Genomic DNA, 286,387 nt, shown 5'->3' with positions numbered 1-286,387 from the left:
ATTTATCTTAGAGAGAATAAGAGAGCGAGCACAGGAACAGGGGGGAGGGGCAAAGGGAGAGGGAGAGCGAATCTTAAGCAGACTCCCCACTGAGATCAAGCCCTGAGCCAAAACTAAGAGTCAGACGCTTAACCGACTATGCCAGCCAGTTGCCCCAGAAGGCAAGTTTTTAAAGATAACACTCCAACAGCATCCACAGGAAGGAATGGAAGAAAAAAGAAAGTGGCAGAGACAGACCAGTAAAGAAGCTACAGAACTGAGGACCTGAATCAGAGAAGAGCAGCCACCAGATCTGAAGGAGAGAGGAGGACACACAAGATACCGGGAAGGAGAAACTGAGGGGCCCTGATCACTGAATATTAAGATAGCACACTAGTTTCCTGCAAGTAAGGTCAGACGCACATGAAAGATGGTCATATTCTAATTTGACATGAACATGTGGCTCCTTTAACCCACATTTGTTGAGCACTGTCTTAAGCACTGCTGGTACAGAGCTAGAGAAGATCAGGATTCAAACATTTAGCAAGACAAATACAGATGCAGAATGGAGGCTACCTAGGATGGCCAGGCATGGGAATTAGTATAAATGGATACAAGGATTAGCTAGGACCCAACAGGGAGTTACTCAGACCAGAGGGCTGCAAGCTATCCACAGAGAGGGGGAGGGAAAGAAGGGACAAAAGCACAGAAAGAACGTGTCTGTTCTGTAGAACAAGCAGCTCCCACCAAGGAGGCGTATACCCCAGTGTTTCGCCAGATACCTCCTTGAATGAGCCAGTTTGAGCCGGATTGGAGCTGAGGACCTGTGCAAAAGCCCCAGGAGTTGCCCTAAATAGCTCACTGTAATACTAAGATCTCTAGTGAGGGGGATTTTCTACCGTTTTGTTGAACATACAGTGTGTGCACTCCCATGCTGACCTGATAGGCATGTGCAGCGGAACCCAAGTGCCCCAGTAACAAAGTACATTTAAATTCTTAAATGTATCAAGCGGACCCTAACATCCTGAATAAAGGCTTCTTGCACTAACCCCAGAAGGAGACAGTGCTTTGAGAACGATCTCCCTGTCTCCTGACTTGCTGCAAATAATAAAAAACTTTTTGCTCAAACCGAGAGATGCAGGCTGGTCTGTTGGCTGACACACCGCAAGCCACACACCCTTTGCGCTGGGTGATGCAAGGGAAGCTTCTGGGGTGACGGAAATGTTCTAGAAGTGGATTGTGTTAATAATGGCTGCCCAACTCTATATACATTTACTAAACATTATTGAAACTGTACTTCAATACACTGGGGGAATTTTATCATATATACATTAACCCTTGGCAAAACTCTTCTTAAAAAGAGGTAAGAGCTGTGGGCAAAGGAACACTAATACGGAGTATGGTGAACTGAGAGTCAAACGGGGGGCTGGTGGTAGGTGGCAGTTTTAAAACAGGGTGATCACAGTGGGCCTTCCCGAGAAGGTAACCTCTGAGGAAAGGCCGGAAGAAGGTGAGGGAGTGAGCCTGGGGGCAGCCAGGACGAGGCACATCCTAGACACAGGGAACCACGAATTATGTGCATAGGTCCTAAAGCAGAAAAGGAGGCCCAAGAGACCAGGGCAGGAGTGGACAAGGAAAGAGTAGAAGGTAAGGACAGGGGATAAGGGATGGTGCAGAGGGGATTCGTTCTTGGGATGGAAGCTGTTGCAGTTTTGAGCAAAAGAGTAACACGCCCTAACTGAGGTGTTGAAAGGATCACTCCGGCCGCTGTAGTGAGGAGACTCTGTGCGAGGCGAAAGAGACCCACTGGGCCCCTGCTGCAGTAAGGTAAGCAAGATGTGATGCTGAGCGGGATGATGGTGGTAGCAGGGCCGTAGTGACGTGGTGAGAAACCAGAAGGTTCTGGGGACACTGAAGGTAGAGCTGACCAGAACTTCCTCACTGCTTGGATATGAGTTGTGAGATAAGCAAACCAAAGAGGGCTCCAAGATTGGGGTTTGAGCAACAAAAGATGCAGAGGCTCTGGATTAGACAGGTTTGGAAGAAAAAAAATTTAAAAGCATGTATTGAGGGGTGCCTGAGTGGCCCAGTCAGTTAAGCAGCTGACTCTCGATTTCAGCTCAGGTTATGATCTCAGGGTCGCGGGACTGAGCCCCGAGTGGGGCTCCATGCTCAGGGAGGAGTCTGCTTGAGATTCTCTCCCTCTCCCTCTGGCCCCCCCACACCCCGCTCATGCGTGTGTGTGCTCCCTTTCTCTCCCTCTCTCTAAAAAAATAAATAAATCTTAAAAAATTAAAAAAATAAAAAAAGCATGTAACGGGAATTTTGTTACTCTGCTATATTACATATGCCGAAATCACTTCATATAATTTTGGTAACTTTCTTTGAAAGATCAACATCACTATAGGGTGAGTTTCCTTCCAATACATTCATTAGGTGAAGTACTTGGGAGAAATGAATTTGCCATACAAAATGTAGAAATGTTTATTTAAAATCCTGATTCTTGGTCTTCCTTGTATCTTGAGGACTGCTGAACAGCTTATTCTCTTATAACTTCATAATTATATTTCTAATATAGAAAGACTTAACTTGCCTGGAAAGGTCCTGCTGCTGGTCCAAGCTAACCAATAAAAGTGCAGGGATACCAAATGGCAGTCACTCATTCCTGAGTGATTCTTCTTAAAAGAACCAGCTGAGCCGGAAAAAGGCCCCATCAATGGATGTTGGGATATATAAACGACATCCACCTCCTATAAAAATATCAATGTTAGAGCAAAATTCATGAAGCATCGCAAAAAAGTGCCAAAATTCAAGGTCAATCTCTCTTGTGACTTGTTTCTCCTTAGGAGAAAGCTACTGTGAAGATATGAAGGTAGGAAAGGTTGAATTCCTGTCTAGAGATTTAAATAATACAGATTTTTCCTTCTTGTACTTCTAAATTTATGTGTGTGTGTTTGGTTCTCTCCATTTATTCTGCACATTTGGCCACCAGACTTCTCTACGTGATCATTATCATTAATATGTGAGTTAGAAATACAAATTAGACTCAGCAGCTGTGCCCAAGGCCATTACTTCCTATAATTTGGCACAGATGGCCAAAAAGATGATTTTGGCAGAATGGCCAAGTGCTAACCACCTAATGAGGCTGCAGCCTCAAAACTAACTGATGGTAAATGCAATTTTACAGTTATTTCACCCTTCTCCTCTCTCTCTCTCTCTTACTCCCTGTCATTCTCTCTCTCTCTTTCTCCTTTATTCTCCTCTCTCTCTCTCTCCCCTGTCCCTGACATAAAAGGCAGAAAAATGCACCGTCTTTTATTTTTGGCAAAGTTCTAAACACAGCATTTTACCTGATTTTCTCTCTTTTTTTTTTTTTTAAGATTTTATTTATTCACCTGACAGAGGGAGAGTGAGAGAGCACAAGCAGGGGGAGCTGCCGGCAGAGGGAGAGGGAGAAGCAGCCTCCCCACTGAGCAAGGACCCTGGGATCATGACCTGAGCCGAAGGCAGATGGTTAATTGACTGAGCCACCCAGTCGTCCCTTTACCTGATTTTCTAGGGAGGAAAAAGTAACCCAATACAACAATTCCGGTTCTGAAATGGTCATTCTTTAGGTCAAAAGACCTTTTTCTTCAACTCAAAAATATTCCTAAGTATAAAAAACTTTCCTGCAAAAAACAAAACAAAACAAAATCTTCCTGCAATAGGGGATTAAGCCGGTTTGTCCCTAACTCAGTGTCAGAGAAACCACCACAAAAGTCACGATGATGATTACATTACCAGGGACAAATAAATACAAGTATGACATCTGTCCTTTGCTCATACACACACACACACCTGAAAATGACTTCTCTTAAAGTTCTAATTAGGCAACATTCTCACCATGCGTAACTCTGATCATTTTCATAGCTGTCTAAAATTCATTTATAATTTCCCAAGCTGTCTAGTGGCAAGGTTCCTCTATCTCCTCATCTATATATAGGTGCTTAACGGTTTGCATATCTTTCCAAAATGCCTGATAATCCAAATGTTTTGATGTTTTAAGTAGACGATCATTAAGAAGGTCACAAAATTCCCCTCAGACATAAAAGATGCACACAAACACAGTCACACTTTTTCAGCCAGTCTCTAAGAAGAGAATATTGCCTTCCAAAGCCTATTAAAAACCTGCACAGCACTTTCTGAACCCTCCCAAAAATAAAGAGCAAATGACAATTCAAAACTGTAACTTCTCTGCTCCCAAAATCCTGCCGTAAAGATCTTAGACTATTCTGCTGCAGTTCACTACTGACCTCTGAGATCAATGACTCATAAAATTTCATGCACAGTAGAAACAGCATTCTCCATTTGGCTCATAGAACTCCATGTTATCACCATCAATGGTCTAAATCTAAAAAGGTATAAACTAAAAGCATCTGATTTTATTTTATGCAGTAATATACATTTTAAAAATCAATCTAACAACTTCAGTGTTGGACATTGTAATGAGGACATTTATAAAAATGCTCTCCACGGCCATCCACCTGATTAGCTGTACACAAATCTGAGTGGAAAGTCGTAACTTCTTTTAGCAGGGAAGATGTTTTCACACATCATGACTTCTATCAAAACGGGGCACCTGGTTAGTAAAGAATCGCCTGCAATGTTTAAATGTCCATTGGGCATCCAGAGAGCTGTGTGACCTCAGAACTGATCTGACTTGCCATTTTTTGTTGCATGTGAATGATAAGAAAGCTGAGGCCCAGATCCAGATGGCATGGCTGATTCTAAGGAAGTAAGAATAAGAAACAGAGTGTAAGCAGGTCACTGTGCTCTAGACATGCAGCTCCTGAATTAGACCTATCTTGAGAATCACTCAGGCAAAGCTGAATATTCAGTGGCTCAGCACCAATGCAGATTCAAACACGATAAACACAAAGGCTCCAGGAATCTACATTTTTACAACAATTCCAGGTCATTCTGAAATTTGGCCTCGTTGCAAACCTCTGGGCTAGACTTACTTGTAGAACAGTGATAATATACAATATTTTAAAGCAAGATCCCAGAATGCATGATTTTCTAAAGCAAGGTTCCAGAATGGCCACTCAAAAGCACTAACAGAGCATTTTTAACATAAACAGAGCATCTTAAAAATATATCTTCTTTTGTCCTCGTGATTCTTAATGTTATCCCCAGTTTATACAGATGGAGACACAGACTTCTGAAATCAAGCTTCCCCCCGCAGAACAGAAAACTCAAGGAATCTGACTCTGAGTGCCCTTGCCCTCCCAATTCACATCATTTTGCTCACCCCAAGCATCACCTTACTCCACAGAAATACTACCAGTGAGGGATTTGCAGTTCTGCTCTGTGAGAAGAGCCTTGCAAAGGCTTTATCAACTCTGGCACTGCCATTAGGAGGCCTGGCAGCTGGGCAGGGAGGGAAATGTGGCTAGCTCCTATGAGATGATCCTCTCTCCTGGTGGAGATACTGGTGGGTGACCCTCTCCTGAAATTCTCAATACACACCCATCCCTCAGGTCAACTGTGAGGCTCCAGGTAAGGAGAGACACCTGAACCTAAGAAAAGCTCTGGTGTCAGTGAGCCCAAGCTTCCTAAATACCTGGGTTAACAGCGCATCCAACCCATGAGGTGGTCCCACTTGATACTGTGATGCAAGAGGTCCTCTTACATCCTTTCTTCTGTCTCTTAGTCAAAAGGGGAACAGTATATCCTTAGCTGCTGACTGAGGCACTGCAAGCTCACAACACGAACAAAGAATGATGGCAATAAAATTCTGAAACCATCACCAGATGGGTTTTTAAAAAAGAGGTCAATATAGAGGAAGCAGAAGAACTCTAATAATACAGTGACGAAAAAGAAAAATTCAGTAATCAAGGCACATAGTTAGAGGGTCTGGGAATTTTATGCCCCATTAGGCCCTTTACCCAGAGGTAAAGTATATCCTCAATTTCACAGACAATATGTAGGGCTGTTGGTGCCACATAGTTACACCATATAACTAACACCTCCTGTCCCAATTCCATGCTCACCAAACCGTTAGCCCCAGGAGAGAATGTGCTGGCCAAAGAATTTCACCCACATATGCAAACCCATTGACAGTTACATATATCATATATATTAACATTCCCTTTTAAAACAATACAATGTGGCAATAATAAATTAACTGTGGACTTCTGGTGAGCAACACTGATAGAAATCAAAAATGGACAACTTTGTATAAGATTACAAGGTCAGAGAAGGGGAATTTGTCATAAAACCCTACAGATGACACTAAGATTCACAAATTAGGATTTCAGTAAAAAGCCTAATTAAATGTTGTGTAGAGGGCGCCTGGGTGGCTCAGATGGTTAAGCGTCTGCCTTCGGCTCAGGTCATGATTCCGGAGTCCTGGGATCGAGTCCCGCATCGGGCTCCCGCTCTGCGGGGAGTCTGCTTCTCCCTCTGCCTCTCTCTCTCTCTCATGAATAAATAAATAAAATTTTTAAAAAAAAATGTTGTGTAGAAAGGCTTAAGGGCTGTGCATGGGTTTCTCAAATGACATTTGATCAATTAGGAAGCCCTATCTATAGGTGGTATTAAATACCTTCAAGAAATGATAAATAGCTTTGACCCAAAGCTGAAGAAGATAAGCTGGTCCCAAATTAAATCAGATTGTAGGTAATTAATGTTTTCTTTTTTTTCTTTTTTTTTTTAAAGATTTTATTTTTATTTATTTGACAGAGAGGGACACAGCGAGAGAGGGAACACAAGCAGGGGGAGTGGGAGAGGGAGAAGCAGGCTTCCCGCCGAGCAGGGAGCCCGATGCAGGGCTCGATCCCAGGACCCTGGGATCGTGACCTGAGCCGAAGGCAGACGCTTAACGACTGAACCACCCAGGTGCCCCAGGTAATTAACGTTTTCATAGAAGAAAGAACCAAAACCTTCATTCCCTATTTCTTGAGGCTTGGAATTCTCAAAAAAACCAATCAGCCATATCAGCTCCTGGACATTAGTCTGGGAAAGACTAGTGAATCTTCGAAGCCAAAGGGTTCCTGGATTATATCTACAGGACTGCCTACCGTAGTGACAGCGTTAAAAAAAAATGTCTCCTTTCGGGGAATGTCAAACAGAGTAGATGAGGAAGCAAGTCACAAAGAGACGCTACCAAAATAAATCTCTTTCATTCAGATATCTACCTCAATTCTGAACCCAAATTTCCAAAATAATAACCATAGCTATCACTTGGGGAGTGGTCGAGAATATCTTCATATTTTAAGTAGACATTTTCTTCATAGTAAGATGATTTTGGTACCATCTTGGCTACTGTATTTTTCATTGTAGAATCCACACTTCCCTTTAACTAATACCCACTACACATCAAACCTTTTTTGAATTTAATTTTAATATATCCTCTTCTGGATGCATAGACATAAAAGAAACAGGTAAAGGATATTCTGTCTTTGACAAACGATCACAAATTTAGCATTAAACAATTCCCTAAGCCTCTTTTAATTTTAGGTCTACAAACTAATAGTACTCACCAACGACTAAAAATACAGCTGAATTGTTCAATTGCAACACATTTAAAGAAACACCAAAATAAGCACATATGTACATATGCACTAACGTGCGGGTAGCACACGGAATAGCCTTTTCTGGAAGGAGGTGCTTTGTGATTGAGTATACGATAAAAACAAAATTTAGCTTGGTATATGGATTCCTAGAATCTACTGTTTGGGTTACCTTCCTATAATTACAGTTTTTTGTCATCACTACTACAAAAGTCACCAGCGCAGTGGACAGCTTGCAGGCCCCACCACTGCCTGGATTACCCCTAGTCCACAAGCTACAGGGGGGTGACCTTGAAAAAAGTCAAGACACACTGACCTCATCTGGACTCCTAGATAGTCAGAGAACTAGATGATATCAAAAAAGTAGAAAAATTACTCCACCTCTTGTGAGGATGAGTTGTTACTTGGTGGGGGTGGAGGAAGGGCAGATAGTGGTGCAGAGAACAAAGAAAAAAAAAACAGACTTAACTGGAAAGTATTCTCTTCGGGAAGCCTTTAATCCTATCTGACTTGAAAGAGAATTTGAGGAGTTTTTTCTTTGAGCCTGGTGAGCTCTTGACCTTTTCATAAAATTTACATAATTCTTCATGAAGGGAAACCCCTAGTTGTCCAGAAAAATGTAGGCAAATAGACCTTGACCTCACAGAAAGGCTAGGCAGTCTGTACCGGCCAAGTACTGGGTGCTGCTATTACTAATTCCATAGGGAACACAAGGGGTGCTTCTGAGCTGCTTACAGATGGGGACCCCTGAGGAGAACATTATAGAGCCCTGTGAGCTGCCTAGGCAGGACGAAATGGACCCTCCCTCCTTTTTCCTGTGGCCAGGCTGGGCCTCAAGGGCCTGTAGAAAAGAGGGGGAGGTAGCTTGCCAGGGAGGAAAGACACCAAGATACATGTCCCTGAAGGCCCACCCAAGCAGCCCACCACTCACTCAGAACTCCATTATACTAAGAGGCTAGTTCCTCTCTAAGGCTGGCAGACCACATTAAAACATTTTATATGGTACATGAAATTTAAGTGTATCCTACCCTCATGTGGAGGAAGGCAAAGGTAGGGCTGTAAGGAGAGGCAAAGGGAAAGAATTAGTAAGTACCCAAATTTTATTTTGCACCAGGCACTGTGCTAGATGTTTCTTAGGCATATTTTATTTAATCTCAGAATAGCCCTAGAGTCTAGGTAATAGAATTCCCATTTCAGAGATGAGGAAAACGGGGCCTAGAGGGGATATGTAGCCAGACTGTAGATAACAGAGCCAGGAAGTGTCACATTTAGTATCAAATCCAGGCCCCAAGGTTCATGTTCTATGGGCTGTGCCATGCTACCTTGCACATACAATTGAAGAACTAAACTCATAAATAATAAGGCTTCTAAGTAATGATTTAAAATGAAGTACCAGAGGGGCGCCTGGGTGGTTCAGATGGTTAAGCGTCTGCCTTCGGCTCAGGTCATGATCCCAGGGTCCTGGGATCGAGCCCCACATTGGGCTCCCTGCTCTGCGGGAAGTGAAGCAATCAGCCAGAATGGGACTACTTATTCGATCAATATCCTGTATGCCAAACCGGTTGTGGGGGGCGGGGCGGCGGGGGAGCCCTGTTTCTAAGTAGCTGGAACTGGTTCATCTGGCATGAAATGAGGAATATATGATGCCTCAAATAAACATGTAGAAAAAGTCAAGAGCCTATGAAAACTGCCAAAGATTTTCCTTCTTCATTTAAAAATCATCTTATTGGATCGGTAATTTCAACCTTGCAAAACTAATTTAGACAAACTTACAGCTTTCTGTGTTTTTGCCATAAGCGGAACTAATATGACTCCAAATTAAGTTTGCAAAAACCGTTTTTATATACAGTTCTTTCTAATCCAAAATTTATAACGTCGTATGTCTAAATCGAATTAAATTCAATGCATTAATGTACTGCAGTGTGCATGTGAAACAAGGCAAGAACAACAAAAAAAAAATATGCAGTTAAGTTCGGTGCTTCCTCAGCTTAGGAAAGATCTCAGCGAGAAGGAAATGGGAATGAACAACCCGCTTAGATATGACGGGACCAGGGAAAGGTGAACAAAATAAATCCCATCTATTAAGTCCCAGTAAGAAGGAAAATAAGATGTTCTAGGATAAATTCACAAGTTCTACTCTCCACACTGAAAGACATTCTGAAATAATGTGAACCGGTATATAAGGACAAGGAAAGGGGAGTAAGGTACTACCTAGCACAGAGACTGTCTCCACTGGTCTATTGTCACTGTCACCAAAAAGCAAGGGTAGAAAGACAGACACTTCACATCATTTGTTCAGAATATTTTCCATTACTTGCCACATAGATCCGTGAAAAGCAAATCATCATACCGGCATATATCGTACTTGATGGGAGTTAAAATCCCCCCAACTTTAAAGCAAACTCCTCTCATGCCAAATGTCTTCAGTGCTAGACTCTAGCTAGCTATGACATGTTTGTTTCATTTCATCCCGTTACCTTGTGCCCACTATTCTAACAGGTAGCTCTCCTATTCACTCCCTGCCACTCTAGTATTTAAAACCAAATCGGGGGGCACCTGGGTGGCTTAATCGGTTAAGCGTCTGCCTTCGGCTCAGGGAAGGGACCTGCTTCGGGCTCCCTGCTCATCGGAGAGTCTGCTTGTCCCTCCCCTCTGCCCCTTGCTTGTGCTCTCTTGCTCATGCTCTCTTGCTCTCTCTCTGTCAAATAAATAAATAAACTCTTTAAAAAAACAACAAATCTGACTTCTGCTTGGTTGTCACATTTTTTTCATATCTCCATTCAGGTAACAAAAATACTGACCCGAACAAGATGAAGAGCAGAGTACATTTATTGGTCACTCTGGGTATGAGTATATATTTTCAAATAGCTAACAAGCAGCTTACATTTCTCCTCACTTGTCCCACAGATGAGACTTCATCAGAGGTATATCCAACATCAAAATCTGCATCTGCCAGAGCCTCCCTAACCTCTAAGTCTACGGCCCTACTAAAAGAAAAAGTCTACATAAAATATCTATGTACACTTTCCTTCCACAGAAAAGTGGTATCATGAGAGGAAACCATGTGCCAGATGTTGGATGTTAAGAATACAGACATACCATAATAGTTCATGGGTATTTACTGTGTACCAGACTCTGTATAGAGAACATAATACTTTGTTCGTCCCTTGCCCTTATGTCAGTCTTTCAGAAGAATCAGTCCTATCTCCAGATTCTCCTCTATGACTACAAATCCTCTCTTGCTCTACTTCCTGCCACACACCCCTACTTCTGTGTTCTTGATGCACTCCACCTTGGAGACCATATTTCTTACCACAGCTTGTGTCATCCCTTCAGCAACAATGATACGCTCACCAATATCAGACATCACGAGCATGATCCTCTCTATTCACATTTCCAACTGACTGTCTCACAGAGCCTACCCTCTTTCCATAGCTGAAGGGATCTTCATTTACTAGAATCAAACCGGGCCGTCAGGGTCCAGCACTAATCCTCCTCCTACACAGGAATGATCTGATCTCCACAATCAGCACACTTTTAATTTTTCCCTGTGTCAGTGTTTCTATGGCATCTGGTATCACTATTACAGCATTTAACACACAACTGCCTCAAAAGCACAGTTATGTACATGTCTATAATGTCCATTAGGTAATCGGCAGAGAAGGAGAGGTGGGAAGTGAGGAGAGCTGCTGAGGTTTAAAGTTGTCTTTCATGGGTCTGGTTTAACTTCACATAGTCTCAGGTTCTCTATCTATACAATGGAAACAAGATCCCTACTGTGTAGGGACGTCAGGAAGACAATTTAGAAAGTAGTTTTCCATATTGGGGAAACATAGAAGGGGCTGGAAAAATGGAAACTGCCTGAAGCAGTAGCGTGTTTGCTCCGAATCCTTGAAGGCAGAGCTGTTACCTTCTAGAGCACCAAGCCAGAACTTTGTTACATTAGTATTAACTAACATCTGCATAGCGCTTTACTAGAGATGCAACATATTTCCATGAACTGAAAACTGAAATGCATTTATTCACTATTAAAGCATCCTTCTAGAGGGGGATTTTTAAATAAAAGAACTATTAGAGGCCACTGTGCAAATCTTGGCTTCTTTTATTTTTAAACTACATCTTTTTGGATCCACAAAAGAAATGACATAAATAACTCCTTTCTGACCCCACCAGGTCCTCTTCAGTGAAGTTCACTGACATCTCTGTAGTGTTAGTAGAAACATGAGAAGGTGGCAGCTTCTCAAAAGGTTTATGCTTCATTATAAGATGCTGTTATTGATGGAGTAAACAGCATTCTCTATGTCAGAGTCCTAGAAGTGAATATCCTTTGGGGGTTCCCATTCATGTTTTTGTTCCTTTGGAATATTGCTGTATTCTATGGTGGGTTTTAGCTAATTACCTAAAACCTTAATGAGAAGTTTTCATTGAAAGGCTCAGAATGCTCCTTTTCCTGACTAACTTTTTATTCTACCTCTTCCTACAATGTCACGTACTCAATCTACTTTTTCTATCGTTTATAGTATATGCCCGGAAAAAAAAAAAAAAAAATTAAGCGAGGAACAGAAGAACTTTTAAGCTATAAAGGCTTTTGTTTCACTAGACTAAAAAATTCCTCTTTTGGGGTATTTCATGTTCTTTTATTTTCTCTGAGGTATAAGAGAGAGGCCTAGGAACCCTAATAAACAAACTTGGACCTGTCTATTGAAGAAGGGATATGGCACATTTTTTAGATTTTAATATCAAAACCAGAAAACTCCTAATCACTCATATAATGATGGATGTATCTGATGGATGTAAGAGAAAAATAGTTAAGAACTGAATGAGAACTCAGTAACTATGGATTGCAACTGGCCTTATGTGGCCTAAATACACTTTTAATGTGGTCCTTATAGTTTATAAAATTAAGGGCATTTCACATAAAAATATGTAAGCTTCTGTTTCCCTTGAAAAACTAGAATGTTTTAGAGCTGGGGTGACAACAATCAGCTATAGCAGAACTGGAACTGCCCTTTTTATAGTGGTTTGTATGTTCCAAAGGCCACAATCCACAACCTCTCTCCCACATGGCCCCCACTGGGCCTGCTGCACTCCTTATCTTACCTGTGCATTGGAAAGACAGACACAGGATGGGGCGCCTGGGTGGCTCAGTCGGTTAAGTGGCTGCCTTCGGCTCAGGTCATGATTCCAGAGTCCTGGGATCGAGCCCCACGTCAAGCCCCACGTCGAGCCCCACGTCAGGCTCCCTGCTCAGTGGAGAGCCTGCTTCTCCCTCTCCCTCTGCCTGCCTCTCTGCCTACATGTGCTCTCTCTCTCTGCCAAATAAATAAATGAAATCTTAAATAAATAAATAAATAAATAAATAAAACAGACAGACACAGGATTTTTTTTAAAGGCAAAGAACTTGGATCCAAAAAGGGCTTCCCCATTCACTAGCTCCGTGACCTTCCACAAGCTCTGAGTCTTGGTCCCTCAGCTTTAAACTGAAGATAATTTCTTGACCTCACAAGGTTGTTGTGGAGAATTAAAAAAAAAAAAAAAAAAAAAGGAAGCATAGGAAAAGTACTCTGTAAATTGTAATATAAAATAGTTGTCATCTTTACTCATTTCCCAGCCCCCTGTCAGTTGCATAAATGCCCTCTACCTGCCTCAGCTATTACTAGTTTCTTGCTCTTTATATTACTATACTCTGTATGGCACAGTTTAAAATCTAAATGAAAAGAATTTGATATATTTTCTTGCCTCATTTAATAAGAGGTAAACAGATGAACAAATATCAAAGGAAAAGAAAATGAACTGTTGAATGTCAGTGGATCTTTACTAGGTCATTTCTGTTCCTAATGAAGGTATGAAATTGGATAGCTGATCCGTTCAAGTGCTGTTTTCAGCTCACCCACCAGGCACCTGAGGCCTCAAAGTAAAACTGACAGCCCAGTCATTAGGGGTACTTGGGAGATAACCTCACCCAGTGCTCCAGTAAAGGACCCAGCCCAACAGAAACAAACAAACAAAAACCCAAAAGAACCTATAAAGCTTTCTCTGTGCCTCCTTCCTTTCAACATTTCAATATAAGCTCCAAAACCTTAGAATCTGAAGTAATAAGCCACAGCACAATTTCTACATCTATACCTATCAACATATAAACATATATGTAAAAAAATAAAACACTGAGGGACCTGAAAGAAAACAGAATCTTCTTAGAAATGAGCAGAGGTGCAGAAAACTGCACTTAAATGATGCAGTGGACATAGAAATGTTAGCAATGATTTTTGTCATGAGTGCTATCTCCTTACATTAGGAATTCACGGAGGTATTCCTGTTCTGGTCAATTTATAACAGATCATCCTTGTGTGGGGAACCACAATTAATTCCTCTTTCACTTTTCGTGTTAAGATAATCACGCCTGAGTGAACTGCAAGATATAATGGGGAAATAGAGGGAAAAGGGATTTTCACTGGACTCATTGTTCTTTACAAGATCACCAAAATGGGAGTAATTTATGATTCAAGACACAATCTGTTGAAAAATTCATCTGACGAATCCGTTTTAAAGCATACCATCAAGTGCATTACCCCTTTTCTTGAAGTTGAATGAAACCATGCCCAGAATACGTATTAACGATTGCCAAATTACCACATGGTCCTCACTGTGTATTTTATTCTTAAAAATCAAAATAAATAACAGCAGCATTTTAAAAAGCCAGTTATTTCAATAAATGTCCCAAGGCTGATGTTTAAGCAAGTCTCCTTGGCAACCAAGGAGCACAGTACATCTCCGGCTGGGGGAAGGGGAGAAGGCGGGGGAGCAACTCCAAGGTTGGTAGAATAAGTAACGGGAGTAGTAATTGCTCCCGCTAGACGACGACGCTGGTCGAGCTGCACCGGCTGCATACCCCTGAAATTTCAACTCCGGTCTCGCCCCCATGGCGCACCAGCAGCCTCCCACCCCCTCCCTCCGGTCCGCAGGCACCTACCCCGAACAGGTTACAAGGAGAGACTGGCTTACCCGATGGGGTGAGCGGTCTGCTGGGTTACGTATGTACCCGAGGCGGCAGCGCAGGCACCCGGCGCTCCCTGATGCACAACGGCTCTGCTTCTCCCCACGATGCTGAGGTTAAGAGAAACCGCAGTAGCTTCGCACTGTCGGTTTGGGGATGCAGTTGTGAAGACAAGATCGCTAGCCTGTAGGTCTGTGTGTGTGTGTGTGTGTGTGTGTGCGCGCGCGCTCCCCGCCTCTGCCGCGGGGAAACAGTGTCTGCTAGTAAATAAAAAGCAGCAGCCAGCAGGGCAGGTGGCGCGTCCTCGTTCACTCTGCCCCAGGCGGCCCCAGCTGCCAGGAGACGCGCCTCGGCGGACCCTGGGGCGGGCTCAGACCGTGAAGCGGCTCCGCCCCCTCCCGCCTCCGGCGAGCCCGCGCGCACGCCCGCCCCCTCCCCCTCCGTCGGCGAGCCCGCGCGCACGCTCCCCTCCCCCACACCAGCCACCGGGGAGGCGCGCACGCTGCGCTTTCCATCCCCCACCCCTCCGCCCCTCTCCCGACGGCGAGCCAGCGCGCGCGCCCGCTCTCCCCGGAAGTCCCCCTCCTCCGCGCAGCCCCCCTTCGTGCTCTTTGGCACCTGCGCTGTGGGCTGCTGGGTCGCAAGCCAGCGTGGCGCCAGAGCTGCGCCCCCGCCTGCGACGGGCGAGACCCGGGAACCCAGCTTGCGTGCTCCCAGGTTCTCTTCCCAGGGCTGGGGAGCAACCTGTGGGAACCGACACTGTGACCACGAGCACTGTCCCTCTCCTTCCGTGACCCTGACCCTACTGACTTGTCAAGTTCACATTGCCCCTATTCTTAGCCGCCCCTTTTCGTCTTCATGGTAGTGCTGAGTGTGATTTCACGGTAACTGAGGTTGGAGGTGAACCTAAGAAATAAGAAGGGGTATTTGGTTACAGCTAATTCAGCATTAACACAGCTAACAGACCACAGCCCAGAACACCTCCGTTAAATTCCAGGGCCTGACCCACTCTTGTGCCAGTTGGGGGTCATTGATGTCATTCCTGTGTAAAACATGCTTACAATACACAGTTTAGCAAAGTGGATAATTCTAATAGGTAAAAAGATTCCATATTCCACTTTTGCATTGAAAATCTTTGTCCAATGTAGAGTTAAGCCATCAAGTAAAAGAAGAACGAAACTCTAAATTGGGGCAAACTGTATTTTGTAGAAGTTCAGGGTTTAAACTACTACAAAGATAGAATTTCACAGAATGTTAAGTCCTGTCTCTTGCAAGTTTGTGTTCTTCTACACTTGGGCTAGGAACAGCGCCTTGATCTACTTTGAGATGTCCTTAATATTTGTTAGTCTCAAGTCAATGGCTCAGCAGTTTTTTCACTTTCAGACCCACAGGTTTTGTGGGACTGTTTGCTCCCCCCACCCCTTGGGGCCTGACTCTCTGGATTCCGGTCCTTCATTCCCATGGTGTTGATATTTGGACTTTAGGACTCTGGGGACCTACTTAGCTAGCAGCCCTGGAAGAATGACAACTGACTGCGAACATTAGTTGCAGTACTATTCTCTAGAATTTTTCATATGCAACTTGATATTTTTCATTGGGTGTGGTTTTATACCAGAAGATCAAATGGGAAAGCATGTTTAAACCCGAAATACTATCAGTGCTGTCAATAAACACTTCTTTAAGATTCATAAAATATTGGTCACTAAAGTGAATGCATTTAAAATTTTAAACCCATCTATATTGATTGGATTATCTGTTTGTTTAGAATAAACAAAAGGGACTTACTAAAAATAATTAAATTGAAAGAACAAAGAATATAACTGTATTTACATAGGGAAAAAAGTCTTTACGCCACCAACTCATCATCTGTGTGAGGGTCTCTTACTGTCCAAGATGGGTCTGTCTTGCACATCATAGGTAGTCCTACCCACTAGCACAATGCCAGTCACATATTAGGGGCTCAATAAAAATTGCTGGCTGACAGATATTGAGGAATTAAATAAGAAAATATATGTTAAGTGTAGAGTAAAATATCTAGCTCAGAGAGGGCTTTTTTCTCCCCTAAGGGACTCCTTAAGGTTGATTTAAAGTATAGATTTTTTTTAATTAAAAAAAAAAACTTTTATTTCTCTAAAATAAGGGACTCCATAGTTTGTTAGACAACCATCAGAACCCAACACAAATGTGTATTCTGGTATACTCTGTTACTAGAAGAGCAAGTAGATTTTAGGCACTATTTCTCTGCTTAGTACCGTTATATATGGTTGTTTTCCTCACAGAGAAAATAGCTTAAAACAATGCTTCCCCAAATCTGTTCTTTGAAATACTAGTCATTTGTTCAACAAGTTGTTTTTTTTTTTGAACTCTCAGAATGTGTTAAGCAGTATAATTGGTGTAAGGCTTTCAGTTGTCAATAAATAGGCATTGTCCCTGTTTCAATGTAATGATATTGTGAGAGATAAGCTAAAGAAAGAAAAACATAAAGTATGGGTCCTTTGGCTGCAAAGTGACAAAAAAACTACTCCAGCCAACTTAAGCAAAAAGGAATTTGATGGAAGGATAACAGGAGTTCTAAGAATCAATGGGCAGTCAGCCCATACAACCAGGCTCAGAAGCCTGCAGGAGTCAGAGCAATTCCCAAGGGCACAGAAGCCGTGATAAGAAGATCATGTTGGGGCAGAAATGTCATGATCACGTGTCTTCCACTGCTGCAGTGGGTACACCCGAGTCTATTGCTCTGTGATACTCCCAAGGTAGATTCTAGCTTCCAGTTGTCCTAAATTGTAGCTGGGGTAGGGAGGGACCCCTGATCAAGGCCCCACCAGATTTAAGACAAGAAATGGACCCTGGGTGGCTGGAAAGCAACATACATTCACAGAGGAAATAGGGAGCCCAGGTCAAATAAGTTGGGGTAACACTGAAAACTGGCTCCCTGTCACATTGTTGTATTACAGACTCTGAGATCTTGCAGTAAAGAAACCTCTTTCACTTTTTTTAACAACTATCCTAGAGTTTGGTTGAGTACAGAATACTTTTTCTTTTTTAGCTTACCCCTTAACATACTTTAGGAAGCATTTTGGAACACGGTAGGTTTTTGTAGCTTTCTCTCCCCCCATCTCTCATCACCTTGCCCATGAACCAAGATGTGAAAGCCTAGCATAAATTTAGTGTTACCAAGCTTTTATAAAATCTATACGTGATGATCAGAGTTGAAACTGTCTCTAGACAGCTCAGATTTCTACCTAAAACTACATCATAAAAGAGAGCTATAGCATAGCTCCTTCTTCAACTCCAGAACAAACACCTGCTATAACTGCCTTGTCCCGTAGCAAATGAGAAAGTAAGTGTCATTCTTAATGCCACACTCATGGTTTTCTGTCACAAACCAGTAATGACATTAAGGAGTCCCTGGGCCAGATTTCTAATTCCCGGACTTCCAGACGGAACAGATTGTTATTAATTAGGCTAATACCGAATTTTACTTGGGGCTGATATTATCCAGTTTTTAAGCAGAAAATATGAAATAACTCTGGCTAACACCTCAATTTATTCAATTACCTATGGGTACATTTTGTAGCTAATTCATGCTATTCGTCAGGAACCAGTATCACTCAAAACCAGTTATACCATGGGAAAGTCTTTTACCATTAACATTTTGATTGTTTGTATTTTTTGCCACATTCTCTGGTGCCAAGCACTATTGTTGTTTATGTTGCTTTTAGTCTAATTCAGTCTAAGCAACTAGGCACATAATGGACACTTAGTAAATATTTACTGTGCTGAATAGAAAATAGTCCCTACCCACAAGACAGAATATTTTAATTGTAGTACTAAGTAGGTACAAACATAATGCAAAGGGATTCTCAGTCATTATTACAGTAAGGTAAATTTTAAAATAAATTTTTTTCATGTATCAGATTGGCAAAGATGTAAGATTATGATACCTAGTGTTTGGGAGCATCTGGGTAAATAACTTTTGAGAATGCAAGTGGATACTAACATTTTGGATGACAACTTGTCAATATTTATACTTTTTTTATTTATTTTATTTTATTTATTTATTTATTTTTTTTTAAGATTTTATTTATTTATTTGACAGAGAGAGACAGCGAGAGAAGGAACACAAGCAGGGGGAGTGGGAGAGGGAGAAGCAGGCTTCCCGCGGAGCGGGGAGCCCGATGTGGGGCTCGATCCCAGGACCCTGGGATCATGACCTGAGCCGAAGGCAGACGCTTAACCGACTGAGCCACCCAGGCGCCCTATACTTTTTTTTAAATGTACATACCTCTTGGTATAGTAATTCCACTTGCAGGAATTTATACTAGGTTTTGTTTTTTTTTTTTAAGATTTTATTTATTTATTTGACAGAGAGAGAGCGCACAAGCAGGGGGAGCGGCAGGCAGAGGGAGAGGGAGAAGCAAGCTCCCCGCTGAGCAAGGAGCCCGATGCAGGACTCAATCCCAGGACTCTGGGATCATGACCTGAGCCGAAGGCAGCCACTTAACGGACTAAGCCACCCAGGCATCCCTATGCTAGGGTTACTGTTGGTTCACAAACTGGCCCTCGTACATGGAGGGCAAGGAGAGACCAAAGAAAAGAGGCAGAGCACTCCAAATTGCTACAGGGCAGGTTCACTAAGCAAGGGAACTTACGTAAGACACTTGCCTCTGGTGGCCACAGGACAAGGAGATCTCTGCCCCTGCCTGCTAGAATCTTAAAAGTTTATATATAGAGACCTTAACAGGGTTCAGTCATGTGTGGTATCCAAGACTATATCCCTACAGTGGCTCGCACTATGGGAAAGGTGCACTGAATGTACACTTCCAAGGACAGAGGAGGTGGTGAGGGGCCTCTAATTGCCTGGGTCCAGCTCTCGGGTCAACCAGTAGTCATGTCCTCTCCATGACCTCCTCCAACAGTTAGCTCAAGGAAAGTGCAAAAATGTTATGTGAAAGGGTACTCATGATAGTTTAGTAATATTTAAAAGAAAGAGAGGAAAAGAGGGAAAGGGATGGGGGTAGGGGGAGGGAAAACTAGAGTCCATCATGTGGAGACAGTCAAACAATTAGGATTTCAAGTGGCCATTAAAACAATTTAGTAGATGATGGGGCGCCTAGGTGGCTCAGTTGTTAAGCATCTGCCTTCAGCTCAGGTCATGATCCCAGGGTCCTGGGATCGAGCCCCGCATCGGGCTCCCTGCTCCGCGGGAAGCCTGCTTCTCCCTCTCCTACTCCCCCTGCTTGTGTTCCCCTTTCTTGCTGTGTCTCTCTCTGTCAAATAAATAAATAAAATCTTTAAAAAAAAAAATTAGTAGATCTTTACACACTGATGCCAAAGACATATCACTGAGAGGAAAAAAAAGCAAGTTGAAAATTAATGGGAATATGATCTAGTTTGTGTAAAAGTAGAGGAAGAGAGGGAGGGCAGGAGAGAGATGTGTGTGTGATCATGTGTTTTTCCATTTTACTGGCTTGGGAGGAAAGGGGTGAATCTCAAGCTGGCTTCATTCAGTCCCCCCTACACTGGGACTTTCCCTGTCATACCACTATCATGGACCCTCTCATCCAGGAGGCTATTTCGCATACACCCTCGGCCATCCACAGCGTCAGGATGGGCCTCTCTCACGGCCCAAATGAGATCCTCTCTTGCTGGATCCTGGAAGGTGGTGTGACATCAGTGGGAAGGAAAATTAGCATAGTCTTTGACACAGGTGACAGTTGTATTGGGCTCAGCTGAATGAAGCCTTGGTGATGGGCAGTGCTCACAGTGGTAGAGGATGGCGTCTCTGGATGCCAACTTGGCTACCATCCAAGAATTCTTCTTGACCAGGCCCCTTGTCCTGGCTCCAGGGACTATACCCCCTTGTCATATCTTCACTATCTTCTCATCATTTTTTTTTAAATTTTTTTTTTTAAGATTTTATTTATTTATTTGAGAGAGAGAGAATGAGAGAGAGAGCACATGAGAGGGGGGGAGGGTCAGAGGGAGAAGCAGACTCCCTGCCGAGCAGGGAGCCCGATGCGGGACTCGATCCCGGGACTCGGGGATCATGACCTGAGCCGAAGGCAGTCGCTTAACAAACTGAGCCACTCAGGCACCCCAATTTTTTTTAAAAAATATTTTATTTATTTATTTGAGAGAGAGAATGAGATAGAGAGAGAGAGCATGAGAGGGGGGAGGGTCAGAGGGAGAAGCAGACTCCCTGCCGAGCAGGGAGCCCGATGCGGGACTCGATCCCGGGACTCCAGGATCATGACCTGAGCCGAAGGCAGTCGCTTAACCAACTGAGCCACCCAGGCGCCCTCTTCTCATCATTTTAACTCAAGGAAGCCTCCCCAGCGTGAGGAGCACGTCCCCTAGCCGTGTGCAGATGTCCCCACCCCACGGACGGTAGGAGAAAGATCCCCAGAGGCCCCTCTTTGGCTAACGGCGCGCCCCGAGGCGGGAAGCGCTACTCTCCCAGGTGGATCCGGACCAGGCCGTGCACCAGAAAGGCAGGCGCTGCGTCCCAGGCGCCCTGCGACCCCCTATTCGTCACACCCAGACTCACTGATTCACCGCAGTGCCGTTTTTTCGGGTGCCGCCCGCCCGACTGCTCGTGGCTTTTCTAGTGCCCCAAAGAGGTGGACCAGAGAGGTCCAGCCACTGGTGGGGAGGGTCTGGGAGGAATCGGGATGGGTGCCGCGAGGCTGGGGTGGGGGAGAGAATGGGGCGGGCGGGGAAGAAGCTGGAGAAAGGCCCGGAGGCGAGGCGGGGCGAGGGGAAGGGTGGGAGGCGGGGTGTGCCTAGAGCGTGGGTTTCGGGAGGCAGTCCAGAGGCGGATGCAAGTGGGAATAGTTGTAGTGAGAATGATTTTTGAGGATCATTTCGGAAATGTGAACCTCTGTTCTTCCCTAAGCGCCTTCGACATCAGCAATTCAACAAACTTAAAACCTTGAGATTCTCCATAGAGCTAGATCTAGAGAATGAGATCGATGGACCCACGGACGGAAATCAAGTTTCTCTTTCTCTGAAATGACCTAGGACGCTCCTCTTCTAGTCAGCTCCTGTCCTGCTCCCCCACCCCCAACAACCTCTCATCGGACCTTCCCCTTTTGCCACCAGAAAGCTTTTCCACTCCTCCGCCTGCCTGCGTTTGCTTGGCGTCTCTGCCAGACCCAGGCGGTGGTGGCCGACCGCAGACTCTCTTGCCCTCAAGAAATGTTCCAGTTCTCATGTGGGTGATCTTTTGTTTATCTCCACAGAGGTGATTAGTTTGGGGAACAAATAAAAGCACTCAGAATAAAAAAAAAAAAAAAAAGGAAGGCTCCCCAGCCTCCCAAGTTAGGAAGCTTTGTTCCTCCTCATCATGTTTTTTCCCTACACTGTTTCTGTTTCCGGGCTCATGAGACGCTGCTTGCCCTGGGGGCCTAGCCTTTTGAAACCCATAAAACCCAAATCTAGCTTGTTGTTTGTTTCCCAAACCTTTGTCTCTACTGTCACCCCTTCTTTGAAGCAAGTTTTGTAAAATGTTTACTTGGCTGAATGAGGAATAGCCCCAAGTACTAAGAAATACCAAGAACAAAAACATATCTGTTACATCTAGAAATACCCTAGATGTGAAATTTTTATTCTCTCTGGCAAACAGGATCATGTGGCTCTTTTATTTCTTATTTTATACATTTCTGTGCTGTTTATAATTTTTATGACAAGGACAATGTATAGCATTAAAATGTTTTTGTAAATAAAAAGTAACACTTTTTAGAATCAACCCATAAAGGCAGGTATCATAGTACTCTCAATTGCATTACTGGCCAATGGTAGGCATCATAGTCAGAAAATAATTACTTAAACATGTTAGGAATCCTGACATCAATCAGGCCACATTGGCAACTACATCACTATGTCTACGTATAAGCTTGACATGAGTGGAAGATTAAAAAACAAACAAATGAAAACACATATCAGTGGATCCTATACTCTAACACACGGCCAGGACAGACCAACTCTGATCCTATACTCTTTGCTTACTCTCCCTCTCTTTCTCTTGAGCCATGGTGACAAACCAGTCACAATATTTTGGTCGGAGTCTCCTCTACCAGTTATAGTTCTCTTGGCTTCTGAGTGGCAGAACCTGATTCTGGATCACTTAGGCAAGAATATACTTTATTAGAAGGATACTAGTGGCTCAGAGAATTGAAGGACTGGGAGAGAAAACCCAAATAACCCATCTTTGAGAAGGACTTGGAACCCAAATAACATCACTCCATTCAAGATGCAAATTGCCAGGGCAGTCTAACCGGCCCAGGCTAGGTTCTGAGCCCATCGCTCCAGGGTGGGGAGGTGGGGTGAGGGGAGGACAGGACCACGTGGAATGGGTGATGTTCTCTTACCTCAATAAGGGGCAAGGGATGCTGCACAGGTAAAAAACAAGAGCTGTTCATGATCTTTAACTTTTAAATGGAGACCTACCCGAAGAATTTCATCTTCTCCTTTTATTATCTTCTCTCCTGATCCATTACTGCTGCAAAGCACATTTCAGGTTGAATCAGAATTGTTATTTTAAAATAAAACCATGAAAGTTCTTCTCAATGATATAAATTCTTACAAAAAGTGGTAAGTAACCTACTGCATGCAAAGATATCTCAGGGCCCCCGTTTCGATCATTTTCTCATGTTTAGGCCACTTATCATGGCATTGAAATTGAACACTTCGTAATACCTGAGAATTTTAGTTTCTAATTTTAGAATGATCTGTGTGGGATCAGTTTTCACAGGAAACTCATCCCTCTTTTACAGTAGCGTAATGTAGATTAATATAACTGACACTTATAAAATTCTAATTCCACAGCAGTAATGTATGAATTTAACCCTGCCATTAAGAAAAAAAAATTGTTAACTTTATTCATGAACATCATCCTTTCATTCAAACTTTACTCTTTCCCAGTCACCTCAACCCAAAGGTAAAATAGGTCATAATAACTGTCAAAAATAACAAAAATACTTCTCCAGCTTCAGCCTGTCTGCTTAACAGAAACCAGCCACCCCACATCAAGTAGTCTCAGAGGTATCTCACCAAGAGCGCTGTTAACCTACCCAACATATCCTTAGTACCACACACATAGTAAGGGCTGCTCCCACTGGCACCTTGGACATCAGCTCTTTCCTCTTCACAGAGCCTTTTTTTTTTTTTTCCTGTCGCTCCTTTCTTCCAGACCAATGGTTCTCAGCCAAATGCAATCTTGTCTCTCAGAGGATATAATGTCTGGGGACATTACTGTTTTTTATGACTGGAGAGGGAGTGTGATACCATCATCTAGAGAGTAAATCCAGGGATGTGGCTAAACATTCTGCAAAACGCAAGACAGCCCCCCACACCCAGGAGTACCTGGCCCCAAATGTCAACTGTGCTGAGACAAAGAGACCCTTCTCTAGATTCCAACCTGAGTTGCAGAGAGCCAGCCTATGGGACTGTCTGAAGAACAAAAGATATTCTGCCCTCAAAAATCAGTCCTCTGGTATTTTTATGTTAAACATGGTCCTCATCTCTGGCTTCCCTTAGGATAACAGCACTCCTGCAACATTAAAGATAGGATTGCCTCTGTAGGGAAGGTAATGATCATTTGGGCCTTTGAGCAGGAAGTGGTCCTGGGGTCGTGGCTACTGTTTTCCATTACCAGTACTTTTCTCCTGCCTCATCCTTCTTCTGGTAACAAACCCCCTACCTTGAACCCATGGGTGGGCATGTAACTCAGGTCAGCCAGACAATAGGCCTTTACCAGGATGTTTTTCTTTACTTTTCTTTTCTCTTCTAAGTTTATTTATTTACTCTCTACACCCATTGTGGGGCTCAAACTCAGAACCCCGAGATCAAGAGCTTCGTGCTTTTCTGACTGAGCCAGCCAGGCACCCCAGGATGTTTTTCTTTTTAAGTCAAGGAGAGAGAATTTCTTTTCTGGTCTGAGACTATAAAGAAAGAGGCTGGGGGGAAGCATCTTGAAACAGTGAGGCTATGATGTGGAGAGGAGCAGAGAAGGAAGAAAGCAAGGAAAGAATAGGGAGAGAGAGAAAGTGATAGTGTTCTCATCCCAGGTCACCCCAAGTCCAGCTCCATCCTCATACTTCCCACCATTTGATTTTGTGTGCAACTTGTCATCTTCTGTTCAAACTAGGTTAATTTGAGTTTTATCATTTCCAACATAAGAATCTTGGCTAATATGCCTGTCTTCAGGATTGTTCATTTGACAGTAATTCATTGACTTGTACATTTATGTACAAACAGTTTATGGGGGGGGGAGTCCTTAATGATGACCACAAAAAATAGCTCACTCTCTCTCTCTCTCTATATATATATATAAGAAGGGGAAAAATGGCATATGATCCCAGCCATAAACAATAGGTTTTATTTAAATAAGTATAGGGAAGGAAAAAAGCTTTTCCTCTACCTTTTTATATTCTGTGACTGAGACCTATGAATGAAACTGACAAAAGATAGGTTAACAGAAAAAAAGCATACAAATTTTATTTGATGTCAGTATTTTAATGTTTATGCACACTGAAGCCTTCATAGAAAAGAAGGGAAGGCCTAAAGAAGTGGCTAGACCCTGGGGTTTATATACCATTTTAACAAAGGACAATCAGTTCTGGAAAAGTGACAAGATAAGGGAAAAGGAGTTTGGGTTTCTAGGGGTGGTAAATTATGGGAAGGTAAACATAGGGGGGAACTAATAAAAGGTAAGTTTACTCTAGTAAGGTTTATTTGTGCAGACTCATGGGGAACGAATGAGAGGTAAGGTTATTCTAGTAAGGTTTGTTTGTGCAGACTCATCTCCGTATTGACTTTCTGTCTCCAGTGATAAGGGTTGTTCTCTTTCTGGTACAGGAGAGGAGAGGGGGTGCACCTCCACAAAGGGAAATTTATGTCCTGGGTTTAAACCCAAAGAAGGAAGAAAAGAAGCTCCTTGTGTGTTTGCTGTTTCTTGATTGCGTTCAGCAAAAAAAAATAATCCTTAGGCCAAAGTGGCATATTTTGGAGTGGCATGTTCTTTTTTTAAGATTACAGAGCATTATTAATTCTCACTCTTGCTACTCCCAATTCTGTGAGTATTATCCATCCCGGGTTTTTTTTTTTTTTTCTTCATGAATAAGTACTCAGCAATTCACCTAATTCACCAAGAAATTATTGTAGAATTGGGGCTGAAATCCAGGTTTCTAGCTCCTGAGCTCAGGGCCCTTTCCTTGAAAGTACAGCTTCTTCTGAGTGAAGTAAAGAATCACAAAGAAGACAAACTAGGCCCCTCCTTCTACCAAGCTCCCAGGGTACCTGGCATGTATCCCTGTCATCAATTGTCAGAAGTTACTGAACTTTTGTGGACATATTTTAATGTCTTTCATTAGGTTGTGAGTTCTTCAACAGCATAACCATTGTTTTACTCATTTTATGTGGTCTTACTTTTTGTACCATTTACCATGCCCAGCACAGGTATTAGAAAAGCACTCCATAAATATTAGGACATGGACATCTTTGAGGATGATGGATATGAGTTAAGAAGCTGTGAAATAAAAAAAATAGCTTTAGGCCCCATTGTGATTGAATTGTACATTTCAGTCAAGGAATATCTAGAAATCCCTTCAGTAAAGTAGATTGGGGCAACATTAGGGAAGCTATGAATGCCAACCTAGATGTTTGTAGTTTCGTCAGGAAACACAGGTGACATTCACTCTTTCTCTCTTTTTTTTTTTAAGATTTTTTATTTTTTTTATTTATTTGAGACACAGAGAGAGAGAGAGAACACAAGAGGGGGTAGGGTGAGAGGGAGAAGCAGACTCCCTGCCGAGCAGGGAGCCTGATGCAGGACTCGATCCCAGGACTCCAGGATCATGACCTGAGCTGAAGGCAGTTGCTTAACCAACTGAGCCACCCAGGCGCCCTTTTTATTATTTTTTAAAGATTTTATTTATTTATTTGAGAGAGAGAGAGAGAGAGAGCATGAGAGGGGGAGGGTCAGAGGGAGAAGCAGACTCCCTGCCGAGCAGAGAGCCCGATGCGGGACTCGATCCAGGGACTCCAGGATCATGACCTGAGCCGAAGGCAGTCGCTTAACCAACTGAGCCACCCAGGCGCCCTCGCTCTTTCTCTTATGAGGGTTGATCTTCCTAATGGTTTAGAGGAAAGGTTCTTGTCATTGTCTAGGATTTAGGTGCTAGAAATGTGGAACACAGTGGGGACTGAGGAAATGGAAGAGAGGAACAGTGTTGGGACTATGACTAAATAAATACCTTTTCCCTCATGAGGAGAATGATGTGGGGTGACCTGGCTGGGTACCTGCTCAGTGGGTTCTGGTGAAGAGAGTTAGACAAATCAGTTTATTTAGGAAAGCCAGGTTTCAAATGCCAGCAGGATTAAATACGACCAATATCCAAGGGCCAAAGGCAGAATCACAGCTAAGGCTGCAGAGTCGAGGATTTGGAGCCAACTGACCAAGGAGTCAAAGGCAAGCAGGTTCTTGGCAAATGCAGAGGGTCCTCAGTGGTAGTGATAACCCTTTAGTTGGTTTCCCACTGTATTACCACAAATACGGAGGCTTGAAGCAACACAGATTTATTATATCACAGTATATAGACTGGAAATCTAACATGGGTCTCATTGGGCTAATATCAAATTGTCAGCAAGGCTGGAGGCACTAGGAGAGACAATCTGTTCCCTTGCCTCTCTGCCAGCTCCTAGAAGCTGTCCACATTCTTTTGCTCGTGGGTCCTTTATCCTCAAATCTAGGACTTTTGGGCCAAATCCTTCTCACGCTGCTGTCTCTCTGGTTCTCTCTCTTCTACCTCTAAGGACCCCTGTGATTACATTGAGCTACGCTGGATAATCCAGGATACTCTTCCTCTTTTAAAGTCAACTGATTTGCACCATTAATCCCATCTGCATCCTTAACTCCCCTTTGCCATGTAAGGTAACATTAGGACATGGACATCTTTGAGGACCATTGTTCTGCCTACCATGCCCTTCCCCCTGGTGGAATGGAGCTAGGCCTGGCCTGCATGATGAAAAACTTAGATGCCAAGGAAAAACCTAGAGATCATCTAAGCCAGGCTACTCTCAAAATCACTGCCTTCTCTCTGAATTTTTTTCTAGTCATGAACAGTTAACTCTTATGAATTTAAGATGGATGATAATTTATGAAAATAAAGCTTACATAGTGCCTTTCCCCATGCATCCAGACTGTGGTATGCTGGAGCCAATGTGTACCACCTGCAAAAAGTTACTGTTCCATTTTCAGGAATTTTATAACATCAAGTTGACATTAGTCAAGGTAGCACTATTTACACTGTGGACGTGATCAAATGCTACAAATTCGAGACTTTCTCCCGGGAGATCCTGGTGTTACACATTTACCATACCACTGGTATGTATGAATTTAAAAATGAACACCAGCAACAGTCAGGATGGGCCCCACATTATATTTCAGTGGCTGGCTATTACAGTTAGTTTGAGTCTTCCTGCCAATGCCAGGACCAAACAGATCACAGTGTTGTCTGATTAACTGCTGCGTCCAATAGGATATGCAGGATTCAATTTATTAGTTGCTGGGGTGTTGCCAAGGGTAATTAGAGTTATGATGTATACAGAGCAGGTATGTCAGGAAGGCCATTTGGTAATACTTCATTAATGCTCCTTCCTAATCTTAGCAAGGTTGTAAATATCCACAAACCCATGCTTGATGAGGGCTCAAAACCTTCAGAGTTGGTCCAGGACATGGAAGCAGATAGCAGGAACATGCTGGAATCATATTTTTTTTTCTAAAGATTTTATTTATTTATTCATAAGAGACAGAGAGAGAGAGAGGCAGGCTCCCCGCTGAGCAGGGAGCCCGATGCGGGACTCGATCCCAGGACCCTGGGATCATGACCTGAGCTGAAGGCAGATGCTTAACCATCTGAGCCACCCAGGCACCCCATGCTGGAATCATATTGCATCAACATTTTTTCAGTCAACAAAAAATTCTGAGCTTCTACCAGAAATTCGGAATACCACATCAAAAATGACAGTGTGGTTCCCACTCCCACAGGGCTCACAAGCTACCTTGGTGAGAAGTGTGTGCGTGTGGGTGCAGGTGGTGAAGAGAGAAGAAACAGACAAATGAAGAGGTGATTACAGGACAGGGTGACTGGTTCATGGAGTTACTTACAAGGTCAACTCACTGAGACTTCCTGGTTAGGCAAGAGGTCCTGGAGGAAGTGACATAAAAACTGAGTTCTATAAGAAATAATAATAATCTCTAATATTTATCGAGTAGCTTCCACTCTTCAGGCGAAGTCCTAAGCACTTAAACACACTTTACTTCATTAAGTTCGTCTGATACCCTTGAGACAGGTATTATTATTATCTTTGTTTCACAAATGAGGAAACTCAGGGTGCCTGGGTGGCTCAGTCGCTTAAGCGTCATGACTCTTGGATTTGGCTCAGGTCATGATCTCCGGGTTGTGAGATCGAGCCCTGCATCGGGCTCCATGCTCAGTGTGGAGTCTTCTTGGGATTCTCTCTCTCCCTCTCCCTCTGCTCCTCCCCACCCACCCCCCAGCTTACGCTCTTTCTCTCTAAAATAAATAAATAAATCTTTTTTTAAAAAATGAGGAAACTAAAGTACAGCTAAATTAAACAAACTTGCCCAAGGTCTCCCAGAAAGAGGTAGAAGTAGGAGGAGTTAGCCATTTTAAGGGAAAATAAGGAGAAGAGTGCTCCAGTAAAGGGAACAGCATATGGAAAGTCCTGGTAGTTTCCAGGAAAAGAGGAAGTATTTGACCAAAGATTGAAGTGGAGGGTGATGAACTACAGACAGAGAAAAGCCAGACAGGGTTGTGAAGGACCTGGTAGGCAGGTTTATCTGTCCATTTGTTAATCAGGGTCGTGAGTGAGTTAGCTTACTTTCAATAGGGCAAACGTAGCATTAGTATAGAGGCAGAGGGACGGAAGCTAGTGAGGAGGGTATAACCCAGGAAAGAGAGGCGAGGGGCTGAACATGGCTGATGTAGGGGGTACACACGGGGTAAGAGTAGAGGACACTGCCCAGGTTTCTGCTTTGGGCCCCTGGAGAGATGGTGATGCCCATCACTGAGATGAGGGACATAGGAGGAAAGGCAGTTTTGTGGGGAAGATGATGAGTTCAGGTTCAGAACACTACATCTGAAAGGCCCATAGGACACGGGCGGGGAGGTATCTAGGAAGCAGGTGGCTCCCTGGCTTTGGTGCTAAGGAAACTGGGGTGACAGATTTGGGTATCATCAGAATAAAGGTGAGAATTGAAGCCAGCAATGGAATGAGATTACCCAGGAAGGCGGTATAGAGTGAGGAGTGTTGAGAGCTTCAAACAAAGCACTGAGGAAATCCATATTTAAGGGGCAGATGGAAGAGTGGACACCACAAGGAAATGAAGGACAGGCCAGAGAGGTATTTGGGAAAAGAACATCTCAAAAAGGAAGGCATGTCCAACTGTGCCAACTGCTTCAGAGAGGTCAAGTAAGACAAGGAAAGAAAAGTGTTTGTTGGATTTAACAGTTGGGGCTTTGTGTTATGCTTGGAAGTAGTTTCACTGACGTGGTAGAGATGGAAGCCTGTTGGCCATGGACCTGAGGCATGAATAGGAGGCATGGAAGCGGAAATAGGAAATGTAAACAACACTTCCAAGAGATTTGACTTTATCAGAAGAAGAGATCTTAGGTAGGAGGTGGGGGAGACAGTGTTGAGATTATTTGAGGAGTCCTGGCCACATTTAAATGCTGGTGGAAAAGAGACGAGCCAGAGAGTTCAAAGAGTAGACAGTTCTCGATGGAGAATCATTTGGAGTAAAGAGTTAAGAACAGTGAGGGGGCGCCTGGGTGGCTCAGTCAGTTAAGCATCTGCCTTTGGCTGAGGTCAGCATCCTGGGGTCCTGAGATCGAGCCCCGCATCAGACTCCCTGTTCACTGGGGTGTCTACTTATCCCTCTCCTTCTGCCCTCCCCCCACCCTGCCTCATGCTCTCTCTCTTTCTCTTCCAAATAAAAAAAATAAATAAAATCTTAAAAAGAAAAAAAGAAAAAGCACAATGAGAACCAGAGGAGAGGTTGAAAGCCCTTGAGAGATTTGGGGTCCCTGAGCAAGTGCGAGGGTCAGGCTACAGGACTGGTGGACAGGTAGTCTCAAAGTGCACAGAGAATTCTTTCTCTTCACAAAAAGCACCAAGCTCTTCAATCATGAAGGTGGAAGACACAAGAAATGCCAGTAGAGTTTGGATTATATACACCTGTGAAAAAAACACCGCCTCTGGCTTGGAAGTCAAGCCTATCAGCCTGGCAGGGATACGGGCTTCATGAACCATGTCTGTCTTGAAGTTGTCCTCATGGCCTGAAGCCCTGCCTTCTAGACTGGGAACACCCTCTCCCGGGAGGGACAACGGATGGAGCAAGGGCCAGGAATGCTGGCACCAGCCATCATTACAATATAATCCACAGTCAGCGAGCAAATCGTGGACAGTGCCCTACAGAACCACAAATCCAAAGAGAAGAAGCAGTTACCAAAAGCCAGCAATGGAGGTCAGGGATTTGAAAGATCCGGAGAGAGGATAGAAGGGGAAGATAGATAGACCAGGAAAGCTCCAAGGAGTAAGAGGAGGGACATCTGGCTGAATACTGGAGAGGAGTGCTCTTCCTGGTGGAGAAGGATTCTACTTGTTTCCAGCAGTGCAGGTTGGAGGAAGTAAAGGGGAAGATGCCAACAGGCTGGCATGTCACTGAGTCGCTTATATCAAAGGTGCATAGAAGGAAAACAAGAGCTACCGGGAAACAACGTACTAGTTTTCCTAACATTTGATCAAGTGCCTGAGAAACCTCAATGCAGGGGCAAAACTGAGTTTGAGCCCTGGGCCCAGATTTAAGGTTAAACTGAGGGAGGCATCCTATGTCTCCTCTCCGGGATCTGCCGATTTGACTCCCAAGCCCTAAGTGTAAGATCTCACCATGAGCTGAAGGAAAGCCCACTCTGAAGGTCATTCACATGGCCCAGGGCTAAAATCAGGAGAGGCCCCTGATAAAAACCACTCCCACCCCTTATCCCATTGCAGGGTGGCTGGTGAGCATGAGTCAGGCCCAGAAGCTGCAGCGTCTGCAAGGGGCTTTTGACTCCATCCCTAACACTGTGATGTGAATGGATGTAGCACGGAGAATTAGCCAGCTGCCTCTTGGCTGTGGAGCTAGACGTGACCAAGCAGGGTAGCTGGCCAGGCCTGCCTTCTCTGGGAGGAAGACCAAGGCCTTTGACAGGTCTGTTTTCAGGATGGCAATTAGAACTACAGGGAAAGAACAAAGTTCAGGCCTGGATCCTGCCTTTAAGGCCCAATAACTTCACTGAAAAGAAAGTGGCCTAATGAATGTTTACGAGATGACATTAGTCATTCCTCCTGCTTTGAGTAGGAGCTAAAAATGGGGTAAAAAGCGAGGTTCATCTTCTCTGCCATAGGTAAGGAGCTGAATCAAGCCCACTTTCCCCATAAAGAAGAAAGGAAATGGGAGCTGATTGAACAAACAAAGCATTTAATTAGATTGAAAGAAAAATTTCTTAATGATTAATGTATGATGGGTTGAATTTTGTCTCCACCCCCCAACACACAAATTCACAGGCTGAAGTCCTGCCACCTAGTACCTCAGAATGTGTCCTTATTTGGAAATAGAGTCATTGTAGATGTAATTAGTTAAGATGAGGTCATACGGGGGTAAGGTAGGCTCCTAAGCCAACATGACTGGTGTTCGTATCAAAAGAGGAAATTAGGACATAGACATAGAACTCCATGTGAAGATGAAGGCAGGGATGAGGTGCTTCTACAAACCAAGGGACACCAAAGATGGCCAGCAAACTCTCAGTCACTAGGAGAGAGACCTGGAACGGATTTTCTCTCCAGCCCTCGGAAGTAACCCCACAAACACCTTGACCTCAGACTTCCAGCCTTCAGAACTGTGAAAGAATAAATTTGGTTGTTTAAGCCACCCAGTTTGTGGTCCTGTGTTACAGCAGTCCCAGCAAACTACTACAGAATTTCAAAGTACTATCTGTATACTTTTAGAAAGATACTTCAAATCTGGTTGTCTTGTTAAACTATTCATATGATTAACCATATTCATTTTATAATACATATTCACATAGAATTAACCATGCATAATAAACAAATAACTATAATTTTAGTAAATAGCAGTATTTTATGTAAAATTAGCCGTTATTGGAGCACCTGGCTAGTTCGGTCAGTAGAGCATGTGACTTTTGATCTCAGAGTCATGAGTTCGAGCCCCACTTTGGGCGTGGAGCCTACTTAAGAAAACAAAAAAATAAAATTAGTCTTTATTTATCCAGGACAGCACTTGTTTGAGAGCCAAAGCTTAAGTCTCTTCTAGTGTTATGTGTCTCTAATTTTATTAACAAAGCATGTGCCAGTTCTAATTGCTTCATGGTAATCCAGATCATATTTCTATTAATACTGAGGATTTACCTAAAAGGCTTAAGGGATTACATGTGGAAATGCAGCAAAGATTGAGGAATAAACCAGTAACTTCCATTAAGACACAACTGATTTTTAAAATAAACAAAAAAAATGTAAATTTACATTTTCTTATCAGCAACAAACCTTTTCTAAGCACGTACTGTTTACAAATCACCACATAAACTGCTGTAGATATATAGTGGCGAGTGATAATGATTCTGCCCCATGAGTCTTTCACCAGAGTTGGGAAGGCCAATGCAAAAGTAAAAACAAGAAACAACACAATTTAGAGTGTTCACATACAATGCAATAGATCCTACTGCTTCTCAAAAGTACTCTTTACATTTTCTCTCATACACAAGGGAGCCAGCCCACACATCCTTGGATAGTCTCTTTCAAGTAACCTCTCTGACTAAGCCACAGAAAGGGGAAAGTTTTTTGGGTTGTTTTTTTTTTTTTTTCTGATTTTCTTACTTTAACGGGCTGTGAGTATTAGAAAAACGTAAGCAGCCATGAGAGCAAAGCAATCTCTTCATGTATTTTCTTACTTTTTAGAGTTGCATTTTGCTATATAACTAATACTCTCCTTTGAAGAAAAATATTATGGCTCTTTGATTATCACTGCATAGCTAAGGACCCTCCTTAAACATAGTGGTTTAAAACAACAATCATTTATTATTCTTCCACTGTTCTGTGGGTTAACTGGACTCTGCTGGGTCGTTCTTTTGCTCCATGTGGTGTTGATTGGAGCTATAGTGATCATGATGTTCTACTGGCCTGGGATTGTCAAGACAGTTTACACACATAGCTGACATTTGATGTTGGCCTACCTGTTGGGGCTATTACTTGGAATATCTTAGTTTTTTCCCATGTGGTCTCTCATGCGGCTTGGGCTTCTCTACGACAGAATAGTCCCAAGAATGTTCCAAAAGTGTGATAGCAGAAATCTGCAGATCTCCTTAGCCTGAGCCTGGGAAGTGACTTGGTCTCTTCCACCATATGAGGAAAGTTTTATTTCTTTTTTGCACTATCTTCTGTTGGAATGTTTATCTTTCTCTGCCCCTAGGATCAGGGCTATTAAAAACAGGCAGGTCCTAGGTGTGGGACTTCTCAGGTGACACTCCTGGGTTCCAAAGAAGGGAAACTCTCTGGAAGGGGTGGTGTTGTGGGTAATAAAGACGTCTGCTCTGGACGCAGACACCTGGTGTAGCTCTTCTCTCCCAAAGTGAGCGGATGTTGTCATGGGGTCAGGGAAATTCCATGTCACAACAGAACTTGGGTAAATGGTAGCCTGGCTCATTTCTGGTCTTGGAACTCCTGGCACATACCTCTAGTTCTCTGCCTAGCACCTCTCTTTTCCCACCTGTCACCTGTATGGAAAAGTACAAAGTACTTTAAAGCTTTCTTTTTTTCTTTTTCTTTCTCCACTTGACTTTTATTATTTTTTTCACTAACATATAATGTATTTTTTGTTTCAGGGGTACAGGTCTGTGATTCAGCAGTCTTACACAATTTACAGTGTTCATCATAGCACATACCCTCCCCAGTGTCCATCACCCAGCCACCCCATCCCTTCCACTTCCCACCACTCTAGCAACCCTCAGTTTGTTTCCTGACATTAAGAGTCTCTTATGGTTTGTCTCCCTCTCTGGTTTCCTCTTGTTTCATTTTTCCCTCCCTTCTCCTATGATCCTCTGTCTTGTTTCTCAAATTCCTCATATCAGTGAGATCATATGATCCTTGTCTTTCTCTGATTGACTTATTTCGCTTAGCATAATACCTTCTAGTTCCATCCATGTCATTGCAAATGGCAAGATTTCATTTTTTGATGGCTGCATAATATTCCATTATAGACACACATACACCACATCTTCTTTAGCCATTCATAAAGCTTTCTATTCAAAACTACCCATCCATCTTCTTATTAATTATACAATTCCAGCAGGACAATACTGCTGACATTCTATGTCTAACTTTTCATGTGTCCAAATCACAACTGCAGCCCTACATACAAAAGGCATAGCACTTTTAAATCTTTTCTGAATGTGCTGATGCCCTACAATAGCTCTAGTTTCCTTTTCTCATTAGCTCTCAAATGCTGAACTGAAAATAATTCCATCTAGTAGGAAAGAGCCCTCGATGAGGAATCAGGATACCTGGATTCTAGTTCTAAACCTGCCCCTACCCATCTGGAGAAGCTCAGGTAAGTCACCCCATTTCTCCTGAGTCTGTTTCTTCATTCATTATGGAGCTAAGAGATGAGACTGCCTTAGCTAAAGAGTAATCCAGAACAAGGTGAGCAGGGTAGCAGATTGGCTCTTTTTAAAACTGTGGGATAAGCTGGGATGCAAAGCATAGTCCAGAACCAAAATCAAGACCAATCACACAAGGTGTTGAGTGTAAAAACTGGGTCATTAAATCCAGAAAGACCCTAAAATTAAGCTTCATGACACACATGTGAAATTCCATGGCAGAGCAGTTAATTTAGGCGTTTTTTTTTCCTCTCTGCAGGAAAAACAGGAGTGTTTTTCTCTATGCAGTGTCTCTATGATTACTGCCCTTGACTTGGTGTGGTTCTGGTAGGGATGCCTAATACTCGATCCCAACCGAAAAATGGGCACATAACCCACTTCAGGTCACTTAGTGTCCCTCTTGCTAAGAATTTAAATCTGGGGCAGAAAAAATTCCAGCAGCAGAAGGCAACTGGACTTGATTCAGCAAATGGTAACATCTCAGTCCTCCTGTTGTGAGACCCTCTAGAGCTGCCCCTGTAAAGCATTTCCTTTATCAGGTCTCAGTACCCTTCAAAAAAAATTGTTTTTTCTAAAGTGGGCATTCAGTTTCTCTTGTTTCCACGAAGCAAACAAAGTGTATCCTCAAACACTTAGAATTCAAATAGGCATAAGTAAAAAACTTTGGTCTTTACGGGCAGCCGAACTCCTCCAGAGAGCGGCTAGGATCAGGAAGGACATATATCGGAGCCTGCACTCGGAAGTGGGAGTGGGAGGGGGCAGGGGCGGGTAGTCAGTGGACTGTTTCTCATTGAGAAATGAGCTGATTATGCCAGATTATTTCTAAGCTCTAACATCCTATGATTCAAAGTGATCAACTCCATGGCCCAAATGATTAGTGCGATGTTTAAGTGGGATGGAGAAAGAGAAAAGGCTTTGTCTTTTTCTTTTTTAGTCTTTCTATTTTTGGCAAGGGCTTAGTGGACAGAAGGATTCAGAAGTGTAGGGTGACACATGAATCCAAGCAAGCACTGTAATTCTGGACTGTAAGCGCAGAGGTGACAGAACCCTGGTAATAACACTCACGTGACATTGTTATATCTCACAAATTAATCTGCCATATCATAAGGTAAGTTTATCGCTAAATGTATAGATTTATCCTTGGACACTTCTGTGTGTGTGGCAGTCTTGGCGTTTTCCTTTTCCAGGAATATTCCTTGATGTTAACATCAGCTTGTACTTTTGTACCTTGGGCTATGGTGACACAGAAAGTCCTTCATTCATCTTGAAATTTCTTCCAATTTTTCTTGTATGCTACCAAGGAGTACATTTGCCTGGCAACAGAAACACAGATACACCATTGGTTGCTTTGCTGGCCTGTGATCCTTTTTGGGGGTTTTATGGCTTAGCTGTTCTAGAAGGGACGACACCAATACACACAAGTACCATGTTAAGCATGTTTCTGCCTCAGAGCCTTTGCATTTTCTGTTCTGTTGGCCTGGAACGCTGTTGGAGGGGGTTATCAAGAAGACATTACCACCAGTTGACCTGTGAGCTGGACCTGGGTAATTGGAGGCTCCCCACCCTCTCTCCCGTCCTTGTCACAAGCAAGGCTTGGGGCTGCCTAGAAAATGTTCTTTTTCCATTAAAATGGGAGTCAGAAGTCATGGCGTCTGGTGTGGCTGTCTGTCAACTTAATCATGTTGTCTCAGGCCCATGAAGATTTAGTTTCCCTTGGCTGCTGTACCAAATAAGAACCAATTTGATGGCTTAAAACCATACACATCTCTTCGCTTACAGTTCTGGAGGTTAGAAGTCTGAAATCAGTTTAACTGGCCCAGATCAAGATGTCTTCAGGACATCACATGTTCTCACTGGAGTCTCTAGAGGAGAATCTGTTTCCTTGACTTTTCCAGCATTCCTGGACTCATGGCCTCCTCCTTCACCTTCAAGCAGGCAAGGCAGCAGCTTGCCTCAGTGATGACACCACTTTATTCTGTGTCAGATTGTCCTCAGCCTCCTTCTTATAAGGAAACTTGTGACCACACTTTGGGCCCACCAAGATAATCTCCTCATTGCAAGAGCCTTAAATCGATCACACCTCTAATGTCTCTTACAGTTAAGATACTTTCTCAGATTACAAAAATTAGGATGATGTCTTTGGGACCATTATTTAGCCTCCCACACCTCTAGATCTTAGTTGTCCTGTGTGTTAAGTGTAGGAAGTTTGCTGCATGATCGATTATTCAGGAGTATATGAGCTTCCTGTCCTGTTGGATTCTGAATTGGAAGATGAAAAATTAATTAGTCACTCACATGCAAAGTAACACTATTAGTTGTACATTTTGGGCACTAACCAGAACCCTAATTTGGGGGGTGGAGGTGGGGGGCTGGCAAGGGAGCAGGGGTGGGATGTTGTTATTCACATGAATCATATTTCACTTGTCATCTGGCTCAACCAACCAGTTAAAAACAAAGATGGCCTTGTAGCAGGAGTTGGTACAGAAATGAGCTGGGTGAGTTCAGTTTCAGCATCTTGAGATTACAGAGTCACTCTTCTGATGAACAGCAACTGCTCCAGTCTTTAAAGGGCAGCAAGCCAGTGAAAGGAAAGCCTGTGGGCAGTGAAGTGTGCAGAGAGGGTGAGACACAATTTCAAGAGCTTTTTGAGCATGAAATGTTTAACAGCCATATTATGACTTTATTGCTCAAGTTCACTGAAAACAAATAATAACAAATTTACCAAATGTAAAACCACCCAAAAGTCTGTACTTTTTTCTCTTTCATAGATCTTTTAAAAATATTACTATTACTTCATAGTCATATTTTAAAAGAGTAATCCTTGTTTTTGGTGAGATGCTCTTAGAATGTTAAGATATATAGAATTTGCTTCGGCATGACTGGGGAGGTGGGAAAATGAAAAGGTATATAGAAGAAATTAGATTGGCAATGAATTGATGATTACTGGTACTGGGTGATGGGTACAAAGTAGTTCATTATACTAAACTCAGCATATTTAAATATGTGTGAAATTTTCATAATCAAAAGTTATTTTTAAACAAGTTGCCACTCATTTTTAACAGAGCAACAGGCTAAATAATAAGATTCTCTCTTGTTTGCATCAACATGTACAATTTCTTACAGAAAACACGGTCAAGGTCCTTATCAAAAGGTAGCTAGCTAGGTACGTGAATTACTTCTTCAACAAAAGCAGAAACCTCCTCTATTAGTTTACTTGATGACACTGTGAGATTTGTAGGCAGGACTGATATTTTTAGCTTTCTCTGGAAGCAGAAGTGCTGCTGTGTCTGGGGCCATGGGGTTGGGGACCTGTAAGTCAACATGATCGCATGGGTATATTCTGAGCTTCAATTTAGTCAAAAGCTCTAAAAGAGATTACCTACACCAAGAGTGGCATGAGAATATTAAAACAGATAACTACATTTCATGCTCCACCCTCTCAATCACAAATCCTACTAAGTTGCTGTCTTATTCATCCAGTGTAAGTGGAAGGTATATTTAACAGTGTTCTTCCACAGATCTCTGATTAAACAGTATCTCTAAGAAAAATGGACAAAAGGACCTTACCTTCCACATGGACAATGATAGCAGGATCTTACCTGGTTCCTCTCTTCCAAACCACCCTTTATGTAGATGTCAATCATTTTTCTAAAACAGGCCTATGACTCTCTAACTTCAATTCAAGAGACCTTCACACATAGAGAAAAGAAAGACCAAACTCCATAATCCATCATTTAAAGACCTCTACCAGCTGGCCTGTGTTGACTTCAACAATATCTTTACCTTATTCTCTGTGTCTCTTTCTTCCTAACCACCCTCTCCTTTGTTTTTTTTTAATCCGTGATGGCATATGTTTCGATTCTTTGAACTGATTATGAATCTTGCCAGTTCCCTCACTTATAAGTTGAATAAAATCATTTGTATGTGTTTTTATCTTTGTATGGGTTGTGATTTTCTCCTTTTTTAAAAAAATTATATGCATTTTTTTCGGTGATACAGATCTGTGATTCATCATCAGTCTTACACAATTCACAGTGCTCACCATAGTATATACCCTCCCCAATGTCCATCACCCAGCCACCCCATCCCTCCTACCCCCCACCCAAACAAACCTCAGTTTGTTTCCTGAGATTAGGAGTCTCTTATGGTTTGTCTCCCTCTCTGGTTTCCTCTTATTTCATTTTTCCCTCCCTTCTCCTATGATCCTCTGTCTTGTTTCTCAAATTCCTCATATCAGTGAGATCATACAATCCTTGTCTTTCTCTGACTGACTTATTTCGCTTAGCATAATACCCTCTAGTTCCATCCATGTCATTGCAAATGGCAAGATTTCATTTTTTGATGGCTGCATAATATTCCATTGTACATATATACCACCTCTTCTTTATCCATTCATCTGTCCATGGACATCTTGGCTCTTTCCACAGTTTGGCTATTGTGGACATTGCTGCTATAAACATTGGGGTGCACGTACCCCTTCAGATGACTACATTTGTATCTTTGGGGTAAATACCCAGTAGTGCAATTGCTGGGTCGTAGGGTAGCTCTATTTTCAACTTTTTTTTTTTTTTAAAGATTTTATTCATTTATTTGAGAGAGAGAGAGCACATGAGAGGGGGGAGGGTCGGGAGGGTCAGAGGGAGAAGCAGACTCCCCGCCGAGCAGGGAGCCCGATGCGGGACTCGATTCTGGGACTCCAGGATCATGACCTGAGCCGAAGGCAGTCGTTTAAGCAACTGAGCCACCCAGGCGCCCTATTTTCAACTTTTTGAGGAACCTCCACACTATTTTCCAGAGTGGCTGCACCAGCTTGCATTCCCACCAACAGTGTAGGAGGGTTCCCCTTTCTCCGCATCCCTGCCAACATCTGTCGTTTCCTGACTTGTTAATTTTAGCCATTCTGACAGGTGTGAGGTGGTGTCTCATTGAGGTTTTGATGTTGAGTGATGTTGAGCGCTTTGATTTTCTCCTTTTACTGGCAAAATCTTTGTGTGACTGCATGTATGTTTCCCCCTACCCTCGTGTTTTTGTTCCTACTAGGTTCTTTCCGTTCCTTGTCCCATGTGATAACACTACATTGCAGTACTGTCATTCCTGGTCACAAGGACCTGACTTTGACTTTATCCTTCGTGCTCCACACAGTGCTTTGGCATGTTGTCGGGCGCTTGCCACACTGAGTGAGATGTGAGGGGAGGATGCAGTTTTTGCAGTCTCCTGGGTTGATGGCTCCAAGGGTGAGAGGCGCGCCTTCCTTGGGCTCTGGGATTGCCTGGGTCCACTGCCACCCACTTCATGCTCAAGCCTACTCGCAGGCTACCGGCTATGTTTTGTTCTTTTTCTTTTTTTTTTTTTTAAAGATTTTTTTTATTTATTTATTTGAGAGAGAGAGAATGAGAGACAGAGACCACGAGAGGGAAGAGGGCAGAGGGAGAAGCAGACTCCCTGCCGAGCAGGGAGCCCAACGTGGGACTCGATCCCGGGACTCCAGGATCATGACCTGAGCCGAAGGCAGCCGCTCAACCAACTGAGCCACCCAGACGCCCCTGTTTTATTCTTTTTCTATTGCTGCATAGCTGGTAACCACAAACTTAGAGCCCTAAGACCATATCCATTTATTATCCCATCGTTCTGTAGGTCAGAAGACCAGGCAGGCTTGTCTGGGTTCTCTGCTTGGGGTCACTGGGCGTCACAGAATTCTGCCTATCACAGCTGCCTCCCTGTCTGGGCTAACAGTGGGACATCCAACAGAAATGAGACTCAGTAAGGGGTTGTGTGCACTCGAGTTTGGGGGGGGGATGAAATTCCTAGAGACAGAGGAAGGGAGAAGCTAGCAAAAAAGGAGACAATTAGGATATAAAAGGCACAAACTGGGGCGCCTGGGTGGCTCAGTTGGTTAAGCGACTGCCTTCGACTCAGGTCATGATCCTGGAGTCCCGGGATCGAGTCCCGCATCGTGCTCCCTGCTCAGCGGGGGGTCTGCTTCTCCCTCTGACCCTCCCCCCTCTCATGTGCTCTCTCTCTCTCATTCTCTCTGTCTCAAATAAATAAATAAAATCTTAAAAAAAAAAAAAAGGCACAAACTGACAATAAGAAAGTGCTCCCAAAAGTTTATGGGCAAGGATATTTCATATACCTTCTAGGGTATCCACCATTTTATAAACAACAGGCTAAACGCACCCTCTAAGATACCTCTAACATGGATAAAATACTAGACTATTGTAATAATGTATTAATGAAATAAAGTATCTGAAAAAACTATAAAGTGCTAACCAAACCTAAAGTTATTGCTATTAAAATATTTCATATTATATTAATATTTTCAATATATAAAAGAATAGGTGACAGTTCTTGTATGTTTATTATATGTCAGGTCCTGTGCCTTCACATTGCTTATGTCTCTCAGCAATCCTGTCAGGTGAGTAGTATTGTTATTCCCATTTTACAGGTGAGGAAACTGATTAAAAGAAAAATTTAGGGACTTACCCCAAAATCATGCAGTCAGGAAGATAGAACCAAGATTCAGATGCAGCGCTGTCTAGTGCCAGTCATTCATAAGCATTATGTTAATCTATGGATGTTAAAGAAAGAGTCAGAGAAAGTTAGAATCAGAAAGAAAGGGCCAGACTTGAAGACACAGACAGATGGGGAGAACAAACATGGTCTCTACCTCTGGAGTTACTGAGTTGGGTTCACTAGCTAAGATAAACTGCTCTGGTGACAATTCGCTTTTTACAGCTTTTAAGGAGAACGTCTGGAATTCTCTGTTTCATATTCTCTGTTTTCATAATCTTGGAAATAAAAATTAGATCTTGAGGATTTGCTTGTTATTTATGACTTGGCGCTTTTTTTTTTTTTTTTTCCTGGCCAAATTGTCAGGGGTAACTTCTGTAGCTGGGGCCAAGATGGATAATTATTGTACTGATTAAATTGCTATGGACAGAACAAAATGACCTCATTAGAATCAACCCCAAACCTAGCCATGAGGAAACGTTCCTTAGTTCCATAAAAAGCAAGATCATGGGGTTGTGGAGGGGTGGATACACTACGAAAGCAATCTGATGCAGGGAAAACTGGAGAGGAACAAGGAAACAGCAGGTGACAAACGGGGATGGCGAGCAAGGGGAAATGGTGGACTGGAAAATAAACACCATTGGAAATGTGGCTATCTGTTTGGGGGGAAAATAAGGATCCTTACATCACAGCGTGATTTTAAATGTCACTCTGTACATAACTAGATCTCTCTTGTCCCTATTATATTTATTGTTTGGTTTACCTATTTGTATCAATATCACACTATAAGTTTTATACTGTGTTCTGATATCTTACAGGGTAAATCCTCCCTCACTGCTGTTTTTCAAAAATGTATTGGTTCCAAAGCAATCTTGAGAACAAAGCTGGAAGTATCGTGTTCCCTGATTTCAAACTATATTATAAATCTATAGTAATTAAAATAGTGTGGTATTGGCATAAAAACAGATATGCTGATCAATGGAAAAGAACGGAAAGCTCAGAAATAAACCTGTGTTAGATACTTCCTCTTATATATATATATATATTATGTACTATATATAATTATATATGTTATATATTTTTTATACTTTTAAACTGTGAAACCCATTAATTACTATCATCTCAATTTGAAGATGAGGAGAGTAGGCTCAACCAGAGTGAGTGACTTTCACAAGGATCTACTTCTGGCAGAGGGTACGTGTCTAGGGCTTGGACTCCAGCTCAGAGGCTGTCTTTGGGTTTATTTGATATTTACTTGACATTTGTTTAGTACTTAGTATGTACCAGGCTCTGTTCAACATGATGAATATAGCAGTGAACAAAATAGACACAAATTTCTGTCCTCATAGAATTTATATTCTATTATGTTGGCAGGATCCTGGGTTTATTTCATTAGTATCCTAAGATATTTAGCAATACATACCTATCATAACACTCCATTCAGAGAGATGCTTAATTCTGAGCAGCATCCTGGTTATACTTTCCTTGGGGACCTGACTTCAACCATTAACAGAAGCCCAGGAGAATTCTGAGCCCAGACTTCCTGTTACTTTGCATATTTTGACAAGAAGAGCTGGAAGTATGCATTTGTAATTTGGGTTTTATTTCCATGATGACTCCCAAGTGATGACAGCTACCTGTGCATTTCCAACGGGAGTACCTCCGCTTCTGTTCTGCTTTTTTGAGGGCTTGCGCAGCACGAGGCCAGAACCAGGCAATAATGTAGCTGGCACAAGTTGGACACTCCTGAAACACTGGATCCAAATTCTACCTATATGTGCGAATTCAGAGAATCCTTTCATTCAGTAATCTCCACAGCCCCTACACTTCCTGTAACTTCCGTCACACGTTACTTACACGCTGCGAGCTGTATGTCTCACATGTTACTGTGAGTATGGTAAAATTTCTAAGAAAACGAATTTTTTACTTTCAAAATATTTTATTTTATTTTTTTTAAAGATTTTATTTATTTGAGAGAGAGAATGAGATAGAGAGAGCATGAGAGGGGGGAGGGTCAGAGGGCGAAGCAGGCTCCCCGCTGAGCAAGCAGGGAGCCCGATGTGGGACTCGATCCCGGGACCCCAGGATCATGACCTGAGCTGAAGGCAGTGGCTTAACCAACTGAGCCACCCAGGCGCCCTTTCAAAATATTTTAACAGGCAGTGAGTAGAAAGTGCTACCATAACTGTTGAAGCTCCTGGACATAATGAGGGAGAGGAAAATTTCTTGGCATCCACAGAACTACGAATATCTGGGCGATAAAGCACATTGATATAGGCATGCTTAAGTCTCAAAGATGGAAATCTTGGAGCAGACTGCCACCCTCAGGATAACTTCCCAACTAACTCTACCAGAGAAAACTGGCTTTAGCCTCTATCCATTTCAAAGGCCCAGTAAAAACACGTTTCATGATAATCAATGGTGGAAGCTATGTTCCTTGCACTACTTTGGCTATGATTAAGTATTATATTTAATAATTACATCAGTTTTCTTTAAATAAAATTTCGCCTTTCTTTTATTCTTTTTTAAAAAATTATTTTTATTCAGTTATCTTTACATCAATTCTTTCCCTGCTTTTCACTGGTTAAAAACAACCAACCAACTTAATTTTCCTCAGGAGAGCTGAGAACACTAAAAACAGATCTTACAGCCACAGTCTGTGGAAAATATGGTAACTTTGGAAACCCTGCTACTTCCTCGTGAGTCCTTTTCATGGATTAATGACATTTCTAAAAAATCATAAGTAGAAGGAGCAACACAGTAATCTGCTTAGAAATGGGGAGCTGGAGGAGGCAGAAAGAGAGAGAAAATGTGTAACACTGGTGTTTTTTTCTAATATCTTACCGGCTATTCCTTTCATTAAGTTACAGAGAAGTCTCCCTGACTTAAAAAGAATGAGAAAGGCAGGACGAATGAAAAAACAAGCTAGGGAATGACGCAGTGACTCAGAACTTAATAGTATACACAAATAACACAAATTGGTATAAAAAATAAACAGAAGAGAAAGGACAACATGACTGAAACCGATACTGATGTAGGAAAGAACGTCAGGGTTCGGAGCCGAGGACCAAGAAAGAATTCTTGAGATGTCTTTGGTGCAAAAAGGTGATTTTATGAAAGCACGGGGACAGGACCTGTGGGCAGAAAGAGCTGCTGCACCGGGGTCATGGCTGATTATATATTTTCAAGTTGGGAGGGGGTTAGGGATAGCGTAAGTCTCTAAGGAATTTTGGAAGCCAGGTTTCCAGGACCTTGAGGGGGCTAGCTACTGTTGGGAAAAGGTCATTCATTACCGTCTAATAAAGCCTTAGTCATGAGACCCTTCAGATGTATATCGGTGGGCCATACGCTCGGGGGATGATTGCCAACATGTACCTTGGGGGTTTAGAGATAAAGGAAGTTTCCAAAGGAACTTTTATATGTTAAAGTAGACTTACAGGATCGGGGGGGGGGGGGGGGGGGGGGGGCTAGGGTTGCCTTTTGCCCTTAGCATAGTATTAACATCCAGGCAGTTGAGTCCCTAGAGGAATGTCACTCTGCCTGTTTCAAGGACTTGTCAGTGGGCTCTAGGTAGTAAGGAAATTTAATAATTTTTCTTCTGCCTTTGTTTCCCACATCAATACAATCAAGTCAAATTGCCTTAGGGGAGCAGGATGTAAAAGATCTAGGAAAAAGAGAACAAGGTAGTCCAGAAAGGCATCAGGCAAGGGCACAGGAACATAAAGGGCATTTAAATATAAAAGAGTGAGAACAGATACTCGTCGGGAAAGAATACACTTTATCTGTTTTTGAGATTTTTATTATTGCTATATTTTTGAGATTTGTTCCTATTTCTTTAAGTCATCTCTGCAGCCAACCTGAGGCTCGAACCCACAACCCTGAGCTCAAGAGACCCACGCTGCACCCTGCGACCCAGCCAGCGCCCCCAAAGAATACACTTTCATTATTTTCCTCTCAGGAAACAGGAAAGGGCGATGTAGGACCTTCCCTTATCCTGGTGCACTTAGTTCCATTTTTATTGGCTTTTCTTTGGCTACATTGACCTATGAAAGGATTTCAAGGTCAGTTTCCTTACGACTTTGATTCTCTACTCAGCCGGCAACTTCAGAATCACGTGGAAAGCTTGAACCAACGGCGGTGCTCGCTCCGGGGGCATTAAATCCCAAAGTCTGAGGTGAGGCCTGGCCTGGCACTGTTTTAAAGCTTCCCGCCGGAGGGCCGGAGTCTGCAGGGGTGAGAACCACCGCGGGTCGGAGCCTGAGCCCCGCGTCCTCCCGCGGAAAGCGGCCAAAGTTCGGCGCAAACCTGGCGCCCACAAGGGAGGCGCTCCCTTTGACACGCTCGGGGCGGAGACGCTGCGTGCGCCCTCCCGACCGCTAGGGGGCGAGCCGCGCGCATTTAGAGCCCATTTTCCGGCGGGTAGCCGGGTCGACCCCACAGTGCGCATGCTCGATGCGTCCCGGAGGTCGCCAGCGCCGGTGTTTTCCCACGTGCGGCGAGAAGCAGAGAACATCATGTTGTAAGGAGATGGGGGCCTCGGTGTCTCGCGCAATCAGGAATTTCAACCTGGAGAACCGGGCGGAACGGGAAATCAGCAAGATGAAGCCCTCTCCCGCTCCCAGGCACCCCTCCACCAAGAGCCTTCTGCGAGAGCAGATGAGCTGTAAGTGGTGCAAGGGCGCGTCGGAACTCCGCGCGCGGGCTCCCGGGGCGGGCTGGGCGGTTCCGCGCCGGGGGATCTTGGTCCCGTGGCAGGGGTAACCGGGGCTGGCGGCGGTGACCCGTCAGCGGAGCGCGGCAAGGTGGAGCCCCCAGGCCGTGACATGGAGACAGTCCCAGGGCGCCCGCGGTGGCGTGACGGCTGCGCCCACTTGGTAGTTCGGAGACGGCGGCCGCTGCCCCAGCCGCCCCGGCCCTCGGAGGCTCTTATCTTTACTGTCCACCGACTCGCTGCAGGGAATCCCAAAATGGAAGCGATCATGTTCCTCGGAAGTGCTCTCTGGGTGTCTTCACAGAACGATGAGCGCCGAGCCCGACCTAGCATTTTGAGTTACGTGTACAGTACTTCCCGTCTTGTCCGAGTGACTGTTTATTAAACAAAAAAATTAAAAGTGGCTGTCTTGCGTTGTGTTAGGATCTTAGAGGAACTTTTCTTTGGTTTTAATATTGTGACGTTCTTTTTCTTTTCGTAGGCCATCCAGAAATTAAGGGGGAAATTGCTAGAAAAGATGACAAACTGCTGTCGTTACTGAAAGATGTGTATGTTGACTCCAAAGATCCGGTGTCTTCTGTGCAGGTAGTGTGTGTTTTAATTCAGCAGATAAGTAGTTTAACTTTTTTGTGCTCCAGGAAAAGGATCAAGAGGAGTGTGGTAGGTAGTAAAAGACAGTGAGTGCTCTGCACGTTTAAAATTGTCAGTGTAGTTGTGACCAGATGACAGTGCATTGGCAAAACTTAAGCATAGTGGTGATATTATTTCACAATTTATAGGATTTGGTAAAGTACTTCTAGTGCTTGTCATTTGAGTCACCAAAGGAAAGCTTTAATACTGTTTTCTTATCCTTCAGTGGATTGAGTTTCGTTCTAATCCGAGGGATTCCTTTAGTGTTGTGTTGTTGGTGTTTGTTTTTTTGTTTTTGTTTTTTAAGGATATATTCAGTTAGGAAATGTAAAAATTGGGAGATTACAGAATACATTGGGAATCGGAACCTATATGTAAATCCGTATATAAATGCCACGCACAAGTGCTTTGTATATAGTTATAAACAAAGCAGACCTACTCCTTGCTCTCAGTGCTTAGAATATTGTGAGGGATACAGAGATTAAACAGATGAGCAACTGTAGGTACATAATTACTGATATGTCTGTGAAGGACAAGTATAGGCGATGTGAGTACATCAGAGGGACCTGTTTGTGATTGGACGGGGTGGCTTCTGAGAAAGTGACATTTAAGCCCCAGCCTGAAGGATGAGTCTGAGTTAACTAGATGAGTTTGTTGGGGCAGGCAGGTTCTAAGTAGGGGGAAGAGTTTGATTAAAGGAGAGAGGAGTGCCAATGACAACTCCCAGATTTCTTTCCATTCTAAAGTTCTCTGGTACTCTTGTCTACATAGGCAATACTGTTTGCGCAGATAGAGTTATTAATATAATTTTCATTAGATAAGTGAAATAAAGTTCATGTAAAGTAAGGTTTGTGAGTTGTTGCGTGTAATAGCATTTATAGGGTTCATTTATCACCAGATGTTCCCATAAAAAAGAAGTGTTGATGTTCATGTTCTTTGTGTTGAATACTTCCATCAATAACAGGTGTTGAATAATACTTCCAACTGTTGTTTCTCATGCTATACTAAATCATGCATTCAAAAATTGGCCCTTGGGGAGTGAAAAAAATTTAACAGTTTTTACAAATACAGTTACCTAGAATCAATACATAGACACACAGTGGTATTAAAATTTTATGGGGGGTATTAGGAAAAGTCTAAAACGACTCATGCCGGGGGGAACGACAGTGAAAAAGTTTAAGGACCTATTTATGTTTTGTCCCCTTTTCTCTTTTGGGTAGTTCCTAGTTTTCTTAATGATCTGTGATGTCTCTAGACATTAGTGATACCATGTCAAATAATTTATTTTTGTGTGGCTTTTTAACTTACTGCTGTTCAGAATTCCGTCAAGTATGTTGGCCTTTTTGTTCTTCATGGTATTGGAAGTCTGGACTCAACTCTAACATGGAAATGGTTTTCTGTATTTTCTTTCAGTACTTTTATGACTGTATATTTTATATTAAAATCTTTATTTGGCAATAAATGTAGTGTTTGGTGTGTGGAGATCTTTTCTCCTAGATGATCAGTTGTCTAAATACAATTTATTGAATAACCCAGTCTTTTCTCCACTCACTTAAATACTAATACATACAAGCCTGTTTATGGATTCATCAGTTCTAGTTATTTTTCTATTTTGACACTAGGATCATATTATATTAATTAATGGAGCTTTGTAATGTGTCTTGATATCTTTTTCCCCAAAAGTTTCATGGCTGTTGTCACACTTTTTTTTCCCCCCAGATGAACTTGAGAATCATATTGTCAGGTTCTCTAATTACTTAATTAAAAAGATTTATTTATTTGAGGGGCGCCTGGTTGGCTCAGTCGTTAAGTGTCTGCCTTCAGCTCAGCTCACGATCCCAGGGTCCTGGTATCGAGCCCCCCATTGGGCTCCCTGCTCAACGGGAGGCCTGCTTCTCCCTCTCCCACTCCCCCTGCTTGTGTTCCCTCTCTCGCTGTGTCTCTTTCTCTCAAATAATTAAATAAAATCTTAAAAAAAAAATATTTGAGAGCGCGCATGCGTGTGCTTATATGCGCAGGGCGGGGGGGGGTGCAGTGTGGGGGAGCTTGGGGGTGGCATTTCTCAAGCAGACTCCCCCCTGAGTGCAGAGCTCTATGCAAGGCTCATCTCACAACCCTGAGATCATCACCTGAGCCGAAATCCAAGAGTCAGATGCTTAACTGACTGAGCCACCCAGGCGCCCCTCAAATTGTCCCGTTCTTTAATAAGTCTGATTTGGATTCTGAGTGTAATTGGAATGTATAGGTTAATTTGAGAATTAGCATCTTTGTATTATTGAATCTTTGGGGGATAGAGGGAAAGCTGTTACTGTGGGATCTTTTTTCACCCTAAGTTTTTAAACTATTTATTGCCAGTATGTCAAAAAGTGAGTAATTTTTGTATTGCAGCTACCCTCATTGCGAAGTTATTATTAGTTTTACAGTTGATTCTGTTATTTTTCTGAAGATAATCTCTATCATCTGCATAGAATTACAATTTTCCTTTCTAATATTTATGCTACTTTTATTGTTTGTAGCATTAACATAGCAGTGAAAGTTGGTATTCTGTCCTATTCTTCCTTTACATAGGGTGCCTCTGGTGTTTCAGCATTAATTATAATAGAATGATAAGGTTTCTGATTAAAAAATACTTCTATCACATTCGAGACTTTAATATGCTAAGAGTTTTTTAATCAAGAGAGGATGTTGAATTTTATCGTTTTTTTTAAGTGCCATAATTTCAGTATTTAATATTAATCAGAAGGGAAATTTGAATAAAAGTAGATATGGAGTAGAAGAAGGATTACCTGGGAATACAAAGTTAAGAGAAGCTTTGAGTTTGGAAAGTGAAGAAGTTGGGAAGAGTGTTTCAAATCAAAGTTAACAGTATAAAGGTAGGAGTGTGTGATGCCTTTAAGAACAGTTAGAGTTCATTACAGTCAGGGGAAGGTGTGAGCAATACATTTGGGAGAAATGGGATAGGATAGAGGTAATAGGGACCCAATCATGAAAGTCATTATTTGTTGTGCTAAGGAATTTGCATTTTATCTTGAGGACAGTGGGAAGTCTTTGAAGAGTTTCATGTCATATTGGCTTCAGAATGGGCTGGGAGGGAACAAAATGCATTTTATGCAGTCATAGGACACCATTTGGGAGGCTTTTGTAGCCGTTCCCACAAGATTCATTGGCTTGGACTAGGGTGATGTCGTGACAGGGAGAGAAGTGAATATGGGTTCAAGAGGGACTTAGAAGTCACTATCAAGGGGTGCCTTAACCTTAGTTAGTTAAGCGTCTGCCTTCGGCTCAGGTCATGATCCCAGGGTCCTGGGATCAAGTCCCTCATTGGGCTCCCTGCTCAGCGGGGAGCCTGCTTCTGCTTCTGCCTGCAGCTCCCCCTGCTTGTGCTTGCTCTTTCTCTGTGTCAAATAAATAAATAAAGTCTTAAAAAAAAAAAAAAAGGAAGTAGTAGTCATATCAACAGGATTTGGTCATTGATTGTGAGGGAGAGGGAGATGTCAAGTATAACAGAAGCTTTAAGTTTTGGAATGGGATATGGAGGGAAGTGATACTGGTCACGGGAGATGGAGAATATGGGGATAGAATTGGATTTTCAGAGGAAAGGGTTAAGTTCAGTTTTATGTTGATTTTGAGGTGATTGTAGATTTAAAAAATTTTTTTTAATATTTTTTAGTTTTTTTTTGAGAGAGAGAGAACGCGCATGCACATGTGTGAGCAGGGGGAGGGGGAGAGAGAGAGAGAGAATCCTCAAGCAGACTCCCTGCTGAGTGCAGAGCTCAATGTGTGGGTCTGGATCTCACAACCCTGAGATCCCAGCCTGAGTCGAAATCAAGAGTTGGATGCTCAACCAACTGAACCACCCAGGTGCCCCATTGAGGTGCTTGTAGGATATCCAAGTAAAGATGCCCATTAGGTATTTGGGAATTTAGATCTGTAAGTAAGAAGAAAGGTCTAGGTTTGAGATCACCTTTGAAAGTTATTAACATGTAGGTAGTAATGAAGTCCAAGGGGTATGTGGGATTATTTCAGTAGAATGTAAACAGTAAGAGGAGGGCCTGGGCCAGAATTTGGAGCATGCTGACCTTCAGGGGGCAGCTGAAGGAAAACAGTCTACAAGAAGAAAGAAGGAACCACTGGAGAGACAGATGGAAACCTAGGAGAGGAGTGTCATGGAAACCAAAGGGAGAGATGGTTATGGGTGTGTTGGGTGGTCAACAGCATCAGATGCTGTCGTGAGTTCACATAAAGCCTAAAAATTGTCCTCTGCATTGAGATCTAATCCTGGATTGGAGATCACAAATCATCAGTTATCTTGAAGGCTCAACTAAGAAGGAAACTGGCCATAAAAGAAGTGTTGGTTCAGGTTTGGTGGGCATTTTTTTTTTTTTTAAAGATTTTATTTATTTATTTGATAGAGACACAGTGAGAGAGAGAACACAAGCAGGGGGAGTGGGAGAGGGAGAAACAGGCTTCCCGCTGAGCAGGGAGCCCAACGCAGAGGTGGATCCCAGCACTCTGGGGTCATGACCTGAGCCGAAGGCAGATGCTTAACGACTGAGCCACCCAGGCACCCCTTGGTGGGCATTTTTAAAAGGTAGTGACTTACAGCATTTTTATACTTTGACCAAATAGCAGCAGTAGGCAGGGTGCAGTTGAAAGAAAAAGGAAAAAGGAATGATTGGCATAGCCAAGTAATGAACCACACACAGAGCACAATGCAAGGATTGCACTTGGTTGGGACAGACAGATGGAAAGATGGGTATGCATATGTTGTTTTGGGTCTGTTGGGTATTGGAAGCACAAGTTTATTTTCTCTCAAGAGGCACGATCTCTAACAATATTTGAATTCATTTAAGGTCTTTGGAGGCATTGGATATGAAATACAAAACTAGGAAATGGAGTGGAGATTTTCGAGTAAGCTCTTAGGGCAGCATCAGAATTCTGCCCTTGTAAGGCAGTTTTAATCTAATCCATTAATTTTTGTTGTTCTTTTTTTTTTTTTTTTAAAGATTTTATTTATTTATTTGATAGAGAGGGAGAGCACAAGCAGGTGGAGTGGCAAGCAGAGGGAGAGGGAGAAGGAGGCTCCCCGCTGAGGAAGGAGCCTGACGTGGGGCTCAATCCTGGGATCATGACCTGAGCCGAAGGCAGTCGCTTAACCGACTGAGCCACCCAGGCGCCCCTTTGTTGTTCTTTAATATACATGAAATAATGCGATGAGTGGATGGTATACATTCAGTTGTTATTTTCTAGAACTACCTAAATTTCTTTCTTTTTTTTTTTTTTTAAGATTTTATTTTATTCATTTGAGAGAGAGAGAATGAGAGACAGAGAGCATGAGAGGGAGGAGGGTCAGAGGGAGAAGCAGACTCCCTGCCGAGCAGGGAGCCCGATGCAGGACTCGATCCCGGGACTCCAGGATCATGACCTGAGCCGAAGGCAGTCGCTTAACCAACTGAGCCACCCAGGCGCCCGAACTACCTAAATTTCTTAATGGTGATTGAGCTATAGTTATGTAATGGCAATGGGGCAAAAGTACCATCAAACTATGTGTCATTGTAATGAGAAAATGTAGTTTGGAGAAGCATGTGTAGTATTTATTTGAAGTAGTGGGGATTTGAGAAGTGTGGAAGTCGATGTCAAATCTTTTCTCTCTCTTGTCTTGAAAGACTTTTGTTTTTGTTTTTGATACTAGGTAAAAGATGGTGGAACACGTCAAGAGCCAAAGGAGTTCAGATTGGCAAAAGGCCGTGACTTTAACATGATGAGTATCAAGAACATTCCCAAAGGCAAAATTTCCATTGTAGAGGCATTGACACTTCTCAATAATCATAAACTTTATCCAGAAACATGGACTGCTGAGAAAATAGCAGAAGAGTACTATCTAGAACAGAAAGATGTAAAATCCCTTCTCAAATATTTTGTTACTTTTGAAGTCAGAATCTTCCCTCCTGAAGACAAGAAAGCGATACCATCAAAATGAAGAAAATTTTGAAATTACTTTTCCTATATGTAGTCCCTGTTCCCATGCCCTGTTTAGTTTCTCATTTTCAGCATGTTAAATTATACAACTCACTGAATGTTTAAAGCTCCCTTCTTGGGAGAGCATACTATTTATTGGGCTTTGCTGAATTTTCAGGATTGCTGATAGAATGAATTTTGTTTCTTGTGAAGTTTAATTTGGTTTAGGTATATGTTCACATGTAATATCAGCAAGACTAATCAGCACATATATAAATTTATGATAAACTCAAAGTGTAATTTTAGGCAAATCATATCATCAGCTTTTAGACTGGTCATATGGCCTCTTGGGAAATGTCCCGAATCTCATTTAACATTCAAAGTTTCACCGTCCAATTTAGGTGGTTAATTTATTCTTCCTATGGAATTGTGAAAGTAAGAGTTTTCCTAACTCTTAGGACTGTGATATTTTCTTGTTAGGGAGAGGGAGACTTGACAGCGAGGTAGGATAACAGTATTTCCCAAACGAAAGCAGACAGGAAAGTGGATACAAAATCAATAGAAAGTACATTTTATTATTACAGGGAATAAGAGTGAGAACTTCTCTTGTTTTGAACTGTTTTATTTAAGTATGGAATAACTTCTTAAAATTATAAAACGGAATTGGTACTTACAAAATTTTAGCAATCTCTGTTTTGACAACAGGTAGATCCAAAAGCTTTGAGAGGCCGGCAGTTGTGGGAGCTATCAGAAAAAAAGTCACTTCTCTGGATTTAATATAGAAATAAAAGAAAATTGTAAAGAAGGGTTAAATCACAGAACCATGGTAGATGAAATTTAGTGATGAATTATATATATGTTTTCTAATTTAAATGCTGGTTGAAAGAGAGGAAAAAATTGCAAGAAGTTTAAAATTTGAACATTGGAAGGGACCTGGGAAATTGCTGCTTCATCCACTGAACCAACTTATGAATACAGTGTGTACCAGTACTAGGGTCTTGAGTGAGATCATCTAAGTTTAGCTGTGTCGTATTACCACCTGTGGGATCTTGGGTAGATTGTGTATCCTCTTTGAGACTGAGTTTCCTCTATGAAATGAATATAATGCTGCCTTATTTAAATCTAACGGTTACTGTGAGGATAAATGATAATAAAGGACTGAAAGAATAGGACTTATTTTTTCAGTTAAGAACAGAGGGCTGGGGAGGTTTCATGACTTGTTTAGGATTATTCTCTAGTTTATGACATAGCTGGGCCCAGAATCTAGGTTTTCAGATTCCTCGTGGCATGTTTTTTCCTACTATGCCAAAAAGAAGCTTATTTCAGAAGAGCAGAAAATGCAAGTTGTAGGAACATTGGAGAATGTGGTAAGAAAAATTCCAGGTTATCTGTGTCTTTCTAAAGGAAGGCAGATATTCGCTACTTCCCAGGGATTCCCTTGGAAATGGTATGGAAGATGCTGAGGAATTCAGCATGATGATGGAATGAAGCATTTGCAATGCTGAGAAGGGAAAAATGGACTGAGACGGGAATTTTTAAACATGTTTTCAACGGCAGTTTCTTTATGTGAATAAACTGTACCTTGTTTATTGTGGTTCAAAACAGTAGTTCTTTTAAGAAAACAACTGTGTAAAATTGCATTTTAAACTCTGGTAAGTTAGTTATCAAAACTGTTTTACTTTATCAAATAAAGGTCAGTACTTGAATTAAAGACTGCTATTTCTGAGCCATCTTCCCTATTCAAATCTATACTGTGGTTAGGCTTCTGTAAATCTGGCTGTTATATGGTGTCACATGATCAAATAAAGTACTCCCCAAATCTTTTATTGGTCTTTCACTGCTCTCTATTGTATGGAGAGCACTTGGGTAGTAGTGATGTCACAGAAAGCATGGAGTTTAGATTAAGAAAACCTGGGTGTAGATCTCAGCATTGCCATTAGCCATGTGATCTCGGAAGTGAAATGGATAATAACTGAGAACATCTTAAAAGCAATGACTGGGGCGCCTAGGTGGCTCAGTTGGTTAAGTGACTGTCTTCGGCTCAGGTCATCATCCCTGAGTGCCGGGATCGAGTCCCGCACTGGGCTCCCTGTGCAGCGGGGAATCTGCTACTCCCTCTGACCCTCTCCCCTCTCATGCTCTTTCTCACTCTCTCTCTCAAATAAAATAGTAGGAAGAGAAGTACTATAAACCATATTTTACAGGGGAAATTGAAGCACAAAGATCTAAACTTCAAAGATTACCTAGTAAGTGTAGGAACCTGGATTTAAACCTTAATAGGTTATTTTCAAAACCCTGTGCTCTTAAATGCTCTACTGCGTTACCCCTCTGGGACTGTAAGGATTAAGTGATGGCGCTCAAGGTGCGGGACTACTCAGTGCCTGCTGTATATGAGAATCATTGAACAACATGTCTGGGCCCTCTCTGCTATGACAGACTGGTTTAATAAGATGCCTTTGTTGATGGGCTCTAGGTCAGGGATGTTTTTAAAAAATATTTAATGACTAGTGTGGCAGCAGACTGTTCAGTGTGAGCTGACCATCTGTGCAGATTGAATAACCACAATGTCTGGACATAAGGTTATTGTGAAGAAAAGGAAGGAGCAGGAGATAGGGTGGTTTTGAAGGAGAGAAGCTTTCCAGAGCATGAAGAGGGGAAGAGGAAAGAATTCCTGGAGATGAAAAGATTTGGCATTAAAAAGGTTAGGAGAGGAGGAACGTTAATTATTGGGTGGGCAGGAGGACTGAGGTCCAGAGAGCCGATAAGAGCCACCCAAGTGGGTAGATGCAGCAAAGTTCTACGATAAACAGGGTTTCCATATCATTTATTCCCAAACTGGGAAACTTGAAAGTGAAAAGGGCATCAGTTGCATTAGGACGGTAGGGATGATAGCATAAACTAGAATGTCTTAGATAAACTAGGAGGTGTGGTCATCCTAACCACAAAAGGCACTAAGGAGGTCTTGAAGGGCATCTCACCATTAACCACTCAGGAATGGCACCTCTCATGGACATCTCCTCCATATCTACTTCATGCCCTTAAACACCCATAATCCCAAGAAAAAGAGGGTGGGGCCCTGGACAATTAGTGGTGGTGTGATTAGGAAGCTTCTGTACAAATAACGAGGTATTGAACTGAAGCAGCCCTAAGCACCCTGAACTGGGGCCGTGCTCGAAGATAGTTTGTCGGGTACAAGTTGAAAATCTTTAAGAAATGAGCACATATAAAGGATTAAAGGAGCTTTATGCATCTTAAATAGCCATCACTCATTGCTTGATAGCTACTCTATCTTGTTTGTCCTGACAAAGACCAATCCATTAAACACTTTGAGAGAAGGAAGATCGGTTTATCTGGATACTCCATTTCTTCTGCTTTAGGAATAATAGGACTGAGTTACTTGTTAGGAGAAAAGGTGAAATATCAGAAGCACTTAGATCTAAATCCCCATATAAAAACGAAAGCTTTACATTCAGAACATTTGGGTCACTAATTCCGTGGTCTTTCTTTGCCATTGTTGGTGCTCCCAACAGGAGAACTGTGTCTCGGGAACACAGGTGAGTACAGTTGTAGAAGACTAGCTTACCAGTTAGAAGAACAGAATCCTGAGCAAACAGGAGGTTCTGTGAGTTTTTACTGTGTTGGTGTAAAGTATATAGTAGGTAAATTGCTTCCCTTTTGCTTCCTATGGGGAAAAGAGCAACAGGTGGGTCATTATAAAGATGAATAATTTGGGAACAGGAATTTAGTCAAAATGGGATAAACCAGGACTTGGGAGTTGAGTAGTAATGCCTGACATGAAAGGAAATAGATCCCAGTGCACAGTCTTGATGAGCAGGAAGATTTCTCAGTTGTGCAAGGGAATATAACCTTTGGAAGAGTTCATCTAATTTTGAAAGAGGAAAACCACGACAGTGCTACCTGACTGACCATATAGTCTGCTTATGGATCCAAAGCGAGTGAGCTAATAAGAGGATGTAGGTGAAGTGAAGGATTGTTTACTGATAGCCAGACCTGGGAATAGAGGGGGCCACTGAGGAAAAAAATAAACAATGTTTTATGGATTTCTAAAATAAGCCTCAGGCCTTTCTCTTTTATTTCAGAAAGATAAGTATTGATTAAATTTAATACATGTATGTTTGGTAGTAAAAATTCCATTTATAGATAATGATTTTGAGCAATTTTGCTATTTTAGTATAGTTTGAAACACCTATGTATGGGAAATATCATAGCCAAATTTTTCTTTAAATGTCTTCCTGCATTTTGAGGTAAGCATAATACAAATCGTGCAATAATTTAACTGAACTATGTAATGATGATTATTTTATTTTAGAATTATCTGTAATTTCCTTTCATTTTTCAATAATGATCATTACACAGTGGTGTATTTTTGTATAACATTTTCTTTTATTTCTTTTCAGTAGGTGGTATTCTGATTTCACATACAGGAGATGAGTATGCTGCTTTTTAATTACCCAAATAAAAAACAATACAAATGGGCTCCCACTTATTATTAAGATTGGTGTAGGGAAACCCTTGCATAGAATATTCAGCTCTTGTTAACTCTATTCATTGTTCCTTAGGCTGTTACCCATTCATTATTCAGTCATTTCTGTATTAGCCTTCCTGCTGGTACTGGTCTGCAACTGATGCTATTGGTTCAGATAAGGAGCTTAGAAATGGAAAATCCGCTTAAAATTTGAAAGAAATGAGGGGAAGGGATGGAGGGAGAGAGGGGAAGGAAAAGGGAGAGAGGCAGAGAGAGAGAGAGAGATTATTTTTTGCTTTATAAATATCCCAGAAATACCACATCACCAAAGTAAAATGAGTACCTTTTCTCCTCTTAGGTTATTTTTTTTTATTACATCCTTTCCCTTTATTGCTAGCCCTGGTACTTCTGGAGGACTAGCAAAAGGTAAGATAAAAGACTTTGAAGGTCTAGATTTAAGAGATTTTAAAGCCTCAAAACAACATCCTTAATGAGGCCTTTAAATATTTAGGTTGCCACGTTCTATTTTTTTAAGAGACCCACTTTTAGGTAGGTCAAATGTGTGACCCACTTCTGAATGTAGATATAAGATTAATAGCACGTTTTTGTTTTTTTTTAAACATTCTCTGCTTGCTCGGGTAACTTATTAAGCAAAAAGAAGACATTTAAACTTTGCTTAATAGTTTTTTAAAAGTGGCCTTTCAAGTCATTTCCTCAAATCAATAATATTGCTAATTATTCAGTTACTTATTCATTCACCACAATTATTTATTGATCTGTCTACGATGTGCCAGGTACTATTCTAGAAGCTGGGGATGCAGCTGGGAAGATAAAGTCTCATGGAGCTTAAAGTTCCACAGTGTTGGCTGCTATTTCAGTTATCTGTTGCTATTGCACAGCAAACCATCTCAACACCTAGCAGCTTAAAACAATTCGTTACTATGTCTCATAGTTTGGCAGATTGTTGGAGCTTAGCTGGGCCGTTCTCCCTTGGGATCTCATGCAGTGGTGGCTGGGGCTGGTGTCATCTGAAGGCTAAACTGGGCTGGGCATTCAAGATGGCCCACTCCTATGGCAGGTAGCTGATGAAAGTTCAATTAAGACTGGATTAGAACATCCATAGGCAAGGTCTCCATGTGGCCTGGGCTTCCTGTAGCGCTGCAAGTGGTGGGGTTCCAAAAGCAAACCTGGCAGGACAAAGAAAGCAGAATTGTCAGAGCATCACTCCTTACTCCCTTTGTCAGAGCAGTCAAAGAGCCTGCCGCGATTCAAGGGTAGAGGACATACGTAGTCCACGCTTCCCTATGGGAAAAGTGTCAAAGAATTTCTTGCCATCTTTGCCCTTCCTGATATGATGCACTGCGCAGTGCATCATATCAGGAAGGGCTTGCTGCCAATCTGTCCCATTTTGATGGTGTTAACTTTGATAGCTAGGTGAAGGTGGCATCTGCCATTTTCTCTGTAAAATGACTGTTTCTTCCCTTTTAATTAATCAGATACTGACTAGGAAGGGGAATGAGAGGTACTAGAAGCATTCTCTGTCTTGACCTGGGTGGACAATGCATTAGTATATACATATGTACAAATACATACATCAAACTGTGCATTTCAAAATAAAGTATTTTACATATTTTAGTTTATTATACTTAATGCCTCAATAAAAAAAATTAAAAATCAAAGTTGCCATCTTCATCTTCCTTTCTTGCCCAGTTGTACTTTGGTTGGCTGGTTTGGCAGTGATTCCACTAGTCTCTCAATTACAAAGACAGCAAAACTCAGATACCTCAGGCTGTTCTCTAACTCACCCCCCACCCCACCCCACCCTCTTCAGCTGTCGGCCGCAGTCATGACTCTCTGTAATTTGTTTTCCAACTGCATCCAGACTGATTTTTTCTTTAAAAATGCAAATGAGAAACTGTTGCTCCCCTGCTTTAAATTCATCCCATCAGCCCTAGGATAAAGTCCAAATTTATTAAATTATAAGGCGCTCCAAGTCTGCTTAATCTCTCCAAACTCATCTCTCACGACTTTCTCTGTGTGAACTCCAGCCTTTCCAATGAAGTTTCCTACTGATGTATTTATTTACCTATGACCCAAAGTGCAAAATAACACCTCAGTGGTTTACTGAACGGTAATTTAGTTCAATTCTGTTGAATGACTATTCCTAAGTATTAATTGAGTGCGATCACTGAGCTGGGTACAGAGGTAAGAGTCCTGGTAAGGAATCAACACAACCCTTGCTTCCTGTTCAGATAAGAGTACCCCACTACAGGGCAGAATTTTAATAAGTGCCCTTAGAAGGATAAACACAATGCAATGGGAGTTCAAAGAAGGGAGAGATGAGAACCTTCTGGAGCAGGGTTTATTTGCCTTAATTAATGCCATTGTCCTAAGGAGAAGGAAGCTGCCATTTATGGGGGGGGGGGGAATCATATAAAAGTAATTAGTTCATCAAAGAATGAAGTTTCCAGAGAGCCCAGTCCCTCTGGCTCTAAGGTGTGTTTCGTGACTGCAGGCAGGTTTCCCACTCCCTGTGAACACACTTCCACTTTTCTTGAGAGGCTATTGAAAGCACTTGCCTTTTGTGTGGCTTTGATTTTCTTATGCTGGTAGATACTGTTTCTATTTTTAATTTCTCCTTGCAGAGCACGGCTGTGGCCGGTGCAGTTAGGCTGAGACTCTCACTGTGACACTCACTACGGGGCTTTTGTGCGGGACCAAACATGCTATCCAGAGAGAGAGAGAGTTCTTTCATGTTTGCGAAGAAGGTGTGACCTCTAGCAAAGTCCCAGATCTTCCTACTTCATTAGCTACCTAATGGCCCTTTTTTACTTAGTATTTATATTTATCTACATCCGAGTCCTTTGATTCCATAGCTGATATAGAAGAGCCGATTAGACTGGTTTGTTAGGACTCTGCCATAACAGAGTACCACAGACCTGGTAGCCTAAAGGACAGAAATTTTCTCAAAGTCCTGGTGTCTAGAAGTCTGAGATCAAAGTGTGAGCAGGGTTGTTTCTTCTGGGGCCTCTCTCCTTAGCTTAAAGATAGCTGCCTTTTCCCTGTGTCTTCACAAGCTCTTTCCTCTGTACCTGTCTGTGTCCCAATCTCCTCTTTTTATAAGAACACCAGCACATTGGATGGGGGCCTACCCTAATCTCCCTTAATCTTAATTGCCTCTTTGAATGCCCTTTCTCCAAATACGGTCACATTCTGAGGTGCTATGGGGTAGGACTTAGACACATGAATTTTGAGGGAACACAATTCAACCCATAACACCGACCTATGTCAGATTTTAGCTGCATATAATTATTTTTTAGGGACATAATTCAATCTTGGTGTCTTTTACATTGCATAAAATTCAATTTAGTTTATGCTGCCGTTTAGTCTTAACATTTCTGTTAATGATAACTGGGTGCAGTGCCCATTGAAACATCCTCTAGTGCTGGGTGGTATCTTAGGATAAGGTCCAACTCTTTTCGTTTTGCAGGTTCAGGTATGGTGTGTAAAGTCAAATCATTAAAAGCAGAGGGTAGAACTCAGGGTCTTGATTCCCTGATTCACCATGCAATGTTACACCCATCTTGTAACAGCACTTAATTTCCTAAAAATTACCTGGAAATGCTACAAGATTTTAGAGTCTTTTGTCCTTAGAAATAAAATTAGTAGCAGGTCTAGTTTTAGCCTTATGGCTTCTAATTCAAAGCACTAAGACTTATCAGTGCTTTGAAAATATTCACAACCCATATGTAATACCTGTGATAATTTTTCATGAGTGAATTAGAGGTTATGGAGCATATGAACAAGGCACACCTGTGTTCAAATGTCAGCTTCTCCCACTGATTAACAAGTTACTTAAACATTCTCAGTTTCATCTCTCCACCATTGAAGTTCCCCCACTGCTTACTTACCTGTGAGAATATATCAAAATAACAAGAAATAAATATCTTCACGATCTTCACAATAGAAGAACAAAAGTCACATCATCATAGCAATGTACCATTTTAATACATTTCCCTACCATAACTGTGATAATGATTAAAAATACTGGTTTCTAGGCCTATGACAAAATTTTTTTCTTGCTATTATTTTCTTTACAGCTTTGTAAATTTGAATCCTTGTTACTTCACAAGTGTCCCCAGATTTATGAACTTTTACTACAATTTTGAGTTTTTTTCAGAATTTATAATACAGTTTATGAGTATAAAATAAGTGGTTTCACTGAGAGTTTAATCAATGAAAAGGAAAGAGAATTCTATAAAAGAATGTCAAATGATTTGGGGTAACATGAGAGATAGTAGGAGATGTAAGACATTGGAGAGAAGATTAATTTTTTTAGATTGATTTATTTAACGCGGGGAGACCACAAGTGGGGGGAGGAACAGAGGCAGAGGGAGAGAATCTCAAGCAGACTCCATGCTGAGTGCAGAGCCTGACATGGGGCTCGATCCCATGACCCTGAGATCATGACCCAAGCTGAAACCAAGAGTCAGATGCTTAACCAACTGAGCCACCCAGGTGCCCTGAAAAGATTAATTCTTAAACATTTAACTTGATACACAGTGTAATATAGTCAGACTCCATCACTTGGGATTTTAGTCTTTGGCAGTACTAGATAGAAGCAGATCATTTAAATTAAAGTGATCTCTAAGAAGAAAGCAAGCAATAGTTAGCAAACTGTTAGTTTGAGGCAAGTATTGGTAACACATTTAACTTGTTCTGGAGAACAATTTGCTTTTAAAATCCAAAATTGCTTTAAAGACTTAGTATATTGCTATGTATTTGAGGAGATTATGCTTATTACAGATGCATGATTATCTCTCCAGTTGGACTTCTGTTTAAAACAGAAGGGTGTGTATGTTTACACACCTTTGCTTGTCCTGTGAACTTACAAAGCATAAAACTGTACTCCTTTAAAATTATTGTCAGTAGCATGGCTTCCACCTTTGTTACTTTGATGTGGGAGATTTCCATCTAACTCCGATGATGGTAAATTTTTATAAAATGAATAATCTGTGGGAAGCCCAAAAGTAAAACCTTTTATTCCTTTGTAGAGTACTATAAATGTATAAAGCACTGAGTTTGTAATGATAATGGTGATAATAATAATGGTATTTTTATCATAGTTTATAGTTGCTGTGTGTATTATTTACTAGGCATAGTATGAGTACTTTACATTCTTTATTTCATTTTATCTTCACAGTTACCCTATATGACAGCTTTTTTTAGTATCCTCAATTTCCAGGTGAGAAAACCTTAGAATGCTAAATACTTGCTTGACCTAAGATCATGTTGCTAGTCTGTGGGGGAGGGGCTATCCCAGGAGCACTTTCTCCCCAGAGTCCAGGTCTTGACCACAGTGGTGGTGGGCTACCTCACCATCACCTCACCTGTATCCTACTTGTAATGTCCAGCACCTAACAAGCAAGACTCTTTAATTTTAAGGTCAGACACAAGTATAAGCATTGCCTAAGATTCCCAGGAAGGTAAATTTCAAAGGGCAGTGAAGTATCACAATGAATCTTACAGGCGTAGTGGTTACTGGGCTGGACGTAAAAGGAGAGGTAGGAATTCACCATGGAGGAAAGTTTAGTATGGAGAGAGGGAAGCACATTTGTCAAGGTTTAGAGGTGAGATAGAGAATATGGACATGGTCAGTTGTTTTACTCAGATTTGGGTCAATAGTTTGCCTTACATTCTTATATCCCACATCTCTCTGCCCCCTACCAAGGATTATGCCTTTGGTTTCTTTACTTTCACAGGTTTAGAGGACCTAGATTATCTTGTATTGCTAGAGCCTGTCTTACATCACATCCTATCTTGGGACTATGCAGTCTTGCTGTTTGCCTCATCTTTGATGAATCAATGCTGGCCTTGGAGGTGCACGCAAATGGTTCTGCATAGTGTCCTTGTCATCACAAAGGATGTTGACAGAGGCTTTCAGATGCTAATTAATTAGACTTTCATACCTTGGGCATCTCAAGGGCTCAAGGAAGAAAGATCAGCTCCCTAAATGAGACTCCTAAAGACGGGTACCAAAAGTTCTCTCCTCTCTTAACAACTTATTATGTTTATTAAGGCACATGAGTTGTTCTGGTCATTGTAAGGGAGAGAAGACAGAGCCAGGAAGGGATAGTGAAAGGTTTTGCTTTGAGAACAAGGAAGGAGGCTCTACCATCTTTATCAAAGCTCATTCTCATTAAAGGTTCTTGGCTATCATGTTACTTGTATCTGTGATTTTCCATACATGTCTTCCATATATATTATTCCATATTTTTTTCCGTGTATAATAAATACACCTAAGAATCCTCGAAAATAAGAAAAGATCTGTGATACTTGTGCTTCTCATCTTCCATCTGACTAGCCTCTGCCATCACTTCAACCTCTGGACTTACAGGTATAGTCATGTCCTGAGCACAGTAGCGGTACATTATTCCCATTCTAGTCATCATTAACCGCATTGAGAATTTTCAAAGACATTTCTCCAGTTCTATTGCTAATGTAGTTGATTTTAACAATTAATTAATTGTTAATTAAAAATCAAATTGTTAATTAATTAAAACACAGTCAAGTAAATATTTGACCCTTACCATTCTGTAGGGCTTCACTACTGACTTCTACTTCAGGCAGAATTAATCTGTCCTAACAGTTAGGTCTCACACAGAGACCTAAGATGCCGGCAAACGTTCTCATATCTAACAGCTTTGACCGAGAGAGCTTTGAGTGGTCAGTCGGCATCGCAGACCTTTCCTGGGCTCCTCTCCTGCCAAGCAGATTGTGACAGCATGTGTTTTTAAACAGACACCGTATCAGTCTGACCTTGGAGGTTGTGCAGTGCCCTGCAAACAATATGGGAATGAAAGATGAAGAATGGCCTTCCCCCACACTGTCTCCTACATTAACTCAGGATGGGGGGGGGCGGAGTTGCCCTAGATTTTGTTCCAGCCTCTTTGAAACATCAAAGAATGAAATAAAGCAACCAGACACCTCAGTATTAGAAAACTCTTTGTTCAAAAGGTGAAGGTGGAGCGGCAAGCTCAATCGTTTATCTCTTGAAAATGTTCCTTCCCCATTGTCAGTTAGGAGAGAGGAGGTCAGGTCTCTTTTTGAAAAGGAAAAAAGGAAAAGTGGGTAAGAATTTGAAGATGGTTTGAAGTGCATTTTCCCCTGGATTTTCAAGAATAGTATTTGCATATATAAATACTTTAACTTATTCTAAATGTGAAAGAGGAAAATCATCATTTCTGAGGAGGGGCGAGCTAGAGTTAAAAATACAATATGAAGGTTCCAAAATAATGCTAGTATCTGCAGCAGTTGATTTACTTTCACTGTTATGGCTGAGGGCAGAGAGAAAAGAGGTTAAGTTATTTTCCTCTGCTAGGATTCAAACTCCTTTTCTTTCCCAGAAGTCTTTTTTTTCTTGCAAAATGTTTATTTTTTCAACGTAGTGTACAATTTAATGAATCATTTATTTTCATTCATCATTTTGTATACTTAGGACTTCATAAACATCTTGTTCTCAGAAGGATTCCAGAAGAAACTGAAGTCACACAGGCTTTTCTCCGCTTTACCTCAGAACAACACAATAATATCTTCTAGGTATTTCTATTTTTACCCTGTAATGAGAACACAATCTAAAATTGCACACAGCCCTGAGCTGTTACATTTCTGGTTCACTTTAACCTGAATAAGGCCTTCGGGTTTTCCTGAAATCAGATGCGTGTGATGCCTGTTTTCAAGGCAGTACATGGCTTGTTACCATCAGAATTCAATGTTTATTTCTCATTGTAATGAAAAAGGCTCTCTGGCTGTCTAACCAGCTGTAATTTTTCACCAGTTCTGAATAAACATTTCAACCCCTAACGAGTCATCGTTGGATTTGATGAAGGAAATGGAATTAGAGAGAGAGTAATTTACATCCATGCTGGCCACCCATTAAAGTTTTTCAACAAATGTGGGTGAAGCAAAAAGATGGCTGTGGTTTTCAAAATGTGGAGAAACAGTTGACAAGGATGCTGTTGACAAAGCAGATGTTACTGCTCTGTGAAATGTGCCATTCTGTGAACAACAACAACAACAACAACAACAACGGAACAGGCAAAGCTGCTGTCCTTGCTGGTGTGACTGGTGTGCAGACCTCCCGCTCCATGACAAGAAAACCTTCCATGGAGATGAGATTGGATTCCCAAGAGCAAGACCTGGCCTTCCATCCTAGGAGCTGACCCCACAGGATCTCTCCCTGCCGTACATTCCAGCACGCTCCCATCCTCCCATCCTCAAGACGGGAGTTCTGTTCTGGAAGGAAGGCAATCTGAGGCAGATGGCCTCTGTGTCAAAGAGGCCTGGGTCAGCTTCCCCTCTAACCTGTGTGGCACTCCCGGAATTGGGGCCCTCCTGGGCAAGTCAGACCATTTGGGGCAGAGACTCTTTTGCTGAGCATCAGTAAATTCACAACTCTCCCGGGTGTGCTAAGGAATTCTCTGTCATCCAACCACTACTGCCTGAGAAGTTGATCAAGGACAGGCGGCCTGAATCTCTCACAGCTCCCTTTTACCCCTAGAAACCACTGGATGCATTTTTCTCAGACAAGCAAGTGAACATTCACCATTTTAGCCAAAATGAGGCAAGTTGTACAACGTTAGCTTTTTAAGCTTTCCATGCTTTCAAAGCTCTGGACTTGATGCAAGAAAACGTCCTTCTTAGTACGAAATTGTATATTTGACTTAGTACGAAATTGTTATAGTGGAACGTTGGGAAAGGTCAAGGAGCCTCAGAATGATCAGTGATGGCATAGGTAAGTGGGCTCCCACAAAAAAGCGGGGAAGGGGAAGCTTGCAAATCCAGTCAGTCAGCAGAGACTGCAAAGTGCAAACCTTCTCAGCATTCAGCATTACTCCCTGGAGCAAGGCACGACACTGCACGTCTTCTGAGTCTCTGTTTTCCCCTGCAGCCTCCATGCCCTCTCAGAGAAGAGACAATTACGCCTAATTTTATATTCACTGGCTGAATTTCTTTAAACCACTTTAAATATCACAGCAGCATCCTTAACCATAAACAGAAATGTTGTTCTGAACTGATTATTTAAATGGGTTTGTCACTTTCACAGACTGGAAATTGTTTAGGGGATTTTGTTTCCAAAAGAACTTTAGAAACTACTTAGCAAAGATCTTTTATTAAAGTGAGACAAGTGATAAAGAACTGAATCTTTCTAAAATTACAGATTATGAATCACTGGAAAAACTGATGGCATATGCATATCAAATCTGTGCTTGAAAACATCATATTGCCAGAAGGCTGTGACTGGAATGGAGAGTAGAAAAAAGATGCAAAACGTGATTGACGAATGTGTAACAATGATCACCTAGATCATTTTTGGCAGAGAAGCAGACCTGGTGACTATATATATATATATATATTTTTTTTTTTTTTTTCTGGTAACTATATTTTTGCTTCTCTACTAGACATTACCAACTTTAGATGCTGAAAAAAGGTACTTGTGTGATGGTTCCTAGCAAAAGAAAAATCAGTATTTTAAAAGATATTGACATGCATGTAAGCTGTTTGCTTACAATGGCAATGCCTTGTTTTAAAATAATGATGTTGGGTTTGTGACAGTTATTTGATTCTGATATCTGAGAGCATGATGACTATATATAATCTGCGAAAATGAGGGGCACCTGGGTGGCTTAGTTGGTTAAGCTCCTGCTTTCGGCTCAGGTCATGATGGGGTCCTGGGATCAAGCCCTGCATCACATCAGGCTCCCTGCTCAGCGGGAAGTCCGCTTCTCCCTCTCCCTCTGCCCCTCCCCCCTGCTCTATGTGCGCGCGTGCGCTCTCTCTCTCTCAAATAAAAAAATACATATATATAATCTAAGAAAATGAGAGAAAAATGTCTGTCCTCAAAGGTCCTGTGGGTGAGAGCAACAGATTGACCCTGTTGAGTTTTGCTCCTTCTCCTCCTTCCTCACCACCCTCCTCCTCTACTTCCCTCTACCCCTCCCCTCCCCCTCCTCCTCATTCTCATCTCCCTCCCTCCTCCTCCTCTTCTTCTTCCTCTCCTTCTCCTCCTCCTCCTCTTCTTCCTCTCCTTCTCCTCCTCCTCCTCCTTCTTCTTCTATATTTTATAAAGCAAGGGGATTCTCTTTTAGGACCATCTCCAATATCCCACTTAATGCGTCTTCTTTGAGAAGTCATGACTGCACCAGGGAGCTCTATTGTAGGTATTATTTGTGCTTGTCCCTGTAGGGCAGAAAGAGTTCATGAAGTTAAAAAAAAAAAAAAAGGAAAGAAAAAGAAAAACTATGTGTTTGAGTTTGAAATGTGGACTTTCCTTCTTTGAAAGCAGAATGGTCTTTTATTTTTCTGCATTTCCTCTAATATGGAGCAGAGAAAATGATGAGTAAATGATTTTGAATGAATGAACAATCACATTCAGACTGGAGCAGATTTCTGTACAGACAGAATCTAGTATGTATCATATCTAGAATTGATATGATACATCAAAAAAAATTAACTAAAAGTCTCCATTAAAAATTTTTTTTTTTTAATGGAGAAAGAATTGTTTTTCTCTCATAGGTCTTCACAATACAATCTTGTGGAAGGCTTCATAAGAAATGGCAAAGAGTTTACACTTGATGCATTAGCTCTGGAGAGTTACTGAAGGATTTAGAACATCCAAGAAACTTAATGAGAACGGTTGTGTCCATGACAGTTGGGGCTGGGAACTAGGGGACATGAGGAAGGATTCTGTTATGACTTCTCCAGGTGTTGCAGGAAGGAGAACTGGTCTTAGGTAGGGTCAGTAGAAATGGAAAAGGGATGGCTATGAGAGGTATTTTGAAAAATTATAAACTCCTTGAGAGCTGGAATTCTGTCTCACTTGTCTCTGTGCCTGCTCATGCAGGATAAGGGACTGTCAGGATCCAGTAGGCATATGTTGGTGTAAATTGAACTGTGTGACAAAATATAGCACATGAAGACTACATACAAAGCAATAATGCCTACAAGGCCTCTGGTGGGTTGTTTGGGGTGAAAATTCAGTTATATTTTGAAAAATGATTCTAAATAGGAAAACGGTGATATCCTTGAGAGAGACTTCTCTGGGGTGAGGGTCATAATCAAACACCAATTCCATACTTACTTATGGTGCCTTTGAGCTGTCCCCACACACAATTCCTTGATCCTTCTCTGAGCTCCAGGGACACTCGATTCACTAAAGTGTGTTGTTGCTCTTATCACATCGTATTACTATTAGTTCCCTCCTATTATAACTTCTTGAAGGTAAGGACCTAATCATGTTGTTTTTGAAAAAATTGAAGTATAATTGTCATTCAGTAAAATGCACACATTAGTGTACAGTTCAGTTACTGTCTACTTATGTATACACCCAGGTAGCCACTACCTAGATCAAGATGTAGAATAATTAAATCACCCCAGAAAGTTCTCTTCTGCTCCATCTCAGTCAAAAGTCAGAAGTGTCTCGGCCCCTGCCCCAGGTAACCATGATTCTGACCTCTATGGTGTAGATGATTTTTGCCAGTTTCTGAATTTCATACAAATGGAAACATTCAGTGTGTATTCTAGTGCTTCACAAGAGGTTCATTTGTATCACTGTATTTATTGGTTGCTCTTTTTAATTGTTATTTATTTTTCCGAGGTATGAATATTTCACTTTCCTGTTGATGAATATTTGAGTTGTTTCTAGTTTTGAGCTCTTATGAATAAAGCTGATATTACATTCTGTGCATGTCTTTTTGGTGATACATGCACTTATTTCTCTTGGGGTATGGACCTGGGGGCAGAATTGCAGAGTTATAGGGTAAGCACATGTTTCACTTTATTAAAAAATGTCTAATCGTTGTCCAAAGTTGTTGTAGCATTTTACTCTCCCACTGTTAATGAGCCTTGCAGTTGGTCCACTGCCTTACCACACTTGGTATGGCCGGTCGTCTAATTTTGGTCATTTGGGTGGGTACATAATGCAGGTTTAGTTTGTATTTCTCTGGTGAATAATGATGTTGAACACCTACCCCTTGGCTTATTTGGCCATTTGGATATCTTTTGTGAAGTGTCTCTTCAAGTGTTTTGCACATTTTAAAAATTGGATTGTTTGTCTTGTTAATTAATCACGTTACTTTTTTGGATTCCCAGCATTCAGAATAGTGATAATTAACAAATATTTTTATACGTTTGTTGAATAAGACAATGAGAGTAAATAAAATTGGCTTTATTTGCAAATTGTTCTCTGTCACTGGCCACAGGAAATGGGTTGTGGAAGTAATTAGCTTCTATGATGCATTTAAATTTGTTGGTTTTTGAAAATATCAAGACATAAATTCTAAACACAGCTGGTTGTATTTGTGATAGAGCACTTGTAATTTTACATTAAATTTTGGTTCATTCATGCATGCATTTAAAGTACTCATCATCATAGTGTCTGGAAGCCCAGAAAGATTTTAGACCAGAATACAAATTGTAACATTACTTTCTGTTCTTTCATCATGTTAATAAGGTAGATTAGATACGATGTCCAAAATGTAGGATTTATTCCATTAGTTACATTTTTTATTTGATTTCTAGACTAGAAATGTGCTTTTAAATTCCTTAAAGATAAATAAGCTTTAAAAAATAGGAAAAAAAAATTTAAGTCCAGGTTTGAGTTTATTTTATGTTTTAGTAACTATTTTTTATTATAAAAGTAGAGGCCACTCCATTTTGAATATTTAGAAAATACGGTAATATAAAAAGAAAATAATCTTCATTTGACCAAATCCAGATTCCCACGCTGAACATCTGTCCTTCTTTCTGCGTTTTATACACATGCCTGTGGGTGTGTATATATATATCTACATATATGTGTACATCTGCGTGATCTATGTAGCTATATGTTTATTTTTATAGTTCCACTCAACTTTCTCTTACGGTAGATTATGGAAGCTCATTAGTATATTCGTAGAAAGAAGAAAGTTGGCTGTTTGAGGTCTCTGGTATCTTTTGCATAGCGTTTGCTTCATGTAGCAAGATTGAAAATGGGTACTTAGTAGTCCTTTTCCACTATCTGTGCTTCTTAGGATGGGAACTGTGTCCATCTTTCCTTCCCGCTAGCACCTAACATTATACCTTGTGCATGCGGCAGACACTCATCAAGTGTTTGCTAACCAGCCTCTAGAGGGCGGCTGGCTCTGTTAGACGCATGGCCGCTGCAGGGACAAGGCCAGATTCTGTCCACTAAGTCAGAGCAGGCTGTTCTATGTGGTCCCACTTAGATGAGTGTGGAAACTCCTGGTTTGCTTCTATGCCTGAGGCGTTGTAGATTCAGGAGCTCAACAGGATCCTTAAAGATCTTCTCATTTAATTCTGTCCATCCAGGCAGATGAATTGCTAAACTCTAGGACAGCCATGAAGTCTCTTGAAGCTTTTTAAAGATGGAGACTATTGAAATATTTAATCAAATGCAGTCTCTTCCAAACATTATTTTATGGGTAGACTTAATCAGTAATTTAAGTTATGTTTGAGATAGCTGAGTTTCAACTTTGACTTTTCTAATGTTAAAACAGATAATTATAGGGGTACCTGGGTGGCTCAGTCAGGTGGGCTTCTGGCTTTTAGGGTTCTGGGATAGAGCCCCATGTCGTCGGGCTCTGCATTCAGCGGGGAGTCTGCTTGAGGATTCTCTCTCTCCCTCTCCCTCTGCCCCCCCCTTCCCTCATGCAAGTGTGCGCTCTCTCTTTTTCAAATAAATAAATAAATAAATAAATAAATAAATAAATCTTTAAAAAAAAATAACCTCAGATAATTATATTCTGCGTTTAGGTGGTAAGAAGGAAATGATAGCAGAAATCAGTATGCTGAATTTTAAAGAGGTTTGTTCTCTAAATCGTGAATATACAAAGGTGTAGCCTTGTGAATTAATGTGACATATAGATTTAAAATATGAAAATTAAATATGATTTTATAAAATCTCACTTATCAAGAAATAAACCCAAAGGAAAACATAAGTATAATACAAATAGTTATCCCTGATTAGGGCATATTTTCCCTTAGACTAATAAATGCTTTGTGTATAAGGTACCTCCAAATATTATTTTCTTTTAGGATAAAGTAAGTTTATGTGGATCACTCATGGAAACTTTACATGAATGTACAATGGACTTTTTAAAAAAATTTCAAAAGGTTTAATTAATGCAAATAAAAATGGACCCAAACCCCAAACTTTCCTCTCAGGCAAAGGATGATACCAGGTGTGTGGAAGGATGCCTCCTCCTATATCCTTGTCTTCCCAGAGTTTTCAGTTGGCGGCAGTGGGCGGGAGGAGGGGACATCTAGACAAATCCTTTGATAGGCCAAGATGGCTCTGGAAGTTGAGTGTATAAGCTTTCTTAGTCTAAGAATTTTCTAGGTGCTATAATGTTCAGGCTGTGGGATATTTTTAGCAGCGGTGATACTGAGCACTGACCGCAGACACCCTGTAGTATAATGAATGCAAAGCCTGTGTATCACTGCTGGCCCCGGACAGGGTAAAAGGATTCTTCTTTCCCTTTTTCTGCACCCCTCCTTTCCATTAAGGTTTCACTCTTTAGTAGGAAGAATGAAGCTTCTAATTATGATCAGAGTGCATCAATTGTATTTTTGCAATTGATGATGGTTAGTAAGTAGGCAAATTTCTTTAGTCAGTACACCCAACATGGCACTGAAATCCTGCTATAAGTCTAGTTCTTCTTACACCTGAAATATCAATTTAACTGAGTCTAAGAAAACCCAAAACTTGGATGAGGTTAATGAATTTAAGTTCCTTGAGCAGTCAGTTTCATATCAAAGCACTTAGTGGGGTTAAAATAATTTCATATTATACATATCGCAACTTATTTCATGCTAAGTATAGAGCATTAAAATATAGTTTGTGCTTTATGTGAGTAAGAAGATGGAATCTTTATGTGGTTTACTCTTTTCAATGCATCCCTTTAAAAAAAGTGATAAAATAGATACATTCTACTATGAATCCCCAATGTTCCCTTCCTTATTAGACATCAGGTCTGTTGATCAGTGCTCAGGAGACCTTGTTGGCCCCACGTGTCTTTAAAATTGCCAATTAGCAGCCCTGCCCAGATGCAGCTTGTTACCAGCCACAAAGGAGGGATGTTATTTAAAAACAGGCAACTCTTTTCTTCCATGATTGGGCTAAATACATGCAAGTAGGGCTATAGGAAACAAAGGATGGCTTTGAAGTTGTTTAAATCCTTCTACAACTGAGAGCCATTGCCGCACATTTTCCTGTAGGCTTCAGGACCTCTCCTCTGAGTGCAAGCACCCTGGAGACAGGAGGCGTTGTTTTGCTTCACTCAGTGTAAACTGCTTTGAGACTCTCTGACATCATTAAGTCAAATTTTAGCCCAGACATTTTGTTCAGACCTAAACTCTGAATGACACTTGTTCGGTTGATTAAGAGGGAAGTACAATATCTGGGAACTGCTCATAATGTGATACAAATGCCAAAGGGTTCAACTTGAACTTGAGATACTTTTGTATCTCTCAGCTCTCATTGTTTTACATTCTGATGTAAAGATTTTATTTTTTTTCTCCTTCTGACACACTTCGGCCTGGTTAATAATGCCTCAGGTCTGGGGCATGTTTGCTTGAGAAGTATGGTATTCTTTTTCTCCTACTATTTCCTCCCACTTCAACTTCCCACCTTGCATCTTCTGTCCCCAAAGAAGTATTTGCCTTTTCATTTGTAATCTTTCGTGGTTTATTATTTTAATACTGTGAGTCTGAGTATGAACCTACAAAAAGTTATCATCTGAAGAAAATAATACTGGACCAAATTTATAAAAGATACAGAAATCTAGATAAATTCATTTAAAACAAGTATTATATCCTTAATGCTGTGGGGATAAGCCCTAACCACTGCCTTTAAGTATAATAGAACTAACAGTATCAATAATAGCAGTGTTAATATTTATTGCAATCTTATTTTATGGCAGACATTGTGTAAGGTATTTTACATTCATAATCTTTTTTTTTAAAGATTTTATTTATTTGTCAGAGAGAGAGAACAAGTGGGGGGGGCAGATAGAGGGAGAAGCAGGCTCTCTGCTGAACAAGGAGCCCAACATGGGATTCGATCCCAGAACCTAGGATCATGACCTGAGCTGAAGGCAGATGCTTAACTGACTGAGCCACCCAGGTTGTCCCCATTCATAATCTTTTTTTTAAAATATTTTATTTATTTATTTGAGAGACTGAGTGAGTGAGAGAGAGCACAGGAGCAGGGGCAGAGGGAGAGGGAGAGGGAGAGGCCAGCTCCCCTGCTGAGCAGGGAGCCCAACATGGGTCTTGATCCCAGGACCCTGGGATCATGACCTGAGCCAAAGGCAGATGCTTAACTGACTGAGCCACTTCCCCCCATTCATAATCTTCTAAGATAATTTCAACGGTCCCCATATTCCAAATGAAGAAATTGAGGCCCAGGGAGGTTAAGTAATTCCTCTAGGATCACACAGGTCAAATGGGATCCAGGTAGGACAAAGATTTGGATTGAATCTGTCTGACTCAAAGGTGACGTACCTGCACAACGTGTTAAAATACCTGTGCAAGGTATTGGTGATGGGATGTTCAGGTGTGCAGAGAAATGTAAGAAAAGAGAAAATAATTCAAGACTTGGGTGGTCAGGAAAAGTTTTGCAGAAAAGGTGAACACTCTTAGAAGTGGTAAGTTGGAAATGTGAAGAAAAGGAGCCTGGGAGAGCTCTTGAGGGAGGACTCACACCCTCTGCAAATCTGTGCAGCCCATGCCATGTTGAGCCTATAAGTCCTCAGGGTCTCCATGTTTGCCAATAGCATCAGGCAGCCTATGGACGGCAAAAATGGTGTTCTGTTCACTGTGCCTCCCATAGGCCTCCTGGGTACAAAACGCAGTGGATTTGGTCAGCATTATACCATTGACGGAACTTTTGGGAAAATGTCAGCATTAGTTTCAATTAGGGAATCTTATAATTTGTCAGAAACTTTATGGTTTCCTTATCATTTCAAGAAAATTGTCTTATTTTGGTCCTATCAAAGTAGAATGGGCATTATTATCCTCCTTTAGTAGTGAAAAAAGTAAAGCTCAGAAAGGCTTTATAAGAATAGCATCATACTATATTCTTTATTGCATCTTTCTTTTTCCCTTGACAGTATCATTAGCATATTCTTACATGATTAGATATTCTTTTACACCATAATTTTAAATAGTTATGTACCCATGTGCAAAGCAGCATTGTTTATATTTGCAGAAATTTTGGGAACAACTTATACATTCATAAATTACAGATCAGGTAGAACATGGTACATTTATAGATAGAAATACCCCAGAGCCATAAAAAGGATCAAAATGTGTTATCAGAGAATGCTTTCCAGAATATATTTTGAGTAAAGACATCAGATTATGAAATAGTATGAACCCATTTAGTCAATGTGAGTATAGTTTATTTAATCTAACAGGCTGACAATATTTAATGGTTGAAATTCATTCTAATTTATTTAGTAAGCATATTTTTTTCACTAATCTTTCTTTTCATCCTAGGCAGGCAAATTGCCTACCCAAGGAGATGAAGATTGCTCTGGAAAACATCCCTATGGGGCTGGGAAAGAAGTTCAGGGCTGAAGGGTTTGTTGTGATTTAAGAGAGAGAGAGAGCCCCTTTTCTCTGCAGATGTATAATTTATCTCTTGAATGTCTCCTATATTTTCCATTGGATTGGTATTTCTTAAGTCTTAATGTATTGTGTTTATGCTAAATGTTTATTTGCTGACAAGATCAGTTTTAAACAATGACATGGAAATTTAGGTCATTTAAAATAGATATTTCGATGTTAGTAGTTGGGAACCAAAGATGTTTATTTTATAAAGTTATTTTTATTTCCGAAGCAATTAAGATGTACTTTTATGTTTGAAAGTCCATTTTTTCTCTTGAATGAGTAGCCTTTTGGAGGTACTTACAGCCTAAAAATCTGCTAAAATTATGGATTGAATTTAATTCTTAAGGGGTACTTTTTGAATTCTTCAGGACTATTTCAAGTTCTCAGATCGCTTCAACTAGAAAGACTTTTAATGATCACCATTGAAATGTTTACAGCTAAATTTAAATTTAGTTCTTTGTACTGAAATGTCTTAAACAACATTCCAAATTAATAAAGAGAAAACAATATTTTCCTATAACTTTATGCTTTTAAGTTTACTGTCCAAAACAGATAAAACCAAAATAAAGAAAAAGAGCATTCCCTCACAAACTTATCCTCCAACATCTCTATCTGCTTTCATTTTTATCTGTTCTCTTTAAGTTTTCATCTATGTATAACAGAAATTTAAAATTTGTAGTATAACATAAAAATATTTATTTTTATTATTAATAGAAATTAAGTTTTACATTTCATGACCAAGCTGCAAATCTTTATAAACATCAGTTTCTTTTCTGGTGCTATGTTTTCCATACCAAGATTTCTTGGATTCTCTCCAAACTCCTTTTCTGGTCTGTTTTCTCACTGAATTTATGTGTCCCATGGCCTCATCACTTATGAAATTATTTTCTCATTCATTCCATAAAGTAAAAGGCAGGAGAGCTCCCAAATTTTGAATGTGTTGGCTTTTTGAATGACTAAGGGGATGGGAGCTTCCTCTTTTTCAATACCGTAATTCTAGCTTTACCAAATTTCCATTTTTAAAACATGCTATTTATAGTCTTTTAAGCCTAAAATATTTGATACTAGATGAAATTGAAATTTTTGTAGGCTATCAGCACAGGAGATCCATCTTAGTTAAGAAAAGGAGGAAAAAAAGTAACAGGTTTGTGCCCAGTAGATGCTTGGCTGTAGGACTGGCTAATGAGTCCCCGGACCCAGGATGACTTGGTGAAGAGGATGCTTCAGCCTGTCTTTCATGGTTACAAGAAATTGTGGCCACTAAAGACCTTGTAGAGGAGGAAAACTTTTCCCTTCTTCTTTTCTAGGTTCTTTGGCTGGCATAATAATTAAACTGACATAAAACAGCTTAATGGGAGAAAAATTTAATTTCGTATGTATGGGAACTCATAAAAAATTATGAGACTCAAAGAAGAGACTAAAGCAGGCAGCTGGTATACCTTTTAGACAAGGAATAAATTCGTGAATAATTGACAAGACAAAGGGGTTTGGATTTGGGGTAATAAATTAGTGAAGCAGTAACAAGGGTTGTTTACACAGCCTTCTCTGCCCTAAATTTCCTTATCTCTGGTGATAAGGATGTTTCTCCACCTCCAGGTACAGGGAGGGTAACTTCCACATGGGAGATTTATTTCCTGTTTTCAGAGGACAAAGGAGGTCAGAGTGTCCTTCTTTAACGAACTATTTCTTAAGCAACTTTAATTCAAAATAATTGATATGCCAAAGTGACATATTTTGGGGTGGCATATTCTGTTCACCTTCAGACTGATGCCAAGATGTTTATTTCTCTAAAATACAATGACCTTGGAAGCAGGGCAAGAGTCACTGTTTCTTTATATGATGGCCCTGCATGTAATTCAGATATTAACTCTTAACCAGATTTGTACCTCAAAGCAACTTGGGAAAGACGATTTTTAGTTTTAAAATCCAGATTTACAAATTTTTTCCATGTTGTCAAACTTTAAATTTTCCTTATGTATGTAAAAGTTCCATTGATTTTTGTGAGATAAGTTGCAGCAATATTTAGAATCAGTAAGAGTTTAGAATTTGCCACGCACTTATCTAAGGGATTTTTGTTTCATTCCTTTGATCCTCCTGTGAATTAGGCATTATTATTGTTATTAGTTCCACTTTAATGAAGACATGACTATTGCACAGAAAGTTTAGTAACTTGCCCTGCTTACGTGGAGGAGCCAGGAAGATGAAGCAGGTGGTCTGGTTCCAGAGCCTATGGACCTAGCGGTCAGCTACAGCAGCCTCCCAACATGCAACACGGCAAGAATGAGAGACTTGTTTGCTAGCTGAGAAGTCTGTTCTTGTTGTGGAAGCCATCGTTGCATGAATAGGAAATAGGTGATGTTGGAAACATCTATGTTAATTTTGAACGTTTCAGAGAAGGTATTTAAGTTTCAAATTATTTGTGAACTATAGCAAAGCCTTCCCTATTTTGTAACCTCACGTAGGATGCAAAAGAACTGCTTGGATGTAATACTTTAAGAGAAATGGGGACACTCTCCGGGTTTGGGTGGAAGCCCTTTCAGGCTACATTTTAACCTCGGTTCTGGATCATGCCCTCAGTCTCTTCACACACTAGCACCACTCTCATCTTCTCTTTCAACATAAAGCTTGTCTTCCCTCTGTTCTCTTCTAATGAATGATCAAGAGATAATGTATCTTCATTTTCATGCTAAACATCAACACTTATGCTTCTGTAGGCCAGCTAGAGGTCAGTCCAAGCAGAGCTCAGTAGGATATATAAGGTAAATTTATTTATTTATTTATTTATTTTTAATTTTTTTAATTAACATATAATGTATTATTTGTTTCAGGAGTATAGGTCTGTGATTCATCGGTCTTACACAATTCACAGTGCTCACCATAGTACTTACCCTCCCCAGTGTTCATCACCCAGCCACCCCATCCCTCCCACCCCCCTCCACTCCAGCAACCCTCATTTTGTTTCCTGAGATTAATAGTTTAATGGTTTGTCTCCCTCTCTGGTTTCTTCTTGTTTCATCTTTCCCTCCCTTCCCCTATGATCCTCTGTCTTGTTTCTCAAATTCCTCATATCAGTGAGATCATATGATACTTGTTTTTCCCTGATTGACTTATTTCACTTAGCATAATACCCTCTAGTTCCATCCACATCATTGCACATGGCTGCATAATATTCCATTGTATATAGATACCACATCTTCTTTATCCATTCATCTGTTGATAGATATCTAGGCTCTTTCCACAGTTTGGCTATTGTGGACATTGCTGCTATAAACATCGGGGAACACATACCCCTTCGGATCCCTACATTTATATCTTTGGGGTAAATACCCAGTAGTGCAATTGCTGGGTCATAGGGTAGCTCTATTTTCAACTTTTTGAGGAACGTCCATTCTGTTTTCCAGAGTGGCTACACCAGCTTGCATTCCCACCAACAGTGTAGGAGGGTTCCCCTTTCTCCGCATCCTCACCAACATCTGTCGTTTCCTGACTCGTTAATTTTAACCATTCTGACTGGTGTGAGGTGGTATCTCATTGAGGTTTTGATTTGGATTTCCCTGATGCCGAATGATGTTGAGCACTTTTTCATGTGTCTGTTGGCCATTTGGATGTCTTCTTTGCAGAAATGTCTGTTCATGTCTTCTGCCCATTTCTTGATTGGATTATTCGTTCTTTGGGTGTTGAGTCTGGTAAGTTCTTTATAAATTTTGGATACTAGCCCTTTATCTGATATGTCATTTACAGATATCTTCTCCCATTTTGTCAGTTGTCTTTTGGTTTTGTTGAATGTTTCCTTTGCTGTGCAAAAGTTTTTTTATCTAGATGAAGTCCCAATAGTTCATTTTTGCCCTTGCTTCCCTTGCTTTCAGCGATGTTTCTAGGAAGAAGTTGCTGAGGCCTAGGTGGAAGAGGTTGCTGCCTGTGTTCTCAAGGATTTTGAGGTGGTAAATTTAAATTCCAGGCCCCTAAGCAAATTTCAGATTTAGAGGTGATTGTGTGAAAGAAACAAAGAGAGGCTGGAAACACAATAGTTGAATATGAGGAAGAAACATAATCCTCTGTAACATGTTGCCCAGAGCCCACCAGGCTGTAACTTCCTGCTCCAGGCATCTTCCTCCTCCCCCTCCTCCTCACCTGGCTACAGCTGGAGGAAGGATGCTTGCTTTTAATGGAGAGTTGGCTTCCTTTTGATTCAGCTGTTTGGATTCCTTGAACTAAATCAGAGGTGCCAATCAAAGCTCTACCCTATCCTCTCTGGTTAGGATCCTTTCACTTCAGTATGGCCTTTAATAATGGTGAAATAAGTCATCTCTGTTTAAGCCACAGTGGAGTTGGCTTGAGCAAAGCTGGACTGTTTGCTTAAAAGCGGGTATGGGTGGGAGAAACAAATCTGAGCCTACTGCTGCTGCATTTGAGGTTTTGTTTGTTTTTTTTAGTTTAGTTTTTTTAAATTAATTAATTTTTAAAAAAGATTTTATTTATTTATTTGAGAGAGAGAGAGCATCAGTGGAGGGGAGAGGCAGAGGGAGTGGGAGAAGCAGGCTCCCTGCTGAGCACAGAGCCCTACTAGGGGCTCAATCCCAAGGTCCCGGGATCATGACCTGAGCCAAAGGCAGATACTTAACCGACGGAGCCACCCAGGTGCCCCTGGTTTTTTAGTTTTTATTTTAAAAATCTTAACAGGTGAAAAAATGGAACAAATTATTTAAGATTCCAAATTTGGATTCTAGTTTGGTTTAATAAACCAAATGCTTCTGACTAATGTGGAAATTAAGCAAGAATCTTTAAAAATAGCCAGTGAAAGTTTGCTCATAAAAACAATAACAACAGCAAAAGCAGGAAACTGCTCTTCTCTATAAGTAGGGGCTGCTCCATGAATGGAAAAGGGAAAATCCCAGGGAAGTAGTATCAAGAGGGAAGAAACCAGCAGGTGCAGTGGCAAAGCCCAGAAGAGAATGAGATTCATGTGTGCTCACTGATTCTTGGCTTCTGCCCTGCCCTTGAGTTGGTTTCTGTCATTCACAGCTAAAATTGTCTTCACTAATATTATAAATAATATGAAAAGCTAGAAAGCCTTAAAAATGTAATTCATGACATACTTTCTGTAGAGAGAAGTGTATTGGAAACACTCAGATGCCAAGATCTGATTTGTCCGTCTGTCAAGGTTGAACAATGAATGTCCTCATGGGGTTGAAAGAGTTGCTACTATAGCATTTCTCAGGCCAGTCCTCCACACCCAGAGAGGAATGACAGTAATCTTTTCTTTTTTAAGATTTTTACACTTTATTTACTTGAGAGAGAGCATGAGCCAGCGGGGGTGCGGGGCGGGGACAGCAGGAGAGAGAGAAGCAGACTCCCCGCTGAGCAGGGAGCCCAACATGGGGGCTCGATCCCAGGACCCCGGGAGCATGACCTGAGCCGAAGGCAGATGGTTAACTGACTGAGCCACCCGGGCGCCCCTGGAATGAAAGTAATCTAATAGTAGGAAGAAGTCACAGAGTTACTGCAGGAAGGCACGATCCCATCAGGATGAAAGAAAGTGCTTGCCTCCCTTAACCCATTGTTACCTTTGACTCAGGGAGTTGATCATTTGCATGTAACAGAATATTGGGGCATTTTAGGAAGGCCTCGTGGAACAGGATAATGACAGGAAGACGTCATCCCTACTAGACTTCTTATCCTGACAGCCCCTCCCAACTCTGTAAGATGCTCAAAAGAAACTAGAATTAGTGAATGGAAGCACAGAGAAATCAATAATTTAGAATAACTTGAAAAAAAAACAAACAAGGTTTATTTACATTGGTAAAATATAAAGGAGTATCTCTTCTCGAAGTTGCTTCAACGGGTAAACAGAGAAGAGGTATGAAGGTGTGTGTACCTCCGGCCCCTGAAACTGATATGAGGAAGGAAAAAGAATGAGTGGTTGAAAATAATATGGAACTGCTGTAGATGGATTGTGAAGTGCATAAGAATATGTGACTTGAGGAAATAAATATGGAGAGGGTGGGATGTGAATGTCCTGACTTGTTCAATTTAGACACTGCATACATAATATTGTTTTGTTTTCTCTTTGATGCCCTAGAAATAAAAATTGAAAATTTCCTTCAGTATCCAGGAGAGTTTAAAGAGTCAATCCTTTCTGCCATCAAGGAAGGAAAAACTAGTTTTAAGATTTTAAGATTTCGTCTCTGGGCATAATGGGCCTTCACAGCTCATTGTGAAAATACAAGAGGAAGGACAGGGTCTGGGGAAGGAAGCAGAGTGGCACATAGAAGCTGAGACAAGAAGGAACTTCTTCAGCCTGGACTGAGGTTCCCTGGGAATAGAGAGGAGAAGGGGCTCAGTATCTGGAGTCTCTGGCTCCTGGCATGGCTGCCAGGTGAGCCTATGGAGGTGAGCTCCTCAGTAACAGAATTGCCAGCCTCCTGGAAGATGCCCACTTCCTACTGCAGGCAAGCAAGTGAAGAGATTAAGAGATGACATCAGGCTTGATTAATGAAGATGCCTGCAGCAACCGTTGACCAAAGGGCTACCAGAGGTCTTCTTTCCGCAGATACCATGAATGTCTTCTGGGTTCTGATGAAGCTCTGGGATGGGATTAGTAGTCCCAAATGAATGACCCAAGTAGAATTGATCTCCACTGAGATAGGCCCTGTGGCGAACATGGATTGAATTCATGAAAATTAAGTGATATTTCCTCCATGCTTGAGGCCGTGGACTGGGTTTCTTTTTCTTTTCTTCTTTCTTTCTTTCTTTTTTTTAAGATTTCATTTATTTATTTGACAGAGAGAGACACAGCGAGAGAGGGAACACAAGCAGGGGGAGTGGGAGAGGGAGAAACAGGCTCCCCACTGAGCAGGGAGCCCGATGTGGGGCTCCATCCCAGGACCCTGGGATCATAACCTGAGCAGAATGCAGACGCTTAACGACTGAGCCACCCAGACGCCCCGTGGACTGGGTTTCTTACAGCTATGTAGTTTTACCCAGTATTGGCTTTTGCCCAAAAACTAACAATGCATCTGGGCTTGTTTTCTGTGAAGGTAATTCAGGTGTATCCTTCTCCATGAAGGGTACATATTTTTTCCTTTTGTGACTCAACATCTGCGCCTTTTTTTTTAGCAGAAATGCTAAAAATGAATAAGATTATCCTAGATTTAGGAGGTTCCTAGATTTAGGAGGGAAGTACTTCCTACCCATCAGCCTTTAATTCTGCTTTAAAAGGATTAGTCTTTATATATGATGAGGATTTATTTGGATAGGGTCAAGCTTCAGTGCATGGGTCACAAACTTCACGGATCTCTCCTTCTAAGTCTACTGGATATAGGCAACTCAGATTCACATAAGCAAGTGATCTGCTTTGCATAAATGGAAGATTGGAATTTAAAGAAAAAAGTTTTTGGCTGAGGTCACTCGTGGCTAAAGTCATATCAAAGCCCCATTTTCTCTTTTTTTGTGTGTTAATTCTCAGATAAAAGGCCTAGGGTGTGGAGTAGTAAAGTCTTAACTCTCTGATGATAATTTAGGGGTCTTGCCTTGAGAAAAATTTCTGTGAAGTAGAAGCAGCAGAGGGCAGATTTGGATTTGATTTGGGCAAGTGCTGTGAGGCACTGAAAGCTTTGCAAAGGGAACCTGAATTCCCAGGCGGAAACCAGCACTGTCAGAGACATGTGGTTCCGTTTGTAAAATTTATTGGATCAGATGTGGAAGGCGAAGGGATGAAAGGGTACCAATTTCATTTAAAAAGTTATTTTTCCTAATGATAAAAGCATTCACTACATGCTCAATTGAGGAAAGTGGAAAATAAAATATAGAGAAGAAAACAATCATCCAGAAATAACTATTATAAGCATTTTGGTGCATTTCTATACATTCTCTCTCTCTCCTCTCTCATATATTCCAAGATATGTTCTGGAAATATACTGTAGATACTGTTTGTATCCTATCTTATTCACTCAATAATAAATCATTAGCCTTTTCTTATGTCCTTAAAAATTATTCCCAAACATCATTTTGAATGACTGATAATTCATCAGAAATGTATAGCATGACTTAACCATTCTGCCTTCTTAAGGGATAATTTTATGGTGAAGATCATTGCACAGAAACCCTAGACATACTTCAATTATTTCCTCATGACAGATTCATAGATGTGGAATTATTTGGGAAGACGGAAGATACAAACTTCCTCAGGCTCTCAATTTATATTATGAAATTGTTTTCTAGAAAAGTTATATCAGTTTATGCAAGAATGCCCATTTTATGATACCTTGAATGTCCTTTATAGTACCTTCTAAAACTGTTTGTAATTTGAAATGCTGAAAAAATTGCAATTGTTTGAATTTGCCCTTCTTTGCTTATGAATGAGCTTGAACATATGTCGTATGTTTAGTAATCACATACATTTCTTCTTCTGTAAGTATGTCTTTTACTTGCTTTTCTATTGGGGGCTTTAGTGTTTTTCTTAACATACATATTGAAGACAGCAATCTTTTGTTATGAGTTTTATGGTATATATGTATTTCTATACTAAGACTACTAACTCTCACTGTTGAAATCTGGTTTTGTCTCATGTATATATCCTCCTCTGAAGTTCTAATCAATTCTTCAAGGGCCCAGTCAAATCTTATTTCCTCTTAGAAGCCTACCAACATCCCTGAGGTGAAATGAAGCTTCTCCCCTTACATGCCACCACCATACTTGTTTCCATCTGTTTAGGAGGAAGCCTCCCTCTTTGGAAAGCAACCGTTCTGTTTTAATCATTTTGATATGCCTTACAGTACTCACTCAAACCTCTGCACAAAGCAAGCATCTGATAAATACTTGTTGTGTTAAGTGAAGTGAAATCAAAACCATTATAGCTTAACTTTCAAAATAATAGATCCTTATCATCCTGTGATTACAAGGGCAGGAGACTTGACAAAATCATCTATGGTGCTGATGAGCTAAGAAAAACAACTCATCATGAATTTTTCTCTCAGAACCCAAGCATAGGCTGGAGGGATTTATGACTCTAGAGCAGTTTGGTTGAAGTTAGTCACTCATATAAGCTTTTTCTAAACTATAACCATGAGGTCATATAGTTAAATTTTACTGGGAAAAATAGAGCCTAAAAACCACTCTAGGTGACACAGTTATAAAAAAGAGAAATAGAAGCTAGATAGGCACACTTAATCACAACTTCTAATGGGTTTAGAAATATGAAAACAACGACCAAAACAACAAAATATCCAAGAATGCAGAGTTAAAATGGCCAGGAGTGATTCTGAGCGGTATAATTTTGTTTTATTGGTACCCAGGGCCCTTAAGGACATAGAATAGAGTGATAAACATAACCAAGAAGTACTACAGTATATGGCGTAATGGCAGACTATTCACCAGGAATACTGATATAAGAGACTAACTTTAATTTTAAAATTCAAGCCCTCAATTTGCTTCTAGAATCAAGAATTATCTTTTTTGTTTTTTGTTTTGTTTTAGAAAAATTCATATGAATATAGGTCTAAAAGATAGGCCACAACTGGAACCCGAGAGTAGTGTTAAAGTGCTAATTAATAGTGGGATTACTTGTGCCTCAGTCTCTTTGGCTCACCTGGGGTCTGGGTGTGCTCACTCCTCCGGGCTGACAGACCCTATCCCCCGATACTGATACCATTGCTCTTAGGGGCTAATGACTGCAGAATAAGCAGATCCTCCAGAACCTTAAGAAAGAAGAAAACCTTAAGAAAGAAGGAAAACCTTCACATAGGATGTGCTATTTTTTTTTAAGCCTTGATTTTCAAAGTATATGATCCGGGTGTGAAGCAGAAGAGGGCTGGAGCAGGCAACTAAATTGTTCTGCCCACAAGATAGAAGAGTTCTCCTATTGAGTTGTGGAGACTGAAGAGAAGTAGAGTTACATGCAGCCCTCTGCCTCTCCAGGCCCTCCGCCTCTCCAAGCCCTCCCTCCTTCCTTTCCTAAGAACAAACTTTTTTGTCCACAATATGGCAGAGAACACAAGGGGAGCTTGTCCCCGTTACTTTTGGGAGATTTCAGTGTAAAGGGACTTTGTCCCAGCAAATGTTCCCAGGGCCAGCAGGCATGGGAAGTCTCACTGACATGTTGGTGAAGGGATAATGGGCCCGTGTGAATGCTCACTAATAATGTTCTTATCTTTTATAATAACATTATGACCAGAAGTTTAAGACTACACTGGAGTAATAGTAGACAAATTGAATTTTAGAACTGGAAGGTACTGTAATGATGCCCTAGTCAAACTCTCAGCATTGTACTGATGAGGTGGCCTGAGCAGAAAGTTTAATTATTATTATTATTATTTTTTAAAGATTTTATTTATTTATTTGACAGAGAGAGACACAGCAAGACAGGGAACACAAGCAGGGGGAGTGGGAGAGGGAGAAGCAGGCTTCCCGCGGAGCAGAGAGCCCGATGAGGGACTCGATCCCAGAACCCTGGGATCATGACCTGAGCCGAAGGCAGACGCTTAACAACTGAGCCACCCAGGCACCCCAGAAAGTTTAATTATTTACCAGAGTAACCCAGCTCTTTGGAAGCAGAGTCCGGACTAGATTCCAAGTCTCCCAGTGCCCTTGCTCCTGCTCTCCAGGACCCCGACTCCCTGTCCCCACAGGGTTTCTACTCTTCATCTCAAGCATTTCTTTGATGGTCTCACAATCTGTAGTTTTTCACATAATTAAAATTTTTTTTTAGTAAGGCACATGTAGAAACGAAGTTATTTTTAAAAAGAGAAACAAAACCCATGGAAGGACTAGGAAAAAAGTACCAAGCTCTGGTCCTGTTTCTTCTATCCTACTCTACACATGCAACTATGTTAACTCTTTTCTCTCCTGTTCCTCTTGTATTCCTTTTGGTCTTTAACTCAAAATAAAATACTGATGTGCTTATTGCTTATCAATGTCAGATTTTTGCTTGTGGATTTGGTAGAAGAGAATTGAGTTCTTTCTAGTTCCACAACTCAGATCATCTACTGTCTTTTATTACCACTGACTCTCTTTACCTTTCTGGGCAGAGTACTGTGGATGTGACTTATTCTGTTTATTCCAGACTTGTGTAGAGTGTTGTTATACATCTTTTGTCTTTATTATTTTCTAAAGTACATTATTTGATATGCAATTACATGTAGATTATGTGCTTCATACAGTTTTAATGCATATGTCTCGGATGCTTAATAATCCATTGTTCAGTTTTGCTTGTTTTTGAGCTCGAAAACACCCATAGTAGTATATTGTAAGTGGTCAAGACGTCTTGGACTTGTTGTCTTTACTCAGTATTATATTTCCAGGAGTTATCAATTTGTGTTGTATTTTTCTGAGTTCATTTAACATCTTTGTGAGATTCCATTATGTGAATGTGAATTTATGCATCCATGCTGCTGCTGTCTCAGTGGACATTTGTTTTTTTCCTTTTCCTCCCTACCTCCTGAGGAGCATTCTTGTGTCTCCTGGTGGGCATATGCCCAGAGCTTCTCTTAGGTACATAGTCAGGAGTGAGAATACTGGGTCACCTGCTATAACAATGTTCAGCTTTTAGACATATTGCCAAATTGGTCTGCCCGCTCACCAGTGATACATGTTTCCATTGATCTGACAGCTCTCCACATCACTGTGAAGTGGCATGCTAATGAGACTGAACATTTTTTATGTTTTATTGGCCATTAATTTTATTCTTCTATGAAAAGCCAATGTACATGTTTTGTTGATTTTTCTGTTTTATTGTCTTTTCCATATTGATTTGTAGGAGTCATTCATGTATTATGAATACTGCTCTTAGGTTTGTATGTGGTATAATAAGTCAGGGTACTGTCAGGAAAAGAAATCACACCAATTATTTGAATAGGGAAAATTTAATATAAAGAAGTATAAAGTAGTAGAAGGTAGTTATCTATTAGAAGAAGTGAAAGATGAAGGTAGGAGGTCTAGATGTGCTTAGCTCCCCAACTTCTCAACTGCTAAGGCTGAGATTCAGACCTCTTCAAAGAGGGCAGGGCCTCTTTGAAAGCCTTCCAGTGGTGAAGGAACTTATGAGAAGGTGTGGCTAGTCTGTTAGAAGTACCTGCCAGTGCAGGTGTGGGCATCCTAGGTGTGGTCTCTAGAAGTGGTTCACCATTGCTGGAGGGCAAGGTAGGTGAGTGCTGGTCTGTGGAAGTAACCAACCATTGCAGATGGGGGTGGGGTGAGGGTGGGGGGGCTGGCAGGAGGAAGGTCAGAAGTTGTGTCTTATCACTTGATCAGATTCAAATTAAACATTGTTGGCATCATAGGTGATACTGTATGCTAATCTGACCACATCAGGAGGCAACTAATGACAGGTTAGTTCTTGCTATCTTCTAGAAATCTCCATGATAAACCCACATGTTCCCATTTGCTATTAAATGATGTGTAGGATGAAATTTTACACTCTGAGAATATATTCTTACTTGACAACCTTTCATGTAATGGTTCTCATAATTTTTGCCCTGATCAGATAATACATTGGGAATTAAAAAATGATGATTTTTTCAATTCTATCCAACTGCATTTATTAACCTGTATTCTCCTGTGAAGAGGTACTTTCTTTTCACTTTGCCCCTTTTCTTATGACAGAAAGCAGGCAAACACTCAAAGGCTGATTAGATAATGTCAAAAAGCTACAGAAGTCAGCCAGAAGAAACTCCCATGGGTCAAATTTGGGACAATTTGAGCACCAGAAAGAATGATGGTATAACTAACTATAATGTATTCAATAAATAAAATCCGTAACTCTATAGTGATATAAAGAGCACAGAGAGAAAGAGGTCTTTCAGCTATTGAGTTTAAACCATTTACACTTTTAGTTATCATTATTGATATATTTGGATTTATCTTTACATCTTACTTTTGGACATCTCTTTTTGTTCCACTTTTTCTGTGCTTCTAGTTTTATGTTTGTTTATTTTACAGAGATTGATTTTAGTTGTTAGGATTCATTTATTTTTGCTTTTTCCTTATTCCATTTTCCCCCTCCACATATTCTGAATTTATACACTATTTTCATTCCTTTAGTGTTGTCTCTGAAAAATTACCATTTCTATTTCTCAAGATAAAAACAATGTGCCTCCTTAACTGGACACACAAAGACCTTAGAACACCAGCTCCCATTACCCCCCTGTCTGGTGTACTATTACAGTCCAGCATTTGAGTTCTGTTCTTATTTAAAATTAGAAACTGTCATCATCATCATTATTATTTTTATTTTAAGATTTTATTTATTCGTTTGAGACAGAGAGAGAGAGAGAGCATGAGTAGGGGGAGAGGCAGAGGGAGAGGGAGAAGCAGGCTTCCCACCAAGCCAGGAGCCAGATGTGGGGCTTGATCCCAGGACCCTGGGATCATGACCTGAGCCAAAGGCAGATGCTTAACCATCTGAGCCATCCAGGCGCCCCATCATCATTATTATTTTATAGAGAAAATTTTTGTTTGGATTTTTATTTATGTTTTTAATTTACCATTCTTTCCAGAATCTTAGACCCCTCTGCTAGGACCATTTTCCTTCTTCCTAAATTATATCCTCTAGTAGCTCCTTTAGTGATGATTTCTTAGTGGGAAATTCTCAGATTTTGCTTATTCACAAATGTGTTTATTTTACTTCCATTCTTATTTATTTATTTACTTGAGGGGGGTAGGGGGGAGGGGGAGGAAGAGGGACAAGCAGACTCACCCTGAGCATGGAGCTCCGGGCTGGGCTGGATCCCACAACCCTGAGATCATGACCTGAGCCGAAATCGAGAATGGGACACTGAACCGACTGAGCCACCCAGGTGTCCCTACTTGCATTCTGAAGGAAATAGTTTTGCTAGGTACCAATTTCAAGGTTGGTTATTTTCTCTCACCACTTTGATGATATTATTCCACTGTCTTCAGAATCCACTGTTGCTATTGAGAAGTGTGGGTCATTCTAATTGCCATTCTTTTGTGTTCTTTTTTGTTTTTTTATTTTTAAGATCGTCTCTTTGTTTTTGGTGTTCTGTAATTCTACTACCAGGTGCCTAGGTGTGGGTTTCTTTTTGTTTATACTGCTTGTGTGCAGTTCTTGAATCTGTAGATTCATGTTTTTAATCAATTCTGGAAATGTTTTAGTTATTCACTTGCTAAACATTTCTTCTTCTCTATTAGGTTTATTCTCTTCTTCTAAGACTCTCATTTTATATCTATTAAACTCTCTCAGTTCACTCTCCCAATTCTTTAATGTCCTTGTATTAGTCAAGGTTCTCTAGAGAAACAGAACCCATAAGAGGTGCATGCGCATGCGCACATGCGCGCACACACACACTCACACACACACTCATCTCATGGAGAGATGAGAGAGAGGGAGAGAGAGAGAGAAAGAGAGAGAGTGAAAGCTTGGCAAGTCCAAAATCTGTAAGGTGGGTTAATAGGCTGGAGACCCAGGGAAGAGTTGCAGTTGGAGCCCAGAGGCAGTCTGCTGGCTGAATCCCCTCTTCACCAGGGAGGTCAGTCTTTTTCTATCAAGGCCTTCAACTGTTTGGATGACACCCACCCACATTATGGACGATAATCTGCTTTATTAAAAGTCTACTGATATAAATGTTAATCTCATCTAAAAACTACTTTCACAGAAATATCTAAAATAATGTCTGACCAAATATCTGGGTACCATAGCCCAGCCAAGTTGACACAAAAAATTAACCATTATAGTCCTGTTCATGTTTCTCTCTGGTTTTTCTATTATAAATTCGGAACCATTTCTTTGCATCTGTCTTAGCCACTGTCTAGCTCTCAGATTCTTTTTAGTTGTATAAAATCTGCTCTTTATTAGTTAATTGAGATTGTTTCAACAAATATATTTTCAGTTTCTATAAGTTATTTAAAACATATTTTTGCTTATTCTATATATTCCAACAGTCACTGATCAATCATATTTGTGAGTCATTCTTCATTTTTTAGACCTTCCTTGCGTAACTGCTTCATATTGTAGACTTAATAAAATTCTAATATCTGTAATCCTTGGGCTCAAAATCTGTTGTTTGTTGGTTTTGCATTCTAGCTTGCTTTCTCATATGGAGATCTTTGATTACAGTCCCACTGACTGATCCTAATAGGTGGGAATCCTGTGGGCCTAATTTGGAGATTGTGGAAACTTCCCTGTGGAAAGGATTTTCTTCTGCTTTAAATGATGTTCAGATGATGTCACAAACATGGGACAATTTCAACTCCTCATGATATAGACTGGGCTCATCTCAGAGTCCCAGGCTCCCCAGCTTCCCTTCCCCACCTGGCTAGATCAAGGTTCAATTCCTAGATAGCAATGCTGCTATCTGTAGCCACTGCCCGACCACCCAGATCTTTGGTCTCAGCTCCATATAACTGTTGCTCCATCTTAGCTTATGTGTAATTAATCACTATGAAGACAATGTTATCATATAAGATCAATAACCATAATAAAGACAGTAGCATCAGCTGACTTCTTCTTTCCTCAGTGGTGTATATAAGGAAAAGGAGGAGTGAAAGCTATGAATGTCCAGCTGAGAACGTGCTTAGAGAATCAAAAAGCCTCCATAGCAGCTTTGAAAGAGTCCTTTCTCTCCTGTAGATTGCAGGCTAAATATGGCTGAAGCCTGAGCCCCAAGGCCTGACGGGAAGTCCTGCAGAGTTGTAACATCAGTGAATTGCTCCATTCTACTTGATCTCTCATACAAAAGTAAGGGTGCTGGTGGGAAGGATGTGGATGAAGATATTTGGGCAGACACATGTGAAGCTGAGAGATTTCAACCCTCCAATCTTTGAGACTCTCTCTTGACAGAGGAGTCCTTTCCTGCTCTTCAGGAAATCAGCTTGTCTGCATTAAAGTCTTTCAATGAGTGCATCCTAGGGAGCTGTTGCACATACTGGCATTGATTCTTCTCAGGACCCATCCCCTCACTATTTTTTGTCTCTGTGTTTACATATAAGAATTATATTACAACATGGTCCAGGTAAAGAAAAAATAACAGGACATAGTTTCCGTCCCAACAGGTACAGTACCTCACCACATGCTATTGTCAGGAGTGTGAGGAGCATGCATGGGAGTGAGTTCTAGTGGTGTTCCCTCAAGGAGGATGAACTAGAAGCCTTGATTGGGCTGAATTTTTTGCTATGGTGAGCTCACACGGAATTCTGAATTTAATGTGTTCGTTCAAATACTTGTGATGGCGTCACCAGTGTCTACCACTCTGGAATTCCACTTTTGGTCACTGAGGTCAGGGAACCTAATCCCACTGCAGCATCTTGTGCCACCATCGATGGTTTACTCAGGACGGCTACCCGAGAGCTATGGAAGGATGGCGATGCCCCTCCTCAATATATTTCTTAATGCCTTGGTGACAAAAGGACCTTAAGGCCTCTTGAGGGGTATGGCTAGGAGATGGCTGAGAATACTGCATATGCTTGAAGCCTTTGAACAGTTCCATCTCTCTGAGCTTTCAGATGCTTTCCTCAATATCTTGGTTCTCAAAGTGTGGTTCTAGTACCAGTGATGTCAGCATTCCCTGGGCCCCAACCCAGCCTACTGAATCAGAAACTCTGGGGTGTATCCCAGACATCTGTGTTTTTTTTTGTTTTTTTGTTTTTTAATTTATTTGAGAGAGAGAGAATGAGAGACAGAGAGCATGAGAGGGAGGAGGGTCAGAGGGAGAAGCAGACTCCCCGCCAAGCAGGGAGCCCGATGCGGGACTTGATCCCGGGACTCCAGGATCATGACCTGAGCCGAAGGCAGTCACTTAACCAACTGAGCCACCCAGGCGCCCCAGACATCTGTGTTTTAAAAAACCCTCCTGAGATTCTGTTGTATGCCAAAATTTGAGAACTAGTACTACATAGCTCTGAAAGCACACCATGTAAGAAGTCCAGCTATTCTGAGGTCACCACACTGGAAAGACTAGAGAAACTACATAGAAATAGAGAAAGATGCTCAAGGACCCCCCAGCTAATCCAAAGCCCTGGCTGTCTGACAGTCACTTTTAGTGTTTTTAAAATGTCTTTGAATAGATACAGGACTTTGAGAAATATATAGTGTTGTTTGCATGTATGTGTTTTTAATTTACATAAGGAGTGTTGTCTTGTACGGTTTCTTACATTTTTCACTTGACAGTACATTTTCATGTATTTATCACCACTGTGTGGTAATTCATGGTGTCTATCTACCACATTTAACATTCTTTCTCCAAATGATGAGCATCCAGTTTGCCTTCAACTCCCCAGTACCAGAAACGAGTGATCAACATCCTCATATATGCCCTGTCCCACTTCATGAACCTAGGAACATTTCTATGAGGAGTATACTGATGGAGAAAAACTTAAATTCCCATTTTTATTTAGAAATAATTCTAGTAGAAGACAAGGCTCTTCTGTCAGAAGTTTTAAAAGACTGGTTGGGTCACAGTCAATACAAAAAGCCTTGATGCTTTTCTAGTCTTATATATAAAACATACCACATAATACAAGCACATACATAATTCCATATTCTTAGTTTTGGGGTTGAAACAAACAAAAAGTCACACAAGCGACACATTGCTAATAGCTGTGATATTTGCTGCTGAAGTCAATACTAATTGATGCTTTTCTTACAAACTATGTACACATGAAACCAGCTGAAGAGTGCAGTTTCCTGTGGGAATGTGAATTCCCTAGATGGTTCGCAACAACATAGTCTCAGTAAATATAACCAGATGTCAGTGAAGGAGCATGGGCTAATGCTAAATGCTTTAAGAATACTCATGCACTTAATTGCTGTCTTGACAACAGGTCATTCTTCAGGACTTATATCGGTATCTGTTGTTTTGTACGTTTCTTAACCATTCAGAAATAAATGTTGTCGTAACGTCCTTAGAAATGAAAGCAGTACATATACTCCATAGATCTCTTGAAAGCACTTCTAGTTTATTATGTATTATGTAGACTGTGGATATCGGGTACACATAAGTTAACTTTCTATTACCCGGGCTTGAAGGAGAAGAATAAGGAGTGAGTGTTGTTAGTGTGAAGTTTCCCCCAATTCTACCACTTCCTCCTTTTCCCCTCTGGGTCTGTCTTGCTCATAGAGTGGTATATACAGGGACGAAGCCAATGGGGGAAACGATGATAGACTTTTTTTTTTTTTAAATTAAAGAAAGGAAATGGCTCTGTTGCTTTTTAGACTTACTTTTTAATAACCAGGAGTATATCTGGTACTTCAGGTCGAGACTGTAGTAAAAACAGAATTGGCTAAGCCAGAGAAGTATCTGCTAAGCACTTGAGTATATCCAGGCTGCTGGACCTCCTAACTTACTCACCCAGAAAAGGACAGAGGAGGGAAACTGCCTGGTAGATTCACCAAAGGAGGCTGAAGGCTTATCCACCACTGCACATGGAAACAGGACCTAAGGGTCACCTGGGTGACTCAGTCGGGTAAGTGTCTGCCTTCAGCTCAGGTCATGATCCCAGGGTCCTGGAATTGAGTCCTGCATCAGGCTCTCTGCTCAGCGGGGAGCCTACTTCACCCTCTCCCTTGTGCTCTCTCTGTCTCTCTGTCAAATAAATAAATAAAATCTTAACAAAAAAAAAAAGAAACAGGACCTAAAGGAAATGATTGGTTTGGCATCTTTCTTTAAGGCACAATAAGATTGTGCATTAGGTAATTGTGGCCTAATGAGGGTTGATCCCTTCAAAAAATATTTACTGAGAATGTATTTAACCAGATACAAAAAAGAACACACTTATCTTTACTGTAAGAGTTCACAAGCTAGAACATTTCTCAGAATGTGTATTCCAAAAACAGGTGCTTGATGCAGAAGAGATCTGTGGTCAGGAATGTTTGGAAAATGCTGGGTTGTTTTGGTCTGTTCAGATTATTCTAACAGACTGGGTGCCTTACACAGCAAGCATTTATTTCTCAGTTCTGAAGGCTGGAAATCCAAGATCAAGGAGCCAGCAGATTCAGTGCTGGCTAGGGCCTGCTTCCTGTTCATAGCTGGCTGGCTGTCTTCCGGCTGTGTCCTCACAAGGCAGAAAGAGTGAGATGGTCTTCTGGGGTTGTAGCACTAATCCCAGTCATGGGGGCTCCATCCTCATGACCTAATCTCTTCCCAAAGGCTCCACCAGCAGATACCATCACATTGCATGTTAGGATTTCAACATATGAATTTTGGGGGGATACAAATATTCAGGCCATTGCATGGGTTATAAATGATAAACAGATTGCTTTTGGCAGGACTTAAGCATTTAACATGCAGACGACATTGTGATTCCCTAAGAGGAACAGAGACTATATAGTATTTCCCAAACCCCTAAAGGACTAATGTTCCACTGAAATATATTTTAAGCTTCCTCCTCGATTTTCAGGGACTCTAAGCCTTCAATGTTAATAATCTGTTTATGACTTCGTATTAAAAAGAAAAATTACTATTTAATTCTAAAACTTGATTCGCCCAAATTTTACCTGCTGATAGTGAAAAGGATGGTTTTGAGAAAAGGAAGTAGATCTGGCTCTAAAGTTACTTTTCAAAGCATATGGGACAATAATTTTGATTATAAGTTCATCTCCCCCCGCATTGTCTCTCTTAATGGTAAGTCGTTATAGAAATATATCCTTAAGCAGGGCTCTGTGAACCAAAAAAAAAGGTACCTCTTCTTTCTTTGTCCCCATCCTGTGTTAAATGCTTGTTTACTGAATTGTCATCAAATGTAATTTGATTAAATTGTGCTCATTCATGCTTACATCCCTGTATGTAAGGCTAGGTTGTTATCAAAACTAACAAAAATCAGGGGCACCTGAGTGGCTCTGTCAGTTAAGCATCCAACTCTTGATTTCGGCTCAGGTCAGGATCTCAGGTTGTGAGATCGAGCCCTGAGTTGGGCTCCCTGCTGGATGTGGAGCCTGCTTAAGATTCTCTCTCTCCCTCTGCCCCTCCCCCCTTCTCTCTCTCCTTCTCTAAACAAAAAGCAAAAACCCAAACTAACAAAGAAGGAAGAAAATAGTACAGTTCCTTTCAGTTTCATCGTCCTTTAAAAAATAAACTTATGAAAATCTGTGTCTAACTTCTCTGATGTTTAATTTTTAAGAAGTGTTGGGTATGAAGTCAAAGTTTTAATGGGGCTAGAATAAACTTTAATAAATTTTTGTGTTATGGAAGTTTTTAAACATACACAAAAGTACAGAGAATAATACAATAAATCCTATGTACCTCTCCCCTAGCTTCAACATCTATCAACATTATATTATCTTTGGACTAGATTTAAATATATGAAAAATGAGTCTTCATTACCAAAAGAAATCCAGTTTTCAGTACTCCATCCAGTCTTAAGACTCAGTAGATTATAAGATATATCTTGATTTCACACCACACTATCCTAGAATCAGTGAAAAAAGTTAATAACTGAAATTGTCTGGAGAGCAAAGGTCCAGGGCTGAGCAGGGCGAGTTTCCCCACAGCATGGCTGAAGGCAGTGGTAGGAGGGAAAGAAGAAAGCTTTTTCCTTTTTTCTTGTTTGTGCCCCTATCAGATTCATCCTGTTTAATAAAGTAATGGTTACTATTAGTATTAGTCATATTTGTGTATCTTCTCTGTTCTAGGCAATTTGCTATTTCCTTCACAAAATTTCTTTATTCAGTTTTCACCAACCCTACAAGCTAGTTATCCCCAGTTTTCAGACGAGACAGTCGAAGCTCAGAATGGCTAAGTAGGTTTCCAGATTGCACAGAATCTAGGGAACAGGGCTGCGATTCAAACCCAGGTCTGCCTAACTCTCAGTCAGATCCTACCACCCTCCACCTCCAGCCCCAAGGTTGGTGTCTCTCCCCGTCTCTGTGACTCCTCTGTGAGCTTCCCAGCAAGTCTCTTTACCTTCACGTAGCAGATGCTGTCATTGCCCCGCCAGTGCCCCCAGCATGTAGAATTGCAGTGCATGCTTAGCTACGATTCTGATTGTCAGAACCTGCCTCAATGCCCGAGAGCCTTCTCTCACCTCTGGAGCCAGTTCTGCCCCAGCAGAGGATAGGCCAGATGTTCCAGAGAATTACCACTCCCCACTCAGGTAGTGATTGACGGGAGCTCAATATCCAGGGCTCTCATCCTTGGGCAGGATAACTCTGCAGTGCTGGCTCCAGAGATCCTCAGCAGTTAATTCTACTTGCACACAGGGGAAACTTGCTTGAAAAATATACTCTTTAATGATTTTCTTCCCTTCCAGTCACCTTTTCCCACCTCCCACATTAACTTTTTGCACTCAAATCCTGTCAGGATCTGCTTCTAAAGGAACTAAGGTTCTTTCTATGCCGCAGTTCCTTAACTATAAAAACTGAAGGTGTTGTATGAGATGAATTCAAGAATCCTATAGTTCTATTGCATGATGGTCAATGCAACCCAGACATCAAATACGGCCTTCTTGTCTCTTATGAGCCGGATCAAATGAGCTCAATACCATCGACTCTTAAGTTCATGGCTATGGGAATCCTAAGCCTTCTCAAGAATTCTGAGAATTCCTGAAGGACTTACTGCAGTCAGCTCACATCTACTTCCCAGGCTTCTGCCATGTGGACCCAGATGGGGATCTCAGCTTTGACTTTTCTTAAAGCAAACAAACGACAAACAAAAACAACTTCCTAAAAGCATGTGTAGCTTAGTCAGACATTAGCGAATTTCTGGAGAGAAGAAATTCTCTTTGGCTCTTCACTCGTCTCTCTCCTTGTTGCTCTCAGGAGCAATAAAATCCCATCCTCTGTCCATGAAATCCAGCTTCTCCCTTCTGGAATGTTTTGGTACATGTTTGTCATCTAAGCCTTAATGGCCTTGCTTCTATGAAGTGACCTCATTGATTTCTTCTCCCAAACAATGACACATTCCTGCTTGGAGGGAATCTGGTGGTAATGGTTCAGTGAATCATCGCTTCCCTTCCCCCCACCCTTTTCTCAAGTGAATTAGATAAAGCTCTTTTCTTCCTCTTCCTCTAGTGGGCACTGCTGTTATCTCTTTGACTTACCAAAACAGGAATCCTCAATTAGTTTTTACTTTTTCTGTGTCTTGCTCCCTTCTTTCTCCATCTAGCTGATACGTGTAGTCCTCTTTTTCAGGCAGCCCTTGATGCCGGTCTCTGCCTCACTGCAAGCACGTCACACCTTTCCTAAGTTGCAGATGGCTTCTCACTGTTCCACTGAAATGTGCACACATGATGGGTCTTTCAAAGAAGTCCTCCTGTATTGCGCAAAATAAGCACACACGAATTCCTTGTGGCTCCCTTAGGCTGGCTATGCTGCACCTTCCCGACAGTTTCTACTAACACCTCAGCTATGCTCTTAAAAGTGTTTCTAGCTGTCAAATTCATGTTACCTGAGTTTGTCTTCATCCACTAAGAAGCAGGCACCAAGATGGGATGAGGTGTGTCGGAGATTTATTGGTGGAAGTGTCAGTGAAAGCTAAAGAGGGGGATGTAGGAAGCAGAAAGAGCCGTCAGACCATGATGCAGGTCTCACTGGAGTGCCAGGAGCGGAAGGAGGAAGGACGACTGGGGACGAAGAATTTCAGACTAAAGCAGCACAGTTGTCAGAAAGTTTTGGTCAGTCTGATGAGGAGTCCTGGAGCCAAAGCTGCCTGGTAGAGGAATCCCACGTCTGCAGGAATGGGCAACACTGGTGCCCCAGCCATTCTCTGCCATTGGCTGAGTGCAGGCCAAGGGGAGTGTGGCCTCAGTGAATGCAGGGCTGGGTCTTTAGAGCAGCAGGTTGGCAGTGAGGTGGAATTCCTCGGAACAGCTGGGTGGCGCGGTATTTACTTATTTAGAAAAAGATTTTATTAATTTATTTGAGAGCGAGCGAGCGAGCATGAGTGGGGGAGGGGCAGAGGGAGAAGCAGACTGCCCCCCTGAGCAGGGAGCCTGAAGTGGGGTTCAATCCCAGGACCCTGGAATCATGACCTGAGCTGAAGGCAGACACTTAACCCACTTTCATTTCTGTTGGTATACTCTTTTTTTAAAAATTACTTTGCCCATTACCTATATAAGTTATGTATCTAATACTAGCAGAAAATCTTTAGAAGGTAAATATTACACAAAATAATTATGTATGATAAAGAATTACAATGATTTCACATGGTAATTTTGAGAATAATTGTTTTCTCTTGGTGATTTTTATTCTAAAATGGATGATTTTATGATTTCCAAGACCAACAAAATTCCTTTCAACTCAAATATGTTTATCCATTATCTTTTTTTTTTAAATAGAATATTCAGATTTTATAACTTCTAAATATTCTTTAAAGGTTACTGAAGTGATACCTTTTGTAAGGGCCAATTATAATTGTTTTTTTTAAATACGTTATTTTTAAAAAATAATTAATTTTTCAATTATATGAAAAATGAATGATTACAGAAGAGATAATAGTGATAAAACTTATTATCGGTAGGATAAGAATCACTTCACTTGTCAAAAAATTCATACTGAAGGGGTGCCTGGGTGGCTCAGTCGTTAAGTGTCTGCCTTTGGCTCAGGTCATGATCCCAGGGTCCTGGGATCGAGCCCCACATTGGGCTCCCTGCTCCGCAGGAAGCCTGCTTCTCCCTCTCCCATTCCCCCTGCTTGTGTTTCCTCTCTCCCTGTCTCTCTCTCTGTCAAATGAATAAATAAAATCTTGAAAAAAACTCATACTGAAAATAACCTCACAGTTAGTGACAATGATATTGAACATTGTTAGTTATATTTCTTAATGGAAAAATTTCAAATCGGCTGCCTATTATTCCAAACGTTCTAAAAGGAAATGAGATAAAAGAACATCCAGAAAAATACAAACTTGGTATCATTTGTCATGGTCCCAACATGCACTGACATTAACTTTGTATCAGAGACTATGTTAGGTGTTTTGGATGAATATTTTACTTAATCCTCATAATACTTCATTCTTATTCCCAATATACAGATAAAGAAACTGAGGGTTGAAGAGGTTCACTAACAAACCGCCCAAGGTCCCTCCATCATGGTGGCACTAGAAATAGAACTTGTAATTATCAAAGGATTTCTTTATCTACTTCACTATCTTGCATTTCTAGCTAAGCTCCTGCTCAACTGGGCTTGCAGTGTGTGAGGTATAAGGCCTCTTTCTCCTTCTGTAGATGAAGACAGAATTTCAAAACTCTTAGTCATATATGAAACACTTTCATGAATTTTGTCATATTCTCAAAATATCTATACTTCTATTCACTTAATATTTTTAATTGACTCATTTAAAAAAAAAAAAGCTTCATCGACAGAAGTAATGTCCATGAGACTGATGTGCTAGTTATATTTTCCAATTTATTATAAATTAAATAGACATCATAGTTACATTCTCTAAAACTGAATCATGTGCCATAGTGGTCCAGATACAAGTGCTGGAGACATGCCAGACTAAGATATAGACTAACAGCAGGCTGAATGGCTGCTCTCTATCTACTCTCACTGGTCTTGGCTTGCTGGATCTTATCCCTGCAATGCTTCTTGGGTGGGTGTGTGCACATGTGCTTGTGTGAGTGTGTGCCTGCTGGGGGTGGGGTGGTGGGAGATAGTGCGATGGGGTAAGGTAGGGGATGGGAAGAGGCCAAAATATCATGGCTTCAGTAAGGCTTACAAAAAGGATAAAAGCATTCAGCCAGTTAGTCCCTACAGACTCATGGGTAGACGTCACCATGGACATGCAAAGGTGGAGGCAGCCAAAGCTGGTTGCTGGAGATAATCATTGGGGTGCAGAGATATTTGGAGAGTGGGCACCTGGGATGCAGATGGCCAACTGTCTGGAGTGGCTGTGGACTCCTCCCACAGAGACCCTCACTGATCACTCTGTGGTCTAGTCCTATGCCTTGAATGTGACTAGTAAATACTGGCCCAAAATATTATAACAAAAGACTTTTGAGCCTAGAAGCTTGTTTCTAAAGATACTCAAGATGTAACCAGGTCCAGACTCACATATATTTATCACTCTCCCATTAGCAAAACCAAGAGAAAGATTTTTTTTTAAGAGAAAGATTTTAATAAAAGGTTAACTCAACATCAAATTAAGGAACTTTCCAAACATAGACAATAACAGAAGTATAGGATAATAAACCTCCCTGTATCATCCCCCAGTTTCAAAAGTTATCAGTCATTTTTCCACCTATTACTCCTTCCATTTTTGGGGGCAGGATTATAAAATTCTTCAGTGTGTATCTCTGATGAAATTTTTGTTTTATATATAACTGTCATGTCATTATCACATCTAAGAAAATAAAGAATAATTCATTTATAGTATCTAATATTTAGTCTATATCTGATTTTCCTGATTGTCTCAAGGGTTCTTTTCACAGGTGGTTTGGTCAAAACAGGACACAAAGTCCCACACGTTGCATTTCATGATTATGAATCTTTTCTATCTCCCTCCCTCCCTCCCTCCTTCCTTCCTTCTTTCCTTTCTTTTTTAAAATTTATTTATTTATTTGAGAGAGAGAGAGAGCACATACAGGGGGAGGGGCAGAGAGAGAAAGAGAATCCCAAGCAGCCTCCCCTCTGAGTGTGGAGCCTGACACCGGGCTCCATCTCACAACCCTGAGATCATGACCCAAGCTGAAATCAAGAGTCAGACGCCCAACTGATTGAGCCACCCAGGTGCCCCATGATCATGATTTTTAAATCTCTTTTATTCTTTAATCAGGCCCTTTTTTTTTTTTTTTAAGATTTTATTTATTTATTTGACAGAGAGAGAGAACAAGTAGGCAGAGAGGCAGGCAGAGGCAGAGGGAGGAGCAGGCTCCCCGCTGAGCAGGGACCCCGATGTGGGGCTCAATCCCAGGACCCTGGCAACATGACCTGAGCCGAGGGCAGCGGCTTAACCGACTGAGCCACCCAGGTGCCCCAGGCCCTTGTTTTTTTATGCCATTGATTTGGTAGAGAAACTAGGTCATTTTTTTTTTTAATTGAACGTTTGACATTCTGGATTTGACTGATTGCTTTCTTGAGGTGGTTTGGTTTTCAAACTCCATTCTTGGTCCCCTGTATTTCCTATTAGTTCTAGAGGCTGGATTAGATTCAGATTCTATCTTAGGCAAGAAGACCTGATAATGGTTCTGGGTATTTCTGATTTTGTTATATCATGTTGCACATAAGGTCTGGTTGTTGGAATTTTAGGTTTTAGGTTTTTTATTCCTTTCTTATAGCAGTTGCTCTGTCTCTTTGGGGAGATTCAAAACCATTCTACATTATTATCTTTGCCCAACCGAATAAAAAAAAAAAAAGCCAAAATTTACAGAGACAAAATGACTAGGCAGAAAAACCGATTCTGAGTCTCTTGGACAATCTGTATTTGAAGAAACCTTCTCCTGCTTCACACACAAAGGGATTGACTGTATAGGGGAAAAACGTGCAAGATACAAACACTTAGGGATTACTAAATGTAAGATTACAAAAGGCACATCACTAATTAGTACATTTAGAAACTGCAGTATTAAAAGTCAGGATGAAAATAGCTGAAATTTAATGAGTCATTTGCTAATTATTTAGCTTATGGATTTCCAATGCCATTTGCTTCTAGCCCTTTTCCTCTTCCTTAGGCAATTTTTGGTGGTATTTTACTGCTTTTTAACACCTCCAGAAACCACTGTATGCTGGTAACTGACCATAAATTGTACACTTGGAGAGATACATAAGAGATTATGACTCAGGATCCATGCTGTGTTGCTGACTGAGATAAACCATGAGCGGTTTGCACCACAGTTGAAGATTTTCAGAGCCAAAAGTAGTTAGAATTCTGTGGACGACCTAACGTGCTACCTATTGCTTGATAAAGAAACAGAGACATAAATCATGAAGATCAATGTGTCTCCTGAAGAAAGAGACCGTGTTTCACCACGCTCCTCAGGTGCTAGATGTGCTCTGCTATGGGTCCAGCCCAGGGGCTCGCAGCCATGACTGGACCCGGGGAGCTTTTAAACACTGATGTGCAGACTCACCCTTAGAGTTGAGCCTGGTTCTCTAAAGTCCCAGGTACTGGGATTTTGACAAAGTTCTTCAGGTGATTCTCATATACGGTCGTCTTCAATCCGGCCAGCAAATAAGAGGTGCCATTTAGGGGCGCCTGGGTGGCTCAGTCGTTAAACGTCTGCCTTCAGCTCAGGTCATGATCCCAGGGTCCTGGGATCGAGTCCCATGGTGGGCTCGCTGCTCGGCAGGAAGCCTGCTTCTCCCTCTCCCACTCCCCCTGCTTGTGTTCCTGCTCTCGCTATCTCTCTCTCTGTCAAATAAATAAATCAAATCTTAAAAAAAAAAAAGAGGTGCCATTTATAGGTCTCACTCTGTGCAAAGGACTGTGCTGAACATCTCTTGCACGTAGGGAAACGGATCCTTGGAGGGATGTTATTCGATTGATGTCTTGCTACAAAGCAGAGTTTCACATCCAGTCTATCTGGCTTCTGAACTAGGGGCTTTTAACTTTCTTTGAACATAATCCAAAGTAAGATAAAAAAATTTACATCATAACTAAGAACACATAACATAATGAAACACAAGTGTAACAAACAATACTTAATCTTATTAGGTATGAGGTACACGGATATTCTGTTTTATTTAACTAAAAAAATACTTCTCAAACCCACTAAAATGATCTCACTTGCACTTAGAAACACTCTTCTAAACCATGACAGTGCAGATTTCCTTTCTGTTCCAAACACATGGTAGGATCTTTCCTCCATCAATGCCTTCTCATTTTGTTTTTCTCATGTGGCGAGCCCATTTTTTTTTTTTTTCCCTATGCATTTTTTAAAGACCATCAAGGTGGTTCCTGGCTAAAAAGTGTTTCCCAGACTACTCCAGTTTATGGTGTCTCTTATTTCAAGGCCTATAAGTAACACACAGCTCATCACACATTTTTAAATACTAAATTATATGGTATATTGTGATTCTCTATAATTGTCTTATAATATCTTAGAAGGTTAATGTCTCCTTGACTTAATTTAACTTCTTTGAGGATAGTGGCCACGTTGTATGCTTCTGTTTCCGTACTTTTTGCAATGCTGAGCACAGAGCTGGGCACATCACAGATGCCAAACAGCTGCACAACCCTAGACAAGTGTATCTCTGAGCTTTCATTTCTTCCATGAAATAAAGGGGGCTGCTTTAGCTTCATTCGAAAGTCTCCGCCAGGTTAAGTCTATTTTTCTATGATACATACACACTTCTATAAAATAGAGAAACGAAGGAAGAAAATATGAAACATTTTTGTGAGCAACTACAAGAAAAGTTCTTGTGCGGGAAGAAAAAACCCTGAAACTGGCATTTTTGGTAGGCAAAATATAAACTCCTGTGTTGTCTGAAAAGATTAAAGAAGAACTCATAGGAGCTGAAAATGAAGTTGGGCCCTGTGTCACTTAGATACTGAAATGTGATTATCTATAGGCCTCATTTCTTTCTCCAGTTGAATGAACACACTGTATAGGTAACAAGACATTTCCACGGGCTCTTATCAGGTTGAATGGATTATATAACACAAAGCGTAATAAGGAATGTGGAGTTGGGGGCATGTAGAAGCAGAGGTATCCTGATTTAGGAAAAAAAATGACTGAATACAATTACAGTTTAGATACTGTTTGTTTGCAAGTGGTTGTGAAATATCACTGAGCACCTTCCCAGGGCTTCTGAGGCCAAAGGATGTGGCTAACTGTAACCCTAAGACCACTGCCATTCTCCAGGTCCTGAGGCTACTGGTGGAGAAGGCAGAGAGGTAGTCAGTCCCTTTGGTTCTGTGTGTGTGTGTGTGGTGGGGAACGGGGGTGGGGGGTGGGGGGTTGGGAGTGGGTCATCTACGGTCTTTACCTACTCAACATTCATTTTCTCTTTATTAGAACAACTAATTTTCCTTTTGGGAACCTCCTCTCTTCCAGTCAGTTCATGTGGTTCAGGTGTACAGGGTGGGGGGCACTAAAGCCATCTCCCTTGATCTTTTTCAGACATAGTCAAGTGACCCCAACCCTGCAGTGCATATTTAAATCCATGGTTACAATGCTCAGTTCAGAGATGGGAGTAGGGTCCAAGTTAGTCCAATAAGACTCATTCTTTGGCCTGCTCTCTTGCTAATGGGATCAGTTGCTAAGGAGGCTGGAGGAGAAAGTAAGTCTGGGGCTGTCAATCTAGGCCCTGACTAGAGAAAATAAAACCTGTACAATGAAAGCACAGAACAATATGGAGAGAAACGGAGTCCTAACATTCTTTGATCATCTGGAGGAAAAAAAAAGATTCAAAAAAATAGTAATTCTTCTTCTTCTTTTTTTTTTTTTGGCAGATCTACTCTTGGGATTTTAAGCATATGAGCCAATACATTCCAACCTCCTCCACTGTAGGTTTTCTTGAGTCACTTTGAGTTGGGTACCAATTACCTCCATTATTCTGACTATACAGGAATGTATCATAATAGGAAGATATCCTTCCTCTTGTTCACTGCCAGCCTCCTCTCTCATCTTCATGTTTGCTCCAGGAAGGACCACATCTCCTGCTTTTATAGAGCCCGAGGCTTATTTCTTCTCCACATTGTAAGAGAAATTGCTCCAACCTTTTGCACATTCTCCCTGCCCTCTTCCTCCACAAATCAGCATGTGCTTGCTATACAGCGGCAGATGGTAGGACTGAGGTCCAGTCTCAGGCAACTATGCCAGTGCTTTTGTGTGAATTAGAATCTACCACTCCCTCTGGGCCCACCCCCCCGGGAGGCAGTTCTTTGTAAGCCCCAGCTGGATCTTAACCCGTTTCCACAAGCCCTCCGCTGCCCACACCCACTGTGAATGTGGTCCGTTCCTAACGTGTTGATGGCTGCTGATGCAGTGTGTCTCTGCGGCATCGCCACACTGCGCATACCTCACTGGTCTCAGCAGCGATCACAAATGATGATAGCTAGGAAAACAGTATCACTTGTTACTTGAAAGCAGCCCTTGCCGGCATCATTTAGATCTTAAGATGGTAACTTTTCTGGAGGGTCTTCCTGAGTTCATTTGGGGATCTTTGCAGCCAATCTCTGTTGATGAAAGTCAAAGTCAACAGTTAAGAAATCCAGTTGGAGGCCATCTGGCAATTAGCCACCGGAGAACCGAGCACAGGGTAAAGCAGACATCTGGCAAATCTCCCATGCCCTACACCACTGACACTTTCAGGAATCAGTCCAGGGGCCTCCAAGTGGCCTTTAGTTATTTCAGGCTCCAGCGCTCCTGGGGAGACCCTCATCACTGTGTGGGAGATAGAGGAAGAATATGCGGGACCCACACGAGGAAACGCAATTCCACTGGGCAGTCGCCAGCGGCGCGCAAGGGCTTTGGGGGCGCGGGCGACGGCGGCGCTGCGGTGGGGGCAGGAAGACAGGACCCAAAAAGGATGGGGGCGGTCTGGAGACTGCGCGAAGTTCCAGGGGCAATCCTGGCGCAAGCCAACGGCGAGAGCGGCGCCCCGGGGCCGGGTCCCAGCGCTTGTCCTACCTTTGCCCGGGCGGAGGGGTAACCAGCCCCGGCGGAGAGGCGGAGGAGCAGCCGGAAACGGGCGAGCGCGGCAGCCCGGGGACAGCCTGGACGGCGGCTTCGGGAATCGCCTCGTCTCAGCCGGCCCCCCCTCTTTATTTGCCTCCGCCCCTTCTCCCCTCCTCCCTCTCTCCTCGCGTCCTAAAACGCGGCGGCGCCTTTAAGAGGGAGCTTTGGTTACCCCGGGGGCGGGAACCCCTCGGCAGATTGGGAGGCGGCGGCGCTCGCCCGCGATGCTCCTCACTTTCGGCTCCAGCTCCCGCCGCCGCCGCCGCCTGGGTCGCCACCACCGCCTCCTCCGCTTCCTCCTCTTCCTCGAAGCGTCGTTTTTCTGCGGCAGAGAGAAGTGCTATGTCAGGAAAGTTCCGGGAGGGACTGGATGGGGCCATGCTCCCTGGGTTCTTCTGCAGGCGCCCGCGCGCAGCCCTTTGTATGAGGTGAGACTTGGGGTCCTTGGCCCCCCGGACAGGTAGCCGCCGCGGGGAGCGCTTCGGTCCGCCGCGTTGGGGAGGCTGTGCTGTTGGGCGGAGTGTGTGGCGGAGAAGGAGCTGGTTAGACCGAAGTTGTGCAGGAGAAGCCCGGGTTTGCAGGAAGGTTTTGCGGCTGGACTTGAGTGATTTCGGCAGCCCGCGCCGCACGGCGGGGGCCCGGTCGGGACTCGGTTTCCCGGGGTGCCGCCCGCCTCGCTTCCCGACGCCTCCTGTCGCCATCCCCTGCCCGTTGGAGCAGTTAGGCCTTCTAGGAAACTGGGCGGCTGCAGGCTGGCACCCGGCGCCGGCTTTTTCTCTGCGGGGCTTTCTCCTCCAGAAGCTAAGCGCCGGGAGTGAGAGAAAGGGGATGGGGTCCTCTTGAACTTTTACACTGTGCTCTCGCCCCTATTTAGGGGTGAAATTCACCTCGTTTGCCCAGGTCGGGAGGCTCTCTGCGAGCTCCAACAGTTTGAGAGCTTGCCTCTTACATGTGGGTGAGCTTGCGGCGCTGTGTGTCTGCCTTTCAGCCCTGGTCGGTTTTCAGCGTCGCCCTGATTTTAAGTCCTCTCTTCCCCGCCCCTTTTGGGAAACATTCTCTCTCTCTCTCTCTCTTTAATATCCCTGAGGTTCAGGGTGCTAAACACACACACACACACACACACACAGACCCACTCCCCAAATAGGTTTATGATATGTCCCCTGGGGCTGACCCAAAATTTCAAAGTGATCCTCTAGTCTCTGATTAGATATTTAGACTTGGGCAGGACACTTAGGGAATACAGGTATCCCCGTAGTAGGTATGCAGGTTTTTCGGTGAGGCAAGGTGAGGTTTTAACTATACCGTTTTAAGATAGGATTTTCTCTTTGTTTGTTTATTGGTGAATATGCTTTTCATCATGTCTTAGATTAAAAGGCTCCAACTAATTTTAAGGGTAGTGTTTCTAAGAATCATAAAAAAACAAAACAAAACAAAAGAACAACCTGAGGTTTCTTGCATAATCTGACATTACTTCAGACAGTTTTACCCTTGGATGAGGTATGTAATATGTATAATTATTTGATGGAACCTAATATGTGAGTACATTTATCCCACAAATGGGTAAGTTTTCTTTTTTCATGTGTCCTTGGGTGAAGGAAGCCCATTTTCTCACACCCCCAGGTCTCTGCCACACCTGTCTAATCCTGTTTCTGTTCTCTCCACTCACAGTGCATACATCTGGCGTCAGCTGCAAATCAAAGGTGCTGATGAAAAGTCCCTGTATTTTGTGAAGTGTTGCATAGCCAGAGTTTTAGTGACCTAATTGATTACATCATCCAGATTATTTTAAACAGTTAGAATGTGGGAGCTTGTTTGAAGAAAAGAATATAAGTATTTAAATTCTCAGTTATAGGCTTTATGTATAGTCTCTGTGTGAAAAAATATTCTCAAAATAGGGGGTATTGTAGGAAACATTTGTAGTGGGGAAGTTTTGAAAGGAAACCATTCCAGAATAACCATTAATATTATAACATTTTGTTTGGGATATAGATTTTCATCTCTGAGCAAAATTTTGTCGCTCTGCTGTCAAATATACCAGAACTGAAACTTAAAAAAAAAAACAAAAAAACCTCACTGTCCAAGCGTTTTCTGAAAATTTGCAGCACACTGACCGTTCTTAGAAAAAAATTTGCTTAGAAAAAGTTACATACTTAAAATCCTCACTGCAGTTATCGTTTTACCTTAAGTTTGCTGGAGTCCAGGCAAGAAAGTACTACATTCAATGAGAATTTGATGTTCTAAGGTGGGTAAGACTTAGTTCCTAGAATATACAATTTTCTAGGAAATTTAGCAATTTTGAGATTTTGTATACGGTTTATTTGATTTGAAATGATTGTTTTATGAATGTGCTTTTTTTTTTTTTTTTAAAGTAATCTTTACGCCAGATATGGGGCTTGAACTCACCACCCTGAGATCAAGAGTTGCATGCTCTACCTACTCAGCCAGCCAGGTGCTCCTGAATTACTCTTTTTTTTTTTAAGATTTCATTTATTTATTTGACAGAGAGAGACACAGCTAGAGAGGGAACACAAGCAGGGGGAGTGGGAGAGGGAGAAGCAGGCTTCCCGCGGAGCAGGGAGCCCGATGTGGGACTCGATCCCAGGACCCTGGGATCATGACCTGAGCCAAAGGCAGATGCTTAACGACTGAGCCATCCAGGTGCCCCCTGAATTATTCTTTTTAAAACTAAATATATATATTACACACACACACATATGCACACACATCATATTTACAAAATCCATATCTATCTGTCTATATCTATACTTACATATTTATATATCTGTATATCTGTAACAGGGAAAACAATATAGGGACTTGATAATATACATGCTCTAGAAACACAGGTCTAAGAGATCAGAAGCTAAAAATAGTTCCCGTTGGGCGCCTGGGTGGCTCAGTCATTAAGCGTCTGCCTTCGGCTCAGGTCATGATCCCAGGGTCCTGGGATCGAGTCCCACATCGGGCTCCCTGCTCGGCGGGAAGCCTGCTTCTCCCTCTCCCACTCCCCCTGCTTGTGTTCCTGCTCTCGCTGTCTCTCTCTCTGTCAAATAAATAAATAAAATCTTTAAAAAAAAAAAATAGTTCCCGTTAAGGCTTGCTATCTCCTCAGCATTTTCATCAATTTCATCAACATCAGTTAAGTTAAAAAATACTGTGTTTTCCCATGTGTTCTTGTTCTTGCACAAGGCTTGTACCAGGGGGCCATATGCCAACGATCTTAACCACATGTTTATTAAAATGGACTGAAGTATCCCATCAGTGGATGATTGAACCACGCATTTCTCATGCTTCAGTAATTTATCTTCAGTAGAGGAATCCCTAGGAAAAAATTAGCTTGTCAATATGATGTTTTCTTTTTTTAACGCTTCAGAAATGACCTTCAGGGCATTCTCCAAAGGTCTGAGACTTAGTAGATCTTGAAGGCATGGGAGGCAAACCTTGGGAAGTTGTGGTACTCCAATTTGTGAATGATGTCCTGAATAAGTATTTGGTTTGAAAGAGGTATCCATTAATGCTTGGGAAAATAAGAGCTATGATACAGTGCTCTAATCACTACAAGCAAAGCTTTGGAGTATTTCTTATCACATTCCACAGTTGAAACTGCTACATTCTAACATATGTGTATGAAAATTAGAAATGAAGTGAAATAATCTTTTAGACTGATTTTTGCTTTATTTGGTAGGCATTTTTTTATGTATGTTTATATTTGCCACAAATATGCTTTACTTTGTTGCAGGTGGCACTTTTATTCCTTTTTTGCAACTATGAGGTGTATTTTAGGGTGAGTTCTTCGTGTTTACTTGAAACAGTAATGTGTTTCATTGAGTTTATGTTGTGTCTCTTTGGCTTTCAAAAAATAACATTTGAGATATTTGATTATGAGCCTCAGATCACAGCCTTTCAGAACTGATGGGATCTTGGTCAATTATAGTTTCAGTTTCCTGGGAATTTTTTGTTTGAAGGTCAGATATGGCCCTAATTTTAACTGGATGATCCACGAAATAGGTACTTTCGTAACCACAAAACATGGAGAACATTCCAAATAATTTGCAGTTTGGGCAGCCCAACATGCTTTAGTGTTTAGTTGGCATGAGGCAGTGTGCCATGCTTGTAAAAAATGGTTTTTGAAGCTGACAGTGAGCTATTTCAGTCTTTGAGTTTGACACATAGGTTAAAGTGCCTTTTAGCCTCTATGCTGGCAAATTCGGACAGGATTGGTAAAAGTAATTTGTTCTCATTTCTGTCTGTATGACAGAAGATTTAGAAAATTCAGGCATGAAACTCTAGCTTAATATACTGGAAAGCACATTCATGTTTATTAAAAATGTAAGGAAGAGTTGGGAAGGTTGGATTTTAACATAGCTTTCAGACCTTGGGCAAAAGAGTGTGTTTTTGCAGTTAGGAGGGTAATCTAGTGGTCACCTATTGAAATTAATAATAACACTATTATTGTCAGCATTTCCTTTGAGTGATAATTCTAAAGAAATTATATTCTCTTAGGCCCAGTTTAGATTGAAAAACATCCCCAGCCAGTTACTGTACACATAACCAATCACCTGGCATGTATGTTCCTCAATTCTTAGATAATTTTCAGTTGAAACCCTTACGTGTCATTTTAACCGTAAGTTTTACATACCATTTGGGGTTTTTGACCAAAGCTGCTTCATTAGTTTCTTTTCTCTCAATTGACTAAGTCCTGTCTATATCATTACCGCATTTAAAAAATAATTTAGGCAAAATGTTTTATATGGGAACTCTAATGTTGTGCCTTGAGGAGGTGGTGCAGAAGGGACATGATTCTTTGTTCTAGCTGTTACCTTCCAAAGGGAGGTACTGTCACCTCTTCCTATTTTTTTTTTTTTTAAATTTTAGAGAAAGAACATTTGCAGGCATTTAAAGATGCTTGAAGTTTGGATCACAACAAGAGTTTCAACAGAAAGTTCCCTAAGAATCAGTTAACATTTATTTATGTCAGGTATTCAGTACGGTCTCTGGCTGAGGGTGTCTGCTGCAGGTTTTTTGATCTAAGTTGGTCCTGGGAGGATACGGATTCAAAGGGAGGTGGAGTGGAAAGGGGACTAATCCAGGCATAGCATCCATTGCCTTCCAGAGGGCATTTTGGACACAACTCTAAATGTGTACTTGTAATAAAAACCCATTCTTTTCATCATTTTAGCTTATTTTTGCCATTACCTCCAGGCCGGATGTGAAGTAGGCCGTCTTCCTGCCCCATTTTGATAAACTTTGCCCAAACCTTCTGAAGTTTTACACTGTCCAACAGTAGCAGGAAGTCTGTTCTTTAATTCTTTCAGCTAGTTGCCATTCAGTACTTCTTCAGACATTTTTCCCTTTTTTGAATTATTGAGCTCTTTCATGAGAGGAGTTTGGGCTTTGAAGCTCCCCCATTTTCCATAATAGGCTTTGGGTAAATTTGTTCCTACAGAGAGGTGTAGTGATGTTGGGAACTTCTCATTTTTGTTTCCATATTTTGTAAGTAGTTGCTATTGTAAGGTTTCAAATCTTTATTCTTTATCCTTATGCTATAATAGATATTTTTTTCTTATGATGGAAGTGACACATGTTCATTATAGAAAATTTAGAAAATCCAGACCAACAAAAAAAACAAAAAAACCCCAAACCAAACAAACAAACAAACAAACAAAAAAACAGAAAAAATTATGCCCACAGATAACAATTGTTAACATTTTGGTGTATATTTTTATATAATATAGAAAAATACTATAATATTTCAGTTTCTAAAAATGATATTGTACCATATATTTCTTTCTTTTTTTTTTTTTTTTTAGATTTTATTTATTTATTTGACAGAGAGAGACACAGTGAGAGAGGAGCACAGGCAGGGGGAGTGGAGGGGGGAGAGGCAGGCTTCCCGCTGAGCGGGGAGCCCGATGTGGGGCTCGATCCCAGAACGCTGGGATCATAACCTGAGCTGAAGGCAGGCGCTTAACGACTGAGCCACCCAGGCGCCCCACTTTTTTTTTTTCTTTTCATATATTTCTTTTTTAATTTTAATTTTAGAATTTTTATTTTATCTTATTTTTGGGGGTGGAGGGGCAGAGAGAGAGAGAATCTTAAGCAGGCTCCACACCCAGCACAGAGCCCGAAGTGGGGCTCTATCTCATGTCCTTGACACGAGCTAAGCCAAAATCAAGAGTTGGAGGCTTAACCAACTGAGCCACTCAGGCGCCCCAGCATATATTTCTTCTTAATTTTCACCAAGGATGAACCACGTTGCAAATCATGGAATGATCTTTCATAACATATTTTGAATACTGGATAGTATTGTAGTCTATGAATGTAACAATTTATTGGAGATATGCCATAATATCAGACAGGTTTTCCTTTTTTGTTTTTTGCTACTATACAATGGTAAATATCTGATAACTCAGTTTTTTGTACTCATCTATGATTATCCGTTTGAGTAAAGCCCTAGAAGTAGATTTTTTTGGTAGGGGTAAAGGGCATTGATGTTTTTTGTTGACCTTAAGGCACTTAATTATTCTCAATATCTAATCTATAGACTTGGTTATACTTTTCCTTCATTATCTTCTGCAGTTTTTTTTTTTTTTTTTGCCAGTGTAATATGAAATGCTCAAGCCAGATAGGATTTGAACCCAGACATGAGTGACTAGGGCTTTATCCAAACGAAATAACCCTAGATATTTCTAAGGACTCAACTCTAAGGTCCAGCCTCCACTCCAAACCATTCACTAGTGCTCAGTCATAGCTATAAATGCTGTTTTTACCTAAACAGGTACAGCAGTTGGAATGTGCCTGAGAATGTTCTCCATTTTCATTTTCAGTCTCCTTGCTATATTACCATCTGACCTGCTGCCCACATATACTGATGCAGACACAATTGCTGTATGGTAGAAGGAGTAGATATTGTTTCTGTGTAATCATCTCTAAGATTTAAAAATGTTCTGTTTTCTGTCCTTTGCTGCCAACTCCGGGACTCTTAAAGTCTGTGTAAATGGGTCTATTTCTGTATACCTATATTTTATCTATATCTTTCTCCCATTCTGTCATTAATATAAAAACTCACCTTAACCAGAAATTACCTTTTGAAACCAGATAAGTATCACTCTGGCTATCACAGAAACATAGTCACTTCTAGGAACAAAACTAGAGATAAAAAGGGGCCGAAACCAGGAAAAGGTCATGTGTGGAAACTTAAGGATGGATGGTTAAACATAGAGAGCAATTCTCGCCTTCATTTTTATGACCATAGTTACATTTAGCCGTCAAACATGACCCTAATGAATGCAGAGTCACATTTGCATTTTTGTGCATATTTTTCATTTTTAGAATTTGGTCCTGGATGTAAAAGGAAAGAGAAAGTAAACACATACACACCAAACATATTTTCTGGGCCAGTTATTCTTTTTTCAGACACTGTTTTCTCCACTGTGAAATAATCTGCTTTCCTCATTTCTGCAAGCTGGACTGAAGTTCTCCATTCCCTTAGTATGTACTTCAACATGAATTTTTTGTTTAGGGTAGTATCATTTCCCACTGTAGTATCTCAGAGAACAAGAACCATGTCTTTGTATTTTGGCATGGAATGTCACAGGCATGTAAAGATTGAATAGGTAAATTTTTTTCAGGAGATCATGTGAATGTTCAGTTTCCATGGGAAAGTTCAGAATATGCCATTGAAACGGATTTTACTATGAAATTTTTTAAAAGAACATTTATTGTGAAGTACATTGTACATATAAAAGTGCATGAAACATATTTGTAAGTTAAAAAAAATTGAATACCCATGCTCTACTACCAAGATTAAAAAGTATGATATACCTAGAATCCCTCCGTTTCCTCATTCCCCACCCAATGGCAATGCTTGCTTTATCCCTAAAGCAGCATATTCTTTAGTACTGGTTATTTTTGGACATTATGCAAAGGGAATTATATATTACATACACTTTTCTGCTTGCTTATTTGTTCACTGTTATGTTTTTGAGATTTGTCAATGTTTGTAGCCATAATTTGTTTTCATTTTTGTTAGTGTTTTAGTGTATGAATTCTATAATTTATCCATTCTACTCTTTAAGGAACATTTGTCATTGTAACTAGGTTTTCAAAAGCACAAACTATACCATAAAGTTTTCCATCATATTTTTTATCTATTTAATCATTGCTGCATCTGTGATATGTCCCAATTTTTTAAAGCTCCTCATGTGCAAAGTTCTGCCTCTTTCAATCCTGAGGTATAATAAGGTTAATTTCTCTTAATCTGTCCAAAGAACCAGGTTTTGGCATTGCCGATCATCTCTATTATATGCTTGTTTTCCAACTCTTTAATTCTTGCTCTTTTGTTTTCTTTCTTCTTTGTTTTCAGGTTTATTCTGCTATTTTTCTAATTTCTTAGGTTGGGTGCTTAGCTGATTAACTGTGAATCTTGCCTTATTAGAGGACAGTTAATTTCCCTTGAATCACTACATTAGCTGCTTATCAGAAATTCTTATATAGTATTTTTTGTTATCATACAGTGCTATTTTCTGTGATGTCTTGAGAATGGTGTTTTCTAATTTCTAAACATACTTAGTTGTTGCGCTGATTTCTGACCTACTTGTGATGTGGTCAGAGCATGTGGTCTCTGTCATACCAGTTCTTTGATGCTTTTTGATGTGAACTTCATGGGCTAGCACAAATGTTCTCTTTTTAATAAATGTTCCATGTGTAACTTGAAAATAACGTGTATTCTCTAGTTTCTGGGTGCACTGTTCCATGTGGGTCCATGTGTATCCATAAGATTAAAGTTTTAACTGTGTTGTTTAAATATTCTTTATCTGTATTGATAGTTTTGTCTCCTTGATCATTCACTTACTGAGAAATTATAATAATGGATTTGTCAATTTCTTCTAGATAATTTACCTTTGCTTTACATATTTTGAGGTTTGTAACTGATGCTTTTAAGATGAGATTTTTAAATATTGTATGGTAAATTAAGCTTTTTATGACCTTCTAAATCTCGAATAGACTATTTGACTTAATGTTTTTTCTTTGATATTGATAAAATGATATAGGGTTCTCTATGATCAACTTGATATAGCTAATGTTTTTAGATACGTCTCTTGTATAAACAAATAACATATAGCTGGATCTTTGCTTTAGAGTTTAGTCTTTTTATATTTAGAATAAAGACTGGTATATTCAGATTCATTTATTATCATATTATGACATATTTTCTATTCTACTTTTTCTGTGTCTTTCTCCTCTCCTTTGTTGCTTTTTTTTGGATAGATTGATTTTCCACTTTCTCTACCATTTTTTTTTTTTAAGATTTATTTATTTGAGAGAGAGTGAGAGAGAGAGAGTGCACAAGCAGGGGTTGCTGCAGAGGGAGAGGGAGAAGCAGGCTTCCCGCCGAGCAGGGAGCCCGATGAGGGGCTCGATCCCAGGACCCCGAGATCATGACCTGAACTGAAGGTAGACGCTTCACAGACTGAGCCACCCAGGCGCCCCTATTTTTTTTTTTAAGATTTTATTTATTTATTTGACAGAGAGAGAGATAGCACAAGCAGGGGGAGTGGCAGGCAGAGGCAGAGGGAGAAGCAGGCTTCCTGCAGAGCAGGGAGCCCTATGCGGGGCTTTGTCCCAGGACCCTGGGATCATGACTTGAGCCGAAGGCAGACACTTAACTGACTGAGCCACCCAGGTGCCCGTTGAGTATTCTTTTTATTTTGAGGGTTAGGAATACCCAATTTTACTATGCATACTCATATTAATATTGTCTAAAGTTAATATCTTTGCCTTCTGATGTGGACTGAATTGTGTCTCCCCAGAATTCATATGTTGAAGCTCCAACCCCCAATGTGATTTTATTTGGAGATGGGATTTATAAGGAGACAGTTAAGGTTAAATGAGGTCGTAGGGGTGTGGCCCTAATCCAAGAATATTGGTGTTCATATAAAAAAGAGGAAGAGACATTCGAGCTCTCTTTCCCCCTTTTGCACATGCACAGAGGAAGGGTCATGTGATGACACAGTGAGAAGGTGGCTGTCTGTAAGCCAGGATGAGAGGTCTCACCAGAAACCAACCCTGACAGCACCTTGGTCTTGGACTTCTAGCCTCTAGAACTATTAGAAAATAAATTTCTGTTGTTTAAACCACCAGTCTTTGGTATTTTATGTTAGCCCTAGCAGACTAATACACTGTCCTTTTAAAAAAATGCGAATTTCTTAGAATTTTTTAACTCTTATGATACCCACTTCCAGCTTATGTGTTATTGCTATTAAGTATTTTAGTTCTAGCCTGTTTTTTTTCTCTCATAAGTTAGATGTTACTTTTATTGTTGTATACAGCATCTTTATGTTTAACCATGTATTTATTAATATCTATTCTCACCATTCCTTCTTGGATGTCAGACCTTCTATGTGGGACCATTTTTTTCTGCCCAAAGTACATGCTTTACTATTCCTTTATTGAGTGTGTGTGTGTGTGAGAGAGAGAGAGACAGAGATGGAGAGATTTTTGTGTGTCCTTTTATTTCACCTTGTTTCTTGAAAGAGAGACTCCTTGGTATTGAGTTCTATTTTGACAGTTATTTTCTTTGTGTACATCAAAAACTATAATTCCTTTGTCTTCTCAATTTTACTGTTGCCATTGAGAATTAAGCAGTCAAGCGATTTTTTTTTCCCCTCTGTGGGGGAATCCATCTTCCCCCTCTGGTTCCTTCTAAGATCTTTTAAAGATACTTGGATATTCTCCTTGTTAAAGATATTCTCCTGCTCTCTCTCTCTCTCTCTCTCTCTCTTGTTTCTGAATTTTCAATCTGGTATTTCTGGGTATGAATTAAAAATCTGCTTGGCATTAAAGAGACTACATTTGAGAACTAGCATCTTTTAGGAATTCTGAAAGCCTCTATTTATTATCTCTTGAATATTTCCTCTCTCTATTAATTTAATGATCTCCTTCTGGAACTCTAATTGTATGTTTGTTAGACCTTCTGTATTATCTTACTTGTCCCTTATCTCTTTAATCTCTTGATTGCAATTGGGAAAATTTATGTTTCAACTTGCATTTTACTAATTCACTTCAGCTATGCCTGATATTTCACTTTGTTGATTTCATTTTTAATATTGGTTATTGTATTTTTATTTCTAGAACTTTATTTGCTTCTTTTTCACATTTGCTTATCTCCTCATAATTTCAACTATTATTTATTTTATGTTCTGATAACTTCTATAACTGAAGTCTTTTGGTGGGTCAGTTTCTTTTTTCCTCCTGCGTCTTTTTTTTTGAGATTTTATTGATTTGAGAGAGAGAGAGCGAGCGCGGGCGCGCGCGCGCGCGCGCGTGTGTGTGTGTGCATGCGCGTGCACGTGTGCGCGCCCAAGTCAGGGGCGGGGGGCGGTGCAGGGGAAGAAGCAGATTCCCTGCTGAGCAGGGAGCTGCTGTAGAGCTCCGTCCCAGGATCCTGGGATCACGACCTGAGTGGAAGGCGGATGCTTAACCGAGCCACCTAGGTGCCCCTTCCCCTGCTTATTAATCATTCATGTTGCTTTTATTATTTTAAGGTTTTGTGATTTTTTTAAAAAAGATTTTATTTATTTATTTGAGAGAGTTAGCATGGGGAGGGGCAAGGGGAGAGGGAGAAGCAGACTCCCTGCTGAGCAGGGAGCCCAGTGTGGGGATTGATGTGGGGCTCAATGTGGGGCTTGATCCCAGGACCTGGAGATCATGACCTGAGCCAAAGGCAGACGCTTGACCAGCTGAACCACCCAGGCACCCCAGAGTTTTGTGATTTTGACTATGAGCTGCTCACTTTTTTTAGAATTTTGTTTGTAGTAATTGTGTCAGGCCTGGGTTGAAGGTGGGTTCCTCCCAAGGGGAAATATATTTTGCTTCTGCTACTAGCTTGGGCACTCTATTTACCTGGACACATTTTAAATCAGATTTCTGCTTGAGGGTTGTTGTTGTGGGTTTTGTTTTTTTTTTTTTTTTTTTAATCTTGGTGCTAATTTGTGGTTACAAATCCTTAGGGGAATTATTTTCCCTCATCCATCTAAAATCAGGATCAAGACCTGCAGTTTTCTCTTTCTTTGCTCTTTTGGCATGGAGGAGTTTCACCTCTAACACAGCAAATGTAGTCCTTTGAAGTCCTGACTGCTGTTGGGGTCTTCTGACAAATAATCCTATAATCCCAACTCAAAGTTTGATTTAAATAAGACTATACTAAAGAAACTATTTTGTTTCTGAGATTGTAGACATGTCCAAAATAGGATGTCTTTTTTTTTCAGCTTAGTATTTAAACCTTAACTAATCACTGTAGGGGTTTGCTTTTGAAAAGAAAAAGCAAACACTAACGTGTCAAGATATGATGGCAAGCTGCTTACTTTTTTCCCCCTTTAATGCCAATTTTATAATTTATTTTCCTCTGCTGATAAATTTGAAATATTGGTATTAACACTTTTTCTTCGAAAACTGTAAACTTCATCTTATTTACAGTCACTTTAACTTTAGTTTTGTATTTTGTTCCTTAAGGAGTTAGTGTAGGCATCTTATTTTAAATTATTTGGTTATACCTGGTTACATCTTTGAGTTTGAAGAACACTGCCAGTCACATTTAGTTCTCTGTTTCTTCAGATTTCTGGGTTTTGCCTTTAAAATGGTAGTAGGGAAAGTTAAAAAGCCACCCATGGTCCACGTTGCCCTTATTTATACTCTCGAAAGCAGCAAATGAAAGGTGGCAAACTGCAGCGTTCTTCTGGGTGGCTCATTTTTGAAAAAGAGTAATTATTCTATGCTTATTTCTGATGGTTACATCTTGGTAAATATTTTAAGAAACATAGTTTTTCCTTTTGTTATTATAACATACTCATTTTTTTTCCCTTTAACCCTATATGGGTTAGATGCGTGGGCACAGCCTTGGTTGTGATGAACAGTGAAAGTTGAAGGAGTTTAAGAACTTTACATTTATTTCTCTATACTCAGTTACTGTGGATTAGCTATAAAAACTTAGATACAGTGATAAAATGAAGCCAAAAAAAAGAAGACTAAAGTAATTAACTTGATTACCTTTGGATAATTATTCCATTCATTAGGTGCTAATTATCCATGCCATCAAGTTAGCTTTTATTATTTTCTGTGTTCTTTTTATGAAATAATTTTTCTTTTGCATTCTGAGTTTTAAAGTCCATCTTTTTGTCCTACTAATTTTCCTCATCTTGCATAATGAGGCACAAGTACAGAAATAATTTCTGAAGCCTGAATATTAGAATCTTATGGTGGTAAGTTCTTTTTATTTTTTTAGGATTTATTTATTTATTTGAGAGAAAGTGGGAGAGAGAGCGTGCCTGTGTGTGAGTGGGGGGGGGGGCAGAGGGAGAAAATCTTCAAGCAGACACCCAGCTGAGTGTGGAGCCAGATGTGGGGCTCAATCTTGTGACCTGTGAGATCATGACCTGAGCTGAAACCAAGAGTCAAACACTCAACCAACTGAGCCACCCTGGTGCCCCATTATTCTGGTAAGATCTTTGCTCATATCTAGATTCTAAGTTGGAATAAAATTCCAGGAAAAGATCTTTCTGGTAATTTTTTTAAATGAATAGATAGAGAATACTCATACAAAAAGCCATATTACATAAAGCATCCATTTAGTTTGTGGCCCTGTAGAAAGGGACTTTTCATTTATCTAATATAAACTTGAGACTTGGATTGATCATTTCACTGGATGCTGTCCCTTCTAGAATCTATGTTCTACTCAAATCCAGCATAATAAAGTATTTTGCACATAAGAAGAATTTTCACATTTGTTTCATCAACCATTAGGCAAACTCTACTTTTGGGCCATTCTAGTGCAATGGTTCTTGCCATTATTGAATATATATATTGAATACACACACACCTACATGCACACACATGTACCACTTTCTGGCATCACTCTTTCTTTCATAGGCTGTATCTGCTAGGGGAAATCAAGTGAGATGTGGGCATGAATAAAGAATAATACAACTAGAAAAACCCCACATAAATATAAGCAGTGACGTTTGTACAGCAATATTTAGTGCTCTTCTTCCTCCCTTTTTTGTGTGTGTGTAAGGGGAAATCCAGGAATTGCAGTTTTGACTCTTGTATGTGCAGTTGGCATTGGGCTGGTGAACTCCCTATGGGTACTTGGTCTTACCAGCTGTATGTCAATTGCATCAGCACCTTGTGAACTTGTAAGGCTTTTACTGATGCTGTGATCTTTTGAGCAGAGGACTAGAGGACTAGCAACAGGCACCTTACTGAATGGCAGCATCACTGGTACACTATCAGTGGGAAATCCACTAACGAACAAACACTACAACCCAAATCCTTTCTCCCTGTGATTTTGTGATGCATGATAAGAAATTGTTCTTTGGAGATTAGAATATAACCATTTTATCACCTTGGTTTTTTTTTTTAATTTCTAAAGGTTCAAAATAATATTACAGATGTTCTTTAAAAAATTTGTTTGCTGAGGGGTGCCTAGGTGTCTCAGTGGGTTAAGTGTACGATTCTTGATTTCGGCTCAGGTCATGATCTCAGGGTCCAGGATGAAGCTCCGTGTTCAGTGGGGAATCTGCTTGAGATTCTTTCTTTCCTTCTCCCTTTGCCCCTCTCCTCCACATGCTTTCTCTCTCTCTAAAATAAAATAAATAAATCTTAAAAAATTTTGTTTGCTTAGGCATGGTTTTTTTGGTGGGGGAGGAGCAGGGTGGGTGTTGGGAGGTGATATGCAGTACTTCAAATTTAGAATGACAGTTATGTAACACGTTTTGCTTAGAGTGATCCTTTCCCATTGTTGGATGTACAGCAAACTTGATTGAAAATTTAAATTTAGAAATAACAGAAATGGAAATAAGGTTGGGTTAGAGGAGATAATCATTTTTATGCATGAATTCTGCTTTATGGTAGGGTTTAGTAGAGTCCTTCAGCTAGGTTTCAAGAACCATTTTCATGAATTTAAAATTATTTGTCAAGGGGTGCCTGGGTGGCTCAGTTAGTTAAGCAGTGGAGTCTGGATTTTGGCTCAGGTCATGACCTCAGAGTTGTGAGATGGAGCTCTGGTGCTGGGCTCCGTGCTCAGTGCAGGGGGTCTGATCAGGATTCTCTCTCTCCCTCTCCCTCTGCCCCTCCCTGCCCCTGCTTCAGCACACCCCCTAAAAAAATTATTTGTCAAAAATTTGGTTTTAGAAAACTTTTTTTCAGGACCACATGCATTTTGTAAAGTTTTATTTATTCTTTCAATGAAAGATTCCTGCTTTTAGTCTTTTTTATTTTATTTTATTTTATTTTATTTTATTTTATTTTATTTTATTTTTTTATTTTATTTTATTTTATTTTATTTTATTTTATTTTATTTTATTATTTTATTTTATTTTATTTTATTTTATTTTATTTTATTTTATTTTATTTTATTTTATTTTATTTTATTTTACTTCTTACTCCCTCTGACCTATTTTCTCCTGCCCTGTGCCCACTAAAAAATAAAACAGAATACAAAATAAATGATAACTTTAAAATCAAAATATATTAGTCTTTAGCCTGGTACTTTTGGATTCATCATAGTGTATAATATCACACTATCACAGAACATGAGATTTAGAGGATGTTGCAAGAATGTGTGGACACATGTAAATGAGGAATTATGTTTTTTCTGTTTTCTTCTCTTTGAGAGTCCCGAGTTTTCCTTCACAGCACACATACTCCATTGGTTATTTTGTGTTTGTGTGTGTTTGGTATGAGTCAGGGCTCTCCAGAGAAACAGACAATAGGAAATACATGTGATTTATTATAAGGAATTGACTCATATGATTATATAGGTGGAGATGTCCTATGATCTGCCATCTGCAAACTGGAGACCCGGGAAAGCTGATGGGTGTGGTTCTGAGAACTAGAGGACCAGCGGAATAAGTATTAATTGAGGGTAGACAACTGGTGTTTCTTTTTTTTTTTTTAAAGATTTTATTTATTTATTTGACACAGAGAGGGAGAGAGAGGGCACGAGCAGGCAGAGCAACAGGCAGAGGGAGAAGCAGGCTCCCCATTGAGCAGGGAGCCCGATGTGGGACTTGATCCTAGGACCCTGGGGTCATGACCTGAGCCGAGGGCGGACGCTCAACTGACTGAGCCACCCAGGCGCCCAGAAGATTGGTGTTTCAGCTCAAACAGTCAGCAGAGTGCAAAATCCTCTGCCTTTTTGTTTTCCTCTGCCTTTTTGTTTTATTCAGGCTTTCCAGGGATGAATAATGCCCTACCACATTGGGGAGAATAGTCTGCTTTGCTCTGTCTACCAATTCAAATGCTAATCTCATCCAGAAACACCATCATAAACATACCCAGAAATAATGTTTAAATCAGGCACCCTCTCTCCCAGTTGAGTTGACACATAAAATTAACCATCACAATGAGTCTCCACACTAGACTTGTGAGTTACATAAGATCAGGAGATATGTTTTGTTCTCCATAGTGTGCTGTGCTCAGTTAGAAGCTGGCTTAGAGCAGGTGCTTAATAACTGTTTGTTAAAGGAAAGAAGGAAATTAATTTAAAGAAGTGTATAAGTCAAGCTGAAAATTATATGTCAAAGATTTATATAAAATACATGGGTAGAGGGACACCTGGCTGGCTCAGTCAGTGGAGCATGCGACTCTTGATCTCGGGGTTGTGTGTTCGAGCCTTGCATTGGGTGTAGAGATTACTTAAAAATAAAATCTTTAAAATACATGGGTAGCATGGTGGAAGACTGAACGTCAGGGCAAAATATGCAAGTGAAGGTAATTTCAGTTGGCACATGATGACTCTGTTGATGTTTTGTCTTTATCTGGTGGCTACTTTGAATACTAAAACTAAAGTCTTACTTCATAGATTTTTGAACTCTAAGTATTTTAAGTATGACCTTTTAGATTTTTTAGAGTCTTCCCAAGTTAACCAGAATTATTTTGATCATGGCAGTGAATCAAGGTCAAACAGATCTGCCATTATTTCTGAGGATGAGTCAATACTGCTCTTCAGCAATCTTATTTTGAAATGGCATACTAAGAGCAGAATGATCTTTAATTCTGTGCTGTTACTCCTGTGTTATCTTCTAGCTTCCCACTCATGAAAAAATTTAGTAATTGCATATTTTCCCTTATGTTCATTATTGGAATTTGCTATGGTAATGAATTGTATTCTCATATGACAGGACCAAGGGACCAATGATTTTAGCAGTCTTTAAAGAAAAAAAGATATACAGTTGACCATTATATATACAACAGAGAGGTTATTTGAGGTCTCTGGTAATATCATTTAGGTCTTCTGATTCTACATTCTTTGAAATTTCTGTGATACTGTAGGAGAACGTAATGTCCAGTCATTGCAGGTGAGGTGAGGTGGTAAGGTGGTGGGGTAAGCTGTCTTATGCCAAGAGATGTTTGAACCATCTCAGGCAGTGACATTGCTCAGATGTGTAGGAAGAAAGAGGAGACCATAGTATAGGCGTATTTGTCCCCTCTTGGTTTTAGTAGATAGATAGCATGTCATATGAATCTCTACCAACTAGCGCAGTACTTGGCACATGGTTGATGCCCTTGACATTTTTGTTGAATTGACTTGGCTGGAGTTCTCAGGGGCGGTCACAGTCACGAAAAACAAATAGGCTGTGTTATAGTTGCACCTAGAGATATAGGAATAAACTGGACATGGTTGTAGTGGACTGTTTCTGAAAGGTCTAGGAAGGAATATATAGACTTCTAACATGTTTGGAGCAGTGAAAGAACAAGAGCAGCTGTATCTCTTTTGTTCTGAAAGGAGACTATTAAAAGTCACTGTATTGAATAAAGGGGGCAGAAGCTGGAGTGGAGAAGGTCAGAGGAAGAGAAACAAAGGTATGTCAGAATCATAGTGCAGAATCTTGAAGTGAGAAACAGGTTTAAAATCAGGTTGCGGTGAGATATGGAAAACAGTCATTTGCAAGCATGATGGAGGAGTATCCCAAATGTCATGTAAGTGCTGGTGTTGTGGAGGACATGGTTTTCTTTTCTGGCCTAGGTAGAACTGCTAGCTCATATTTATTGAGCACTGATTACGTGTCAGTACTTTACATTTGCTGTCTCATTTAACACTTATGGCAGCTTTGTGAACTAGGGTGTATTATGATCATCTCCATTTTTCTGAGGAACTGAGAAATCAAGTAACCTGCCTGATGACACAGTTTGTAAATAGCAACCAGGTACTCTGACCACTGCTAAGGTGGACATAGTGGGCATCTGGAGGAAGAGCATAGAAGTGCTCAAAAGAAAGCTTATAGTGGCCCTTGACTATTTATTACCTCCAAAGGACATGTCAAAACCATTTGTAGTAAGAGGCAGTGGAGAAGAGAGTACCAGCAGTTTTAGAAGAAATACCAGTATGCTGGCGGAAAACATTGAGCTTTGATTTGATAAATTTATTTGAAGGCCTTGGAAACAAACTCTCATTGTGCTAACTTTGTGACTGTTAATGAAAAATTAGGGGCACTGGGGTGGCACAGTCGGTTAGGTGTCTGCCTTCGGCTCAGGTCATGATCTCAGGGTCCTGGGATGGAGCCCCCCCTTTGGGCTTCCTGCTCAGCAGGGGAGCCTGCTTCTCCCATTCCCTCTGCACCTCCCCTTGCTTGTGCTCTCTCTGTCTGTGTCAAATAAAATCTTAAAAAAAAAAAAGAAAAATTAAATGTCTAATTCTCATGCAGATAGGCATATGGCGTCAGTTGGGTAGAGTTACTTAAGAGAATAGAGCAGCAAGTTGGGCTGTACCAGAAATTCAGATGATGCTAAAGTGGATTTAAACAACAACAACAACAACAACAAAAACAAACTCTTGTGGAATAGCATGAAAATAAACAAAAATAGGCAGGCTTTTGGTATGTTTGTTTTTGTTGTTTGTTTTTGTTTGCTTTGAAATTGCATTGATTCCCAGGTGATGTTTGTGCAAACCAGAAAGGTGATCTAGAGATTAATATGAAAAAGTAGGCACTGTTTCTTTAGTTTGGTAGGTAAATAATTGGAGGAAATATGGGGGTACTTTTTAAAAGTAGTAACTAAATAAATTATCATATTTAAAATTTGCAGTTTTGGGGATAACAAAATTCTATTCTACTCATAAGGCTGTTATACCCTTTATCGATGAGAATATATTTCTTGCATAATAGCAGAAACAGTTGACACATTCCCATCAGTTTCTAAATTTTTAAATATTGTATTATGTTCTAACCATGGACAATAGGCATGATGAGATAGGAGGATGCTTATTTTGTTTTCTTAATGTCTTCCTAAGTAGTAGAGTTTTTTTTTTTTAAGAAATACGTCTTAAAAAAAGAAATATGTCTTGTGATCATTGAAAAGAACTATTCATATATATATATTTACAACATATGAAAATGTTCAAGCAGAATTTTTTCTTTTTTTTTTAGAATTTTTTCTTGAATAAAGGAAAACTTATAAGATTTAGAAAATACAGAAAGAATCAGAAAATACAGAAAAAAAGTGTTACTAAAAAACTTACTGGTTATAAACCTCTGTTCATGTTTTGATGTGTTTCCTTCCGAGCCCTTTTAAAAATTAAAAAAAAATATATAGCAAGAGCATATTGTATAAACAGGTTTGTAGTTTGTTTTCTTCACTCAGCATGCTTGCATAAATATTTTCTTGTGTCATTAAATACTCTTCAAAAACAGTTTTAGTGCTTTAATGGCTATACAGCATTCTATGATATAAATCACATAATTAGCTCAAACTATTTCACAAATGTGAACCTTTAGGTTGGCATTATTTTCTTGCTGTCGTGTCCATGAAATTTTTTAATAGCTTTATTGAGATATATTTAACATTTCATAAAATTCAGCCATTTCAAGTGCATAATTCAGTGGTGTTTAGTAATTTTACCATGTGGTACAACCATCACCATAATTGATTTTAGAACATTTTCTTCTCCCAGATAAGATCCCTCACACCCATTTACAGCTAATACCTCCTCCCATCCCTAGTCCCAAGCAACTGCTAATCTACTTTCTGTCTATACAATTTTGATTTTTCTGAACAATTCATATAAGTGAAATTATGCAATATATGGTTTCTTGTGACTGGTTTCTTTTGCTTACCATATGTTTTTGAGGTTATCCATGACATAGAGTATGTCAGTACTTTATTCCTTTTTATTGCTGAACAGTATTTCGTTGTAGGGATATAATACATTTTGTCCATTTTTTCATCAGCTGATGGACATTTAGGTTGTTTCCAGGTTTGTGCTATTAATAATAATGCTGCTATGAATGTTCATGTGTAAATCTTTGTGTGGACACACATTTTCATTTCCCTTGGGCCAATACCTAGGAATGGAATTCCTGAGTTATATTGGGAGTTTTGATTTTGACTATTTGGGAAACTGCCAAACTCTTTTCCAAAATGGTTCCACCATTTGACATTCCCACAGTGATATCTGAGGGTTCCTATTTCTCCATATCCTTACCAAGATTTGTTGTTGTCTGTCATATTTATTATAGTCATTCTAGTGGATGTGAAGTACTTCAGTGTGGTTTTAATATGCATTTCCCTAATGACAATAATGTTGAACATCCTCTCATACACTTGTTAGGTATTTGTATATCTTCTTTGTTGAAATGTCTATTCATATCTTTTGTTCATTTCTCAATTGGGTTTGAATATTACTAAGTTGGTGAGCGTTCCTTGCATATGCTGGATACAAGTCTTTTATTTGATATGTATTTTGCAAATACTTCAGTCTGTTTCTTGGGTTTTCATTTTCTTAATTATGTCATCTGAAATGCAAACATTTTGAGTTTTAATGAGGGCCAATTTGTCAGTTTTTTTTTATGGACTGGTTTGTTTTTGGTGTTGTATCTATAAATTCTTTGCCTAACCTAAGGTCTGGAAGATTTTATATATATTTTAATTACTTGAACTTTTAAAGGATATTTAAAAATACTTCTTAAGAATGGATCCTGAGAAGTAAAAGTTCTGCAAACTTACAATTATTTTTAATGAAGTTTAAAAAAATATTATATATAAGCAGGAAGATGTACAAATCAAGGGTATAACTCAGTGAGATTTGAAAAAATGAATACATGTGTGTAACTACCCTGGATGTACCAGCATCCCAGGAACCCCAGAACCTTCTAGAAGGCCCTTCCCAGTCATTAATTGTACTCTTCCCCAAAGGTACCCAATAACTTCCAATACCAAAGATTCATTTTGCCTGTTTTCGAATTTTATATAAATGGAGTCATGCTGTATATACACTTTTGTGTCTGTGTCTTTTGCTCGGTATTATATTTGTGAGGTCAATCCACGTGGCTCATGGCAGTAGCTTGTTCATTTTCGTGGTTGTATGGTATTTCATTATACAGACATACCACATTTCTGTGGATGGACATTTTTGCTGTTCTAATGTTTGGCTGTTTTGAATAGTGCTACTAGGAATATACTTGTACTTGACTTGTGCAGAAATGTGAACATTTCTGTTCAGCATATACTCAGGAGTGGGTAACTCCTGTCCATGCCTAGTCCAAGAATGAAGTCCTTTGGAAGTCGTTCCTACCACCCTCCCAGGAGCCCTCGACACCAGCTTCCAGCTTCGGGACACTGCTACAGACTGTGCTCTGCTCAGCGTCTCAGCCTCCCAGCTGCCTCTCTTACTCAACTTGAAGCTTCTCAGCTGCTTTTAAGCTTTTCAGCTGCCACTTTTCAGTCTCTCCACCTCTCAGCTGCCTTGAGAAAAACCTCTGAGCTTGGCCTTTCAGAACTGGCTCATATCTCGGGAAAAGTCTCATCGAATGCAGAGCTACCTCACGTTGCCATGCTTCCTTCTCTCTGAGATCTTGACCTCTCAAGTTCTCCTTGCTTTGGTAGCTCTTAGATGCTTCAAAAAAGTTTTTAAAAAAAACTATCCCGCTTTTTCAGTTGTTCTTGGTGGGAGCATTGGTCAGCCCCAAGCTTGTCTTTCTTTGCCAGGAAAGGAAGACCCTGGGAATATCTTTTTTTTTTTTTTAAGATTTTATTTATTTATTCATGAGAGACACACAGAGAGAGGCAGAGGGAGAAGCAGGCTCCCAAGGAGCAGGGAGCCCGATGCGGGGCTCGATCCCAGGACGCTGGGATCATGACCTGAGCCGAAGGCAGACGCTTAACCATCTGAGCCACCCAGGCGCCCAACCCTGGGAATATCTTTAAGGCTGTTGATGGAGCATGCTGAATTACTGTAAGGTTGCATTTCCGCTGGTAGAGTAACAGTTTCCTAAAACTATTTTCATCTTTTTTAAACCTTTGAAAATTTGTTAGGCAAAAAAATTAATTTTAGTGAAACTAAACACTGAAATGCTGGTTGATTTTTTTTTTTTTGCATCTTCTGTTTATGAGTTATCTATTAATCTCCATTATTTCTCATCAATTTTTAAGAAAAATTTAAAATTTTATTTTTAAATTTCAATTCCAGTAGAGTTAACATACAGTGTTATATTAGTTTCATGTGTACAATATAGTGACATAGCAATTCTGTACATTGCTCAGTGCTCATCATAAATGTACTCTTAATCCCCCTCACCTATTTCTCTCATCCCCCTACCCACCGCCTCTCTTCTCATTTATTTTCAAGAACTATGTAACATTGCTGTTATTAATAAGAATTCATGCATCTGAAGATAAAGGATTGTTGCCTTAATGGACTTAATTGATTGGCCTTTCCATTGTTCTTTATAATTGTTTCAACACTTTTGAAGGCAAGGATTTTATCTTCTTTTCTTTTGTATTCTTTTTTGGTATCTGGTGCACAGTACAGCCCATAATAGGGGGAAGCAGATTCTATTAAACAGTCATGTACAGATAGGAGCCAGGAGCTCTAGAAGATTGTTCTCTGTGTCATGCTGTGTTCAGTGATTAATCACTGTGAAAAATTTCTTTAGTTATTGGTTTATATTATTTCGTCTAAGAGCATGGCCTCAAGTCTAGGTCGTGAGGCATCCCATTTTTGTCATTACTTTTTCACATCCATCCGAATCACTAACTTAGGGTCAAATTCTCCTTTGTGATATACCACATCCCGTGGGGATAAGTATCTCTTCATAAACCTCTACAAATGTAAAAGGGGGGATTAAATGTCTTACCTTCCCCTCACATGAAGTTAAATTAGTGTCATTCCTGGAAGTGTCATCTAAATGCTGAATGGCAACCTTATTGGTTGCATTTTGAAAGATTCAAAGGGTAAGGGAGTTTTAGACTGCAGAATTCCAAAGCATGCCCATAAAAATTTTAGAAATCTAAAGCATTTTCCATTCACATAGTTTATCCAACTCTAACCAAGTGTTTGGATTTCAAGAAATCATCCAGTTTAATTTTTAGTCAACATTATGAAAATAATGTCTGAGGATGAGGGATAGTGGAATTTTCCTTATCATGTCAGGGATACTTTGGCTTTTTTAATTGTGGAAGTTAGGATTTTACTCCCAGAAATGGCCTTGTTTTAGTTACTGCGTTCCTTTTTTTTGGTCATTTCATCAACTCTGCGTAAAACATGCTGTCTGCTCTCATGCTGCCTCTGGCCCTCAGGGAATGGTGTTCTGAAGAAAAAATGAAGCCTTTGGGGAAGGTTGGACTAAAAATAAAATCCCCAAGGTGTTAGACCAGAAGAATAGGCCAGATCTAGGGACAGCATTTTTAATATCACAAATTGCTGTATTAAATGGAATAGTCTCTTTCTCTTTCCTTGGGCGATAAGGGAGGCAGCAAAGCATTTCGTAAAGAGCAGGAACTTTGGAGCTGGAGTACCCTGGGTTCCAATTCCATCTCTCCCATTGTTTGTGTGACTGGAGGCATGTCAAGTTCTGAGTCTCAGTTTACTTGTCTTCAAAATGGGGAAAATAACTTCTGTCTTTGGGGTGGTTTGTCAGGATTAGCAATAATACATGTGAAAGTCTGGTACATGCTGGGTGTTTTAAGGAATGGTAGCTATAATTGCACTTCTTAAATTCTTTCTCTCGTTCTAGAATAAGACTTTTTTTTCCTCCCTAATGAGATGATGATTCACAGACTAGAGCCAGGTTACGCAGGTGCTCATCCTAGCTCTGCTCTTCACTAGCTGCGCGACCTTGGGCTAGTCGCCTAGTTTGTAGCTCAGCTTCCTCATCTGTCGGTGAGGTCAGTTATGATGCCCACCTTCTGGAGTTGTTAATTATATTAATATTTGTGAAGTTCCAGAATAGTTTTTGGCTCATATGTAAGCACTAGTTAAATACGTGATATATAGAAGTAAACACTTAAAGCTGAGGTTAATTGGTTATTGTTATTAGTAAAGGAAATAGGATTAGAGATGGGGCTAGAGACAGCAGTGCTGAGTCATAAATGACGGCCTACAGGCAAGGGAAGCAGGCACAAACAAATTTTGTGGGATAAAAATCAGACAACTCTGAAGCTGGCACAGATTCTCATGGCTGCTGTGGATCAGTAGGAAGATCAGAGCGGTGGAGATATGTACTTTGAGCTCACTCTGACAACCTGAAGAGAAATGTTATCACCTGAGTGGTTTCTGCTGTGTTTTCCACTGTCAGGAAAGAGACCAAAAGGAGAAGGAATGTGACTTAAGCAGAAAATACTTCCATGCAGCACTCCAGAACGCCAAACACCTTCTCCTTTGGTTGAAAAAAATATGTATATATATATATTAATATATATAATGGGCACACATATATATATACAAATATATTTTTATATTATGTTTCAGATAGAAGGCTGGAGGTTGAACAAGTCTTTGGATTATTTTCTGAGTACCATTGGATGTCATTGTGAACAAAAATTTTTTTTTTTTAAAGATTTTATTTATTTGACAGAGAGAGAGACAGTGAGAGAGGGAACACAAGCAGGGGGAGTGGGAGAGGGAGAAGCAGGCTCCTCGCGGAGTAGGGAGCCCGATGCGGGGCTCGGTCCCGGGACTCTGGGACCATGACCTGAGCCGAAGGCAGACAGACACTTAACGACTGAGCCACCCAGGCGCCCCTGCACAAAATGTTTTTTTAAATTTACTTTGAATTAGCATAAATAATACCAGAGTTGTCTTCTTTTTTCATTGAACTTTTATAACAATTTTATTTTATATCCTACATTTGAGCTAGTGCCAATCTTCACATAAGGCTTTGTTTTAATACAAATTGAGTATCTGGTAGACTTATGCAGATGCTCATATGTTTGCTGTCCTTAATGCTCATGCTTATATTTAAAAAAGCCATAGCTACTGCCCAGAGGTAAGTCAAAGAATAGAAGACATCTTAAAGGTAAAGCAAACTTGTTGGGGAAACTCAAGAATGTGTACACGTTTAATGAGAAATGAAATGTGTTTATGGCAGAGTGATTTTTCTCTCCATCTCAGATTTTACAGATTTTTAAAAAGAGAAAGAATAAAAACAGACGGGTTTAGTAATTTCCTAGCAGGAATATTGAGAGTACTTTAATCCCTGAGGATTTTTGAAAAGTTCATCATGTTTTGTTTTCTGCAGACTTCCACTGGCCTTAATAGGTATTCTAAGAGAAAGATTCAGGGTGCTGAGTGCAATGAATGGAGGAGGTGGAACGAATAGTTAGGCTGTGCCCCACACTTGCACTGTTTTTCCTCTGCCTGCAACCCTACTGTGTGGAATAGAGCAGCCCATCATTCTACCCCTGAGTTGAAAGCTAAGAGTCTTCTTTTCTCAAGAAGTCAAAGGAAGTGCCTGGTGGAGATTTGGGGCTGATAAGGGCAGTGTGCCTGCAGCAAACAAAGTCCCTTGTCTTTGTGGTATTTGAAGGCCCACCCTCTGCTTACCTTAAAAATAGCCAGTCTTTTGACGAGTCCAACATCTCCACACACAGGACTCTCTGCCAACTGCCTTTTTATAGGAGAGAACAGCAGAAAAGCAGAGGAAACCCACAGCAGTCATAGAGGAAAAAGTCACCCTGACCTTTACTCAGAAATATGCATTAGATATATGAAAAGGAACAGCAGCAAAAGAGTGATAGCATAAACCGAACAAATGTTCCTAGAAGAGGCAGAGATTAATTAAGGAATTGAAGAGAGTACATAAAAGAGAACTTGGCATTTTAAGAAGATGACATCTGAAAAATAAGAGGATGCAGAAAAATGGGAACAATTAAAGAATAAAGAAGAACTCTTGAAAATCAGAAATTTGTTTGCTGAAATTAAAATAGTGCTATAGGGGGGCTCCTGGGTGGCTCAAATGGTTAAGCATCTGCCTTCGGCTCGGGTTGTGATCCCCGGGGGCCTGGGATTGAGCCCCGCATCAGGCTCCCTGCTCAATGCAGAGCCTGCTTCTCCCTCTCCCTCTGCCATTCCCTCTGTGCTCTCTGGCTCTGTCTATCTCTCTGTCAAAGAAAGAAATAAAATCTTTAAAAAAAAATAGTGCTATGGAAAATTTGAAAGATGACTATAAGGAAATCTCCTAGAATGCAGTGCAAAAAGAGAGGCAGAAAACTTACAGGGCAGAGATAGGCTCAGTCAAGTTGGTCCAGTATCCACATACTTAGAATTCCAAAAGGTATGACAGAATTAATGAAGAGTTGAAAAGATCAAATTAATAATAGAAACTTATTTTGTGCTCTGAGACACGATCTGAATCTTCACAGTGACAGGTTCTGAGGGCTCAGCAAACTGGAAAAAGACAACTTCAAGTTTAGACTAATTCTTAGGAAATGTGAGAACACTAAGTGTAAAGAAAAGATCCTCAAAGCTTCTAGAGAGAGAAGTGAGGTTGTCAAGTCCTCCTTAGTCTTGAGCACTTCTCTGAGGCACTCCTGCCGCCTCTCATACTTTTCCTGTCCAGACCTGGGGTCAGCCACCTTACTAAGGAGTGTTGGTTTCTTTTGATGGTCAATGGTGTTTGGAAACCAAGACTTGAATGTGATCATTGTATCTGGAGTATGGTGGCTTCTCGACCCTTTCAATGGATAAAGCTAGGTGGTGAGGGGATATAAATATATAAATGCTTTATCCTATGTTATATATACAAAATAATTTTTACCAAATATCAGTATCACTACTAACAACAGTTGTGCTAATTAAAGTCCAGAGTTTCTTTGCAGATTTTTTTTTTTGCCCTTAGAATATAGGGTGTTCTTTTTTTTTTTTTTTAAAGATTTTATTTATTCATTTGAGAGAGAGAGAGAGAAAGAGAGAGAGAGAGTGAGCATGAGCCAGGGGAGGGGGAGCAGAGGGAGAGGGAGAAGCAAACTCCCCAGTGAGCAGGGAGCCGGAAGTGGGGCTTGATTCCAGGACCCAGAGATCATGACCTGAGCCAAAGGCAGATGCTTAACCATCTGAGCCACCCAGGCACCCCAGAATATAGGGTGTTCTAAGGGCATACAATAGAGCACTATGTCCAAAAGATAAATTCTTTCTTCAGTGTGATTATCAATTTGGCATATAGATTCAGATTCATTTATTTTTGTGTATATTTTGAGAGTTTACATACCCTTTAATGTTTTTGAATATACAAAATACTTACATGATTCAAAAGTCAAAACTGTATAAAAATATGCCCAGAGAGGCCTTACTGACATCTCTATTTTTCCATCTCAAGATCTTGTTAAAATGCAGATTCTCATTTAGCAGATCTAGAGCCTGATGTTCTGCATTTCTAACAAGCCAACAGGTGATGCAGATGCTGCTGGTCCACAGACTGCCCTTTGAGTAGCAAGTTCCGATATGACAGATTTGCCTATTTTTCTTTTGGTATTTTATATACAAGGGACAGGATAGCCAATGGCTTAAGGATACAGTGCTGACAAAAAAATGTCCCATTTCTGCTTTCATGGAATTTTCTCTCTAGTTGGGGCAAGGGCATGGTAGGCTTGGGCACAGGCATGAGTCAAAGGATGGGATGGATCCCTGTAAAAATGACTGCTGACTGAGTGTTATCACAGAGAAGTACATGTTGAAATGAGACAACAGGATAGCTTGGTCAGGGAGCCAGAGAAGACTTACATAGTAATGGAAGAGTAAGAATTCACAAAGTGAATGGGGAATGCGGATAGGTGGTAGCAGGAGGCTGTTTGTTCATTTGGCAAGTGTTGACTGAACACTAACTATGTGGTAGCACAGTCCTAGGTGTTGGGAATCCAGTTGTGAATAACCCAGGCAAAAAGTCCTACCTCATGAGAGTTGTTGGTAGTTTGGACGAGGATGATGATGGCAGATGATAGGAAAAGGCTTGATAGGAAAAAAAAGGAATATGAACAAAACCTGTCACCCATGGGGCTCATCATTTTTTTCTTCGTGTATTTCTAGAAAGGTTCCAGAAGGTTAATCTATTAACCACTTAAAAAATATATTTTCCTAGTTTGTAATTATAATTAACTTACTTTTCTATTAAATGCTGACCTTTCCTGCTGCTTGAATTTCAGTTTTAATTGTCATCAGAAGTCACTTAGAATGTTCTCCTTTGAAACAGACCCTTGCTGACATTTAGTTTAATTTCTCAGTATTTGTGGGGAAAAGTAACATGAAGACAAATAAATCCTCATGCTTATTAATCTAATTTTGTAAATGTCCATAGAAGAACTAAATGTTCCTTTGAACATTAGTGAGAAAAATTCTTCTTTTTTGTAGTAAATATTCTGGTTGGAATTAGAAATATATTGGGAATGGAACAGTGTTATAAATAGAACACTGCTTATAGTTCATATTTAAAATGTGCACACAGCATTTTTTCCCTTTAGCTTTATTGCATATAGGTTTCACTTTGAAAATAAGTGAAATTTTGATTCAGTGAAGATTTTCTTCTCTATAAAAATAACTTCAAATAAGCCCTCCCCTACCCCATCCACTCCACTTGATTGTTGGCATATTTTCTTCTGGTTAGTTTGTTCAAAGCTTCCTTTTACTCTACCTACAGATAAACCAAAAAATAACAGAATCCAGCAAAAAAAAAAAAAGTAGACATTTTTATAGTGGTATAAATTTATCTCTGGACTATTCTTTTTAGTTGTAAAGCAGGTTGTCCAGTGAAAGTGACTGCTCTTTTTGTTTTTAATGAAATAAAGTTGAAATTTGGGCTACCTCTGGGGTCAACTGCTTCGTTCTTTATTTCTGGTTGCACCTACTTCATAACAGAATTCAGGAGTATACTCAGAATATTTGCTTCCATACTGGTGTGTTCTTTGTTTACCATTCTTCTTTTCTAATGGGTATCTCCAGATGTGTAGTTAGAGTCTAATAAAGGCAAAGAATATGGATTCATGTGTGATATATCATTTCTTTCCTCCCTGTTTTCCATTTAATTATTTTCTCGAATGAGAGGAAAGGTAGGGTTGAAGAGTAGAAGCTTTGGGGCCAAGTGAAATTGTTTTTTGGCTAAGAGGGTGGCAAGTATCAGAAAAGTACAGTGGTGTGAGACCTTTTCTCTAGCACAGCCTCTGTCCCAGAATGGGAGAGAGATGCTCAGTAATCAAGACTAGAGCTCTCCTTTCTCTTAAGTTTTTTTTTCCTTTCTTTTAGATTTATACTTCATTCAAGACAGAAGCAGACAGTCTGGCCAATATTTCAAATTCTCACCTGTTTCTATTCTGCTCTGTCACTTAGGAATTTTCTAGAACACTTGGGTTATTCCATGAGTTCTCTCCTGGTCTTTCCCAGTAGCCAATTATGTGTTTACTTCACTTGTTAGGGAACAGAAGAGTTCTAGAGCAGTAGTTTCTAATTGGTGTTCTTCGACTCTTCCCAATAGACTGGGCTCATTGGACTCAAGGCCAACCTTTAGAGTGGGTACAGTGAGCTGGGACCCAGAGTGGTCAGAGGTCTCTGGTGGGAGCCATGAGAAGCTTGAACCCGGTACTGTGCTGGACCCATTTGTTGATATAGCCCCACAGTCTGGATGGTTTGCTGCTCACCTTCTCCATGGGTGAAGTGTGCTATAAATGGTTATTGCATTTTAAAGATTATTTATTTATTTATTTGAGATAGAGATAGAGAGTGCACATAAGCAGGGGTGGAGGGGCAGAGGGAGAGGGAGAAACAGATTCTCCACTGAGCAGGGAGCCCAATGTGGGGCTTGATCCCAGGACCCTGAGATCATGACCTGAGCCGAAGGCCGATGCTTAACCAACTGAGCCACCCAGGTGCCCGGTTATTGCATTTTAAGCATCACTGGAGTATACAGCTTTGTGTTGGGGCTGGTAGGTTTAAAGAAGGTAGGCTCTAGCCTGCATCCTCAAGAACTTTTATACAGGAAACAGGTGACACACTAATAAAGATCAGTATTGATTTAATGTGAAAAAAAAAAACCTCTACAAAAACCAGAAGTAAATAAGGAAAGTATAGGGTGCCTGGGTGGCTCAGTTGGTTAAGCGACTGCCTTCGGCTCAGGTCATGATCCTGGAGTCCCGGGATCGAGTCCCACATCGGGCTCCCTGCTCAGCGGGGGGTCTGCTTCTCCCTCTGACCCTCTTCCCTCTTGTGCTCTCTGTCTCTTATTCTCTCTCTCAAATAAATAAATAAAATCTTAAAAAAAAATAAGGAAAATATATTTTGCACTCTTATTTTAACATTAGGGAGGAAATCCTTTTTGTCAGTTTGGTGTCTCTTCCTCTGTTTATGTGTCTATACATGTATGTACAAGTACACATACATGTACATGTACATATAATGTACAGACTTATACACACATCTGCATACATCTGTCATAGTGGGACTATGTTGTATGTCATTGTGCAAGTTTTTTTTTTCACTGAGTATATGATGAATAATGTCTGGTATCACTATTATAGATTAGCTTAATGTTTGTGATTATTATTTTATAATCCACTTTCACCTATCTTATTTAATTCTCAAAACCACCCTGTAGTGTGAACACTGTAAGGAAAGAAAATTACAGCCTTGTCTGGCTTGGGTATCAGGGTTGATGTTAGCCTCGTAAATGAGTTTGGAAGTGTTCCTTTCTCTTTGGTTTTTGGGCAGAGTTTGAGAAAGATTGGTGCTAATTCTTTAAATGTTTGGTAGAATTTACCAGAGAAGTCATAGTCCTGGGCTAAAAAGTCCTGGACTTTGGGGTGCCTGGGTGGCTCAGTCGTTAAGCGTCTGCCTTCGGCTCAGGTCATGATCCCAGGGTCCTGGGATCGAGCCCCGCATCGGGCTCCCTGCTCAGCGGGGAGCCTGCTTCTCCCTCTCCTACTCCCTCTGCTTGTGTTCCCTCTCTTGCTGTGTTGCTCTCTGTCAAATAAATAAATAAAATCTTTAAAAAAAAAAAAGTCCTGGACTTTAATTTGTTGGGAGGTTTTTGATTACTCATTCAATCTCCTTGCTCATTATTGGTCTGTTCAGGTTTTCTGTTACTTTATAATTCAGTCTTCATAAGTTGTAGTTTCTAAGGAATTTATCCTTTCCTTCTAAGTTATCTAATTTGTTGGCATGTAATTGTTTAGTTTCCTCATCCTTAAAATGGGAATTTTAATAGTAATAATCTCATAGAGATGCTGGGAAATTTTAAAAAGCTAATTTATATTCAAAAAGCTTAAGACATTCTTTGACATTATACTTCCTAACAAAACTCAGGAGAAAAGAATTTATTCTCTTTAAGAATACCACAGATGAAGTTTGAAGAGAGAATCAATGCAGCAAGAATAGGAGCTATGGGAATGTAAGCCACTTGCTCATGTTACCTAGCTGTGCCCTTGGGATCTGCCAGGCCTGATTTCAATATATACTACTTCTGCTTAAGGTTGAAGTGCTCTGTGCACACCCAGCTTTATGGCTTCAGAAGGTCAGTCAACACCAAATTCATGTGGAGTGCCCTTGTTGCATAGCTTTGTTCTAAAATCTTAAAGGTCCGTGTTGTAATTCACCTAGAGCAGGCCTGTCAAATGCCACACAGAATCCCTGTCTGTCACAGAGACGTGAAACACCAGTGAATCTGGGTTGTATAACCCAAGTGGCAGAGCGGCTGCCATGGCAGCCCACTCAAACCTCAAATGTCCCACTCAAACCTGGCAGATTTTCAAGCTACTTGATGGAAGGGTTAGAAGAACTTACCCATATAAGGTATATGATGCCTTCAAAATTCGAAGAAGCCTACTAAGAGGTGGGCTTATTTTTTAGTGATAGGGAGAGCCAGCTATCACCTTAGAAGAGATATTTTGACATAGTACAAGACTCCTAGAAAATGTACAAAGATGGCAGGCCTTTGAAGTTTTGTAGGAATCCTCCCCACCCTCAAGCACATACGTTTCTCACCAAGGTTTGTAGAACAGGTAGTATTTACGGTTCACTCAGCATATAATGGAAAGCGTGGCATTCTGTGGAATGGAGAGACAAGTGGGGTCCCTGGGGACTAGATTATGACAGTGTGCTGGAGAGTTGATAGCTTTGGGATAGGACAGTAGGATGCCAGCTGGACGCAAACTGCTCAGGTGTTCTTTGCTAACACATACATAGAAGAAAAATAACAATTTGCCAGATCAATAGCTGTGTGCCAGATGCCGGGGAATGTGTTGATTTACTCCAGCAGTGAAGTTACATCTGGTACAGCATCTGCTCTCTACAAAATCCATCTGTTTTCTATAAGGCCAAACAGGCAAGTTGAATGTGGATGTGCTAGGAATGATCACCTTCATCCTTCAAGTCCTTGGTGGTGATCCTAATTTCTGCAGTCTCTGCAGAAATGAAGTGTTTTTGACTATTTTCAGAGGTAGAGAGAGCATTAAGAGTTTGTACTTGATCTTTTTATTTATTTGTTTATTTATTTTTTAAACCACTGTAGCCCTTACACATCAAGGAACCAGTGAGGGAATCTTCCCATTGCTATGTCTGTTCCAACTCCATATTTCAGAAAATAATGATGGCATGAGTTCTGGGATGAGTGGGAGTTGGAACTGAGCCAAACTCCATGATTTCCATAAGCCTCTACTCTGAATGGTGCAACATGGTACCATTTTGGGTCTTCAGGAATGAGTATCAGTTCAGAGCCATATTTGATAATCCCACAAAATTCTGATTATATCCTCTTCCCCAGGGTATAGTCATTCTGGCAGTTGGCTGCAGGTTTTTTTTTTTTTTTTTTAAAGATTTCATTTATTTATTTGAGAGAGAGAATGAGAGAGAGAGAGAGCACATGAGAGGGGGGAGGGTCAGAGGGAGAAGCAGACTCAATCCCGGGACTCCAGGATCATGACCTGAGCCGAAGGCAGTCGCTCAACTGACTGAGCCACCCAGGCGCCCCTGGCTGCAGGTTTTTTGAGGAAGACTGGGAGGAAGATTTATAGTACAGATTTTTGGCTGTGTAGCAAGGTCCTTCCTCAAGGGGACCTGGCTTCCTTTTACTCAAGGGACTCTAGGTCTGTGGACCGGCTCAAGTTTGGGAATTGATTGAGGGACTGCTACTTTCTATTTTATAGCCTTGATGCTTATAAATATCAAGTAGGACTTGATAAGCTTCTAATTATTTCTCTCTTAGAGTCACCATGATCAGACATCACAGGATTAGACTTTGGTTTAGTTTTCAGAAACCTCATCTCTGGGGCTGTAGCAGATAGAAGTTTCTTTCACAGTGGTTACTGAAACTTTTTGGTTTTTCACTAATCCTTGAGTCTGGAATTTAAAGTTCTCCATTTACTTTTTTCCTTTTTCTAGAAATGCAAATTCTGGGACCCACCCCAGACTACAGAATTAGTGACTCAGGGGTTGGGATTCAGCAATCTGTAGCTTAACAGATGCTCCAGGTGATTCTTATGAACCCTCACCTTAGAGAACCACTGATACAGAGCACTTTCAGAATTCTCAGAGAAAATTATTTTCATTGGCTAATTTTAAACCAAGACAATTAAGGGACAGAACAATGACTTAATTAAAACATACAGGGACTCAAAAGTTACCTCCATTGTATTCTTCCTTTGAAAGCAATTGGACAAACAGTTCTTGGGAAAGAAGGAAGTAAACAAAGGAAGCAGTGAGGTGGAAGACAAAGGGCCTTCGAAATGTGGAAGCCAAGAACCAGAGGCAGAAAGTAGGATTTCCAGGATGGTGGTAAAGGGAGGTCTCAGGCTACCTTCTGGGTAGCAGACCCAGAAAGTAACTGCTCCAGGGACGCCTGGGTGGCTCAGTCGTTAAGCATCTGCCTTTGGCTCAGGTCATGATCTCAGGGTCCTGGGATCGAGTCCCACATCGGGCTCCTTGCTCAGCAGGGAGCCTGCTTCTCCCTCTCCCTCTGCTGCTCCCCCTGCCTGTGCCCTCTCTCTCTCTTTGACAAAAAAAACAAAACAAAACAAAACAAAAAAACTTTTAAAAAAAAAGAAAGTAACTGCTCCAGGGAAGGTTAGGAGGACAAAAACTATGACTCTACGATAAAAATGTAGTTGATAAATTTGACCTTTCAAAATAAAATACTTGTAGGTATAAAATCTATCTCGTGGAACAGGTAAAAAAAATGATTGATGGTTATTTTTAAAAATTGAAAATAAGAATAAATTACTAATTCTAGGAAATCCAAAATTTATACATGATAGGAAAATATTCTCTTGGCTTATCAGCAAATGTTAACATTAATGTCTATTGTAATTCAAATTTTCAAATAAGATTTTGGTAGTATAGAGGAGAAATAAGTTGGAGGTGCTGTGACATCTAAATGCTCATCTATCCTAATAGGAAGTCAAGATTTAACATATAATATTGATAATCAAAAGTAGCAATTTCTTCATATTATTTAGATATATAAAGAATAAGTACTTGAAAGACCTTTAAAATAATTAAAAATGGCTACTTCAGAAAATGGTAATGGATTGGTGAAGGGTGGTACAGGGTTTGACTGTCATTTAAAAAAACCATTTGATTATTTTAGGGGTTCCTCGACGGCTCAGTTGGTTAAGCGTTCAGCTCTTGGTTTTGGCTCAGGTCATGATCTCTCAGGGTCATGAGATTGAGTTCTAATTTGGGCTCCATGCTCAGTGGGGAGTCTGCTGGAGATTCTCTCTCTCCCTCTCCATCTGCCCTTCCCTCGCTTGTGCGCACATATTCTCTCTCTCTCTCTCTCAAATAAATAAATAAATAAATAAATCTTTAAAAAAATCATTTGGTTATTTAAAAAATTATGTGCATATATCATATAAATTTAAAATGAGTAAAGAAGAAATTCCCTGATCTCACAAAACATAGTGCAAATGAATTTAATTTTCCAAATGTGTATCGGGCTGTGTGTAAAGCATAGTAGTCATAGGGAACTATGAGATTAATAAAATCAGCCTATGCCTTCTAGGAGAATATAATCTTGGCAGAGAATAAAACAAGTATCTATAGCACCACAGTAGCAGGTAAGACTAGAGAATACTACAACCTCCACTGCCCATTCTAGCCACTGACACCCCAGTAATTGTGACATTCTGGCACAGTCCAAACATGAAACACTTTACTCATGTCATTAACCTAATTACCCCAGTTTCTGTGTTTGTTCCTGGAGATGCCTTAAGAAAAGGGAAAGAATCATAAATCCAATTACTTCTGCCATAACTCAGTGAGTTTTATGTGGGCACATACATGTGGGATGTGTGTATATACATGTATGCACACACTCACACAGAATTTTAAGTTTTTCTTATTTCAAAAATGTAGTTAAGAGTTTCCACCAAATAGCAAATAAAGACTAGTCTAGATTAGATTTAGCATTAGGACTGTTATGCAGATATTATCAAACTAAGCTAATTTTCTAGTTCTCACATTGCTACTGTCCCATTTCCTTTGGAAATGCAAATTGTATTTTATTTTTTTGGAAATGCAAATTTTGACTATAAAACTTTTATTTAGTCTAATATAAAATTCAAAAGAAACTTCAGGTCACAATAGTATTTGATGAGAAGTCCTGGAGGAAAGATCTTTTAACATAGTTACTGTGAGCATTCAAAGCACTGCTTTGGTTATTACGCCTCCCAGTAAGAAAAGGAAGAAGGCCAGAAAATATTTACATTTACATTGTGGTGAGCTCAGAGTATAATGAATGAAGAACACTGTATAGATACCAGGGCAAAGGCATTATTAAGTCCATGCATGCTGTGTTCCTTATAAATTCTGGTTCTTTTCCCTAATGTTTAATTACAAAATTGGCTTTGCTTAATTCCTTTGTAGATTCTCTCTATATTAGAGAAATTGGCCGTTTATATTTAATAGGTACCGAAAAGCTGAATAGAAGCTTTGTGTGCATGGGTTAGGCTTGAGAGTGGATGGGCTTCAGTATACAAGATGATTGGGCACCAAACTAGCATTTTTCTTGGGGTACCATTAAATGTTAGGATCTAGAAATTTTTCCTCTAGGGCTTTTTAGTTACTGGAATACACGAATATTTTAGCCCTGCATGGGTAGCATATGTCAGGCTGCCGGCACTTTGGGAACAGGGTAGAGAAGAAGGCTAGGTTCTCCTGTGGAATGTACAGACATTCAGTCAGTCTCCCTGTTTTCAGCCCTGCACTCAAGTTTATGCTCATCAGATTCACCTGTGCCAGACTTGGGCTGCTGGAATGGGTGTGTGTGCTTTCATGTGATTGCTCAGAGGAGGGGAGACCTGGGCGTGGAGTGGGACTCGTGTGGCCCTGAAGATAGATTTTCAGTCAGTGTAACAGTTTTTAGTGCCACCTACACTTTCTGTGGGAACTGGTACCTTCCAATCAGAGCTGCCCCACAGGGTTGGTCAGCTGCTTCTAAGCATATTTCCCTGGAAGTAGTGAGGGTGAAGAGTTTTCTGTTCTGTTCTGTTCAGTCAGCTACTCCATCTGCTTTTTGTCTTAGGACGCTTAAAAAAAGAAATGCCTTATCTGTTGACGTGTTTTTCATTCATACCTTTTGTCCTTTGAGATTGTACATTTTGTTTAAAAAAATCCCTTTACTGTCATTTCAGTGTGATTTTGAGATGCAGGGTCTATGGTCAGTCTGCCCTTTTAACCAGATGTCCGAACCATTTGTTCATTGCTGTCTCTTTAGTGCCTGGCACATACTAGGTACTTAAATAAATATTTGATGAGTGAATAATGGAATGAATTATAAGTTAGAAGTTTTTATAGTAAAGGGGGGCTTTGATGGCAGAGAAATATTATGACTATATATGTTTATATGAGAACCTAAAAAGTATCTTTTAAATTGTGGTTTTGTTTTTGTTCCTCAACATGGTTGAGGAAACCAAGTGTTTCAAAGTGTGGCCATCAACAAAATGAAAAGGCAACCTGCTGAATGGGAGAAAATATTTAAAAATCATGTATCTGATAAAGAGTTAATATTCAAATTTATAAAGAACTCCCACAATTTCAATAGCAAAAAACCAAACTATCCTAACAAAAAATGGGCAGAAGATCTGAATAGACATTTTCCCAAAGAAGACATACAGATGGCCAACAGATAAATGAAAAGATGCTCAATATCACTTATCATCAGGGGAATGCAAATCAAAACAGGTGAGGTTCCACCTCACACCTGTTAAGTGGCTATTATGAAAAAGACAAGAAACAGGTATTGGTAAGGATGTGGAGAAAAAGGAACTGTCATACGTTGTTGTTGGAAATCTAAATTGGTGCAGCCGCTATAGAAACAGTATGGAAATTCCTCAAAAAATTAAAAATAGAATGCCATATATTCAGCAATTCTGCTCTTGGGTATTTATCTTAAGAAAACAAAGACACTAACTCAGAAAGATATATGCACCCCCATGTTCATTGCAGCATTATTTACAATAGCCAAGATACGGAAACAACTTAAGTGTCCATTGATGCATTGATGGATAAAGAAATTGTGGTATATAAACACAATGGAATATTCACAAAAAGAATGCAATCTTGCCATTTACAACAACATGGATGGACCTTGAGGGCATTATACTAAGTGAAATAAGTCAGACAAAGACAAATACTGTATGATCTGTCTTATGTGTGGACTCTAAAACAACAAGCAAAAAATAAGAAAAAGCCCAAGCTCATAGATACAAGAGAACAAGAGATTGGTGGTTGCCAGAGGCAGGGGGTGTATATGAATGAAACGAGTGAAGGGGGTCCAAAGGTACAAACTTCCAGTTATAAACTAAATAAGTCATGGGGATAAAATGTATAGCATAGTGACGATAGTTAATAATACTGTATTACATATATGAAAGTTGTTAAGAGAGTAGATCTTAAAAATTCTCATCACAAGAAAAAAATTTTTTTGTAACTGTGTGGTGATGGATGTGAACTAGACTTATTGTGGTGATCATTTCTCAATATATATAAATATTGAATATGTTGTACAAATGAAACTAAATAAAGTTACAATGTCAATTATATCTCAGTGAGAATAAATAAATTATAAAGCATGTACTACTTCAGGATGGAGATATGTTTGTTTTACTTGGTCAAGCACAATTAGAACTATTACGTTAGGCTTAAGATACACATTTGCCTATTTATAATTTTTCTTTAGAGATAGACTTGTATTGAAACTGATTTATGTAGCAAGCAAAGTCTTTATTCTTATTTGTATGTATATTTAGATAATTTTATTATTTATTTATTTTTTATATTTAGGTAATTTTAAAGAGACTTATGGTGATTATGTTGTAAAGCTTTCCAGCTACCACTGCTTCCTTCCCATTGGACCTTTGTGGTTAATAAAGTTTGAGAATTACTGGATTAGTGTGGCCTCTTGTTCAAGTATATTTTGCATTTCAAAGTGAACATGTGAAGAAGAATGAAATCTAATAGGGATAAAGAACTTAAGCTATAAAAATGAGAGTAAATAGTAAAATTAATGTTTTAATCAAACAGATTAGTATTCTCCTTATTCATAAAGGCAGCCCTGGACAACGAAGAGGGGATTGTAGAGAGATACAAATATGATAGACAGCCTGTGATTTGGCTAGAGTGCTAGATCTTTGGGTCTTGCAAATGGGATGCCTCCACACTTCATACCCCAGGAAATGAGTAAGTGAACTTTTTTGCATTTTCCCCTAAAATTGATGACTTAATTCTAAATTCAAATAATGAGCAAATCACAGTGTTGTTTTAAACTTCCATGCATTTATTTTCCCCCAATTTTTGAGCTTTATTAAAGGCATCTGCTCATAAATCCAAAGAGAGATCTTTCTAATTAAAGAGGTTGCCTCCCCAGTAAAGAAGGAAGAGCCCATGCCACAAAAGTGGATTAGTAAGATAGTAGATTAAGAAAGTCCCTTATGGAAAATTCTAGGGTTGTAGAAATTGATAAGAAGTTGAGGGTAAGGATAAGAGAAAGGTGATAAACTGGAGCAAGATAACCAAATATCTTTGGGGCACCTTGCTGGCTGAGTTGGTAGAGCATGCATGATCTCAGAGTTGTGAGCCCCATGTCGGGTGTAGAGATTACTTAAAAATAAAGTCTTAAAAAAAAAATAACCAAATATTTTTGAAAGTTTTCTATAATAGATTCTCCACACCTGAATGTTTTTCTGGTTATCTCCTTTAGAATCCCCATCTTTGTTATTTGTTTGACATCTTTTATCAAGTTGCTAACATACAATCAAGTCGATTTTAGGGAGAAGAAATTGAGAAGATAAAATATATAAATCAGAAATTAAAGGATGGAAGTGGGTGGGCATGTGAAAGAAGACAGAATATGAGAAGCAAAGAGAGCTTTAGAAAAAGAAAACTCTTGAAAATATGACCAAGACTTTTTACATGTAATTTTTTTCTCCTCTTGAATAACTTCTCCAGTATGGTTGGTGTTGGGATTTTTGAGAAGAAACATGAAAAAATAGAAAGCCAGGAATTTGTTTCAGACCTTTATAGAAAATAACCTAGTACCTCCTTATATGGATGTTAGAACAAAAGTGTGTGATTATAATGCAATCAATAGGAAACTGACTTCAGTGTTCTTTGCCAAATAGTTTTATGTTAATGTAAAAATGGAATATGAACCTGTACCAAAGAGTTATTAAGAAAAATATTAGTACTTTCAGGAGAATCAGATACTAAAATCTATATTAATAGTGACTGTGGAAAGGCCATGCTGCTATTGGAAATTTCAAAGAAAAATTAACAGGAAGGTTATAACTTTTGCTTTTGAGGCAGTGATACATTTTTGATTTTCTTCATTTTTACTTTATATATAAATGTCATGAAAATTCCATCATGGTTGACATATATAAAACAGAACAACCATATTTTAGCAGGCCAGAGACTTAAGTATTTTTCAAGGTTTAAAAAACTTGTCTTTCATGATGAAAAGTAAGAAGTCAAATGTTATTTACAAAGCCCATTTCTCATTGGCTTTTTGTGTTTTGGGCTTGTTTTCAGGCAAAAGGACTGCTATGGAAGATGGAGCTCTTTGTCCGTTTTCCAGAATGTGTTTCCAAGCCCATCAATGAAACATGATACTGCTGCTCTGTGTTGACATGCTTGAAGACCACCCACATCTCTGCTCACGCCTTCCATCCTGCTGAAACCATGGTCTTCTCCGCAGTGTTGACTGCATCCCGAACTGGGGCAACCAACACAACATTTGTAGTCTATGAAAACACTTACGTGAACATTACAGTCCCTCCACCATTCCAGCATCCCGGCCTTGGCCCGCTGCTCAGATACAGCATGGACGCGATGGCTCCCACTGGGATGAGTTCCTTGACCGTGAATGGCACAGCCGTACCCCCAACACCAGCAGTTTTTAAGAGCCTAAACTTGCCTCTCCAGATCATCCTCTCTGCTATAATGATATTTATTCTGTCTGTGTCTTTCCTTGGGAACTTGGTTGTTTGCCTGATGGTTTACCAAAAAGCTGCCATGCGCTCTGCAATTAACATCCTCCTTGCCAGCCTGGCATTTGCAGACATGTTGCTTGCAGTGCTGAACATGCCCTTCGCCTTGGTAACTATTCTTACTACAAGATGGATTTTTGGGAAATTCTTCTGTAGGGTATCTGCTATGTTTTTCTGGTTGTTTGTGATAGAGGGAGTAGCCATCCTGCTCATCATTAGCATCGATAGGTTCCTTATTATAGTCCAGAGGCAGGATAAGCTAAATCCATATAGGGCTAAGATTCTAATTGCGGTTTCTTGGGTGGCTTCCTTTTGTATAGCTTTTCCTTTGGCTGTAGGAAACCCTGACCTGCAGATCCCTTCCCGAGCCCCACAGTGTGTGTTTGGGTATACAACCAACCCGGGTTACCAAGCTTATGTGATTTTGATTTCTCTAGTTTCTTTCTTCCTACCCTTCCTGGTGATACTGTATTCATTTATGGGCATCCTCAACACCCTTCGGCACAATGCCTTGAGGATCCACAGCTATCCCGAGGGTATATGTCTCAGCCAGGCCAGCAAACTGGGTCTCATGAGTCTACAGAGACCCTTCCAGATGAGCATTGACATGGGCTTTAAAACGCGTGCCTTCACCACCATTTTGATTCTGTTTGCTGTCTTCATCGTCTGCTGGGCCCCATTCACCACTTACAGCCTTGTGGCCACATTCAGTAAGCACTTTTACTATAAGCACAACTTTTTTGAGATTAGCACCTGGCTACTTTGGCTCTGCTACCTCAAGTCTGCATTGAACCCACTGATTTACTACTGGAGGATTAAGAAATTCCATGACGCCTGCCTGGATATGATGCCCAAGTCCTTCAAGTTTTTGCCACGTCTTCCTGGTCACACGCGGCGGCGGATACGTCCCAGTGCTGTCTATGTGTGTGGGGAACACCGGACAGTGGTGTGAATGTTGCACTGCCTGATGTTTGGGGTGATGGTTGCTCTTTATCGGACTTTGAATTTTCTTTCACATGGGTCCTCCAAGTGTACCTTATTGGTTTTTATAGGGAGTGTGTGTGTGTGTGTGTGTGTGTGCTCAGTGTAAAGAAAGAATGGTGATTAGTTATAATTCTATTACCAAGGATACACAATAGGGAAATGATCACAAATGTTACCTCCAGGGTTCAAGAGAAATCCTTGATTTAGGGTGGGGAGATGGTGTTTTGTTTCTTTGATTGATTTTGTTTTTGAAGCAGGAATCAAGACTGTGCTTTATTGAGCCTGCAGTTACATTGAATTGTAGGTGTTTTGGATGCTGCTAAGGTATGCTTAATTGAGTTTATCATTTTTTTTTTTTTCCGGAAGACATTGCTGCTTTTTGTCATCACATTGGAGCCAAAACCACACACATCTCAGTAGATAAATATTTACTTTTATTGAAAAAAAATAACCCAAGGCAGTAGTGACATTTTAAAGGTCATTAATATTTACTTTGGTGCACTTTAAGAAATAATGTACAAACTAATTCAGTCATGTTTTTCAGAATTGTTTTTATACATGACATGTTGTGCTTTAGGGAACATTGCATTATCATTTCTAGGAAGATAGTTTTTAAAAAATGTTTTATCTGCATGTCCAATTTTAAAGGAGAGAACATAAAAATGTAGACATTTTTCTAAGCACAATAGCGATTCTTCAGAGCAAAGTTGAGGAGACAGGGCATCCTTGCAAATTTAAATGGGAGGCAGTGAAGAGGTAGCTGGCATGGGCTGTGGTATTTCCTTTGACTCAAGGATTCTCACTGAGTCCGGTGGGGAGAAGGACCTACCATTTATTGGACACCTGCCATATTCCAGGCACTGTGCAATTTTTTTCCTCACAGCATCCTGTGAGGTAGGTATTCTTTTTTTCTTTTTTAAGAAGAAAGTAAGTCTCAGAGAGATGAAAATCCTGCCCAAGGTTAATGGTAGAGCTGGAATCCAAGAAGGTCTGTCAGAATCCTGAGACTGCTGTTCTTTGCCATGTAGACATACCATTCAGGTTTAAGTGTTTCATAGTCAGGAAGGAACTCTGTATCTTTAATTTTTTTAGACTAAAACCTTCCTTTTAAAAGTAGTTTCACTTTTTTTTATTACCAAAAAAATGTGAAAACATTACAAAAAGTGTGGAAAATAGAAAAAAAATCACAACCACCCTTTTACAGTGGAACTTAAAAATCTTAGACAAATAAGGCTATAAGGAAATAAGGTGATTTTTTTTGGTCTACAAAATAAGTGACTGACAACTATGGAGAAGTTCAATACAGCTGTATGTGGGTCTTGGCCTTGCAGGGTCTGAGGTTTCCAGTTGTCCAGCTGTTTCTAAATGTTCTGGGCAAAATAGCACTGTTGCCTGAGGGCTTGCCCATAGCAGAGCTAGAGTTTGTGAATGTGCTCAAGAGTGTGTCTCCTACAAAGAAGCAAAGATAAGTCCTGGTCCGAGCATAGAGCAAGTTTTAATAGGGCAGGTCTGGGGTTTCTAATTATTTTTCTCTTGCCGACGACCTGCCCCCCCCCCCCACTCCGGTACATCCAGAGCCTTTGGTCCCCTTGCTCTGTGGCCACTGACACACTTTATAAAACAGCTGAAGGGGATGGGGCTGCAGACTAAGGTCATAAGGGTTGAAAGTGTAGTCTCTTGGCCACATCATGGGCTTTATAAATAGCTGACTTAACATGAACACTTTTTGGATTTTTATAGCATCTTTTCAGCATTTTAGTGCTTTGTGAGCCAGTGGGAAAAATAAGCCTCTGTTTCTTCAGTTTTACAGCCACGGAGTTGGATTAGATGAATCTTGCCCAACTCTAATGTGCTTTCCTCCATGTGAGAGTAGAGATTTGTGAAGAGCTCGGCTGACGTCAGCATCAATCTTTGGTCTCCAGTATTACTTCTTTGCAGTTTACTTATTAGCTGTTTCTCAAAATGGAATGTCTCCTGAATGTTGGAAGAGCCCATAGCACTGTATCAGGAATTAGGACTTTGGAAGATTGATGACATCATGAGGGACCTGAAGAACCCTGCTCTCAAGGCAGTTGTGATGGTATTAGAACTCATTTTCCAGTTAAAGAACTCTTTTGGGACTCAAAGCACTTACTCAGCATGTTGTTTTGGGATCAGCCTTTGCTGACAGTCACCTACCTCTTTGGTTTCTAATTTATATTATTCACAGGTTAAAATTGGTTTTGTCCACTAGGGATCTTATGGAACATAAACACTGTAGTAGATACCTAGGAGCACCTGGAAGTGTATCATGCTTTCCATTTTCAATATAAACTGGATTTCAAGCGGATAATAATACGTCTATTTGAAATTATACTTTCTCTGAGGAAAGTCAGCGTGATCTGTATTCATCTCCCATATTGGCGGTAGGTCTTGAGACGCCTTTTGTGATAGGAGTTGAAACTGAGCTTTGCTTCCTTTGTCCTTTCTTATGAGCAGTCCTTGGGTACTTCTGTGCTGCCTGGTAGGCAGTGCATTGTTGGGCAAGAGCGAGAGCTCCGGGTGCCTGCTGAGATGCTCTGTGTTTGTGAGAGAAGACTGTGCGGGGCGTTAGTGGGAACTCAGCACCACCACCCAACAGCAGATCTCTTTACACTGGAGACTCCTGATAGGGGGCAGTTTACAAATCATTTTGAATGTGTTTGTTATGTATATATTTTGGAAGCTTTAAAAAAAAATGTACTCTGATGTACCTTTGAAAAATTTAGGTGCAGAATCCCATTTTGCCTATTGCCCTGTATTTTCTTGAGGGGGAAAGAAAAATACCACTACTAATTATTGCCGCTGACAGACATAATCAGAAATGTTTTTGTTTTCATTTTCCTTCTTGCGTATTATAGGTAAGAGGCATGAGAGAGATCGCGAAATATCTGCGATCAAGAGAGAGTCAAAAGAAATCCCCAATAGTCTGGAGTAGTGATATTCAAATTTTAATAGGAATTTGTGTCTAAATATTCCCAGGGGAGCTTGTTTTTTTAAATTTTATTTTATTATGTTATGTTAGTCACCATACAATACATCATTAGTTTTTGAGGTAGTGTTCCACAATTCATTGTTTTCGTTTAACACCCAGTGCTCCATTCAGTACGTGCCCTCCTTGATACCCATCACCGGGCTCACCCATCCCCCTCCCCCCCTCCCCTCTAGAACCCTCAGTTTGTTTCTCAGAGTGCCTGTTAACAATACAGAGGCCCGGGTTCCCCAGAGGGGCTGGGGTTGGGCCCAGGAATGCACACTATTTCGTTGAACACTCTGATTCCCAAGCAGGTCCCTGGGTCCCTGATCCTAAAGCAGGTGTTTCAAGAAGCACTCTTGTTGAAAATATACCCATTTTAAGATTGTCTGTCTTACACAAAAATGTTAGTGTTGGAAGCCATTCATTATCTCCAAGTGCACGGGTCATCTGCATTGAGAGGAGACTCGACACATGGTTGTGCCTAGTTTGCTGCCACACGTGTTAGTGCTGGGTCTCGCCAGTGTTAGCTGTATTTTCTCTCAGCTGGCAAAATTCTGATGGGCCATGTTGTCTCACGCTAGAGCAAAAGGAGTCATTTAGTATTTGAAAGTCATGACTTTCAAGAGTCTAGTTCCTCTAATGTTTTTCTTTTCCTCTAGAGAGATGTCTTTACTGTATATAATCTCCAGAAGAGTATGAGGGGAATGTACAATTCACCGAATTTCCCATTGCTCTGCTTATGCCAGTCATGTTCAAAGGAAGCATGAAGAAGATAAGATAATCTTTTTACTCTTTGTATAATTTCAGTTGCTGACAAAGATATTTAATTTGTTCTTAATCTTTGCTTTTGTTTACATGAAAATATTTATGTATATATCACAGAAAAATTTCTACTTGCTTGACATTTTATTCTACTATGGTTTTTAAGTTTAAAGGACGGCTTAATTCAAAGTTATTTTCACAACATTAGTCCTGCTAAACTGCCTTCACTGAAGACTCAGTTTTCAAATAATAAAAATATTAAAGCACATGTTTGTTATTACAGGTAAATGGTAATACATTTCTTAGCTATATATTGGTACTAGTCCTTTGTAATTAAAATTAATTTATTTTACAATAGTACATGACCTATATGAAAAAAAAAACACTTTGAATTTTGGGTTGTAATTCAAGAATAAAAAAGTATGGTTATTTGTGCATATTATTACAACCAGGAAAATAGCTCCCAATAAGAAAATGAATAAATATTTAACATTTCTAAAAGTGGAGTTTTTTTTAAAAGGACTACTTCATCTTAGAAAGATTTGTCATGACTAATACTTTCTGTTAAATTAAAATCTGAGTTGAGTTTTAAATCGTGCTTCCTTTGGGTTTTTATTTTCAAATTAGCTCTCAAACCTGTGTGTATATAATTATATTCTAGTTTTAGAAGTTCTCAGAGAAGTTAAAGATGAGATGAAACTTGGCAAAAGACCACTAGTATTAAGAAACAGTTTTAAGGAATTCTCTCTAGGAGAATTATGGAAATTTTACTGCTGAATTATTTAAAATTGGATTATCACTTGGCAAAACCATGACAATGTCTGCTCCTATTTTGACAAAATGATTTCAGATCGCACTTCCATTTGTAAAACCTAAGTCCTTTCTAAAATCCACTTTTAAATCTATAGGAAATACCAATTATTTATAAATGAGTTTCACCTTCTTGCCATTTAGATATGAGGGTTTTCTCTTCTTTCTCACTCCTATGCAATAAACATATTTCTTTTTAAGTTACAAAAGAAGATTGCCATTGAATCTACATTTGATAGTTTTTTTTTTTTTCCTGAAATGGAAAGAAAGATATAGCAAAGTAGAGGATCATGTTGAATTAAAAACATTTTCATATCTATCATGAAAATAGAAAAAGACCATTTCTCATCTACCGTGAACCCTACTGAACTCATACATAATAAAGAGAACCTTTAGGAGCAATTGAGATATCAAGGTGCAGTCAATTACATTTAGTACAAAAAGAAAAAAAGCTTTATGGCTATATCAGTTAGCACTTAACAAAAGAAACAAAACAGGTAGAAAATATTAAGACATTTATTGCAAGAACTGGCTTACATGATTGTGGGACTCGCTAGACAAATCTGAAATCCCAAAGGCAGGCTGTCAGGTAGGGCAAGCTGGAATTCATAGATACTAGCTGACGCTGCTGCCTAAGGTGGAATTTTCTCCTCCTGGGAGAAACCTCAGTTCTGCTTGGAAGGCCTTTCAACTGATTGAATCAGGCCTACTCAGATTATCTAGGACAGTCTCTCTTAGTTAACGTGGATTGATGATGGACTTTAATCACATCTATAAAATACCTTCACAGCAACACTTAGATTAGTGTTTGATGGATGAACTGGGGACTGTAGCCTATCCAAACTGGCACAGCAAAAGACGATTACAATGGTGAAGTTCAAATTTAAAATATAATAAAATCCTCCTATGATGCTGTACTGCTAGTCCAAAAAATTCAGTTTGTGTTGAGGTTAGTAAAATGACTGAGATAAGGTTGTGGCAGAGGGTGGAGTGCACATTCTTTTTTTTTAAATTTTTTTTAAAGATTTTATTTATTTATTTGAGAAAGAGAGAATGAGAGACAGAGAGCACGAGAGGGAAGAGGGTCAGAGGGAGAAGCAGACTCCCTGCTGAGCAGGGAGCCTGATGTGGGACTCGATCCTGGGACTCCAGGATCATGACCTGAGCTGAAGGCAGTTGCTTAACCAACTGAGCCACCCAGGCGCCCTGGAGTGCACATTCTGACTGCATTATATTCAAATCCACATCTTCACAGGGCACAATATTTATCTCTGGTTTTCACTGTATTTTGAAACTTCCCAAAAGGGAAAAATAGTCAATTGATCAGAAGATTATATAAACCAATTTCCTTTCTATGTGAGCTTTCATTATTTGTGGTACTTGTGAAGGATGATGTCTTTTTAAGGAATTTGAAAACATTTAAAATTGTAACAGTACCAACTCTTAGCATAAAAGTATGCTAATAATAATGATGGGTGCCATTTTTGGCCGCTTATATCAAAATATACTTTATCTATTTTAATTCACAGTATTTTTTCCTTTTTCCAGCTGAGGAAACTGTTGCCAGGGGATGAAGTAACTTTTTCAGGCATAGCTTGGATTCACAGCTTTGGCCTAGTGCCGAGTTCATATTTTTCTGTGCCTCCTTGCTTCTATTATTCTCTGCTAACAGAACTGAGTCCTTAGTGAGAGGAGCTTACTTAGCATCATACTGGATCATTACTACTCTACATGCCCTAGATAATAAATAATCATAGCAGTAAAACCTATACACAAAGTTGTGGATATTAACATAAAACCTAGATTGATTTGTTCTTGGTATTAAGTCATTAACCGTATTTGGCTACATCAGAAAAGAGACTGGTAAGCTGACTGGACCCCTGGCAGCCTTGGATACACCATCTCTCATGGCACAGAACCTTCATGGAATTTGCCGACTGTGGCAGAAATTTTGGGGACACTTAGATACCCACTACTTCCCTTAAATTGCATAGATCCCAGAATCTCTTTTGGAAAGTTTTTACCTTGGTGTACAACTGGGGTTCAATTATGTACCAATTTGTCTAAAGTACCAGCATTTAGGTATAGTAGCTAAGACTGGGGGTGAACAGGTGGAGGTGATGAAATCAAGAGCCCTGGCTTCTCTGTTCCAGCTTTGACAATCCTGCTATGTCACCAGATCCCTCTCAGCCTGGCAGAAGATGGCAGTGTTTTAAGACGCCCATTAACTCCTTCCTAATTGGTATAGTAATTAGAATTGCTTAATCAACTGAATTCTTGTACTGAGAAAGAAACTGTACCCTAAACCTATTACAGTAGTTTGTTTTATGTATTTATGAAAGTATATTTTAAATTGTGTAATTTATCTTACTGACCATCTGTGACAGGACCACTATTAGAGGTTGTCAGATACATTAGAGGTTGTCAACAGATGAAGAAGCAGTTTTAGAGCAACTAGATGACTTGCCCGAATTCCCGCAGCAATGAGGAGGTAGAGCTGGGATTCTAACCGAGCCGACAGCTCCCAACTTTAGAGCTCCTTCTATTTCAAGTCAGTGAGATTTCACTGTCACACAGAGAAGGGCTGGACAATGAGGGTGCTAGGTTTGGAAAAACCAGTGATCAAGTAAGCAGAAGCCAGATATGTGGTTCTGGAAAGTATCTTAATTGCATAGGTGCATTTTTATTAGTAGAAAGAAGAATAATAGAATGTTTACATTTTAAAGAAAATAATTTCTTTTTTTTTTAGTTCATCACCCAAGCTTTACCACTAAAAAAACAAGCTGAGCTCATGGACAAAAGAACCCAGGCAGGTCAATGTGATGAGGCCAGGAATTGCTGCTTCCTGGTGTGTGGGCCAGCAATTTGTTCTCAGTGTGGACTTAAACTTCGGAGGGGACCTAAGCTGGGTCTGCATACCCCACATTGCTCTGGTAAGCGTTGCTGTCACTTCTGTCCCTCTGGACCTATGCTGGAAGAACTCTTCCTTCATGGATGCTGGGGACTCCTTGGGAAACTGTCAGTAGCTAGAGAGAATTTCCTTCTGCTCTCACCTCCTCTTCCAGGACACTCATCTGATGAGCAGGGTAACTGCAAATGGCACAGAAGACACTTCTCTCTGACAGGAAGAAAGATGGCATTTTCTTGTACGACTTCCCCAAAGGTATTTACAGTCTCAGAAACGACGATTGGTTTAGATGGCAAGACGTCACAGGGTCATGTTCATCTGTGTGGAGGCTACTATTGCTAAGCAGTGGGTTCTATTTCATCTCTTGAGGGCAGAAGTCTTCTCATGAAAACAAATAGGTAGTAAAACCAGATGCACCCTATGCATACTGAAGGGAAATGTAATCTGACCGAGATGCAATGAGCCAAAAGACAAAAACAAGAACAAAAGAAGACACCCGCTAGGTCTTGATTTCCAGCCCCACCTTTCCCCCTTGAGTTCGTAGGTTTCTTTCCCACTGGACACTAAGCTCCCCGAGAGCAGAGCACTGTGCTTGTCTATTGTTTCCCCAGCACCTAGTATGGTGACTCACAAAGGGTAGTGGTTCCCAAAAGTCTGGAAATGGACCTTTTGATAATAGGATCTTGGCAGTAAAAATCATAATAGATTTACTTAAACCAAACAGCTTCTAAGTGGCAAGACCTGAAACCAGCACCCCAGTCTTCAGTCTCCAAATCCAGTGACCAGCCCACTAGATAGACCTGCTTCCTTGACTGAGGATTCTCATCTGGGGGTCTTCAGACACTGCGGCTAGGCTGGTTTGGGGCATGATTGTATAGAATGGATATGGCTTCTAAATTTTTATTTGCTAAATCTGGCAACCCCAAGAGTAGTGCACATATGTAAATAATTTTTTGACCCTGGGATGTGCAAATCATGTCATGGAGGAAGTCCTCTGTTCCTCTAATTTGTAAGGTGATCTGTGACTACATCTGTGGTCTTGACTAAATATGCTGGGTCTTGGGCTTCAAAGGGAGGGAGGAGGACATGACTCATGGTGCAGCTGAGGAGCACAGATACAGATGGACTGTAACAGGAAGGACAAGGTGTGTTTTTGTAACTGTTTTGCATATCTGTTTGTTGGTAAATGAATGATGATGGTGTATGGACAAGATGTATTCAATAACCACCTCCATCAGGGAGATTTTGGTTGGGAAAAGTTTTCTATTGTTGGATTCAGACATCCATATGTTGAATGCCATTTGAACACTTGCAACAGAAATTCAGAGTTTAAATCACTTTTACCATAGTTTTGGCAGGACTGGGAACACATTTTTTTTCAGCTGTTCTTCCTGACGGGAGCTATAAATAGTTTTGGGGAAGTATATAATTATCTCAAAGTAGAAGCTAAAGATAAAAAGCTGCTTAAGATTTTAAAGGAACATTTAATGGCTATTATTATGTAACATTTATTAAGTATGCACACTGTGATCATTGTCTTTGCCAGGAAGAAACTTGGAATAAAAAGTCAACCCAAGATGTGACATGTATAAATAGACCAAAAGGTATATTAACATGGTTCCAGAACAAAGGGTTGGCTCAATAAAAAAAAAGAATTTAGGAGAACAAAAAAGGCAGCCAAATTGGGTAATATTGTATAGAAATGAAGATGACTTATATTAGTAATAAATCTTTAAAAATACTGGCAGTTTAAAACCAAGATGGATAGTCACGTAAAAACAAGTAACGTGGTACATGCATGGGGTAGTACTGTGTTTTTGGCAGTTAGCTTAGACTTTTACATAGAAAAGGGGTTTACTTATTCTGTTCAATGAATAAATACTAAAAGATTTAAATGCTAAATATTCATTGTTGGCTGAAGCAAGGTAAGTATTATAAATGATGACTTGGGGCGCCTGGCTGGCTCAGTCAGTAGAGCATGTGACTCTTGATCTCAGGGTTGTGAGTTCAAGCCCCACGTTGGGCATGGAACCTATTTAAAATTTAAAAAATAAATAGAAAGCTCACAACCAAATAATCTTATTAATACAGCCACCATTTATTGATGCCTGCTATATGATGCAAGTAATATATATGTCTAAATATATAGTCTCTAATTCTTTTTTTTTTTACTTTTTAAAATTTTATTTATTTTTGGTATTACTTTTTTAAAATTATTATTATGTTATGTTAGTCAAGTAGAGAAAAACAGACTTTTAAATAGAGAACAAACTGCCAGAGGAGAGGTGGGTGAAGGGGTAGTGAAATATATAAAGTACACTCATCAAGATAAGCACCAATTCTTATAATGACTCTAGGATGTAGATATTATCATTGTATTTTACAAGTCCTTTAAGGCTGTAAGTGGTTAATTGAATTTTAAGAAGCCGTAGGATACATAAAGTAGAGATGTAAAAATTCAAGCCCTCATCTGCACGGACACTGATATTCAGGTTTTATCATCTTGTGGTGCCATCTATCCATCCTTGTACCTAGGCTTTCTTGTTTTCTTCAGCTTATTTTTCCCTCATTCATAAAGGATTTTCCTTTAGAATCTGATTATCCTATTTCACCTAGCTTGGACTTTGTGATTCATCCTGTTGCCTCTGGGCCTGCCCTTAGTTTGTCCTTAACTCTTCTATGGTCTTTTGGCCCTAAGCTTTAGTGATTTGTCCACGTTATTCATCACATACTCATCTTGGTGTATTCTAGTTTCAGCATCGCTAAGCACTCCTCAGTACCGATAATTTGCATAGGTGGACCCCACAAAATAAAACATGAATATTCTCATTATGACCTGAAGTCATGTGTTACTCGTTTGCAAAGAAGAAGCATAGGAAATGAACCAAAGATCCTTATTAAGCATTATTGGTCCTTGTCCTTACAGGCATACAGTTCCTGGAGGCCAGGGCAAACAAAAGACCTTTGGGATCTCAGTAATCCAAACGATGATAGTTTCTTTGTGTTGGGATTCTTCCTGGGAAGAGGTTCAGACATGGGGACCACTGGAGACAGGTGAGATTTTGGTAGTGGGGAGGGACTGAGGCTGGCAAAGTTTCTACTGAGACCTTTAACAAAAAGCTGGATGCCTCCTTCCTCAGGAATGTTAGCTTGGTGAAAAGATCATGGAATGCCTAGAGGCTTGTGGCACTTGTCATGAAGTCCTGATGTCCCAGAAGCAGGGGACTTCATGGGTATTTGCCCTCTTCTGCATCCTGGGTGCTCATCTGGGTGCTTTCAATTTAATCCCAGAAGGAGCTAACAAACAGTGGAATTGTGGAGTGTAGAGTTCACACTATAGTGAAAATAGCAGGTTCTTTCTCTTCTGGATAGGAGTTAGTTACCCATAGTAATGTACTCAACAACTACTAGCTTACAGAAAAGTTCAAATATTAAGTGCGGATATGCTGAGGGCTAGGAAGTAGAACATGAAAACATTATCAGCGTGTGGCAGGTACAGACCTAAGTTAAATAAAAGAAGTTGAGGGGCACCTAGGTGGCTCAGTCAGTTAAGCGTCTATCTTTGGCTCAGGTCATGATCCTGGGGTCCTGGGATCGGGCCCTGCATTGGGCTCCCTACTCAGTGGGGAGCCTGCTTCTCCCTCTGCCTGCAACTCCCCCTGCTTGTGCTCTCTCTCCCCCCACCCAAATAAATAAACGAAATCTTAAAAAAATAATAAAAGGGGCGCCTGGGTGGCTCAGATGGTTAAGCGTCTGCCTTCAGCTCAGGTCATGATCCCAGGGTCCTGGGACCGAGTCCCGCATCGGGCTTCCTGCTCCTTGGGAGCCTGCTTCTCCCTCTGCCTCTCTCTCTCTCTGTCTCTCATGAATAAATAAATAAAATCTTTAAAAAAAAAAAAATAAATAAAAATAAATTAAAAAAAATAATAAAAGAAGTTGAGAAGTAAACCAACCTTTGAGAAATGGGGTTTGGAGGAATGAAGCCAGTAGGTTGAGGCTTCAGCAAGCTAATGGGTTGCAGAGCTGGCTGTGAGAGATGGGGCTGGAAGTGTCTGGATTTGCACAGTTCCTTTGCACCTTGAGGCCTCCCTCTAAGGGCACCTGTGCAAAAACACCTTTGCTGCCCTCACATCTCTGCCTTCAATGTACACCATATGCTCTGATTGTCTTCATGCTCAGCAACCCAACTCACTCAAGGGCCTCCTGGCTTGCTCCCTGTTATTTTCTCTCTTGTGAATGCTTTCCTTACTTGATCCTGACTTTGGGGGATACTTTTCTAGCAGTTAGTTTTGCTTCCTTCTCATTACAACTAGAATTCTCTAGCCATGCTTCCTTAGGTGACCCTGGTTAATCATCTCACCTGGTCCAATCATAACTCTGGGTGTATTACTGCGGCCCCACGAATGTGACACAAATGTCAATCTGTATATTTATTAAATTAGTGCTAGCTTTTGTGACAACAAACCCCTCAAATTAGTGGCTTAGCACAAGAAAAGTTCATGTTTTTCATATAACAACCCAATTCAGTTGTTCCTGATTAGCTCCAAGTAATCGCCCAGGAAACCAGGATGATAGAAGCTCTACCATCTTCAGCATGTGAATCCCATTGTGCCAGCACCCAGCAGACTGGATTAATCTGGTACCATGCCTACAAACCTGGGAGATTTTTACGGGCCAAGCCTGGAAATGGTGTTCATCACTTCTCCCCCACATTCCACTGGATAGAATTCAGCCATATGTGTCCACCTTCCTGCAGTGTTTGCCCAGATGAAGAAGAAATGAGTTTTGGTAAAAACACAGTGTTTTCTGCCACAATAAAGCCAGTAGTGACCCCTTTGTTTCTGGCCAGAGTATCCCAAAGAGAGGAGACTACCTGGGATGATGGGATTCTCTGTTTGATAGTGGCCCAGAAGAATTACCCCATGTGCAGGCCCAGCTTCCTTTTTGATACTTTTATTTTTATTTTTTATTTTTTTAAAGATTTTATATTTATTGAGAGAGAGCATGCATGAGCGAGGGGGAGGTGCAGAGGGAGAGGGAGAAGCAGGCTCCTAGCTGAGCAGGGAGCCCCATGTGGGGCTCAATCCCAGGACCCTGGGATAATGACCTGAGCCGAAGGCAGACATTTAACCAAGTGAGGCACCCAGGCGCCCCTTTTCGATACTTTTAGAAGACAGATTTGCCTTGGTATCCTTATGTCATTGATGAACTGTGTACCCCAGGTTGTGAAATTTATGGGGAGGCAGAATGAGTGACAATCATTGATATAGTCAGGGCCCAAAGTTGCCTATATCTCAGATTCTTTTACCCCTAAAATACTGTATTTCAAGGGTGTGTGTGTGTGTCTGTGTGTAATAAGCCCAGTTAGCTGATTGAAAGTACAAAGCCCCACCAAGATCTACTGAGTCAGAAGATTTAATAAACAGTGTGACTGATCCCTGTTCTGCCATTTAGGAGGTTCTCTTTCGTCCATTGTTTCCATACCTACATCTCAGATGGATATGAGGAGAATGAGCTATCTAATAGTAACATCTTGGAGCAGTCTGCTTCAGGTTAGCAAAGTTTTGGGGTTCTGGGAGTTGATTTAGAGCTCAAGTAAAGCAACTTCCTTAACAACTTATGAAGGTTTCTACCTCCCACTGCCCTTTTCATTCCCTGAGTTCCATGGGCTAGGAACCCAAAGTCAGATGTCCTATCAAAACGTAGTTTGTGAACTGTGTTCAGTCTCTTAGCAGCCAGCCTTGCGTTAGTCTCAGACATTGGCTCATGCACTTGACTCTCAGCTGAATGGCTTCCATTTTGCTCTGTGCCTAGGGATAAAATTAAACCATAGCTATGGTAAGAGTCACCAGTAATTTGCCTTTTGCTTGCAGGCTCATTTCCCAGCTTCTTTGCAATTAGGTTAGTTGTTCTCTTTGTCAGTTTAGAGTGCATAACAGCAGATAGTTGAATGGGAAAATATCCCAATTTTGGTCTCCTGGAACAACTCCCCCCTGCCTTTCCTGGCACGAACCTTAGCTGACAGGAAAGCATTCCATTTTTCCAACACTGGTTTCATTTCATTGGACTTTTAGCCATCTTGGATTGCAGGCTACAAACAGAAGTGGACTTCATTAGCATATCCCTACTTTTCATTCCTTTCTGCTTTCAAATGGCCAGTTTCAGCCTAAGTGAATCTTTTCTTTGTAGGCCCTTCTAGAAAGCCACAATAAATAACATTCTCCAAACTCCTAACTCATTTCCTGTCAAGTCTTTTATTGGGGAAGCTGCAAGAGGCACATGGTCTCAGTCCCCAGGTACAAATAGAAGACGAGATACTCCTTAGTTACTTTCTCCCCAGTTTTTGCCTATTCCATCTTGTTTATCCATTACTTACACTATGCCACTTCTGGTTTCCTTCCTTCCTTCCTTCTTTCCTTCCTTCCTTCCTTCCTTCCTTCCTTCCTTCCTTCCTTCCTTCCTTCCTTCCTCCCACCCTCCCTCCCTCCCTCCCCCTTTCTCTCTCTCTTTCTTTCTCTTCTCTCTCTCTCTCTCTCTTCTTTCTTTCTTTCTTTCTTTCTTTCTTTCTTTCTTTCTTTCTTTCTTTCTTTCTTTCGGAATTCAGTGAGGACTTTTTCCCATTGTAAGTGACAGAAAACCAAACAATCTGGTTTGTGTCTAGGGAACAAGCTGCTCACTGGGGCCCAGAGTATGTGGACTAAAAGTGGGGGAAGAAGTACATGGTTCTCTAGAGAAAAGTTGGGGTACAATGAATAAAATGATGGTCTATGCATATTGGGTGGTCAAAAAACAACAAATTTCTATTATATTTGGTTTCTCAGCTGAGCTGCTGAATGGTACTGGAGACTATCACACAACTCTAAAGATTAGTGACATGTCAAGATTATGTTCTTCAATTTTATTTTGACCTAAGCAGTACTTAGCAAACTTTTCCCATTGCCCTGGTCATCTCTTTTATAGGTTCCAAAATGATTATTCATAAGCCTCACCATTATTCCTTAGATACAACTACCCATTTACCTTCAGCAGACAACCTTGCCTTTTACTTCCTATGGAAAGTTGTGGAAAAAAGAGGAGACGTCTCTCAACCTCTTGTTTCTACATATGCAAACTTGTCTATATTGAAATGACTTGTGCCCCTGCTGGTGCAGCCACTCTGGAAAACAGTATGGAGGCTCCTCAAAAAGTTGAAAATAGAGCTACCATACAATCCAGCAATTGCACTACTGGGTATTTACCCCAAAGATACAAATGTAGGGATCCGAAGGGGTATGTGCACCCCGACGTTTATAGCAGCATTGTCCACAATAGCCAAACTGTGGAAAAAGCCAAGATGTCCATCGACAGATGAATGGTTAAAGAAGATGTGGTGTATATATATACAATGGAATATTATGCAGCCATCAAAAGGAATGAGATCTTGCCATTTGCAACGACGTGGATGGAACTGGAGGGTGTTATGCTGAGCGAAATAAGTCAATCAGAGAAAGACATGTATCATATGACCTCACTGATATGAGGAATTCTTAATCTCAGGAAACAAACTGAGGGTTGCTGGAGTGGTGGGGGGTGGGAGGGCTGGGTGATAGACATTGGGGAGGGTATGTGCTGTGGTGAGTGCTGTGAATTGTTCAAGACTGTTGAATCACAGACCTGTTCCTCTGAAACAAATAATGCAATATATGTTAAGAAAAAAAAAAGAAGATAGCAGGAGGGGAAGAATGAAGGGGGAGAAATCGGAGGGGGAGACGAACCATGAGAGACGATGGTTCTCTCTGAAAAACAAACTGAGGGTTCTAGAGGGGAGAGGGGTGGGAGGATGGGTTAGCCTGGTGATGGGTATTAAAGAGGGCATGTTCTGCATGGAGCACTGGGTGTTATGCACAAACAGTGAATCATGGAACACTACATCAAAAACTAATGATGTAATGTATGGTGATTAACATAACAATAAAAATTAAAAAAAAAAAAAAAAGAAATGACTTGTGCCCCTTTCCTGATCCTGTGTCCTGCACTCCAGGCTTCTCCTTTATAGGAAGCCCTCAACTATCATTGTGCTCTCTCCCTCCTATATTTGCATAGCTTTCCCTCAACCTGCTTTTCTCTCCCAGGCAGAGCTGGGTTTACCATAAAGCTAATAAAGCTTAAATAAACCTCAGTGCTTCTCACTTGTCTGAGCCCCTTTCAAGGCTTTGGGCAGGAATTTAGCAGTGTGTTCCCAGGGTCGTGTGTGCAATGTACAAATGTAAGATCTAGGAATGGTAATATTTATGTATATAGTTTCTCATTCACTCCAAGACCATTCTCTCTTTTGACTTCGACTTACCTTCTGTCATATTTCCTTTGTGTTTGGGGAATTTTGTAGGTGTTTTGGGATCCAAATTGAATTGGGGACACACTTTAATTCTAGTTTAGTGGGATGCATATACAGTGAAGTTATTACTAGCAAATCTAGTATAGGAATGGTTTCCAGGAATACTCCTACTCCCCACTGTGCTGATGCATGCTACACTGTGACATGAAGGTGCTGTATGAATGCATCTTTCAGTGCTTGGCACCAGAAGTATAGTGGAGAAGAAATGATGTTTGAAATGTTTGGAGCCAGAAACTAATTTATGCAAAATTCTTCCAATCTTCATATATGTAAAATTAGAAATGGATAATTAAATTTTCATTGAAGCCTAGTAAAACAGATGTTCTCTTCCTGTTAGGAACATATTCACTAATGCAGTAAAAACCCAGCTTACATATATGTTTCTTTTGGGATGAGAATAATGTGAAATAGAATTTATCAAAATTTCCGTGTTTGCAAGGTGGAAACCTTTAGCAGTGTTACAGATGACAAGTATCTATATTGAAGTCTCATGTTTTATACATTCTGACCATTAATATTAAAAAATAATTTTTTTATTGAGCAATCATATTAGAATAATGCCTGAGTTATCTTCTTGTTATCAGTGATAAATCCTTTGCTATCTGTTCCCAAAGCATAGCACTATATACTCCATAATGCTCCTCACAGTCATAATTCCTTCTTTATTGCTTGCCTTTTGCAATGTGTAAACTCTACTAGGTAAGGACTGTGTCACCATTGTTCATGTTTGACCGTAGTCATCATTTCTTTGTTCTCTTTGCTAATGGAACCCTGTTTCGATATCAACTCCTATCCTCTCCCCAACTCAGCCCATGCTCCTCAGTAGACTGTCTTCTTGCCCTGCCCCAAGACTATTCCCAATTGATCTAATATCCATCTTCTTTGTCAATTAATTTTTCAAGATTGGGAAAGTGGTGCAATTTGGGCTAATGAGGCACAAGGAGAGATTTGACAGGAGCATTTGCTTCATCTCCTAGGGAAGCAATTCTCTCTTCTTCTGGACATGTGATACTTGGAAATAAGTCCTATCCTTCCTATCAGATTGAGGGTGAAGTCAATATGCAGAGAAAGGGAGAACCAAGAGAATCTTAGTGAAATAGAGCTGGAGTCATGGATCATGTCACTCCTGAAACCATATCACTACTGGGCTTCTGGTTATGTAGGTCAATAAATGTTACTTAAGGCAATTTGAGTTGGGTTTTCTATTACTGGTAGCCCAGTGCACCATATCTAAGCAATATTCCTGTTCCCTAGCACTCAACAAATGCTTGTTGAATTGAACAGAAAGTTCTTTCATATATATGATACATGTATCTTCCTTTGTATATAGTTTGTCTTTTTTTCTTAATTTTTTGTTTTGTTTAATTTTAAGATAATAAACATTCATTTTTGATAGTCAAAGCAATATAGAACTAGGAAAGAAAACTTTAATCTCTACTTTCTTCTTACTACACCTTCCTGAGGTAACCAGGGTTAACCATTGATTATATATACTTATGTATTTTCCTCTATGCTTATAGAAACTGAAAGCCTTCTATTGTGTTTAGTTTTGTTTGCTTGTTTATTCATTTTACAAAAATGAGGTCATACTGTATGCATTATTGTACAGTACCTTTATTAAAAATCGATAGATCATAGCTGTTTTTATGGGTCAGTCAACATAGATATAACTCATTCTTGTTAATAACTACACACAATGGCAATATCTCGGTGCATCTTTGCCCTGCTTAAATGTTTCTCACAGAGTTTTATTCAAATTCTTTTCTGCACTTATATGCCTGAGCCTTTAATTGTTTCCTTATTTACTATTCCACCTTCATTATGTCTCCAAATTTGGAACATTAGAAGAAAACAGTGGTTGATGGAGTGGCTTAGACAATGTGAGGTGTATGTAAACTTTGCTAGTGTTATGGCATCTACCATAGTTTACCATCTTGAAATTGAAGATTTATTTTTCTTTTCTTAAAAAAAGCAGGTTGTCCTTTCTTCTGCTTATTATACTAGCTGGAAATGTTTTCCCTGTGCCCTTTGCAAGGAACTGCACCTAGGGGAGCAGCCCTAGGGAGGCGTTACAGTGCAAGTAATAAAGTAATGGTTTCATGAGGGGTCCAGAAATTAGATGAAATCCAGAAAGATCTAAAATTTTAATGCTAATCCAGCAAATAAAGACTTGTATTCTCCCTTTGAAATGAGGATTTATCTCTTGGGTTTGTGTTTATTTATCATCAGTGGGGGATATATATTTTCAATGGCTCTATTAAATATTAATTCTTGCTGATTGAGGATAGTTTAATTCCATGCTAGTAGATATCCTATAGTTGAAAGTGTGAATTATAAATGACTTTATAATGATCAGTTCTCCTCACCTCCCTTCAAAGATATGCAAGAGTTGGAAACAGTGATTTTAAACTGAGGTTAAAATGAAAATTACCTGGCACACTTGTGCTCAAGGTGACACACAATCAAGACTTTTACTGGTTTCCCTAAGGAACAATTTATTCTTGGCAACAGCAAAGCCCAATTTCAGAGAGACAGAGAAAGAGAGAGAGAGGGAGGGCGAGGTGAGATGATATGAACCAAATTGGACAGTATAATAAGGGCAAGACACAGATAGTCACAATATTTCCAAGTTTTTATCAGCTAAGTAACACCAGAGAGAACCAAACAGAACACCCTGTGGTAAATTAACCTATAAGCCAGATAGATAAAGGCAGCTGTGATTTTTATATAAGTTCAAAGCACAGATGAAAATTAGCTCCTCTGGGTATAGTCATTTTAGACTTCAGGAACACTGGTAATTTTTTGAGGTTAGAAATATGGCAAAAGTCTAAAGCATGATTTTTCCTGATTTAACCAGACTCAGCTTGTCTAAGTATAAAATGATTCAAGGCTTAGGGAGAGTAAACCCTGAGTTCATGAAATCATTGAAAATGAAAAAGAAACAAAAGTGAACAAATATATGAATAAAGTAAGACAAAATCTTTTACTATTATTCTTAGGATAGATACAAACATATTTGGGTTTTCTTAGTTTTGATTTTTCATCACAATAAGCTAAGGTTTTATTTTTGTGAAATATACTTTTTCCTGAGTGGAATATGCTGGTAGACTTCCGTGGGTAGAATGGTAGAGAGAGAAGCTTGAGAACACAGGGAAATTCTCTCAATTGTACGAATAGTCCTGTATTTGTAATTCACAGAAGGCTAACGGAAATGAGGTACTAGGTACGCACTCTACAGCACATTTGGGTTCTTTCTGATATAATCCTATGTTTTCTGTTCTGTAGCAAGTACTATTTTATGATGTTCTAGGTACTTTTAGTTTGCTCTTTGGGTGATTTTATTTTATTTTATTTTTTTAAAGATTTTATTTATTTATTTGACAGAGAGAGACACAGTGAGAAAGGGAACACAAGCAGGGGGAGAGGGAGAGGGAAAGGGAGAAGCAGGCTTCCCATGGAGCAGGGAGCCTGACTCAGGGCTTGATCCCACGACCCTGGGATCATGACCTGAGCCAAAGGCAGACGCTTAACGACTGAGCCACCCAGGCGCCCCTGAGTGATTTTATTGTAGTATACAGGGGCCAATATATTTCTTGGAAGATTACATTTTGGGCACTAATTTCTATTTAATTTAAAGGCTCCATGTCTGTTAGCTTCAAAGCAGCAATTGGAAAACTCAGTAAGGTAAGCTTGGTTCAAGCAGGTAGCAGTTAGCATGCCAGACAATTGCCAAAGCTGAAGAGAATTCTGATGTCCCTTGACTCTTCTTTTACCAGAGATACCAATTATCACAAATGAGAAGAAGTCAGTGAGATTCTGGTGCAGATGAAGTAATCTTTCTTTACTTAGGTAAGTGGAGTCGTAATTTAGACTTAGTAGAGTTCCAATCATGGTGTGTTTGCAATGTTTTAAAGAATAAAAAAAGAAGATAAAGTACTTACTTAGTTCAAATATATATTTACACCTTGTCTTATTAAAAAATGAATTTAGGTGACAATACAAGAAACACATAACTCAGTGAGATAAAATCATTTAAGGAAGTACAAGGGAAAGGAGAGTTAGGTTGTAAGAAAGAGTTGGGAGTAAAAGTGGGCAATCAAATCGCATGGGTGTGCCACACATTCAAATCTGAGCTTCCTTGGGGCCAATTCAAAGAGGGAAATGAGATCTTTCATAGGAGTGTCAGGGTCACAAAGTAAGCAAAAGTCAGTCTCGGTGGGAGTAAAACTATTCCTGGCTCTGAGACCATAAACCATTTTCAGTTTTCTTTCACAGGTGAGACACTGGAGATCATGTTGAAAGGCATCCTTAATATCACCTTAACAGAAAACACAGCTTTCTAGAATTTCTAAAGCCCTCTCACTATAGGTGGAGAGTGTCACTTAAGATTACATTTCAGTAAGAGCAGTTGCCCAGTAGGGAGAACTGTAAGCAGGACCGGTACTTTGCTCTCTGCCAGTCTGGTTTATTCTGGAGTTAGATCTCACTGAGCAAAATCCGGGGAATTGATTAAGAGTGCGGACCATTCGGGAAGTCCTCCATAAGGAGTGCTTCTCTCCACGGAGCTTCTGAACGTGGTGAATGTGAGGTAATGTTCCCAGACAAGTAGCTGGACTGTGGCATTTGTGTTTCATTAAATGCATAGCGAGGGGACATGACTGTGGCTATTGCTGGGTGTAGTGACAGTATCTGGTGATACTGCCAGCTGCTTGGACGCTGGCCTGATAGTTTATCATTATCTCCAAAACAAATGAGACACAGCTTAAGATTCCAAATAAATGGAGTGATGCCAATGGTACCTATATGCAGCTCTTACCTCTATTATTGAAGCCAGTTGCTTTTCTGTCTCTACTCCTGGACTCTGTAAGTTCCTTGAGGACAAGGAATGTAGTGCTTGGATATGGAGCACCCTAGTTCTGGACAGAGACTGAGGGGCCTTGATGCTTGATGAAACAGTATTTCCCAGGGAAATTTATTTAACCTTTTGAAGTCTCAAATTCTCATTTGTAAATGAGTATGGTAATAATGATACCAACTTCATAGAGTTGTGAAGATAAAAACATAGTAGAAAATGTTAGATGTGATTGCTTTTCTTATTTTTTATTTTCATGGCAAGAATATTGTGGTATAATACAGATATTACACCATCCTCAGAGTCAGATCTGTGGTTGGATTTGTGTGTTCTTGGATAATTTATTCAATATTACTATAACTCAGTGTTCTCTTCTCTAAAACGGGGATAACCCTACCATTTAGGGTTGTGTGAAGTTTAAAAAGGACAATCTGATCAAAATTTCTGAATAGAAAAAAGACTCCGTAAGGCAAAACCAAAAGACAGTTGACAGACTAGGAAAAAATATTTGCCACTCATTTCACAGACATAGGTGTCTACTTTAATATATAAAGAACTCCTAAAATTGTGAAGACCAGCAACCCCATAAAAAAATGATTAAAAGGCAGGAGAATATAGATTACAGAAAAAGAAGAGAAGTGTCCATAAACATTTGAAAAGATGCTCAACTCTACTCATAGGAGGAGAAACAAAGATCAAATATACTGAGAGATCATTTTTCACTTACCAGATTGGCAGAAATCTAAAAGTTTGACAACACACTCTCAGTAAGTCCTGAACTGCTGCTGGTGGCAAATTGGAGCAAAATGACACAACACCTGTGGAATATTATGTAGCACTAACTACTAAAATTATGGGTGCATTTTACCCTTTGTCCCAGAAATCTCACTTCTTCGACTCTATTCTGCAGTTACCTATGCACAATTATAAAATGGCATATGTACAACTTACTTATTATGGTATGGTCTTCAATAGCAAAAGACTAGAAACTTCACAAGTGCCCACCAATGGGGACATGGTAGGCCCCACAGTGGAGTTCTATGCGGTTGTGAGGTATCCATAACATGGTGGTGTGAGAAGATCTTCAGAAAATATTACTGTTAACTGAAGAAGCAAGGAGCAGAATTGTGCCTATATACTAAGCTACCTTTTATCTAACGAAGATGGAAGAAGAATATATATCTGTATTTGTTTATATTTGAATGAAGACATTTTAGAATGGTGATCAAGGAACTAATAAAAATGTCTACTTATAAGGGGTGAGGGGACACAGTGGACAGTAATGGGGATGTGACTAAGATTTATCAAAGTATATGTAAAAATTTTTTTCTTTAATTTAATTTTTATATATTTTATTTTTTGGAGTAGTTTCAGACAGCAAAATGGAATGGAAGGTAGCCATGTGCCATAAATTCCTGGCTGCATACACACATAGCTTCCCCCATTATCAGCACCCCCACCAGAGTGGTATATTTGTTGCAATTGATGAACTACATTGACACATCATTAGTACCCAAAGTCCATAGTTTACGTAATGGTTCACTCTTCATATTGTACATTCTTGGTTTGGACAAGTTTATAATGACATGTGTCCACTATTTTAACAGAGTACTTTCACTGCCCTAAAAAGCTTCTGTGTTCTACCTATTCCTTCCTTCCTCCCCCAACCCCTGGCAACCACTGATCTTTTTACTATCTCAATAATTTTACCTTATCCAGAATCTCATATAGTCAGAATGACATGGTATGTATGATTGGCTTCTTTCACTTAGTAATATGCATTTAAGTTTCCTCCATGTCTTTCTATAGCTTGATTGCTCATTTCTTTTTAGTGCTGAATAATATTCCATTGTCTGGGTCTACTATAGTTTATCCATTCAACTACTGAAGGACATCTTGGTTGCTTCTATGCTTTGGCAACTATGAATAAAGCTGCCATAAGCATCCATGTGCAGATTTTTGTGCGGACATAGGTTTTGGGTTTCTTAGGGTAAATACCAAGAAGTGAGATTGTTGAATCATGTGGCAAGAGTATGTTTAGTTTTGTAAGAAACCACCAAACTATTTTTCCGAGTGGCTGTACCATTTCATGTTTCCACCAGCATCGAATTAGAGTTTCTACTGCTTCATATCTTTGATAATACTTGATGTCAGAATTACGGATTTTGGCCATTCTAAAGGGCATGTAATGGTATCTCATTGTTTTAATTTGTGTTTCCCTGATGATATATGACATGGAGCATCTTTTCCTTGACTACTTACAATCTATATAACTTCTTTGGTGAGGTCTGTTTTGTTAAAGTCTTTGGCCCATTTTTAATTGGGTTGCTTATTTTCTTATTGTTGAATTTTAGGAGTTCTTTGTGTATTTAGGCTAGTGGTTCTTGATTAGATATGTCTTGTGCAAATATTTCCTCCTAGTCTGTGGCTTGTTTTTTCACTCTCTTGATAGTGTTTTTTACAGTAGAACATTTTTAATTTTAATGAAATCCAGCTTCACCTTCACCTTATTTCATAGATTGTGCCTTTGGTATTGTATCTAAAAAGTTATCACCATATGCAAGGTGATCTAGATTTTCTTCTCTTCTCTTCTAGAAGTTTTATAGTTTTATCTTTTACATTTAGGTCTGTGATCCATTTTGAATTATTTTTTTTAGGGTGTAAGCTCTGTGTCTAGATTGATTGATTTCAAGTGGATGTTCAGTTCCAGCACCATTTGTTGAAAAGACTATCTTTTCTTCATTATACTGTCTTTGTTTCTTTGTGAAAAATCAGTTGACTGCATTTATATGGGTTTATTCCTGGGTTTTCTGTTGTATCACATTTGATCTATTTGTTCTTTCACTAGTACTACACTGTCTTGATTATTGTAGCTTTATAGCAAGTCTTGAAGTCAAGTAGTGTCAATCCTCTAGTTTTATTCTTCTCCTTCAATATTATGTTGGCTATTCTTGGTCTTTTGCCTTTTCACATAAACTTTATAATTAATTTGTTGAAATCCTCAAAATACCTTGCTGGGATTTTCACTAGGATTACACTCAAGTTGCAAAGAACTGACATCTTGACAATATTGAGTCTTCCTGTCCATGAACATGGAATAGCTCTCTATTAATTTAGTTCTTTGATTTCTTTCATCAGAGTTTTGTAGTTTCCCTTATATAGTATAATACATATTATGTTTGATTAGTATTTCATTTTTTGGAGTGCTAACATAAATGGTGTTGTGTTTTGAATTTAAAATTCTACTTGTCATTGCTACTATACAGCAAAGTGACTCATTTTTGTATTTTAACTTGCAACCTTGGTTATTAGTTCCAGAAGTTTTTTTGTTAATTCTTTTGGATTTCTACAAAGATGATCATGTCACCTGTGAATAAAGACAGTTTTGTGTTTTGTGTGCTAATCTGTATATCTTTAATTTCCTTTTTCTTGTCTTACTGCCTTGACTAGGACTTCCAGTGTGATATTGAAAAACAGTGATGAGAGGGAACATCCTAGTCTTGTTCCTGATCTTACTGAGAAAATTTCTAGTTTCTCACCATTAAATGTGATGTTGGCTCTAGGTATTTTGTAGATATTATTTTTTTTAAAAAGTTTTTATTTAAATTCCAGTTAGTTAACATGCAGTGTAATGTTAGTTTCAGGTGTACGATATAGTGATTCAACACTTCATACAGCACCAAGTGCTCATCACAAGTGTGCTCCTTAATCCCCATCACCTATTTAACCCATTCCCCCACCCATCTCTCCTCTGGTATACATTAGTGTGTTCTCTATATTAAGAGCCTATTTCTTGGTTTGCCTCTCCTCCTTTTTCTTTTTTTATTCAAAGAGTATTCATTTATTTATTTTAAGTCTGTATTTTAATTCCAGTTAGTTAACATACAGTGCTATGTTAGTTTCAGTTGTGCAGTGTAGTAATATTCTTTATCACGTTCAGGAAGTTCCCTTCTATTCCCAGCTCAGTGTGAGGTTTTTTGTTTTTTTTTTTAAATCATGAATAGGTTTTGGATTTTATTACTTTTAAAAAATATTATTTTGGAGTGCCTGGGTGGTGCAGTTGGTTAAGTGTTTGACTCTCAGTTTTGGCTCATGTTGTGATCATGAGATCAAGGGTCATGAGATCGAGCCCCACTTTGGGCTCCATGCTCAGCACAGAGTCTGCTTGAGATTCTCTCTCCCTCTCCCTCTTCCCCTGCCCCCCATAAATAAATAAATCTTTTAAAAATAAAATATTGTTTTTATTTTTGAAATTTATAAAAATATTATTTATTCACAAAACATTATATATGAATATTACCTGTACAGTAGTAAGCCCTCTACTGTGTAAATTCAGGTCTTCTTCCCCAGGGCCCAAGAAAATTTGGCTTAAACTAAATATTCTGGAAAAGCACAAAGTGCCACAAATCTTCCTTTCCCTAGATCTTACTTACAATCAGCCTGAGTTTAGAACAATTAAATTAGGATTTATATGAATTAAACTTAAAAAAATTAAACTCTTCTTTTTAAAAATGAAAATAATTATTTTCATCCCTCTCCCAGAATGTGTTCCCAGGTTGCTTGCCTGTTCCCTAGCATTTGAAATTTTAAGGGGTTGAATATTTACTTAATTACACACTAAACTCCTAACTCCTTGTTAGTGTCTGATATTGTGTGAAAAGCATAACAGGCCTAGACATTAAGAGTTTCTTTTTTTTTTTTTAAGTTTATTTATTTATTTATTTTAGTAATCTCTACACCCTATGTGGGGCTGGAACTCACAGCCCCGAGATCAAGAGTTGCATGCTTTTCCAACTGAGCTAGTCACGTGCCCCGGACATTAGGAGTTTCTAATCTGGAATCTGCCACTGAAGAGCTGTGATTCTCTTACTGGGGAGTCTGTAGGTTAAGTGATTCAACCTTCATGCAAATGTTTATTGAGTGACTCTACAGGCCCTATTATATAGCAAGAAAAAAAATGACAAACACTATTATCCTCAATTGTTTATACTCTTACTGGGAAATACTCCTTGCTGCCCAATGGTCCACAGTCAAGGAGGCCATCACATTGAAGCCCTATGTGAACAACAATGGAACTCAGTGCATATATGACACCACTGAAAGTGTAAATAGCTTCTTACTGCAAAGCATAGGTCAGTTCCAAGTAGGTGAAAGGGTGAGTATGCAGAGGGCACTGTGCTCCTAAGGTAACCACTTTGCTCCCTGCCCCTTTAGAAGGGATGAATCTCACTACCTCAGCCTCCCCAGAGGGACCACAGGACTGCTCCCTCCTCCTTAACTCATCATATCTCTCTCTTGATCCTTATCCTTATTCCCTGTGTCTTTAGTTCTCCATCTTCCCAGGATCTATGTTTCTCCACAGATAAGATAAAATCCCAGGTAGTTCTGATTTCTAATTCTTTCTAATTTCTTTGTACAAATCCAAACATATTCTGAAAAACCAATGATTTTTTTCTCCCCTAGGGTCCTGTAGCTTTACAGAGAGGAGGATCAAGTTAAAATCTGGGGGACATAAGAGTGGAAACAGAGTGTATGTGTGTATGAGGGTGGAGTTAGAATCATTTTCTCAGGGGTTGCTAGGATTCTAAAGTATTTGGAATCAAATATTATTACCATTATCTCAGGTTTGATGTCTTTCTTGGGAGAAACTTTGGGTTGCTTGAGAGATTTATGTGGCTCCTATCATTAACAAAAATTTGACATTCTTGAAAAGGAATAACCTTTGGTATTCTTAAACTTGGATTTTCCTTGTCTTGGGTAACACTACAATTGATATTAACTGCTTAAAGAATACCCTGTCTAGCTCTTTTAGTAATTCCTGTTTTTTTCCTAGGTAGAGAGCAGAGGGTAGAGGGATACTACATGAATGCATGGGGAGTGAATGTATGGGGATGGGAAGGCTCAGTTTTTATATGCTGCAGTGTCAAAGCTGGAGAGTTGGGTTGGAAATGAAGTTTGGCACTTACTTTCCCAGCTCCCTAAATTCTACAGGAGAGTTTTTAGCATTTTTATCAAAACAGGATAAAAAACAAATTGACCATAAACAATAACAAACAAGCAATTTGATATCGGGAGTTGCTGATTTCCTTTGGGGGGACTGGATGAGTGTAACCTTTCTGAACTACGTGTAGGTAGTTTTCCTTGTGGTCACAGGCTTAGCAAGTTTTTGGAATATGTTTTTTAGCAATAGTAGCACTCAATAAAGATTAATGGTTGTAATGGGAGAGAACAGGGAGAAGGTTACCTTAAGTCAACAATAGAGAAGTATTGAAGGAAATAATTCTTAAGATGTTAAAGCCTACTCATGAAAATTCCTCTTTGTCTTTTAAGAGAGACTATGGTTTCTAAAAGATATTGTTTTGTAATTAGGGTGGGAGTCTGAAGTTTAATACTTACGTTCAGTGTTTTTGAAGTGCTTTGTAAATCCTGTGCAACATCTCTTGACAATAAGCATTTTAAGGCTTTTTCTCTTTAAAAAGGATTTTCTAACCTAAGAGTGATGTGACTCTCACAATTTCAAAGACCCTTGAATACATAGAAATCAATACTAATTATCCTGAACACTTGCTCACAAATTTGTTTAATATTATTTGTTTGTTTCAAAAGATCAGTAACTTAGTCAACACATTTGTGCTCAGATGTCATTTGGTTATTGTCAAAATAGTGCTCATTAGGAGTGCTTTCCTTAATTACTGAAGCATAACAGAAAGGATAAGCTTTCTTAATAGAAAGTATTTTTTGAAAGAATGAATGCCACAGTGATCTTTACTTTTAAGTGAAAACTTCTGCTGACATATTCAAAGTATCTTGTAATGGAGATGAATACCTTATTATATATGCAGAACAAAAATTTTTTCTGTACACATAATTTAATTTTCATAAACTTAAGTTTAAAAGTGAAAAAAAGGGCGCCTGGGTGGCTCAGATGGTTAAGCATCTGCCTTCGGTTCAGGTCATGATCCCAGGGTCCTGGGATCGAGTCCCGCATCGGGCTCTCTGCTCCTTGGGAGCCTGCTTCTCCCTCTGCCTCTCTCTCTCTGTCTCTCATGAATAAATAAATAAAATCTTTTAAATAAATAAATAAGTAAATAAAAGTGAAAAAAAAAGGAGTGAACTAAACATAGTTGTGCTTTTGTGTGTTTTTTAAAAAAATACAATTGTAAAAATGTGCATGTATTCCCAATGGCTTTTGAATAATAGTTTGGCCATGGCCAAAAAAAGGGCTTTGTTGCCATCTTTTCAAGATCAATACAGGTAGAGCTAAGCGCTACCTTTGGTCTATCTCACCTCAGAAATAGAAAGTATACTGCATTTTTATTCTTCAATTTGTTTTTTGGGGGGAGGGAAAAGATAGCTATATTCTTAAGAAGGCCAAAAGAAAGGTGTGACCACTTATGTGGATGATTTGGTTATTGATTTACCTAGGGTTAGGGAATGGGCCACAAAAATAATTTTAATGATAATGCCTTATTAAGGAATTATACCATACATGTGCATGTTCTGCAGATCTGGTATAGTATGAGGAAGTCAAAGAAGTGTTTTCACAGTGTGGGCTTTTTACCTCACATGAAATTTTGTATGCAGTTATGTTTGGATGAGGGAATCTGTAAGCCTTTGGGTCTGGGGTAGATTAGAAATAGGCCAAATAATTAGGTAGACAAGCTGGACACAAAGTTACTGAAGGAAGCATGCTGATCACCCTGCTTTTTGCGGGCTTCATAAAATTTTATGTGCAGGGGCCTTATCTCTCCATTAAAGTACCCATGGCATATGGGAAAAGGGGTCGTGGTAGAGCAAATGATTATGTTTGTTGTTGAGGTATTCTTCCTTCTAGTCCTAGTTTGTTGAATGTTTTTATCATGAAAAGATACTGAATTTTCTTGGGTGCTTTTTCTGCATCAGTTGAGCTGATAATGTGTTTTGTTGTTCTTGTTTGTTTGTTTGTTTGTTCTTCTTTCATTCTGTTAGTGTGATGTATTACGTTGACTGATTTTTTGGTATGTTGAACCATTCTAGCATTCCAGGAATAAATCTCACTTGATCATGGTGTACGATCCTTTTAGTATGCTGCTGATTCAGTTTGCTAGTATTTTGTCAAGGATTTTTCAATCAGTGTTCATAGAAGTATTGTTCTCCATTTACTTGTTGTGTCTTTGGGGCTTTGCTATTAGGGCAATGCTGGCTTCATAGAATGAGTTAGAAAGTATTCCCTCCTTTTCATTCTTTTGGAAAAGTTTGAGAAGGATTGGTATTAGTTCCTTATATGTTTGCTAGAATTCACCAGTGAAGCCATCAGGTTTTTGTATTAGAGATTCATTCTCCTAACTAGTTCTAGGTCTATTCAGATTTTCTTTCTTCATGATTTGTGTTTCTAGGAATTTGTCCATTTCATGTACGTGATCCAATTTATTGGCATACAGTTTTTCATAGTACTCTCACAATCCTTTTTATTTCTGTAGGACTACTAATAGTATTAGTAATTTTGTCTTCTCTTTTTTTCTTAGTCCATCTTGCTGAAGGTTTGTCAATTTTGTTGATCTTTTCAAAGAACTAACTTTTGGCTTCATTGATTTCCATATTGTTTTTCTATTCTATATTTCATTGATCTCTGCTCTAATCTTTATTATTTCCTTCCTCCCTTCCATCTTTGGGTTTAGTTTGTTCTTCTTTTTTGAGTTCCTTACATTGTACAGTTAGGTTGTTATTATGAGATCTTTCTTGTTTTTTAATGTAAGTTATAAATTTCCACCTTAGCAGGGCTATAGCTATAGATTTATAGCTGTTTATATTAATAAGCAAACAATGTCCTTCTTATCTCTTGTAACCTTTTTTGATTTAAAATCTGCTTTGTCTAATATTAGTATAACCACCCTTGCTCTTTCCATTGCGTGGAATATCTTTCTCCTTCGTTGTATCTGTGTCTTTGGATACAAAATGAGTCTCTTGAATATAACATATAGTTGGGTCATATGTTGCCAATATCTGTCTTTTTATCCATGTTGCCAGTATCTGTCTTTTGATAGAATTTAATTCAAATTTGATTGGAGAGAGTACAGTTGACCTTTAAACAATGCGGGGTTAGGGGTACTAACCCCCTGCATAGTAAAAAATCCACATGTAACTTTTGACTCCCTAGAAACTTAACTATTAATAGCCTGCTGTTGACTGAAAAGTCTTAACTGATAACATAAACAGTTTATTAACACATATTTTATATGTTATATGCATTATGTACTATATACTTACAATAAAGTAACCTAGAAAAAAGAAAATGTTGTTAAGAAAATTATAAGAAAGGGAAAATACATTTACAGTACTGTATTCACTGATAAAAAAATCCATGTGTAAATGGACTTTTGCAGTTCAAACTCTTGTTTAAGGGTCAACTGTAATTTAAAGTAATTACTGATAATAAGGGACTTATTTCTGTTATTTTGCTATTTGTTTTTTATATGCTTTGTAGTTATTTTCCCCCTCATTTTCTGCATTGCTCCCTTCTTTTGCATTTAGTTGATTTTTTTTTTTTTTTGTAGTGAAATGTTTAAGTTCCTTCCTCATTTCCTTTTGTGTATATTTTATAGCTATTTTTCTTGCTGGTTACCATGGAGATTACATTTAGTATCCTAAAGTTATAACACTCAGATTTGAATTTATAGCAGCTTAACTTTGATAACATAAAAAATTAGCTCTGTCTCCATCCCTTTCAGTTGTTGATTTTCCAAAAATTACATTTTTGTATCTTGTGTGCCCCAGAACATAAACTAATAATTTTTTAAATGCATTAGTCTCTTAAATTATGTAGGAAGCAAAATTTGATTTTACAAACTAAAGTTACAGTAGTACTAGTATTTAAACTAATAATTGTTTTTTTTTTAAATCTGTTAGTCTCCTAAATCATGTAGAAAACCAAAGCTTGAGTTACAAACCATACTTAAAATAATACTAGCTTTTTAATTTCCCATGTATTAACTTTATTGAGCTCTTTATTTTTCCATATGGCTTCAAGTTACTGTCTAGTGTTCTTTCATTTCATTCTGCAGAACTCCCTTGGGCATTTCTTTCAGGGCAGGTCTGGTGATAATGAATTCCATCAGCTTTTGTTTAATTTCTCCCTCACTGTTGAAGGACAGTTTTGCCAGATGTAAGATTCTTGGTTGACAGTTTTTTTTCTTTTTCTTTTTTCTTTTAGCACTTTGAATGCATTGTTCCTCTCTCTCTGACCTTCAAAGTTTCTGGTCAGAAGATGGGAAATCTGCAGATAATCTTACTAAAGATTTGTTGTATCTCATGCTGCTTTCAAGATTCTTTATCTTTAGAAAGTTTCACTATAGTGCATCTCAGTGTGGATCTCTTTGAGTTCATCTTACTTGGAGTTCATAGAGCTTCTGGGATGTTTATATTCATGTCTTTTATCAAATTTGTGAAGTTTTCAGCCTTTATTTCTTCAAATATTCTCTCTGCTCCTTTCTCTGTCTTCTCCTTCTGGGATTAACACAATGAGTGTGTTGGTCTCTTTCATGGTATCCCACAGGTCCCTAACATTCTGTTGCCATTTCATCAATCTTTTCTCCTTCTGTTCTTCAGACTCAGTAATTTCCATAGTCCTATCTTCAGGTTCACAGATTCTTCTGGCGGCTCAAATCTATCTTTGAATCCCTCTAGTGAATTTTTCATTTCAGTTATTGTATTTTTCGACTCGAGTTTCTTTTTGTTTTTTGTTTATGTTTTCTATCTCTTTATTGATATTTCTGATGTATTCCTGTATCATTTTGTTGACTTTCTTCACATCTCCCTTTAGTTCAATGCACATCTTTAAGATAGTTGTTTTAACATTTTTGTTTAGTAGATCTGCCATCAGATCTTTTTTCAGGGACAATTTCTCTTTATCCTTTCCCTTTGGATGGGCCATATTCCTCTGTTTCTTTGTATGTCTTGTTATTTTTTGTTGAAAACTGGACATTTGATTCTAATAATGTGGTAATTATGGATGTCAGATTCTCCCCATTTCCTAGTGTCTGCTGTTTTTTGTTATTTGTTTGTTTATTATTATTTATTTATTTTTATTGTTGTAAGCTATCTCTGTGTTGAGGATGATCCTGAGATATAAGCCTAAGGTCTTCTCAGGTCTTAACCTTTTCCTTAACCTTAACATGCATAGTCACTTTCTTATTTTCCCCATAAATGCAGTTGTTTTTGAATGTCCTAATCTTTAATGTCTGGCTTCAGAAGGGGAAAAAAGAGAAGAATTAAGGGTGAAGGGAGGGTACTGGATCTTTAAATCCCTTGAAAGTAACTTCAGCTAGAAGAGGGGCTTGTAAAAATGGGAGGGAGGTTTTCCAACAATGGCCACCCACCTCTCTTCAGTTCTGTGATCAGAAGCAGCCGTCAGCTATCAGAACAAAGATTCCTGATAGTTGGAGGGCAGGGCCCTGTTTGCCCACCCTGCTTTTCATAAGCTGCTGCAAGCTGCTCTAGGAAGTCAGGCACAGCTGCCTGCCATGTGTCTGAGATGTGGGAGATGGGTGGCTGCTACTGTAGAAGAGCTGAAATTGACCAAGTTCAATGGCAATTTACCATCCAAGCCTTCCTCTAGAAGTTGCAAGCCTTCAAAAGACTCCGGAGTTCCAGATAGTTGCATCAGACAGATTCTGCCAGTGCAATTGTTGTCTAGGAGGGGGAGAGATTCTTGGTGTTCTTCTCCACCATCTTCTCAGAATCCTCTCAATCCATCTTCTGATATTTAAACCTCCATGACTCCTAAAAAATCCCTACTTAGATTATTCATATATTACATTTACATAATCCTTGATTTACTGTGCTAATATTTATTTAGGATATTTTTGTTCTTTTTTGTAAGTGAGATTGGCTGCTAGTTTTTCTTTTTTGTACTGTTCTTGCCCAGCTTTGACATCAATATCATAACAGCCTCATAAAATGAGTTAGGGAAATTTTCCTCATTTTCTGTTATTTGAAACTGTTGGTATTAGAGATAATATGATTGCTGATAATTTTGAAGAACATATAGGTAAGGTTTTCTGATCTAGAAAGGTTTTTTTCCCCTTTGATTTTGTAGGTAGATTTTAAACCACTGACCCCAATTTTTAAATGGTCATAAATCTATTAAAGTTTTATATTTCTTCTTTTGTTAGTTTTGGTAATTCCTAATTTCCCATAATTTATTATTTCTGCTCAAGTTTTGATATTTATTGATATGGAGTTATTCACTGTATTTTCTTTTCTTTCTTTTTTAAAAGATTTTATTTTTAAGTAATTTCCACACCCAATGTGGGGCTCAAACTCACAACCCCAAGATCAACACTCGTATACTTCACCGACTGAGCCAGCCAGGTGCCCCTCACTGTATTTTCATGTTTAAAAACTCTCTACTCTGTTATTGTACCTTATGAATTATTCCTGATACTGTTTATTTTTATCATCCCTTTCATTTTCTTTGTCAGTCTTACCAGCAACTTATCTATTTTATAGTCTTTTCTAAGAATTAGTACTAACTTGTGAATCACATCTACTTTTGTTTTCTTTTCATTGCTTTCTGCCTAAATCTTTATTTCCTGTTTTATACTTTTGTGTTTATTGTAATTCTGTTCCCAGCTTCTTGAGAATAAATTGTTAGTTCATATATTTGCAGTCTTTATTGTTTTCTAACATACATTTAAATAGAAAGCATTAAAAGAAACAAATGTAGTGACTCCCAGAAATTTACCTATCTAGTGCTTTTTATGTTTCATTCTGATCCAAATTCCTTTTTTAATGTGTGAATTATTTAGAAGTATGATTTTTAGGTTCCACCTGTATATTATCTTTAAAGAAGTGTCTTTAATTTATCAATTTCTAGTTTTATTGCATTTGAAGTAAAATAATGTCTGTATTATGTTGAATCTTGCTCTGGTGTTATCTTTTGCTGTTAACATGTTTTTTGGGTAACTATGTTAAATATGCTTAAAAAGATATGCATTCTGTTGGGAATGAAGTATATATATCAAATTTGTCTTCTTTGTGATTCAAATATTCATGTTGTGGTGGTTTTGTGGCTTGATTTCTCATTTGCTGAAGAGTAATAATTGCGAGTTAGTACAGCATAGAAGTTTAAAAAACACGTGGGGAAAACAGAAGCAGATCTCTTTTCTGTCATTGTCTAGCTGTGAGAACTTGGGCAAATTCCTTAACCTGTTTGTGCCTCAGTTTCCTCATTTGTAATTGGGATGATACATAATGCCATCAAACTCTGGTTAGTTTTTGAGTACTCATTTATTCATTCAACAAATATTTAATTCCTTAAAATTGTGTGCTAATTCTGTTCTTGGCATATGCAATATATAAGTGAACAAAATATACCCCCACTCCAACTTACATTTTCTTGGGGAAAGACAGAAAATAAATATAATAAATAAGTAAATTATACAGTATCTTAGAAGATAAGTGCCATGGAAATAATAGGGTAGAAAAAGGTGGGTGGAAGTGAGAGTGGGAGGCAGATTCCTCTTTTATATAGGGCAGTCAGGCTTAGCCTCATGAGGTTGATGGCATCTGAGTACAGACCTGGAAGAGGCGAGGAAGCTTGCCATGCTGATATCTGGGGCAAAAGTATTCCAGAAAGATGAAAGTGCAAAAGTCCCAGGACCAGGGTATGCTTGGCATGGTTCAGGATTCAACAGTTTTGTGGAGTGGTGTCCGCAAGGGAGAGCATGTAAGTAGTCTAGGTGGTAAAATGGAATCAAGTATGTAGAGCCTTGGAAACCATTGTAAGCATCTTTGACATTTGCTCTATGTAAAGTGAGAAGGCAGAGGTTTGTGAGCAGATGGGTGACATGATCTGACATATATTTTAAAAGAATCACCCTGGCTGCTATGTTGAGAACAGAATGGTATGAGGGAAACTGTGGAATAAAGGCTGCTGAAGGAATACAGATCTCCCTCAACTTGCCATGGGATTCTATCCTGATAAACCCATTGTAAGTTGAAAATATCATAAGCTGAAAATGAATTTAATACACCTAATCTACCAGATGTCATAGCTTACTTAGTCTAGCCTCCCTAAACATGCTCAGAATGCTTACATTAGCCTATAGCTGGGCAAAATCATCTAACACAAAGCATATTTATATAGTGTTGAATGTCTCATGTAATTTATTAAATACTGTACCGAAAGTGAAAAACAGAATGGTGGTATGGGTACAGAATGGTTGTAAGTATACTGGTTGTTTACCCTTGGGATTGCATGGCTGACTGGGACCTGGGGCTCATTGTCAGAGCCCAGCATCACAGGAGAGTATCATAACACATATTGTGCTGGGAATGGCCAGCAATCCCTGTACCGACAGATGAAAGATTACTCCAAACTTTGCTGTGAAAGAGAGGGGAAGGCAAGGGGGTCAACGCTCAGAGATGAAGACCCTTTACTCTTCTTGGCTTCTGCTTTTATTGGTCCTTCAGGATATCCTTATCACTGTTTCTCAAGCACGTGATGTGTGACAAGGGGTCTTACTGAAACTGAGAGGATTTACGGGAAAGATAAGATATACTAATCTGCGTGTTCTACTAAATGTAGCCTAAGGGACAATGCACACATCTCATAGATCACAGGATGGCTATTTGGAAGAAGGCTTCCAGACTCCCCACGGTATTCCAATGGCAGAGTGGTCTTGCAGGCCTTGGCATTCCAAAGGCCTAGCCCTTCTCCGAAACCCTCTCTTGCCCCCAGCAGCCTTCGTGTTACATTTTAGCAAGCCAGGTATTATGAGCTGATTTTATGCTCTACATTAGCCCCAACAATATTGCTAGCCTAGGAAAAGATTAAAATTTGAAGTATGGTTTTTTACTGAGTGCATACTGCTTTTGCACCGATGTAAAGTTGAAAAATCATGAGTTGAACCATGGTAAGTGGCTATAGGTAGAAGATGATAGTGGTTTGGACCAGAGGGTAGCAGAGAAGAGGGTGAGAGGTGGTTGGATGTATCTTGAAGACATAGTCAACAGGACTTCTTGACCTATTGGATATGAGGTATGAGCGAAAGGGGAGTAAGAATCACTCCAAGGCTTTTGGCCAGGGTGACTGGAGCAATGGAGCATCAATATTAAGCGTGGAAGACTGTGGTTGAGGCAAATTTGGGGGGTGAAAGTTAGGAGTTCCATTTTGAGTGTGTTAAGATTGAGAGTCTCCTAGACATTTAAATGAAGATGCTCAGTTGGAGCAAGGGAGTTAATACACATTTACAGAGCTTAGAATAGTATTTGATATATAATGCTATTGAATGCTATATAGTTTTAACTTATTATTAAGAGAAATGTGTGAAAATTTCTCCACTACAATGACAGATTTTCAAATATATCCTTTAGTTTCTTTTTATAATTTAAATATGTTTAGAACTGTTAAATCATCCTAATGAATTATTCTTTTATAATGTACTGACTCTCTTTATTCCTAGTGATGATTTTTACTTTAAAGTTGGTTTTCAATTATAGTGAAATAAACTACTACCTTTTTTGGTTATTATTTACCTAGTATATATTTTTCACCAACTTTACTTTCTTTTTTTTTTTTTTTTTAAAGATTTTATTTATTTATTTGACAGAGAGAGACACAGCGAGAGAGGGAACACAAGTAGGGCGAGTGGGAGAGGGAGAAGCAGGCTCCCCGCAGAGCAGGGAGCCCGATGCGGGACTCGATCCCAGGACCCCGGAATCATGACCTGAGCCGAAGGCAGTCGCCCAACCAACTGAGCCACCCAGGCGCCCCTCACCAACTTTACTTTCAACCTTTCTGTGTCATTATGGTTTAGATATATCTCCTATAAAGAGCACATACCTATATTTTAATTTTTAAAAAATCCACTCTGAAAGGTCTGCCATTTAAATGGAATTTTAGTCCAATTTAATTTATAAAGTTACTGATATATTTGGATTTATTTATGCCACCTTATTTATTTATGCCATAATAAATAGTACTTTCTTTGTATTTTTTTCTTCCTTCTGTCAGATCGAGCTAGGTACCTTATTATTTATTTTCTCTCCACTGGTTTGTGATTAATACATTTAATTTACATTTTTAGAATTGGGAATGTTCCATTTTTAACATTCCATTAAAATTTGTATTTTAACACTTCATGAGAATGTTATTTTCTCAGTAAGTAGGAGTCATCTGCTGGTATTGAGGTGGGACAGAGGGGATTGGAATTGTGAAGACATTGGGGTAAAATTGAAGCCACTGTGGAGAAGGAGTGAGTTGAATAGTGCATCATAGTTGAAATACCAGGTAGTGTTGGGAGCCTGTTTGGGTTGGTAAACACAAGTTTAAAGTGAAATCATTCTACCTTATTCTATGACTTTCTTTAGTCAGTATAAGGAATATAATACTTATAGTCATCTAGGATGTAGATTTTTTTCTGACAGCAGCAACAAAAACACAAGACAATAAGAAAATTTTAAGACTATGATTGACATTATGGACAATAGAATCAAAGATAAATAAGGAAGAAACTAAAGACCAGATAGAGCAGAAGCCAGAAGATTGGTTAATGAAAGAGATCTCAGTGCCGTTGAGGTAGGCTTACTTCAGCCAGCCAGATGGAAGGAGAGAAGTTTGTGGTGTTTGGATAACTGATTGTGGTAGTAGTGGAATTAGAGTTAGAAAACTCTGAGAAGATAACTGGACATGCAGGGACTGAAACTTCAGAGACTAGGGCTTAAAATGGAGATTGGAGTCCCTCAGGATGAAGGCAAGTCTTGGGGTGGGAAGACTATGAGCCAGATGCCAAGGTCTTTGTCAGAGGAAGGTGAGTAATGAGGAGGCCTATGGGACAGCAACAGGGAAGAAGTGAGGAGAGAAAATGACCCTCACATGAACAGGGTTTGTTGGTTGTTTTTGTTTTGTTTTGTTTTGTTTATAAGAAGGTTTTGTTTATAAGGAGCATTGGGAGAACTCAGTAAGGAGTGAGGAGGGCCTCAACCCACTCTGCCAGGATTTTGCTTAAATATAAAAGCTGATTATTTTGAAAAGTTGGATTTTATCTGAGTGTGATGGAGTGCCTTTGGAATGTTTTCAGCAGAGGAATAACATGGTCTGGCTTTTGTTTTAAAAGAATCACGTCAACTTCCATGTGAAGTATCAACTACAGTGGACAAATGTGGAAGTAGGAAGACTAGTTAGGAAGATACTTTAATAGTGGAGATGAAAAAGATGGTGCCGTGTACTAGGGTGGCAGCTGTGGCAATAGAAAAAAGTGGTTATGTTCTGAAGATTTCAATGTTTCATTTCCTTTATGAACAACAGTTCTAGGTGATGGCAAAATCACTTGATAATCTTCCCTTACGTGAAGTCTTTGCCTACATTCTAAAGGCAGTTTCAAACCAGTGATAAGATCTCAACTCCATGACCCAGTTTGTACCATGTCAATTGCTCACAGTCCACCTTCCAATCTGGACTCAATGGAAAGACAAGCTCCAGGCTCAGAGTCCAAAAATAAAGTGAGTAGCTGTGATTGATTGCAAAGAGGAAGACTCTGGCAAGGTCCTTCTCCTGTGTGTCCATCCACTGTCCAGCTTCCCAGTGATTAGGCTGCAACTCATGAAGGTCTGAGTGAGTACTAGGGGTGCTATGTTCAGCATACCACAAGGACTAGTCAATTCAACTAGAATTCTCTTATAAGTATGTAACATTACAGCAAGGGTATTCTCGTTGGATGATTTGCATTCCAGCTCATCCAACACAAAGGTACTCTGGGGCAGGTGGACAAAGTTGCCCTTAGCCTTGGGCTCAGCAATCAACTCGTACTTACATTTATGCAGTTTCTCCTCAGGATTAGAGCCTGCTGATGCCAACTTCTTCCCTTCTGTCTTCTTGGCTTGAGCCCTATGTTTTTCCTTCTGATGACCTTTCTCTTTCCTTGGGTCTCCTTTTTAGACTAACTCTCTGCAAAATTTTTAGCATCAATTAAGCCATATTCTAATATGAGGCTAGATTTTTCCTAAGTAAAATTTAATATTTGGTAGTTACAACTTCCTCAAGATAGTCCAGAATTGGGGTCGGTAGTTGTAGGGAAGGAACCAGTGGTTGATACTGGAAAGGCTTGGTGGACAGGAGGCTCTGGGAAGCACTTGTTGAGGCACAATGGGATGCAGCTAATGGTGATGACAACTAGTGAGTCATTTTCACCTACCAGGAATGTCCTAGTCTTCAGGTGAGCCTCCAGCAGACTCGACATTTATATCTTCCTTTGCACTCTGTGAGGTCTCTTTATTGAGGTTCAGGGGAGCCAGGGGCTGTGGGCCAGTACTGCTGCAAACAAAATACAGTTACTCATTGCTTAGCTACTATCCCAGCTGGTCGAACTGGTCTTCACTCTCAACCACTAGGAATCCACTACCAAATATGGTAATATTCTGGGAGGAAATTTGCAGAAAAATTCAGGTAGAAGGGGGCTTGACCAAAGGGGAATGTGGCCATGCTGAGAACCGCACATTACTGAGTGGTGGTGAAATCTTTGGGGCTCAGGGCTTGTTTCGGGATTTGTGCACGGGGATCAGCCACCACGAACCTGCAGGGTTGGAGGGCCAGCTGGAAAAGGTTTGCATGTAAAGTGCTGATAGAATGTGTTGTAGAGTTTCTGAGAGAGAAGGAAATCAAAGAGAATTTTGAGTCTCTTTCAGCCAAATCTTTTTCAATGTACTACTTTTATTTCCTATAGGGGGACATCTCTGTATCTGCTGAAGTACACATTTGTGGGTTAGTTAAGGTCTGGAGTCTGGCAGCAGCAAGAACTCATATGTTTTCCACTGAGACATTTCTAGGAATTGACCAGTTCTCTATTTACTTGTCTGGAAAACTCACTCTGTAAGCCTTTTAAAATTAGCACATAAGCTTATTAAAAAAAGAGTAAAGCTCCGAGACTGATAGCCCTTCCCCCACTACTGACTCCTCATTGCAGTACAAATGCCAAATGTGCCTTTTAATCTTTCCCAGTAAATTGAAATTGTATTTTGGGAACTCTTGGTCCAAGTTAATGAGATTTAGATTGGTATGATCTGTGAGTCCCAAATGAAGAGTGATTGAGGTCTCAGGGTTTTCCTATTGCATGAACATATAAAAGCAACGAGATAGGAAAAAACCTAGGAAATTCGTCAAATGGTATGAAGTCTGGAATTTGATGATACTTAAAAAATGGAGGTGGCTAGCATTCTTCTATTTGCTCTCTTAAAGACTAAATATTTCTTTACAAATTACTTCATATGGACAGTTTCTCCAACTTCTCTGTGTGATCGTACCTTAAACCCAAATTTTTTAGGAAAGGATTTTGGAAAGCTTGGGTAAGCAAGGGACATTTCCAAAATGACGAGGCCAGGGATTTGGCTGGAACTGAGAACTCCACAGCCCAAAAAACTATTGACCGTGTGAAATACTTACTGAAATTCTCCTCAGAAGGGTGGGTATGTTGAAAATTTCCCAGAAGCCATTTGAATAAGAATGAATATTATGATCTTGGAGCTTTTTAAATTCCATATATTTAAAATTTCCAAGTAAAAGTCATTGTACAGCAGGATGTTTATAATAGAACCATGCAGTTTTGGTAATCTGTTTATACTGAAATTATTGAATGACTATCCTTGATCTCCAATAGAGGTTGATGTTCTAGGTAAATAAGCTTCCTTAAGAAACCTGGGAATTAGGCGTATATGCTCCTTTATAATTACAGAGCAGCTGTGTAAGCATACAATATGTTAAACATGAAAAGAGGGGTTCTTAAGACTCTTGAGAAGAACTGTGGTCTCATAGCCTATCCAAACACAGTATACTGCCTTATTACATTTTTAAACTTCATATAAAAACTATTTCAAGGTTAGCTCATTGACTGCTTACTATAATTTGGGGTGTCTTTGCTTTGTTTTTTAATGAACTCCCAAAGTGCCCTCAAATAAAGCAGATTTTATGATATCGAAATCATTGACAGTTGACTTCCTTGGTTAAAGTAAAAAAAGTATGGTGTAAAAAATGAGAGGAGTGTATCTTATCGAGGTGGCAAAACCAGGTGAAGAGCAAAGGTAGCTATGTAGGTCATGGGCGGGATTTAATGGAACAATAAAGACACATCTATGGGTGGTTAAAAGTAGTTCTTAACACTATTGTGTTAGAGCTCTTTTGATCTTTCTTGCTCAGTTAATTATCTCCTAAAATATTTGATTCATTTTCAGAAGTGAATTTGAGATATTTAAAAATATTTCCTCTCAAAATTACTTTCCATATTCCCAATAGTAAGCTGAACATAATTATTGCTGTGATTGTATTATGAATGTAATCACTGTAATTTTATTCTTGTTCATTTATTTATTTTTTGAAAAATAGTTGCACCAGAGTTAAAGAACTGTAGTGGTTAATATTCATTTATGGGAAAGGAGGTTGTGGTTACTTAAGGGGTGATATTTTTCACCTGTGCCAAATGCAATTCCTCTCACTCAGTCATCTTGTTTTTTCCCAAGTTTAGCTAATCTTTATAACTGACAGGTTAGATATCCAGAGTGTGGGTTAGGGATCTTTGTATTGCTTTTCCACCATTTATCCTTCACTGGTGGCATTTGTGTTAGTCAAGCATTGTCCATGTTATGTCAGCCTAGAAATCATAACTGTGCCATGCTTTGTTATGCTCAGACATTTCCATTTAACAGATTAAATAACTGTAACTGCTATTTTCTTGAAACATTTAGTGAGAATATATATTCTGTAACATATTCTGTGTTAGTCATTTCAAACTAAATTATCTCATTACATTTTTACAAAACTTTTGTGAGTTAAATGGGAAGGGTATTCACATTTATGAGAGGTATCACAGAATGGCTTTTGGACTAATTTAATTTACAGACAGTTAACTCCATTTATCCAGGTATATGTTTCAACAAATATGGTGCTTTGAATAATGGATCCCGGAGGAGAAAAAAAAAGACCCCATCTGCTAGCTCCTCTTGGCGGGATCTCTTCTGATCTGGACCTTCTTTCTCTGGTTAGACAGTGCTGGGGGTGGGCAGGATATGGACGGCTGCTGCAGAATACCACTGGGTTTCTTGGACCCCCATCTTCAGTTAATTTACTTTTGGGACAATTGTAAATTGAGTTTCAAAATTCTTTTTTCTCTCAGAGCCCTCTACTGAGCAACTGTCCCCCCTGAGCATTTGTATGGGAAGCGAGCAATATATGAGACCATATGAGAAGCATGTGATTACTCTTCATTGCTTTATGTCTTCCTCCACATCCAATTGCAGGAAGGAAGGTTCAGTGAAGTTTGGCTCCACTATGCCAGTCTAACTTACGGAGATCAGTTTAGCAATAGTAAAACTCAGAACATTTCTTTGCAAGGCCATTTTGAATAGTTTAAAAATAATCTCTGATTCATGATACATTTTGAGCCAAAAATATATTCTGTACCCTGAGTATTAGCATACCTTGGACTTATATTTTTTAAAGGGAAGAAAAAAGAAGCTTCTCTCAAGGGAAAGTCTTATTATATAGACTGATATCTGTTTTATCCTTTGATCCCAACTAAGGTAAGGTAATCACAAACACGAGAAGTATCCAGAATCAAAACAAACCCTAAATCGTTCCGTCAAGTTCTTGTGCTCATGCTGCTAAATCATATCCAGTTCTTGGTGCCTCCTGTGAAAATACAGATTAGCAGCCATTGCCAAAGGGCAGGGATAGGAATGTTTGGCTGGAATATAGTAATATAATGTCATAATTAAGATAGAATTCCACCAGAATATATGCCCCATGTGGGCAAGAAATTTGCTTTGTTTGCTGCTGTATCCCCAGTGCCCAGGCCCTCATTTAATATTTGTTGAATGAATAAATGCCTCTCGAGGTGTTTAATTTGCATTCAGACAAGACCATGTATTAGCTATGGCAAAGTATTTTGATTTCTATGAATCTCAATGTCCTTGCCCTTTAAAATGAAGATGCTCACGCCTATCTTACAAGGTTGTGGTGAAGATGAAATGATACGACATACTCAAAGTGCCTAGTGTAGTATCAGGGATTCAATTGGAGTTTAGTGGGAAGAGAGGCCTGCAGAGAAAGGAATGGCTGGAGCATCTCACGCATCAGATGCTCCTAGTTTCTTAAGGTGTAAGCGTGTGCATACTTTTTTCTTTGTTAATTTCAGGTTTTACTTCCCCGGGAGATTTTATGTAGTGCAATAGTGTTTCTTCAAAGGGATTCCATATATGATAATTTCAGTGAATTCTTTTTTTTTATAGATTTGGTTTTTTTAAGATCTTATTTGAGAGAGATGGCACACGTGCGTGAGATAGAGAGAGATAGAGAGAGAGCAGGAGCACAAGTCGGGGCGGGGGGGGGGGCAAAGGGGGAGGGAGAAGCTGACTCGCCGCTGAGCAAAGAGCTCCAAGTGAGGCTCCATCCCAGGACCCTGGGATCATGACCTGAGCCCAAGGCAGATGTTTAACAGACTGAGCCACCTAGGTGCCCCAAATTCAGTGAATTCTATTAATAAGTATTTGTAAAAGTAGAGAGGGATCAGTATTAAATCTAATTTTAAGGATACATTCTTCACAAGCAGGGTTTCCAATCTTAGGTTATGCCTGAGGTTCCTTGACTATTCACAAAGCTCTATAAAGTCAACATCTGTCATACTTTGATATTGTGAAGAGACAATGCCCAGCCAAAAGCACCACTGTTTTTTTTTACTATGAGCTTGTTGTCAAAAACCGACCTCTGTGCTCCAGAGCCAAAATATGTAACACAAAGACAGGGTTTGCGAATGAAGAGGAACAATAGCTTTATTGCTTTGCTGGGCAAAGCCTACAGCAGCCCAAGGTCTTCAAAACTGCAAGCCTGCCCCGAGGAAGGGTCTGAGAGGGTTTTATCCAGTTTTGGCAGGAATTATGTATGTACTGCCAGCCTCGTTCATCATGTCTTCAAGGTGGAATGGGGTTCCTGAAACAGAAGGCTAAGAAGGGAGGAGGGGAGGTTTGCAGAAGAGAGGAAAAAGGTTAGTTAGTTTAAAACAGAGATTTCCTGAAGCATTAGTGCAGCCATTTTGACTTCCGTTCAACTTTATGCTTTTAAGCAGTTTCAAGCTAAATATGGCAAATTGGCATGATTGCATTGACTATTTGATATGTATCAGATAAAGCCACGTAAACATGTCTTTGATTAAAAAATGGGAGAAAAGTAACACATGGAGATTGTTGGGGGGCAGGGGAAGACATTGAAAGGAAAAAAATAGAGAGGGAAAGAGAAAGCGTTTTGTTTCAGCTTTGCTAGGTTGCATGCAAATCCATTCCAATGATCTAAAATCTGTCTCTTGTGAATTTCAAAGTCAGCAGGTGGAAATCCCCCATAAGGAGGTTAATTTTGACACTATCTCATTTCACCTTGAAAAAATTCACCACCCATGTAAAATGCTTCATTTTTGGGAGAATATCATCTAAAACACTTGCATCTTTTAACAAAATTTAGAAAATTTCAGTCTCCCTTCCTCTCCACAATATGATTTCGGAGTTTTCAAAGCTTATTAAATTTTCTTCAGAATCTTTCTTTGATCTCTGCATTCTGAAGTGAGTGCTACATGGAGTGCTATGTATTCTGGAATACAACTTTTATACTTTCTTAAAAGCAATCCCTCCGCTCCCCATGATAGTAGCAACTCTCCCATCAAAGATCACGGCTGTACCTTCCCCACAGCCCTTTATGGTGTTTCTATAAGCCCTCTATAAAGAACCTAAGACCCTCATTCCTTCTGTGCTGTCTCCATTTCCTGCTCTGGAGTTCTTAACATCTCTAACTCTTGCTTTCCTGAACAGTTTTGCCTCTTGTTTCTACATATGTATCCCATTTCTATTTCTGAATATATTTTTACACTAGACTTGTAGTTGGTGCTGTCACCTGAGCCAGCGGCCTCATGTCCCATTGAAGACCAACATGCCCTCTGCTATTCACCATGTCTCCCCCAAACCTAGCTTTTCCTCCTATTTTGAATTCCCTTGGTTTTAGTTAAGCTTCCTTACTTTGATGGCAGCAGGAAAGTTACTTCCTGCCCTCCCTTTCCTCTGGAATATAGCTGAGAAGCAGGGTGACGGGGAAGCCAGGGCTGGGTCATCAGTAATTTGAAAGCGTGTACACCACAGCTCTGTGTGAACTGCATTAGGCTTGCCCTGTCCTAGACACGAATGGCACGTTCATCATGTCCGCAGCTGTTCTTCCGGTCTCTATCCCTGCCAATACCAGATGACTTTTACGCATACAGATCCCAGTCTTTTCTCAGTATGAGAGCTTTACTCTCTCCATGTGGGACTTTGCCTCCAAGAAATCCACCTCTTTGCAGGCTGACATTGCTGAGTGATCCACACTCACAAATCTCTGATCTGTACCTGGGTCTGCCTGTTAAATTGAGCCCAATAAAATGGCTGTTTTTTTTAAGTCCAAAATTGTCACATTCGTTTCATTTTATGATTCAACAGAGTATATGTGCTCTTTGTAAAGACAAGTGTGTGACTCTGTGGGAACTGTAAGAACTTTTTGCTGTCTAGAAAAAGAAAGGTTGAAAGAAGATGAGTGGTTTCTGTGTCCTCTGAAACCCACTTTGGTTCTGACTTAGCTTCAGAAGCAGGCAGGGGACAGTGAATAGACCTCCTTCAAAAAAGACTTGGCATGAATATTGTTATTGCTTCAGAAACATTGCTATAGGACCCTGCCCTGACAATCTAAAAGATTAGTAGATTTAGGTGCATAAATATTTGAAACTTCCGGTGACCAAATACAGCAGAATCAAAATATGCAAACTTGGAAAATATATTTACATATATTATGTACTATATATTTGATTGTATATGTAATACATGTGTAATTATGTAATATATGTTTACATATATTATTAATTTATAAAGAAAACAAGTCAGTAATAAAAAACACAATTGCCTAATGGCCCATAGCACCTAAAATTATTTAACTTCTCCAGTAATCCAAGAAACATTAAAACCAATTTTTTTTCCTTGCCTTTATTTTGGGTTTTTTTTTTTTTTTCAGTCTTGTTGGAGGTATAAATGACATACAATAAACTGCACATATTTGGAGTATGTGATTGATGAGTTTTGACATATGTATACAACTGAAACAACATTATAATTAAAAAAAGGAACATATCTATTATCCCCAAAGTCTCCCCTTTGCAATTCCTCCTTAAACTTTAAAAAACCAAACCAGTGTGATGAAAATTAAAAATATTGATAAGAACTAGTGTTGGTGAAAGTGTCAGGAAACAGGCCATTTCATACACTATTAGTGAGACTATAAGTTGACATAAACTTTTGGAGAAAAATCTGGAAATATTTAATAAAAGCTTTTAAATTATATATTTTAAATATATCCTCTTTGACCCAACAAGTCCGATGTAGGAATTTATCAAGTAAAGTGCATCAAAAGTATAATAAGAATGTTCAGTTCTAATAATATTTCTTGTAATAGCTAAAAAAAGAAATGTGGAAAATAATTGTGCTTTAAAAATGGATTGATTAAAGAGAGGGGAAAGATGGCGGAGGAGTAGGTGACCTTTTTTCAACTGGTCCCTGGAATTGAGCTGGATATCTACCAGACCACTCTGAGCACCCACGAAACCAGCCTGAGATGTAAGAAGATCTGGATCTCAACAAACAGAATATCACAGGCAGTTGGTTTTGAGGTACGAAGCGGGGAGCCATGATCCTGCGGGCAGATATCAGAGGATAAGCGGCGGCGGGAGGGTGCCTGGACGTGGGGAATCCTACACCGCCGGTGAGTGACAGCCTCGCGCGCTGCGGCTGGGACACAGACTCACAGACCGGTAGTGTCAGGAAAGAACTTTAGGGCAGCCCCCGGGGTGGAAAACCAGACTTGCGGGGTCGCACTCATGCGAACTGCAGCGCCCCCGGACAGAAACCGGAGCGACGGTCGCGTGCACGTGAACTGCAGCCTCCCATACGGAAACCCGGTGCGCCGTGTCCCGCCGGTGAACCACAACCCCCGGGGTGGAACAACCCAGCGGTGAACGGCGGAGTCACGCGCACGCAACTGTAGTCCGCGGGCTGGAACCCCAAGTGGCAGAGTCGCTCGCGCACGAACTGGGAGCAGCTGGCGGTTTTAGAAGCACAGAGGGCAGAGACGTGCCCCGACCTGGAGGCAGGACTGGGAGCGCTGCGGAGGGGCGCACAACCCAGGACGCTGCAGTATATAGCAGCACGGACAGAAACGGAGACGGTGTGGCCTGGAGAGCGCACTGAAGAACAGACTGCGGTCTCTCTGCTCTGAGGCAGAGGGTTGGAAACGGTCTCTTCCGCTCTGACTCACGGAAGAGACGCGGAAAGCTGCCAGGGAAAGGCACCAGAGAACAAAAGCCCCAAAGACTGAGTCCCACTGAGCCCATCCCCCGCCACAGGGGTGCAGGGCAACTCCGCCCAAACAGGGTTGCCTGAGTAACAGCGCGGCAGGCCCCTCCCCCAGAAGACAGCCTGTGAAAACAAGAGGCCAGCAACCCTAAGGCCCCAAGAAAACAGGTGCATCTTGCTTGGGTTCTGGTCAATAATTTGGACTCTATACATTCCCTCAAACACCCATCAACAGAATAACTAGGAGGAGGAGCCCCCAAAACAGATAAGACTCAGAGATTATGACTTATGCTGTAGATTTACAAATGGATGCAGATATAACCAAGATGTCGGAGATGGAATTCAGGCTAGCAATTGTGAAGACAATGGCTAGAATGGAGAAATCAATTAATGGCAACATAGAGCCTCTAAGGGCAGAAATAAAAGGTGAATTGGCAGAACTTAAAAATGCTATCAATGAGATCCAATCCAATCTAGATAATCTAACAGCTAGAGTAACTGAGACAGAAGAGAGAATAAGCGATCTGGAAGACAGTATAATAGATAAAAAGGGAAAAGAGGAGGCCAGGGAAAAACAACTCAGAATCCATGAAAATAGAATCAGAGAAATAAGTGACACCATGAGGTTTCCAATGTCAGAATAATTGGAATCCTGGAGGGAGTGGAGAGAGAGAGAGGGCTAGAAGATGTAATTTGGGATTTCATCCCCCTAATCTGGGGAATGAAACAAACATTCGTGTCCTAGAGGCAGAGAGGACCCCTCCTAAGATCAAGAAAAACAGGCCAACACCCCGGCATGTAATAGTAAAACTTGCAAATCTTAGAACCAAGGAAACCATCTTAAGGGCAGTTAGTGGGAAGAGATTCCTTACGTGCAGAGGGAGGAACATCAGAATAACGTCAGACCTATCCACAGAGACCTGGCAAGCCAGAAAGGCCTGGCAAGACATATTCAGGGTACTAAATGAGAAGACCATGCAGCCAAGAATACTTTATCCGGCAAGGCTTTCATTTAGAATGGATGGAGAGATGCAGAGCTTCCACAACCGGCAGAAGTTGAAAGAATATGTGACCACTAAGCTGGCCCTGTAAGAAATATTAAGGGGGGTTCTATAAAAGGAGAAAGACCCCAAGAGTGATATACAACAGAAATTTACAGGGATAATCTATAAAAACAATGTCTTCACAGGCAACATGATGACAATTAATTCATATCTTTCAATAATCACTCTCAGTGTGAATGGCCTAAATGCTCCCATAAAAAGGCATAGGGTTATAGATTGGATAAAAAGACAGGACCCATCCATATGCTGTCTACAAGAGACTCATTTTGAACCTAAAGATACATCCAGACTGAAAGTGAAGGGATGGAGATCTATCTTCCATGCCAGCGGACCTCAAAAGAATGCTGGGGTAGCAATTCTTATATCAGACAAATTAGATTTTAAACTAAAGTCTGTAATAAGAGACACAGAAGGACACTATATCATTCTTAAAGGGTCTATCCAATAAGAAGATCTAACAATTGTAAATATCTATGCCCCCAACATGGGAGCAGCCATCTACATAAGCCAACTGTTAACCAAAATAAAGAGTCATATTGATAACAATACTTTAATTGTAGGAGACCTCAATACTCCACTCTCAGCAATGGACAGATCATCTAAGCAGAAAATGAACAAGGAAACAAGAGCTTTGAATGATACATTGGACCAGATGGACCTCATAGATATTTACAGAACATTCCACCCTAAAACAACAGAATACTCATTCTTCTCGAGCGCACATGGAACTTTCTCCAGAATAGACCATATACTGCGTCACAAATCAGGTCTCAACTGATACCAAAAGATTGAGATTATTCCTTGCATATTCTCAGACCACATGCTCTAAAACTGGAACTCAATACAAGAAAAAATTTGGCAGGAATTCAAACACTTGGAAGCTAAAGACCACTCTGCTCAAGAATGTTTGGGTCAACCAAGAAATCAAAGAAGAACTTAAACAATTCATGGAAATCAATGAGAACGAAAATACATTGGTCCAAAACCTATCGGATACTGCAAAGGCAGTCCTAAGGGGGAAATACATAGCCATCCAAGCCTCACTCAAAAAAATAGAAAAATCCCGAATTCACCAACTAACTCTACACCTTAAAGAACTAGAGAAAAAGCAACAAACGATGCCTAAGCCACGCATTAGAAGAGAAATAATTAAAATTAGAGCAGAGATCAATGAATTAGAAACCAGAAACATAGATCAGATCAACGAAACTAGAAGTTGGTTCTTTGAAAGAATTAATAAGATTGATAAACCACTGGCCAGACTTATCCAAAAGAAGAGAGAAAGGACCCAAATTAATAAAATTATGAATGAAAGGGGAGAGATCACAACTAACACCAAGGAAATAGAAACAATTATTAGAAATTATTATCAACAACTATATGCCAATAAACTGAGCAATCTGGATGAAATGGAGGCCTTCCTGGAAACCTATAAGCTGCCAAGACTGAAACAGGAAGAAACTGACAACCTGAATAGGCCAATAACCAGTAACGAGATTGAAGCAGTTATCACAGACCTCCCAAAAAACAAGAGTCCAGGGCCTGATGGATTCCCTGGGGAATTCTACCAAACATTCAAAGAAGAAATAATACCTATTCTACTGAAGCTGTTTCAAAAAATAGAAACAGAAGGAAAACTTCCAAACTCATTCTATGAGGCCAGCATTACCTTAATCCCTAACCCAGGGAAAGACCCCATCAAAAAAGAGAATTTCAGACCGATATCCCTAATGAATATGGATTCCAAAATCCTCAACAAAATCCTAGCTAATAGGATCCAACAATACATTAAAAGGATCATCCACCACGACCAAGTGGGATTTATCCCCGGGATGCAAGGGTGGTTCAACATTCACAAATCAATCAATGTGATAGAACACATTAATAAGAGGAGGGAGAAGAACCATATGGTCCTCTCAATTGATGCAGAAAAAGCATTTGACAAAATACAACATCCTTTCCTGATTAAAACTCTCCAGAGTATAGGGATCGAGGGAACATTCCTCAAGCTCATAAAATCCATCTATGAAAAATCCACAGCAAATATCATCCTCAATGGGGAAAAGCTGAGAGCCTTTCCCTTAAGATCAGGAACACGTCAAGGGTGCCCACTCTCACCACTGTTGTTCAACATAGTACTAGGAGTCCTAGCAACAGCAATCAGACAACAAAAAGAAATAAAAGGTATTCAAATTGGCAAAGAAGAAGTCAAACTCTCTCTTTTCGCAGATGACATGATACTTTATGTGGAAAACCCAAAAGACTTCACCCCCAAATTACTAGAACTCATCCAGCAATTCAGTAATGTGGCAGGATACAACATCAATGCACAGAAATCCTTTGCTTTCTTATACACTAACAACACAACTGTAGAAAGAGAAATTAAAGAAACGATTCCATTTACAATAGCACCAAAAACCATAAGATACCTCGGAATAAACCTAACCAAAGAGGTAAAGGATCTATACTCTAGGAACTACAGAACACTCATGAAAGAAATTGAAGAAAACACAAAAAGATGGAAAAATATTCCATGCTCATGGATCGGAAGAATAAACATTGTTAAAATGTCTATGCTACCCAGAGCAATCTATACCTTCAATGCCATCCCGATCAAAATTCCAATGACATTTTTCAAAGTGCTGGAACAAACAATCCTAAAATTTGTATGGAATCAGAAAAGACCCCGAATCGCCAAGGAGATGTTGAAAAAGAAAAACAAAGCTGGGGGCATCACGTTGCCCAATTTCAAGCTATTACAAAGCTGTGATCACCAAGACAGCATGGTACTGGCACAAAAACAGACATACAGACCAATGGAACAGAATAGAGAACCCAGATATGGACCCTCAACTCTATGGTCAAATAATCTTTGACAAAGCAGGAAAAAACATGCAATGGAAAAAAGTCTATTCAATAAATGGTGCTGGGAAAATTGGACAGCCACATGCCGAAGAATGAAACTGGACCATTCTCTAACACCATAGACAAAGATAAACTCAAAATGGATGAAAGACCTCAATGTGAGACAGGAATCCATCAAAATCCTAGAGGAGAACATAGGCAGTAACCTCTTTGACATCGGCCACAGCAACTTCTTTCAAGATACATCTCCAAAAGCTAGTGTAACAAAAGCAAAAATGAACTTTTGGGACTTCGTCAAGATAAAAAGCTTCTGCACAGCAAAGGAAACAGTCAACAAAACAAAGAGGCAACCCACAGAATGGGAGAAGATATTTGCAAATGACATTACAGATAAAGGGCTGGTATCCAAGATCTATAAAGAACTTCTCGGGCGCCTGGGTGGCTCAGTTGGTTAAGCAACTGCCTTCGACTCAGGTCATGATCCTGGAGTCCCGGGATCGAGTCCCGCATCGGGCTCCCTGCTCGGCGGGAAGCCTGCTTCTCCCTCTCCCACTCCCCCTGCTTGTGTTCCTGCTCTCGCTATCTCTCTCTGTCAAATAAATAAATAAAATCTTAAAAAAAAAAAAAAAAGAAGACATACAAATGGCTAACAGACACATGAAAAAATGTTCATTATCATTAGCCATCAGGGAAATCCAAATCAAAACCACACTGAGATACCACCTTACACCAGTTAGAATGGCAAAAATGGACAGGGAAAGAAACAACAAATGTTGGAGAGGTTGTGGAGAAAGGGGAACCCTCTTACACTGTTGGTGGGAATGCAAGTTGGTACAGCCACTTTGGAAAACAGTGTGGAGATTCCTCAAAAATTTAAAAATAGAGCTACCCTATGACCCAGCAATTGCACTCCTGGGTATTTACTCCAAAGACACAGATGTAGGGAAAAGAAGGGCCATATGCACCCTAATGTTCACAGCAGCAATGTCCATAATAGTCAAACTGTGGAAAGAGCCGAGATGCCCATCAAGAGATGAATGGATAAAGAAGATGTGGTCCATATATACAATGGAATATTACTCAGCCATCAGAAAAGATGAATACCCAACTTTTACATCAACATGGATGGGACTGGACGAGATTATGCTAAGTGAAATAAGTCAAGCAGAGAAAGTCAATTATCATATGGTTTCACTTATTTGTGGAACATAAGGAATAACATGGAGGACATTAGGAGAAGGAAGGGAAAAATGGGCGGGGGGAATTGGAGGGAGAGATGAACCATGAGAGACTATGGACTCTGAGAAAGAAACAGTGTTTTAGAGGGGAGGGAGGAGGGGGGATTGGTTAGCCCGGTGATGGGTATTAAGGAGGGCACGTACTGCATGGAGCATTGGGTGTTATACGAAAACAATGGATCGTGGATCACTACATCAAAAACTAATGATGTATTGTATGGTGACTAACATAACATAATAAAATTAAAAACTACCAAAAAAAATGGATTGGTTAGATAAATAAGGAAAAATATATATACAGTGAAAAATATATACATTAAGGAAGATAGAATTTATGAATAGACTCTAAAGCATTTTAGTATTAGCATAAGTAAATGAAACTGAATGAGGGATATTGCTTAAAAATATTCAGTTTTTGTAAGAAAATTTTTATGGATAGTAAAAAGTCTGGAAGATATAAGAGAAAACATCGGTGGTTATTTCTAGGTGGAGACATGAAGGCTGACTTCATTTTTATTTTTTAGAAATAGAACTTCTGTATTGCATGAACATTAAAAAAATTGAGCATTATTTTCTTTGAAAGGAGATAAAGCTGTTTTGTTTTGAATGAGATGATCTTAAAAGTCAGCCTAGGGATTTGGGAGAATCATTACAATTTATGAACTATTATTTTGGAATATTTGCATGGATTTACATTCCTTTTGATTTAATTGCTTAATAGTTCTACTGGTGAATAACATGGTGTTGGTGGATTATTTTGTTTAAGACACAGATCTAATTAAAAAGTTACCCACAAAACAGCTTATAGCAAGCAGCCCATTTAGACTAGGCAATTACACAATTAAAATTATTAGTTGCAATTATACCTAAATTTCTAATTTAAGGATTAATTTCCATGTAATGTGTACTGTCAGTACATACTAATGTTTAACTTTTAAAAACTCAATTGAAGAACCTCCTATTTACTATTACCTGCTACTTACTATATGTTTACAGTGGCCTGCAATCTAAGAATACTAAATTCCATCAATGAATTAAGTACATTTAAGTTGAATTTACCATTCTTCTAAATGGAAAAATACAGCATTCTCCTTCCATTTCTTTCTGAGTTTCTTCTGCTGAAAATATCTATTTTATTCAATGAAATGCTGAAATAAACCATTCATTTTTCCCGGCTGAGCTGTTATGAAAATAGCTACTAAAGAAGTTTGTATGATTTCAAAATTCAGTGATCTACTCATTTTTTCCTCTCATCTTTAAATTAAAAACAGAGGTAAAATATTGCCTTGCTTTTATTGACTCAATTTTTTAAAGATTTATTTAGTTGAGAGAGAGCGTGCTCAAGAGAGCACAAGCAGGAGGGGCAGAGGGTGAGAGGGAGAGACAGAGAATCTCAAGCAGACACCTCCCCACCCCTGCTGAGCGTGGAGCCTGGGGCTCAATCTCACCATCCTGAGATAACCACTTGAGCTGAAAGCAAGAGTTGGACGCTTAACCAACTGCACCACCCACGTCCCCCTTGCCTTGATTTTAAAAAGGATTTCTCAAAAGAAGAATGTATCCATACATGTGGATTTTTTTTTTTTTTTTGAGACTGTTCTTAGGTCATCCTTCTTTTCTTTGGGTGAGGTGGACAGCAGAAGATATGCTGTAAGAACATGTTGCAAACTACCATTAAACTGGTGTGATCAGAAATAGTAGTAGTGGATCAGTCAGTAATGGTACAGCCTTTAAAGTTAATGAGTATCCTGGGGCACCTGGGTGGCTCAGTGGGTTAAGTGTCTGCCTTCAGCTCAGGTCATGATCCCAGCGTCCTGGGATCAAGCCACTTGTTGGGCTAACTGCTCAGCTGGGAGCCTGCTTCTCCCTCTCCCTTTTCCCTTCCCCACTGCTCGTGCTCTCGCTCTCTCAAATAAATAAATAAAATCTCAAAAAAAAAAAAAGATAATGAGTTTCCTAAGCTGGCAGCAGCCTCAAGGTGGTCATCTGTTAAAATTTGTGTTCCCAATCTGCTGGTGATGTAAGGATGTTAGAGCCTTCATGTAATTGCATTATCGTGTGACGTCGGGAAGCATCATTCATGGCAGGTAGCTGGTAATTATTTCTTTCTATACCTGCTACTCAGGTATAGAAAGATACTTGAAGGGAAGGACTGGCTATTTGTTATGTTGTTATCCCCAGCACCTGATGGAGTACCCATGTATTACAAGCAAAGTTGGTTGGGTAAAGCGTGGAAGAATTTGGCAAAATCATAATCAGTAATTTGAGTCTTCTCTTTATGCTAAGTAATTCCTTGAACTCCTCCTGAAGACTCAAGCAGTGAAACTGCAGTTCAGAAAACAAAGGAACACTTTGACATCATTAAAGAAATGAGATGAATAAAAGCATTTTCCAGATAATGAAAGTTTTCCTCTTTGAAGTTTAACTATTTTGGTGGAAATATTTCTAAGATCTAGGCCACACTTCCTTACTTTAGTAAAAATATTTTTGGAGAATTAAATTTTATTTTAATCTGGAGGTCGCTATTTTAAATCCATTATCATATTGTACTTACAATTAGTAATTCCTGTTCTTCGTTTGAGTCTCAGTTTGGACTTATTAACGTCTGGAAACCTTCCTTAACACCCCAAACATGGGTCTCTGACACCATCTATATCATCTATGCTTCTCATTTCATAACTCACCCTTCTTGATTATAATCATCTGCTTGTGTGATTTTTCTAATACTTGATAGGCTCCATGATTGTCGGCATCTTCGTGGTCTTACTTACATGGAACTAGGGAGTGAGGACATGCGGCTGGTCTGAAGTAACTACCACATTTAGTGTAAGAATATCACATTTCCTTATTTTTAGAAATAAGATAACTCTGCTTTGAGTTACTTTCTTCCCATTTCTGGCTGACAAGTCATTCAATCTGAGTCACAAATGAAAATTTCCTCCCTTTATCTCTGGTCATGCAATGATAATAAGAATCTGACTTTATACCAAACATTAGGAAAGAGCACCATGGTCTCTAGTCTTCCCTGGTCACCTGGGATATACACATTTTCCAAGCTCACAAAATACTTCAAAATTCTTCTTTGCCAAACTTGGCCGTGGGTTTCTTTGTGAAATTCCAAGCCCAGCCTCCCTAGATGTACTATGCAGCCCTCTCTCCCTGAGTTCCTTCACCTTCTTGTGAAAGGTAACATGCTGAATAAGCCTTTTGCTAGTCTCACAATTTAAGAAAGTTCCCTCAAGGACCCAGTGAAAACCATCCTTCAGAAATGTAATCATCAAGGAAGATAACACCCTATCTCACATTCTCTTGGGAGATTATGAGCGTAACTTTAGCGGTCACCTGACTCCACATTGCAAACCCTACTTCCAGTCATAAAGATATAAGAAAATTAGCAATTTTATCTTGAAAACGTGGATGTCATGGGTGGTATCCACTTAGCTATAGAAGAAGAGTCCAATTTTCTCTGTCTTTGCAATCTCTTTAGCAGATTGCCTATGATGAGGATTACATGCAGGTTAAGGTTTATTCAGTAATAAAATTATTTTCTTTTTCTTCTACATTTGTGGAGAGGTTTTCTGGGTTGGGAAAAGATTTTGTTTTTAACTGTATTTCCCCAACACTTGGAACACTCTACAGACTCTGATTCTAGCTACATGTGAGATACTCCAACAACCAATCCTTTGCTCAGTCTCATAGAAAATGCGTATGTTACCCTCCTTCTTATTAGCTGCCAACTGCTGAGTTTTGCCACGTGGCATAAAAGCCCCAAGGCAGATGGGCATTGCAAAGGCTTGAATGGGAAGTGATGAAGACATGCGATTTGGAGAACAAAATTCAGATCTATGTGACATTAAGAAGAGACTGGAAGAAACTGGTCTTTGTTTTGAGAATTACTCCTTTAAGGAGAAATAAAAATTAAAAATAAGCATAATTCTACTGTAAATGAGGGAAGAAACTTCTCCCTTCTAATTTTTCTTAGAGCATTTACTTTAGAAAATTTTAATTCTATGTACTTTTTCCTCTCTTTGAAATGTACTTATATATATCCTTTGAAGACTAGATAGGCTTTTTTGTCAGCTTTATGACTCAGGAATGTCTTTCTCAAGGCTCTAAGAGCCATCGCTTTAAAACATAAATACCAAGCTCCTCTCCAGTTTGTGTGGGAGGGTAGGAGCCCAACTTCAGTGGGCACCTTGCTTCAAGTCATAAAATACATCCTGTCATAAATATAGGAAAAGTTTGTTTCTTCTGGATACAGTGTTTTCTTTTAAGATTTTATTTATTTATTTGAGAGAGAGAGAATGAGAGAGAGAGAACACATGAGAGGGGATAGGGTCAGAGGACGAAGCAGACCCCCTGCCGAGCAGGGAGCCCGATGCGGGACTCGATCCCAGGACTCCAGGATCATGACCTGAGCCAAAGGCAGTCGCTTAACCAACTGAGCCACCCAGGCGCCCTACAGTGTTTTCTTTTTATGCTACTTTTGTGGAGAGGATTTCTGGGTCAGGAGGGTTTTTTTTTTGGTTGGGGGAGGGGTAGAGGGCGAGGGAGAGAGAGAATTTTAAGCAGGCTCCACACCCAGCACAGAGCTGACACAAGGCTCTATCTCAGGACCCTGAGATCATGACCACAGTTGAAATCAAGAATTGGACACTTAACCCCCTGACCCAACCAGTCACCCCCAGAGATTTGGTTTTTAATTATATTTCCCCAACACTGTCAAATAAGGCCCCATTACCCACATATGGTGGATCCTGAGTAAATATTTTGTTTTTATTTTGTAATGGCCAAATGTATTCTACCTTCTAACCATCCTCACTGGTAATTCCTACACGTCTTAGACATCTGGTTCACCTGCTTTCTGATAAATGATTTGTCTTATTCTGTAGTTTAGGCCACTGCTAATGATCAACCCAAGATAGATGGTGTATAGAAAATTCTTATTTTATATTATCGATGCCATCCTTTTTTTAAGTCAATGGTTTTATTTACTCCAAAGATGTTGTAGATGTGTGAATTCAAATGGAATCTTGAGAAGTAGGATAGTGGCAGTAGTGAGAATTTAAATGGCTCTTCACTGCTTGAAAATTACTGTATCAGTCGCAGGGGTAAGAAATGGTACTTGGCTAGTTTACATCTAATTAAGACTAAATCAGCACAGTGATTTCTTTGAAAATGTAATTCAAATGTTTTATGAGACAGTGATCATTAAAAATATCATAGGAATTAATTTGCATAATTAACTACATAATTGAACTCAACCTTCCCCCCAACCAAAGATATATTATTGAGAATGTGAGTTTGTTGCAGGAGGAGGTGAGAGGAGTTGTGTGATGATAATGCCAGGTTAATATTGACGTCTAGTCAATAATCTTCCAAAGGGAGCTACAGTGGTCAGAAGCAGCAGGGGCCATTGTCCAGAAGCTCTTCCACTTTTTGGAAAGCCAACATTGACTAAGCATAGTTCATATGTCTTTGTTTTTTCTAAGCTTTCTAAGATCTCGAAAAGCCGAGGCTGAAACCTGGAAAAATTCCAAGAGAAGGAATACCTGAGGAAACCAGAGCTTGATATATAGAGAGGCCCACAGTCAACTTTTCCCTTCTCTTATTTGAGAGTCAAGTGTTTTTAACATGGCATCAGTGGCTTTCAAAGATCAGCAGAAAGACACGAAGTCATTCATTCACAGGGCAGAATGAGAGCACGCTGTGGAGCCTGGTAACCTCTTTCCTGTGAGAGGAATTCCTGTAGAATTCCTGATCATGTTTAGCTTTGGATGGTTATTGAAAGAAAAGGTTATTGTTATGATCACTGGACTCTCCTCTTTTGGATGTCAGAAAGGTTATCTAGCACATCCTCTTGCCATGGAACCTTAACTGACTGTTCCCATTTGAGGACTTGTGTGAACTAGGACATTAGGACATCTTGTGTATAAGTGGGCTCTCAGACACCTTTATTATTATTTTGACCACTCGAAGCTTCCAACTGAGTAATAGTCACTGCAACAGCAAGTAACCACTAAGGAAATGTGAGAGTCTGATCTTAAAGTGAACTGTGTTCCTCCTGTGAGGCTCAGAATGTAATAAGGTGATGGCCAATAGAACTCCCATTATCTCTGAATATTTCATCCATATTTCTTACTCAGAGAAAGGCATTGCTGCACTTTTTGGACAAATGGGGAAGGGCTGGGGAGGAATGGAAGGCAAAAATAAAAATGAAGTCTGGTCTGATAGATGAGAGTTAGAAGGGTGATTTCTTTTCTTTTTTTTTTTTACCCCCAGGGTATTGAGTAATAGAGTCTCTGTCATTTTAAACTAATTTGATTGTTGCAGGCAGTAGTTTTGCAAATCTATTTTATAGCCCATCCCTATTGTTTTCATTAATATTGGAGCTAAAGGTGGACTCCATCAGGGCCTTCTGACATGAATCAACATAGTATTTGAACATATTCTAAGAGGGGCGTGTTGTCTTTGTTTTCATATATTTACAGGAATGGCTCTTTATCACTTTATTCACAGAATCTACCTTAAGAGCTCATTTCTTGGCTTGCTGATACCATGCACGGTTGTAATTTGGGCAGCATGAAATGTAACCAGGCAACCAAGAGCACACGTTCTTAGAAAGGTACTTAGCTTTACTCACCCTCTTTCTTGTTCCTGAATACAACTTTGTTTATACAGTGAAGAAAGAAGTCAAGGAAAATTTGAAATGTCTACTAGCCTCATTTAAATCATAATCCACTGATTAATGCCTATGATTATCATTTAAGAAGAGACACCTGGCTTTTGTATTTCTAAATAAAAGCAAACTGTTTTATCAATGACTCAGATTGTGAAGCTGAATGAGTAAAATATTTTGCAATTGTATAAAAGGAGGGATGTGATTAAATAATAATAATAATAATAATAATAATAATAATAATAATAATAATAATTTTTGTTGCTGTTGTTGGAAATCGTGTTGGAAATCCCAGGCAGGTCATCAGAATTTTGTTATTTTACCTGTCAACGAGGGGATGAGCATTTCTTTTTTGGACCAGGTTTCCTTATTACATTAAACTTGGTTTCTAGAACCTGCTGATTATCCCACTTTCCTAAAATATCTTTATTACATTTTTATCAACCCTTATTTGTTTTCCGCCATCTCTCCATTTTTTGTTTTGTTTTGTTTTTGCTCTGTACTTTGTGCTTCTAAACTCACTATGGCCTTTCTCTAGCACTCCAGAGTAGGTCAAAGAAGAGGACTTCTGTAGGAGTGCTTTTAGCTAATCCCTGGGGAAGGACCTGGTGAGAAGTGGAGGGGCTAAAGAGCTTCATCAGCACACGCTCATATCAGCCTGGACAAAAATCTGGGCCAGGCTCGTCTGTACATTCTGTCTCAGATTAACAAGATGTAGCAGTGGGTCTCTTGGTGATTTCAGCTGTTGTTTTTCTCTTGAGTCACACTATGGCAACTGGTGAAAATCCTAGGGTCGTCCTTTACTCTCCTCCTTCACTCTTCTCCTGTATAATATCTCATTTTCTGTATCCACATCTTCTCTCTTGGCTTTTCTTTCTCATTGTAGTAAAGTACATCCTAAAGGGATTCCTTAAAAATGGGTCATGGGTGACAGATATTTTGATACCAAGCATGTACTAAAAATTTTTTTATTCTACCTTCATACTTGATTGATAGCTTGATTTCATATAGCATCCTAGTTTGGAAATTATTTGCCTTCAACATTCTGAAGGTGTGGGCGCCTGGGTGGCTCAGTTGGTTAAGCGACTGCCTTCTGCTCAGGTCATGATCCTGGAGTCCCAGGATCGAGTCCCGCATCGGGCTCCCTGCTCGGCAGAGAGTCTGCTTCTCCCTCTGACCCTCCTCCCTCTCATGCTCTCTGTCTCTCATTCTCTCTCTCGCAAATAAATAAAAAATCTTAAAAAAAAAAAAAATTCTGAAGGTGTTGATCTGTTGCTCCTGGTGTTGCTGTTGTGAATTTCAAGCCACTGGATTCTTCATTTTTTTATGTGATCTTTTTTTTTCTCTCTTCTTACCTGGAAGCTTATAGAATCTCCTCTTTGTTTTCTTTCTTTTTTTTTTTTTATTTAAAGATTTTATTTATTTATTTGACAGAGAGACACAGCGAGAGAGGGAACACAAGCAGGGGGAGTGGGAGAGGGAGAAGCAGGCTCCCCGCAGAGCAGGGAGCCCGATGCGGTACTCGAGCCCAGGACCCTGGGATCATGACCTGAGCTGAAGGCAGTCGCTTAACCAACTGAGCCACCCAGGCGCCCCTCCTCTTTGTTTTCATTCATAATTTTGAAAATGTACATTGGTATTCCTTAGGACGGCTCTATTTCCTCATAGCGTGGGTCCTTCCCATGTGGCAAGTTATGTTCTTTAGTTATATGAACTTAAATTATTTCCTGCCTTTCATTTTCTTTTGTTCTTTGTTCACGGAAAGATTCATGCTTCAGTTTTCTTATCCTTTTATTTTCCATTCTTTTGGTTTTTTGCCCTACCCCCTGGGATATTTACTCAAATTATCTTCTAACCTTTCCATAGTGTTTTTTTTAAACTTCTGATATCATATTTTAAAATGCCAAGGTCATCTTTTTTCTTTCCTCTTTAATGTCTTCCTGGTCATGTTTCATGGGTGCAGTGTCTTCTCTTCTCTCTCTGAGGATATCAGTGATAGTTGCCTAGATTTGTTTCTTCCTGGTGTTCTGTCAGGTTGTTTGTTGAGCTCATCTGTCCATGTTAGAGACTTTGTTTGGATATTTGGTAATCCTTAACTATCTACTCAGGATTTAGGGTGAGGGAATAAAAAGGTGTTTAGTGGTCCTGAAGGCATGGACGGAGTTTTCGTATTTGAAACTCAACTTTGACCTTGAGCGGGTCATTTGTTGGAAAACCTTCCGAAGTATCATCTTTGGGAAAGGTCAGCTTCTCTGCCTGGACAGTGAAATGTCAGGTTGCTGGAAGTCTTCAGAAGCCCACCAGGATTGGAGCTGGCTCTGCAGTCAACCTTCGATGGATTCAGAGTTCCTTGATTTGCTCATACTTAGCGCTCTTCACCTCCTATCTCTGGCTTCCTTTTCTTTAAACATTTAGTTATGGTAGTTTTAATGCAGTTTGGGAAAAGAGTGAGTGAAATAAAATGTAAGTGTTCAATCTGCTGTCCTAACTTGGGATATATGGGAAGATTTTCAAGTCCTCTCTTCCATAAGAAGGCCTATATTAAAGCTACAGTGACAACATTTAATTATAACATTTAAAGAAGGTAGGGTTATTTAGTACAATATCCTAATTTTAGAGATCAGATAACTGAGGGACAGAAACTTTATGATTTCCTGGGTTAAGAATAATTCAGACTCAGAGGTAGAATTCGAGCATGTTTGTTTTATCTTACTGAACAACAAATAGGGATGTCGCGAAGAGGAAATATGAAATACAGAAATAAAATGAGGTATGAAGGACGTAAATTCGAAGAATGTAAGTTTAAGGGTTTTTTTTCATGACCTTTAGCCTCTGTATTAAGAGAAACTTCTGCTTATGTGAGGCCTTTAAACAATGCCCCTATTGATATAAAGAGATTTTACTGAAATCTTATATCTAAGAGTAAATTTAAATACAATATAGCATTGGAAAAAGAATACTTTGTGCAGTTTTTTGGGGGCATACTTTTACACTGATTTTAAAGTTATCTTGCTTTGTAAGTTCATGCCATTGAACTGTGCTTGTGTGAAGTTCCCATGTTTATAAGCAGAAACAAAAGTGTGGCAATAAAAAGGAATGTAGGGAAAACTGGCAACATACAGCTTTTGTGGGTAGTCGTTTTTTAAAACAGATGGAAAACTCAATATTTAAAGTCGTGTTTTCCAATGACAAGTAAACATTTAAGAGTAAGACAATTACATTTTGAAAATTATGATAACATTCTTTCTAAGGATTTGAATTTGAGATAAATCTGGTTTTTGAATGAAACCTTATGAAAAACATATTCTATAGTACAGGAAATTTTGTCATTTTGATAGTTCAGTTATAGCCTCTCTGAGAGACAGCATGCTTTGTGCTTTTTAAAATATATAAATATCTTTGATTCCAGGCTCCTGGGATTGAGTCGCTCATTGGATTCCCTACTCATTGGGGAGCCTGCTTCTCTTTCTGCCTCTCCCCCGCCCCCCACTCATGCTCCCTCTCTCTCTATCTCAAAAATAAATAAAAATACTTTAAAAAAATAAAATATATAAACATCTTGCTGACATACCCTATCAAGTTCAGGGCTCTGGACATCATCAACAATAAATATTGCCCAACTGACAGAAAAATGAGAGAGGTGATGGAGAGATGTCTGAAAGTCATTTTTTAAAAGTAGCAAGCTATTGATGGAAAATTAACACATAAGGTTCCTAAGTAAAAGTAGAAATGATAATTTAGTTATGTAAAGATTTTGTTTGTTTTGCTGTTTTTCTATGTGAATTGGATCACGTCTATAGGAACACCTACACTAGACATATTTAGGGAGTTTTCCCTTTAAAATGCGAAGATTGCTCTGAGTCTGCTGTCACAGCTAAATAAATATAGTAAGAAGACATTTATTCACAATATGTCTGTGCAACTCACTGCCGGCAGTCTTAGTGACCGAGAGTGCACGTGCTCGGAATTGTCTTAAACAAGGAAATGGTTTCTCTCTGTGTAATTTTTAGCTGGAGCCAAGTTCACTTAAAACCTCTTACTATGACCAGTCTGCAGGCACAAAGTGCTATTTCCTGTTTCATCTAGCATGCATTTGAAAAAAACCAGCCTGATTTTTATGGCATAAAAATCATAGCCCCTTATTAAAACTCTGTGGATATACGTTCAAGAATTTCAGGAGGGCTGGCACTGAACAGTGAAGCCAAATCTTTGTGCTTATACCTGTGGGAGGACATTCAAACAATTACTGCCCTTCAGCTGGATGCAGGCTTTCATTCTCCAGGTTCTAATCTTTCCTTTGGTCTTTCCCATCCCCAGCCTGGCTTTCCCAGTGTGTGATTTCTTTGAAAAGGAATATCTAACTCTAATAATAGATCCTCTCCTTTGTCCCGAACTGGGCTCCGTGGATAGCACATGTGTCCAGAGAGATGGTAATAGGTATTCTGGGAAGTAAAGAGTTTTAGCTAAAATCGGTTTGGGCTGGCTACCGGCTGAGTCTCAGCTTGGAGGGTCGCTAGATTGGGCCTCTGTGGCCCTCCAGCCCCTGTCGCTACAGCCAGCTTCACACAGGCATCACCCTGACAGAGCATGACTCTCCTCTCTCTCCTGACACTCTCAACATGCAATCTGGAAGGGCCAGGAGTTAACTCCTTACAGATAGGATACAGAGGATAAAGGCTCCCTCCTCCCACCTCTCTGCTGGGTGTGCAGCGCTGAGGTGAGTTCTGCTCTCTCTCTTCAAAGGGCTCCTAGCCCACCGCAGTGACTGGTCCAGTAACAACCCCCCACCCCTTGCACTGATTCTTTCCTTCCCTGTTTTACTGTTCTCCCTCTCTCTGGCTCTCTGGGATCACTTCCCAAAATAAAGCCCTACATCTCAAAGATTCTGCTTTTGACAGGGGGAGAGGGAGGCTAATGCAGTTACAAAGAACAGGGGTTCTTGAAGTCTCCTGAGAGCTCCTGCATTTAAAAAAGTAAATAGGGGAGCCTGGGTGGCTCAGTCGTTAAGCGTCTGCCTTCAGCTCAGGTCATGATCCCAGGGTCCTGGGGTGGAGGCCCGGATAGGACTCCCCGCTCAGCAGGGAGCCTGCTTCTCTCTCTGCCTGCCACTCCCCCTGCTTGTGCTCTCTCTCTCTCTCCCTGTCAAATAAATGTATAAAATCTTAAAAAAAACAAAAAAAAGGGGCGCCTGGGTGGCTCAGTTGGTTAAGCGACTGCCTTCGGCTCAGGTCATGATCCTGGAGTCCCGGGATCGAGTCCCGCATCGGGCTCCCTGCTCGGCAGGGAGTCTGCTTCTCCCTCTGACCCTCCTTCCTCTCATGCTCTCTGTCTCTCATTCTCTCTGTCTCAAATAAATAAATTAAAAAAAAAAAGAAAGAAAGAAAAAAAGATTAAAAAAGTAAATAAACAAAAAAATAAGCACACAAACAAAAAAACTACACTGAAGGCTTGTTCGGCACTGTTTCTCAGCAGTGGAATCTTTATTTATTTGTTTGTTTGTTTGTTTGTTTATTACTAACACATTGCTACCGAAGAGAGTATCTTCCAAACCTGGAGCAGGATTGACTTCATGGGTGTGTGTCCTGTGCAGTAACATTGGGCCCTGTGCTTGGTTTAAACCCTCGCTGCCAACTTTTTGAAATTCTTAGTAATTTATGAAACAGTGGGCCCCATGAATTCATTTTGCACTGGGCCCTGCAAATTATGTAGCTGATCCTGACCTGGGCTAAGTTGAAAGAAATTCAGACCATTGACTGTTCTTGAGGAAACCTTTTGCAGTCCTATAGTTCTTGTAGTTGGAAGAACTATGCACTAAAACCGGGGGTCTTTAACCCTTTCTTTGCTGCTTTTTCACTTCATGCAGGTGGGCTAGTGATTGAATCTATCTGGGCTACAGTTTCCTTGGCTGCAAGTGAGTGGAAGATTCGATCAGTGGCTCTCAGTCCTGGCTGCACATTAAAATGATTGAAGGGCTTTGAGAAATATTAAGTCAAGATGGAACTGTGGCAACAGTATTTTATTTATTTTTTTCTTTTATTTATTTTGTCTTTTATTTAAATTCAAGTTAGTTAACATGTAGTGTAGATTAGTTTCAGGGCTAGAATTTAGTGGTTCATCAGTTGCACATAACACTCAGTGCTCATTCCATCAAGTGCCCTCCTTCATGCCTATCCCCAGTTACCCCATCCCCCCCACCTCCCCTCCAGCAACCCTGTTCTCTAGAGTTCACCATCTCCTACGGTTTGCCTCCCTCTCAATTTTTGTCTTATTTTATTTTTCTTCCCTTCCCCTATGTTCATCTGTTTTGTTTCTTAAATTCCGCATATTAGTGAAATCATATATTTGTCTTTCTCTGACTTACCTATTTTGCTTAGCATAGTATACTCTAGTTCTATCCATGTTGTTGCAAATGGCAAGATTTCATTCTTTTTGATGGCTGAGTAATATTCATATATGTATATGTGTGTGTGTGTTGTGTGTGTGTGTGTGTGTTTAAAGCTCACTCCAGTCATTGGGAAAGTCAGCCAGGGTTGAGAACCCAGGATAGGATGGTGCCCAAGCTTCCAGCTTTTATTCTCTGTGTATAATGTTAGTGACAGGCTCAGGCTATAAAAGCTTCCACGGGTCTCATTTTATATCACAGAATAAATTATCAAGAGAACATTGGACACTATTTGTAGCACAGTAGTATTTGGGGAAGAAAGTTTACATTTTCATAGGATCTTCTTGTTGGAAAGTATCTTGGGATACTGTTCTCACAACTAATATAAATAGTATTTGTTACACTTCAGCTATGCGCACTAAGACAATAAAATGTGTGGTAGGAAAGCGGGGGGAGAGTTCAGAAGAAAGGGGAAACTCAGATGGCTTTAATATGAAGAATTACTCAAATATGTTATGAAAACACACAAAAAGCAAGCAGGCAAAGAAACAAAACCAAGTGTTGGACCACCTTCATTTCAAGGGCAAAATCATAGCTCCACATGGAAGCATCACCATAACTATCTGGAGGTTTGTAGGGCTCTGGAGGGATAGCATGATCTTATCTGGGAAGAGAATAACTGAATCAAAGACAAGGGATAAAAGAAAAGGAAAACAATCTTGTAAAAATGTTAATTAAAGAGCTTCCCCCCACCAGAACATGGGAAAGCTCTAACTGATATGCAAGACGGACTCATTAATATTATTTGTTGGATAGAAAATATGCATCTGCATTCTTTTCCAGATTTTTCTCTGATAATATAGAAGGAAGTCATTAGTAATCGCCTGTCTGTTGGAAGTTGGAGTCTTTTTAAAACCTAGCTTTTACATTATTAATATGTGCTTCATTGTGTTTTCCCCACATACCAATTATTTTAGGGGAAGGAAGAAGTTAGTTCCTTGTCATTTTTCTAACAAAATATCTTGTTTTGTTCTTCCTCTAGGACCACTAGATGCTTGATGAAAGGAAACCACTTTTATTTATTATCATCCACTAATGTTAATCTCCTTAAGTTCAGAGAGAATCAATGAGAGGTCCATAAAAATAAATTTCTACTTTACTCTCTTTTTAAAAATAACAATGTAAGATCAAAACTCCATGCTTTCCCTTGCTGGTTTCTGCCAGGAAACATGCGTCACTTGGTGTGGAAGACAGTTACTCAGAACATTGCCTGCCCTCATCCGCGGTCACAATTGCCCGAGGTTTTTCTTCTTTCTTTTCAGTCTTCTTCAACCTCAGAAACGTTAGTTCTTCTTTTGAAGCATAATCAGGTCACGGACTTAGATGGGATCCGCTGCACATCCTCTGTACTTTTTTGTCTGCCTGATTTGGTAGCAAGGTCTTCCCCTGTGCTTTGGCCTCTCAAGAAGGGGGCAAGCTTTGGATGAGCTCATCACACCCTCAAATACATTTCCTATGCTATGCCTATTATTGTTTGTTGCTCTGAAGGCTCGGATGGGCTTTGTTAAATTAAGGTAAAGAAAAATAAGGTTGGCAGATCTCTCTCCTGCTGATTGGGAGGATGGGCTTTTATTTAGTAATAAATAAATGAGAAAGGAATAGATGACACGGCTTCAATTTTCATTTTTGTAAAATCTGACGCAGGACTTCATTGATACTCTGTATACTCTGAGCACATGTCAGAAGGATGACATGCCGAAATGATGGCTTTGTGCTGAGAGAAAATTATTCTGAAGGAATCTAAGAATCTTTTGCCGATCTTCATTCCATGACTTCACTATATTTCATATTTTATATTTTTGTAAAACCAACAGTAAAAAGAGCATCGTATTACCACCTATGATTAATACACTCTGCCTGGCTCTAGCATATGTGTTATGCCCATCATTATCCTAAATCTTTATAGGATTCATATGCATTTTATAGACTGAGAAGCTGGGGTTCAGAAAGCTTAAATATCTTGCCTGTAGTCACTTCATCTAGAACTCTCGAGTCTTTTTAGTTAAGTATTTGCCAGGTTGATCACTCTGCCTTTTAGTTTTTTAGTCTGAGACATTTATATTTATTTATTTTTTTAAAGATTTTATTTATTTATTTGAGAGAGAGAAGAGAATGAGAGAGAGAGCATGAGAGGGGGGAGGGTCAGAGGGAGAAGCAGACTCCCTGCTGAGCAGGGACCCCAGTGCAGGGCTCAATCCCAGGACCCTGGGATCATGACCTGAGCCAAAGGCAGTTGCTTAACCAACTGAGCCACCCAGGCGCCTGACATTTATATTTATGTAGCCCCATGGAGATACTTTTTATACCTACCATACAAAGAAGAGTATAATCATCCTGCCTTGTTGAATATATATTTTATGGTAAATATTTAGCTGAAAAAATAGATTCATTAGTGAATTTTACAGTGATCAGTAAAGTAACTTAAATGTAAAATCCAATTCCTTGAGTATTTGCTGAAATAACCTTTAGATACATATCGTATATAATCTACTTTCTCATTAGTTCCCTTTGGAATCCATACAATGTTTTTTATAGCATAGGCCTTCATTTGAACTCCCAAATTGATATCTGTCCCTTACTTCAAGCTTAGCAATTCTTGAGACAACAAAATGTTGTTTCTTATACTTAACAGGCTCATTGGAACAGTAAGAATTTCTTCCAGCCTTGGAATTTTATGGTAGGGACAAGCTGACCATTTTTTGAAATCATAATAACTTTGATGTGTTTTATTTATTTATTTACTTATATATTTTTTAAAGATTTTATTTGACAGAGACACAGCAAGAGAGGGAACACAAGCAGGTGGAGTGGGAGAGGGAGAAGCAGGCTTCCCGCAGAGCAGGGAGCCCGATGCAGAGCTCAATCCCAGGACCCTGGGATCATGACCTGAGCCGAAGGCAGACGCTTAACAACTGAGCCATCCAGGTGCCCCAACTTTGATGTGTTTTAAATGGATAATTATGTAACATGCACAGAAAATAATGACTGAGAATGAATTTTACACACATAAAAAGGAGAGTGGCCATATACCAGTTTGGTTATTTAAGGATAAATATGAAATTAATAATGAATAATGTTTACATAGGGATAATAACAAAAAAGTCTAGTTTCTCTTTCTCTCTCTCCACACACACACACACACACACACACACACTTTTAAAAGATCCATTCTGGTTTGTTCAGATTTTTGGCACAGGAATAGACTAGGAAAGAAACATTCTACCATGACGTGGTAGAATGGGTGATCCCTGGATCCCAGTCCAGACCTACCCCTAACCCACACCTGTCAAATAAATGTTAGCAGTTACCTTGCACTTGTCAGACCCAGGGACCCCATTTGGATATCCATTCTCCTTGATCTCTTTAATGTTTTGCTCTCCGCTCATCATCACATGTTCTCTTTCTCTTGGCCTTGGGGACTCTGAGAACTTGGTTTTCCTCCTGTTTAGGTCACTGTTTTTTCAGCCTGCTTTATTTCCTGTTCTCTCCTGGTCATGCTTTGTAGCTATTCCCCAACTCGGTCCTGCATCCTTTATTCTCTTTTTTTATTCGCTCCTTCTGATCTCATTCATGCCCTTGACTTTAGCTCTCTTCTGGCTTTACAGGCAAATAATGCTTTTGAAATGGTTTCCACTAGATTTTTCCTTCTCAAATATTTCTTTTGCATTCCCTGCAGTTCAGTCCCATTAAGGCTAAGTCATGAGACCAAGGCTTATTGCTGTAAGGAAGGAAACAAAAGATACTGTCTACAACCAAGAAGCCATCGCTCAACTTTGAATTTCAAATATGACACTTTAAAATTCCTAGAGAGACAATAGGTTTAAAAGCTATTTTAATACTCCAACAATGTTTTTTATAGCATAGGCCTTGGAGGATTCAGGGCTTCCAAAGTATAGCCTGAGGGAGCGTACATGACTCTCAGAGAAGTTCATATTGAATGTTACCATGCCTACCATAATGTGGGAATAGTTGAGTAACAAAGATGAAAGCAGGTGGCCTAGGCAGTCCAACTTCACTGGATCCAGGACACATCAGAATGATTCAGAGAAAGCGACTGAGAATTCCAAGGTCTCTAAGAGGTAGGGGACATAGAAGTGCTGGGAGGAAGACAAGAGATCTTTGATGGGGATAAGGTAGCTGCACCCCCTTGCAGCTGGAGGCCATGGTACCTGCAACAGTGCCAGAATAATGCTCAAATGGCTATGTGGCACAGTCTCAATTCAGTAGAGACCAGTGCAGGACACTGAGGAAGGCCCAAGGCACAGTTCTGTAGACACAGCAAGACCCAGAAGATGGCATAAGGACTGAGCATCCACCCCATGAAAGCCACATGGATATATAAGGTTTCTGGAATCCAGATGCAAAATTGGAAAGATGAGGAGAGGAGATCACTTACAGAAGAGAGAAATCTTTACAACTAGATACTTATCCCAAAGAGGATTTATAATATATTTCATTGGCAAGATCAGATATTTTCCCTATCACCAACCATGTCCTCTGCCTCTGCTAGGTGCAATGTGCTGTGTTTGGGCCTGTGGGTAATGAGAAAAGGACTATCTTCCTACTTTCAAGATGTTCCCGATTAGTTGGCCTTGTTTCCAAGCCACTTGCTTTCTCTAGTAGTGCACCTTTCAGGGGTCTAATGGCTATGATGTCAGCATGCTGAACTCAAGGTATGTAAGACTTAACTCATTGTTTTCCTTAGTGTCTATTATTCCACTTAAATTCTCTATTATAACTATAATTTTTCAATGATATCTCTCATACTTATAATTTATGTAGCCCCTTTGCATCTTCTTTCTTTTTTCTGAGTTGCTCAGAGACAATCTCCAAGCAACCCCCCTTGATTCCTTTCTCATTGCTACTACAGTAGTTCAGCTAACTACGAATAAATGTAACAATGTGACTCATCTTCATCACCTTAATTTATTTCCATCCTAGCCTAGAAACATTCAATGCTTGCAGGGAAGATTCCTAATTATGTAGTACGGCTAAATACTAAAGTTTCCTCATGCACTGATACCCTATTCTTTAGATAATAAATTATCATAGATGGAGTGGCTTAAGGCAGCACACATTTAATCTCTTACAGTTCTGGAGATCAGAAGTCTCAAATCAAGGTGTTGGCAGGGCTGCATTCCTTTGAGGGAGAATCTGTTTCCTTGTCTTTTCAGCTTCTAGAGCCCACCTGCATTCATTGGCTCATGGCACCTTCCTCATATCACTCCAGCCTCTTGCTTCTGTCATAACATCTCTTTCCACTCACTCTGATCTCCTGATGTTCTTTTATAGGGACCCTTGTGATTATATTGTGCCCACCTGGATAATCCAGGATAATCTCCTCCTCTCAAAATCCTTAATCATTTTTACAATCTCTCTCTCTCTTTTTAAAAAGATTTTATCTTTCAAGTTATCTCTACACCCAACATAGCGCTTGAACTCACAACCCTGAGATCAAAATCACATGTTCTACTGACTGAGCCAGCCAGGTGCCCCCAATGTCTCTTTCACCATAAAAGATAACATTCACAGGTTTGGGGGATTGGACATAGATGTCTTTGTGGGAGCATTATTTTGTCTGTCCCTGCCACTAACCATTCTAGGCTGTTTTACACTACTAAATCAATTCCCTGCTGTAGCCAGACTCTTCCTATGGCTATCCCATGGACATTCTCATCTCAACACCTTCGCTCTTTTCCCATATTTGGAATTCTTTTACTTATGGACACCAGCAACTTAAATTCTGCTCATCCTTTAGTTCTTAACTTTTCTTGCTACCCCAGCCAACTGTGATTTTCTTCTTCCTGACCTCTTCTAATTGTTATTGTATATACCATGTGAGAAGGAAGGTATTTATTATATTTTAACTTGTATTGTTATCACAATTATCATGAAAAAATTTTTAATCAGAGGTACTCTGCTACTCTAGGTATAGCATTAATTTTAGAGGTTAAGAGAAATACAGACATATATGTAGGTGATTCCAGGCTTAACAGAATTTATAATTTGATATGAAATAAAAAAAAATATTAGGTCAATGTGGTGGGTTTAAAAGAACATATATTTTTGAATCATAACATCCTGAGTTGAATTACAGCTATAACTTGGGGGCAATGTATTGCCACTGAAAATCAAGCATTCTCATCTATAAAATGTAGATATTTTCCTTGTAAGATTGATTCAAAATGCAAATAAATTATAGTTTGTTTTTTTTTTTTTTTGGGTACAAGACTTTCTTTTTATTTTTTTTTATTTTTTTTTATTCTTATGTTAATCCCCATACATTACATCATTAGTTTTAGATGAAGTGTTCCATGATTCATTGTTTATGCATAACACCCAGTGCTCCATGCAGAATGTGCCCTCCTCAATACCCACCACCAGGCTAACCCATCCTCCCACCCCCCTCCCCTCTAGAACCCTCAGTTTGTTTTTCAGAGTCCATCGTCTCTCATGGTTCGTCTACCCCTCCGATTTCCCCCGCTTCATTCTTCCCCTCCCGCTACCTTCTTCTTCTTTTTTTTTTCTTAACATATATTGCATTATTTGTTTCAGAGGTACAGATCTGAGATTCAACAGTCTTGCACAATTCACAGCGCTTACCAGAGCACATACCCTCCCCAGTGTCTATCACCCAGTCACCCCATCCCTCCCACCCCACCCCCCACTCCAACAACACTCAGTTTGTTTCCTGAGATTAAGAATTCCTCATATCAGTGAGATCATATGATACATGTCTTTCTCTGTTTGACTTATTTCACTCAACATAATACCCTCCAGTTCCATCCACGTCGTTGCAAATGGCAAGATCTCATTCCTTTTGATGGCTGCATAATATTCCATTGTATATATATACCACCTCTTCTTTATCCATTCATCTGTCGATGGGCATCTTGGCTCTTTCCACAGTTTGGCTATTGTGGACATTGCTGCTATAAACATCGGGGTGCACGTACCCCTTCGGATCCCTACTTTTGTATCTTTGGGGTAAATACCCAGTAAGTAGTGCAATTGCTGGATCATATGGTAGCTCTATTTTCAACTTTTTGAGGAACCTCCATACTGTTTTCCAGAGTGGCTGCACCAGCTTGCATTCCCACCAACAGTGGAGGAGGGTTCCCCTTTCTCCGCATCCCCGCCAACATCTGTCGTTTCCTGACTTGTTAATTTTAGCCATTCTGACTGGTGTGAGGTGGTATCTCATTGAGGTTTTGATTTGGATTTCCCTGATGCTGAGCGATATTGAGCACTTTTTCATGTGTCTGTTGGCCATTTAGATGTCTTCTTTGGAAAAATGTCTGTTCATGTCTTCTGCCCATTTCTTGATTGGATTATTTGTTCTTTGTGTGTTGAGTTTGATGGGTTCTTTATAGATTTTGGATACTAGCCCTTTATCTGATATGTCATTTGCAAATATCTTCTCCCATTCTGTCGGTTGTCTTTTGGTTTTGTTGACTGTTTCCTTTGCTTTGCAAAAGCTTTTTATCTTGATGAAGTCCCAATAGTTCATTTTTGCCCTTGCTTCCCTTGCCTTTGGCGATGTTTCTAGGAAGAAGTTGCTTCGGCTGAGGTCAAAGAGGTTGCTGCCTGTGTTCTCCTTTAGGATTTTGATGGACTCCTGTCTCACATTGAGGTCTTTCAACCATCTGGAGTCTTATTTTTGTATGTGGTGTAAGGAAATGGTCCAGTTTCATTCTTCTGCATGTGGCTATCCAATTTTCCCAACACCATTTGTTGAAGAGACTGTCTTTGTTCCATTGGACATTCTTTCCTGCTTTGTCGAAGATTAGTTGAGCATAGAGTTGAGGGTCCATTTCTGGGCTCTCTATTCTGTTCCATTGATCTATGTGTCTGTTTTTGTGCCAGTACCATGCTGTCTTGATGATGACAGCTTTGTAATAGAGCTGGAAGTCTGGAATTGTGATGCCGCCGGCTTTGCTTTTCTTTTTCAACATTCCTCTGGCTATGCGGGGTCTTTTCTGGTTCCATACAAATTTTAGGATTATTTGTTCCATTTCTTTGAAAAAAGTGGATGGTATTTTGATGGGGATTGCATTGAATGTGTAGATTGCTCTAGGTAGCATTGACATCTTCACAATATTTGTTCTTCCAATCCATGAGCATGGAACGTTTTTCCATTTCTTTGTGTCTTCCTCAATTTCTTTCATGAGTATTTTATAGTTTTCTGAGTACAGATCCTTTGTCTCTTTGGTTAGATTTATTCCTAGGTATCTTATGGTTTTGGGTGCAATTGTAAATGGGATCGACTCCTTAATTTGTCTTTCTTCTGTCTTGTTGTTTGTGTATAGGAATGCCACTGACTTCTGTGCATTGATTTTATATCCTGCCACTTGACTGAATTCCTGTATGAGTTCTAGCAGTTTTCGGGTGGAGTCTTTTGGGTTTTCCACCTAAAGTATCATATCATCTGCAAAGAGTGAGAGTTTGACTTCTTCTTTGCCAATTTGGATGCCTTTGATTTCTTTTTGTTGTTTGATTGCTGTGGCTAGGACTTCCAATACTATGTTGAATAGCAGTGGTGATAGTGGACATCCCTGCCGCGTTCCTGACCTTAGGGGAAAGCTCTTAGTTTTTTCCCATTGAGAATAATATTCGCTGTAGGTTTTTCATAGATGGCTTTTATGATATTGAGGTATGTACCCTCGATCCCTATACTCTGAAGAGTTTTGATCAAGAAAGGATGCTGTACTTTGTCAAAAGCTTCTTCTGCATCTATTGAGAGGATCATATGATTCTTGTTCTTTCTTTTGTTAATGTATTGTATCACATTGATTGATTTGCGGATGTTGAACCAACCTTGCAGCCCAGGGATAAATCCCACTTGGTCATGGTGAATAATCCTTTTAATGTACTGTTGGATCCTATTGGCTAGTATTTTGGTGAGAATTTTTGCATTCATGTTCATCAGGGATATTGGTCTGTAATTCTCCTTTTTGATGGGGTCTTTGTCTGGTTTTGGGATCAAGGTAATGCTGGCCTCATAAAATGAGTTTGGAAGTTTTCCTTCCGTTTCTATTTTTTGGAACAGTTTCAGAAGAATAGGTATTAATTCTTCTTGAAATGTTTGGTAGAATTCCCCTGGGAAGCCATCTGGCCCTGGGCTTTTGTTTTTTGGGAGATTTTTGATGACTGCTTCAATTTCCTTAGTGGTTATAGGTCTGTTCAGGTTTTCTATTTCATCCTGGTTCAGTTTTGGTAGTTGATACATCTCTAGGAATGCATCCATCTCTTCCAGGTTATCTAATTTGCTGGCATAGAGTTCCTCATAATATGTTCTTATAATTGTTTGTATTTCTTTGGTGTTGGTTGTGATCTCTCCTCTTTCATTCATGATTTTGTTGATTTGGGTCATTTCTCTTCTCTTTTTGATAAGTCTGGCCAGGGGTTTATCAATCTTGTTAATTCTTTCAAAGAACAAGCTCCTAGTTTCGTTGATCTCTTCTACTGTTCTTTTAGTTTCTATTTCACTGATTTCTGCTCTGATCTTTATTATTTCTCTTCTCCTGCTGGGTTTAGGCTTTATTTGCTGTTCTTTCTCCAGCTCCTTTAGGTGTAGGGTTAGGTTGTGTAGTTGATACCTTTCTTGTTTCTTGAGAAAGGCTTGTATTGCTATATACTTTCCTCTTAGGACCGCCTTTGCTGCATCCCAAAAATTTTGAACAGTTGTGTTTTCATTTTCATTGGTTTCCATGTATTTTTTTAATTCTTCTTTAATTTCCTGGTTGACCCATTCATTCTTCAGTAGGATGCTCTTTAGCCTCCATGTGTTTGAGTTCTTTCCGACTTTCCTCTTGTGATTGAGTTCAAGTTTCAAAGCACTGTGGTCTGAAAATAGGCAGGGAATGATCCCAATCTTTGGGTACCGGTTGAGACCTGATTTATGACCTAGGATGTGATCTATGCTGGAGAATGTTCCATGGGCACTAGAGAAGAATGTGTATTCCCTTGCTTTGGGATGGAATGTTCTGAATATGTCTGTGAAGTCCATTTGGTCCAGTGTGTCATTTAAAGTCTTTATTTCCTTGTTGATCTTTTGCTTAGATGATCTGTCCATTTCAGTGAGGGGGATGTTAAAGTCCCCCACTATTATTGTATTGTTGTCGATGTGTTTCTTTGCTTTTGTTATTAATTGCCTTATATAATTGGCTGCTCCCATGTTAGGGGCATAGATATTTACAATTGTTAGATCTTCTTGTTGGATAGATCCTTTAAGTAGGATATAATGTCCTTCCTCATCTCTTATTACAGTCTTTGGTTTAAAATCTAATTTGTCTGATATAAGGATTGCCACCCCAGCTTTCTTTTGGTGTCCATTAGCATGGTAAATGGTTTTCCACCCCCTCACTTTCAATCTGGGTGTGTCTTTGGTTCTAAAATGAGTCTCTTGCAGACAGCATATCGATGGGTCTTGTTTTTTAATCCAGTCTGTTAGCCTGTGTCTTTTGATTGGGGCATTTAGCCCATTTACATTCAGGGTAACTATTGAAAGATAGGAATTTAGTGCCATTGTATTGCCTGTAAAGTGACTGTTACCGTATATTGTCTGTGTTCCTTTCTGGTCTATGTTGCTTTTAGGCTCTCTCTTTGCTTAGAGGACCCCTTTCAAGATTTCCTGTAGGGCTGGTTTTGTTTTTGCAAATTCCTTTAGTTTTTGTTTGTCCTGGAAGCTTTTTATCTCTCCTTCAATTTTCAATGACAGCCTAGCTGGATAGAGTATTCTTGGCTGCATATTTTTCTCATTTAGTGCTCTGAATATATCCTGCCAGTCCTTTCTGGCCTGCCAGGTCTCTGTGGATAGGTCTGTTGCCAATCTAATGTTTCTACCCTTGTAGGTTACGTATCTCTTCTCCTGGGCTGCTTTCAGGATTTTCTCTTTGTCTATGAGACTCGTAAGTTTTACTATTAGATGTCGGGGAGTTGACCTATTTTTATTGATTTTGAGAGGGGTTCTCTCTGCTTCCTGGATTTTCATGCCTGTTTCTTTCCCCAAATTAGGGAAGTTCTCTGCTATAATTTGCTCCATTATACCTTCTGCCCTTCTCTCTCTTTCTTCTTCTTCTGGGATCCCAATTATTCTAATGTTGTTTCATCTTATGATTTCGCTTATCTCTCAAATTCTGCCCTTGTGATCCAGTAGTTGTTTATCTCTCTTTTTCTCAGCTTCTTTATTTTCCATCATTTCATCTTCTATATTACTGATTCTCTCTTCTGCCTCATTTATTCTAGCACTTAGCGCCCCCATTTTTTATTGCACCTCATTAATAGCCTTTTTGATTTCTACTTGGTTGGATTTTAGCTCTTTTACTTCTCCAGAAAGGGTTTCTCTAATAACTTCCATATTTTTTTGAAGCCCAGCTAATATCTTTAAAGTGATGATTCTGAACTCTAGATCTGACATCGTAGTAATGTCCGTATTGAGTAGGTCCCTGGCAGTCGGTACTACCTCTTGTTCTTTTTGTTGAGGTGATTTTTTCCGTCTTGTCATTTTGTGCAGAGGAGAATAGATTAATGAGAGAACAAAATGCTAGCAGAGTAACCATGTCCCCAGAAAATATACTCTAAACAAATCAGAAAAGACCTGAAGCAGTGGGATAAGAAAGGGAAAGAGAGAAAAAAGAAAAAGAAAAAAAAAGAAAAAGATAAAGATAAAAACAAAAACAAACAAAACAAAACAACAACAACAACAACAAAAACCAGAATGTGATCAAATATGATCAGGCTGGTATATAGATCAGTGCCACACACTAGATTTGGGGTGTATTTTGGTCTTTTAGAAGAAAGTGCCTCCCAAAATTTTAAGAAAGAAAAACTTACATATGTACAAAAATAAGGGTTGATATGATGAAGGGATGGAATATGACTGTAAAAATGGAAATTATAAAAAATTTTATAAAAGGAATTGATAAGAAGTTGTTTGAAAAAAGAAAAAAGAGGATTTAAAAAAAGAAAAAAGAAAAAGAAAAAAAAAGGGAGAGGATGTGATCAGGCAGGGGAATAGAAAACACCATATACTAGAGATTTAGGGTATATTTTAATCTGTTAGAAGAAACTATCTCAAAATTTTAAAGAGAGAACAACTTATATATATAAGCCAAAAATATGGGTAACTACTATGAAGGGATAGACTATGACTCTAAAAATGAAAAATAAAAATGTTTTTTTTTTTAAAAAAAGGGATTGATAAGATGTTGGTTGAAAAAGGGAAAAAGAAAAATTCAAAAAGAAATAAAAAGACAAAAAGACAGTTAAAAAAATTAACTTTAAAAGACTAAAGAATCGTGGTAAGAAAGCCGTGAATTCTATGTGCAGTAGTCCCCTAGCACTGGAGTTCTGCCGCTCTCATTGATCAGTAAACTTGGTCTTGGCTGGCTGTTCTTGCTGATCTTCTGGGGAGGGGCCTGTTGCCGTGGTTTCCAAATGTCTCTGCCGGAGGCGGAATTGCCCCGCCCTTGCCCCCTCCCGGCTAAGTAATCTGCTCGGGTTTGCTCTCCGGGGCTTTTGTTCCCTGCGAGCTTTCCTTACAGCTTTGGAGGTGGAGAGTGAAAATGGCGGCCTCCCAATCTCCGCCCTGGAGGAGCCGAGAACTCGGGGCCCGCTCCTCAGTGAGCCCCCAGAGAAAAGCCGTCAGTCACTCCCGTCTCCCCGGTCTCCGGCCGCACTCCGCTCACCCGGCCTGTGACCGTGCGTTTCTATCTCTGGCACCCAACCCGGGGTGGAGTCTCCAAACCCAGCAGATCCCTGCGGTGCCCTTCCGCGCGGCTCCTCACAGGGGAGGAAGGTGAGTCTCTCCAGATCTGCCGCTTGTTGGGTCCCTGCTGGAGGAGCAGGGGCCCGACTGTGCCGCGGATCACGGTTTATGGCCACCCCGAGCTGAGAGCCCGTGCCTGGGCTCCGTCTCAGCATCGGCTTCCCTGCTCGGATACCTGGGAGCTCTGCCGCATTCAGGCACCCCCTGTCTTTCTGTGACCCCGAGGGTCCTGAGACCACACTGTCCCGGAGGGTTCCACCCCCGCTTAGCCACCAGAGTGACGTCCCTCGGCGGAGCAGACTTTTAAAAGTTCCGATTTTGTGCTCCGCGGCTCTATCACTTGCCAGAAGCGGCCGACGGAGGCCCCTCCCCCGCCGTCTATCCTCCCGAATATCGCCTCGGATTCACTTCTCCGCACGTCCTACCTTCCAGAAAGTGGTCGCTTTTCTGATGAGAGAGTTGTTGCTCTTCTTTTCTTCGATCTCCTGTTGAGTTTGTAGGTGTTCAGAATGGTTTGATCCCTATCCAGCTGAATTCCTGAGAGGAGACGAAATCCAGGTCTCCTACTCCTCCGCCATCTTGCTCCGCCCCCCCCAAATAAATTATAGTTTTTTAAAGTACTTGATTCATAATGTAAACTCAATAGAGTTTCCTACATTAAAAAAAAGTTTAGGGGGAGTGCCTAGCTGGCAGTCAGTAGCGCCTGCAACTCTTGATCTCGGGGTCATGAGTTCAAGCCCCACTTAAGCATAGAGCTTACTTAAAAAAAAGTTTATGGGTTTTCAGAGGACTGAGAGACCATCCAGTTAGAGAAGGCTTTATGGAAGAAGTAGGATTTGAGTTAGGCCTTGTAATCTAATTGGAGATAGAAAACAGGATCCTGGCCATAGGAATTTGGTTCCTAGTGATGTATATAGCCAACCAGTTTGGGAGGAATAGGGTAGACTCTTGCAAGGAAGGCTTAAAATAAAGGCTGAAGAATTTGAAGGCCAGGCTAAAGGTTCATCTTGTCCAAAGAGAGTGATTAATCCACAAGCCTTTGTTTAGGCCTTTATCATTCCTCCAGGTAGAAACTATGTCTGTTTTGTTCATTTCTGTACCCCAGCAGCAGGACAGGGCTTGACACTTACTAAGCCCTCAGGAAATGTTCATTGAATAAACAAATAGAGCAGCACAGGACCACATCATTCCTTTGTTCTTTTCTCATGCAGAACAAACTGATCTGAAGATGTAGATATCTTATACAGAGTTCCCAAGTTTTAACTCTTCCTAAAAACCTGTAGTGAGGAGATAAATTATCTGCTGTTCTGGAAACTAGAAATACCTACAAACATTTGACTGCTTTTGAAAACACAGTAAACAAAGATATCTTGCATATAAGTCTCAGAGTCATTTCTGTGAAAAACTATTATTAACCTTATTCCTATGATTCAGACATTTTGATTGATTTGGTAATATGTGGTGATAGTTTGTATGTAGACTCAAGAGGATGGGTCTGATAAAAAATGGAAATGAAGAAACAGATTCAATTTGCTGATGCTTTCTGGTTTTTAAACAAATTTATATTTTTGCATAATTCATACTATCTCTCACTAAGTTTCTCTCTTCCTAGGAAGTTATAATGACTCTATGAAGCGTAAAATGTTTATCCCTTTGAAAATTGATTGCTGTAGCTAATGAGGGGGGAAAAAAACTGCTCATTCCATAGACACAAGAGAAGGATCTGTTGACTGTCAGAGCCTGAACTGGTTTCTAATGTCCAAACTTTTGTTTGAGAACTTTGGGCCTTATAATCTGCTAATAAACGGAAACCTCTTTTTTGTTTTCAAGATATACATTCTAATGAGCATAAGGAAGCAAGTTTAATCATTAATAGGTAGATAACCATGGCAACACCATAGTTAGAGTGCTATAACCAGCATCATTTTCTATCTGAGCTAAGAATAGCATAACATGTTGAGAGTTTTACTTTAAATATGATTTCTAAGATGGGAGGTTGGTAGAGGAGGTTTAAATGCCACATTATAATTGTTCAGCCCAAATTTTGCATTTTCTCACAGATAATGGGAACAGGTTATTGAGATGTCAATGATATTTACATCAAATGTTAGTATATTTCCACTACATCAGGCTACATCTTAGAGGGATGTGTGAGATTTTTCAATAACAGGTTTTCTACTCATTTTTTAGGAAAATAGCCACTTAGGAAATGAAAAAGAAATGAAAAAAGGTCACAGAATTGAAGGAAAATAGAAATCGATTTTCTGATGTATGTGGCAGACCCTGCATGTAGGTGGGCCCGTGAGACTAGTTCTTGCTAGTAGAATATAGGAAGTTAGAAATGTCACCATCCAGGTTGAGATGGTCAGGCCGGGTGTCTCTTTCTTTGTCTTATCCCTTGTCAGCTGTCCAGGTGGAGAGGATCTAATAAAGGAAAGATGGTGGAGTGACTAGATAGAAGGGTCTGTGGTCCTGGAATCATTTCATAAAGCAGAGCCCACCATTCACCCTCACTGCACTGTTCCCTGAGCAAGAAATTTGGTGTTGTTTGTTTCTGGGAGCATCCTAGTCAGGATGGGTGGGGAACTTTGAAAGTCAAGGCAATCCAATCCCACTTTGTGTTGGCTCAGGCTCAGGAAGAGATGTGGCACATATATCAGTGTATATTCACAGGAGCTCATTGCATTCTCCTTTGTCCAATGAGCCATGGCAGGGACTGTCTCTTCCCCTGTACTTTTGAGGTCCCTGTCCCCAGGCAACAAAGGCCACACCACATGCCCTGCCTGGAATGCATGGCATAGAGCTGAGCTTGGTTGAAGTAGATTGTCAAAACCACTACATGTTGACAAATTAAGAAGTTTAGCTAAACTGCTACTTAAAACCCACTAGGCACTGTTTTTTTGCTAGTAAGCATAATGCCAGTAAAATAGCTTCATTTCTTTTCTTTTTTATGAGTATTTCAGTCCCTGTATCTGCTTTCCTTTTTACATGGTGAAGGATATTGATAAACTCCTTTATGAAACATGGGCTATTTTTATATAACTTTTTAAAATAGTATACCTAATATTCAAGAAAGAAAGCAATTGATAACTTTTAGAGTGTACGTTTTTTGACATCTGGTAGTCCTAAGTAAACCTTAGGAATATTTATTCTCATGTATAAATTTTTTAATTAGCCAAAAGATCTTTGTTTTACTTTTTAAAAATATTTTATTTATTTATTTGACAGAGAGAGAGAGAGCACAAGCAGGGGGAGTGACAGGCAGAGGGAGGAGAAGCAGGCTCCTCAAGGAGCAGGAAACCTGATGCGGGGCTCGATCCCAGGACCCTGGGATCATGACCTGAGCTGAAGGCAGATGCTGACCTGACTGAGCCACCCAGGTACCCGATTTTTTTCAATAAATATACCACAGTACTGTATTTTCTCTTCCTTATGATTTTCTCTTTTTTTAAATTAATTTATTTATTTGAATGAGAGCAGTGGGCGGGGGACAGATTGGAAGGGCAGAGAGAGAGAGGGAGAAAGAGTCTGAAGCAGACTTCAGGGTGAGTGCAGAGCCCAACACGGGACTTGATCTCATGACCCTGAGATCACGACCTGAATCAAAACCAAGAGTTGGTCACTTAACCAACTGCACCACCCAGGCTCCCCCTCTTCCTCATGATTTTCTTTTTTTTTAAAAAAGATTTTATTTATTTGACAGAGAGAGACACAGCGAGAGAGGGAACACAAGCAGGGGGAGTGGGAGAGGGAGAAGCAGGCTTCCCGCAGAGCAGGGAGCCCAATGCGGGGCTGGATTCCAGGACCCCAGGATCATGACCTGAGCCTAAGGCAGACGCTTAACCAACTGAGCCACCCAGGTGCCCCTCTTCCTCATGATTTTCTTAATAACATTTCTTTTCTCTGGCTTGCTTGTACAAATATAAGTACAAATATATATTAATCAACTGTTTATAGCTATGTCAACAGTAGGCTATTAGTAGTTAAGTTTGGGGGAAGTCGAAGTTATATGTGGAGTTTTGACTGCTTAGGGGGCCTGCACCCCTGGCCCCCAAGTTATTCAATGGTCAACTGTAAAATATTGTTTTCCCTGAGTTTTTCTCTATAACACTTTTGTTGTTATTATGAGAATCTACTCAGGGGTGTTAAGAACAATCATTCCTTAGGATAACATATAACTAATTCTTAAGCAATGCATCTTATTCAAACTGGACATGTTTTAGTCTTGCTATGTCACCTAAAGGTTAAAAGAGTATATCATTTAAACCACTACAAGATGAAAGGCAACACCCACACACTCTCATTTCTGTCTCTCTGCCTTTGCCCTGCTCTTCTCTGCCTCCAGGAGCCACGATCAAAGATCAGCTGTCCCTTGCAGTGCAGCAATCCACTCGTGTCTAATGCCTGGATTCGGAGTTATAGACTATGAACCAAGCAGATGGTAGCCACAAATCCTAAAACTGGATGCACTATGGCTTTTATGTAGAAAAACTACGTTTAAGCCATTTTATATGTCATTTTCCTGGGGGTCACTTTCTTACAAATATTCTCAGTAACACCTTCATAAGTGAATTTTTAAGAGAAAGCTGAAAGTGTGCTTGGTTTTTAAACTTAAGCCCAAAATAGGTGAACCAAACCCCAGATGATCTTATCACTTTCCTTTTCCATTTTATATTTCTTGAAGAAATGTTTTAAAAGTAAGGCAAAGGATGCGCCTGGGTGGCTCAGTAGGTTAAGTGTCTGCCTTCGGCTCAGGTCATGATCCCAGGGTCCTGGGATCAAGTCCTGCGTCAGGCTTCTTGCTCAGTGGGGAGCCTGCTTCTCCCTCTGCCACTCCCCCTGCTTGTGATCACTCTGTCTGTCTCTCTGTCAAAATAAACAAATAAAATCTTAAAAAGAAAAAAAATCCACTTGTATTTATTGAAAAAAAAAATCCACATGTAATTCATGGATTTATTGAAAAAAAATCCACATGTAACTAAATGCAAATTTAGTTGAACATGTACATACCTAGGAAAATATACTTGGAGGAAATGCATAAAACATAAATCTTAGTTTTTTAATTTCTATTTTTCTCTTTACACTTTTATGTATTTTCTAACTTTGGAGAACGTATATTATTCTTTTGCAATTAGGAAAATACAAGCATTTAACATAAGCCATAAATTTTAATACAGGTTAGCCCACAGTCATAAATCCCCAGTCCATAAAGAAGGAAACACAGGATGTGGGAGGCTGTGGGTGGCAGCAGTCAGAGGAACCAGAAAGCAGAACCGAAATGAACCGAGGACAGTTTGGTGACGAGTAGAAGCCTTTGGCCATGAACATCATTTAATCATAGTGAGTATTCATTTCATTCTTAGTCCATCCCACACACTGTCCTCAGAGCCTTACATTAATTAACTCATTAAATCCTCACAGCAGCTCCATGAGGGAGATACTATTTTATTATTCTCATTTCACAGCTGATAAAAAGACTGAGGCAGAGAGATGAGTTAACCTGCCTGAGTTCTGACAGCCGGTGAGTGCAGAGGGCACGATGTAATTAAGGGCCATCACATCCTAGAGTCTGTGCTTTTAATCCTGATGTTCCACTGTCTCTGTGCTGACATGCATTCACTGGTGTTATGGGTCAGGAAGGGACTTTTAAAGAGGCAGATGCTCCTGTGGGCACATTGACTTTTACTACAAGAGTCCCTTTATTGCATATTAATTGTGTGGCTCCAGAAGTTTGGCAGGGGTCAACTCCAGGATATTTGAATCCGAATTTCATGTTCTTCCTACCTCACCATGCAGAATACCAGGAAAGTGCTTTGTTATTATTATAAGAATGAATTGGGTGGGGGGCACCTGGATGGACGTGTGTGGCTCAGTAAGTCAAGCATCTGGCTCTTGATTTCCGCTCAGGTCATGATCTCAGGGTTGTGAAATCGAGCCCTATGGTGGGCTCTGCACTGGGTGTGGAGCCTGATTGAGATTCTCTTCTATCTCCCTCTACCCTCCCCCACCACCCATTCCTTGAGCATGCTCTCTCTCTAAAAAAAGAAAAAAAAAAAGAATGAATTTTCTTTAGGAAAGCTTGTTATACTAAGAGGCCGACTTTGCTCTGCATGTTGGGTAGCATCTTGGTGCAAACGCTGCTGATTATTAAACACAATATTTTGATTCATCATGAGCCATTCGTGTTTATTTTCTAGGTGGGTTAAGAGATAATACTGGATTCTATTTAGAAGCAAAAATGCATTACTTTAAACATTATTATTTAGCTAGATTGTGAACATTGCCAAGAGACAATAGGACACAAGAAAATCAACTTCCAAAAATAAAGGAGCACATATCCCCATCTGCCTCACAACTAAAAATGATTTAGTCATCAAATTTTACAAGTAATATGTGTGGATTAAAATAATACAATGAAAAAAATTTGTGAACTCTTTCAGTATCCTGAGCTGTCATATGCCCTTTATTAAAGGTACCAAAGTAAGCCATTCAGTTGTGATCTGGAGAGAAATGATCTTTCCCTTAATTGTGTCATAGTAGGAATCAGCTTTAAGAACCCCTAAAACTCTGTCAATATAGAATTATTTGAGAATAATTTGAAAAGCAAAATAAATGACAGCTCATTACTCTCCCTAATTAAAACAAATTAATTGCAGCAACGTCTCAGAAAGAGCGATATACAAGGCGGGTGAATATAATCAATTTAAATAGACCATTGATTGCAAAAGAGGTTCAGATCATATGAGATTTCATTAAGCAGCACTAGATAGTTAAAGTCTGGTACAACTAACAGTTTCATACTCTTCTCAAAGTGCTTCATATTTTTTTCAAAATATTTTGGTTTAGTGAAAATTATTACAGTGTTATAACTGCAATCCACGGACCATTTCTTGTACTGTATGACTTCCCCCATCACATCCTTTTTCATGATGTCAATTCTCAGCCATTCAAATAAAGATAATAATTTTCATGATGCGCTTGATGATTTTCTTTCTTCTCAATCTAGAAAAGTAGCCTGTATTGAGTAAACAGGTTCTTGAGAAAACTTCAATTTTAAAGATATTGTCTTAGACAGCTTGCAAATGGAAATTAGGGAGGATGTGGCAGTGAATGGATGGATTTGATTGAAGATCAGCCTTGAATAAATCCATTCTCTCTGATCCCAGTATGGAGAGAGAATGTATCAAGGGCTGGCTAATCCCACCCAATGCCTCCCTCCCACCCCACACGCCATCAGAACATGGATGCAGCTCTAGGGAAATTGGGATTAAATTGCTGCTACTCGATGGATTACAAACTAAAGATAATAAAATTTCAGAAAAAAATTGAAGTTATATTTCTTTTTCTGTGGATGTTTGCAGACCAGTGAGGGAGAGAGGGAGAAAATATTGAACAGATTTTACACACACACACACACACACACACAACACACACATATAATGCTACTGAATTTCCAGGAGACACCTTCTAAACTATGTGAGCAAGAAAGCCTGTCAGAAAAGGTGATATTTAAGCTGAAACGTGAAGGATACATTGAAATAGATCATAAAAATATGTGGAATCGGAAAAAGCCGAACTCACAGAAAGAGAGAGTATAATGGTGGTTGCCGGGGCCTGGGGAGAGGGGAAATGAAGAGACGTTGGTCAAAGGATACAAACTCTCAGCAATAAGATGGATACATTCTAGGAATCTAATGTACTGCGTGGAGACTAGAGTTAACAAACATATTATATACTGGAAAGTTGCTCTGAGAGTAGATCTTAAACGTTCTCACTACACACACACACATACACACACACACAGAGAAATTATGTGAGGGGATGGAGATGTTAACTCACCGTATTATGGTATCATTTTGCACTATACTCATATATCAAAACCATCATATGTACAGCTTAATCTTATATGCTGTTAGATGTCAATCAAGTCTCAATAAAGCTGGAAAACAAACAAATAAAAAATTATGGAGAAAAGAACATTGTAGGCAGAGGCTGTAGCATGGGGAAAGCCCTGAGGCAGGAGAGAGCTTGTACTTGGAGGAATCTGCAAGATGCCTCTGTGTGTGTGTGTGTGTGTATTTCAGTGAAAGAGGATGTGAGCTCTGCAAGGTCAAGTAGAACAGGTAGATAGAAGACAGATTCTCCTCTCAAAATACCCCACCTACTTCCAGTGCTGGGATGTAACTTAACCAGACAGCTGACCTAACTTCAGTCATTCTTTCCCTTGGACATCTAGAATCGGGAGTAGAGGCTGAGACAGGGCAGCAGGGAGCTGAACAGCACAGCCTTATTGTGTAGGCCAGTATCAGCATCAGGGGGAGTGAGAGTCACATGGAAGGTAAGGTCATGAGGAGCCAGAAACAGGAGTTTTCATGAAAAGGCATTTTTTTTTTGGTAAAGAGAACAAAGGAACGGATGCTCAAAGAAAAGCAGAAATGAGAGCACATGTGGATCCAGAGACTGACTATCAGAGAAAGTCATTGCTAGCAATTTTTCAGTTTCTTTGGGGTCCTGCTCCTCATTCCTATAAGGTCCTACTCTTTCATATTTCATGTGAGTCTGTTGTGGACACTCACCATTTTTGTCTGCTCGGCACTCATTCATGTCTTCCCCAATTGTGGACTCTGGTGGGATTGTCCACTACAGCATCCCTCTGGTCCTTTGGTCCAGGGATGAGCCTGTGGCCCAGAGATCTAAGGAGATCAGGTTTAATCTTGGTTAAGAGAGCCATCCTTGTCTATGATTTGGCTAACTGGAGTGCATTCAAAATATTAACATAACATGTACACATAAGCACAGAAAACTTCCCAGGAGGACACACCTCAACATCTTCAAAGTGGTTATCTCTGGTTTAACCAGAGATCTGAGTTAGTTTCATGTTCTTTATTCTATCTGTATTTTAAAACTTTCATTACAATGACATATATTACTTGCATCAATAAAAAACATAAAAACACTTTAATAACATAAGTCATGTCCTTTAAAACTATTTTGAAAATATGTTCTCAGCAGTCATTCAAAAACTATGTGTTCTGTTCCTATCCTGTACATGGTATGGTGCCAGGTATGGTAAGATCACTGGAGAAGAACAAGAACAAAATAATCCACATCCATACTTTGGTGGGAAAAACGTGGACATTTATACACAGACCAAGCACAGTTATTCAAGTTAAGCGCCATAGGGGCACAGAAGAAAGGGAAACACCTGAGGACTTATGGAAGGGTTTTGGAAAAGGTAATGGACACAGACCTTGAAATATTTCACCAGATGCAGAAACGAGGTGGAAATTAGTCCAAGGAGTAGCACAGTGGCAGTGTGAAAGGTCACTGCATGTTCAGGGCAGGGCTGCAGTACTCGTCCCGAAGGACCGGAGCAGAGCTCTTCGTGGTGGGAGATGAGGAAAGTCCAAGTGACTCATCTGCGAAGACTAGATGGAGAGGCAGCATTGCCCCCAGGCAAGCGCACAGCTTTGGGGTCAAAGGGACTGTGGTTGAAGTCTTGAAGTTGAACTCTGGAAAGATGACTGAGGTAAGCAGCTGCAACTCCGTCCCACCCAAGAGCACCTCTGCTAGCTGAATCAGGCACCCTGAGAAGCACGTTCTAGCACTTATGGCCTCAGAGGATTCATTCTAAGCTCCCCTATAAATGACTCACTGCATATGGGCACATTGCGAAAACAGAACAGGAAAATACTAACTTGACTATTTCTCTAAAACAACCTTGCAAGTCAGCTCTCATCCATTTTTCTTTATGTAATTTCCTACTCCAGGCCTCCCCACATGTCATTCCTCCAAGGATATATTTCAAAAGCCAATCACAATGAGAGATCTCCTTTATGGACCCTGACACATATTTTCCTCATAGAAGTGAGATGTTGCTCGCCTGACTCCTTCCCTGTGCAGTGCCTCCAGCAGGGGCCGAGTGGACAGTTGGAAGCCTTCACAGTGAGAGGATGTGGAGTGTGGCACACCAGTCCCCAGAGGAGTCTTGGCACCTAATGCAATGTCCTGTGAGATCTGCGCTCACATTTAGGCAGCTCACACTCTGCTGTTCTTATTATTGTGCCATCCTCTGGTGAAACTTGCAAAGCCAAGCCATGGTTACATGCAGACGAAAGATCCAGTTCCAGTAAATGAGGCTCCAGGCTGAAGAAAGAAACTAAAATGTAGACTCAGGTTGAAAACAGTTATGAAGGGCCTTATATTTGAGATTTCCCTAGCTGTTCCATAGAACACAATTGTTATTTGCTCTAGCCCAGTTTACATCATGGAAGCCATAAATGTAGATGCCAGTCACTGGAAATATTTGGAAAGAAGAGTTTAATTGTTTGAATAATTGAAGTGACTACTGGCACTTCCATGCAGATTTGCAGCATCCCAGCATCCCCAGACACCCACTCTTCAGCCATGCCTGTGAAATTCCTCTTCTGCTCTGTTCCTGAATCTCACATTTTTGTTATAACCAACACTTCTTCCTGGAGACAGCTTAATGTCTACACACTACTCCTTGATGAATCTGTGTACTGATGTGGTAGACTCTATAGGAGGTAGATGTGATGAAGGGGTCTAGATGGGATATAGTTGGATTCAAGTCCTGGGACTTCATTAATAAATCAAGAAAAAAACCCTTCTCCTCTTTCTTAAACAGGATTTCTCAAAATGTAGCCTTTCCCAGAACTGCATGATTAGAATCTCCCAGGGAATGCTTGTTGGGTCTTTCTTGGGTCTTGGATTCTTGGGTCTTTCCAGGCACACTGCATCTCCAGAGAATGGAGATCTGGAACTACATATTTTGAAAGCACTGTAGGCAATTTTGTTAGGCATTTGAGAGCCACTTCTAAGGCAAAGGAATAAAACTACCTTCTTTCCTCTCTCAGATTGCTTTGTAGTGAATTATTTGTCCACCAAAGTTGACTTTGAAGGTGTGTCTTAGTCTTTTGGGGCTGCCTTCACAGAATACCATAGACTGGGTACTTCATAAAGAGCAGAAATTTATTTCTTACAATCCTGGAGACTGGGAAGTCCAAGGTCAAGGCACACACAGATTCAGTGTCTGTTGAGAGCCCACGTCCTGGTTCATAGATGACTGTGTCCTCACATGGCCAAAGAAGGGACAAGGGAACCTCTTGGGGTCTCTTTTATAAGGACACTAATCCTATTCATGAATGCTCTGCCTCATGACCTAATCACCTCCCAAAGGCCACACCTCCAGATACCACCATGCTGGCGATTAGGTTTCAACAGATGAAATGGGGGGAGAAGGGGATACCCACTTTCAGTTTATAGCAAGGTGTGTGTGAGGATGGAGAAAAGTTGTGGGGGATAGGTTTCAGAGAAGGAATAACAAAGTCTGATGAAAAAGAACAAAATTCAAGATCTCTCCCTCATCGTATCCTGACATCAGAGATCTTCCCATAGGACTTCCAACATACAGATTTTGCCATGGATATTTTTGAAGTGTATACTTTCAACTTTAATACTGAATTATAGTTAAATTTCTTGGTAGCTGAGGATGGAGAGAGCAGGAGGAAAACTATAGTCTATCGGAAAAGTATTACATTTGTTTCAGGCCAAATTTGGGACATAGCTGATTGATTGCATGTGTTGTCTATACTTTAGGGAATATCAGGATTCTCTGCATATATACAATACATGAGTACTCATTTTATTCATTTATGCATCTGTTCAGTACTTATCCCATTGTGAATAATAGGTGTTCAAAAAGCAACTCCGTGAATGCATGCTCTTTGTTATATTTGTCATTTACTTGATATTGATTAGTTGATCATGACTATAACCTCAATTATGTTGCTGAAAAGATGGAGTGGTATAATGGAAGGGGCTCAAACTCTATAGAAAGAACCTAGTGGTTAACATGAAACAAGAGAGTTTTTTTTTTTTTAAGTTAATTTATTTAAGTAATCTCTACACCCAGTGTGGGGCTCAAACTCACATGACCCTGAGATCAAGAGCCACACACTCCTCCAACTGAGCCAGCCTAGCGCCCCAACAAGAGAGCTTTTTAAAACTGTGTAGCACAGTGCTGGGTGCATAATAAATGAAAAGATGAAATTTGGGTCCCTTTAGTTTTAGTTTTAAAGAAAAACATGATTGTTGAAAGCCAAAGTATAAAAACTTTGTAGAGAAGTTCTATAGACAAACTGATCACTAGTATCTACAAATAATCCCAAACTAAAATCGGTAAGAGAAAGAGAACGGTTTACCTGGTTTTTTACCCTAGACAAGTTACTTAGCTTCCTTTTAAGCCTTAGTTTACGTGTTTGTAAAAATAGGAATAATAATACTTAAAGGGACTTTGTAACTATTAAATAAGAAAATATATATAAAATGCTTAGCACAAAATAAATACCCAATGAATAGAAGCTATTTACATTAAATGCAATAATATGGAATGGCTAATAGTAATCAGAAAGGTTATTAAAATATGGCCCTAAAAATAAGAACTTGGGAAGATGTCTAGTCTAAAACTGGACTTATTTTGACAATGATCTGTAGATATTTCTACTGCAGCATGTTTTTTTTAAAGTATGTATTTTTGTCAATCACCCTCTCCTCCAGATGACACAAAATATTTTTATTTCTTTAAAGATTTATTTATTTATTTTAGAGAGAGAGAGCACATGTGAGTCAGGGGAGGGGCAGAGGGAGAGGGAGAGAATCTCCAGCAGACTCCCCACTGAGCGTGGAGCAGGTGTGGGGTTGGATCTCACGACCCTGAAATCATGACCTGAGCCGAAATCAAGAGTTGGACGCTTAACCAACTGAGCCACTCAGGCACCCTGGCACAAAATATTTTAAATACTGAAGTAGATTTTAGAAATGGCTCAGGAAAGGACACTTTGTTATCTTTCTGAAGTTACTATAATAATACCCATAAACCCCTCGAGCCAGCAATGTTCTCATATCTGAGGAAATTGCTTTAGTGAGTCATGTGCAAATTCTCAACAGTAAGCTGCACAGAAATTTTGATCAATATATTTTATGGGAAAAATTACACCTTGGGATAATGATTCTTTTTCCTCATGGATATACAATTTGCAACCAAATTTCAGACCATTCCTTGGAATTATACAATTGCTATGAATCAGTTAAATGAGCAGAGATGAAGTAAGTGGAGTTTTCTTTTTTTTTAAATTTGCCTTAAATCTTTTTGGCTTTTCAAATAAATACATAAGTGAAATATAAGAGTTAGGGAAAATATTTTAAGGTTTTAGAAATTATTATATATTCTTATACATTATGGTTTGATAGGTTTAATTCACTTACATGAGCCTATGAGTTTCATACGTTGGCTAAGATGTAAGAATAAGACCCAGTTCTCACTGCCAAGGAGCCTATATAAAGAAATGAAAATAATTATACAAATAATATCTTTAGAAAAAATCAAATGAGATGTACAAGTGCTATGTGTGAAGTATAAAGCTTTATGCGCTAAGGGATGAGGGATGCTGCATTGAAGAGGTGCATTTGACCTGGGTTTGGGGGCTCAGAAGAATTTGTATTCTAGAAATGGGCATTCCACTTGTCAGAAAAGGCATAAGCAAAGTCTCAGGGAGAAGAAAATATACGGCAGATTAAGGGAACAAAAAATGTAACCAGTTTTGGCTGAAGCAAAGGATACTGGGAATCATATGTAATAAATCATAATGGTAAGCTAAGGCCCTGTATGAAGGCCTTGGGAGTTGTAAGCATTGAATCATACTGAGTGATAATCCTGAGGAAAAAATTATTCATGTGAATAGTGGTGGGGACGGTAAACAGGTCGAGAACATCTGCTGTAGTCAATGGAAAATAGTTGCTTTCCTCAGCAGAAAAGTTTGGATTTTTTTCTAAACAGAGGATTGACATGACCAGGGAGTTAGACGACTAGTAGCTTACTAGCCAAGAGGAAATGATGGCCAGTATCTATGTAAACATGCAAGTCAAATATTTGAACTGAACTTCTGCCCCTCTCTCAACCCATGCTAAAATGACAGTAAAGAGATTTTAGTTTTTAAACCTAAAATGACAAAGAGAGTGAAAAGGAGCCAACAGCAAAAATTTGGGAGCTGCAACATTGATGGATGAACAAAAACTTAATTGGCAGACCTGAGGAATATGAAGAGCTGAAAAGTAACGCAAGTTACAGTCCAGAGTGCTCAATGGCTAGGGAGTTGGTGGCACCAGTCGCTTCTGGGAGTGTGGGTGAATTGGGGGCTATAAACCAAATAATTAACTGAAAGTTTATTTAAGTAGAGGATGGTCCTACAGGGGAGCAAAATTTTACTTCTATGCATCTTAGGTTTTCAGCTGGGACTCTTTACCAAAAAGAGAGATTAACGAGAGAAAACAGTTTATTAACGTGGGCTATACATATCACGTGAGAGAAACCTAAACCAAAAGTAAATAATCCAAAATGGTGGCTTGGAATTCCAGCCAATATAGCATCTTCAACAAAGAACAATACATTTGTAAAGAAATGACATAACAAAAAAAGGCAGTTTTAGACTTCCAAGGGCAGCAAACTGGGAAGGTACGGGAGGAAACTCATGGAATCAAGTTTGTTTGCAGATTCCTTTAGTGCCATCTCTGGGCTGCTAAATGTCTGTCTCTGGTAAAAGGAGAATTTGTATCCTGCCTCCAGGTAGAAAAAGGGGAGCTTTCCCTGGGTTTTCTGCTTCTTAATTGCCTTCAGCTCAAAATAATTTTTATGTCAAAGGGGCATATTTTGGGGTGACATATTCTGGTTTCCTTCATCCCCTCTCTTCTTTCTTCTATTGCATAAAGCCAAGACAATCCCCTCTTTTAACTAGGCAGGAGACCAGAGATTTATTCTCGGGGGATTATAAAATAGAGGATTTTAGGAATGGGGAATATCAAATAGGTTAAAGGGCCAGCCAAATCCAATCTGACTCTTTGCGATTACCCTATAGTCAAGCTCCTCATTGACAGCTCCACACGTTCATTCGAGGCTTCCAAACAGCCCATTAGTGAGCCATTCCGAAATGTAACCTATGACATGGAAGATGGAGACCAAAACAAAAACTTAGAGAATCTGACTATGAGGGAAAAGAAAACATCAAAGAAATCAATCATTAATATCCCCCAAGAGACGAAAGAAGAGATTACATCCATGAAACAGGATCAGGTGCTGTGAAATGGGACAGAGAACAAAGAAGAATTATTAAAAATTAAAAATAGGAGATACCAGAAATGAAAAAGAAAAAAATCCAAAACCTCTAAGCATGGTAATCAAAAGTTAAGCAAACCTCCTAGAATGCAGAGGAAAGGGGAATGTTCCAAGCAGTTCAACATCCAAATATTAGGAAATTTAGAAAGAACAAACAGAGAAAGTGAAGAGGAATATTTTTCAATTATATATATTATATATATATTTCAATTAAATATATGATATCAATTAATTATATATATATTATGTATAGTATATATCATCTATGTAATACACATCTATTATATTATATATATATAATAAATATATAATGTGCATATATATGTGTGTATATATAGAAAACAATGTCTTCTAGTCTCTGGTGTGGCTATGATCTGTGACATTTTTATTTTTTGATCCTTTGTATGACTCCCCTTCTCCTCCTCCTACTATTTATTTTTCTATGTCTCCGGAAGTTTGTTGCATAGACGACAAAATATGCCCCTTTGTTTGTTGGATCTTTCCTTTGTCTCCAGTGTCCTGAAATTTCGTAATGACGTGCTTCAAGGGGTGTGTGTCTTCAACCATTTTGCTGAGCACTCTACTCGGAGAGCCCTTTCCATGTGGAAACTTAATGTTCTTTAATAGTGAGATTTATACATTCATTATGTGAGATTTATACGTACAATATTTATACATACATAAAGTATGTGTAAATCTCACCACTGAAGGACATAACTTTACTAACCTAGAATTCTATGCCCATGCAGGCAAACGTGAGGGTAGAATTTTACAAGTCTTAAAACATGTACCTTCTCTGCACTGTTTCTCAGGGTGCTACATCAGCAAGATGAGAAGTTATAGCTAGAAAAAAGAAGACACGGGGTCTCCAGGAAACAGAGCTCCAATCCAAGTGTTGGAAGACAGGATTCATCAGGGTGATGGTGGAGGGGGTTTGGCCTGGGTTCGGGCAGGGGTAGGGTGCGTCTGAAGTTCAGTGAGAGGTATGTGACTACAATGAAACTGAAAGCACACCTGAGCTGTCTGAGCGTATTGAGAAGATGCTGACACCATAGGGGAGGATTCGTGGTTGAATTCATAATTGAAAACTCAGCAAATGACACTCCAGAGCAAACAAACTGTTCATTAAGGAAGGGAAAGACACATTATGCTGCATGAGTCAATAAAAGCGTTTACTTGGTCATAACAAAACACTGACCCAACCAAAATCACAGTGTATTTATATTTGAATGATGAAGAGTGCAGAGGGAGTAGGAGCTGGGGAGAAAGAGAGCAAATCATCTTCTGTTGAGAGATATTAGTGGCCAATGCCTAAACATTAAAAACTCAAGCAGTAGCCGTATACACATGTTGCTTAGAAGTAAGGACGTACCAGATGAAAGTATCATCTAAAAGAGCAGAGAAAGGAAGTGGGAGTCTAAAATTAGATGAGAGAGTGAGGAGGGGCAGGAACAGTGAAGAAAGGAGAGTTAGGACTAGGTGAGAGAGATGGGTTAAGTTAAATCTATGGGCCTGGGCAACTGGCTGGATAAGAGAGGGCTGGAAAAGGATGACAGGGGGCCCAGGCAGGGTAACTGTGAAGTTGCTAACAGAATTCAGAGAAGAGAATTCCAGAGAAGACATGGGTTATAGTAGGGGCAGATAAAGGAAGACAGCGGAATATGGTAGAAATACAATGGCTCAGGAGTATGAAGATCTTAATTCTGCCGCTTTGTCTATGTGGCCTTGGACAGACCACATAACCTCTGTGGGTTGCAGTATCCTTACTACCAAGTGAGAGAGGCAGTAGAGCATAGTGGTGAGGAACCCACTCTCTGGAACTGGATTGCCCACGTTCAAATACCACTAAACCTCATGCTCCCACCCCAGTTACTAGCCATGTGGTTCGGCTCATTTACCTAACTTCTGTGTGCCTCATTTTCCTCATCTGTAAATGGAGATAATAATATCCACATTATATATGTTTGGAGAATTAAATGGGTTAATAAATGAAGCACTTAGGGCAAAATCCTATGTACAAACTTGGTGTTTTTATTTTAGGTAAACTCTAATGTCCATTACACTTCTAAGCCTTTTGTGAATACATGTTACGACATGTTGTATTTGAGATTCCAATGGAATATTCAGGGGAAAGAATAGGACAAGCAGTTAGAAATGCACTTCTGGAGACTGTGAGGGGAATGAGGATGATAAAGATAGGCAAGTTCTTTGGCTAAGGTGATTGGTGATTGGTGAAACTGAGAGTGAATGAGATTGTTTAAGGATTGAAGGGAAAAAACTGATAATATAAAACAAAATACTGATTGAACATAAATTATAAATGGACTACATTTGACAAATAGGAAAGAGGCTGTGCAGACTTTCCCTAAGTGCTCACCAGATGCCATAAACAGTACGGCAAGAACTTGAGGCTTGGACCTGAACAGATCGGGGTTTGAGTCTTGATTCTCAAGCCATGTGAGTTCGTGACAGTTATCCTCCCTAAACCTACTCTACTGGATTTCAGCTGGGAAACTCACAGGAGTTTTGTATGAATTAAATTACATAAAATAAGCAATGTGCCCAACACAGTGCATATCACAGAATAAGCATTCAAATCCTCTACACACATAATGGAATTATTTAGGTGCATATACCCAGGATACCTCTGTGTGCTTGCCATTCTGGAAGTGGAGCTGTTGCATTCCCTCTGCCAATCCCTATGTTTCTTCTCCCATCAATCAGGTCCTCATCTCTCTTAGAGTCCTGTGCAGCTATAACTTTCTAATAAGTGTCCTTAATCTAAATAAGGCAAACTACTGAGCTAGAGCCATGGCTAGAGCCATGACCATGTGCAACACAACATCTCTAAAGTAGGCATAGTATTTTGCATCTGCATCCTGAGTTAATGCCTGATGCTGTCATTGCACTCAAGATCATGATTAGATTTGAGAGTCCTCTGGTTTGATGTAACGAAGGAAATTCAAATCCTGGAAAATGATAAGCTGACCTGAAAGTTATATCCAGTAACGAAGAGTGAAGCAAACAATCAGGTTTGATGGGCAGGATATGAATACACTAGAGGTTGTTTGCAAAAGTAAAAGTAAAAGTGGGAGTTCAATACGTGTTTGTTTTATTGAATGCTCAATATCTCTATGATCCAAAGCACTGGTCTGTGTGCTTGAGGAAAGCAGAAAAAATTTGAAAATGACAACAAAATACAAACAAATAGAACACAATCCTTCGGATAGATTGACACAGGATAACTAACCATAAGTTAGGATCTGATAGTATAGATTTATGCTAATTGTTATGGCGTATTCATAGTCTCATCATAACCAACATTTTAGCCTTTCCTTCCTATTTGGGTATTCTTCATGCTTCTTCAAAAAATGTTATCATATTTTGTCATTTATAAAATGTATATGCAAGAAATCGAACACAACTCACAGAATATCTGTTACACCCTCCAAAGTGTGTAATCAGAACCTTGGGCTTTGAAATTATGTCTTGCTGAAGTGGAAAGAAAAAAAACCAGAAAATTCTTCACATCCTATAAGATATATTACATTAAATAGGTCCATGTGAGAGCAAGAGAGCCAGAAAAGGGAGATGCTTCAAGTGGTTCCATTGCCCATGAAAAGTGTTGTACAAGGCTCTTTTCCAGTGAACCATAGTGTAATTCCAACATGTGAATTTATGCTCTATTTTATGCTCTAGACTTAATGCTACTGGCAATGAATCAGCTGGTTCTAGGTAAACTGATCAGGGTTTAACCAATACTCAGCACTCATTAATGATTCTTGAGATTTTACATGGCTTAGCCCAAGCTAGTCAATAGGATCAGAGTGGCCTCTAGTCATAGGCAATATTGTGGTTCTTCTGAAGAGTTTCTCACAGCAAGGAATGAATTGCTTAGATCCAGCAAAACACATGCAGCGTGGGAAGGCAGCGTTGGCTTCAAAGCTCTGAGAATTTGTGTGTTGTGTGTCTTTGGCTAATATTAAAGCATCAATTCCCTCCTCTGGAAAATGAGGATAATAATACTTTGCAGGGTTATTGTGGACACTACATGATTAAACATAAAACATGTGACCAACTCAGGGTCTGGCATATATTTAGAACTCAATAAATTTTAGCTGTTTTGTGTATTTCTCTGAATGGGAAAAAGAAAACACTCCTAGACAAATGACTACAAAACCCATCTTTGTGTAGCTGAAGGTAGAGAGGAGCTTACCCTCACAGTCACATAAGCCCCTCGTTCCATTTCGCTATGGCCAGAGAGGTGAGCATCTGTTGGCCTGGCCAGCTTGGAACTCTACAGCCATTTTTAGTGGGAGAAAGCTAAGAAAGGCAGTCTTGGTAAAATGCCAGCCACTCTTGGTTGCTCAATTGATATTAATTAATCCTCCCTGGCAGCATTTTGGCAACAGACCTTGACTTGTGTGACCTTTCATGCTGGATCGAATCATTCTCTGGTGTTCCCTCTCCTCAGCCAAGTCCTTTAGAACCTTCTTAGGCTTTTGGCAGAATTCCACGAGCACTCCAGTTTCCTGAGAAGTCTGAAGTTGGCACCTTAAATGTGTTATTGCTAAATAAGTGGAATGTGAGACATTACATATCCAATTTTGGTGATGGAAGATACCCAAATAATTGTCATAAATATACAAAAATTCCCACTCTGTGCTCTGTGGAGGCTCAGGAGGGTGGATTCAGGAAATAGTCTCCCACCTCCTACCTCTGATCGTTCACAAGGCCTGTGGTTCTTCAGTCGGTCCAAAATAATAACTATTATCACCCATGACAAGGGGTATTGCTTTCAAAACAACTGCTTCTCTCCGAGGATAAGCACCTTCAATTTCGTGCCTTGAGTTGCATGGGCTGTACATTCGTTTTGAGTTTCCTCTCCCTTTTTCTCCTGCTGTTTATGAAAGGTTTCTTATGATGTGATTTTATTCTGTATTTGAGATGAAGGCAGCGGGAGACACGACGCTGACACTTCTAGTCCCACGTAGGCCTCTTTCTGCCCGTGAATGATCATGCCCAGGCCCCGAGGGTGGCAAAGGAGGAGCATGCAGAGTTCTTATTATCTTTTGCATCCCTATGACCGACCGCATTTTCTTAGACAATGTGTTTAATGCAAATGAAAAAAATCTATGGTGAAGATGATTCTCAAGAACTTGGTGGTAATAGTTATTATTTTGTAGTTGGAGTTGCTGTTACTGCTGTCAGTGTTTCTTTCCTGAAACTACAGGGCACTTGTCAGGTGTGTTGAAATTGTCAGTTTACTTTTCTCTCTCCTCTACCTTCCTTTAAGGTTTTTTTCATTGCATCCCAAGCATCTGGGACCATGATAGGTACAGAGTAAGGTATTCAATAAATATTTGCTGAAGGAGTGAATGATGAGGTCCCAAGGTGAGCAGTGAGACACCAATGATAGAAATGTGGCTAAAACTTTAGACTTCATCTGATGAAAATTAGTATTATTTTTTGCAAATGATTTCACTACCTCAAACCTGCTCTTGGTTGACTCCAACTTATCCTTCAGAGAAACTGAGTTTCTCAGGGAAGTCTTTCAGGCTCCTTATCTTTTAAGCTTTGTTAAGTGCAGAGACATAGTTATTTTGTTGTTCTGGCCCAACATTCTCATTCGTAGCACTGAGCGGAGAGCCTGACATTTATAACTCAGCAAATATTCGGTGAAAAACTACTCTGTGCTCTGACTACTCCTCTTCTCTCTACATATTATCCAATTGTCTAGGCTCTCATCATGATTCCTTTAGATTACTTCACTGATCTTAGTGCTGGACTTCCTTCATCTCCCCCCTCCTCACTTGTGTTTTGGCTTTGGGCACAGCTGCCAAAATAATTTTCACCAAGCAAGGATGCTCAGGCCATAAACTTTCTGTCCTTAATTGCTTTCAAATTACTTCTTTTTGTTCACTTGTAAATAGGGACTTTAAGTTTTATATCAGTTGCTCTCCATCATCTTTTGAAATCTCATTTCTCCATAGAAGTACTTTGTATTACTCAGCTGTCTTTGCTTTGTCTTTATGTTTATTTATTTTTTAAAAAAGATTTTATTTATTTATTTGAGATAGAGAGAGAGAGCAGGAGCAGGGGGAGGGAGGAGGAGCAGAGGGAGAAGGAGAAGCAGGCTCCCCGCTGAGCAGGGAGCCCAATGTGGGGCTCAATCCTGGAACCCCGAGATCATGACCTGAACCGAAGGCAGATGCTTAACCGACTGAGCCACCCAGGGGCCCAGTTTGTCTTTAAGTTTAGATCTACTTTTGTCCAGGTACACCCAGGTTCTTGTCTTTCCCTTAGTCATCAAGGTTCAGGTTTTCAGAGTCATCTTTATGTTGCATATTCCACATGCTTTACAGCTTTACATGTATGAAAATAACCCAGAAAATGTTTTAGTTCCTTGAAAAATGAGCTCAAGATAAAATAGCACATAACACAAGGAAATGAACCACAGGCAGAGACTTGAAGTTATTGAAGAATCTGAATGAAACTATAAACTAAATATATTTAAGCTGATCATGGAAATAGAAGTCTTTCCCTGTCAGCAGGAGAAGGGGAGAGAAGGAGGAAGCGGGGAGTGGGGGTCCCCACTGTGTCTCTGCTGTGTCACTGCTGCCTTGCTGATCTCTGAGCTGGAGTGGGGTGGGGTAGAGGTGTGAGTCTTGGAAGTGAGTGGAAGCACCTGGAGGTGGTGGTGGCTGGTAATAATGGATAAAGATAAACTCAATAATGTCAGCAGCAGCATTGATTGGCTGTTGGAAGTGAGAGTGTCAGAGCCTGGGGAGAATGTCCAACTCTATCAGAAAGAAACCAGAGGGGGCGCCTGGGTGGCTCAGTGGGTTAAGCGTCTGCCTTCGGCTCAGGTCATGATCCCAGGATCCTGGGATCGAGCTCCGCATTGGGATCCCTGCTCTGTGGGAAGCCTGCTTCTCCCTCTCCCACTCCCCCTGCTTGTGTTTCCTCTCTCGCTGTGTCTCTCTCTGTCAAATAAATGAAGAAAATCTAAAAAAAAAAAAAAAAGAAGAAAGAAAGAAAAGAAACCAGAGGGTCTATACTTGAAGTCTTAGAAGATCTCTCAGTTAGGCTGTCTTTTTAGAACTTGAATGCCACTCAGAATATATGCTGATATCCATAGTCTATCTATAATATATATATTTGCCTTTTTTGAGTATGGTAGTTTGCCCTCAAAACAACTACTATTTCTTGAGAATATAAGGTGTGGGGGGGTGGCACCTGGGTGGCTCAGTCAGTTAAGCAACTGACTCTTGATCTCAGCTCAGATCTCAATCTCAATCTGTGAGTTTAAGCCCCATGTTGGGCTCCACACTGGGCATGGAGCCTACTTAAAAAAAAAAAAGATGGGGAAGTACACCTTGCATTCACTAGGGACTAGCAGTGTACTGTTGGACTACAAAATCAACTACCCAGATGGTTTTTTTTCTTCTCAAAGGAAATTAAAAATATTAATTGAATTTATTAATTTTAAATTGAATGTAAAATAAGATACAATATTGAATCATGGGTAATTGTAAAGCATTTCCATAAGTAAGATTTGGAACTTACATAGAAAACCTTTAAGTTGGTTAAAGGTTAATATAAGTTTCTGCAAAGACACCAAATTATTGTGGGGAATTTGATAAGGCAGTTGCCATGATGAGTGTAGAAGAAAAGCTTACATGTATTCTTTCTATATTTTTGAAGTTCCAGGAAAAATGAAGCCAATTTTAGTAGATTCATAATACCACCAGAGTCTGATCAAAGAGCAAGCAGACAAGCAAAAAGGTCAAATTTAATACTGTTTACCTGAAACTTTTAATACAATATAGCTAACTTTCATTTTGAAAACTAATGTGTACTAGTCTTTTTTTCCCAAATAAATAATGGGGTAATGTGTTCCTCACCAATTTATCATGTCATAAATGGCAGTTATTGATTATAACAAAAAAATAAAAGATTTTCTCCATTTCTGAGTATAATGTTTCTTATCGAATTAAATTACCTATTCCATTTGTAAACAACTTTTATTCTAAAAGGTTATAGCTGTACATTCCAAGCATAAATATAGAATTGGTCTTATTTTTCTCTTTAAATTTATTATGACTGATTATTAATTTTTTTCTCCATCATTTCTTTATGTTTATTTACTTATTTCCTTTTAAAATTTTAATTCCAGTGCAGGTAACATACAGTGTTATATTAGTTTCAGGTTACAATATAACGATTCAGTAATTTTATACATTACTCAGTGCTCATCACCATAAGTGTATTCTTAATCCCCCATCATCTATTTCATTCACCGCCCTCCCTCCCACCTCCCCTCTGGTTACCATCAGTTTGTTCTATATATAGTTAAGAGTCTATTTTTTGGTTTGTCCCTTTTTTTTTCCTGTTGGTGTGTCTTAAATTGCATGAATGAGTTAAATTATGTGGTATTTGTCTTTAACTGACTTATTTCACTTAGCATTATAATCTCTAGCTACATTCATATCATTGCAAATGGCAAGATTTCATTCATTTTTGAGAGAGAGAGAGAGAGAGAGGCAGGGATGGGGTGAGGGCCAAAGGGAGAGGGAGAGAGAATCTTAAGTAGGCTCCATGTCCAGCACAAGCCTGGCATGGGGCTCAGTCCCATGACCCTGAGATCATGACCTGAGCCAGACTGAGTCAGACTGAGCCACCCAGGTGCCCCAAGATTTCTTTCTTTTTTATGGTTGAATAATAGTCAGTATCCATTCATCAGTTGATGGACACTTGGGCTGTTTTCATAATTTCGCTATTGTAAATAAGGCTGCAATAAACACTGGGGTGAATGTACCTATTTGAATTAGTGTTTTCGTATTCTTTGGGTAAATACCCAGTAGTGGAATTACTGGGTCGTATAGTAATTCTATTTAATTTTTGAGGAACCTTCATACTGTCTTCCACAGTGGCTGCACCAGTTTGCATTCCCACCAACTGTGCACAGGGGTTCTTTTTTCTCCACATCCTTGCTAACACTTGTTGTTTCTTGTGTTTTTGATTTTAGTCATTCTGAGAGGTGTGAGGTGATATCTCATTGTGGTTGTGATTTGCAATTCCCTGATGATCAGTGATGTTGAGCATCTTTTCATGTGTCTGTTGGCCATCTGTATGTCTTCTTCGGAGAAATGTCTATTCATGTCTTCTGCCCATTTTTAATTGAATTATTTGGGTTTTATTTTTGTGTGTGTGTTGAGTTGTCTAAATTCTTTATATATTTGGGATACTAACTCTTTATTGGATAGGTCATTGGCAAATATCTTCTTCTATTCAGTAGGTTTGTCTTTTAGTACTGTCAATTGTTTCCTTTGCTGTGCAAAAGCTTTTTATTTTGATGCCATCCCAATAGGTTATTTTTGCTTTTGTTTCCCTTGCCTCAGGAGACGTATCTAGAAAAATGTTGCTATGGCTGATGTCAGAGAAATTATTTCCTGTGCTTTCTATGATTTTTAGGTTTCAGGTCTCACATTTAGGTTTTTAATCTAATTTGAATTTATATTTGTGTATGGTGTAAGAAAGGGGTCCAGCTTTATTCTTTTCTATGTAGCTGTCCAGTTTTCCCAACGCCGTTTGTTGAAGAGACTTCTTCCCATTGCACATTCTTACCTCCTTTGTTGAAGATTAATTAACCATGTAATCATGCATTTATTTCTGGGCTCTCAATTCTGTCCTATTGATCTATGTATCTATTTTGTGCCAGTACCATACTGTTTTGATTACTACAATTTTGTAGTATACCTTGAAATCTGGGATTGTGACACCTTCAGTTTTGTTCTTTTTCAGGATTGCTTTGGCTATTTAGGGTCTTTTGTGGTTCCATGCAAATTTTAGGATTATTTGTTCTAATTCTGTGAAAAATGCTGTTGGTATTTTGATAGGGATTGCATTGAATCTCTAGATTGCTTTGGGCACCATGGACATTTTAACAATATTTGTTCTTCCAGTCCATGAGCAAGGAATATGTTTGTGTCATTTGTTTGTGTCATTTCAATTTCTTTCATCAGTGTTTTAAAGTTTTCAGAGTATAGGTCTTTTACCTCCTTAGTTAAGTTTATTCCTAGGTATTTTATTATTTTTGGTGCAACTGTAAATGGGATTGTTTTCTTAATTTCTCTTTCTGCTACTTCATTATAGCTTATAGTTAGCTGTGGGTTTTTCATAGATGGCCTTTATTTTGTTGTGGTATGTTCCCACTAAACTTGGTGGGATGTTGTACTTGGTCAAATGCTTTTTCTGTACTTATTGAAATGATCATATGCTTTTATCCTTTCTCTTTTGATGTGATTTGTCTTGTTGATTGATTTGTATCAATTTGTATCCTTGTATCCCAGGAGTAAATCCCACTTGAGCGTGGTGAATGATTTTTTAAAAAATGTATTGCTGGATTCAGTTTGCTAATACTTTGTTGAGGATTTTTGCCTCAATTTTTCAGAGATATTGGCCTGTAATTCCTTTTTTTTGTAGTGTCTTCATCTGGTTTTAGTATCAGAGTAATGCTGGCCTCATAGAATGAATTCTATTTTGTGAAATAGTTTGAAAAGAGTAAGTATTAATTCTTCTTTAAATGTTTGGTAGAATTCACCTGTGAAGCCATCTGTCTTGGACTTTTGTTTGTTGGGAGTTTTTTGATAACTGATTCAATTTCATAGGTGGATATTGGTATGTTCAAATTTTCTATTTCTTGGGGCACCTGGGTGGCTCAGTTGGTTAAGCGACTGCCTTCGGCTCAGGTCATGATCCTGGAGTCCTGGGATCGAGTCCCGCATCAGGCTCCCTGCTCGGCAGGGAGTCTGCTTCTCCCTCTGACCCTCCTCCCTCTCATGCTCTCTGTCTCTCATTGTCTCTCTCGCAAATAAAGTCTTAAAAAAAAAAAAAAAAAAAAAAAAAAAAAAAAAAAAAAAATTTAAAAAAAAATTTTCTATTTCTTCCTGCTTCAGTTTTGGGAGGTTATATGTTTCTAGGAATTTATCCATTTCTTCTAGGTTGTCCAATTTGTTGGAATATAATTTTTCATAATATTCTCTTACAACCCTTGTATTTCTGTTATTTCTCCTCTTTCATTTCTGATTTTGTTTATTTGAGTCCTTCCTCTTTGTTTTTGTTTGTTTGTTTGTTTTTTGTTTTTTGTTTTTTTTTTGAGAGTCTGGCTGATGGTTTATCAATATTGTTGATCTTTTCACAGAACCAGCTCCTGGTTTCCTTGATCTGTTCTCTTGTTGTTTTTCTTTTTCCAGTTTCTGTATTTTGTTTATTTTTTCTCTAATCTTTATTATTTCCTTCTTTCTACCTGTTTTGAGTTTTGTTTGTTCTTCTTTTTCTAGCTGCTTTAAGTGTTAGGTTAGATTCTTTATTTGAGATTTTTCTTGCCTCTTGAGGTAGGCCTGTATTGCAGTAAATTTCCCTCTTAGAGCAGCTTTTCCTGCATCCCAAAGATTTTGGACTTTTGTGTTTTCATTTTCACTTGTTTCCATGTATTTTTCGATTTCCTCTTTTATTTTTTTGGTTGATCCATTCATTGTTTAGTATCATGTTATTTAACCTCCCTGTGTTTATGTTCTTTCCAGATTTTTTTCTTGTGGCTGATTTCTAGTTTCATAGCATTGTAGTAGGAAAAGATGCATGGCATGACTTTGATCTTTTTGAATTTGTTGAGGCTTGTTTTGTGGCCTAATGTGTGATCTATTCTAGAGAATGTTCCATGTGCACTGGAAAAGAATGTGTATTCTGCTGTTTTAGGAAGGAATGTTCTGAATATATCTGTTAGGTCCATCTGGTTCAATATGTCATTCCTTGTTGATTTTTTAAAAGTTTTTATTCAAATTCCAGTTAATTAACATACAGTGTAATATTAGTTTCAGGTGTACAATATAGTGATTCATCACTTCTTTACAACACCCAGTGCTCATCACAAGTGCACTCCTTAATCCCCATCACCTATTTAACCCATTTTCTCATCCACCTCTACCGTGGTACCATCAGTTTGTTCTGTATAGTTAAGAATCTGTTTCTTGGTTTTCCTCTCTCTTAGTTTTCTCCTTTGCTCATTTGTTTTGTTTCTTAAATTCCACATACAAGTGAAACAATATAGTATTTGTCTTTCTCTGACTGACTTATTTCACTTAGCATAATACTCTCTAGCTCCACCCATGTTGTGCAAATAGCAAGATTTCATTTTTTATGACTAATATTCCCTTTTATGTACATACCACATCTTCCTTATCCATTCATCAGTTGATGGCTACTTGAGATGTTTCCATAATTTAGCTATTGTAGATAATGCTGTTATAAAAATGGGGGGGGCATGTATTCCTTTGAATTAGTATTTTGTTGATTTTCTGTTTGATCTATCCATTGATGTAAATGGCATGTTGAAGTTCCCTACTATTATTGTATTACTATTGATTACTTTCTTTATGTTTGTTATTAGCTCCTTTATGTATTTGGGTACTCCCATGTTGGGTACATAAATATTTACAATTGTTATATGAATTCCTTTAACTTATGTTTGTCTGGGAAACTCTTTATCTCTCCTTCTGTTCTGAATGATAGCCTTGTTGGATAGAGTATTCTTGGTTGCAGGTTTTTTTTCTTTCAGCACTTTGAATATTTCATGCCACTTTCTTCTGGCCTGAAAAATTTCTGCTGAAAAATCAGCTGGTAGCCTTACGGGGTTTCCCTTGTGCATAACTGTTTTCTTTTCTCTTGCTGCTCTTAAAAAATTCTCTACTTATTACTACTTTTTGTCATTTTAATTACTGTGTGTCTTGGTGTGGACCTCGAGTTAATTTTGTTGGGGGCTCTCTGTGCTTCTGGATCTGGATCTGTTTCCTTCTCCAGATTTGGGAACTTTTTAACTATTATTTCTTCAAATAAATTTCCTGCCTCCTTTTCTCTCTCCTCTCCTTTTGGGATCCATATAATGCTAATGTTATTATGCTTGATGGTTTCACTGAGTTCACTATGTCTATTTTCATTTTTTACTATTATTTTTCTTCCTCCTGTTCAGCTTGATTATTTCCCATTACTCTGTCCTCCAGATTACTGATCCATTCTTCTACTTCCTCTAGTCTATTATTTATTTCCTCTAGTGTATTTTTAAATTCAGTTATTGAGCTCTCATCTCTGATTGGTTCTTTTTTATGTTTTCTTTCTCTTTGTTCAGGATCTTGCTGAGGTCCTCCACTCTTTTCTCAAGTTCATTGAGTATCTTTATGACCATTACTTTAAATTCTCTAACAGGAATATTACTTGTCTCCATTTCATTTAGGCCTATTATGTGATTTTGTTCTGTTCTTTCATTTGAGACATATTCCTCTCTGTGTGTTAGAAAAGTCAGCTGTGTCTCCTGCTCTTGAGAGTAGTGGCCTTAAGAAGAAGAGGTCCTGTAGTGTCCTGAAGTGCAATGTCCCCTGTTCACCATAAACTGGCACTTCAGGGATATTGTCTATGTGTTTTTTGCACCCTTCTGTTGTGGCTGAGCTGTGTTTACCTTCAGCCTAACATCTGCAGTGGCTCTCTTTGCCTATTGTGGGCATGGTTTGGTCCCTGTGTTGTTAGAGGGCCGGCATGGGGCAGTCTTGGTCTTAAGTTGAATGAAAGTAGGTATTTGCCTGAGATGCAGTAGCACTGAACTGCAGTGTGCTTTCCCTGTGTTTCCCTGAGAAGCTTTTGTGGGGGCGGGGCCTGCAGTCACACCAGATGTCTTCCCCTAGCCCACTGCTGCAGCTGTAGTCAGACTGGTGTGTGTGGTTATCTTTACCTCTCCCCGGGGGCAGGAGTCACTTTGGAGTGGTGCTGGCCCCTGTTTGGGCTGCTTGCACACTGCCAGGCTTATGGCGCCACTTTTGATGGTTCTGGCCAGGGTTATATCTGAAGGAGAAGGTGGAGGTGAGGAACATGGTGCTCACAAAGTCCATGCTGGTCTGCTGCAAGAGGGGACCTGCAGCTGCAAAGCACAGAAGCTGGCATGGTACATGAGGACAAGGCTTATGGTGTGAGCAAAGTTTATACGGGTCCACTGTGGGAGGATACCTGGTGTTCAGGGCTGGCTGAAGGGTGCATGTCCTCATGAGAACGTAGGGGTGGGGTGCACTATTAGCAAGTTAGGTAGTGAGTGTTGGCACCCACTGGTTCCTGAAGGTAAAAGTGACTGGCCTAGGGGATAGGCTTTGTTACTAGAGAAGTCTCCCAAGGATCCCTGTCCCTCTGAGATTAGTGAACAAATCCATATACCCCATGTGTTTTTCAAACTCTTCCTTCTGTATTATATATCCATGGGGCTGTTTGTTGTGCTGTATCTTGAAGGGGGAAGACTTAGTTTCCTCTTGCCCTCCCTGCTTTCCCAGAGCAAGTCTGCTGATTTTTAAATTTCCAGGTGTTAAGCTCTGCTAATTATAAGAACTTAAAAACAGCTAAATATCTTGAGGTATATGGCATTATTGTTCCCAGATTTTCACACCTTTTTATATTCATGTCCCTTGCTATACTGAAACTGGATGAGAGGCAATGACAACTGTGGCAGGCTTTTGGCTATGAAAATCAGATCTATTTATCAGATCCAAGCAATATTCTAGCAGGTTGTCAGTATATTTCATTCGCAGGGACACTCTGATCCACTAGCCATCACCAAACATCTCTATGGGTCAACATATTCTGAATGCCACTAGGTGCCTGAGTCCTTTTTATTTAAAAATATTTAAAATTGCACTTTGTTTTAGGCAAATGCTAACATTTGGTCTCTGCTACTTTGGAGTCTCCAGGGTAGTGAGGGAACCCATCTAAATGGCAGTATCCCAAAGGTCATTATTGGCTTAGAAATGTGAGCAAACACAGATATTTTCAAGGATATTCTAACCAATATATTTCTCAATGCCTTAGTAAAAGGAATGAATGTCTTTTGGGCTTCTCACAGGACATGGTTGGTATGTGTGTATGTAGGTTATACAAGATAAACTCATTCCAACATACCTGTCTTTTTTTTTTTTTAATTTTATTATGTTATGTTAGTCACCATACAATACATCATTGGTTTTTGATGTGGTGATCCACGATCCATTGTTTTTGTATAACACCCAGTGCTCCATGCTGTACGTGCCCTCCTTAATACCCATCACCAGGCTAACCAATCCCCCCTCCCCCCTCCCCTCTAAAACCCTGTTTCTTTCTCAGAGTCCATAGTCTCTCATGGTTCATCTCTCCCTCCAACTCCCCCCGCCCATTTTTCCCTTCCTTCTCCTAGTGTCCTCCATGCTATTGCTTATGTTCCACAAATAAGTGAAACCATATGATAATTGACTTTCTCTGCTTGACTTATTTCACTTAGCATAATCTCGTCCAGTCCCATCCATGTTGATGTAAAAGTTGGGTATTCATCTTTTCTGATGGCTGAGTAATATTCCATTGTATATATGGACCACATCTTCTTTATCCATTCATCTCTTGATGGGCATCTCGGCTCTTTCCACAGTTTGGCTATTGCGAACATTGCTGCTATGAACATTGGGGTGCAGATGGCCCTTCTTTTCACTACATCTGTGTCTTTGGGGTAAATACCCAGGAGTGCAATTGCTGGATCATAGGGTAGCTCTATTTTTAAACTTTTGAGGAATCTCCACACTGTTTTCCAAAGTGGCTGTACCAACTTGCATTCCCACCAACAGTTTAAGAGGGTTCCCCTTTCTCAACAACCTCTCCAACATTTGTTGTTTCTTTCCTTGTCCATTTTTGCCATTCTAACTGGTGTAAGGTGGTATCTCAATGTGGTTTTGTTTTGGATTTCCCTGATGGCTAATGATGATGAACATTTTTTCATGTGTCTGTTAGCCATTTGCATGTCTTCTTCAGAGAAGTGTCTTTTCATATCTTCTGCCCACTTTTTGACTTGATTATTTGTTTTTTGGGTGTTGAGTTTGAGAAGTTCTTTATAGATCTTGGATACCAGCCCTTTATCTGTAGTGTCATTTGCAAATATCTTCTCCCATTCTGTGGGTTGCCTCTTTGTTTTGTTGACTGTTTCCTTTGCTGTGCAGAAGCTTTTTATCTTGACGAAGTCCCAAAAGTTCATTTTTGCTTTTGTTTCACTAGCTTTTGGAGATGTATCTTGAAAGAAGTTGCTATGGGTGATATCAAAGCGGTTACTGCCTATGTTCTCCTCTAGGATTTTGATGGATTCCTGTCTCACATTGAGCTCTTTCATCCACTTTGAGTTTATCTTTGTGAATGGTGTTAGAGAATGGTCGAGTTTCATTCTTCTGCACCAACATACCTGTCTTTGTATTCCTTTCTCTATATTGTGCCTGGGAAATACTGGAATCTCAACTTCATTAAAGATGGGCCACCATTGAGTCTAAGTTTCAGTTAACCAATTAAACTGTTAGAACACATTCTGGCTGTACAAGGTAACTAAACCAAATATCTCTAGTAAGTGCACCGATATCAAAGAATTCAGCCTGATAGAGTATTATAATCTCTCCTTCTTGGTATACAACCTTAAAATTTATTCACATCCTTATTCCCCAGGATTCTACAATGTACATGATCAAAATATTACAATTCTTTGGTATGTAACTACTTCTTCTTTGGTCATACTTATATTTGACTCCTTGGAGCAAGTTCAGATTTGACCCTAGTTATGGCTCTAGTCACAAATGGTTTTGGGGCACATTTTGAGCAGAATGGGCATCACCTATTAAGGCATCTGTCTCAGGTGAGGTTATTATGGAGTTTACAAGCAAAGGAAGGTTATTCTCCTTACAAGGAATAGCAAGCTCATTCTCCTGGTAAGAAAGATTGACGACTCAGGTTTAAAGATTCTCAGTTTTGTCTAAGTTGAGCCAGATATGCCCATTCCATTTCAAGGTCCCATTCCTTACCAAACAGTGCACTAAATTTTACACGAGAAACTTGACAAGGCTTCAAATTCAACTATTTTTGTAATTCTGCAACCCACATATTAAATTTCACAGTTAATTTTAGTTGATTATTTGATATTAAAACTTTCCAGTTCAAATTACTGGTGTGATCTCAGTCTACTGACCAGATTCTGACTTATACAGAACATGAATTACAGAAATGTTTACTAAAACATTGACTTAAAGATGTCAGCATCCAGTTAGAAGATTGAAATCACGGTAGCAATGACAACAAACAGCATTGACTATGATGTGTAATAGATTCTATTGAATCCACTTGAGTCCTTACATAAATGAAATGACAAGCTGAACTAAAGTCACAGTCTGAGAACCAGAGAGTTCCATAGTATTCCTAAAAGAATCTTTAGTTTCTCAAAGTTATGGGGCAGATATTGCTGGGAAAAAGAAGTCTCTTTCTCCTGTATTCTCATCTTCTCCCTCTAACACCTGCTATTGATTGACATCAAGTCAGCTGGCAAAGAAGAAAAGTTGTTTTCAGAGTTCAGGTCCAGCATCATAAAGCAAGGAAAAGACAGGTGGGCTTGGTTGCAGGAGGCAATAAGTGAAGGGCTTGAGGCAAACCTAAATGTGGCACAAATAAACAGCTTGAAATCGAAATCAGTAAATCCATTTCTAACTAAAAAAACTATAGATGGTGGACGCCTGGGTGGCTCAGTTGGTTAAGCGACTGCCTTCGTCTCAGGTCATGATCCTGGAGTCCCTGGATCGAGTCCCGCATTGGGCTCCCTGCTCAGCGAGGAGCCTGCTTCTCCCTCTAACCCTCACCCCTCTTGTGTACTCTCTCTCTCTCATTCTCGCTTTCTCAAATAAATAAATGTCTTTAAAAAAACAAAACAAAACAAAACAAAAAAACTATAGATGGTTATGATTTATGAGAAGAAAGGGATAAAAAAGAAATTCATGGTTTAACCACTCATTCTATCATTTTTCTTATGTATAAGAATTGTGCCCTTAAGATAGTGATACATGTAGATCCAGTTTATGGAATTTTGGAGACGGAAAAAAACTCTTAGCTTTCTAGCTCATCTTGTTGTCTTTGGCATGTCTGGATTACAGAATATTAGTATTAGCCCACTGTATTCAAGCTAAAATTCTTTGTTCTGAAATAACATGCTCACATGAGAGTGGAAAAAGGACCTAATGAGAGGTTAATTAAGTCAAGTCAGTTTTTGTTAATATTTAGCCACCAGCTTGCTATTTTTTATTGGGCAAGTATATTATCTCCTTTGGCTCTTGGTTTCTTTATCTGTGAAATGAAACTTTTGAGGTCTAATATCTTTATGACTGCACACGTATGAAAGAATCTCACAGGATGTCCTCACTTTCCACTGGGATTATGGAAGATACCTGTTAGAACCACATTTCCAGTTATATGTTTTACCACTCAAGTGGTAAAGAGGAGGGAAAAAAATTATTTTTTAAATGATCCCTGTCACAAGTTTTTAATTCTGAGAATATACAGATACCTAGTATTTGTGGGTTTTATGGTAATAAGTCAAGTTATCATGTGTTGGGATTTTTCAACTGTCATTTTTAAATGTATGAGAAATGTTACTATAAAGAATCAGAGAGTATTCAAGCTCATTAAAAGACGGAGGCAGCACAATACTAAGTTTCTTTTTTTAGGTTTAAGATTTAACTGTAGCACTTGTGAATTCCTAAGGCTTCAAACTTGACTATTTTCACATCCATATTCATGATGCTGTGTCTTATCTGTAAGTGCTACCCACTAGGTTTATTTTAGATGATCTTGTTAACACCCTGACAAGCAGTGAACTTTTCATCCCATGTTTCCGTAGCAGACTCAGAAATGTGGAACAAAAGATTTGGTGTGGTGGGGGAGGGTGAGAAAAAGAAAGAAAAAAGGGGGGGAAAGGTCTTCCATTAATACTCAAATATCAACATGAAAAAAAATTTGACATGAAAAGTGGTCAGAAATGAATGTGAAATATGGGGAGACAAAAGTGTATAAAATATTCTGGTGATGGGGCATAGAATATTCTATTCATGATATTAAATTATTTAGTTATTTCAGAGCAGAGGGATATTTTCAACTATATCAGAGACATATTTCTTGAGGATTAAGTACCTTAAAATGGTGCATTTGACTCTTTATTTAAAAAGAAAGAAATCTGAGGAGTGCCTGAGTGGCTCAGTCGGTTAAGCTCCCACTCTTGATTTTGGCTCAGGTCATGATCTCAGGGTCCTGAGATCGAGCTCCGTGTAGGACTCCACACTCAGTGGGGAGTCTGCTCCAGATTCTTTTTCTCCCTCTCCCTCTGCCCCTCCTGTGCTCCCCTGCTTCCTCCCGTGCACATGCTCTCTCACCCTCTCTCTTTCTCTCAAGAAAGAAAGAAAGAAAGAAAGAAAGAAAGAAAGAAAGAAAGAAAAAAAGAAAGAAGAAGAAATCTGAGATCACCGAAGGATCAGTAATCATACCTTTAGACCCAGTACCTTAGTTTTGATTAGGTTATTTTCTACCATTTTTGTAAAAAGAGAAATATTTTAATATAATGATGAATATATAAAACATAAAAATTATATTTCAGTGACCTTTAAAGGGTAATCTTTTCAGCCACAATAATAACTCAACAAGAGGGCTTGAGGCAAACCTACTTCACTTATTAATTTAATTTTATTTCTGATGCCTAGTCATCTTTCATTTTTTTTCTTTCGAACTATGCTGTCTGGGGTAGATTTATGTGTTGGTGTAAGAAAGAGGAAAAAGAGAAAATCCATTTAAAAAATTTATTATCATCTGTAAAATAGTTTTTTTGCAATTTAATAACTTCAGTAATGTACTTTTAAAAAAGTACATCAAATGTATCTAATAATAAAAATGTCAGTTAAGGATTATATCATCAATTACTCATTACATCCAGGAAATGAGGAGTTTGAATCAGTCTTCTACTTCATATTATGTTTGACAGAATGGATGAGACATGTAAATTGTCTTTCTGTGTTCAGTGTGAAGAGTGTTCAGGCCCTGTGTGGCTGGATAGCTTGTAGGGGCATACCGCTGAGGACTTCTGGTTCCATTTTGAAACTTAAATTGTAGAGCTCTTGAAAAGATAAATGAGGAGTGAAAACTTGATGTAGAGACTTCTCATTTCAATATTTGTCATTGAAAGCATCTCTCAGTCTTACCAATGTAAAATAAAAATACCATACACACATTACATTCTCCTAATTATTTTCTCCAGGAAGTGGAAAAAATCCCATAGAAATAGAATTTTCATGGTAATCTCCAGAGATTCTGAAGGGACAGTGATATCTGTATCCTGAACCAGAACATATCTGTCACTGGCAGAATGAATTAGCAGGACTAAAACGCAAATGAATCTTATTTCTCCCCCCTCACCACCTTCAGGATACTTATTTCATTTTATTGTTATTATTTGTTTCATTTTCTGCCTATGACAGTATAAGCTAAGTAAGGGCAGAATTTATATACCCTGCGTTGTAAAACAATCGATATTAGAGCTAATTAGATTGTTTTACCCTCTTGTCACAGTACTTAGTGCAATGTCTGGCTCATGGTAAATTGTTTAATAAGTATTTGTTGAATGTGTGTCTGAAGAATAAATAGATGAATAATGCTATGATCTCATTGCTAAAACAATGCACTACGAAATAGCAAAAATTTTTATGTAAGTGAACTAAAGCCCACAGTAGGAATAATCAAATGATTCATCCTTGGCCAAGGGTCAATGGCTGAGCCAGTAACATTCAACCTACTGGGAAATTCTAAAGTTTAGCCATTCACTAATCATCCTTTGAAAAGCACTTATGGAACACTTGTTATGTACTGGTTCCTGGAAAAAGCTTTAGCGTGGAAGTTTCCAACAGGAGCAGTACCCAATTCCCACCTCACTCCCTGGTGGTTTTGCAATTCATGGGATATTCTTTGTTATCACAATCATAATATTTAGCGGTCAGGAACCAACCATTCTAGACCTCTTGCAATTTTTTAAAAAAGATTTTATTTATTTATTCGTTAGAGGCAGAGAGCAAGCATGAGCAGGGGGGAGGGGCAGAGAGAAGCAGACTCCCCGCCGAGGAGGGAGCCCGATGCGGAACTCAATCCTGGGACCCTGGGATCATGACCTGAGCTGAAGGCAAACGCTGAACCTACTGAGCCACCCAGTCATCCCTAGACCTCTTGTAGTTTGAAGGACAGTCCCTCACAATGAAGAATTGTTCCAGGTTCCACAGGATTTCAAAGTATTCGGCAAGACATCTGTGTATCATATTTCATTTGATATAAGATACTATTGATTTTAAGATGTACCATTATTTGATGAGAAGGAAGAAATGCTGCAAGTGAAACTATGGCACGGTGCCTTTACTACAGTTCTGCATCACACTCAGATCAGTCTCAACAGCTCATGCTCCTTTGAAATTTCTTCTGCCTCCTCTGAGGGATCTACAAATTCTCCTGCCATCTGTTGCATTGAGTGACATAGCATAGCATGGCATATCCTGGCACATGTTTTATTAAGAAAAAAATGTAAGCCACCAGGTCTTTATGGTGCCTTCTTTTCTTAAGGAAGGAATGTGCTCTTCCTTCTTAAAGAAGGAAGCCATTAGATGTTCCTTTGGAAAACAAATATTGGATGATGGTCATTCTTCCAAAGATGAATATTTTAAAATTTCAAAATGATGCCCCACTGCTCTGTTTCCATGCTTGTGAATAGCTATTTATTTCAAAGCTGAATCACAGCATCATCCTTTAAAATGACATTTTCTATAGTAATTAAACTCAAGGCAGACAACTCAATTGAAGTGACACTGAGCGGCTGACAAAGTTTGCTGATTTGACTGCCACCTAGGAAAAAGAGACTGGAAGAAGCCAGCGACTGTAAGATGAATTCCCTCATTTCAAAGAGGTTAAAGTGTGAGGAAACAGTGTACCCAGCAACAATAGGTGAAAGTGTTGTTTTTGTAATTATCTGAGTCCGGAGCTGAACTCCATTTTATTAATGTATGCTGACTTTCCCAAGAGGGCAAATACTATGTGAATCACAATAAGTTTGTACTTTGCTTTGCTCAGAACATGCAGAGTTGTTCATCATTTTGGAAGATTGAGTCACTGATGGAAAAGATATTTGTGGTATGGGAGTCTCTTACAGCAGACACCTATAACTGCATCAGGAGCCACTATGTAATTCTTCACATAGTTGCAAATATCGGACTAATTAAAATTTTGTTCTGTTTAAGGATTTACATATTGACATAGAGCCTCCTTAAATATAGGTAATTTCCTTTTGTCACTCCCTTATACTATAGTTGAAGGTATTTTGTTGATTTCTTTTGAACATAGAATGCTGCTTTATTACATTTATAGCAATATATAAAAATATAATTTCAAATGAGTGGAATGACATTGTGCATTATGGTCAATAGTGTTTATATACTGATATCGTGGTAGTGTTTATACAATGCTTGAAATTCACTGACCTTCTTCATACAGAGGTAGATTTGAAATGCATGCCCATGTTTTTCTAAGGCCTGCAAACTTTTATCCGCTCTTACTCATATTCTTAGAATTTTCACACATCCTTAATGAGTTAACTAAGCTCAAGGATTTTTTTTTTCTAAAAGAACTGGCCTTTTTTACTGAAACAATTATCCCCTGAAGAAGCTGTTCTTGGGATGCCTGGGTGGCTCAGTCGGTTGGGCATCTGCCTTCAGCTTAGGTCATGATCCCAGGACCCTGGGATCGAGCCCCGCATCGGGCTCCTTGCTCAGTGAGGGAACTGCTTCTGCCTCTCCCTCTGTTCCACCCCACTGCTCGTTTTCTCTCTCTCAAATAAATAAATAAAATCTTTAAAAAAAAAAAGAAGCTGTTCTTAATGATACATAGTAACTGATAGGATAGTGATGGGTTTTTACCCAGTTCTTCCCATTTAGAACAAAAACAAAAACTTCCAACTAGGCATTCAGACCACCTCCTAAAGACTGGCAATATCCTTGAAACAGAATTCATTCAAAGGCATTTCAGACATCCATTCCCATTTTAATAGTCAGATGAAAATTGTAGCCTTCAATCTGAAAATCTTCAGCTTTGAAGTTACTAATTATCTCAACTTTTTGAAGATTGGGAGCTTGAGGAAAGGTCTCATTATCAATGGTCTGGTGTGATTTAAATAATCACAAGGATCTCCCAAAATTTGTGCACAGTCACTTGGCTTCAGGTCTGTGATATGTGGGATCAGGTAGGTGATGCTGAGCGGCCCCTGAGGGACCCATGTCTCCGGTACCCTAGTAAAGGTCACTGCAGAATGGACAACAGGATGGCACTGGCACTGTCAAAGGGAGATTTTTGTGGATTGTAAGCACACCTGATGGTTCTTTTGTCATTGGGTTGGATTTGATTTTTTTTTTTAAAGATTTTTTATTTATTTATTTGAGAGAGAGAATGAGATAGAGAGCATGAGAGGGGGGAGGGTCAGAGAGAGAGGCAGACTCCCTGCTGAGCAGGGAGCCCCATGCGGGACTTGATCCCAGGACTCCAGGATCATGGCCTGAGCCGAAGGCAGCCGCTTAACCAACTGAGCCACCCAGGCGCCCGGATTTGATTTTGTCAGTAACTGATGGCACTTGGTTCCCTCCTTGACTTGAATAATGTGAATTCATCACTTTGCATTCTGTCCCCGTGCCTCTACTGAAAAGCTGGTCCCCAGTCTCCTCCTGGTGGAAATCTCAGACTCTCCACAAAGGTTTCTGGATCCACTGGTGTCTGATCTTTACTTCCCTGGGAGACAATTCTTGAGTGTGTGTGGGTGCCTTGATAAACCACAGTGATCTCCCCTCAGGGTATACCGTTGGTGGCCGGCCAGGGAAGCGGCTCTCCCGGGCTTGTGGTGCATGCACCCCGCACACAGACCGTGCTGGTGTGTTCTTCCTGAAGCCACAGTGAGGAAGGGTTCGGTCTTCCTGGGGTCACCGCCACTGGCTGCACGGAGGCCCCTCGGCCCCTGGCCCCTGGCCCGTCCTCCAAGGGTCAGTGCTAGGCTCCCGCGAAGCAGGCAACTCCTCAGGCTGCTGGAAGGCCATTGGGCTTATTGATGTTTTGAGTGTGTGTGTATGTGGGGTGCATTAACTATGGATTTCATTTCAGGATAGTGGAAGGACTATACACTCTTCTAAATAGGAGGATTTGATCTGATAAGATTGAGAGCCACTGAACAGAAATACACTATTTCTGTCCTTAGGCAGCTCATGGTGTCAGTGAAGAGGTAGAAAGAAACAGTTGCAGCAAAGCGGGAGAAGTGTTGTGATGGAGGCAAGCACACGGCCGTGCTATAAAAGCAAGCAGGAGGACCCTGAGCACTGACCCGTGAAGGGACAGGCGGGGCTTCCCAGAGCGGGGAATCTCTGAGTTGACTGGAAGGAAGAGTGGAGTCAGCCAGATGAACGGACATCTTTCCAGGCAGAGGAGCAAGCCGTGGAGGTGCGAGCCAGCTTAGCACGCACGGAGATCTGCAAGTGGTTTGGGAAGCCAAATCCAAAGAAGTAGGCATTAAAGTCAAATCGAGACTTCCTTTTAGATACCCCGCCCCACCCCAAACAATATGTATAAAACCACAGGGAGAAAGAGCATGAGGGAGGGGATGTCAGTGGACGGAAGTTTGTTACATTTTGTGAAGTAACAAAGTTAATGAGAGTAGGGATGATATTTAAAATAGTCGAAAATAATAATGGCACAGGGTCTGCGCCACAAAAGAACTGGCAGATGTGGTGCTGGAGTAGTTTTCTGGGGACCCTCTGCTGAGACAACTGTGTGCCACATGATCTCTGTCATGGTCTGCTCTCCGCCCGACCCTTCCGGCTGAGAGGGCTCCCTTGTTCTCTGGCTTGGCTCCCGGTTCTGCAGCTAGCAGAGGCACAGGGGTGGGTGGTGGTCCTGGCGTCAGGCTCTTGGTTCCACTGGCTGCTTCCCTCCTGGGCCAACGTCCTGGGCTCCACTTGGGACCAGAGCTCCTGCAGGGCGCTCACTCGCTCTGTAGCTACAGCTGTGCTTAGTTGGGACAACTGTTCCCTTTCCTTGTCTCCTTGGGCCTGGAGGAGTCGAGAGCTTTCTATTCTTGATGATTCTGGGATCCTGTCCCATCGTTTGCTGATTTCTCTAAACCCTGTCCACATATATGTCAATGGCGTCTTCATTAAACCCTTCAACAATCCCATTTCAGGGTACTGTCTGTTTCCTGTGAAGAGGTGTGTGTGTGTGTGTGTGTGTGTGTGTGAAGTGGGGGGTTCCCAGGAGATGCTGTGTGGCAAGAGGGCACATAGGGGTTTTGGGGTGGCCGCTGATGACCAACAGGTACAAGAGTATTTCTCTTTCAAAAGCTGGTATGACGAGGCTGGCGAATTCCAGTTGAGTCTCAGCACTGGCTAGAAGAAAGATCACATACTTAGCAGAGCAGGAGTTCACACAGGAGAGAGGAGGGCTTGTCTGCCCAGCCTCATGCAGGAAGAGTCCAAACTTAGGGATGGTGCAAATGGCAAAGTACAGGAAGAAAAGTCCAAAAGTGAAAGTGGTGCCAACAAAAACCCTGGTCATGTCTGTATATGGAAACCTCAACTGCTATTCTCCCTCCCTGCGTAGATTAAATATTTGGATGTGTCACCCTTAGACAAGAGCTTGTGGGTTATTTCTCTGTAAAAGTTGAACAAGGAATACTTGGGATTGAGGGCAAATGCAGGAGTGTTAACTGAAAGTCTTCATCAAAGGATGACTGATCTCCTTTCCCTTGTCCCCATGCACCCCTCATTGCATGTATCTCCAGACAGGATATTGGACAGTTCTTCTCTGGAGAACAGAATGGCTCCAGAGAAAAGTTCTTCACACATTGAGCTGATCTGACAGGAAGTTCAAGAATTCCCCAGCGAAAATATGGCTCCCATTCAGTCACCCCAAAGTGAAACATGCTGGTTGACCCAGCTCTTCCATACACAGAAAGCCACCAATTAGCTTTTTAAACCTATTATCTTTAATAACAGAGATTTTTGGCAACCCAAAATCTCTAGGCATAAGAGTAAAAGCCCCCCAAATGAAAGCAAGGCAAAATAAACGTTCGGAAAAAATACCCAGAGGAAATAGAAACAATGTAGAAGTCAGAATTAACCTCTCCCAAATCAAATTTCATGACTCTAATATTTTAAGATGAGCAAGAATATGTTACAACTATCCAAAAGAAAGAAAGAAGAAAGAAAGAAAGAAAGAAAGAAAGAAAGAAAGAAAGAAAGAAAGAGAAAGAAAGAAAGAAAGAAAGAAAGAAAGAAAGAAAGAAAGAAAGAAAGAAAGAGAAAGAAAGAAAGAGAGAAAGAACTACTTTAAAAATCAGTTCAATCCAATAGGTTTTTTTAAAATCCAGGTGCATGTATTGGTCTAATAAAAACATTTGTAAGCACAGTAACAGAAAGATGATTCTGGAGAAGTAGACAGGAGTCTCCTCTTGCCTATCATAGCAGTTTTCAGGTTACTGCGATCAGAGTGGTGTTTTGGAGATGACTCCTACAGTAAAACGGAGAATAGAGCCGAAGGGGCAAGAATCGGTAGCTCTACTAAACAACGAAGAAAGAGGCTTGTATATAATTGGGTGACAAATTGAAGATTAAGCCAAGGCTCTTGCAGAGAGGCTCATGTCAAGTCATATCAGGGAGAGCTAGAGCTAACAGAGCTGTGTTATCAACCACGAGAAGAGAGTGGGGCCAGGGAAGAGCTGGTACAACAGGTGGTGGGTCCCTGTCTCTGGAGTCCTTCTGTCTCAGCCTGTCCTGTCACTCTACGTTTGATCGGGCAACTTCTGTAATGGCGCTGTGCTTCGCCTTCCTCCTCTGTACAATGGGTATTATAATAGCATCCTTCTCACAGCTGTGGTGAACGGAACATGCAAGAGCACTTATGAGGTACTCAGCAGACTGCTCAGTGCAGACTAAGCGCTAAATCAATGTTAACTGCTGTCATTACTGGAGTTGATACATCTGTGGAGAGAAGCACAGGGGGGAGGCTCAGAGCACGGAGTGGGAGGACCTTAAACTCTCCTCTGGAATGTGGGGTTTGAGCTATCCAAGTGACTTGTCCAACTTAAGAGGATTTGCGGGAGAGGAATTAGGCTCACATAGGAGTCACTGGGATCCAGGTGGAATCTGAAGTTCTGGGAGAAATTAGTTCTACATCTAAGAGCGAGTAGTGGGGAAGATAACAGGAACCCCAAGACTGAAGGGAAAGGGAGGCTTCAAAGACATTAAGAATGAGAAAGGGGAGATTTGCTCAGAGGACTAGTGGGGAACAACGGGAAATAATTTCAGGGAGTGCTTCAGCATTCTACAACATGATGAGGCTGTTAGACATGTCCTCTGGCTTAGCACCTACTGTACTGATGCCAACCTCGGTGGTCCGAGGAGCAAGGAGCCCGAGGGCAGAGAGCACAGGTGCTGCAAACACGAGAAAAGCAACTGAAGCCCCTGGTCGGGGGCTGTTCTCTCTAGAAGCCTGTCTGGGAATGAGAGAACCAGGAGAGATTTGAGAATGCTTACACACAAAAGTAAGATTTCAGAAAGAGAGAGAAAAGAGGAGAAAGATTGCACATGGGCGAACGGGTCCCTGAGGATCTGTTCTCTTCTGATTTTTCTATTTTGCCTTCTTAGATAAGTGAGATTTGTAAATCCCAAAAAGATGAATTATTGTTCTTGGCACTTACTTACATAAGAGCTGTTTTAAAGCCCTCACGGGAGAGTGTGTTTTTCCTGTTATATATCCTTTCTCTGTATGTTTTTTTAAAATAAATAACAACATATGCAAAGGAACCCTGGGAGAGGACTCAATCAGAAATGACATCACATGTCTAGGGATTATTCTCTGTGCCCAAACAGAAATAGCTCTTTTTGACAGCTTTTCCTATGAATATGCCACCTCTAGGAAGAATAGGCAAGTGCCGTGCCCCACAGTCAGAAAACTGTTTTCGATTTCAACTTCTCCAGAAAGGTAATTGAGTGATTTCATCTGATTATAAAGGAGGGTAGCAGGTGTGTGTGTGTGTTTGTGTGTGTGTGTGTGTTTCACAGCGACTTGGGAGTTGAAATAGAACTCTTAATGTAATTAAAGAAATATTTTTTAAAACTTTCAACAAGAACAATGACAAATAGAATGAAATGTGTATGATCTCAGGGTGTGACAAAGGCATTTCCGCTAACAAGCAGTGAGTGGGTGCAGCCTCTGGAGGGCAACTTCTGACGCTCTGTTTCGGGGCCACCGTACGCAGGAATAGTGCACATAGGAGAACAGATAAGCTTTTCGGCATCAGCATCTGACTGACCCCGGAAATGCACTGCTGTTAAAATTGAGGACAAGAACTGGATGGCTATTTTTAAACTATTTTGAAGAGGTTTTCAGTGCATATGCTGCTTGACTTGTAAGGAAGAGGTTATTTACATTTATCATTTTGAGAGAGCTGATGAAATCTCAATGAGAAATGGCCTCCTGATTACCAAGCCCATGTCCTTCTAGGCAAAAATACTGTGATTTGTGTTCCTCATGTGAGTCCTGATTTTTCGCCAGGCAACTGTGCTACACATTTTAAAAGCATTTAAAAATTTTAATAATTACAATCCTATGCCATAAATACTAGTAGCACCCAATTTAGCGGAGGATGAATTTGAGACTCAAAAGACTTTCCTACATTTTGAGATTTGGTATGTGAGGTTTAAAGCTATTAGGAGGAGGCCAGTCTTCCTAGCAGTGACATTCTGAGGCAAAACAGCTAAGATACAAAGAAAATATCCTCATTTAGGGGCACGAGCCATTTGTCAAGAGTCCTTATGTCTAGGAAATTTTTGTCTTACCTGAAAAACTCAGCAAGGTTCTGCTATTCTGATTGGTTATTTTCAGTCATGTGTTCATATATGTTAGATGACTAAGATCTATTGTTATTTTCAGGGTTCCTCATTTTGTGGAATTGATATACTCCTCAAAAATTGTGGGCCAGTAATTGTTTTCCTCCCTCCCTCCCTCCCTCTCTCCCTCCTTCCCTCCTCCTCCTCCTCTTTCTTCTCTCTCTCTCTCTCTTTTTAAATGTCTATAGCTCAATTTGAAAGGGGTCCTGCTGTGAACACTGGGTAAAGAACAGCTTTATATTATTAAAAAGTATAAATGATGATTTTCCAAATAAGCACACTTGTCTTTAAGTAGCTGCACAAATGGGGATCTGAATGCTTCAAAACACGTAGCTAAGATATGGACTCCTTGTAAACTGGGTACCATAGCACATGGTGACCACTTAGAGATGGAGCCACTCTCTGCCAAGGGGACTGAGACACCTTGGGCCTAGGATTACTTATAGTCCAGTGGCCCACAATCTCATGTCCCTTCTTGCTAGGGTTATCTATTCCATCTGTTTCCATGGTTCCAAATCTGTTATTTTTGTAAGTTTCCTGTAGGCTCCTAAGAAAGTGTTACTACATGCTCCTTTATTTCTTGCTTATTATTTTTATGTTATTTTAGACTTCTAGCAATGTGAGATAAAAAATACAAAGAACTATGCACACACCCTTACCCAGCCACACCACTTGCTTACACTTTGCCCCACTTGCTCTGTCATTTTCTTTCACTTGTTCTAAATGTTTATTTGTATTTTTTTTTCTGAAACACTTGAGAATAAGTCTTAGACATCATGCCCCATTGTCCTATAACTTCACTGTGTATTTACCAGGAACGGAAGCTATTTTCTTATATAACTTGCATAAATACAATTGTAAAATCACAAAACCTAACATTGATATATTACTATTATGCAATCCATGGTCCATATTCAAATTTTATCAACTGTCCCAATAATGTTCTTTATAGTTATTTTTTTTTTCCCCAGTCTAAGGCCCAACCCAGGATCATGCATTGATTTTGTTGTCATGCCTCTTTATTCTGGAACTTTCTTTCTTAAGAATGCAAATGATTATTATTTTTTTAAAGATTTTATTTATTTATTTGAGAGGGAGAAAGAGAGCATGAGAGAGAGAGAGAGCACAAGCAGTGGGGAGGGTAGAGGGAGAAGCAGGCTCCCTGCTGAGCAGGGAGCCCCATGTGGGGTTCAATCCCAGGACCCTGAGATCATGACCTGAGCCAAAATCAAGAGCCAGACCCCATATTTCTGTCTTTCTTTGTCATTCATGATCTTGACATTTTAAAAAGGTACATGCTAGTTATTTGATGGAATGTCCCTCAGTTTGGGTGTGTTTGATATTAACTCAGTTAGACAGTAGATCATGTGTCATTAGTGAGGATACAAAGAAATGATATGGTATCCTTCTTGGTGCTTCATAGCAGGGTAGCACAAGATTCACTTACTTCCATTACTAGTGATCCTAACTTTCACCACCCAGTTTAGGTGCTGTCTACCAGGTATTTTCTCTGTAAAGTAACAGTTTTTCTCTTTGTAATTAACAAACACCTTAAGGGGCATTCATTGATGATTCTTACCTGAATCAGTTATTACCATGATGTTGCAGGATTGTCATTTTCTAACACCTTCTATAGCAAGGAACTTTTTCCTCCACCATTATGTGTTTATTCACATATTTATTTATATCAATTTGGACTTGTGGATTTTTATTTGATTCAAAGGGAACAATATTTTATTATCATTTTGTGAGGTGATGGATGTGGTAATTAAGTTGACAGGGGAAATGCCTTTACAATTTATGCATATGTCAAATCATCATATACACTTTAGATATCTTACAATTTTGTCAGTGACACATCAATAAAGCCGGAAAAATACATTCTCAGAGCATGGAATTTGACTCTACTTAATATATACAAAATCAATTATGAATAATTAATGATCTTAAAGACTGGTAGTTTTTGTTTTAATTAGTATGCAACTTCTTAAACAATCTACTAATACTACTAACATTTCTTTTTTAAAAAAACTAGTATGGTATGAAGTTCACCACCATCAGTTGCATGATTTTCTCTTTCAGATTTTAGGTGCTGGCACATTCACATTAGTCAAACCTTCTGTAAGATTTTCCTGCTTTCTCTACTTGGGCACCCTCTTAACCTCAAAGAACAGAGGCCAGGAATGGATCAAAATATATGTTAATAATAAAGAGTTGCTCCTAATTATTATTGATTCATTTCTTCTGTGTAGCTTAATCCAGTAAGCATTATTTATTTGGGCTTTTAGTAGGTCTGTTTTATTTGGGATATCTTCGGGTCAGTCTCTCTTTCAAGACCCTACATTGTAGTGTTTTCAAAATTGGACCTTATTTGCCTGTTTAAAAATCTACAGACTTACACCCCAAAGTAGGACTGTTGGCATAAACTTAAGTGTGAACTTAATGTTTCTCCTATTGTCATTGAACAAGGGAAGCATGGAAAGGTTTCATTGGTTTTGTACCCACAAAACTCTGTACACTTGTTCAAAGGCTAAAGAACAAGGAATCTATTAATTGTGAAACTTCCTGGAGGAAAATTTGTTTGGAGAGACTTCAAATCTAGATCAGAAGTATGGAAAACATATGTATAGTGCCTTTTTGACCAGGTCTCTTCTTGGACTTAGGAAAATAGGTGGGGCTATTCGGAGTGAAGGAAGGGCTTTACTGGGGCAGAGGCATTGAAATAAGGCTAACACATACATTCAGCAGGTTATTTTGGGCTTGAGCTAGTTTTGTGCCCCACCCAAATAAGGCATTCTGTTGGTGGGGAAGTATTTTCCCTAAGACACTCTAAGTCCTTATTATGTTCTACGGTATTTTTAGAAAACAGCCTTGACTCTGTTAGAGAGAGGCTTACTTGAGTATTCAAGTTGTTATTTTACAAGGTGAAAGCCACACTGATGTAGCACTTCACTATAAATATGGTCTTAAGTAGTACCTACTCTTAATCATATTTAGATTCTTCTCTTGGGAAAAGAGTTTCTGTTTGCATTTAATTTTAGGGGAGTGCTATTTGCTTAACCATGGCCTCACTCCAGCCTATCACCTGAAATGTTGTCGGTGCAGAAAACACAGCACGCTATAGTAGGTTCACATTTATTTGCCAGAATCGCGGATAAAAAAGTTAAGTATCTCCATGCTGCCTATAGTAGTATGGAGAAAATGAGGTCAGACGACCTCTGTCTATGTCCAGATGTTACGGCTTCCGTTCTTCCCACTCTGATTCAAGCAGCCTATAAAAAATAAGTCCAATTGCAGAAACGGAACGCAGCCACTCTAGTCATTTCCCGTTCAGCCCCGAAAAGCTGGCTACGGCTCGGTGATTGCTCATCAGCTCCTCAGCAGAGAGCTTCAGTATGATGACGATGCATCGGCCCGAATTCAACAGCGTATTGCTCCCACTCATTTTAATGAGAGGGCCTTTGCCTCTATAGCACTGCGGTAATCCTTCTTTCTTACAAGAACAGAAGTATTTATTCACAATCCTGTAGTCAGGTCGGGGACTGTTTTTATATTTTAGACTCATTTTTATGACCAGTTGATGACTAGTTTCCAGTTAGAAGCCAATGTTGATTGGTGATAATATTTATTAAATGCTTGCAAGTACTAGCAGCACCATAAAACGTTTGCAAGCCATGTTTCCTGTCATCTAACGGCTAATTATCTAGGATGGTAAGATAGTCATATACTCACCCTTCTGCCTTACTTATCCATTAGATCCAAAGGAGAGTGGCAATTAGTCTGTGAAAAATACCTTCTCTAGACATTCTTTTTTTTTTTTTCTTTTTTAGATTTTATTTATTTGTGAGAGAGACAATGAGAGACAGAGAGCATGAGAGGGGGGAGGGTCAGAGGGAGAAGCAGACTCCCCGCCGAGCAGGGAGCCCGATGCGGGACTCGATCCCGGGACTCCAGGATCATGACCTGAGCCAAAGGCAGTCGCTTAACCGACTGAGCCACCCAGGCGCCCTCTACACATTCTTGATGAAGTCAGCTGTTTGTTCAGTAGAAGAGGTTTGAGAATGTTTTGGCGGGGGGGGGGGGGGGGGGGGGGGTGTAATTGATTACAAGTGGGCCCAAGGGAACTTTTTGGATGATGGAAATGTCCCACGTTGATTGTGTTTGTGGCTACATGAGTGAATACATTTGTCAAAACACATCAAACTACATATTCAAAGTGGATGAATTTTAATGTATTTAAGTCATACTCTGCTTCTAGTTTATAAAGCAATCCTAGATGTTAATGTAAAACCTACCTAACTGATAGAATGTTCTTCAAAGTATATGAGAAATCAATTCACAGAAAAGGAAATACAATGGAAAGATATATACTAATGCTACACTCCTTTCAAAATAAAGGAAAAACACATTAAAATAATGTGAAATACTCTCTTTCACCTGTAAGTTTGGGGGAAATGACTGATAACAAACACGTTGTGTAGAAAAATAGATACTCTCATACTTAACTGGTTGAAGTGTAAATTGGTACATTCCTTTGGAGGGTAGTTTGACAGTAACAAAATTACAACTGCATATATCTTTTGAACTAGTAATTCCATTTTGGGGGAGCTTGTCCAACAGATATAATTGCATGCATGCAAAATAACGCATGTATCACATATTACTTGTAGAATTGTTAATAATTGCAAATAATTGTTCACATGTTCCAAAATAAGGGACTGACTGGTTAAGTGAGTTATGGTTCATCCATGCAGTGAAATACTGTGTAGCTGTAAAAATGAGAAAGTCTTTAGAAGTTCTGGTACTGATAGCTCTTGATAATTAAGTGAAATGACAAGGTACACTCTCTAGGAAGATAGAGTGGATATAATTTTCCCTATTCCTTACTCTAAGTACAATATGTAAAAATGTAAAAATGTAAAAATTGTGGACATTATATGTGTAAACAAAGAAACAAAACCATAAGAAGACTCTGAAAGATGGAGAGAAGGCACGATTGATCAGGTGGGAATCTCAGGCCCAAGAGCCCATGGTGGTGAGTGCCTTGGGTTTTCCTGCTGCCCCATGTATACAGACTTATTGCTGAAAAAGCTGGCAACTTGGAAATGCCAATGGGAGAAGACAAAAATGCCTCAATGAAAGCTTGCTCTCTCTAGCCAAAAGACCGGGAAATGGAAAGGCTAGCAGAACAGAAAACTTGCAGAGAGTAACTACACCACCCAAGTACCACAGAAAAACTTGGGCCCGGTCCCCAGGCATACAAGCAAAGTCTGAGTAGGGGGATGAGATTTCCATCCCACTGTTCTCACTCCCCTTTGGTCAGGGTGGTGTCAGACAATGTGTACTTGGTAGGGAGCCCGAACTTTCATCTATGTTGGGGATAAATTAGACTTAAGACAAAAATTAAATTTGTTTGTGAATGACACTGTTAGAGGATGAAAAGATGAACCTCGATTGGGAGAAAATATTTTTGCAAACTACATATCAACAAAGGACTCACAAGTAAAATATATGAAGAACTCTTAACTCTCAACGGTAAAGAAAATCCAACTATAAAACAGGCAAAACATGAAACATTTTACTGAAGAGGATTATACAGATGGCAAATAAACACATCAAAAATATGTTCAACGTCATTAGCCACCAGGAAGATGCAAATTAAAGCCATGATGAGATGTTACTGCACACCTTTCAAAATGGCCAAAATAAAAACTGGTGACAACACCAAATGCTGGTGAGGATGTGGAGAAACTGGATCACTTATTTATTGCTGGAAGGAATGTTAACTAGTACAACCACTCTGGAAAATAGTTTGGTAGTCTCTCATTAAACTAAACATGAAATTACCTTGTGATCCCCGAGTTTTACTCCTAGGAATTTATTCCAGAGAAATACAAACTTGTGTTCACACAACAATCTGTACATGAATGCTTATATTGGTTTAATTTATAATAGGCAAAAGTTAGAAATTTCTCAGTGAGTGAACACTTGAAGAAACTGTGGTATATCTCTACCATTAAATAGTACTCAGCAAAAAAAAAAAAAGAAAGAAAGAAAAGAAAAAAGAGAAGGAATGAACTATTGACATATGCAACAACCTGAAAGAATCTTTAGGGAATTGTGTTGTGTGAAGAAAGCAAGTCCCTAGAGGTTACATACCACATGATATCATTTATATAATCTTCTTGAAATGACACAATTATAGACATGAGGAACTGATTTGTGGTTGCCAGGATGAAAGAGGGAGTGGGAGTTGGTAGGAAGTGTGGGTGTGGCTACCCAAAGGGCAGCATACAGGATCTTTGTGGTGACAAAACTGTTTTGTATGCAGACTGTATCAATCTCGGTATCCCAATTGTGATATTGTACTATATAGTTTTGCAAGATGTTACCATTTGGGGAAACTGGGTAAAGGATACATGGGCTCACTCTGCGTTATTTCTTCTACCTGCATGAGACTCTACAATTATCTCAAAAAGTGTAATTTAAAAAAGTCAGTGTGCAGAATAATATGTCTGATATGTTACTTTATATGTAAAAATTGTGAGACATAATCTGTAATTGTTTTGTTGTAAATGAATAATGGAATGTTAGAAAGACCCACTAAGAAACTTAAAAATCTTGTCACCAGTTGAGGGAGGGATGGAGGGGAAATGGGGACAAGAATAGAAAGGAGACTTTTCATTTATACTCTTAACTTTCCTATTTGTATATGTTCCTATTTTAGATGATAAACCCTGATAGGTATATATACATACATATATTCTTTTGAAACAGACCTGCAGTTCTCCATGCAATTAGTTTTCTTTTTTAAATTATCTTTTTAAAAAATTCAGTTAATTAGCATGTAGTGTATTATTAGTTTCAGAGGTAGAGTTCAGTGATTCATCAGTTGTATATAACACCCAGTGCTTATTATATCACTTGCCCTCCTTAATGCCCATCACCCAATAGCCCCTATCCCCCAACCTCCTTTCCCTCCAGCAACCCTCAGTTTGTTTCCTATAGTTAAGAGTCTCTTCTGGGGTGCCTGGGTGGCTCAGTTGGTTAAGTGGCTGCCTTTGGCTCAGGTCATGATCCCAGGGTCCTGGGATCAAGCCCCACATCAGGGCTCCTTGCTCAGCGGGGAGCCTGCTTCTCTCTCTCCCTCTGCCTGCCGCTCCCCCTGCTTGTGCTTGCTCTCTGCCTCTCTCTCTGTGTGTCAAATAAATAAATAAATAAAATCTTTAAAAAACAAGTCTCATGGTTTGTCTCCCTCTCTAATTTTGTCTTATTTTATTTTTCCTTCCCTTCCCTCTATGATCCTCTGTTTTGTGTCTTAAATTCACATATGAGTGAAATCAGATGATAATTATCTTTCTCTGACTGACTTATTTAGTTTAGCATAATAACCTCTAGTTCCGTCCACATCGTTGCAAATGGTAAGATTTCATTTTTTTTTGATGGCTGAGTAGTATTCCATTGTATGTATATACCACATCTTCTTTATCCATTCATCTGTCGATGGACATCTGGGCTCTTTCTACAATGTGGCTATAGTGGATGTTGCTGCTATAAACATTGGGGTGCAGGTGCCCCTTCAGATCACTACATTTGTATCTTTTGGGTAGATACCTAGTAGTTCAATTGCTAAGTCATAGGGTAGCTCTATTTTCAACTTTTTGAGGAACCCCCATACTATTTTCCGGAGTGGCTGTATCAGCTTGCATTTCCACCAGCAGTGTAAGAGGGTTCCCCTTTTTCTGCATCCTTGTCAACATTTATTGTTTCCTGACTTGTTAATTTTAGCCATTCTGACTGGTGTGAGGTGGTATCTCATTGTAGTTTTGATTTGTATTTCCCTGATGCCGAGTGATATGCAGCATTTTTTCATGTCTTTTGGCCATTTGTATGTCTTCTTTGGAGAAATGTCTGTTCATGTCTTCTACCCATTTTTTGACTGGATTATTTGTTCTTTGGCTGTTAAGTTTGCTAAGTTCCTTATAGATTTTGGGTACTTGCCCTTTATCTGATAAGACATTTGCAAATATCTTCTCCCATTCTGTAGGTTGTCTTTTGGTTTTGTCGACTGTTTCCTTTGCTGTGCAAAAGTTTTTTTATTTAATGTTTGCTAACTGATTTATAAATGTGAGTTAGAAGATTTGCTAAAGGACAAATCTAGTTGAACAAAAACTCTGAACATGGAGAATGGATTAAATAAAGCTGGAAGTTGAGTGGTAATATAGAATGTAGTAAGAAATACGAGAAATAAACATACAAGTGAACTCTTGTCAAATTTATCTTTTCCATCCTCTTTTTCTTCATTTGATATTAACTCATCATTCTGGAAACTCTCTTTTGTTGACTCTGTCTGTTGGGTAACTAAACTTCCTAACTCTTAGATCAGTGTCCATTTCATCTACCTGCTTCATTGGCTCACTTTTTAAAAAAAGATTTTATTAATTAATTAATAATTAATTAATTAATTAATTAGAAAGAGCACCCACATAAGCAGGTGGAAGAGCAGACATGGGGGAGAGGGACAAGCAGATTCTGCGCTGAGCATGGAGCCTGATGTGGGGCTCAATCTTATGACCCGGAGATCCTGAGCTGAAATCAAGAGTTGGCTGCTCAACAGATGGAACCTCCCAGGCACCCCTCATTGACTCAACTTTATCTCTTGTTACTGTGTGTGTGTGTGTGTGTGTGTATGTGTTAGGTGGAGGGGGAGTAAGGAAGAAGGAGAAATGGCATATCCTACAGTTTAGTCTTTGGGTCTCTAGTCATTTCTCAATTCACTTTCTATCCCCAAAGTCCACACATGTTAAACAATTACATGCCAGGCACCTATCTATTAGTTAACTTAATCCTTGTAACAATGCTATGAAGAAAGTGTTATTATTATCATACCCATTTTATAGATAAAGAAAATAAAGCTAGGTGTGGTAAACAACTTTCCCAATGTCACCTAGCTAGTAAGGGATGGAACAAAGATTTAAATGTAGGTGTTTCTGACACCAAAGTATATGCTGCTTCGCTTATCCAGCTAAGGAATTATTGCATGAGGTTTAGGAGAACAGAGGTGGTGTCTCCATGAACTACATGTAACACATCTCCAGATTTCATGGGGAGAGAGGTGAGAAATGGGTAATACATTGACCAAGTTACAGTAATCTGTATATGAAGTGCCTGAGTTATCATCAATGCTTAGGTCATCGTGAAGGAAATGCATTCTTTATTGAAAGAAGGAAAACCAATTTGTAAAACAATTGAATGTGGGAGAAAAGAACAAAGGGTTTGGGGCTCTGTACTGGGGAGAAAGACATGTTTTGACTTTTACCGGGGACAACTGGTAGTGAAGTTACCTTGCTTAATAAAGAGAGAGAGAGAGAGAAACTGCTTCTATTGCCTGATTCTGCTAGATGTGTAAGCATATTGTCCAGACAGAGAATGGGGAAGAGGACTGGCTACCTGACAGAAGGGCAAGTGGGTGATGTGCAGTATCTGGAAGTGGTGACTTAAGATGACTAGAATGGCTGAACTTGTTTGGATAGAATACTTGGGAAGAAAAGGACAGTGCCAGAACAAAGATGAAGAAAACCAGACTCCTAGAGAAAAAAGAGGAGGGAAGAGAGAGTTGACCGTGAATCAGTTCAATGATAGACAGATAAATTTGAAATAGGTCTCTGAAGGAAACTATCAGTTACATTTTGTGCAACTGTTTAAGATAGGATGGTTCCCTGTGCTGAATTATGTTAGTGCATGATTTTTCAGTTAATTTTAGGCTGATAGAAGTATCACTTCTCACGTCTCCTCACGTTTGGCTTTCTGCCACTGGAAGTGCACTCAGGGACCAGAGCCATGGCAAAGTGCCAGGCCCAATTCCAACTCTAAATTGGCCATTATGGCCTTTTGGGAACCCCAAAGATAGTCTTCAGTTGTAAATTGGCACCTTTCCTTTCTGCACCTCTTCACTTTGTGAAGCCAGAATTGATGCCTGGCTCTCCCAGATAAATGTTGGGTGACTGCCAGTCCTGACCGGGACAATGGTTTAGGAAAAGCCTTTCACTGATCTCAGGGAATTTGCACACAGCATGGGAGAAATGCTCCTTGCTGTGGCCCACATCTCAGAGACTTCATGGACTAAGTAACTAACTGCACACAAGAAAGCCCTGCCTGGGGAGACAGCCTCCCTGTTAGTCCTGTGTCTTCAAGAGAGAAAGTCTAAGCCCAAAGAGCTGTTGTCAAGGTCATTTCCTTGTTGAGAGTCCTTCCTCCAAAGTCAGCTCCCCTCCATTGCACTGTCCAGTTGCAATGAAAGTCTCTCAGCTTCAAAATTATCACTCAATCCACAGTTTGGGGGGCGTACAGTAGACTTCTGTGATTTATTAAATCACTGTGTTCCAGTATCTAATGCACCATTTGCTACTGACGTTTAACCCAGAAGAAACATTTTTTTTTTCCTCAAAGGAAATAGTTACTAAGGAGATTACAACTATTTAACAAGAATCAAACATAGTCTAAAGTTTAAACAAAGTGATAGGGGAAAATAAGGCAGACTTTGGTGCTGTAGTGAGGACTTTTATATTCTTCCTGGTTAAAATTTATCTGACAAAACATTTTCTGAAGATAAAAGTTTGATTCCTCAATGCTAACCTATACTCCTCAGGGCCAGGGCATCCAATAACGAATAGGATCTAGATAAAATAGGTTCTAAAAATGTAATTATTAATTAGTACCATATAATGATTATGTTCTCTTAGAAAGAGTCCTTTTCTTTTAGAGAGTCATCCTAAAATTCTTACAGATAAAATAATATATCATGTCTGGGATTTACAAGGGAAGAGGTAGAGGTACAGATAAGAGACTGACAGGGAGTTAATAATTATTGAATTTAGGTGATTGGTACAGGAGTGTTCATTGCCTCACTCATTCTACTTTTGCATATTTTTTTCCATCATAAAAAGAAAAAGAAAATAGCACATAATGGTCACCCTTAGGGGCATTTAGTTCTTGTGAACATCATTATTCTCCTGAAAGACAGATCATCCAAAAGTTCATAGCAACTGTACATCATACTTACTACTTACCTCTGTCCCCTAGGTCTTCATTTAGCGAGCATTGTTGACAAAAAGTATTAATGACTTTTTGAAGAGAAGCTCCAGGGAATTCAGCTTGATAAGCCAAGTGGGGAAGAATCTATTCCACACCCACCTGCGCTTCTAAGGAAGGTCTCCCTCTGGGTCAAGAGACCTACATGTTCAATGCCAGAAAAAAAGTGAGGTTTTAAAAAAAGAGGATAGAATGTGGACAGAACTCAATTTTTATTAGTTATTGGGAGTTATGAGCTCTGGAGTCAAACCCCTGTCAACAGTTTATACGATTTACATAATTAGAATTTTCTTGAAAATTCCAGTAAGTCCATTTCAAATGCTCTTATTTTGTAAAATACCAGAGATTACTGAGTTCAGTTACAATCTCATCTAGAAAAAGAGCACTCCTAAATATACTGATTTTTTTTTTTCCTTTGCCATAGCACAGTTCCCAGATATAGTATGCTAATTTTCCAAACAGGTCAGCAGTTATGGCTTAAATAACAACGTAGGAACCATAATTGTTAGTGCAGGTACAATTTTAGATATAGGTAGAAAAATAGAGATGGATATAGTTCATTCACTAATCAACTATTTATGAGGGAATTATGACATGTTATATGCTCAGATTCTAGAACCAGACTGCAAGGTCACATCTCATCTTTCCCTCTGCCTGTGTGGCCTTGGGCAAGTTGTGAAACTTTTCTGTCTCACTTTTCCCCAGCTCTGTCACAGTTTTGTGGATTGACTAAGTTAATATTCATGAAGGATCTAGAACAGAATTAGCTCTTGCACTCATGGAGTATGTTGTTAGACACCAATTCTAGAATTTGATGCTGGAAAAAAGATGAGAATGTTTAGTCCTATCCTCTTATTTTATATGAGGAGGCTTTGAAAAATACCGATGGCCAGTCTCCACCATTAGAGATTTGGGGTCTGGGCTAGGGTCCTCGGGTGACTCTACCATGCAACAGGAATGAGGGCTGTAGCCTGAAAGTTACAGAAAACCATCCTACTGGAGGCTTTTCTGCTTAACTTTAGTATCTGACATGCGGATGGAGCATTCTATGTGGGATCCCAGCCCTTCTCCCAAATGTCTGTGCATCTGCTCGTACTATGTTAAAGCAGAGCAACACAAACATATAATTAGCATGCTCATACCTAATATTTATTACTGTGAAAGCCTCTGATTTTTCCCAGCTTAAAAATAGTTGTTTTCTTTAAAATGCCATATGTGAAAAGGCCAGCATGGCTAGGAGTCCGGGGGAAAGTATTTGCGTAAATCTGAAACTAAAAGAGCTGGGATTAAGCTAGTAAAGTTACTTTGGACAGTAACAATTTTCTGCCATCTAGTGGATAATTCAAAGAATAAACCATGTCTTTATTTTAAGACTCAACATTATCACAGAACTATGATTTCCAGGCCTCCTGCTGCCGGAAGGGAATGTTTTTGTGTTAACAAAACAAATAGTTTTCCACAAATTGTGCCTCAAATCTATTCTCACATTTTAATTGATCTGTTGGTTAATTTTTTTAATGTAAAAAATTCATTATGTCTTATGACTTCTCTTAATGTTGCTAAAAAAAAAATTGTGGACACTCAATAAGTTAGAAATCCAAATACAATAGTCCCTCTTAGCCACAGTTATGCTTGCTGCGGTTTCAGTGGCCCGGGAGTCAACTGCAATCTGGAGGCAGATGATCCTCCTTCTGACCTATCAGAAGATCAATAGTAGCCTAATGCTATGTCATTCACCTTGCTTCATCTCAATTTGTGATGAGATTGAATCTCACAGCATCACAAAAAGAAGGATGCTTGCAGTACAGCAAGATATTTTGAGAGAGGGATCACATCCACATAAGTTTTATTACAGTATATTGTCACAATTGTTCTATTGTATTATTAGTTATTGTTAACCTCTTACTGGGCCTAATTTATAGATTAAACTTTAGCATAGGTATGTATGTATAGGAAAAAACATAGTATATATATAGGGTTTGGTATTATCTATGGTCTCAGGCATCCACTGGGAGTCTTGGATGTATCCTCCAAGGGCGGGGGGCTATTGTATGCTCAATTTCTAACTGGTTGAATACTTATAGGGCTGTAGCATAGACAAATGTGTCTATATATGGCTCTTTTAAAAAATTCTCCTTTCTCCAATGTTGGAGGAGGCAGTGATATCCCAGGTTAAAAGCACGGGCTCTAAAGTCAAATTTAAAGTTGGGGATCGCCCTTGTGCTAACTTTGGGAATTTGGAGAACTTAATCTGTTTGTTCTCCAGTTTCCATCTGGTAATGATAGTACCAGACTCATAGGGCTGCTGGAGGGATTAAATCCATGCAAAACACTTCGTGTTCAATGTCATTACTATTTTTATCATTGTTGTTTGTTTACATGTGTACCGGTATTTACTAATTATGAGGAAGAAGTTCAGAATTGGCTTGTACCCAGACTTAGTTCAATTTAAATAATCAAAAAAACCTTTCTTTAAGGTGATTTTATATTCAACATTATGCAGGATACAAAGCTGAATAAGACATTGCCCCATTCTTGAGTCAATGTTCTCATAAAATAATGGGGGAGAATTAACTATAATTCAAAGCAAATATAATGAGTGTGAGCCCAGAGTTATCATAAACAAATTATGGAGGAGGAGAAGGATGTTTCCAGTGGGAGAAGTTGACTTGTGACCTATAACTTAAACAATAGGTAAATTTTAATGGAAATTTAATCATGTAAGTGGAGATGGTAGAGAAGACTCCCTAGGTAGGAGACTATCTTAAGCAAAGGAATCAAGTTGGAAAAAATTTAGGATTTATTTATTTTGGGAGCAATGAGTAATAAGATCTGGCTAAGCCATAAGATTTCTTCATTCTTATTTGAGCACCTACTCTGTCAGGCTCTGTTCTAGATAGTATGGATATGCTGGTGAACAGAATATACAAAGACTCCATCCTCAAAGATTTGTATTCCAGTGTGGAAGAAATACTGGGAGAGCAACCTAAGGAGAGAGGATGGGGCTGGATTTTGGAGAGGAGCTAATGGAAAGCCAACAAAAGCTGCTAAGCAAGATGGAGCCATGATTAGGCATTACTTATGAAATATGTATCTGGTGGAGGAAGAATGAGGGATAGACAAAAGAATGAGGCCATGGAGCCATGGAAACATATTTCGATAGGAGGCAATTTAAAGAGTCCAGGTGAGATATAATGACGCCTTGCACCACTGAAAGTGAAAAGGACAAAGGAGAAGGATAGCCAACATGTGGAAGATTGGCACCCGCAGGGAGTGAGCATGCGGAGAATGATGTGAAATGAAGATTCTAGGTTCACTGCAGAGAGAGGAGGCATAGTGTATCCAGAGCATCATTTGCATAGCTGACAGCATTGATTCTAGAGTCAGCCAGCCTATATTGTAACGAGTCAGGGCAGTCATTTTATCTCTCTAAACCTCAGTGTCCTCATCTGTACAAGGGGAATTACTGAATATGCCATTTTATCAGACTGTTATGGAAAATGAAGACAACTTCTTCCACATTACTGGGGATATGGTGACACTCCACTCTGGAATCTGTAATGAGGGGAGTAAAGAGGTAACACAGAGTCGCCTACACCTTCCTGCATTTGGCATCAGAGGTATTTGAAGGGGAATTTGCTCCCATCTTGAAATTACAATTATTCACACAAAAAAGATAATTAGCTGAGAATTTTTCAACAATGATCCCACATTAGAAAATTAACCACAAATCAAAGGATCTTATTTTGCATTTGGGAGTCAAAATCGTTGTGAATTTTGATATTATTCTGCTCACCAACTGGGAAATACCTCATTTCAGTATCTGGAAACATACTTCTGATGAGGGATAAAGAGCGATTTCATGAGAAACCCAAGAATGAGAATTAGACTGCAGTTTCCAATCCCCTGAGTGTTTTATTTCCCCAAATCTCAGGACCCATCTCTGAACATTTGCTGGCTGCAGACCTCTATTCTCCCATCCTTAGAAGCTACACACAAAGCTTCATATAGAAGCATCAGGCAGCAGGAATGTGCGCGCTTGTTCAGGACCAGGCAATACAGATCCAAAAAGGGCCTAGATGTTTATTTTCCAGAATTCCACCCAAAGTAATTCTGTGGATAGTTGGAATCTAAGTCTGGAGAGAATTAATGCACATTAAGAGAAAGAAAACACAGAAACAGGAGAGGTGAAACTGTCAAGAAAAGGGGAAGCTTAATAAGGAGGAACGAGAGCAATGCTGTACCCTGGGAGGACTGGGGCAGCTCATGCATGCTGTTCCGGCGCGATAAGGGAATTGAAGATGCCCAAAGCTACACATACTCAGCAATAGCGTAAAGTAAAATCCTCTGCACTTTTGAGAGACACAGAGAATGCATTTTGCCGTTTAAGCAAAGTAAGTGCAATTACATTTCTAACTGTCTGTGAGTACATGATACAAAACTTGTTGGACAGATTGACTCCAAAGTTGGCAGGCATGGGATGGTCTGGCTTCACATAAAGCTATGTGGTGTAGGCAAAATTTACTTTCAAGGTCTTTGAGGAAAACCTCAGAAACAGCCAGTTCTTCTCCAGAACACCTGAAAAGTAAGTGTCTCAGGACAGCAATGTGAGTGCTGGCTGAGAGGCCACTCTACAGATCAGTAGTCTATAGACAGAGGAAACAGTGACATCAACTTGAAAAATTCAAAGCAGATGCCTGAAATTGCAGTTGCTGATTTTCAATCCAGCTGCTTCTTATATGGGCCACTCCCCATAACATGATCAAGGTGAGTAGCAAAAGGGATTTACATATTCAATCATGGTAATGGACAATCAACATAGGGAGAATACTATTATAGAAATAATAATATTTTCACAACTAGAATTTAGTTCAGTTAGTATTTATTGGTTGTTTATCAAGTGCCAGACATTTTGCTAAGCACTGGGTTTATGAAAGATGAATAAACGCACAATCTAGGGGTGGACTGAGGGTCGGAAGGAAGGTGAAGATAATTGATATTTAATAAAAAAAATAATTACTGAGTTAAATATATACCAGGTAGATGTGAAGCAGTTTGCATGTATTTATTTCACTTAGTATGAACCGCAACTTTTTGAAGTTCGTATTATAGATCCCCAATTAAAAATTGGAAAACCAAGGTCCAGACAGTTCAGTAACTTTCCAGAATGTCACACATCGAGCAAGTGGCAGAGCTGAGATCTGATCACAGTTTTTCTGGCTCCAAAGACCATCCTCCTTTAATTAGATTGCCTCCCGTTCCTAACTTGTAATTTAAATCAAGTTGTTCAAAGTTCTCACAGAATTGTAAAAGTTGAAGAATGATGATTACATTTTTCTAAGGGATGTTTGTAAAGATTTTACATAAGAGGTAACTTTGATCTGGGCTTTAGAGGCTGATTAAAATTTTGACAGGCAGGTGAGAGGAGGAAGAGACTCCTCGCCACAGAAAAATTAAAAGGAAGAGTATTTTGGGGAAACAAAAGTTTGCAAGGGAAAATTAAAAAGTTGTAGCTTTTCCTGCAGGGTTCAGAAGTAAGGCACTGGGGAAAGGCAGATTCAAGAGAGATTTAAAAAAAACCAAAAACGGCTTTGTTGAGCTATTTTACATATTCAATTCACTCATTCCAAATATGTAATACAGTGATTTTTTAGTAATTTTACCAAGT

At 39.8% G+C, this 286,387-nt stretch overlaps 2 protein-coding genes and 1 long non-coding RNA gene across 10 annotated transcripts; all 3 read left to right on the top strand.

Annotated features, from left to right (window-relative positions):
• The first annotated feature begins 46,182 nt into the window (after positions 1-46,182).
• On the top strand, positions 46,183-54,897 carry NDUFAF4 (NADH:ubiquinone oxidoreductase complex assembly factor 4). The gene is made up of 3 exons (XM_045867252.3): positions 46,183-46,437; positions 46,967-47,070; positions 52,808-54,897. The coding sequence occupies exons 1-3, from the start codon at positions 46,227-46,229 to the stop codon at positions 53,093-53,095; spliced, it is 603 nt and encodes a 200-aa protein (XP_045723208.1). The 5' UTR covers positions 46,183-46,226; the 3' UTR covers positions 53,096-54,897.
• On the top strand, positions 46,967-161,405 carry LOC123837952 (uncharacterized). 8 transcript variants are annotated; one of them, XR_010413699.1, is made up of 5 exons: positions 46,967-47,070; positions 146,007-147,772; positions 149,251-154,257; positions 154,765-154,948; positions 157,850-161,405. XR_010413699.1 is itself a non-coding variant. In XM_064597890.1 (5 exons), exons 1-5 carry the CDS (start codon positions 149,427-149,429, stop codon positions 160,478-160,480), a joined length of 615 nt encoding a protein of 204 aa, XP_064453960.1. In that variant the 5' UTR covers positions 147,417-149,426; the 3' UTR covers positions 160,481-161,405. The 8 variants fall into 8 exon arrangements, 1 of the variants encoding a protein (XP_064453960.1); XR_010413702.1 differs by having other exon boundaries at positions 146,007-149,528; positions 149,682-154,257; XR_010413700.1 differs by having other exon boundaries at positions 146,007-149,853; positions 151,103-154,257.
• Positions 161,406-224,350: 62,945 nt separating this feature from the next.
• Positions 224,351-242,730, top strand: LOC135365584 (uncharacterized). The gene is made up of 4 exons (XR_010413704.1): positions 224,351-225,612; positions 228,811-228,962; positions 230,760-230,922; positions 241,585-242,730. It is a non-coding gene; the product is annotated as an uncharacterized LOC135365584 (long non-coding RNA).
• The last annotated feature ends 43,657 nt before the right edge of the window (positions 242,731-286,387 follow it).

This window comes from Mirounga angustirostris, unplaced genomic scaffold, assembly GCF_029215605.1.
Source record: "Mirounga angustirostris isolate CCGP_5_RB_7025 unplaced genomic scaffold, mMirAng1.0.hap1 SCAF_8, whole genome shotgun sequence".
In the NCBI taxonomy this organism is placed as follows: Eukaryota; Metazoa; Chordata; class Mammalia; order Carnivora; family Phocidae; genus Mirounga; species Mirounga angustirostris.
Note: the sequence above shows the minus strand (reverse complement) of the source record. Positions and strands in the feature narration are given on the sequence as shown.

Excerpts from the sequence above, each read along its gene's own strand:
- NDUFAF4 (XM_045867252.3), top strand. The coding sequence starts at position 46,227 with ATGCGTCCCGGAGGTCGCCAGCGCCGGTGTTTTCCCACGTGCGGCGAG. Across the intron at positions 46,438-46,966 it reads TCTGCGAGAGCAGATGAGCT|GCCATCCAGAAATTAAGGGG; the intron begins GTAAGTGGTGCA and ends TTCTTTTCGTAG. Across the intron at positions 47,071-52,807 it reads ATCCGGTGTCTTCTGTGCAG|GTAAAAGATGGTGGAACACG; the intron begins GTAGTGTGTGTT and ends TTTTGATACTAG.
- LOC123837952 (XM_064597890.1), top strand. The coding sequence starts at position 149,427 with ATGTTGGAAGAGCCCATAGCACTGTATCAGGAATTAGGACTTTGGAAG. Across the intron at positions 155,179-157,849 it reads CTTGTACGACTTCCCCAAAG|GCATACAGTTCCTGGAGGCC; the intron begins GTATTTACAGTC and ends TTGTCCTTACAG. Across the intron at positions 157,978-160,377 it reads ATGGGGACCACTGGAGACAG|GAGGTTCTCTTTCGTCCATT; the intron begins GTGAGATTTTGG and ends TCTGCCATTTAG.